The sequence below is a fragment of the Pristis pectinata genome, chromosome 7, assembly GCF_009764475.1.
Source record: "Pristis pectinata isolate sPriPec2 chromosome 7, sPriPec2.1.pri, whole genome shotgun sequence".
In the NCBI taxonomy this organism is placed as follows: domain Eukaryota; kingdom Metazoa; phylum Chordata; class Chondrichthyes; order Rhinopristiformes; family Pristidae; genus Pristis; species Pristis pectinata.
In genome coordinates this window covers 64,499,040-64,748,002 of record NC_067411.1, presented here as the reverse complement: position 1 = coordinate 64,748,002, position 248,963 = coordinate 64,499,040, and the positions used below count along the sequence as shown (strand labels likewise).

Sequence of the window (248,963 nt, the reverse complement as noted above, 5' to 3'; positions counted from 1 at the left end):
CTCATCATAGTCCCTGGCTTCTCACCAGCTTCAAAATACCCTGACCTACCTTATGTCCAAACTACAAGCACACTATTCAAAGGGAGAGGAAAAGCAGGCAACAACAGACCAGTTAACCTGAAATCAGTAGTTGAGAAAATGCTAAAATTTATTATTAAGGAATTAGCTGTAGTGCATTCGGAAAATAATAAATGGATTGAGTTGATGTAGGGTTATGAATGTTTGTCAAATGTTCTAACTAGCACAATAGTGGGATCCAGTGGATGTGGTGAAGTTGGACTTTCCAAAGGTGTTTGATAAGATGCCACATTAGAGGTTCCTAAATAAAATCAGAGCATGTTAGACTGGTGCAGTCGATTGGCTTGGATTAAAGACTGGCTAAATGGGCAAAAGGAATAAGATGATCATTTTCAATTTGGTAGCTGAGTTGAGTGCTATAGGGATTGATGCCAGGGCTGCAGCTATTCAAAATCCATAACCATGATTGTGATGGAAGGAACAAATACAATATATCCAAGTTTGTTGACGATAGAAAGCAGGGTGGTTGTGAGTTGTGAGGAGGATGAAGAATGGGTTCAAGGGGTAATAGACCAGGCGAAAGGACGAGAACATGGCAAATAGAATACAATGTGGCGAAAGGTGAAATCATCCACTTGGTAGAAAAAAGTTAGTGATTTTTTTTAAATGGTGAGAGAGTAAAGAGTGTTGTTAAGTGAGACCTGGATGTCCATGTACAAGAATTACTGAAAGTTAACACACAGGTACAAGAAGCAATTAGAAGGCAAACAATACACTGGCCTTTACTGCAAGAGGTCTGGTGTGAGAGGCCAAAAAGGCCTACTTCTGTCTAAATTTCTTATGTGCTTAAATTGGTGAGCACACACCCTTACCTCTTCTCCTGCTACACCCTGCTGAACTTCATCCATTCATCTAGCTTTCCCACTCACATGGCCTCTTGGTGTCTTTCTGGAATTTTCTGTTCTTATCTACTCTGTTTACTTGGCTATTTAATTTGGTGTCATCAGCAAACTTGACTATGTGGCTCTCAATTCTTTCATCCAATAGTAATTACTTCCCACTTATTCAGGCGTATATCCAATTGTTCTACTCTCAGTCTCTCATTTCCTAACCAAATTCTTATCTAATTTTAGGTGGAACATTAATGAATACCGTCTAGAAGTCTGTGTGGGAACACAATCTTTTTGTAAAGTTATGTTCTGAGTAATTTCAAATATACTTCTCATTCTGTCAGGTCAGAGGCAGGGAAGGAGGCAGAAAGGACACCGCCACTGCCGTACTTCTAGTGGCAACTTTGATTCTGAGAGAAGAGCTCCAAGACATTCAAAGACACAGCTTCTGCCTCTGGGTCTGGTCAGTAATATTACACATCTCTACCTCCGCCTTATCTCATCTGCTGTTGAAATCCTAATTCACACCTTTTACATTCCCCAACTTGTCCATACTAATTCCTTCCTGGCCTGCCTCCCTCATTCTTCTCTCTGTAAATCTGAACTCCTCCAAAACCTTACCAACCACATCCTAACTCTCACCAGGTCCACACACACACACACACACACACACACACACAGTCCTTTGCTTCCTGATGTATGTTGGTCTTGGATTAAGAACGTTTCAATTTTTATTCGTGCTTTCAAGTCTTTCCGTCATATCTTACCACCACCACCTACCCCCCCATAATGGCACGGCCCTATTGCCCTTGGATTTCTGTTCCTGTTCAGGCCTCTTGTGCAATTCCAAATTTAATCTCATTCTGAATGGTTAAGGAACCAATGACATAGAAGTGCATTTGTGGTCATATAGAGTATAAGTAGCTAGACTTTAGCTTTATAAACAAGACTTTATCAGTGGCATTATTTCTGTGCCACACACTGGACAAGTTCAAGAGAGAAAGATCAACTCGCCTCCAAGCTAGTGCAACAGGAACAGCTGGCATTTGTTGGACACCAGAGCATATTTGAAACATGCAGAAGGTTTAAAAAAAAAAGCATTGGGGGAAGTGAAAGCTTAAATTGGAAATTACTTAGGAAGAGCAGAATCAATAAAGCTGTTGGAATTGAATCAAGTTTCGCTGAAATAATTCATGTTTCCAATACAAGAATGATCCACAGGAGGCATCTGAACAAAAATAAAGGGAGTTTGTGATGGGTCATGTAGACTGCACTTAATTATTCCATGGAGGTTCAAGTAAACTTTAATATTATCAAGAGGATTTATCTAAAATATTCTTGCATAACTTACAGAATCTCATTTGCAATCATAGAGTATTTTTGTGAATTATATAGACTTAACTTTATAGTTATTTCTCTTGAAATTTGAGATGTTTTTCTGTTTAATTGATGGTTATTAAAGTAGTTTCCAACTGTTGTGTATGTGTATTTGTTCATACAAAAAATCAGTGCAATAACAATCCAGCAAAGATGACATCATCAAGCCAGGTAAGCAACCAGTAATTCAGAAGAATTTTTGGAGACAGCATACCACAAGGTAAAAAGCACAATTTTTAACCAATGATTTAAACACTTTGTACTACACAGAATATAAAGAATGGAAAATACAGAGTAAGACACACGGAAACAGACCCTTCAGCCCACTGAGTCCACACCAACTATAAAACTCCCATTTATCCCATTTTATTTTTTTCACATTCCCATTAACTCACTGACACACGTCAGTTAATGGGAATGTGAGAAGAATAAAATGGGAAATGTACAATTGTCAATTAACCTACCAATTCACACATCTTTGGGATGTGAGAAGAAACAGGAGCACCTGGACAAAACCCAAGCGGACATATAGAGAACATACAAACTCCACACAGACAGCATCCGAGGTCAGGATTGTGTTGGGGTTGCTGGAACTACAAGGCAGCAGCTCCACTAGCTGTGCTACAGTGCCACTCTACTGCAGTGGTTTGGTTTTTTAATTGAGTTGTTATTCTAACATACGGTTTAAAAACTACTTGATATCAGTAAAACACTTGAAGCCCCAGAAAAATAACTATTTGAAATATTAATTAGTGAATAATGCTAAAGGAACTTGTTACCCAATTAGTTGGCCTCGCCCTTAAAAGCTATGAAATTGTAATTGTACATTTACAGCATGGTTGATCAGTAGAAGGAAAATCTTACGGATGTGCAAAGATGAGGAATGGAGTGCATTTACTAAATCAACATAAGTACTTTGTCTTAATATAGGAATGTAATGACAATTGGTCTGACTTTAACTATTTATTGTTCAATTTATCTCCAATTTACACCAGCATCATTGCTCATACTTACTTTAAAAAATTGTACAGCTCAAGCAAAGTTTACTTATGATGCACTGGACTATTCAGTTTAATCTTCAAAAGCTAATTATTATACAGATTGTCTTGTCCATAATATTTAAAATTTAGTCTTTGTTATCCCTCAGTAGGTTTCATTACGTCTCACCCCTTTCAACAGATTCCCATTCGTGACATGAGCAGAAAATTTCAAAGGCAATCCCTTAGGGTTAAGGATGTCTTGCTTCTAATACAATTGTGACTTCTGAGATGACCAAATCCAATGCAGGATCTTCAGACTCTGCCGTAAGTGGGACAAATGGAAGTCAACAAGACAAGTGGGTTGACTGGGTTCTTGCATATTCCTTCCTCCGCTTGCACTTGACCTCCACGTGTTCCTATCAGAGAGACCCCTGGTCAGGGAGGATGCTATACTTTTCAAGTTGGCCTTGGTGATATCCTTGAATCATTCTCTCTGTCCTGCAGGAAACACACTATGGTGAAGCCCAGAGTGCAGCTTGAGAGTCTGGTGTTAGGCATGTGGATGACGTGGTCCACCCACATGACCATAATCTCAATACTGGGATAAGACATTGACATTGGTCAGTCTTTCCTGCCAGTGAGCAGAAGAGTTTGTGTGACTCCGAAGCTCAGACTGACTGCTTCCATTACCCAGATGATTAAAAGAAAAGATCCTGTCTGAGAAAGTAGGCCATAGGTAAATCACAGTGGAGCCAGAGTGTAGGAGGTGGTTTACAGGACCAAGCAAGGACTTTACTTTTAACTTTACCCTCTTCTTTGAGTAAAAGATCTGATACTTGCTCTGTCCTCCGCAGCTCCTCAATTTCCTAATTACAACTGCACATTCACAGTGCAAAATCTGATTCATGTCACTTTGGCACAGTTCATTCCCAATGTCACCCTGTGTTACCTGAGCAATGCAAAGCCAAGTTACTCTAATGGTCATTATCTCTCACCCTTTATGTATTCTAATATTACACAAATGTCTCCAGCTGCAAACTGCTGTTCTGCACTCCAGTAATCAAGGAAAAACATCCAAGCTGATAAATGGAGGACTTTTACAATTTCTCATGAAAGGTAAATCTTGGACTGAGCTGGGCTCCCTGGAGCTGCTCTCCTCCATCAGCCTAGTTGTGTTGATGAGACCAAATATAATCACCAGTGAATAACTTGTTCACCACAGAGCCCAACACGTAATCCTCTCAACAAACAATGTGCTGGAGGAACTCCGCGGGTCGAGCAGCATCTGTGGGAGGAAAGAAATTGTCGATATTTCAAAACATCGACAATTTCATCCCACCCCCCCCCCCTTCCAGATGCTGCCTGACCCGCTGAGTTCCTCCAGCAGATTGTTTGTTGCTCCAGATTCCAGCATCTGCAGTCTCGTGTGTTTCCTATGTAATCCTCTCAGTATACTGGCTGAAGGGTTGAACGTTGTGTGAGATTAAGGCAGAAAATGAATTATGTCCCAATAATTATTTAATTTTTAAATATTTACAATCCATTCATTTTTGAAATCATTCATTTTTGAACCATCAGGTTCTTAAACTGACCTTCACAGCCCTAATCCTTCCTCAGCAATGGAAAACTATAGACCACCTCTTGCACTACCATCGACTTGTCTGTGTCTTTTTTGCACTAATGTCTGTTTTTGCACAGTCTTTTTTTCTTTCCATTGTCTTGTAATAATTTATATTCTGTGTGTTGTCTGTACCTATGTGCCTGTGATGCTGCTGCAAGGTTTTAATTGTACCTGTCTGTACTTCACTGTACTTGTGCACATGACAATAAATTCCACTTGACTCGAAATAGAAGTTAAAAATCTCAAAAAGTATATTTTTTTAAAATTCCAGTGAGGGTGCTAAGCAGCAATAGCTTAGCATGCCATTACTGCAGGAAGTTTAACCTGAGCATTTGCAGTATAATATTTTCACAAGAATAGTTTACTGATGTCTGAAGTCTATACTTCAGAAGACAAATCTCGGAGGAGCAGAGAATCACTGACAGCAACTTCCAGAGGCCGCAGGTTCCCATTCAAACGCAGAAATTCAGAAGTTGTTGCTGATTTCACGGCATGATGAGAAGCACATGCTGAGGATTTCTCCTGATTACAACCGCAAAGAGCAGCGAAGAACAAGCTGTTGTTTCAATAATTGTGGGTGGGGGCTGCAGAGAAGGGGATTTGTAGCATGTTCTCCAATACACAATGATTCGCCGCTGTTTACAGTCTCCTACTGATGTGATTTTGTGACATTTTAAATAAAAGAAGTCGCAGTCGCAGTCCCTACGCGATGGTGTAAGTATTTTAATACACATTGAAATTTGCTGATACCCCACTAGGTGACTATGGGCTAAGTTGCTCCAGGTGAGTGCCCAGACAGAGACTGGCGACTGTCAGCTACCCAACTCTGAAAGGTTCTGAAGTTAGGGGTGGGAGGAAGATGCTTTACAACCCCTTACAACCAGGAGATAATTTCGGTCTGGCGTGAAGTACTCAGTCCTACTCTGAGTAATATGGGAACTTTCTAACCTTCACAATAATTAACGCAAACTGGGGCAGCGCCCTCTCATTTCCCTCCTGCCATTTAAAATACACACAATGGAGCCAGCAGAAGATCCGCAGGAGGGGAAGGTTGCACGTTGCTGCCGGCTCGTCCCCTACCCGGGGCCCCGGAGGCAAGTGCGGTATGACTGCCGTCTTGTTAGTCAGAGGGCAGAAAACTGCCGGGAGCCCGGGACCCAGCAGCAGTTAAAGGGAACAGAACTTACCATCGATCACCCGCAGTTCCGCTCCCCCTTCCTCTGCTTCCACCAGCAGTTTCAGCGGCTGTTCACTCTGCAGCGAATTGGAGAACTGAACCCCTCCCTTCGGATCCTCCTGGACGAAGAACAACGAGACACTGTGCTGCTGCTGCGCCGGGCCGGCCATCACCAGGCCAGGCACAGGCGACAGCACCGAGGAGGCTCCGAGCGACCAGCAACCGGGGGGGGGGGGGGGGGGGAGGACGGAAACGCCAGCCTCGTTGGGAGAGATCGGTCGGACACCTTCCGTCCCCTGCTGGTGGAACCGGTCCACTGACGGCGCACGGTCCCGGCGCTCATTCACCCTGACGCGGAGGGTGCAACGCCCAGGGGTAGAGCCACGCTGAACGGGCGGCCCCGATCTGCAAGCTGAATGTACCCTGTTCTAATAAGTGGAACTGATCGTTTAAAACCCCTTCCCACCCCATATTCACCCTGTATTCTCACCCCTCCCCCATATTCGCCCCGTATCCTCACCTCTTCCCCATATTCGCCCCGTATCCTCACCTCTTCCCCATATTCACCCCGTATCCTCACCTCTTCCCCCATATTCACCCTTATCCTAACCCACCATATTCACCCTGTATCCTCACCTCTTCCCCATATTCAACTTGTATCCTCACCTCTCCCCCATATTCACCCCGTATCCTCACCTCTCCCCATATTCACCCTGTATCCTCACCCTTCCACCATATTCACCCTGTATCCTCACCTCTCCCCCATATTCACCCTGTATCCTCACCCTTCCACCATATTCACCCTGTATCCTCACCTCTCCCCCATATTCACCCTGTATCCTCACCCTTCCACCATATTCACCCTGTATCCTCACCTCTCCCCATATTCACTCTGTATCCTCACCTCTCCCCCATATTCACCCTGTATCCTCACCATCATTGGGGGGGGGGGGAAGAGTCTGGCATTCACTGTGGATTTAACCTCCCCCACCTTCAAAATGGAGTTGGGTGAACACTTGGTTGGGATGAGTCACACGAGACTGCTGATGCTGGAATCTGGGGCAACAAACAATCTGCTGGAAGAACTCAGCGGGTCAGGCAGCATCTGTGGGAGGATAAAGTAAAAAGAACAGCTGGAGCAAGGTGCAGCTGTGTCCCCTATCTTCACACTCTCCTCCCCCTACCTTGCTTTATCTGTTTTTTTTTCCTCATTTTCCCCTCTGTCTGCCTCCATCTATCATTCACCTGCCACTGTCTCCCAACTCCATCCGGGCTCACCTCCCCTACCTGGCACCACCTGCCTGTCATCTTACACCCCTCCTCAGTCCACCAATCACCTCAGAATCCTTTCTCACCACTCCCCTTCTCCTCTCTATGCTGGCCATCTCACCTTCCTGCTCTCAGTCCTCATGCAGGGTTTTGACCCAAAACATCAATGATTCCTTTCCTCCCACAGATGCTGCTTGATCCACTGAGTTCTTCCAGCAGATTGTTTGCTACTTGGTTAGGATACATTGGGGGGTAAAAGGCATATCCTTGGTTTTAGGCTGACAGCCAGCACCTCCTCTTCTGTAATCTGGATACAGTCCATGACTTCACTGCACTTTTGCCTCAGTACTATAGTCTCTGTGTCTGTCTCCAGAGTAAATACAGTTGCAAAAAATTCATTTAAGATCTCTCCCATCTCTTTTGGCTCCATGCATAGATGACTGCGCCGATCTTCAAGAGGACCAAATTTGTCCTTTGCTACCCTTTTTCTCTTAATATAGCGATAGAAATCCTTGGGATTCTCTTTCACCCTGTCTGCCAGAGCAACCTCATGTCCTCATTTTGCCCTCCTGATTTCTCTCTTAAGTGTTCTCTTGCATTTCTCATACTTCTCAAGTGCCTCCTTTGATCCTAACTGCCTATATGTGATATGCGACTCCTTTTTCTTCACCAGGGCCTCAATATCCCTCGTTAACCAAGGTTCCCTAAACCTGCTAGCCTTGCCTTTTATTCTAATAGGAACATACAGATTTTGTACTCTCAATATTTCACTCTTGAAAGCATCCCATTTACCAAGCATCTCTTTGCTGGAAAACAACCTATCCCAATCCATGCCTGCCAGGTCCCTTCTGATGCCATCAAAATTGGCCTTACTCCAATTTAGAATCTCAACCCGAGGACCAGTCCTATCCTCCTCCATAATTATCTCGAAACTAGTGGAATTATGATAACTAGATGTGAAAGGGATGTGGATCTTCATGGTGTTCATTATCCTGGAGAGTTGTGGATGAGGGATTATTAAATATTTTCAGGGCTGGGATAGATTCTTGGATTATGAGAATCAGGCAGTAAAATGGAGTTGAAGCTCAGGATCAGATCTGCTATGATCTTATTGAATGGCAGAACAGCAAGGGGCCTTTTAGCCTTCTTGGTTGCAGTCCTAATCCATGTTCAGATATAACTCCCAATTCCATGTGCTCTAACTTTGTTTACCTCTCTCCTGTTGCCAATTGAATGACATCACATTTGAAATGAATGTAACATTCTTCTTGAGAGTCCTCTGCAAATCCAAATGTGCCACATTCTCTACTTGCCCTCATCTACTTTATTAGATTCATCCTTAAAGAACTCTGATAGATTACTCAAAACATACTTTCCATTCCATAATTCCACATTAACTCTGTTCAGTCATGTTATTTTCTAATTGTCTTGAGATCACATTAAAGATTCCAACATTTGCCCTACTACTGATATCATGCTAACAGGTCAATTATTCTTGTTTTCTTTCTCCCTCTTTTCTATCAAGTAGTGGGGTCACATTTTCTATCCTCCAATGGACAGGAACCATTATATAATCTATGAAATTTTGGATGTTGATAATCAGAGCATCCACTATCTTCCTAGTCACCTCTTTCAAAACTCTGGGATGTAAATCTTCAGACCCGAGAGATTTGTCAATATTCAGGCTCATTAACTTCTCTAGTAGTATTTCTTTACTCATTTCTTCTATTTGCCCATTTAAATTGGATCTTTGATTCTCCAAGGTTTCAGGAGTTTTTTTGGAGTCTTCTGTGGGGAAAGGCACAAAGTGTTTGCTTAATTCCTCTGCCATTTCCTCATTTCCCATTATAAATTTTCCTATCACTGTCTATAAGGCCATTTGCCCTTGCTAGTGTTTTCGTTAGTTCATTACCTGTGGAAGTCTTTGATAAGATAAGATCTTTATTAGTCACATGTACATTGAAACACGCAGTGAAATGCATCTTTTGCGTAGAGTGTTCTAGGGGCAGCGCGCAAGTGTCGCCACGCTTCCGGCGCCAACATGGCATGCCCACAACTTCCTAACCCGTACGTCTTTAGAATGTGGGAGGAAACCCACGCAGACACGGGGAGCACGTACAAACTCCTTACAGACAATGGCGGGAATTGAACCCAGGTCGTTGGCGCTGTAATAGTGTTATGCTAACCGCTACACCACCATGCCTGCCGTCTGTTTTTATACTTCTTGCTCATTTTCTCTCATTTTCTATTTTTCTTCCTTGATCGATTTCTTGAGAATTCTTTGCTGAATTCTAAAACCTGCCCTGTCCTGAGCCTTACTGCTTTTTCAGACGACTTTATAACCACTTGCCTTCAATTTGATACTATATTTAACTTCTCTTGTAATCTATGGTTGAGACACTTTTCCATTTGGGTCTTGCTGCCTTGTTGGAACATATATATGTTGCAAGTCCATTATCATTATTTATTAATGTAGATTCTCAATCTACAACACCAACTTGCCCCTTATATGTTAAGAGTTTCCTTTGTTTAAATTGAAAACTCTGTTTTCTGATAGAACAATATCACTTTTAAACTTAATATAAAGTTCTATCATTTTATGGCCATTCTTCCCCAGGAGGATTAAAGTCCTCCATTACTACTGTATTACCCCTGTAATATGCATATAAATTTCCTTATTGATACCATGCCCTATATCACTACATTTATTTGAAACCCTCTAAACAACTTCCACTAATATTTTCTGCCCCCTGCTGTTTGCTTGGCTCATTCCAAGCTGATGCTAATACAGTACCACAATCTGCTGAACCAAGATCCTCTTCAGCCACTGTACTGATGTCATCCCTTATTGACAGAGCAATTCCACCTCCTTTTCCTTCTTCTCCGTCCTTGTTAAATGTCCAATACCCTGGAAAATTTCGTTTCCAACTTTGGTTACCCTATATCCTAATTTCTGTAATGTCAATTAGCACATACCCATTTACAACTATCTGTACTGTTAATTCATCTGTATTTAAATACAATGCTTTTAAACTTGGCCTTTTAGTTTTTTTTCACACTCTCGCCCTGTTTGCTGCTTACCTTTGTTTCTGCTGCTTTTTTTTCATCTTGGCAAGTTTCCAACTTCCGTTTCCAGATTTGTTTCACTCATTCCTGACTTTCCACTCAGGTTCCCATACACCTGCTGTTAGTTTAAACCCTCCCCAAAACCACTAGCAGCTCCCTGCGAGGATGTTGGTCTCACTCCTGTTGAATGATACCCATCCAACTTGGACGAGTCCCACCTGCTTCAGAAACTGCCCAAAGTCTGAGAACTTCCTCTTACACATTCAGTCTAGCCACGTATTCACTTGCTCTCTCCTATTTCTGTACTTGTTAGCAGGTGACATTGGGAATAACTTATCTTTGACGTCCTGTTTTTTAACCTCTTTCCTGGCTCCCTAAAATCTGCTTGCAGGACCTTGTCCTTCCTCCTACCCATGCTGCTGGTAGCAATGTGGACCATGATCCCTGGTTCTTCACCCTCCTCCTTCAGGAGGCATTGTAGTAGTTCAGTGACATCCTTGACCCTGGAACCAAGGAGACAACATACCATCCTGGGGTCACATGTACACCCCTAACAATTATACCCCCTTTATCACAATGGCTCTCCTACTTCTTTTCCTTCATCCTGTGCAGAAGTCTGTCAAAGAACCATCACCCTAACCCATATCCAAAAGATCTGTTAGAGAACAAAATAGGCAGTCCTGGAGACTTGGGGAAGTCTATCTTCTCCTTCTACTCTGCCTGGCGATCACCCATTCCCTGTCCATCTGCATACTCTTAAACTGTGGTGTGACCACCTCCCTTAATGATCATTGAATTTTCCAATTTCAGGTAACTCTCACCATTTCTCCCCCCCCCCCCCCGATGCTCCTTCGATTCCCCCTATTTTTGACCTCTCTCCCAAACCCTTCCTACAGCCACCTCCCCATCACCCATTTTTGCCCCCCTGCCCCTTCCCGGTTCCATCCTCCCACTACCCACATATTTCACCCACTGGCTCAACCCTCCCCCCTCCCCCCCCCCCCCAATCTGGTTCTGGTTTGGACCACTTTGACCCACCTATCTATACTAATTCAATTTTCCAGCCTTCCATGTCATGGCGTTTCAAGCACTCATCTAAATACTTCTGAAATACCTGCCTCCACCACCTTCTCAGGCAGTGTGTTTTAAATTTCAACCAACCTCTGGGTGAAAACATTCTTCCTCAAATCCCCTCTAAATCTCTCATCACAAACCTATACCTGCTGGTCATAGACACTTCTGCTAAGGGATAATGTTTCACATTATCAACCCTATAATTTGTATACTTCCATCAGGCTCTACGCCCTCAGCTTTCTCCCCTCTAAGCAAAATAAACCACCCAATCCAGTCCCTTCTCATCACTGAAATGTTCCAGCCCAGGCAACAGTTTGGTGAATCTCCCATGTGTCCTCTCCAGTGCAGTTGTTCAAACAACTACGTTTCATTTGTGCTTGCCACATTGCCTATGGAATACTTGGTATCTGTTCAAGGTTAAGGCATATTGTTGCCTTCTCCTTGTAATTTCAAAAGGACTTTATATATAATTGAGTAAATGTGGCTGAATAATGACAACTTTAATAAAGTTTTAATAAAGTAACTGGCAGTGTCATATAACTTTGCTAAGTTTGCCAATTTCCCTATATAAAAAAGTGAATCTTGATCGTGTGTTCAAATACTATGGCAAGGTCCCTGCTGTAACTGCAATCAGTAAGAATCAGTAAGAATGCTCCAGTCGTGACTTTTAATGTAATAGCTGTCTTGGTTTTTTTCCCAGCTCCATTATTTCCACTTGTCATATTTGATGCATCATCTTTTGTGACTCCTTTGCAATTGGCCATCTAATTTGCATTTTCCAATTGTGCAATCATTCAGTGGTCTATTTGTCAGTTCTCAGTTGTACTTGCTGATAAAGTCAGACCACACAGCTGAGCTACCATAAAGGCATAATGCCGTTCAAAGTACCTATAAAGGTGTTACACAGTTTGAAATGTTTTTACTCCCAATGAATTGAATTTGCGGAATCTCTGCTGGGCTGTAACTGAATAACAAGCTGGGCTTCCAACTGCTGTGATGTCACATATTTGCTGCAATATTGTGTTATGACTAGGAGGAATATTTTTAATTTTCAGCTGACTTCAGCCAGAAATTGTATTCCAGAGAGGCTAGAAAAAAATCTGCGCGTAGTGGTGGTGGAATCAAGGTCTCGACCCGAAACCTTGACAGTTCCTCTCCCCTCACAGATGCTGCTCGACCCGCTGGGTTCCTCCAGCTGATTGTTGCTGCGTGCGGGGTGTAGCGGTGGATCCCGCTTTCTGTATTCGTCTCTGGTTCCGAGACAGCGCAGCGTGCCCCGGAATCACTGCCACTCAAATGGTCAAAGACTGGCGGCTGCATCCGGACTTGCTGGCATTAACCAGCGGAATTTGGCTTCTCGTTTCCGGAGCATTCTGCTGCCTTGTACACGATTGTTTTCTTTCTAGTAGGGCAGTAGATGGGGTTAAATGATAGGAGTCTCTCCATTTAATAGCTTTTTCCCCAATGAGACGCTTTTACTTACATTTTCATTTTCGAATTTAAATAAACTTGGCGATTGTTTTCAACCCTCATTTTTTCCCCTCCAAAAATCAACCCAGTTTTTCAAGATGAAGGTTTGTGAGTTAAACGCAACAACTCCATTCTCTGCAACGTGAAAACTCGGCACACTGCGCTAAAGGCTCGGTTACATGGAAAGTGGCTCCTCTACCTCTCTCCCTCAAATATTCATTCTAATCTCTTCTGCGTAGCGCACAAGAAACTCTACAGATAAGTAATTCATCCGAGGTTTAAATGGTTGTAAGTCATTTCAAACTGCAAAGGAAATATTTTCAGCGATCACGAGATTTAAATTTAAACGCATTCCAGTGTCTGTCATCAAAAGCGCTTATTTTATTTATCCTGCGAAGAATAAGGGCTGGGAGTTAACGGGTTAACTGAGTTCAGCAAATGGCATTGCAGTCTTTTACACTTACAACGGAAGGTAGGGTGCAAGCCAACTATTTGCAATTTAGAGTTAGTTCTGGTGTGTTCTTGTTAAGAGACCAAACCTGCATGAAAAAAATTCGCATTGCACAGTTAACTGAATGTACAGCACAGAAATAAGCAACTTTTTGCGAAAGTAATGTGTCTCGTGCAAAGGAAACTATGCGTAAAGGTAACTTTAAGAACGGAGTGTATTACGTGGTATGATTTTTGATGCATTGTGGTACCAGATACTGCCTTCAATAAAGGATGTTAATTGCCGCTGCCCGCAGCAACACCAATGTACATCACAAACACTAAGTTATTTTGAGGAAACGTAAGGGTACCTGAAGACTGGACAAATGGCAATAGTAGAGGCAAGAGGAAATACAGCAATTAGAGAAATCTTACTGAATGTACCTGGGAAAGTGTGTACAGAAACGGTGGGTGTGTGGAAGTGATACTTGAGGAAAATGCAGCTGGATTTAGATCAGGATAAAGTTCAAAACATCAACGATTTACGATGAGATAGATTTTAGTAAAACTTGTAACTCAACAGAAAATCAACTGGTTATCACTGCTTTTTTAGTATTATAACTGAAAATCGAATTATCCCAGAATAAACTGTATTTAGCACCATTTTAAAGTTAAATCATGCTAATTGGGAAGTTCAACTACACACTTCATGTTGTGAGTCATCTTCATTATGGTGACACAACTTTAACATCAGGGACAGAGAGCAGTGGTTTTCAACCTGTTTCATGCTGCGGACCCCCAGAACATGTCCTTGTTAGATGGCGGACCCCCAAAACCTACAAAATCAAACAATCGATAATTCATGCATACAACACTTAAATTACTGCACATAGGCCCTATTGAAATAGTGACTATTTCAATCACCGATAATTATCAGTGGTGTCTTTCAGCGTTCAGTTCAATGTGAAGGTTGTGCCTGTTTTGCACTGTAGGGTTTGTCCAAACATGGTGGTATGTGCGACAAACATACGCGTATGTCATCCTCAATATTCAGTCTTGATCTGTATTTGGTTTTCATGGCAGTCACTGCAGAAAATGCTATTTCGCACAAGTGAGTGGTTGCAAATGGTAACAGAACATTGACGGCTTTGCCGGACAGCAGTGGATACTCCTGGGAACATGCTATCCAGAACGACAACGGTGACATTCGGTTGAACTGCAAGCGCAAAGTCCTGTCAGATGACAGTTCAGCCAATTCTTCTTGTTCACGTCCAGTTAAATCAGTAAGCATGCATTCAAACGGATTTCGAATCCAATCAAACATGCTCGTGTCATCGTCGCCGAAATACTCATGGAAATAATGTGACAGCTGTTGAATATGGTTCAAAACGGTGCTCGCAATGGCCTCTGTCTTAGTCTTGTTCACTGTCAGAAAGTCAGCCAGCAACGGAAACATATCATAGACGCCTTGCTCGCATCTTCCCTTCCAGATATGGAGCTTTTTCTGGAAGGCATTGATTTTGTCATGCATTTTCAGAACATTTGAGCCAGGTCCTTGCAATGATAGATTTAAGCTGTTCAAAATGTTGAAAATATCTGCAAGATAAGCTAATCTGGCAACCCATGTCTCATCTGTCAAGAACTGTGCCAATGATCCGTTATGCTCATTTAGAAAAATGAGCAGTTCATCTCGCAATTCATATATACGCTGCACAACGCGGCCTCGTGACAGCCATCTGACTTCTGTATGTAGCAACAAATGCTTATGCTCGGCTTCCATTTCACGGCATATGTTTTCAAACAAACAATGATCGAGCAGCCTGGCTTTGATAAAGTTAACAATTTTAATGCCTGTGGAAAACACATCTGCAAGATTTTCATCCATATCCTTTGCAGCCAAAGCCTCACGGTGAATCATGCAGTGGGTTGCTGCTACATGTGGAGCTACTTCTTTCACTCATACAACTAGACCCGACTTCCGTCCCGTCACTGCGGCAGCACCATCCGTGCATACTCCAATACACTGTGTCCACGCCAACGCCAATTGTACAAAAAAAGTGTCAAGCACATGGAAAAGTTCTTCACCAGTTGTACGCCCTGGGAGTGCCTTGCAAAACAAAAAGTCTTCCAAAGCCTCTCCTTCCCAGCAATATCGAACATAAACCAACAACTGCGCAACACTGGCAACATCAGTACTTTCATCGAGCTGAATCGCAAATCTGACTTGCTGAAGACATGCTATCAGCTGGCTCTGTATATCTTCCGCCATATCGCCAATTCTTCTGCTTATCAGACAGTGGAATGGCTTTCAGTTTTTGACTGGATTCTTTTCCCAGTACAACTTCGCACATATCTACTGCTTCAGGCAGTATAAGCTCTTCTCCAATTGTGTGAGGCTTTCTGGAATGTGCTATTCATAATGCTACCAAATATGATGCGCTTTCTGCTTGAGGTACAGCTCCTTTTGCCACTCAAAATATTCCTTTGGCTTACTGGCAATATCTGGATGCACTGTTGTTAAATGGCGCTTCAAATTCGCTGGTTTCATTGCATCGTTGGACAGTGTTTGCAAACACACAACACAGAAAGGTTGGTCCACATTTGTCCCCACTGCAATGAAGCCATGTAAAATGTATTCTGGATCGTACTTGCGTTTGTTTTCTCTTTCCGTCACCCTTATCCCCTTCGTCATCAGAATCTTCCGGTTTCTGGTCAGCTTTTCTCTTCAGAAATTTCTCCATACTCAGCAATACACGCTGGACAGTTTAATTACTATTACTGATAAACAAAATTATCAAAACTAATCTAAAATTTACATGCTTGTGCACTTTTCGTTTAACAGTGACGTCACTGTGGCGTAAATGCACGGTAAGTAAGCAATATTATTAAGGCACACCAACAACGTCACTCAGGCTCTTTAACGCTACAGTGCACAACAGAATAGCAGTGAGCAGTGAACACTACTGACTACTCTGACTACACAAATCGAATATTAAGCGGCAGCTTACCAGAAAGGAACACCGTCTAAGTCTCTAAGATTGTCGCCTATGACAGATAGAATAGATATGGCCGATTTTCTGAATAGTGGAAAACTGGAGGAAGCAAGTAAGCTACGTCTTTGTAACAGGTCGCTTTTCCATTTTTTTCTTGGCTTGCTCGTGGACCCCCAGCAACCCGCCGCTGACCCCCAGGGGTCCGCGGACCACAGGTGGAAAACCTGTGACGTAGAGGGTGATGTCAGTCCCTTTGTAATGTTCTTCTTGGAGCATTTCTGACTATGTCACCTGGGACACTTGTCATTGTCCAACCTGGGATCCCCGAAATGGGAGGCCTGCATGATTAGTGAAATACTTGCCTTCACGAAAGCACAAAAGCAACACTCCTCCTTGCCTCCAACGTGGAACCACTGATCTCTGATTCACCAGTACCCACCTGGATCCCCTGATCAATGCCCCACCAAACCCGTGATTTAGCCCACCCCAAGCATTGCTGCTGCTCTTCTACCATCCCACCACCTTCCCCCTTCCCCTCCCCTCCCCCCCCCCCCGCCCACTCAAATATTCATCCTGGCATCAGCCCCTCTATCCCCTCCCCAATCCCCACTTACACACACACACACACACACACACACACACACACACACACACACACACACCTACCTGGAAACCAACCATGCTCCTGATATTCAGTCCTCACTCACCACTGAATTTTGTTACAGTGGGATGCTGACCAAAATGGCCATTGATCAATGCATCCATGCCAGCCAAGCACTGGACTTTCATGGCAAGCCTTTGATGGTGTACTGTGAAGATGCACAGTGTTGCTGAAAATCTTACAATGATAGGGAATGGGATGGAAAATCATCTTCAGCCCCTACTGCTGAACTGCATTAACACACAGCTGATTGTACTTGCTTTGAAAGGGTTTCACTTAGTCTCCAGTGTAGGATTTCAGCAAGGAGCTTATAAGCAATAATGGAAGGAAGAGCTTAATTTGAGGTGGAGGATTCTGCAAAGGCCAGTGTTCTAAGATCCTCAGAATCTTTGGTGGAAATACTGATTGCAGAGTTAAGTCTGGAAACCAAAAGCTCTTGGCCATTCAGGAAGCTTTGCCCCAGAAAAATTGACACCTCATATCACATTTCCGGCAGCATGCGAATAAGGACATTACTGCATCACAAGCTGCCACTCTCGGGCTTCTACACCTGCCACAGCACTGAGCAAATTTTAATCAACTGTGCAAACAACATCCTTTGTGACAGTAACTAGATCCATTCCTTGACTCCATCTCTATGGCCTTTGGTATGTTTCAGCAGGTCATCCTTCTTAAAAATGTGCCCCCCCCCCACTGTCCAACACCCTGAATCTAATGTTCTACTGTTTTTTTTGTCATTAAGAGTGCTTTCTTAATGGCAGTAGAATGGAATGGCCTGTCATTTCTTCGCAGGGTTTTATTTTTAAGATCAGAGAAGTCTCAACCAATGCTTGGAAAACCCAATGCCCCTGACAGTAAAGGTTCACAAAGAAACCCTGGATAAATGTGGACTGCTTCCCGTATCTCAGGAACCACGTCTCAATGAAGATAGTCATCAGTGATAAAATTCAGCATTGCCTTGAGTGTGCAGTCCAGACTTTGGCTCTCAGAGGAAAAGAATGTTTGAAGATCGCAACCACAAAGTCTGCAAGGCAGTAGTGATCCCTGCCTTCCTGTGTGCTTCTGAGGCATGGACTACCTGCAGCAGGCGCCTTAAAAAAAACTGGAGAGATGCCATCAACACTGACACCACAAAAATCCTCCAAGTCCCTAGCAGGATAACTGAACCAACATCAGTGTCCTCTTCCAAGCCAATTTTCCCAGCATCGAAGCCCTAGTTACACTCGTTCAGTTGTGAGGAGCAAGACACATAATGCTTGTGCCCGACACCAGACTGCTGAAATCAAATCTCTAATCCAGGTTCTAAAATGGAAGGAGACAGGGGAAAAAATTCAAGTGTGATCTTAAAGCCACTGTAACATCCCCATTGACTTGTGGGAATCTCTATTCCATGTGCCAGGGTCAAGGACATTCTGAAAGGGAGGGTGAGCAGCCAGAGGCTGTGGTCAGTTTAATACTAATGACGCAGGCAGGAAGAGAGATGAGGTCCTGCAAAGTGAATATAGGGAGTTAGTCAGTAGGATAAAAGCAGGACCTCCAGGGGAGTAATCTCAGGATTACTCCCTATGCCAGAGTAGGAATAGGAAGAAAAGGCAAATGAATGTGTGGCTGAGGAGCTGGTGCAGGTGGAAGGGCTTCAACTGCTTGGATTATTGGGATCTCTTCTGGGAGAGAGGTGACCTGTACAAGAGGTACAGGTTACATCTGAACTGGAGGGGGATCAATATTCTTACAGGGAGGTTTGCTAGTTCTACCCAGGACAGTTTAAACTAGTCTGGCAGGGGGTGGAACCTAAAGTAGCAGTGTTTCAGATGAGAAAGTTGAAGCAAATACAGAGATTAAAGCAAGTAACTCCAGTAGGTAGGCCAGGCAGGGGCAGAACAGAGTGTGGAAGGTCTGATAGGCTGAACTGCATTTACTTTCATGCAAACAGCCTCACAGCTAAGGCAGATAAACTCAGTGCATGAATCAGCACATGGGATTGTGATATTATAGCTATTACAGATACATGGTTGAGGCATGGGCAGGACTGGCACCTCAATGTTCTGTGGTATCAATGCTTCTGGCATTACAGAGGTGGAGGTAAGAGAGAAGGGGGAGTCGCAGTATTGATTAGGGGGAACTTAGAAATAAAAAAAAGGGCTGATTACTTTGAAGGGAATATACTAGAGGCCCCCAAGTAGAAGAGCATATGTGTAGGGAAGTCACAAATAGGTGTAAGAAAAATAGGGTTGTAATAGTGGGTAATGTTAACTTCCATAATATTGACTGGGGCTATCATAGTGCTAAGGAACAGAATTTGTTAAGTGTATCCAGCGATATGTAGATGGCCCTTCTAGAGAAGGGGCTACAGTTGAACTCTTTGGAAGTGAGGCTGGGCAAGTGGTTTATGTATCAGTAGGGGAGCACTTTGAGGCCAGTGACGTAATTCTAAGAGTTTCAAGATAATCATGGAGAAAGATAGGACTGGTCAAGTTAGTCCTTAATTGGGGGGAGAGCTAATTTTGATGGTATCAGACAGGAACTCTCAAAAGTTGATTGGGAGAAGCTGTTTGCAGGTGAAGGGGCATCTGGCAAGTGGGAGGCTTTTAAAGTGCGTTAAGAAGAGCTCAAGGCCAGCATGTTCCAATTAGAGTGAAGCGCAAGGCTGGCAGGTTTAGGGAACCCTGGCTGATGAGAAATCTGGTCAGGAAAAAGGAAGCACATGTCATGTGTAGGCAATTGGGATCAAGCAAGTCCCTCAAGGAGTATAAGAGATGTAGGAGAATACATAAAAAGTAAATTAGCACAGTAGAAAGGGCCAATGGGATATCCTGGGCAGATAAGATAATACTAAAAGATTCTACAAACATATTTAGAATAATAGGGTAGCTAGGGAGAGAGCAGGTCCCTTAGGCATCAGCTACCATGTCCTTCTCCACCGCAGATGGATCAGGTCTTCAATGAATGCTTCTCATCTGCATTTACCATGGAGAAGGACATGGTAGCAAGTGAGTTCAGGGGAGGGAACAGTGATATCCTGGAATATATCAACATTACAAAGGAAGAGATGTTGGAGGTCTTGTAACGCATAAAGGTGGATACAGTAAATCCCTGAGGCCTGACTGTGTGTATCCTAGGATGTTACAGGAAGCAAGGGAGGAGATTGCTGGGGTCCTGGCAGAGATTATTTTATCTTCGTAAGCCACTGGTGAGGTACTGTAAGACTGGAGGATATCTGTCTAATGTTGTTCCTCTATTTAAGATGAGCAGTAGGGATGAACCAGGGAACTACAGGCTGGTGAGCCTTACGTCAGTGGTGCGAAAGTTACTGGAGGGGATTCTGAGAGACTGGATCTATTTGAGTTTGGAAAGGCAAGGGTAGATTTGGGATGGTCAGTATGGCTTTGTGTGTGGGAAATCATGTGTTATGAATTTGAGTTTTTTGAAGAGGTGACCAAGAGGATTGACGAGGGCAGAGTGGTAGATGTCGCCAATAGCGAGTCCTTTGACAAGCTCCCTCGTGGTAGTCTATTCTGGAAGCCTAGAACACATGGGATCCAGGGTGAGCTAGCCAAGTGGACACAAAATTGGCTTGGTGTTAGGATGCAGAGAGTGGGAGGGGAGGGTGGTTTTTCAGATTGGAGGCCTGTGATTAGTGTGCAGTGATCAGTGCCGTGTTATATATATTAATGATTTGGATGAGAATGTAGGTGGCATGATTTGTAAGTTTGTGGATAACACCAAAATTGGTGGTAAAGTGAACAGTGAAAAAGTTTGTGTGAAGTTACAACAGGATCCAGATCAACTGGGAAAGTGGGCAAGGGAATGGCAGATGGAATTTAACTCAGACAAGTACGAAGTGATGCATCATGGGAAGTTAAACCAGGGCAGGGCATACACAGTGACTGGCAGGGCCTTGGGTGGCATTGTCGAACAGGCGTGTAAGTAATAGTTCCCTGGCAACACAGGTGGACAGGGTGGTGAAGAAGGCATATGGCATGCTTGTCTTCATTGGCCAAGGTATTGAGTACAGAGTTGGGACATCATGTTACAGTTGTACAAGATGTTTGTTAGGCTACATTTGGAGTATTGCATGCACTTCTGGTTTCCACACTACAGGAAAGGTGTGATTAAGCTAAAGAGGGTGCAGAAAAGATTCACAAGTCTGTTATTTGGATTGGAGGGCTTGAGTTATAAGGAGAGATTGGATGGGCTGGGTCTGTTTGAAGGAGGCTGAGAGGTGACAATGATAATGGTATGTAAAATTATGATTGGCATAGGTAGGGTAGATAGCCAGAGTGTGTTTTCCATGGTAGGGGTGTCTAAACTAGAGGGCACAGATAAGAGGGAGAAGGTTTAAGGGGGATCTGAGGGGTAAACTTTTTATGTACATAGTAGTTGGTATGTGGAATGAGCTGCCAGAGCAGGTGGTGGAGGCAGAAACAGTAACAACATTTAAGAGGCATCTGGACAGGTAAGTGTAGCATAGAGGGATATGGAATGCGGACAAGTGGGGTTAGTATAAATAGGCATGATGGTTGGCATAGATGCAATGGGCCAAAGAGCCTGTATCTTTGAGCCTATGTCTGTTCATTCAGGATGGCTTTGAGAACCCAAAGTATATTTGTTAGAACCATGCATAAACTCTGTATGAATAGTGGAGAGAATGTTTCTCCTGTCCCACCTGTTGCAGGGCTAGTTTATCCCACATTGGCCTCATCAACCATTTCAGAACACACCAAAGTGGAGTGGAAGCAACTCCTCCTTGATCTTGAGGAACTGCTGAAGAAAGGAGAAGCGATAGTGTCCCAACAGGAAGTGAATGCAAACAGCCTCTCCTTCTCTGTCACTGTGTCAGAAGTAACATTCATGGCGACTGATGATAGGAAAGACCTTGGTTGTGATTTCATCATTTCCTCCATCCTCATCCTTCTCAAACACGAGAAATTATATTGTTTGAGGGAAATTCTTTCACCGTGCAGAACTGTTAAGTCACAGTAATTACCTTTAAGTATCATCGGGGGAACTGAGATCTGTTTCTGTCAGCTCCCGCAGCATGCGCACTTCAAGATGCGTTGTGTCTCCTGAATAACCAGGTGTACCAGACAAGCCTCAGCTGCTTAGCAACCTCCAGGTTCTTGAGCTCGATGAGCCACTGCAATCCATGCGCGAGGCTGAGGATCTTCTGGCCCACATGCTCCAAGAAAATGGTGACTTTACACTCTCAGAATTCAGATGTATAGTACATGCAAGGCTGTTCCATGAAATAGGAAGAGGTACCCAGTGCAGGGTTTCTCCAGAATTGTGAGACTCTTAGGTCAGTTTTCAGTATTGAATGTACAAGCAGGTGAAGATAACTTAGGGGAGGCAGTCAGGAGCAGGTCCATGCTAGCATGGGAATAGCAATTGCAAACAATGTAGGTAATCTGATAGTGAGGATGGACAAGTGTTTCTACAGATACCAAGAACAGTCTTGCATGAACTGTTATTTTCCTAGGGCCAGGTCAAAGACATCCTGAACAGGAGCAGTGAGGATAAAGAGGCTAAAATCATTTTGTCATCCATGCTGGGAACACGAGTAGGGAATATGTTAAGGACCCACTGATGGATTTTGCAGGAATCGTGGAGAAATTTAAAGGAGACTGCCATAGAAGTATGAATAACTAGTACCCCTTTATGTGAAGTGAGGTTAACGTAGCTAGAGAAGGGGTGTAGGACAGAGGGCTTGAGACCCCTGGACTGCTTCTGGCTCAGTGAGAACTGGCACAAAGCATGCATCTCAATAGGGCTAACATCTTCAGAGAAGGTTGATTACTGTTGGAGTGCGATTTAAAATGCAGCATTTTGAATTGGAGGACATTTAGAAAAAATAACCTCAAAGTTCAGTTTCGGAAAAAAAAGCAAGGAAAAATCAAATGTGAAAATGCTCAACTCATTGAAGGCTGATCTAACTTCCCCAGATGTCATAGTGAATTCTGAACACTTGCTTCTGAATCATTAGTCCAGACTTCTGAATTATTCATTCAGTAACAGAATCACTATTCCGGTTATGCTACTGTTCAGTCAAGTATAAGAAGGACAGCAGCTGGTGTCAGGAGGACATGGACTGAGGAAATGGCATTTTAAATTTAACTCAGAATGTGAAGTTATTCATTTTGTAGGAAGAAGAATAAAGACAATGGAATAGAAATTCTTGTCTCTGCGCTGTGTTCATTGACATAGTGGGTGAGGTGAGTATGAAAATTAGTTATTTCTGGAATGGTACACAATTGCAAGGTTAAATCACATCACTTCATGAATTTGACTGGGCACTCTCACGCATCAAGTGTGTTTGAGTCCATACCATAACTCCCATGTCAAATGTACAGGGAATATCAGCAATCTCCTTATAAATGCTTCATTATAGCACTGCTCATGAAATTAAGAGGTTTGGAAATGTACTCTGAGTTTTAAAGGCACAGCTCCCTAAGCAGACCCCCAACCTAGGACTGGGAACCCCACTCAGATAGGTTCCTTTATTTACCATCCCTTCTTTGAGCCACATGTATACATGGAATGACACCCCCAACCCACTAATATCACCAACTGACTCACAACCCCCACGCACTGATCTTGTCCCCTCTGAAGCCCTGATTCCATGAACCAACTCCCTCTCTGAGGTCCTAATTCCCAAATAGCCTAACTCTAGCCTTGACTTCCCAATCTGGGAATCTGAGCCCTCAGCTGGACCTTGCCCCCCACACTCCTCCCCCACCAACATTTGGCACATTCTCTCTCATATGAAGATGTCAATCCTGGCATTGCCCAAGACTTTTCTCTGTGCAAAGTGCTTTATGCCAAACACATTAGGCCCAGCATAGTACAGAATTTTGTTGGAGTGGGCCCATGATCAAAAGTCATTCCACACTGTACATCAATGCTTTAATGAACCTCCCTTGGTACCAGTGAATACCTAGGACAATATATAGAGGGGTGAATGTGCGTAATATTTTGAAGATGCCAGGGGATATACAGGCACCAAGTAAATAGGCAGATGGGATTCTTAACGTATCAATTAAGGCAAAACCAAGGAACTCCTATCACATCTTCATAATGTTTACTGCTTGGGCATTTGCTGGACTGTGTTCAGTTTTATGCGACACGCTTTACAAGATAAAAAGCTTCAAGAAGGTGCAAAAAAGATTTTCTAAAATGGTACCAGGGATAAGGAACTTCAGTGAATGTACAGAAGCCATTGTTACTTTCCTCAGACAGGATAATGATGAAATTATGTTCATAGTTATTAATTCTTTTGATGGAGTAAGGAGGAACAGTTTTCAGTGGTATTAGATCACAAGCCAATGATATTGGGTAGTTGGCAAATAAACCAGAAGCGAAGTGGTGTGATCTGCAATGGGCCACCTGAAAGGGTGGAAGCAGCTTCATTAAACATTTTCAAGATGGATCTGATAAATACTTGAAAAGTATTCCTTTCAGGGCAGGGGAAAGTGCAGGGTGTGAGGCAAAGAATCAGCACACTGTATCATTCTATGAATCCTCTCTTAAACTGCAGCATCAAAGCACCTGAAGTGCCACCTTATGGAACTGTGTTTCTGCGTCGGACATTGTTTTGGCTGTCACACTGGATGTAGTGTTTAGTACAATGGGATTATCATTTTTTACTACAGTAAATGCTGGATAATTGGGAAAATTGTCATGATCACTTTTAGGGAGCAGGACTTCAAGAGGCCTTCCTTTCCAGTTAACTTGTCACAGAGCCTTCAAACCATAAATTCTTTAAATTGCATTCACTGTTTGCCTATTCCACTGAACAACAGCCTCCCAAAGTGTGCCATTAGTCCTTTCACTATTAATAATGTTATCTAGTTTTCTATCATCTGCAAGCTTCAAAATTGTTGTCCTTGTATCCAAGTTCATGTCACTTATAATATTAATACTGATTGTGCTTCACTGAAGAAATATTCATTAACCACTGGCAGATATGAGGTAATTTATGAATTACCTTTTGAATGTATGTATATACATCATCTACCATATTACATCTTATATTAGATATTTTATGTTTTCTTTTAAGGTCTCTGTCTGAAAATAAAAGAATGTGCAGGAATAGTCTCAACTAAAAGTTTATACTTACTTTGATGAGTGTTCCCTCAGGACCCATATGTTATCTCATTCAGTAAAAGTGGTGAAAATGTATCAGCTGATGACTTTCTCCTTAATATTATGATCTGCCTTTCTCTGCTGGTAAATGTAATTTCTTAGTCACATGGAGCCCTACAAAAACATCTCATTCTGAGTAGTAGTTAATGGAAAATAAATTTGTCGCATCAAGATGGAGAAAAACAATTGGTGGTGGGAGGTATTACAGAGAGAAGGGAGGGAAGATCACAGGTGGTTCCACATGCAAACTCTGTCAGGGATAGGCATCACTATAACTTGATCAGTTCATTGTGTTGCTGAGAATTTCAAGAACTTTGAGGTGGAAAAAATACAACATGAAATATTTAAGAAAACAAGAAAAAACAAAAACAAATTTTTTTATTGATTTTACAGACAAGCCACAGCTTATAGAAACACGACAAGAAAAGCTAGCCTGAGTTCAAGTCTGAAATATTAAGAAAAAACTTTCTACACAAGTGTCTTCAATATATACTAGTTGCTTGTCTACATATAAGAACACACTGTAAGATTTCATATTCTTGTTTACAAAAAGTTCCTGTCATTGAACAGTACACAGTACAAACCTTTCACACGCACACTATTGGTTTGCTTTAACCAATTTATAAAGGTCATGATATATTGAAAGATTTCATAAAACATTTCTCACAAAATCACAGCATGAAATATATATTTACATAATTGAACGTTATTCAAAATCACATCCTCCTCATAAGTGTTTAAATAATTAAAACTATATGTAGCTGTCATTCAAAATAACTGGAAAAAATACATAATTTCACAATACATTCCCTACAAAAAAAGTATGAAAAAAATCTTAACTTTTACATTATTACTTCACACAATTCAGATGTAGTTAGACCAATTAAAAAATTCCCCAATAATTTGGGCCTTTTTGTGCTTGTGCATCTGAGTACTCCAATTTGCCACTTAGTAAGTGAATTCTAAAATGGCACTGAAAAATTCTATTGGAAAGGATCCTATACTGAATTGCCAATTAATCACTCAGTGTTAAAGGCTGTAGTTATAAGAATCTGTCATGAATTGTCAACATGAAGAAATTTTGCAGCAGACATTTTGTACAGAAAATGAATTGCCCTACCCCTCTCTGATGTGACAACATGACAGGTGTGGAGTGTATTGACTTCAGCCCATTCTTCCTCCTCTTTGCTAGAGTTGAACATTATCATATAAAGTTTTATACATAATGACTTTCCTCAGCAGGCCTAAAGCTTAAAACACTGTAACAAAGGACAATTCAACAGCTTAATTTGTACCTCTTGGGCCAAAAATATATAATGCCTTTTAAATTACTTAATATTAAGGAAAAAAATAATGATGTGGAGTGCATGGAAGTACTGAATCAATATTGTTCTGCAGCCTGGGTGCTTATGTACAAGTCAGGCACAAGATTAACCAATGTTTTGAAAAGGCACTCTCTTTTTCTTCTCAAGGTCAATTAATTCAAATAACTTTTATATATTTGGTATATTGTTGCTTTATTGTTGCTCTGTTTGAGAGTCAATCTTACTGGCCTTTGAATCTCTATGTTTGGGGGTGGGGGGAAGAGGTAGGGGAGGGGAAGGTGCTTACTGAGGAGTCTGATTTCATAAAAGCCAGGACAAGCAGGAATTCTCCCAGGCCCCACAAGAAATCCATGGGTTTTAGCTTGTCTCTAAATTCTCTGTGACCATAATATCCTTTGTGCCTTACATTTGTCTGCTGGGGACTAATCCTATACATCCATGGCCTGGCCCCTGAATCTTCCATTTAAAAACAAGACTAAGACATTGGGAGGGCTTCCACATCCCCAAACTGTTAGGGTGCAAATTCTGCTAGAAGTCTCAGTGAAATAACTACTTACACATAGTCCTGATTTCAAAAAAGCAAATTGACAAATAGTCAAAATGGGCCCTCAGACAGAGCCTTGCATATTAAATGGGCTGAAGGGGAAATAAAAAACAATGCACGTGTGCAGAGGGTGACTGATCCAAAATTGCCTCTTTTACATGCCATGTTGAATTTTAAACATAAACTATTCATCCTTGAAAAGAAGTGCATGAGAAGAGCAAGGTCACTATATAGATAGTGCTAACTGGGTCTAAAAGGGTAATCCACACAATCCACAGGATAGTGGGAGAAAGAGGTGTGTATGTAATTTGCTAATGGAAAAGCACCAATAATAGGATTGTTCAGGTAAAGGGTATTATTACTGGCAGGTTAGTGAGAGTGCCACCAACAGGCAGTGGGCCAGAAATTAGATTGTGTCACGCTGTTTATTTCAGTACTACCTGACTGAAAATAGCAAGGAGTAAAATGCCAAAATGACCATTACATGATTGTTTTGTGTCTGGGCACTTCAGCACTTCATGTGTGAGTCATACTTATACAACTGATGCAATTTCCATACAGACATACATAAAATTAAACCATTCTTCATCTAAGACTTTCCTTGGAGCATAGAGAAGAAAATGAGACCATTTGTTCCAGGAGTTAACATTGTTAGGCATTACTGGGTCAGTAGGTTTTCATAATGCAAATGTCTTTTAGTGCCATTAAATCCCATACCTGCATTTTATAAGTTTGGTCCCTTTTCCCCATGGTTCCAAATAAGCCCCTTTCAATCTCCCCTCCTCCTCCCCCCCCCCCCCCCAACCCCCAGCCCATTGTCTGAGACCCATCTCTCCAAGTATCTAAAGTTCTCTGATTTCCTCTTATGCTCACAATGGCTTTTTTATATCTATTTTTACTGAGTAGCAGCCTTGGGTGCTATTGAAGTTTACAGTGGCAGGGCTATGACCCATGACTGAAATGGAATTGAAACATCACTACATTACAGCATAATAGAATTCCAAGTATTTCATTCTTCCAAATGGGCAGTGGCAAAGGGGCTGCAGCCTGGAAACATGCATATTGCATTTTTCCCCTGATCAGTTCAGGGATGTGAAAGAAAGAAAAAGACAACAAAGGGAACAAAGGAAAATGATCATTTTCCTACAAGATTATAAAAGACATTTGCCATGAAATTCTGTATTTGTTTAGACAGTAACATTTTGCTGTGATGGCATTCTAAAATACTCTTAAATATTTTTGTCTTGATCAAAATGCTCCTTCTTATAACTTAGTGTTTTTACCATGAATGGGAATACCTTTGCAATCCTTCAGGCTTGGAAACTTAAAAACAAATTACAAAAAAAAGTCAGAATATTTTTGGAACCAAGAAGAGCCATCCAATATCCAGAAGTGAAACAGATATATTGGATTTAATAGTATTTTTTAAAAATTTTCTTTACACATTATATATTCATTGACAGAACAAATCTAATGAAAAGGTACTATGTAGTGTTCAAAGTGGTTTGAATATCCAAAAGTGAAATTGCTGGTTGTGGAGTTAGAGAATATTTGATTGGGTTCCATGAATCATCAAAGGAATGCAGTTGCCATGGTGACAATGTGCAATTTAATACACGCAATTACTACATGAAACAGCAAGGGGAGAAATTTGTCTTTGGTTAATTTTGCTAAATGCATATGAGACTCCATACATTCAGTTCTATTTATCTGAAATTTAATTGCTTAATGCTGCTTTTCTTCCCCTCAATGTCATGCAATCAAAAATCTATATTTTATTCCTGGAGTTAAACAGGATAACAACCATTTCTCAGTTGTTTGACATCACTGCAAGTAAGTTAGTTGGGTACGTCGTGGCACCAGTCACCCCTGCCTTTCACCCAGTGATGTCAGTCCCTGCACAATGCATCGTTGGAGAACTGGGACCATGTTCTCCGGGGCACTACTTCTTTGGGCATTCTAAGGACATGGTCTTATGAGCACAGCACTGAACTGGAACGTTTGCTCAGTAATTAAGTTATTTGACTCCACCCTTACTTCTACCCCACTGCCACTGCGCTGAACTGACTATTCTTTCCCCAGCTCCCCGAACATGTACCAGTATTACCTGGATTGTCCCTCCTCCATCCTTCTCCCAAGCTCATGCCAATCTCTTTACACACACACACCCACCCCTGATATTTTCCACAAATATTTCTATGACTCCAGCTTACCTTCTGACCATTTTCCACCCAATCATAATACATGCCTCAGTCCTAATCAATTACTTCTCGAAAGTCTGGCTTCTGGAAAGGAGTACTAGGCAGCATGTTTTTGACTGTGCAAACAGAATGTGTCTGGCTGAGGCCTTAGGCACAACTGAAGTTATCAGTCCATGGGCCAGTGATCAGACACTAATCGATTTACCACTACTGTGACATTCTGGCACATCCTCTAAGCTGTATTAGAAGTACTAAAGCAAGCGTCTTGAACGGAACTGAATATTTGGAGGTGAACACTACAGGTGGCCATTATTCTCATTTAGTGCTACTAACCAAAGATAGATTTCTCTTTTAAATATCTAGTTTTCAAAAAAATAATTTTTCCAGCAAAGTTTATAAAATCTATCTGTTCAATAGATGCCAGACAGGCATTGTATTCTGTGGATAAAAAGTTGACTTTTTATAAAAAAAAATTCAAGGCCTATATCTGCTAAAACATTTCAGATCTGAATATTTTTATTAAATGTTCCAAAAATAACTCTGACTCCAGAAATTTACTTTACCAGTGTCAACAAAGGAGTGATCAAACATCAATGCTGTGAAAAAATGAATTTCTTCCCACCGTTGATGCAATTCCCTGGAAAAGGAGATCTCCTTATAGGGTTATCTGAAACTCCAGAGTTTTAATGGCTAGTATATCAGAGGGATAGTTAATATGTGCCATTGTTGCATACTTCCTATTGGTTAGGAAGACACCATTGAAAAAAAGATTGAGCATAAATTTCCCAACTGGTTCATGGCTAGGAAAATAATATTTATCTACTTAAGACACAGAAAGGGATGAAAAACAAGAGGGAAGAAATTGCTCACAAAATTAAAGCCATGGAATTCTTCTTGATGAAACGGTTTTAAAATGGGATAATTATTCTCAAATTAGGTAAACTTTAGCAATGATACACTTAATCAAAAACCTTTGGGTGCAATTTTCATTGACTGAGATTGAAGCAAGCTGATAATTGAAAATGTCCACAACTTGTCAAAATGTTATCCCTGTTCAATGCTTCTGTACTCCACATCATGCCATTTGGCAAAAAAAATTAAATACACTAGTTTTTTTGCAATAAGGCTTAAATGGGTTTGTACTTAGTTTATGTATAAATATTTAATAAAGGTTGAAATAATTCACTCTGTAAGTGGCTCTTTGAAACGTTATGGTATAAGCAGGAAAAAGTGCGAGAAAATTAAAATGCGGTTACCTAACTGGCACCAAAACAAAAACCACTATCTAGCAGCATATAGAAAGGCATGCAGACTGAGAAGCACTTCTACTGCCAAAACACAGAGCTTTCAATGCATACCTTCACGTATGAGAACAATTCACTGGACTGTTATCCGTCAGTACTGAAACTCAATATAAAGGTCATGCTTCAATTCCAGTTTTTATGCCAGGTAAAATGCTCATTACTAGCAAAGTTCAATGAGTCTAATGATTAATCAGAGCAGTGTGTGTTCTGTTCTACAGAACTACATTTTGTTAACACAGGATCTATGAATGAACCCTCCCTATCCCCTTAACAATCCTCTAAATTGCACATTACGATCCAAATATATCTGCAGGACAACTAAACACTGAAAAAAGAACAAAGATAAGAAATATATAGAAGGCCTTTCTTAATCATTACAAGCACACTGGATACACAATATAAACACATTTTGGTCCAGAACAGATGCAAATGTTAACATAAAACAGAAAATAAGTAAATACAATATTTTAAGATTGAAAGTGGGCAGAATGTTTGAAATATGTGCCCCAAAACTGATTTAATTAATGTTAAAACTGTTAAGACAGAATCTGTGAGAAAAAATTAAACCGTTGGAATTTGGTTTCAAAGCACAGCAAACAGAATCAAGGAGACCCACCCCACCTCTCCCACAACTCACCAGGTGCAGTCAAAGCTGCCCAGTGATCTCTTGTTGCTCCTGATCAGAATGTTGAATAATGATCAGGTGCCAAAAAGATGAGTATGTTTGTTTAAACCTAATTAGTTTAATAAAAATCATTTCATTACCACCAAATAATGTTTTTTTTGTTTAGGAATGAATTCAACTGGTTTTTATTGCCTGAAGATTAACATTTACATAACAATTTTATATCCGTAATTTTCTTTAAAAAGAAACTTTTATAACTCATTTTTCTGGTAGGGTGGGGGACGTGTTGGAGTGTTCTTAAGAATTTTTATTTATTCTTCAAAACCTGAAACCATATTTGGCTTCAGGAAAAAACATTTTAAAATCCAGACTTTATTTATCATTTTACTTATATGGCTCACTGCCATAGTACTGAAAGTTATTTTGTTTGGCAAACAAACTGGAATAACCATGTTGTAAGAAGATTTTCTCTTTATCTTGAATTTAATATGATTAATTAGAGCATATTTCTCGAAAGCTACAATTAAAAAGCCTGATTCTGAGGGATCCATTCTCCCTCCAAAAGAAAATCACTAAATGAGAGGGAAGTTTGAAAAAAACATTTATAGTACCACACAGGATGCCTATAATATGTTTAAGTAGAGGATCTAGCATTTGTACACTGTATTTCCATTTCCTCAGGATCAATATTCAGAATATATACAGAACATATTGAGTAGCTCATTAAATTTCAAGCAATTATATGGGAGAACAATGTGTGCACTGCCTATGCCAATGGATATTTATAACCTGTTTTTTCTTTAGAATATGCTAAAAAATAAGTCAAGAATTTTGCATTGATTAGTGACTTCTGGGTTGCTCCAATATATCAGACGAGTTACATTCCCTGTCTTAATTAATTGAGAAGTACCACATGTACTGATAGTGTATATACTTGCTCATTCCACATGGCTTCATAGACAAATATACTCATTCTTAGTGTAAGAAAAAGACATAGGGTTCTAAGAATTGTCACTCGAGCTTCTTTTCTGTTTCTTCCCCCTGTGGATAATAGAAAAACAGCAGGCACACCTTGCTGAGCTACAAAAATTAACTCTTCCCATAACTGTTTAAGGCACTGTGTAATAGCCGAGGTACAGTAATCCCTGACGTACATTCCTGAAGCGGCATTTAACTGCCTACCAAGTCTGTTCCTACAGAATTGATGAGTATGTGTGAGGTGTGCCAGCTACAGTACTTTTGGTCTAGTCATTTTGGACAAACACACAGAACACACAGAAAACTCAATGTAAAGCTGCCAAGACTATGCCGAGTGCTACATTCCTTGTATTTTGTAGTTGCACTGAGGAGTTGGCTAATACAGCCACTGGAACCAGCTAGGATATCACAGTAATTACCAGCAATCAAGCTAGTTTTAAACAAATTTAAATATATATTCAGAATTTTCACAAAATCAGATTGCCATTCTTGTGTATCAAAATTTCAGTCCAATTCTTATGTTGAAGTCAAAATGATTTGAAATCTACATCTAACTTTACAGAAAAAACTGACATTGATACTTATTTCATCCATTGAAAACATCTTGGAGCACTGGCAACAGGTAGTATTGGTCAACTCCTTGTAAAGTCTTATTATACATAGCAGCTAAAGACACTAGAGCAAAACAGATGGGACAGACAAATCAATTCGCAATGAATGATTCTTGTCTGTCCTAACATTAACTACAGGTACACTGAACTTCAATGAAACAGTATACTTTTTGCTGGTCTAGAAAGACCCTATTTATAAAGTGTAATTATAACTGCAACAAATGCAATATATTTTACCACATACTGCAGCCTTGATTATTAACACATTTCTCCCCAAAATTTTATTAAACTAATCTAGATATTAATTATGGCTGCACTACTATGCAAATCAGTAGCATTCAAAACATTGATGTTTCAAAGGGAACTCCATTAATCCCACCACAAAGGTAGGAGGTTATTTAAAAGAAATTAATAGATTTTGATTTTTGACGATACAGTACAGTTTTAGGAGACCAGCAACAATGAATACTGCCTCCTACCTCAAGCTTTCAACTTTAACCATCATTCTACATTCCAAAACTGCATCATTCAACAGCAGAAGTGTGGCTCATTTTGAAGGAAAAAAATAGACTCTTCTGTGTGTACAGTCAAATATTTGTGGCCAAAGCTTAGAGCACATCAATATGCTGAAATAAACTGCTTAGTGACTGGAATCCAGTAGAGAACCCAATTACTTGTTCAGATCAATGACCATATAGAGGCAGAAAGGCGTTTCTTTCAAAAAGAAACCTTCAATTTTTTTGGAGAAATCATGTCTGGTGAAAAACCATCTCCTAGAAAAACATGGTCAAAAGAAATTGAAATAATACACATTGAGGAATTTATGTGCTCTGATTATAAATTAATTGAATGTAGTTGGAAAAATTGTTGAGGTAACAGCAAAATTACTGAAATCTGAGGCATTAATGGTGGTGAGGCACAAACCTTGTTACTTAAGCAAACACTTTGGTCAAGAATACTATTGTTGATTACCATGCCACACCAACCCATATGACGTTGGGAAGATGGAAGCTCCTATGTATTATAATTTGTATTAACTACAGTTTTATCCTATTTTAAACTTTTCTAAGTGCATTCAAATAAAGTGGCAGAAATATCACTCCTGGATCTCACTGAAACAGAATCAAATTAAGATGATAAAGCAAGCAGTAAGATAACAGGATATTGTTGAATTCAAGCCCTGACCTTTATGTACTTCTGCTGTCAAGTGAGCATATCCTGCCCTGAATTATGTATAAGAATATATTTTGAATCAAAATCTCAACTAATTAAAACAACTTGTATTGTTATAAGTTCATCATAATTACATTTGCCATAGCTACAGAGAATCTCCTGTAGTCAACATTGATCAATATTGAACTAAAAAAAACTTAACAAAAACTATATACACCCATTTAGTGTATGAGAGTAACATTCAGCATAGTAAAATGTGTCATCTGAATAGCTGAAGCCATAACTGTGTGAGGCTTCAGGCTTGATGTAAAGAGGGGTAATCACTCAAAGCTCATGTTATTGTTTAGACTGCTGTGTATGTGCTTCCGGCAGTGTTGCAGTGCCTGGCACTTGCCACACTTGTGATGATTTGATCAGCATGAAGTGGGATCAGAGGGTCTGGCTGTATGGTGCTGTTAAGGGGCGATGCAACACATACACCTTGTAATGTCTGGTTTAGGTCTATTTTCTCTCGTTTGAAAGGTGGTTCTCCGGAATCTTCTAATTCATCATCCATTTCGCTGTCAACCTCACTTCCTTCATCTTCAGAAGGAAAGGAAAAATACAGAGTACTTAATGAAAATGTTACATCACAAGGTTATCACTGCTGAAGCATATTTTATTCAATAGCCCTGATCTTGAAGTTTAACTTAGGCTTCTCAGAACGCAGAATCTAGAATTGTAAGTAGGCTACATAAGGATTAAAAGCCAGTTTAAATGAATGTGTGTTGTATGCAAGATAAAACATGGACTGGATCTGGGATTATGTTGTGTGAAGATTAGTATAGAATTTGGAATTAAAAAGCTGTTATAAGAGGCAATTTCCATTTTCAGCCTTACCATTTCACTTCCAAGTTCATTCCAACCCTGCAACACGCTGTCTGCTTGGTTTAGTTGATAGCACTGAATTAACAGACAGTTCTGGTTCAAGCTCCAATCCAGGATTTGAGCGCAAAATCTAACTGACATAAATTCTGTACTGAGGGGATGTTGCATTGTGAGAGGTGTCATCTTTTGGATAATGTATGAAACCAGGTCTGGCCTCCCTGAGCCCAGAGCCCAGGAATTGTTTGGGAGCCTGTAATGCCATTTGTGTGCAGAGTACATTCCCTGAACCTATATAAAGACCACTGCGCAGACAAATTTGCACACACGTACTGCCAACTTTTCTCAAACAGATGAACTTCCTCTCCTCTACAGGAGCTCATTGAAGCAGTAAATGAAGTATTGGATTACACCATGTAACCTGCAGCAGATACCATCCATCACCATCTAGAATGATCAGGAGATTAAGTTCAGGAAGATCGTGACTTCCTCCTGTAGAAGCAGAATGATTGTGGCATGGGTCTGTGACTGGAGTTCAGACTGCAAAATGTGGGAAATACCAGTGGGATCAATTTTTGAAAATCTTAGTCTCTGCAGACAAACTTTCTCAGATAGAGGAAGAAAGAAGTGTGGTTCTCAGAAAATGTTTGCAGAATAGACTCCACTGGCCAGGCCCTCTCCCCCTCTAACTCTGGCCTCTTGTATTTGTCTTTGATTGGCAGTGTTGTCTTTGGGCTCACTCCTCTTGTACCTGGACATGGTAGAGGCCCTGTGGGATAACTACAAAGGCTCCTGTATTTCAAGTAACAACAATCAGCAAAAGTCACTCCAAGACATCCATCAATCGTCTTCAGCACCGTTCGCCAGAACGGCATGGTGACACAGTGGTTAGTGCTTCTGCCTCATCTCTAGGCTTGTGTGTTTGATCCAGACCTGAGGTATTGTCTGTGTGGAGTTTGTACATCCTCTGCATGACCGTATTGGTTTCTTCTGAATGTTCTGGTTTTCCCTCACATATCAAAGATGTGCTGGTAACTTGTATGACTACAGCAAATTATCCCCAGTGTAGATACGTGGCAAAAGACTCAAAGGGGAGTTGATAGGCATATGAGAAAGAATAAATAATTGGGTTTCAGGGAATAAGGAGAAGAGGAATGGGACTGATGGAATTGTTTTGCTGAGTCTGGGCACTGGTTATAGTTGGCAGACTTCCTTTCCCAAAGGACATTCATCAACCAGAGAGGTTTTAGGACATTCAGTAGTTGCATTGTATACCAGCTTTCTCTTTAAATTGTGTTTTTTTTTTAATTACTTGAATTTAAATATCTCAGTTTCCATGGCAGGATTCCCACTTAGATTCCCAGATCAATAGTCCAAGCCTTAGGGTTGGAATTCAGTGACTTAACAATTGTGCTCTTGTACCTCTAATAGGATGATCAACATTTTGATGAGAGTAGATAGAAAGGAGATGCTACATGGGATGGCATCATAGGAGATGCCAAATGGGTAGGAATCATACAGGGTTAACAAGCAACCTGATTCAGATGTAGTGCATCCTAGATTGCTGAAAGAGATAGGGTTGAAGAACAGAAACATTGTTGACAATCATTCAATCCTTCTACAAAAATTTTAGTGGTGTGGAAAGGACTGCAGATGTTACACCCCTCTTCAAAGAAGGGATAAACCTAACAACTAGAAGCCAATCACTCTAACACCAACAGCGGAAAAAACACCAGAAGGAGTTGTAAAAGAAAATAAAAATAATTCTCATTTGGAGAAACACATGTTGATTAAAGACAGCTACCACAGATTTGTTCAAGCTGAACTGTGGTTGACTAATCAAAGTTCTTTTATGAAGTAAAAGAGAGGGTTGATGAAGGTAGTACAGTAGGTAGTGTACATTTAGACTTTTAAAAGGCAATTGATAAATCATCCCATAAACTTCTATTTTCCATGTAACTCTTATAATTCATTGGATAGCAGTAATTTGAGTACAAAATTGATTAATGGGTGTGAGGTAGAGAGTAGTGTATTTTTTCAGGTTGGAGAGAACCATACAGTGCAGTTTGCTGGGGATGGCACTGACAACACAATAAACAGCAGGAATGTTGCAGACTTTAGGAAGATTGGTGAAATGATTAGACATGTAGCAGCTGCAATATAAAGCAGATATTGGAACAACATGAGGAGGAACAATACTGAGGAGATGAGGGTACAAACTTTCAATTCCTTGAAGGAGATAGGCAAAGTTGATCGGAAGGCAAGAAACCGGAAAGCATACTTGGCCTTATAAATAAGACCATTGAATACAAAATATTAAAAGGAAACACAGCAGGTGTTTGTGATCTGGAATGCACTGCCTGAGAGATTGATGAAAACAATCAATGATAACTTTCAAAGAGGAATTGGATAAATACAAGAAATGGGAACATTTGCAGGGTTATGGAGAAAGATCAGGTGAGTGGAAATAATTCACAAGTCTGGCACAGGGACTGTGGGCTGAATGATTACCATCCATACTATTATCATTCTATGATTCCACGGCAGTGACTAGTGTAGATGCAGTTACAACTGTACAGTGAAACAATAAACATTACAAGTACTACATTTGTGTATTTCTATGCAAACATGGCATCTATAATAACACTGAATAAATAATCAAGAAGTTGTTTAAGAAACAGTTACGGGCACATTATAGATCTTTATGAATTTATACATTCATCACAATTTAGATCTGCTCTGAGAAGACTCAAATAATACGACATACCTATAAGGTAAAATAAGCAGACCAAAAACAGTGGACACCATTATGGTTCCTTCGCATTCAAGAATGACTCTTACAAATACAATTAGCCCAAATAGTTTATCAGTTACAAACATTTTATGCTTGTGAAAGAATAGCTGTAACCCATCATCAGTCTCCCATATCTATAATACTTTTATGTTACTGTTTTTGAAGAATACATCAAAACTGTTTTACGTTTTTAAAATATTGAACTGCATGTAAATTTTCAAAATGGCAACTATTGTGAAATCGTGACTTTTCAAAAAAAAAACTTCATTCAATAAATACTTGCCTTATCCATGTTTATTGGAGACATCATGCTGAGATCAGTAAACTGCAATACAAACAAGTTTCATTTATCATCCTCCTTTCACAATTTGTGTTGCAAAAAACAGAGGTTTAATAACTGAGTTGGGTAAAGAAAATCTTACCATTAATAACCCTATTTAAAGAAAATATTTTCCTTCTACATAGCTCTAAAATATTTTTATCTAGAATTTTGAATATTTTTGGCCCTGATTAACAGAAATTAGATAATGAACACGAACAGTTGTCGTGGACATCAAACATTTTTCTGATGAATGTGGACTAATTCTCAGTGCTGGCAATTTTCTGATGGAGTAGGGCAATGTGTCCCACCCCTTTGCATCTGATGCTGTTAAATCTGGTAGCAGTTAGATGGTCATTTGAACAAGTTAAAAGAACATACAAGATCTTAGGTTTACGGTCAGCAAATAATTAACTGCTTTAACAATGTTTATTATGTCATACAGCAATCCTTTCCTCACTTTCCTTCTGTGGGCCCTGCTGGCCATTCTGAATGGTTGATTTTTAACGCCATAATTTCTTGACTCTCCAATGATGTCCCAGATGTACTAATAAGTATATGATGTCCACTCAGTGTGTACTAATTTCCAAGTCCAGTAATTCTGATGGAATCCTTGATCTGGGTAGTGTAATTTGTCCTGCTTCATGGTACTGTCCTCACAGTTCTATTCTTACCAGTCCAATCACAACCACTGATCTGTACAAATGGTTTTCTTCCTGCACCATGATACTTATGTGGTCTCATCTCTACTTCATTTAAATACTTGTTATTGTTCAATACCCACCTCTTCATCTCTAACACCTATCTTGGCTTCTTTACTGCCTATTTTGGGGGTTACACTCAAAAAGTGGACTCCTGACACTACCTCCTTTGTTTATCCCTTCAATGCCCCTGACATCATATTCTGGATGACTCTCAAATTCCTCTAGTTAAACTTCGTTTTCACCCCGTATCATTGCCATCAAGCTCTATCCTTCCCCCAGCCAAGGTCTCAAGAATCAGATTCTTTGCAATCTCAACATCCAAGCTGATTAACCTGAGATGATGACACCTCATTCTGTCCATCAAAAAAGACCACCCTTCTCCCTCTTTGTTAGGTCACCTGCTTCTATACTCTCAGCTTCTGAAACTCTCATCTATACATTTGACATGTCCAGATTTGACAATTCCAATGTTCTCTTGGCTGGTCTATTTATCCTGCATAAAGTTCAGCTCAGCAATGATCTCCACAGGCTCTTCCTACAGGGCACAAAGTCCTCTCAATTCATTATTCCTGTCCAGGCTGATTTATACTGGCTCCCAGGCTGATTTATACTGGCTCCCAGTCTGCCACATCTCTAGTTTAAAATTCTCATCCTCATGTTTAAATCCTTTTGAGACCTCACCCATTCGTTTCTCCAATCTCCTTCAACTGTACAAGTTACCCACCTTCCTCAACCCCACTATGCATCAAGATGGGTGGCACAGCTAGAAGAACTGTTGCCTCATAGTTCCAGTGGCCCAGATTCAACCCTGACCTAGGATGCCATCTATGGAGTTTGTACATTCTCCCTGTGACCGCCTGGGTTTCTCCTGGGTGCAGTGTTTTCCTCCCACATCTCAAAGTTGTGCGAGTTGGTAGGTTAATTGAGAACTCTAAATTGCCCCAACTGTGTAGGTGAGTGGCAAAATCTGGGAGGAGATGATGGGAATGTGGGGAGAATAAAATGTGTTAGGGTAGGATTAGTGTAATCAGGCATTTGATGGTCAGCATGTGCTCAGTGGACTGAGGAGCCTATTTCTGTGCTGCATCTCTCTGTGACCCTGTAACTGTGTTTCTGCTTTTCAACAATAGATAAAGCCAAAATGAAGACAACTTTAAATATTCACACTACAATTTAAAATACAGTACTGTTACATTTCTATATAGAAAATTGTTTTAAAATTATTAAGGCAGTTTAGGTACTCCTGTGTTTATGGAGCATGCATTGTAACTAATCTGATCTGTCTCATAGCTGACAGAAAACAAAAAAAATCTGTTACTGCACCCTGCAATGTATCTTAGAAAATCTATTTTCTGTCATTGTTGTGTTGTTCCATTTGCCATGTAGATTATAATTATTCTACCTTGGAAGTTTTCCTAATTGTGGAAAATTGTAATTTTAATGCCATTATTGAAGAAAGGATGGAGACAAAAAGCAGGAAACTATAGGTTAGTTAGCCTAACATTTGTTATTGGGAAAATGCTGGGAATCATTATAAATAAGAAAACAGCAGGACATTTGGAAAATCATAAGACAATCAAGCAGAGTCAACATAGTTTTATGAAACTGAAATAACGTTTGATAAATTTGCTACAGTGCTTTGAGGTTGTAAGAAACAGGGTGGATAAAGAGGAACCAGTAGTCTATTCAAATTTTCAGAAGGCATTTGATAAAGTGTCACATAAAAGGTTACTGCACATGATAAGAACATATAGGGTTGGGGTTAATTTAATGGCATGAATAGAGCAGTTACCAATGAACAGAAAACAGAGAGCTGGGATAAATGGATCTTTTTCAGACTGGCAATCAGTAAATAGTGGGGTGGCACAGGGATCAGTGGTGCCTTAACAATTTACAATCTGCGTTTATGACCTGGATGAAGGATCAAGTGCATGGTAGCTAAGTTTGCTGATGATAAAAACTTAGGTGGGCTAGCAAGTCGTGAGGAGAATACAAAGAGCTTAAACGGGATATAGACAGGTTGAGTGGCTAAGAAGTTGCTAGACAGAGTATAATGTATGAAAATGTGAGGTTATCAATTTGGAAGGAAGGAAGAAGAAAATTTATATTTAAACAGAGTGAAACTACAAAAGAATCTGTGAGTCCTTGCACATGAAATACCAAAAGTTAGCATGAAAGTAAAGCAAGTAATTAGGAAAATTAATGCATTTATTGCAAAAAGTATGGAGTATAAAAGCAGGCAATTTTTTACAGGGCCTTGGTGAGACCACACCCAGAGAACTACATACAGTTTTGGCCTCCGTATTATACTTGCATTGGAGGCAGTGCAGAGAAGATTTACTAACTTGATTCTTGGATAAAAGGTTGATACAAGAGGAAAGGTTGAGCAGATTGGGCCTTTACTCATTGGATTGCTAACCTTATTGAAACGTTCAAGATTTTGAGAATTGACAGGAAGGATGCTGGGAATGTTTCCATAGTGGGGCTATCTAGCACAAGGAGGCACAGTTGAAGAAAAGTGGGTTGCCCATTTCAGACAGAGATGAGGAGAAATTTATTTTCTCAGAGCGTCATGAACCTTTGGAATTCTCTATCCCAGAAAGTTATGGAGGTGGAGCCATTGAATATATTCAATTGATAGACCTTAAACTAAAAGAAAGTCTGGGGTGTGGGGAGAGAGCAGGAAAGTGGTGTTGAGACCAAGATAGGATTAGCTTCAATCTTACTGAATGGTGGAGCGGCCTCCAGGGGCCAATTAGTCAACTCCTGCTTCTTATAGTCTTACAATGTTCTAATGGTAAGAGATAAGAAAAAGGAAACTAATGGAAATGGAATAAAAAAGGTAGGAAATAGAAAGGATTCCTTGGTCTGGTCGAGAAAGTGCCACTTTCTTTATTTTCTTTCTCGAGTTCTTTCATGTGGAGTCATTATGGTACAAAGTGGCAGATGTTCAAATGAACGTAAAGATTACAGGAGCATTCTTTCTAAGATTAGCCCTACTGGGGTAAGGCTCATTACAATGGTATTAGGGAAGAGCTGGGGAATGTAGATTAGAAGCAGCTGTTATTGGGTAAGTCCACATCTGATGTGGGGGTCATTTAAAGGCCATCTGGTCAGAATTCAGGACCAATATGTTCCTGTGAGGAAGAAAGACAAGGGTGGTAAGGTTTGGAAACTTGGATGATGGGAGATGTTGCAAAATTTAATCAAAGAGAAAAAGGAAGCATATGTAAGATTTAGGAAGCTGAAATGAAACTTTGAGGAATATAAAGGAAAGTGGGACAGAACTTAAACAGGGAATCAGGAGGGCTAAAAGGGCATGAAATGTCCTTGGCAAGTAGGAATACAGAGAACCCCAAGGCATTTTATACAATACATTAAAAACAAGAGGGTAACTAGGGAGAGAACCACTCAAAGATAAGGGTGGGGATGTATGCTGGATCTCGAAGAAGTGGGTGAGGTACTAAAAGAGTACTTGTATCAGTATTCACCAATGTGAAGGATATTGAGGCTAGCAAGATCAGGGAGGGTATGCTGGTATTCCAGGGCCTGTTGATATCAAGGACGAGGTGGTGTTGGCGCTCTTGAAGAATATTAAGGTGGATGTTCCCAGGGCCTGATGGGATCTATCCCAGGCTATTGAGAGAGGCAAGAGAGGAGATTGCTGGTATCCTCTTTAGCCACAGGCGAGGTCCCAGAGGATTGGAGAATAGCCAATGTTGTTCCTCTGTTTAAGGGCAATAGAAATAAACTAGGAAATGATAGGTCAGTGAGCCTTACATCAGTGGTAGCCAAATTACTGGAGTAGATTCTTAGGGATAGGATCTGCTTGCACCTGGAAAAGCATAGACTTATTAGGGATAGTCAGCATGACCTTGTGCAAGGGAGGTCGGGTCCTACAAACTTAAGATTGAGTTTTTGTGGAGGTGATGAAGACCATTGATGAGGGTAGGGCAGTGGATGTTGTATACATGGACTTTAGTAAAGCTTTCACAAGTCCCTCATGGTAGGCTGATCTAGAAGATTAAGGCAGATGGGATCCATGGAGACTTGGTAGATTGGATTCAAAATTGGCTTGGCCATAGAAGACAGAGGGTAGCAGTGGAGGGATGTTATGCTGACTGGAGGTCTGTGACCAGTGGTTTTCCACAGGGATCAGTGCTGGGACCTCTGTTGTTTGTGATTATATATAATAATGATTTGGACGAAAATGTGGGTGGACTGATTAGAGTTTGCAGATGACAAGAAAATTGGCAGAGTTGTGGATAGTGAGGAATGTTGTCAAAGGATTAAGCAGGATATAAACTAGTTGGAAATGGCAGATGGAGTTTAATCTGGACAAATGTGAGATGTTGTACTTTCGGAGGTCAAATGTTAGAGTAAAGTATATGGTAAGTGGTAGGACCCTTAGGAGCATTGATGTACAGAAGGATTTTGGGATGCAAGTCCATAGCTCCCTGAAAATGGCAACACAAGTAGATAGGGTGGTAAAGAAGGTGTACGACATGCTTGCCTTCAGTGGTTGGGGTGTTAAGTGTAAAAGTTGGAAAGTGACATTGAAGCTGTATAGAACTTTGATTAGGCTGCACTTGGAGTACTGCTTGCAGTTCTGGTCGCTGAATTACAGGAAGGATGTGGAGGCTTTGGAAAGGGTGCAGAAGAGGTTCACCAGAATGTTGCCTGGATTAGAGAATATTAGCTATGAGGAGTGGCTGGTGTTACGGACTAGGTTACTATTGGTGAATGTCCCTTTAAGATAGAGCATAGTGTTTGTGTGTGTGTGTGTGGGGGGGGGGCGTGGTTATGACAACAGAAGGTAAAGGACATAATGACGTTTTTGAAGCAGTCAGTCGGAATCAGTGAGAGAGAGAGAGAAAGAGAGACAGACAGACAGACAGACCAGCCTGCTAGTTTCTTTATTGATGGATGAGAAACAATAACTGTGTCTGTCACTACAATCCATGTATGGATTTTTGGAGTAATCCGGTGGAGTCCACTTTGTCGTTAACCTGTAGAGGGAAACAGGTATTTGTGTGGATGGCCACATCTTGGATGCTTTCAGGGTTGCAGATACTTCGGAACAAAGCAGTGAGTTCACTTTGTTGTTGACCTGTAGAAGGAAACAGGTATTTGTGTGGACGGCCACGATTCGAGAGCCTTTCGGGGTGAGGAAGATGCGGTGGAGTGGTCACTGCTGAGTAAACACTGAGGTGTCGTTTGGGTTCCAAAGTGGAACATCTGGATTTCGTAATTACTCACTATTTTCTCTCTACATCTACGTTTGTCTTCAGTCAACGGTGGTTGTTGAAGAAGCCTTTGCTCACATTCCACCTTATGGCTTGCTGAACTGAACTTTAAAACCATTCCTGGACTTGGAGTTTGGGAATTTGCCACACACTCACTTCGAGTTTAGTTTTTGGGGTTAATGTTTAAGATTTAACATTTTTACTTCTAACATTCTAACATTTTTACTTTTATTTTTCTTATTATCATAAGTAGTTATTAATAAAGTAGTTTTTAACACTTATATATGACTCAGTGTGTTTCTTTTGTTGCTGGTTCGTAACACTGGACAAACTTGGATTGTTTTCTCCAGTGTATTGGAGGCTGAGGGGTAACCTGATAGAAGTGTATAAAATAATAAGAGGCATAGATAGAGAGACAGTCTTTTTCCCCAGGGTAGAAATGTCAAATACTAGAGAGCATAGCTTTAAGGTGAGAGGGGAAAAGTTTAAAGGAGATTTATGAGGCAAGTTTTTATTCCCCACACAGAGAGTGGTAGGTGTCTGGAACACTCTGCCAGAACATGTGGTGGAAGCAGATATGACAGTAACGTTTAAAAGGGATTTGGACAGGCACGTGAACAGACAGGGAATAAAGGGATATGGACCTTGTTTAGGCAGATGGGCATCATGGCCGGCACAGACATCGTGGGCCGAAGGGCCTGTTGTTGAACTGTACTCTTCTCCGTTCTATAGCTGTTGATTTCAAAGGTGACAACATTTGCAGAATGGCTTTGATATTTATAGTAAAGAGATGTTTTCAAATTTTCTGGCCCTCTAAGTTCTTACCTCTCCCATCACAGCGATTGGTGTTTCCCCAGTAGCTTGAGCCACCCTGTGTTCCACCAGATAAAACATGTACTCATCATACAGCAGGCGTATCAGATGGAAAGAACCAAAACTTGCTGCACTCCGTAGGGTCAGGTCTCGAATAACCATGGAACTGTTGGAACATTGAAGGCATGAGGTTACATGATCTTCACATTTACAATTGGCTCATTACCTAATAGCTTCTTGAATTCTGGAACTAGCAGTAAGTATACCACATGTCTGAAGCTTTCAAATAAAGGCCTTCATCAATACCAGGCTTGTTACACTAAATACAGTATTTCTGAGATATGAAGAGGAAATATCATCCAGGTTTCTGCTGCTGATCAAAATCCAATGACCCTCTTTGAGAAGTATACATACTTTCTGGAAGAATGAATGAGGCTCGGTTTGTTGATCTGTCATGGTTGAAGGCAATGCCAATACTCACCATTTAGATTAATAAATAATGCAGTTACAGAAAAAGGATCAAATGGCTGCTGGAATATAGCCACACTTCCAAATAAGATGAAAAGGAAAAGAAATGGTTTTGGTGTGTGTGCCCTTGCCCCTGAAAAAAGTGTTGTACAATCTGAAATTCATCTCAGGGAATTTGAACAAAGAAAGACACTTTCTCTAATCTACCCGTCAGGAATCAAAATTTTTAGTTAAAGTGGATACGATTTTCAGCTTAAAATTGACCCTTCACATTTTTGTGTTTTATTCTGCAGTTATTTAATTAGAACATTTCAATTAGATTGTCTTAAGTGCCAATATCTGAAATAATCATAAATATTAAACAGGTAGCATTAATTTTGAATATTTCCCTATGGTATTATTAAGTTTTTTTTCTGTTATCTAGTATTTTTACACGTTATCTTTGGCAACCAAAATAAATAAAATATAAACATCTATCTAGAACACATTTCAATATTTCCACAGGATGTATTTGGTTTGCATTTGAAAAGAACAATTTTAAATAAATAATTTACTGGAGAAAAATATTAACATGGCCATAACGAGCAACACCATGATTACTTTCAGAGATAGGAATGGTGTATATAGAGAGAACACCCAAACCAGAGGTAAACATCGACTTGGAGCAGAGAAAGATTTAGTGTCCTTCAGTAATGGTAGAATATGTTTTTAGTGTGCAAGTGCCCCTCCTCCATTATTGTATGTAGAAGCCTGAAGCCTTCTATATATTTGACAAACTTACAGCTTATAATTGCAATGAAACTGCATAGTGTACTTAATAAATCTCATTAAAGTCCTTAATGTTATGTGAATTAGAGAGTCTTCTCAGCATGTGGTTGGAACACAAAGCAGCTTCCATGTGTGCTTCAGATGAGACTTGCTTTGAAAAATTCAGCTATGGATAGCTTTACCCTTTACTACAGAGCCACACGTAGTGCTGCCTGTGGCCAATTATTCAGTGAAGACTTGGTGGCAGCATAAGGAGAATGATATTTCAGCACCTGGTCTCCAATGCCACTCCTTACATGACCTCATATCATCCATGAGATCAAATCACTTGCCTGCTCCTAAGGATTAGCAGATGCAGTACCATCTTTACTTGTGTTAAATGTAAAAAAAAATGCTTAATCAACTGTCAATGTGGCAGAGGACCAAGAGATTGATAAAGAAAGGCAAGATAGAATAGAATGTAGACTGCAAGAAGCATAAAATTGACTCAGTCATACAGCACAGAACAGGGCTCTTCAGTCCACCATGTTCATGTCTACCTTTTTGCCCATCTACACTAATTCCATTTGCCTGCATTAGGTATGTATCCTTCTTTGCCTTGTCCATTAAGATGCCTGCCTAAATGTCTCTTAAAAGGTTTCAGAGCTGTCAGTAAAACTTAAAACTTTTATTGGTCCACAAAAAGAAAAAGACTATAGGGGCAAATGTGGGCACCAGACAGATAGATATAGTAATTTATAAAGAGAAATAAGGAAATGGCAGAGGATTTAAACAATTATTTTGCATCCTTACACACAAAACCTGTTGGGTATATTAGAGAGTCAAGACTCTAGTGAGAATGAGGAACTGAGGAATTAACAATTAATCAATAAATAGTACTATAGAAGTTGATGAGCTTGAAAGCTAATAAATCCAAAGGGTTTGATCTATGTCCTTGAGTTTTGAAGATAGAGGTAGTGGATGCTCTGGATATTATCTTCCAGGCTTTTATAGATTCTAGAATTGTTCCTGTGGATTGAAGGAGAGCAAATGTGAATATTTAAAAAAGGAGAGAGAAAACAGGGAGTTACCAACCTGTCATTGGTTGGAAATGATGACAATAACAACAGGATTGTGCAATGGTGACATGGATTTATGAAAAATAAATCATGTTTGACTAATCTACTGAAGGTTATGGAAGTTATAACTAGCGGATTAGATGAAGGGGAAATCAGTGGGTGTATTGTATTTGGATAATGATAAAAGTGTCTCACAGGAAGTTGGTGAATATGATCAGAAGACATGGAATTCGAAATACTAACATGGAAAAAAAATATTGGTTATAGGATAGAAAGCATATATGTGAATCTTTCTCGGGTTGGCAACCCATGACTAGTGGGGTATTGCAGGGATTAGTGCTCGGTCCCCAGCTATTCACAATTTATCAACAATCTGGTTGAAGGGATCAAATGTCATATTGACGATTGTTGATGATACTAATCTAGGTGGGATAATGATTATAAAGGAGGACGTAAAGAGACCTTAGGGAATATGGACAATCTAAGTAGGCAGGAACATGGCAGATACAACATAATGTGGAAAAATATGACGTCATCTCCTTTGGTGCAGATAACAGAAAAGCAGGGCATTTATTAAATGGTGAGAGACTGGTCGATTTGATGTTCAAAGTGACCTGGCTTGAACACAATCACTGAAGGCCAGCATGCAAATACAGTAGGCAGTTAAGAAGGCAAATGGGATGTTGGTCTTTATTACAAATAGAAGGTTTGATTATAGGAGTAAGGAGATCTTATAGGGCCTTGCTGAGATCATACCTGGAGTATTATATAGTTTTGGTATCCTTACCAATGAAATGATGCACTTGCTATGGAGGGAATGCATGAAGGTTCTCTGGAATGGTTCCAGGGATGACATGTACATTGTACGAGGACAGACTGAGTAGGCTAGGCCTGCATTCTCCGGAGTTTAGAAGAATGAAAGTGGATCTCATCAAAACTTACAAAATTGTTAAAGGGCTCTGGAAGCTAGATTCAGGGAGCATGCTTCCTTGACCAAGAAGTCTTGAACTAAGGATGCACTTTGAGAATAAAGGGAGGCCGTTTAGCACTGAGCTAAGGAAAACTTTCTTCACTCACATGGTGGTGAACCTTTGGAATTTTCTTGTCTGGAGGATTGCGGAGGCTCATTGAAAACACAGATCAATTGCTTTCTGGATATTAAGAAAACCAAAGGATACAATGAGCAGATGGCCCATCCCTGCTGCTATTTCTTAAGTTCTTAATGTAAGGGTAGCACAGGGAGTATATCAGATATTCTCTTCCTGGGAGTGTGCTTGACCTCTACAATCCAACTATCTCAGATAACAAGTCGGCTTTCTAGTTTATTTAAGATCTTTCATAAAATTTTAATTACAAAAACCTACCTGTAAAAAGACCATTTAAGCAGGAATTGACGAGCAGCTTTGGGAAAACTAGGGCTCCCTTCGTAGGGCTTCAATACCTGTGTCACCACATTATCAAGCCAGGCAGCCCACTGCTCAAGGGTGCTCTGCTGCTGGAGAGTCATCTTGAAGTCATGTTCCAGTCTTTGTACTGTGTTGTCATCACATTGACACACCCAGGAAGCCTGCTCCTGTCAATACATGACAAATATGCATTCGTATATTATTAATAATATAGATGTAGTGAACAGCTAAGTAGGGCTTTGTGGTACATCTGGATGAAAGATAAACTCAGCAATCCAAAGATGTAAAGTTGATTGTCAACAGAAGTTGGTTTCAATAGTCCTAAGGGTTATTCATGTACAAAGCTATGGATGTGACACATGAGACACAAGGAGACTGAGACTATTGCCCACCCCTGATGGTCTCAAGGTGATGGTAGAGATCCTTTTCCTTGAATGTCTGTAATCCTCGTGGTGATAGTGCTTCATAGTAGTGTTAGATAAGGAATCCAGAATTTGGAAGGAGATGTAGTAGGTACCCAAGCTAAAGCTTAACTTTCAAGTGTTCACCTGGGAACTTGGAGGGAATGGTGTTTGTGTGACATTGGTGAGTTTATCCTTCTTGGTGTTAAAAGTAACTTGGAGCATATTCTTCAGATCTTAAGATGTTTCATCCAGTGGGATGATAATGTGGGAGGTAGATTACGAGTTTCAGTAGCAGAAAAGCAAACTGCTTTGTCCTGGTTTACAATTCAAATTGTGGTTTTACTATTAAAATAAAAAAAAAGTAATTTATCAAGTACTCTTCAGATATGGAGGAGGTGAAATGATCAATCGAAACCCACTACAATGGAATTCCTCCCACTCTAGTACTGGTGCCAATACCCCATGAATTGAAACCCATTTCCCCAAAATCTATCTTTAAGCTATGCTTTCAACATTTTGATCCTATTAACCCTTTACCAATTTGCACGTGATTTAGGTTGTATTCCAAATATTATCTTTGTGATTTTGCTTTTTTAATTTGCAAGCTGCTTACACTCCTTCAACAAAACCTTCTTTATGCTATCCATGTCATGGGCTCCCACATCAACCACAAAAACTGGATCTTTCCCTTGTCACTCCAAGTTCCTCTGTGGCCTGGAGGAAATGTATTTAATTCAAGCAGGAAATATAGTCTTCAGGATTCATGCCTGCAGCTGTAGAGACAGGGGCTGAATCACAGAAGGATATTGGCACAGGCCATCTTGAAGATTGACACAGACAAGAATCATGGATTTGATCTTGTCCTTGACTAGTGACAACTGAGACTCAGTTGTAGCACTATCACTTCTGAATCAGAAGTTGAGAGTTCAGGTGCCATTCCAGAGGCCTGAGATGCTTCCGTGCAATACTGAGGGAATGCGGTACTGTTGAAGATGCCTTTCAGAAGGGATATTCAACCAAGGCTCTGTCTGCTCTTTCAGGTGGAAGTAAAAGAACCCCTGTCATTATTTTCATAAGAGCAGGAGAGTTATACCCAGTATTTAACCAATGTTTATTTACAATTAACTTTACTGAAATAGCTTATCCAATCATTATCACAATGCTCCTTGTGACAGCTTGCTGTGGACAAATTGGCTACTGTGATTTCTATGTTACAAGAGTTACTACATTTCAAAGTATTTAATTGGGTACAATGTCCTTTGGGGAATCCTGCAAATATTCCTCTTTTTCATTAGCTCAGGATACTACTCGCTATAATTTCACATCATAAGTCAGTGATAATAAATCTAATTTTGATTTTACATTGCACTGGAATTCAGAAATAATTTCAAAATAAATATCCATTATGTGCTGCAGAAAGAGTCATGCATCTGGTTGAGCTGTTCTAGTTCAGCTGTAATATTGATATCTGAATAACAATGTGGAAAATTGTCCAGGTATGTGCCATTTACATGAAGCGGATCAAATAAAGCTGATCAACTCCCAGTCAGTCTGCTCTTAGTCATTAGTGGAGTGATGGAGGTTGTCATCGATGGTGTTGTCAAACAGCACTTACCAACAACTTGCCCATTAACCCTCAGTTTGCACTTCACCAGGACCACTTAGCTCTAGACCCCAATACAGTCTCGTCTAAACATGAACTAGAGACCCAAGTTCCAGAGATGAAATGGGGCCCGCTACAATTCACATCATGGCAAATAATATATGATCAAGTGTGGCATCAAGGAGCATTAGTAAAAGCAGTTATGGGAATCAAGGGGAAAACTCTGTAATGGCTGAAGTTGTCTCACATAAAAGGAAGATCTTGTTGAATGTCCATGACCTCAGCCCACAAAACAGCTGCAGGTGCTCCTCAGAGCAGTGTCCTAGTCTCAACTATGTTCAGCCTCTTCATTGATGTCCTTCTCCCCATAACAAGGTCAGAAATAGGGGAGCTCATTGAAATGACTGTGTACATTATTCATTTCCAATTGCAACTATTTACAAAATGAAACAGTCCAATCCTGCAGCAAGATGGAGACAACATTTAGGCACAGTAGGTGGCAAGTAGCATTCAGACCATGTTAGGTTTTGGAAATAACCTTTTCCAACAAAAGTGAGACTAATCAGCTACATTCCATGGCATTCCCACTGCTATATCCTCCACCCTCATCACCCAAGGAATCGCTATTGAGCAGAAATGCAATTGAACCAGCCACATAATTACAATATAAGCTGAGAAGGGACTGGGTATCTAGTGGGAAATTATTCATATCGTGACTCCTAATTCCTTTCCATAATCTACAAGGAATAATCATAAGTGTGATGGAATAATCTCCACTTGTCTGCATTTCAAAATAGCACCCATGTAGAGAACATGCTTTCAAACCACCCACAGAATCATAACAATATTGGCACAATATTAATGTAATCAGTGAATCGATTACAAAAGATCAACTCATTCCGTCCATAATTGTAACTTTTTTGACACAAAATGCCCCTCTTCTCACTGGCAGCTAGTATAAGCTCTACTGCTACAAACAGGAATCCTGAAACAGCTGTCATAGTGGCTTTTTTGTATAGTTAATCCACAGAATGGAAAATTAGGCTGATCCTCAGTTTGTGGGGTCAGCAATTTGGGTGGAGATAAACCTCATATCTACACAAACTTGGTCACTGAATGAGTCAATGAGAAATGCCTCTGAAGCAAATAGTACAAATGGACTGAATTCAACTAGATGAGCTCTGAAAAGAAATAAAGGTGGGTAGGTTGAAATTAACAAGAACAATAAAGTTATCAAACAAAATCTGACACTGAGCTACAAGCAATAAAACTCAGATGATCTATGAGCAGAGTACAGGCACTCCTCGGGTTATGTAAGGGTTCCATTCCAGAGAACTGTCTGTAAACTGGTTTATTCATAAGTTGGAAACAAACAATTTTTCGGTAAGGGAAAACAATTGGGTGACAGAAATAACAACAAAGATTCAATCATTTGTAGCCAGTTGCCACGGATTCGGTCATAAAGGAGCCAGAGTGGCATCAGAGGTAAAGAACTTCCAGCAAGACATTTCTTTTTAACAAAGCCACACTTTAAACACTTGGATGTTTGTCCATACAGATATTCTCAGCATAAATTGTTCAATGTTATTTTAAACTTTGAAGACTCTATGACAAATATCCATGATCAAGTACAATTGACGGGTTTGTTTGTATGTGTTTAGAGTTCTATGGGAGAATTTGCATAAAGTTGGATTTCCATAAATCAGGTCTTCTGTGATCTGGGGATCCCTTGTGTTTGGAAATCCCAATGATTCGGCATTTGGCTCACCAGGTGATGTTTGTCACGCTCCCCTCCTACTCAGTCGGGCCTGGTTCCCACACTCCTTTTCAACTTACTGGGAGCCCCAGTTCCTGCACTCTTTTTAAGTTGACCAGGACTTTGTTTCCTCTGCTCCCTTGAAACTTAGCGGGCTCACTGGAAAGTTTATTTTAATACTGTATAACATCTGAAAAAATGAATTAAAACTGTGCAGGGTATTAATATGGATAACATCCAACAGTCTGGACAATTTGACAGTCTGGTCATAAGAGAAACTATTGGAGTGGCTGGTTTGGTTTTGATCGCATCAATAAGATTAGAACCTAGCTATGATCCCACCCACCTGGGCAATGATGAAGGAGTGGTCAATCATGTCAAAGGCTGCAGAAAAATTGAGGGAGATGTAGTGAATTACCTTTGTCACAAATTCAAAGGATACCATTAGTAACTTTGAAGGGCGGGGGCAAAAGCCTGCCTAGAAGTATTCAAACAAAGAGTTTGAAGAAATGGGAATACTATTTTTTGTAATTGCTATTGGAGGAAAGGTTAGTGAGAAAGCTTTAAATACCATATTATGGCAACACAATTGATCGAAAAGCAAAACAAACCTGCAGATACTGGAAATCTAAACTATACAAAGGAAATGCTGGAAATATTCAACATGATAGGTCATTGACCTGAAACATTAAATTTGTTTCCCTCTCCGCAGATGCCTGCCTGGCGTGCTGAATATTTCCAGCATTTTCTGTTTTTATTTTTCAACATATTGAATTTCAGTTGAACCTGAAGCTTACCTGGACATTGGCAAAGTCTACACGATTGAGGTCACTCAGCATCTGGTTAATTTGAGATGTGTTTTGCAGCACAGCTCGAGCAGCTTGAGCTAAATGATTGAGGGATGTATATCTACGCAGTGTCTGAGCAAAGGCACTTACAGCTCCAACCTATCAGAAAACAGGTATAAATAGGAAGGAAGTTATACTAATAGGTCATTAAATTATGACAGGTTTGCTTATACTTTAATTTTTTTTTGTTAAAAGTTCCTTGGTTTTGCCTAATATTACCATGTAGCTCATTTTTATCGTATGGTTGTTTTTAGTGTACTTATGTTGTATATACTAAAAAAGTCCCACCCTAACTCTGAATTTTGTACAATCTACAGAACTTTAAAAAGATCTCAGAGTGTATCATCATTTTCTGTGCTCTAGAGCGTTCATTGAGGTATAAACCAATAGTTAACAAGTGGATTCTAGTTTAAAAACTAGGGCAGGAAACTATTATGAAAATAGGTTAAAAGAAAACTGAGATCGAAAAAATGAGTTCTCAAGAGTAATTATGTTCTGCTCATTCCCATTTGTACATTGATTCAACATAATTCTAACCTCCAACAGACATCAGTAAATGATTCACGTTCATTTGGGACCAGTCACCCATATGTTTAGCTTGGAAAATTAAAAAAAAAGAATTACAACAAGTTTTAAACCATGATTTATTCAGTATCTCGTGCATTACATACATCATGTGTCGGTGTAAAATAAGTCAATTTGAATTTGAAGTTTATCATTAGTGAACCAAAAAATGGGGCCACACATTAATCAGAAACACAAATATCACATTGAACAATGTCCATGCATAGTATAACAAATTATTCCCAAGCTTTGAACAAGATAGAAAAATAATTGTCATCTGAAGTCCAGCAGCCTTATAATCAAGATAATAGTCAGCAGAAAATATTACACAACACCTCATCTGCCATTCTCAGATTGATCTAACAAAATCCATCACAGAATTCTGACAAGATTGGTGAGTTCAGTTGATTTGTCCATTATTCCTCCACTGAAAAATATCAGTGAAATAAGTTCCTCAGACAACACCAAAAACAGATCAATCAATTTATGTTAATAACATTTATTTGTTTTTGTAGGACTATGCCATGTGAAAATCATCACATTTCCTGTACAGTAACAATCACTAAATTAATCAGTTCAGTTCAAGATATTACTAGACATCTCAAGGTCGGAAAAGCAACAAATAAAAACAAGTTCTTTCTTTTGTAATGAAAACTAGCTAGACATATGATGTGACATTATGACATTGTATAGTTAATGAGAAAAACTGACTTTGACAAAACTTCAAAACGTTTAGGGAGAAAAAGTAATTACCAGATTCTGGCATGCAACAGCCATTAATTAATAAGCAATTTAGGCTTCACACAAATTAACTCATAAGAATTTCTAGATTTGCTGACAAATATCAACATAAAACAAGGTTTAGCGGTTACCATAAAATGTAGTGGATTTGTTGCACAAGATTTAAAATCTACATATAATTATACCACAAAATGTTCCACTGTTCAGCTCATCAGAGCAAACATTAGATATATGGTTCACTCATTTGTTTGTGGGCAGAAACATTCTGACACAATTTATTAATGTTCAGGCATACAGAACTTTATGTTAGCTAAATTGGCTGAGGTAACTAATTTAAAATAAAATCACTAGAAAATACATTAACTTTGATCATTTTTGTTATTTCTTTACCTGATCACATTTGGACTTGTGCAACATTTGTTAATTTTGATTTGTTACCAGCACAATTACTGACACCAACATGAGCCAAAGAATGATGCTCAAGAGGGGGACCTGCAAACCCTATCAGCAGACCTCAATTTAACAGAAACTAATGCATGCAAACATTCCTCTTTCTAAAAGATGCATGGGCCTTCGACTATTCACTGTATTAATAGATAAACAGGAGAACATCATTTAAGTCAAGTTTGCCAGTGACACAAATACTGGTGGCATAATAATTAAGGCAGGCAGGAATTAAAAAAAAAATACAAAATGTTAAGAAGCTAGGCCAAAGTGTGGCAGATGTATTTTCATGCATGTAAGTGTGATGTCTCCAATTCTGAACACAAGATAGATAGATATGAGTATTCTGTAGAAGGCAAAAAGCTGGTAATAATCAAATAGTCTAACAATATGTTAGTCTTTTTATATAGATGGTTGTACTATAAGGGAGAGAGTTTTGTTACAGATACACAAAGGTTTTTTCTGTGTTCCCTGTAAAATTCAACATACCAAATCTTAGAAAGTATCTGTTGATAATACAGATCCGTTAGAACATTACTAGGATTGCAAGACTTAAATGAAGATGAGACATTACATCAGTTAGGTTTGTACTGCCTGGAATGTAGATAATTTAGGGGTAAGCAAATAATATAGAAATTCCTTGCATCACCAAATAGATCCAGGAAAGGCTAAATACCCAGCATTTACCAATATACTATATTTAATGAAATATATAAAAGAAAGTTGTTTAAATTTCTTGCAGAAGAGTCTTAGAGACCGCTAAATATTTCAACCTTTTGGAATTGTAAGTAATTTAGTTTAGAACAATTCCTTTAAACTCACCTTGGTGCGAACCATTTGCTGTGGAATATTGTTCATGGCATTTGTCAGCCATCCTTCAAGGCTTTTTGCAAAATTGCGAATGGCTTGGGTCAAGGCACCTAACAATGGCAAAAATGAATTAAAGATGTATAGATTAACAGCAAGTTTTTTTTGCAGAGTTGAAGTCTATCATTCAATTGTCTTTTTCTTGGATTTTAAGTATTACAGAACTTTAATTATTGAAGCATCTAACGATAAACCATATTAACAAAGACAATGTTTATCATCAGCCTATGTATGAACCAACATCACTTACCTTGTGCAATGATAGCCATATTAACATTGATAAGATTTTTCATCAACCTATGTATGAATCAGCTTCAGTAATCCCATGCAATAATTTCACCAAAAAGGAACAAAAAACATAGACAATGAACAATAATCCTTTTCTAACTGTATAATTGAATTTATCTTCACTAGGACTTATCCTTGAATTCCTTTGGATGGACTTGGATCGCCTTTCACCAGGATGTAAATAGAGTTGTAACTAAGGCTATTTTAAACCAAATTCTATCCTTTATTCTGATTGATTATACTAATTGAAATGCTCATTCTATCACTTCAGTTATGGGGTCCATGTCCATAGCTCCCTCAAGGTTGCCACGCAGGTCAATAGGGTTGTTAAGAAGGTGTATGGAGTATTGGCCTTCATTAGTCGGGATATTTAGTTCAAGAGCCGCGAGGTGATGTTGCAGCTCAAAAGAACTCTGGTCAGACCACACTTGGAGTATTGTGTTCAGTTCTGGTCGCCTCATTATAGGAAGGATGTGGAAGCTTTAGAGAGGGTGCAGAGGAGATTTACCAGGATGTTGCCTGGATTGGAGAGTGTGTCTTATGAGGTTACATTGAGTGAGCTAGGGCTTTTCTCTTTGGAGAGGAGGAGTGTGACAGGTGACTTGATAGAGGTGTACAAAATGATAAGAGGCATAGATTGAGTGGACAGTCAGAGACTTTTTCCCAGTGCCACAATGGCTAACATGAGGGGACATAATTTTAAGGTGATTGGAGGAAGGTACAGTACAAGGGGGATGTCAGAGGTAAGTTTTTTTTTCACACAGAGAGTGGTGGGTGTGTGGAATGCACTGCCTGCAGAGGTTGTGGGGGCAGATACATTAGGGACATTTAAGAGATTCTTAGATACACACATGAATGATAGAAAAATAGGGGGCTATGTGGGAGGGAAGGATTAGATAGATCTTAGAGCAGGATAAAATGTTAGCACAACATTGTGGGCTGAAGGGCCTGTACTGTGCTGTAATGTTCTAACTATCTCGTTGTATGAAAATGCATTTGGTCACGAAAAGTTATTTACAAAGTTACAAGGGCGCAATTCAAACAAACTGATTGAAGCACCTCTTCAAACAGACCGTCCAGCAGAGCATACATTCTCTCCAAAAGATAAGTGAATTTTGCATGTAGGTCTGGTCTCCCTGCCTGGGGAAGGATATATGAGATGGAGGAAAAGTAATGAAGATTCACTGGATTGATTCCTGTGATTGGCGTATGAGGAGATATTAAGCAGAATCGGCCCATACTCTCCTGAGTTTAGAAGACTGAGAGGTGATCACATTGAAATATGCAAAATTCTGACTGGGTTTGACACTGTAGATGCAAGGATTGTGTTCTCCCTGGTTAGGATGCCTAGAACCAGAGACTACAGTCTCAAATAATGTCAGCTATTTAGAAGAAGACATTTCTTCATCCACAGGGTAATAAATCCTTTGGAATTCTCTACCCAAGGGGTTGTGGATACACATTTTTTTCAGTATATTCAAGACAGATCAATAGAATTGTAGAATCTTAATAGGAATCCAGGGCTATGGGGTTAGTAGGACAAACTGGTGCTGAAGTTCAGATCAGTCATGATCTCATTTGAGCAGGAGTGAGGGGTCAAATGACCTACTTATTCCTTAGAGTAGAAACCTGGGTTAGGAGGAGTTCAGAAGCCCATCTTCTGCACTTGTGTTCTGGCATTGAGCAGCTCTTTGTTTAGCTCAAGAAGACAACTTGAGAGCCAGAGATCAACCTTAAGGTACTTGCAACTTGACCTCCCTTATGCAAAAAAGTATACAGGTCCTCCCCAGGTTACGGCAGAAATTCGTTCCTATGAACTGCTTGTAACCGAACAGTTTGCAAGTCGTAAATGTGGCCAAGAACTGAGTTCCCACCTGGCAGAAAATGTCTGCAGCCCCACAGCAGCAGGAAAATCCATCCTGCCAGTCTCCCAAATGCTCATTCGTATGTACAGGCTGTACATAAGTTGGGCATTCACAACCTGGGGAGGACCTGTATCAGCAATTACTAAGGCACCATTTTAAGAAGATGGGAAAATTGCAAACAAGAGGACACTTGGGCAAACCTTATTGCTAGGAAGACTTGAAGAACTAAAATGGACACAACAGAATGCCAAAGAATGCATAGAAAAAAAATTTAGGGGCAGGTTTGCAAGATAAAGAATAAAGATGGGTTTTAAATGCAGTGACACAGATGGCATGAGAGACTGATTTTGGGAGAAGCACATAGGACATGGTGGCTGAAAGAGCAGCTGCTGTAGTATGTTTTCAGCATTCTTAACAAAGCTGATCCTGTAGATCTGAACAATGTTATCGCAGAGTTATAAAAGAGTGGTCCAATGATGGAGATCTGGAATACACTAGCAGTGGCAGTGTGATAATGGAATGGGAATGGACTGAAGAAAAGTAGCACTGAGATGACATGCCAAGGATAAACACTGGAGAAGAACAGAATAATCTGCAGCGATAAAGTCAACCAATAATATCTAATATAAAATAGCTGAATTAAATCTGCCAGATCAGTGAAGACCAGCTGATGACAGCATTAATTCCCACTCCTCAAAAAATTGTAATTAAAGATGTTACATAACAAAGAAAATATATTGTATTTATTGTGAATTTAAGTTTACAATCTTCAATAATGATAAACAGAAATCAGATTAGTCAGCAATTTGGCCACAGACTGTCAACATATAAATGAGGTACAAGAAAAACAAAGTGGAAGCAAAGAACCACATTTCCATCATTTCCTTTGATATGATTAACAGGAATTTGACAGTGTCCACATCAGGGCAGATCTTCTCCCCTGGATGACACTGGTTCTTCCAGTATGATCCAGAGTGCAGTCTTCCACTGGAAGACCAGCTCCCAACTCATCGGCAATACCCAGGGTGTCACAGGACTTCTCTCAGTGCAAGTATCAGGTTGTGATGACAGAATGTTCTGACAGTTGGTGAGGCCAGACCTCAGGTTCAGCAGATGTCAAGACTGCCATTTACATTGAATGTTTGTGAATGCCTCTGATGTTCGCAAACATTCAAAATTGCTCAAGACTGGTTTAAACAAAAATTAATTATCAAAAACAACATAAAAATAGACCAAGCATACACTGCACATTCTCATATTTACATTAAATGTAATTCTCTGTAACTGAGAACTGTTTTCTCTGTAATTGTAACACTATATTTTGGATTCTGTTATTGCTTTTCCCATGTACTATCTCAATGCACTGATGTGATGAAATGATCTGTATGGATGGCATGCAAAACAAAAAAGTTTTTCACTGCACCTTGGCACATGTGACAATAATAAACCAATTACCAATAAAGATATAACTCTTACTCTTTTCTGGGCAACCCCCTTCTGCTATTTGTTTAATGGCTCTACTGTACTTGCATCAGGTTAATCTGACACCGGTTCAGCTGGCAGATTTCACAGCTGGTCCTGGTGTCTCATCCCAGCACTCTACTGAGTAGAAGACTGAATTACCGCCTTCACTCAGGATTACTCAGCTATGGGCATGTATGATCTTGCACATCAGCCCCATAACTTCTTCAAATGCAATTTTAAGATTTTGGTTAGAATAGGATTCAAGTTACTCATGTTCTAAATGTGTAAATCAAATCTATTTTTGTGAATATAAATGCTTGGTTATGTGCAACAAAAGTCATGCTTGAATGGGAATCGCCAAGTAACAGCCTAAAAAAACAAAATTTACTATTTTGAGTGCAAAGATTAAAAAACTCTCTAATATTGAAAATTATATACATCAGAAATTATGCTGCCTATGGTGAGAGCAGCTAATTTCTAAATAACTAATCTGTAATTTGTTAATAACACATAATGCATCATCAAGTAAGGCCAAAAAGCATCTCTCATACAACATTATCTCACAACATTATCTATTTTATAATGAGAATTTCAGTACAAAACAAACTTATTCAAAATACATACTTTTCTTCCTCACATTGCAATGAGAGACAATTTAACAAAATCACTTTCCTAAGTTCAACTTCACTGCTATAGTGATTTCCTGTCCAAATATTTTACTAAACAGGATATCCTGGGAATTTATTGCACAATTCTCAGTAAGGTGACAGGCTCAGATGTGGTTTTAAGAGCATAGGAAATAGGAACAGGAAGAGGCATTCAGTCACTCAGGTCTACTCTGTCATTCAATGAGATCGTGGCTGATCCAACTTTCCACATCCACTTCCCACTCCCTCCCCATTACTCTTGCTTCTTTTACTGATTAAATAACCAATCTCAATTTTGAATACATTCGATTTTGAAGACTCCACAACTTTATGAGGCAAGGAATTCCAAAGATACAACCCTTTGAGAAAATAAATTCTTCTTCATTTAAGTATTAAAAGGGCTCCCTTATTCTAAGATTATGCCCCCAGTCCTACAACATCCCACAAGAGCAAACCTCTTGCATGTTTAAACAAGGTTGCCTCTCATTCTTCTAACTTCAATACAGAGTAAACTTGTTCAACCCTTTCTCATAAAACAATCCTTCAGAGCCTGAACCATCTTAGTGAGTTCTCTGAACTGCCTGCAATTATGTCTTTCCTTAAAAAAGGGCACCAAAACTGTTCACAGTACTCTAGATGTGGCCTAACTAGTATCTTGTACAGTTGTAGTAAGACTTCCCTACTTTTATACTCCAAACCCCTTGAAATAAAAGCCAGCATTTCATTAGCCTTCCAGATTACTCTTTGCAATTGTATGCTATTTTTTTTTGTGTTTCATGTATGAGGACTCCCAAATCTCTTTGAGCTGCAGCTTTTGGCAATTTTTCTCCATTTACATTATACCTTGTTTCTCTTCCTTCCAAACTGAACAACTTCATATATTCCCACATTATACTCCATTTGCCAATGTTTTGCTTACTTACTTAATCAATCAATCAATATCTCAGTGTAAACTGTTTATATTCTCTTCAAAGCTTGCCTTCCCACAACCTTTTGTATTACCCACAAATTTGGCTACAGTACAAAAACTTCTTTCCCCTAAATCATTAATATACATTGTAAACAGCTGCAGTCCCAGCATTCACTTCATCAACTCTGTTACTTCATTTATTAGCTAAACCATGCCTTTTTAAGGAAAAAAAATCTACAGTTTCCTACATAACTCTTGCTTTCACTTAATAGATAAGTTATACGATCCTTTCTCATTTTAACACAAGGAAAGCAGGATATTGTGCACCTGCTTTCACAGTCACATTGCTAAGACAATTTAAAGACATGGAAAATAAAAACTTCATCAAGGCTTATTATATACACAAAATAAATTGATCTGAATCAAGGGATGTCTGTTGAACATATGCAACAATGCAATCATTTATTATTAGTTTTTTTTTAACATTTTACAAGTAATTTTGAAAGTTTAGAAAAGCCATTTGCACGAGTACTTACTAGGAATAGGTCTGAGGACATCCGGAATAAGGATTTCCACCAGAGCCTGGTACATTACATGATCGCAGGTGCACATCCACTTGAGTACGGAATCATTCTTGCACAGAGCAATAAGCTTTGCCTTTGGAAGTCTACCTTCTATTTCATTATCACTGCAGAACATATATGGAATTAAATCAGTAATAATTAAAGCACCAGTGACAAATGATGAATTTTTATCTGTAATTGCATGGTGGATTATTATATCCCTAACAAGTACTACAAAGGCCACTGGACCAAACTTAAGATGCCTAAGGCATTGGTAGTTTTGGCAGACTAAATTGAAATTTGTGACAAAATACAGTTTGCATGCAGGTTCATTTTAGGCCTCATACATCAGTTGAAGCGCTTAACAATGGAGATATTAAAGTCAGAAGTAAAGCAAATCCACAGATTTATTGTTATTTGAAAAGAAAATTCAACTTCACTGAATTGTCTCAGCAGCACCGGAGAGAATATGTTGAAGATGGGAATGATGGTCAGAACTTCAAGACTTGAGTGAAATGTTGTGGGTATACATGTCTGTTCCCAGTTCCTATGTTCTGACTGACTCTTGCTACTTTTGTATCAGATTCTGGTACTTTGCTACTCTCCAGCTTCCACATTCATAAATATTGAATTTATGGCAGGAAAATGGAGGGGGTGGATAGGGGTATTCTTTCATAGGGAAGTTCTTTGAACTGTCCAATAATCTGATATTAATTGCTTGGATATAGACAATACTTGTATCAGCTGTTTATGTGGTAAAGCATTTTGAATCATGCAAAAGACACAGTGCTGGAGGAACTCAGCAGATTAAGCAGCATCTGTGGAGGCAAAGGGATAGTTGACGTTTCGGGTCATGGCCCTTCTTCAGGACTGATTATCATAGAAATGTATGACTTATTTAAAGAGAAATATATTTTCTGTTGTTTTGGGCATTTCTTCAAAGAAATGTGAAACTATATTCTGTCTCTACTATACCAGCCCACAGACATTCAGACGTTGAAACTCAAGAGTCTGCAGATGCTGGAATCTGGAGCAACAAAAAACTGCTGAACTCAGTGGGTTGTGCACCATCTGTGGGGGGAGGGGGGAGAAGAGAGAAGAGAGGAATTGTCGATGTTTCAGGTCAAAATGTCAACAATTCCTCTCCACCTCCGCAGCTGCTCAACCTGCTGAGATCCTCCAGCAGCTTGTTTTTTTGCTCGACATTCAGAAGTTGGCAGATACAAGTGATAAGTCAAAAGGCTCCATGGTTACTGATAAGCACACAAGCAAGTTACTGTATTTCAAGGGAAAGTTAGAGTCAGAGAGTAATACAGCCCAACAAGTCCATGCCGACCATGGTTCCCACCCATCTAGTCCCAATTTCCTGCGTTCGGCTCATATCCCTCTACGCCCCACCCCTGCATGTACCTGTCCAAGTGCTTCTTAAATGATACTATTGTACCTGCCTCAACCACTTCCTCTGGCAGCACGTTCCATATACTCACCACCTTCTGTGTGAAAAAGTTGCCCCTCAAGTCCCCTTTTAAATCATTCCCCTCTCACCCTAAATCTATGCCCCCTAATTTTGGACTCCCCCACCCTGGGGAAAAGACTGCTATCATCCACCTTATCTATGCCCCTCATGACTTTATAAACTTCTATAAGATCAACCCTCATTCTCCTATGCTCCAAGAAATAAAGACTGAGCATGGCCAACCTCGCCCTCTAAAAAGGATTTAAACCAATTTCCACCAAACTAAAGAGAGACACAGGAGACTGCAGATACTGGAATCTACAGCAACAAACAAGATTCTGGAGGAACTCAGCAGTCCAGATGAATGGTCTCGACCTGAAACGTCGACTGTTTATTTCCCTTCACAGATGCTGCCTGACCCACTGAGTTCTTCCAGCATCTTGTTTGTTGTTCCATATAACTGAGTTTAATAAAACTGGTTAAGTTGTGAAAGTCAGAGTAGCCCTAGCCCAAGTCAGAAACTTGCCTTGTTTGATTGATCGTAGTCCCATCAGTTGAAGGGGATGGACTATAGTGCCAGAATGTTTGCCATAGCTTTTCAATGAGGCTAAATTGAAGATTCACTACTACATCCAGTATCGCCTGTAAGACAAAACAAAATAAGCAAAATGTACAGTGTAAAGAATTCAATACACATTTCTGAAAAAGACAGGCTCATCATAGGCACCATTGTACATGAGGCCTTCTATGTCTTTCAATGAGAATCTGGAATCTTACAGGTGACTTAAATAAAGATACAGGTTTAATTATTTCTTTTGTAATATTTTAAAGCTTTGTTACCTGAGCTAAAAACCTGAAATGCCAAGTGAAATAGTAAAATTCGTAAAGAGTATTAACCACAGTTTGATGAAAAAGGGTAATGTCATTTTAATGATTTTGTTTTGCTCTAGTAGTTCTGGCAAAGATTATTGTGGAATTGCATGAGTGAAAAGATAAATCATTTACTTTTAAGGCGGCTATATTCTGAATTGGAAAAATAATGATTACTGCCCATAAATTCCATACCTCACAGTGTTCTCTATATAGAATCTGTAGTGTTCTGATGTCCTCAATAGTAATACCATCCAACAAGGGACTATCTCCAACCTCAAGCTCTATAAATTCAGGAAGAGCACGAGAGGCATCTATCACGGGAATAAATAAAAAAAGCATTTAACATAATTCATCAGATGAAACAAAACCTTGCTTAGTTTATTGACAGCAATGGGTCTTACAAGCTTTGTGTAGATGATACACTGAAGAAGGCCATAATTAAACTACTTTTAATTTTCTGTCATTGAAATGATTTGACGACTACAAATTGGACTTCATTCAAGGATGCTTAGTTCTTTGAACGTTTTAGTTACACATGAAAGTACAGTGTTGTATTGTTACTATAAAGGGTTAACATATTTTCCAAGAAAAATTGATGCAGTAAATGCCATGCAGGTCATTAAACACAGCATTTTCCCATGTGTTTCATCATAATGTCTAGGTCTTCTTATCACAATGATGAAATTATTAAGTGGATGACCCCAGAAACTAGATTGCACGGTGCCAATTTTTAGGTGCCATGTTATCCAATTTTGAAACTACCAGGACTGGATTGTGCTAGAGATCATTTCTGGGTGAAATCATGCAGGCGTAAAACTGGATTGTGCACTTCCATAGGCTACTTACGTTAGCTTATCTGACATTTTCGCATGGTCAAACACACATCTTATGATTACATCATTATTTCAAAGATTTGCCTGTACCAACATAAATTAGAGCTAAAAGCTTTACAGCACAACCATCATGTAACAGTCTCAGCAGATGTATGAGCATGTCATAGTAGTTTCTGGCTTTTCTTCTTACTTAAAAGGATATTCTATTGACATTTTGGATTCCTGATCATTCACTGTCGGAAGTGAACGCAGGCTGCTCAAACAATTTAAGTCCACAAATGTTTGCCAGCACTTAGCTGCTGAGAAATTTGTTCCATGAGTGCCTAAGTGGTGACAATATGGCAGCAGTACATTTACATGGGCATTAGCAAAGAGCCTAATCCCACAGAGTCTTCAGAGACACCATACCCTTCTCGTGCCTCTCCTACAAACACATTATTTGGAGGCTCAGGTTTTGCAATGCCTTTGTCACTATGATATGTGGTATTCAGCGGGAATATCTTTGGCCACACTCTTTGCCTGGACTGCTCTCTCCATGGAGGTCATGTTCTTCTCCACAGGTTCTTTCCAAATGGCTACTGCAGATTTTTACCACATATCCCAATTTACTCTCACTGTTACATCAACAAGGTCACTGAGGCACTAATTTAATCTACTTTGACACTTTCAGGGAACTATGTACTTGTACCCCGGGGTGTCTCGGTTCAACAGCATTTCCCAGGGCCCTTCCATTCACTGCATATGTCCTGCCATGATTTAACTTCCCAAAATGCATCATTTTGCACTTATCTGAGTTAAATTCCATCTGCCATTCCCTTGCCCACCTTCCCAGTTGATCTAGATCCTGTTGCAACTTAGACAACCTTCTTCACTATCCATCAGACCACCAATTTTGGTGTCATCTGCAAACTTGCTAATGATACCACCTACGTTCTCATCCAAATTGTTAATGTATATGGCAGACAACAGAAGACACAGCAATGATCTCTGTGGCACAGCACTGGTCACAGGCCTCCAATCTGAAAAACAATCCTCCACTATCTCCATCCGCCTCCTACCACCTAGCCAATTTTGTATCCAATTGGCTCTGTCACCCTGGATCCCATGTGTTCTAACCTTCTGAATCAGCCTACCATACGGGAGCTTGTCAAATGCCTTTTTGAAATCTATGTGGACAATGTCTACCACTCTGGCCTCGTCAATCCTCTTAGTCAGCTCTTCAAAAAGTTAATCAAATTTGTGACACACTTGGAACAGGAGGCAAGAGTTTTCAAAAGAGGTGAGTCTCTGTGTTTGGTGTTCTTTTTCAGTGGGCAGGACCCTTAAAGAGGCACACTTGCATGTTCCTAGTGTTAACTGGCCAATTAGCTGATTGGCAGCAGCCAATGGACAGAGGCTTGGGTTAAGCACAGTGGCTGTTGTTGGAGTGGTTCAGAGTGGTGGGGGGTAGTGGTAGGGGGTAGTGGTGGGGGGTAGTGGTAGGGGGTAGTGGTGGGGGGGGAGAGGTGGAGGAGGAGGAGAACTTGTGAAAAAAAAGCTTTCAGTAAGAAAGCACAGGTAAGGTCATAATTTTGTTGTCTGCAAATCCTTAGTCCTTGATTCAGTGTAGGCAGGATGGCAGATAGGGCAGGCTCCTCCTGTAAGATGCGGGATGTCAGGGAACCTCACTGTCTCCCTGACGATGACATCTGCAGGAAGTGCACCCAGCTGCAGCTTCTGACTGACCAGGTAAAGGAAATGGATCTGGAGTTAGATGTACTCAGGACCATCTGGGAAGCTGAAAGCCTCATAGATGAAACTTTTACTGAGGTGGTCACACCCAGGGTATAGGCTTCAGATAGATGGGTGACCACCAGGAGGAGTAAGGGGTGTAAGCAGTCAGTGCAGGGTTCCCCTGTGGCCATACCCCTCAGCAACAAGTATACCCCTTTGGATACTGCTGGGGGGGTGTGTGGGTGGGGGAGTCAGGAAGGTGTAGGAGAAAGAGGTCCTGTGCAGTGAGTATAGGGAATTAGGAAAGAAGCTGAAGAGCAGGACCTCCAGGGTAGTAATCTCTGGATTACTCCTGGTACCACATGCTAGTCAGGGCGGGAAAAGGAGGATAGAACAGATGAATGAATGGCTGAGGAACTAGTGCAGGGGGCAGGGTTTCAGGTTTTTGGATCATTGGAACCTCTTCTGGGGCAGGGGTGACCTGTACAAGAAGGACTGGTTGCACCTCAAATGGAGGGGAACCAATATCTTGGCCGGGAGGTTCACTCATGCTACTTGGGAGGGTTTAAACTAGTTTGGCAGGGGGATGGGAACCAGAGCACCAGGTCAGAAAGTGGAGGGATTGAGAAGGCCAGTAAAAACAGGCAGGAGCAAAGTAATAGACACTATGAGATGGACAGTTTGAAGTGTGTGTATTTGAATGCTAGAAGTATTATGGCTAGGGGTGATGAACTTAGAGCATGGATCAGTATGTGGAACTATGATGTTGTGGCTGTAACAGAGACTTGGCTGAGAGAGGAACAGGAATGGGTGCTTAACGTTCCAGGCTTTTGATCTTTTAGAAAAGATAGAGGGGGAGGGGAGTTGCACTATTAATCAGGGATAATATCACAGCTGCACTCAGAGGGGACATAATGGAGGGCTTGTCCACTGAGTCTATATGGGTAGAACTCAAAAATAAGAAAGGTGCAATCACTTTGATGGGATTATACTACAGACCCCCCAGTAGCCACCGGGACGTTGAGGAACCGATATGCAGGCAGATGAGGGAAAGGTGTAAAACTAATAGGGTTGTCGTGGGGTCTTCAACTTCCCTGATATAAACTGGGACCTCCTCAGTGTAAGAGGTTTAAATGAGGCAGAATTTGTCAGGTGCATCCAGGAGGGTTTCTTAAAGCAATATGTCGATAGTCCAATGAGAGGAGGGGCTGTACTGGACCTGGTTTTGGGTAATGAGCCTGGCCAGGTGGCCGACCTTTCAGTGGGAGAACAGTTAGGGAACAGTGACCACAACTCCTTAAGTTTTAAAATAGCTATAGATAAGGATAAGTATGGACCTTGTGGGAGAGTATTAAATTTGGAGCAGGGCAAATTATGAGAGCATTAGGCAGGGACTAGGGAGGATTAATTGGGAACAGCTGTTTTTGGGCAAGTCCACATTTGACATGTGGAGGGTGTTTAAAGACCAACTGCACAGAGTACAGGACAGGTTTGTTCCAGTAAGAAGGAAAGACTAGGATGGCAAGGTAAGAGTACTTTGGATGTCGAGAGGTGGTGAATTTAGCCAAGAAGGAAAAGTATGTAAAGCTTTGATCAAACAGTGCGCTTGGACTACAAAGAAGCCAGAAAGGAACTCAAGGGAATTGGGAAAGCCAGGAGGGGCCATGAATAGTCCTTGGCAAGTAGGATTAAAATATCCCAAGGCATTCTATACATACATCAAGAACAAGAGGTTAACTAGGGAGAAGGTAGGACCACTCAAGGCTAAAGGAGGGAACATGTGCTTGGAAGCGGAGGATGTGGGTGAGGTCCTTAAAGAGTACTTTGCATCAGTATTTACCAAGAAGGACGTGGAGGATAGTGAGATCAGTGTGGAGCATGCTAATATGCTAGGGAATTTTGAGATAAACAAGGTGGTGTTGGGTCGCTTAAAGAGCAGTAAGGTGGATAAATCCCCAGGGCCTGATGGGATATACTCCAGGTTGAGAGAGGCAAGAGATGAGATTTCTGGAGCCTTGACCAATATCTTCGTGTCCTATCTAGCCACAGGCATGGTCCCAGAGGACTGGGGAGTAGCTAATATTGTTCTATTATTTCAAGAAGGGAAATGGGCATAATTCCGGTAACTATAGACCAGTGAGCCACCCTTCAGTGGCAGGGAAGTTACTGGAGAGGCTTCTTGGGGATAGGATTTATGAGCATTTGGAAAACCATAGCCTAATTAGGGACAGTCAGCATGCTTTGTGCAGGGCAAGTTGTTCCTTACTAACTTGAGTTTTTTGACGAGGTGACATGGGTGATTGATGAATGTGGATGATGTCTACATGGATTTTAGTTTGACAAGGCTCCTCATGGGAGGCTCACCCAGAAGATTAAGATGCATGGGATCCACAGAGAATTGGCCGTTTGGACTTATTCTTGCTGGAGATCTGTGACTAGTGGTGTTCCTCAGGGATCTGTACTGGGACCTCTGCTGGTTGTGATGTATATAAATGACCTGGATGAAAATGTACGTGGGTGGGTTAGTAAGTTTGCAGATGATACAAAGATTGGTGATGTTGTGGATAGCGTAGAAGACTGGCAAAGGATAGAGTGGGATATAGAACAGTTGCGCATATGGGCAGAGAAATGGCAGATGGAGTTCAACCCGGCCAAATGTGAAGTGTTGCACCTTGAGAGGTCAAATGTAAAGAGACAGTACACCGTTAATGGCAAGACCCTTAAGTGTTGATGAGCAGAGGGATCTTGGGGTCCAAGTTCATAGCTCCCTGAAAGTGGCTAGACAGGTTGATAGGGTGGTAAAGACGGTGTGGCATGCTTGCCTTCATTAGTTGAGGTAATGAGCTCGAGTCAGGAAGTTAAGCTGCAGCTTTATGAAACTTTAGTCAGGCCGCATCTGGAGTATTGCAATCAGTTCTGGTTGCCCCATTATTGGAAGGATGTCGAGGCTTTGGAGAGGGTACAGAAGAGGTTTACCAAGATGCTGCTTGGATTAGAGGGAATGTGCTATGAGGATAGGTTGGACAAACTTGGGTTGTTTTCTCTGGAGCAGCAGAGTCTGAGGTGAAATCTGATAGGGATTTAAAAGATTGAGATGCATAGATAGACAGCCAGTATTCTTTCCCGAAGGTTGAAATGTCTAATACCAGAAGACATGTATTTAAGGCAAGTTCAAAGGAGATGTCCAAGGCAAGTTATTTTTTTTAAAGAGTGGTGGGTGCCTGGAATGCACTGCCTGGGGTGGTGGTGGAGGCAGATACAATTGGGGTGTTCAAGAAGCTCTTCGATAGGCACATCAATGTGAGGGAAATGGTAGGATATGGACATTGTGTAGGCAGAAGGGATTAGTTTAGTTGGGCATTTTATTACTAATGTAATTGGGTTGGCACAGCATTGTGGCCAAAGGGCCTGTTCCTGTGCTGTACTGTACTGTTCTGTTCTCCTACAACAAAGCCAGGCTGACCATCCCATATCATCCCTTGCCTTTTCAAATGCAAATAAATCCTGTCTCTACATCCCTTCCAATAACTTTCCCACCACTGACATAATGCTCACTGGCTTGTAGTTCCTGGACTTATTCTTGCTGCACTTCTTGAATAAAGGCATGGCATTAGCCACCACCCAGTCTTCTGTTGCCTCACCTGGGGCTAATAAAGCCTCAAATCTCTGCAGGGTCCCTTTCTTCTTGTAACACCCTAAGATACACCTGGTCAGGCCCCAGGGATTTATCCACCTTAATGTGCTTCAAGACCTCCAACACCTCCTCCTGTGTATTGTTGATATGCTCAAGAATATCACTATTCCCTCCCTGAATTTGCTAGTTTCCATATCCTTCTCCATGGTAAATACAGATGAGAAGTATTCATTTAAGACCTCATCCACTTCCTGTGACTTCACACACAGATAACCACACTGATCCTTAAGGGGACCCTTTCTCTCTCTGGCAACACTTTTAATATGGTTGCAGAATCTTTTAGGATTCTCCTTTATCTTATCAGCCAGGGATATCTTGTGGGCCCTTTTGGCCCTTCTAATTTCATTCTTGGGTACTCCTACCTCCCTTATACTCCAAGGGACTTGCTTGATCTCAGTCACCTATACCTGATATATGCCTCCTTTTTCCTGACCAGACCCTCAATATCCCTCATCAGCCAAGGTTCCCTAGTCTTGCCATCCTTTCCCTTCACTTTAATAGGAACATGCTGGCCTTGAACTCTTTCTATCTAACCTTAAAAGCTTCCCACTTGCCACAGGTCTCTTTACCTGCAAACAGGTTCTCCCAATCAACCTTTGAGAGGTCCTGTTTGATGCCACTGAGATTAGCTTTTCCCCAATTTAGGACTTCAACTTGAGGACCAGTTCTATCTTTTGCCATAACTATCCTGAAACTAACAAAATTATTTTTCACTGGTCCCAAAGTGCTTCCCCATTGACACATCAACCACTTGCCCGCCTCATTTCCTAAGAGGAGATCCCGCACTGACACCCCTCTAAGGCCATCAACGTATTGATTCAGGAAACTATCTTAGATAGCTTAACAATTTTTTCCCTACCTTATCCCTTGGCATTAATGCAATCCCAGTCAATATCAGGGAAGTTAAAAATCACCACTATTACAACCCTATTATTCCTAAACCTATCTATGATATCCCTACATTCTATGTTCCTGTTTCCTGCTGACTAGCATCATGGGGACAGTGAAGAACAATAAGCACCTGCAGGCTCAGAAGACTACTCCAGAAGTGAATGAATTTTCATTTTCAAAGGTTTTTGTGGACGGGGTTTCTTCTGCACCACACCCACCCAAAAATAGTCCAAAAGACTGCAGGACCTTGACACTGATTGTGATGAGAAGCTGGATATCATGTGGCGAGTGATGGAATACTCTCTGCTTGCTCAGATGATTTCAGTTCCAATAATACTTTAAAAAAACTGATACCATTCAGGATGAAGCAGCTCACTTGATTGGCTCCCCATCCATTTTCTTAGACATACTTATTTATTGGTTCCCCAAATGTCTCAGCAAAGACTGCAATTGCACTTCTTGAAGTAGTGACAGATCACTAACCATAAGGAAGGCTTTCCAGATTTCACTGCATGTGCAAATTCCAAAGTTGCTGTCAAAATTCTTTCATTTTTATGGTCAGTGCTGATAGCCTCAGTTAATTTAATGCAAATAGAGTGACTCAGAATTTGTGATATTTTACAAATCATGAAAGTAGTGCTGTGGATAGTGAGGAAGGCTATCTAAAGCTATAGCAGGATATACAGTATAAAGATTGCGCGAGACAGGGTAGATAATCAAAATCTTTTTCCCATAGTAGGGGTATCAAAAACAAGAGGGCATAAATTTAAGGTGAGAGGAAGGAGTTTTAAAGAGCATCTGAGGGGAAAGTTTTTTTTTCTTACATGGGGGAGTGGTTGATATCTGGAATGTGCTGCCAGAGGAAGTGATGGTATCAGATACTAATACTATGTTTAAGATGCATTTAGACTTAAATAGGCAAATCATATAAGGATATCAATATAATGCGCATAAATGGGATTAGCGTAGATGGGCAAAAGTAGTTGGCATGGATGTTGTGGGTCAAAGGGCCCATTTCTGTGCTGTGTGACTCTGACTCTATGACATAAACTAAGAAACTGCAAATAATAGTAAACATCAAAGGTTTGCTGAAGTTAACTCTCAGCATAGCTTACCAAGGAACTGCTGATGATGTTGACTTTGTGCTACAATAGTTTGTTCTGCAGAATTCTGAACCTGTTGTCCACTTCCTGCAAAGCTGTCCCCTATTCCATCCAATTTCTGCATAGGCTTATATCTGAGAAACAATATTGCCAACACTGGTGTGTTAAAAGGAAAATACTGGAGTAAAATGATTTAAAATGTAAAACAAGAATTTCACCTCAAAGAGAAACAAGAGAGAATAAATTGGAGCCTCAAACTGGAATAAACTACATTTCTCTCTGTACGATGGCAACACATGCACACACAAGAACGTGAAAAGTTAATGATCAGTTGATCAAAGCACAATCTTTTCATGCAATAGCCAGATAGATTTCCAAGTCAGTGGTGTTGTCATTACCACCTCCTTCAAAGGTTATTTCAAAAATTCAGCATTCTTCCAATAAAATTTTATTTTAATATGGTTTGCTTTTCCATTACTTTTAATTGACACCTCTGTTTCTTCTTTCCTGGCTGAATATTATGGGTTTCAATAATCCCTCAATGAAAGATTCAAGTAGAAAGCTTTGGAGGAAAATGGCACAATGGACCAATGTGCCCTCAAATAAATATTTTAGTATGCATCCAACAGTCTCCCATTACTTTGACTTGCCATTGCACAGTTCAGTTCAAAATGTTCCACATTGAAAATAAAAGCATATGGGAGAGTAAGGAAATCGGGTACCTGCATAAAATGGTTAACCAATATAACAGTTCTTTAACCATTTAAAGACTAGGAAATTATCACACAAAGACTGAGGAGGAGGATGAAATAAAAGTGGAAAAATCAGAAAAGAAAGTAAAAAAGGAGTAAGAAATAACATAATATTTATAAAGTCTTCCCAAAGAACTAAAAAAGTTGAAGAAGATTCTACACTGCAAAAGCTATTTGTCCATGTTAGAATATCCAGTAACACTAACCACAACACTAAAAGGGTATAGGTTTCTAAGGTGCACTTAATGGTTAATTAACTGACAATTATAAGCATTCTCTGAAAATAAAAGTCAGGACGAGATACCTTTCCCACAAAGCTAATGCAAGAGCTGAACAAATTCTGTAGCAATTTTTAGATATTCACACTTAGTTGCACATTTGCTCTTCACCTGAAGTTGTTTTATTGTTTACCCACAGTTAAAGCAAGCACTATTATACTGTCAGCAAATTCTGGCCGAATAATATTAGTTCACATAAACTTAAAAACTGAACGGAGAAGGAAAGAAGAAAAATAATTCATGTTTTGGAAGGACAGGAGAGGTCGGCAATCTTATTTTCAAAGGCAGGAGCAAGGCACAGATGCATGTATTAGTAGAGACACACGAGACTGCAGATGCTGGAATGTGGAGCAACAAACAACCTGCTGGATGAATTCAGCACGTCGAGCAGCATCTGTGGGGGTAAAGGAATTGTCGATGTTTCAGTCCTGACGCATGGTTTCAACCCAAAACGTCAACAATTCCTTTTTCCCCCACAGATGCTGCTTAACCTTCCGAGTTCCTCCAGCAGATTGTTTGCTGTATGTATTAGTAGTCTTCTAAAATTCTTACCTCTGTTTCTGATGCATGGGTTGTTGTCTCATGGCCATGTACTGCATATCCTCCTGCAAGCGATTTAGTGGGGAGTCTGGTTTGATCCGGATGCCGTAATAGTGATATTTGGAATTTCCTCTAAGGCAGAAAAATTGCTTTAAATTTAAATAAACACTTAGTGCAATTATCAGAAAACAGGAACAAAACTGGCAAGTAACTAACCTTGTTCCTAGCCGCCTGGTACGCAGACCCATGAAAATGGAACGAATAAGTTTCCCAAAAGAAGCTGCATTCACTGGGTCAAGCTTCTGTTCCTGACAGTGACGCAGGTAGTGGTTGTACAGAGTGCTTCGAGGAAGGCTGACACCTTCTGCTGTTTCATAGTTGTCCAATAACCACTGAAGCTAAAAGCAGACATAAAAATTGTATTTGTATGCCTACTTTTGTTTTTTAGTTACGTGCAATAAACACAGCTCGAATACACTGGCCAGACTGTGAGGGTATATGGACGAGGATGGATGAGATATATTCCATGTGTTGAATGGCAAAGCTCCTCAGACATGCCTAGAGTAAGTCAAGTTAGGAACCAACAGTAGGATCAGGAAATGTAGATGGTGGTGGTGATGTTGCAGAAAGTAGCAAGGGAGTTTCAACATTGAAAGTTAGTTGTAATGATGCACCAGGGTGAGCCACAGTGAGGAGATGACTGTGTGGCAGAAATCTGTTCTCTTTGCATTTTGAGGTGCACTCCGTCGTTCTAAGCATCACATTTTGGTAAATTACCTACCTTGTTGATCTTTCTGAATTTGTTTTTTGGACTTTGTTTTATTTTTGATTTAATTATGTTCTTTCTTGTAAAAATTGTGTATAATTTATGTTTTTCTTGTGAATGCTGCTTATATGATGCCATGTGCCTGTGACGCTGCTGTAAGTTTTCCATTGCACCTACGCATACATGTACTTGTGCATATGACAATAAACTTGACCTCGACAATCTGTTGGTCTCTGAGCAAATTAATCTTCTGTGGCTCAATGGGGATGCAGCATGGTGTGGTGGTAGTGGGTAGATGTGTTCTTTCAGACATGAATGAGAATATATACGCTTTTGATAAAGAGAACTTTGCAGCTCCATTTGTTGCAAATAATTATGCTAATTTTACTATTAGCCAAATCATTACTGTTAACCAGGAGTGAAAGACCAGTGATAGCTTCTGCAATTATAGGCAAGTTAGTCAGTAGATTCTTTAAGATTGGAAGTTTGGAAAACTCAAATGATATATTAGCCAGTGCCACAAACTACATAAGATGGGTACATCTGATGCTGATGGGAAAATTTTCAGCAGCGTAAAAGTTGAAACTATTTTAGTCTCCTGGCAGGGCCACTGCAAACAAAGGGTAATATGATTCTAGTGTATTTTTTCCCTCACCTTAAATTATATTCAATAAGGCTTCCTGCCAAGAAGTCTCATTTAAATAGCGAGGTAGCATCCATGTATTGTGTGCTACTTTAACTTGAACCTGGCAGAAGTTGCTGATAAGAAGCCTTCTGGTCTTTTACTAATTAAAGGTTCCCTTTGGCCCACAGGGATACTTATCTTATCCTGCCATTCCATGCTGCTGAACACCCAGTGTACCTAACCAGCATTGCCAATTTTATCACTGCCCACCTCCCATGTTCCTTACTTATCTTTCAGCAGGAGGCAACGACAACAGTCCTAGAGAAGTCTGGTCTCACCTCCATCCCACTTTTCACCCACTCTGATTTCTGCTTACTAATATTATTTCCACTAGTTTCAAGGGAGAATTAATGACAGTGTAGTTAAATATTGTCCAAGTGTTAAAAATTTACCATGCATTGTGATTTGGGGAGGCCTGATGAATTGTAAACATTTCTCACACATCCAATTACGATCATGAATTAAAATTGGGGCTCAAGGAAATTTCTTTTTTGTGAGTGTATTCTGTACTTGCAGTCTTGATCAATAAAAAATATGGGATAAACTGTATATTAGGAGTCTGGACAACGTGCAAGTCAAATGAAATAAATTTAACATACCCGTTTTAGTCAGTGTTGTACACGACAATCTTCTGGACTTAAATGGACATATGTAAAATTTTCTGTAAATAACTACATCAGGAATCCTTAACTCTGTCTAACCTATTCCAGTATTATTACTGATTGATTCAATTCTAAAGCAATGGTTATTTGAGCTTTTAAAGTTCACACACCATTCTCAATAATTCCCTATTAGACATCTGGTACATCAACTTCTGTAATGTTATTGCAGCCCTTTTAAAGATCAATGTTACCTGGAAAGACTGTTTGTAGAAATGGAATACCTACATTTTATAGAAATAACAATCAGATACACCTCTTCAATTTCCATTAATCAAAAGAATACAACTTCATTCAAATATCTTAAAAATTATGCAAGAATATAGACAAATGCTCTGTTTCCAATTTAGCTTAGTGAAACTACTTCTTGGTTTCTCACTTCCCATTTGATTGTAAGGATCTAACTAATCACCAGATCTAACTGGCTCCCCACTCTGCTTCGGAGCACATAGACAACAGCAAAACATAAGTCAGGCCGCTATTTATTGATTACAGCTCGGCGTTTAACACCATCATCCCTTTGGTATTAATCACCAAGCTTCTAAACCTGGGTCTCTACCTCCCGCTGCAACTGGATCCTTGACTTCCTTATTGGGAGATCACAGTCAGTGAGGATCGGTAATAACATCTCCTCCTCAATGACAATCAACACAGGCGCACCTCAAGGATGTGTGATTAGCCCACTGCTCTACTCTCTCTACACTCATGACTGTGTGGCTAAGCACAACTCAAACACCATCTATAAATACACAGATGACACCACTGTTGGTAAAATCTCAGATGGCGACGAGTAGGCATACAGGAGTGAGATAGATTGGTTGGTTGAGTGGTGTCCCAATAACAACCTTGCACTCAACGTCGACAAGACCAAGGAACTGATTGTGGATTTCAGGAAGGGGAAATCGGGAGAACACACACCGGTCCTCATTGAGGGGTCAGCAGTGGAAAGGGTGAGCAGCTAGAAGTTCCTGGGCATCAACATCTCAGAGGATCTATCTTGGGCTCAATACATTGATGCAATCACTAAGACGGCATGCCAGTGACTGTACTTCATTAAGAGTCTGAGGACTCTTGCAAATTTCTGTAGATGTACAGTGGAGAGCATTCTGACTGGTTGCATCACTGCCTGGTATGGAGGCTCCAATGTGCAGGATTGCAAGAGACTGCAGAGGGTTATAGAGTCAGCTAGCTCCATAACGGGCACAACCCTCCCCATCATTGAGGACATCTTCAGAGTGCCTCAAGAAGGCAGCATCCATCACTAAGGACCCTCACCAAGACATGCCCTCTTTTCATTACCACCATTGGGGAGAAGGTAAAGGAGCCTGATGACCTACACTCAACAATTTAAGAACAGCTTCTTCCTCTCTGCCATCAAATTTCTGAATGGTCCATGAACACTACCTCATTATTCCTTTTTTTGTGCACTATTTATTTATTTTGTAAGTTATAGTAATTTTATGTCTTTGCATTACTGCCACAAAACAACAAATTTCACATCATATAAGTCAGTGATAATTAATCTGATTCTAGTTCTGATTCTGGTTCTAGTTACCTAAGAAAGGAAAACTACATAACAGTAGACAGTTGATTAAGTACTTCAGAACTATTTTAAACAGTGTACTATCTGCACTTGCAAATAAAAACTTAAAATGATTGGCCTTACTGGTCCATGAGAGAAGAATGGTGAAATGGAGTGTCTGGTAAATTTAAGTGTCCAATGTGTAATTGAAATTTTACTTGAGCATTTAAAAAAGAATCAGAGGAGTCCACATTATCAATTTTATGGTCAGAATCAGAAGCAGAAAATATGTACAATAATTATAGTTTGTTATATAAATCACTGAGAATATTCAAGAAAGTGGACAACAGATTTTTAGATGTTATGGGAATCAAGTGATATGGGATTAGTGCAGGGAAGTGGCACTGCGGTAAAATATCAACCATGATTATATGGAATGGCAGAGCAGGCACAAGGAGCTGCTTCTATTTATTTTATGTTCTCATATAAGTGTTTCCTAGTTCAGCGTGCCTACAAATTATATTCACTTTTAAAACCTTAACAGTACTTGATTAAACATTGTAAGAAATTGAGAGGGGCAGGTTACCCGAGTTAATCCTCACTACTGAATGCATGGTCTGTGTGGTGATGGAACGTGGAAGGACATTAAAATGGCAGCCATCATTAGGGCCATGGGGAAAAATAGACTTGTGCATTGTGGAGCTGGTTTCTTGGTGGTGACTTTGGAAGGAAGTCATCCAACGTCTACTGCATCCTTACTATGTCTCCAATTAAAATTAAATTGGAGAACGCATGGAGCTAGCAAGTAAGCATCAAATAGCAAAGGAATGGCATTGCTACAGTATGAACAATCCTTGAGCTTTAATTTCCACTACCCTATCTGCAATTTTATTTCACATCTTCAGCCCTCCTGGTGTGCAAGAGTTTTTCTTAAAACAACCCAATATTTATTTTTTAATAGTTTTCACCCACGTTCCATCTCTCTATATTATTGCTGGTACCTTTGGAATACCCTAAGGTTGTGAAAGGCAAGACAGGAAACAGTGTTTTCTTTCTAAACTCTATTGTTCCACCTTCACAAATGCTCTAACTGTGAAACTTAACTTTAATTGAGGCCATCTGTTAAATTCTGATTGCCTTTTCTGACTCACAATTTCACCTGCACCAAACAAGTTATGACACAATCCATCTATGCTATTTCTACCCTATTAGTCTCTTCCTATCAATACAACATATCACTTGCTCCCTAAGCACTTTCCTGACTTGACAGTTTGAATTCCTTTAAGTCCTGCTTGGCAATACCTTCAATCTAGCTCAAGGAAGACCAGCTTTATTAAAACTAGCTCAAGAAATTGAACTCCTATTCCAACAATTCACCCATAGACTTTTCTTTCTCTACAAAATTTTCAGTTAATTTCAACATTTCCCTTGTCATTTTATTTAAGTATGCTAAAAGTGATTTCTATGCAACTACTTTGCAAAGCCACATACAATATTCTGAGACACCCGAAATACCACGGGCTCTCATTTCATATTCTTACAAGCATCTTTGACCATTCCATACTCCTGTCTTTTTTCAGCAGTCCGCTAGTGCATGCCTCTCACCTTGTTATGCTCATGTCTGTTTGAGCACTAACCACTACAATGCTGTCAATTACATTTAGGTTCAATTCACTGGTACAGGTACACCTGCAGTCTCTTCATCATCTATACTTTACCATCAATTACATAATTTGTATGCTTGGACAAATGTTACACTTAATTTGGTGATCATCTCTACTACTTCTTTTCCTCCTTCATTAATCTAAAAGCAAATCTAACTACAGTATTCATCTTAGCTACTGTGATCACTTACTTGCCTCTGTTCTAGACTATATTAGTGTCCTGGTTGCTAGATCAGGTTTGCGGGAGATGCAGAAAATAAGCATCTGTTTGACCCTAAGCTCACTTTTGTTCCCCACAACTGCACCATTACCAAGACAGCTTTCTTCCAAGATTCCATTTCCACTTTCTTCAAAGTATCAGCTTGGCTCAGTGGTAGCATCCCTGCCTGAGTTAGAAAAGAAAAAAAAATTAAGTAAACAATTGTATTTATATAGCATTGTTCATGACCTCAGGATATCTCAATGCACTTTACAGCCAACAGCATAATTCTTTGAAGTGCAGTAACTGTTGTAATGAAATAAATGCACCAGCCAATTTGTATAAACTTGCAAGGTTTGACAATCTGCAATGTGATAATCTGTATTAATGATTCTGATGGAGATAAATATTGACCAGTGCACAGAGAGTACTCCTTTGAACTACTCAGTTTTCAATTGTTTATAGGTTCAAGGCTTCAGACAAGTATCTGAACACCTTAAACTAGATTGGAACTGATCGTACACTGCACCCCTGGTGGTTATGGCCTTAAACTGAAAATCCCATCTGTGTAAGGAATGTTGCCAGTATCTTGGCTAACATTCATCCCTTAGTCAACACTACCAAAATAAATGGATTGATCATTCCTCTTGGGGCTCTTTGTGGGATCTTACTGTGATCAAATACATTGTTCATCTTTAAACAACAGTGATTACTCTTCAAAAGGTAATTAATTGGCTGTTAAGTACCCTTGAGTTTTGAGGAAATCACAGCTGCTATATAAACACATGTTTTTTTTCTCCATCATCATAAGATTGCCTCCCTCCACTGTTAAGACTTAGATCATGCCTTCAATGCCCTTTAGTTCAAGCTCTGTAACATTTTCTTACCTGGATTTTATTAAAGCTATTTTCACTAGGTTCAACACATCCAAACCACTGTAGCCCATTTCCTCACCTGCACTTCATCAGCTGTGTCTTTTTCACTACTTCCCATCTCAAGAAACTATCATCAAAATCCTTGTCCTTTTAGATCCCATGGTTGACTCATGCCACCCTGATTCAATAAAGTCTTACTGCCTCAAGTCCTCCCAAGCACTCCTCTTTGCATTAACATCAAATGAATATCTGTTCTTTGGACCCCTGGATCCAGTGTGTTACGAACTGGGTTACTATTGGTGAATGTCCCTTTAAGATAAAGCATAGTGGTGTGTGTGTGTTGGCGTGGTTATGACAACAGAAGATAAAGGACGTAATGACGTTTTTGAAGCAGTCAGTCAAAGGGGAGAGAGAGACAGACACCAGCCTGCTAGTTTCTCTATTGATGGATGAGAAACAATAACTGTGCCTGTCACTACAATCCATGTATGGATCTTTGGAGTAATCCAGTGGAGTCCACCTTGTCGTTAACCTGCAGAGGGAAACAGGTATTTGTGTGGACGGCCATGTCTCGGATGCTTTTCGGGGTGGCAGATACTTCGGAACAAAGCAGTGGAGTTCACTTTGTTGTTGACCTGTAGAAGGAAACAGGTATTTGTGTGGACGGCCACGATTCGAGAGTCTTTCGGGGTGAGGAAGATGCGGTGGAGTGGTCACTGCTGAGTAAACACTGAGGTGTCGTTTGGGTTCCATCGTGGAACATTTGGATTTCGTAATTACTCTCTATTTTCTCTCTACATCTACGTTTTGTCTTCAGTCAACGGTGATTGTTGAAGAAGCTTTTGCTCACGTTTCACCTTATGGCTTGCTGAACTGAACTTCAAGAACCACTTCTGGACTTGGAGTTTGGGAGTTTGCCACACACCCACTACGAGTTTAGTTCTTGGGGTTAATGCTTAAGATTTAACATTTTTACTTCTAACATTTTTACTTTTATTTTTCTTATTATCATAAGTAGTTATTAATAAAGTAGTCTTAAACACTTATACGTGACTCGGAGTGTTTCTTCTGTTGCTGGTTCGTAACAACTGTATAAGCCACTTATTCAGCCCTTTCATCCACTCTCTGGAACTTCCTTCACAGTTTTTGCTCTTGTTTTATTTTCCTTTAGCCTTTCAAAATCCTCTCAAACCTTTTCTTTTCATGTGCATTTACTCCCTTACTCCATTCTTCTATTAACTCCTTTGGAGTCAGATATTTTGAACCCATGATTGTAAATTGCTTGAAACATCTTTCTGCAGATGAAGAATAGAATTGCAAGTAGTTGTTAAGCCAGAAGCTAGTAAAGTTTAATAGCAGGAAATGGTGAAACTTAAAATAAACATTAATAAACTACTGCACAAATGGTCAATATAATTCTGACTGAACTCCACTTTTCTAATCATTCATCACACCTAATAGTGTGTTAAAAAATCTTGCATGTAGCTGTAAAAGTGATCAGAATATTTGCGTAAACTTTGCACTCTTCCATAAATTCAAACAGGGTCCTTCAGACACATGATGTACTCCAGCATAGAGGCCATCAGGTATTCTATCTTGATGACATTTGTCAATTTTTTTTTTCTGTCAACAGCCCACTCATGCCAAAGCAGGCCTTAACTGGAGAGTTGAGGCATGGTTCGGCATGTTATAAAGGGACCAAGCTTACCTGTTCTGCTGCTGGGGAGTTCCAGGCTTCAGTCTTCTTGCAGGTGGATTCGACTTTTAAGTATTTCCCTTGGTGTTCACTTCCACCCACCACCCCGTTGCTGGCAATGTCTTTCAGACCCGACTGCAGGTCATGCATCACTTCACCCTTAGTGTGATTGATATCTGATCTCCAACGTCCCTTCCCCCAGTGAGGCTGTGTCTCCAACACCCTCCTCCATACTCCAGACCAACTTCTTCTCATTCCCCTCCTCAATCCAGAACCACCATCTCTTCTCTCCTGGTGATCTGCAACTTACTGGATTTCCTCCAGTAGCTATGCAAAATAATATTGGTTGCTCGGAACCTTTGAATAAAATTGAGCCCCTGTGTTATGCCATTTTAGGCCAATGTGTTCTTCTCTGAAATGTTCAGATCCCTGATTTGCAGTCTAAAAAAAAGATCTTTTTTTCACCAATACAAATTACTTCTTCATTAATAACTTACACAATAGGTCAAGACAAATATCTGTGTGCTTACTGACTGATTCTTTAATTTGGAAACCTTTCAATCCCAAGTAGGGAGAGAACTTTTTTCCTCCTCTCCACCTATTCTTCCAGAATCATGTTTGACAATCCTGGTGCCCATGTTTCTCTCTGCACAGCCATGGCTTCCTCCAGGCTTCCAAAATGGATTTCACCATTGGTTGATTGCAATGAGTACATAACCTTATGTAAAATAACTGCTATGGGTAAAGCTCCAAGGACATACAGCTGGAAAAATGTGATGATCTCAAATGTGGTGAAGGTAACTGAAGACCACCATCAAATTCCATCTTACAACCACCACAGCACTAGCCTTGCACACTGTTTCAAGCAATGCTCACCTCCCAACAGCCTGTCAATCAGAACTTCTATCTAATGTTTACATACTCCATCACATATTCACTTACCAGTGCTAAAGGTCCACACTACATTACAAATTTACACACATTCCCAGCCATTAACTAAGCCGATCACATCATACAAACACAATGCAAGACTTCCACTAACTGTAAAGAAAGTGAAAAATATAAAGGTCCCTATAACTTGATCCGACACTTGAAACTAGCAGTTGGGATATTGGAATATCATTCACTGGAAAGATATGATCAGAGGAGGGATCAGCACGGAGCAACAATAACCTGCAGGAAGCACAGATGAAGAGGTAACAACGAACAATCTGATGGAGGAGCTTAGTGGGTCAAGCAGCATCTGTGGGAGGAAAGGAATTGTCCTGCTGCAGGTCTTGACCTGTAACATTGACAATTCCTTTCCACCCGCAGATGCTGCTTGACCCACTGAGTTCCTCCAGTGGATTTTTTGTTGCTCCAGATTCCAGCATCAGCAGTTTCTTGTGTCTCTCCAGATAAAAAGGCAGCCCAGGTAACATATTCCCAGATAACTAGGTGAACACAAGTTCTGCTGTACAAGACCTCTGTGAAGACTTTGATGAAGGATCATAGAGAAAAATTAAATAACAATGGGCATACACAATAAAATGCTCGATGGGTCAAATGCCAACGAGTATCAGGGAGTTTATCTCTAACCTGGCGCACACTGTATTGCATTGAACAGGTGACAAATGGATGAATTTTCAGAGTTTTGGTTAGGGTACCCTTCAATCAGGCTACATTATCCCTTATTATGTTGAGCTTGCATGCTGCTGGAACTGCACTCATCCAGGCAAGTGGAGTATATTCCATCACATTTGTGATATGCCTTGTATTTGACAGAAAGGATCAGGGGACTCAGAATTTGAGTCTCTCACGGCAAAATACCCAGCCTCCAAAGTGTTGCTGCACCCATATAATTATGTCTAGTCCAGTTAAACTTCTGGTTAACAACAGAATGCTACTAAAGCTCCAAAATGATGTCTGCAGTGGACACACATTTTTGGGTAGAATCTCACAAAGGACCATATTCATGAAGACATGAAGTCCAGGATGCACTGAAGCATACAGAGCAGGCACATCAGGAGATCAATCAGCATGCAAAGATGCTGACCCGGAGCCTATTTTGATGTTCCATGTTAATGCTCTCTTAAACTGGCTGCAGGGCAGGGCTTCACAGAAGACTGAAGTACAGGGTCCTAAGGCCCCCCTTCCCTAGCATCCTCCTGGCTAATGCACAGTCATTAGAAAACAAGACTGAGGCTCTTAGAGCAAGATTGCTTTATCAGAGGGACATGAGGGACTGCTGGGTATTGTTTCACAGACACATGGCTCACTCCCAACTCTCCTGACACAGTGCTCCAGCCCGAGGGTTTTACAATCCACTGCGTGGACCAGACGGCAGCGTCGGATAAGGAAAAAGGCGGCAGTGTCTGCTTTATGATAACCTTATTGTGGTGCATGGATGTGGTGGTCTTATCCCATTCCTGCTCACCCAACCTGGAACACCTGGCAGTGAAATGCTGACTGTTCTACCTTTCCACGGGAATTCTCTGCTGTCATCCTGACTGCAGTCTACATCTCACCTCAGGCAGACATCAAGCTACACTTGAGGAACTAAGTGCTGTGATCAACCAGAACGAAGCAGTGTACCCAGATGCCTATCACATTGTGGGGGGAGGTTTTAATCAGGCTAGCTTGAAGACGTCTCTACCTAACTACTATCAACACATCACCTGCAAAACCAGAGGATTCAATACACTCGACCACTGCTATACCACCATCAAGAACACCTAATGCTCCATCCCTCACCAGCACTCACCAACCACCTGGCTGTGCTTCTTCTGCCTGCGTATAGACAGACAATGAAGAGCTCGGCACCAGTGAAGAGGACTACAAAGAGCTGGATGGAAGAGGCAGAGCAGTGAATTCAGGATTGCTTCAAGTTGGTGGACTCTAACATGTTCAAGGATTCGTCAGTGGACCTAAATGAATAGGCCACAGTCATCACCGACCTCATAAGGACAAGTGCGCACCCACAAAAACATTCCGAGTCTTCCCCAATCAGAAGCCCTGGATGAACCAGGAGATTCATAATCTGCTGAGGGCTAGATCTATGGTGTTTAGGGTTGGTGAACCAGAGTTATATAAGACCTCCAGAAGGCTATTGAGAGTGTAAAGAGGCAATTTCGGACTAAACTGGAAACACAGATGGATGCTCGACAGCTGTGGCAGGACTTGCACAATGTTACTGCAAGGTGACCCATTGTCTGGGCCCAGCACATAGATGCAATCATAAGGAAAGCGTGCCAGTGTCTTTGCTTTCTTAGGAGATTAAGGAGGTTTGGTTTGTCAAGCTGAACACTCTAACAAGCTTCTACAGATGTACTGTTGAAAGTATTCTGACTGGTTGCATCATGGTCTGGTATGGCAATTTCAATGCGCATGAACACAAGAAGCTGCAGAGAGTAGTAGTCTCTGCCCAATACATCAATGGGCACATCCCTCCCCACCATTGGTAGTATCTACAGGAGGCATTGCCTCAAGAAGGCAACATCTATCGTCAAAGATGCCCACCATCTGGGCTACGCCATCTATTCACAGCTACCATCAGGCAAGAGGTATAGAAGCCTGAAGTCCCAGGTTCAAAAACAGCTACTTCCCTTCAGCCATTTGGTTCTTGAACCAACCAGAAAAACCCTAATCACTAAAGTTTAGCAATACTATGACCACTTTGCACTAAAATTGACTTTTTTTTGTTCTAATTGTGTTTTCTTGTAAAAATTGTGTATAATTTATGTTTTTCTTGTGAATGCAGCTTATATGATGCTGTGCCTGTGATGCTACTGCAAGTAAGTTTTTCATTCCACCTGTGCCTGCGTGTACTTGTGTATATGACAATAAACTCAACTTTGACTTTGACCTTGCACAGCTGAATGTACATCTAGCAACAAGGGGAAAAAGAAGGACAGCAACGGGTCCGAAGGTGGATAAGTCACCTGGACCGATGGACTACACCCCAGGGTTATGAAAGAGGTAGCTGAAGAGATTGTGGAGGCATTAGTGGTGATCTTTCAAGAATCACTACAGTCAGGAATGGTTCCAGAGGACTGGAAAACTGCTAATGGCAATCCACCCTTTAAGAAGGGAGGGAGGCAAAAGACAGGAAATTATAGGCTGGTTAGCCTGACTTCAGTGGTTGGTAAGATGTTAGAGTCCATTACTAAGGATGAGGTTTTGGGCTACTTGGGAGCACATGATGAAATAGGCTGAAGTCAGCATAGTTTCCTTAAGGGGAGATCTTGTCTGACAAATCTGTTGGAATTCTTTGAGGAAGTAACAAGCAGGATAGACAAAAGGAGAGTCACTGGATGTTGTTTACTTGGATTTTCAGAAGGCCTTTGACAAGGTGTTGCACATGAAGCTGCTAAACAAGATACAAGCTCATGGTATTACAGGAAAAGTACTAGCATGGATAGAAGACTGGCTAATTGGCAGAAGGCAAAGAGTGGGAATAAAGGGGGCCTTTTCTGGTTGGCTTCTGGTGACTAGTGGTGCTCCACACGGGTTGATGTTGGGTTCGCTACTTTTCATGTTATATGTTAATGATCTGATGGAATTGATGGCTTTGTGGCCAAGTTTGCAGATGATACAAAGATAGGTGGAGGGGCAGGTAGTGTTGAGGAAGCAGGGAGTCTGCAGAAGGACTTGGACGGATTGGGAGAATGGGCAAAGAAGTGACAGTTGGAATACATGGAGGGAAGTGCATGGTCATGCTCTTTGGTAGAAGGAATAAAGGCGTAGACTATTTTCTAAATGGGGACAGAATTCAGAAATAAAGGTGCAAAGGGACCTGGGAGTCCTATTGCAGGATTCCCTAAAGGTTAACGTGCAGGTTGAGTCAGTAGTAAGGAAGGTAAGTGCAATGTTAGCATTCATTTCGAGAGGACTAGAACATAAAAGCAAAGGTGTAATGCTGAGGCTTTATAAGGTGTTGGTCAGACCACATTTGGAGTATTGTGAGCAGTTTTGGGCCCCATAAAATGGTCCTGGAGAATGAAAGGGTTAACATACGAGGAGTGTTTGATGGCTCTGGGCTTGTACTTGCTGAAGTTGGGGGGGGGGATTCTCATTGAACCCTACCGAATATTGAAAGGACTGGATAGAGTGAACATGGAGAGGATGCTTCCAGTAGACCAGAGAGCACAGCCTCAGAATAAAACAACGTCCCTTTAGAACAGAGATGAGGAGGAAGTTCTTTCACCAGAGGGTGGTGAATCTGTGGAATTCATTGCCACACACGGCTGTGGAGGTCAAGTCATTGGGTATATGTAAAGCAGAGCTTGATACGTTCTTGATTAGTAAGGGTGTCAAAGGTTACAGGGAGAAGGCAGGAGAATGGGATTGAGAGGGAAAAATAAATCAGTCATGACCAAATAGCAGAGCAGACTCAATGGGCCAAATAGCCTAATTCTACTCCTATGTCTTATGTTATATTTAAAGGATCATTTAGTATTTACAGGCTTATTGCTAAGTGTTTGTTTGATTCTGGCTGTTGTGATTATAAATATATTTGCTTTTAATTATTGCTTCAGATTTGGCATAGCTCGTCAATGCCGACCATGGTGCCCACCAAGCGGGTCCCACTTGCCCACATTTGGCCCATATCCCTCTAATCCCCTCCTATTCCTCAATGTACTTGAGTTTAATCTGGCCATGTGTGAGGTGTTGTATGTTGGGAGATCAAATATAAAGGAAAGGTACACAGTTAAAGGCAGGATCCTTAACAATGTTGATGTACAGTGGGATCTTGGGGTGCAAATCCATGGCCCCCTGAGGGTGGCTGCATGGGTTGATAGGGTAGTGAGGGGACATATGGCATGCTTGCCTTTATTAGTTGAGCTGCTGAGTTTGGGTTGCAGTTTATTGGGTTCTGGTTGGGCTGCAGCTGGGGTATTGCATTCAATTCTGGTTGCCCCTTTAGAGGGGGAACGTGATGGCTTTGGAGAGGGTGCAGAAGAGGTTTACCAGGATGCTGTCTGGATTAGAGGGCATGTGCTATAAGGAGAAGTTGGACAAAGAGGTTGCACTCTTTCCAGCTTAATGGCATCTTTCCAGCTTAATGGCATCTTTCCTATGGCAGGGTAAACCTGAGCACAGTATTCCAGGTGTGGCCTCTCCGACATCTTGTACGGTTGCTGGATGGCCTCCTGGCTTCCGTGCTCATTGCCCTGGCTGATGGGGGCCAGTGTGCCAGGGGCCACCTTTGCCACCCTGTCTACCTGTGACACCATTTTTAGGAAACCATGTACATGGTTGGACAAACTTAGATTATTTTTTTCTGGAGCAGCAGAGGCTGAGGGGAACATGTTTGTTCTATCGCACTCTAAATTTTTGCAATATAGAAGATAGAACAGTACAGCACAGGAACAGGCCCTTTGATCCACAATGTCTGTGCCGAGCATGATACCAAATTAAGTTAGTCCCATCCTCCTGCACATGATTCATATCCCTCCATTTCCTGCATATTCATGTGAAATGATAGATACTTAAGAATGTTCTGCTGACTACAAAGCTTCAATGCAAACTTTTTAGATTCCCAGCCTTGGAAGTACTAATAGGCATTTTCCTTGTCATATAGGATGACTGGGAGAAAGAGCAGAGAACAAATTGCTGGAAGAGACATCAGCATGAAAGCGTATCAATTCAGATTCTTATTCATCAATTCTCATGCTTGAGCCTTTGTATGGTGTGAAACATATGTGTTTCTACAAGGACATTGCCAGTAAAATCTGTAAGTTACTGCAATATCAGTTGCAACTTCAGTACAGGACACAGACTGGATTCCCAACGGCAGTCAAGTGAGTGACTCAGTAAAGTAGCTAAGAGAGCTGCTGCCTTACAGCTTCAGAAACCTGGGTTCAATACTGACTCCAGTTCTGTCTGTGCAGTTTGCACATTCTCGCGGTCACTGCGTGGGTTTCCTCTCAGTGCTCTGGTTTTCTCCCACATTCCAAGGTTGCAAGGATTGATAGGTCAGTTGGCCACTGTAAATTGTCCCTCGTGCGTCAGTGAGTGGTGGAATCTGGAGGAAGTTGAGGGGATTGTGGGGAGAATAAAGAGGGATTAGTGTAAATTGGGTGCCTGATGGTCGGTTTGGTGAGCTGTTTCTGTGCTGTATGACTATAATTTTATGATTCTGAGTTTGTTTTATTTTCACAAAGCTTGATCTGGAGATCTTTGCAAAATTAATAAGCGTTCTGTCCACTGCTGTGTAAGAAAGACTCAGGCTCTCTACTCAAAAAGAAATTAAATGACAGTTCATTCTCTCCAGCAGGCAGAAAGAGCATGTAGCTTCATTAGGATTGCAGATTTCCCCATGATGCAGGATGCCACTGACTGCAACTATTGCAGATCAAATCTGCTGTGTTGTAATGGAAAGAGATTCCACTTTCTTAACGTCCAGTTGGTGTGACCTATGGCAGTGAATGCACCCTATCCTGGCAGCAGTCCTAATTCCTTCATTTTGTTGCAGAATGCAGTGTCATCCGCATTTAAGTTACACGGCAAACAATGGATGCAAAAGGCGTTCCTCTGGTGACATTGTTGCGGACTCTTGTGCAACACACATATATAGTGGCATGCAAAAGTTTGGGCACCCCGGTCAAAAATTCTGTTACTGTGAATAGCTAAGTGAGTAAAAGATGACCTGATTTCCAAAAGGCATAAAGTTAAAGATGACACATTTCTTTAATATTTTAAGCAAGATTACTTCTTTATTTCCATCTTTTACAGTTTCAAAATAACAAAAAAAGAAAAGGGCCCGAAGCAAAAGTTTGGGCACCCTGCATGGTCAGTACTCAGTAACACCCCCTTTAGCAAGTATCACAGCTTGTAAACGCTTTCTGTAGCCAGCTAAGAGTCTTTCAATTCTTGTTTGGGGGATTTTCGCCCATTCTTCCTTGCAAAAGGCTTCTAGTTCTGAGGGATTCTTGGGCTGTCTTGCATGCACTGCTCTCTTGAGGTCTATCCACAGATTTTCGATGATTTTTAGGTCGTGGGACTGTGAGGGCCATGGCAAAACCTTCAGCTTGTGCCTCTTGAGGTAGTCCATTGTGGATTTTGAGGTGTGTTTATGATCGTTATCCTGTTGTAAAGGCCATCCTCTTCATCTTCAGCCTTTTTATAGACGGTGTGATGTTTGTTTCCAGAAATTGCTGGTATTTAATTGAATTCATTCTTCCCTCTACCAGAGGAATGTTCCCCGTGCCACTGGCTGCAACACAAGCCCAAAGCATAATTGATCCACCCCCGTGCTTAACAGTCAGAGGGGTGTTCTTTTCATGAAATTCTGCACCCTTTTTTCTCCAAACATACCTTCGCTCATTGCGGCCATATAGTTCTATTTTAACTTCATCAGTCTACAGGACTTGTTTCCAAAATGCATCAAGCTTGTTTAGATGTTCCTTTGCAAACTTTTGACGCTGAATTTTGTGGTGAGGACGCAGGAAAGTTTGGAGAAAAAAGGGTGCATAATTTCCTGAAAAGAACACCATGGGGATGGATCAATCATGCCTTGGGCTTGTGTTGCAGCCAGTGGAATGGGGAACATTTCACTGGTAGAAGGAAGAATGAATTCAATTAAATACCAGCAAATTCTGGAAGCAAACATCACACCGTCTGTAAAAAGGCTGAAGATGAAAAAAGGATGGCTTCTACAACAGAATAATGATCCTAAACACACCTCAAAATCCACAGTGGACTACCTCAAGAGGCACAAGCTGAAGGTTTTGCCATGGCCCTCACAGTCCCATGACCTAAAAATCATCAAAAATCTGTGGATAGACCTCAAAAGAGCAGTGCATGCAAGACAGCCCAAGAATCTCTCAGAACTAGAAGCCTTTTGCAAGGAAGAATGGGCGAAAATCCCCCAAACAAGAATTGAAAGACTCTTAGCTGGCTACAGAAAGCATTTACAAGCTGTGATACTTGCCAAAGGGGGTGTTACTAAGTACTGACCATGCAGGGTGCCCAAACTTTTGCTTCGGGCCCTTTTCTTTTTTTGTTATTTTGAAACTGTAAAAGATGGAAATAAAGAAGTAATCTTGCTTAAAATATTAAAGAAATGTGTCATCTTTAACTTCATGCCTTTTGGAAATCAGGTCATCTTTTATTCGCTTAGCTATTCACAGTAACAGAATTTTTGACCAGGGGTGCCCAAACTTTTGCATGCCACTGTATACTTGGAGTGCATACATCTGGCATATGCAAACCTGTAATCCAATATTGGTTGGAGTACTTAGGAGAAAATTGAAATGAGAAAACACAAACTCAGAAAGGGAGGAAAGCAGGCAGAGTGCTGGTGTAGTTAATGATGTCTTGAGAGGGCTCTGACATCCTGAGATTTCCTATAGATATACCAGTTTAAGAAATAGAATTGAATTAGATGATATAGGTGATTTTTCACAAATTTACTCACAATAATTTGAATAATGTCTTTGACAGGGAAATGAAGTAAAGACAATGTAATAAATCTCAAAATGCTTCTGTCTGTTACAAACTGAGAAACAGGGTAGAATAGATTTTAGCTCTGCACATTCATGTTTCTACTGCTTATTCCTGTTCTAGAGTCATGGGTGACAACAATTCCCTATGACACAGTTCAAGTAATTACAATTGAAGTACCATTGCAAATTCTCATAAGCACCAAACTCGTCAACAAATTCTGAATTAATGGGAGAGCACTTACTTCCCCACATAATATAGGCCATTTTCCTAATTGCTTCCCCCCACCCCCACCCAAGTAAATGACCACCATTTTTCAGGGATTCAGGCTGGATTCTTGGCCACATCTCTGTTGTGGAATGTTTGCCTCACCTCATTCAGTGTTCTATACTCCATAAGTATACTTGGTCTGAAGCTCTGAAACTAAAAATTTAGGAAAACCCTGTCACTGGCTATATCCTGTTGGTGTCATTTGCCTTCTAAGAGGTGGGCAAAAGTTCCACTCCTTTCAAGGCAAATTGGAAACTCCAAATTCAGCAAGGCACAACCAGGTGTCTGCTGTTTTCTCCCAGGGGTGTCTTCAGGTTGCAGCCAGAGTTACAGTAAGGAACTTGTGAAAATTTTCACTCCACTCTATTCTAACTCCAGATCTCAACATGACCATTTGTTTATTCTGGTAAGAGGAAGGAAAACAACACAAATGTCAATAAGTTACATAAGAAGTTAAGACAAGCAAAATAAGCAGAAGTGGCAGCAGAATAAATCAGAAAAAAGCTCATGTAACTTATTAAAGATTTAAGTGGTTTTGAAGGAAGAGGCAACTTACATGGCTGTTGAGAAGAGTGCTTCTGTGAGCTGTCAAACCATCAGACTTTTGGAGTGTCTCAATCGCCATTTCAATCTGATGATAGATAGCATTAAAAAAGAGCTCAAGACAAGACAGTAAAAGCAGATTTAATTGAACACAGAAATAAATGAAAGAATCAAAAGGCACAACAGGAATTTTTAGTGAGCATGTTCCTAATGACATATTTAACTTGTTGAATACATTATTTTTTAAACAACTTAAAAGCAAGAGACTTTCAAGTGCAATTCATGTAAACAAAATAAAAATAAACATTCAGAATGCAGAACATTTTATTAGCTAAGCCTCATGCTAAACTATGCATCAGCTACAATCTATAAATGTTATACCAGCCGCGTTAAAGGACCAGGCCACCTGTATGTCATGCAGCATGTAACAATTTTTACATTGTACAGCACATACTAACTTGGCTACATGCTGTCTAATCGTCAATGTTATTCTTCAAAAATCATCTGTATGCTATGCAATTTGTATCAGTTACATGATCTACTTCGCATGCCGAATGTGTGCACTAATTGTGCCCATATTGTGTAGATAACCTACAGAAATGAAATGTTGAAAATGTTTTGAAAGTGAAGATTATCAAGATTAAAAAGGATTCCGTGTGGACGAATTAGAAGACAGTAATCCTTTCAGGTGTTTTTAATCAAATTGCAAGAGTAAACTTGCATTTACCATATGAATACATGTATTAATTAAACAGCATGTGTTTATGCTTAAACACATGTATCAGTATTTTTTGGTTTCAGTTGTCATTTTGATAGTGTGCTATCTTTCTGTTTGATGATGGCATGCATTTTAAATTCTGGAACAGTATTGATCTTGTGACATATGGCCTGCAGGAATTCTGGAGTTTTGACAAAAGAAGCAGAATAATAATTGATTTGTGTTTCAGATCAGAGTGGCAAGGATTATTAAATGTTAATTGATTGAATTAATATGGGGAAAAGGTCATGAGACTGCATAAATTCTATTTTGTTAAACATTACACATGAATTGGCTGAGATTTATGGACTTTCAGGATCTATTTGAATCTTTTACTTGCTGCTAAATTCCCCCAAATAGCACACAACACTTAGACAAAGAACTAGCAAAACTTCTGAGGATACATGCATCTTTTGAAGTAAAGTGAATAAAAGGCATAGTATTTATTAATCAAAGGAGCCATCACATCTTGGCGGGGGGTCAGCACTGACCAGAATTACTTATTAATCAAAGGAACCATCATGTCCTGGGGGGGGGGGTCAGCACTGACCAGAAACTCAACTGGACCAATCACATAAATACTCTGGCTGCAGGAGTATGTTGGATGCTGGCTGCTATCCTGGGGGGGAGGGAGGGGGTGGTGGTGGGGAGGCACCCCAAGCCTTTCCACCATCTACAAGGCACAAATCAGCAGTATGATGGAATGCTCTCCACTTGCCTGGATGAGTGCAGCTCTAACAACACTCAAGAAGCCTGACACCATACATAACAAAGCAGCCTTTTAATTGGAACCTCATTCATTCCCTTCACCCCATCACACTGTGGATGCAGCACGTGCCATCTGGAAAATGAACTGTAGATTCTTGTTCAGGTTAATCTGACAGCACCTCCCAAATCCTGGCCTCCACCACTGAGGATAAGGGGAGTAGGTGCTGTGGATTGCCACCATCTACATGTTCCTCTCCTTACTTGTACACATATCATTATTCCTTCATTGCTGATTGGTCCAAGTCCTGGACACCCTACCCAACAGCATTGTGGATGTACCTTCACGTAAATAAATGCAGCAATTCAAAAAATAGTTCACTACCATCTGCTTAAGGGCAATTTAGGAAGAGCGATAATTTCTGGTTTTCCAAGTAATCATTCACTGCCTTGTAGGATGTTAAGACTACTTGTAAAACCCACGCTAATCACTGGATGCACATATCAGCGAGTATCCTAATATTATGAATGACAGCACTAGCCTGCACCTTTTAAAGAAGAGGATCATTTTGGCTGCAAGATGTGGAGAAGACAGTTGAAGCAAGTAGCAAAAGAGTTCAATGTCAAGGGTGGTGTTACAAAACGCAAAAAGCAGGTCAAAAATTTTAATGATATTCCACAAGTTGTCAAGGTAAATGAGTTCATGTTCAAATGACTCATCCTTCAAACAACAGCAATGGCATCCTAAAGTTTATCATCTTCTTTGCTGATTACTATACTTGCATGTTTTGTGGCATTTGCAAACTTTGAATGCATGCCCTCGTTAGGATCATGTCATTAACAGATAAATTGTATATATAGATAAAAAAGCAAAAATTACTGGAAATCTGAAATAAAACCAGAAACTATTGGAAATACTCACTAGTTGAGGCAGCATCAATGAAGACAGAAACAAAGTAAACGTCTGAGGTCAATGACCTCTGTCTTGTTCTCCACAGATGCTGCTGTCAGAATGCCATTACTTGGGAATTACCATTATAACTTTATCTGAAAAATAAACATTCACCAATACCTTCCTTTCGTTCCTTAGCTAATTTTGCAATCATGTAGGCACTGCTGCTTTGATTACCTTTAATTTTGAGGCTGCCTTTTGTCTTTTTATGGCCTTTGACAGGCTAAATAAAATGAGTCCTGTAAGCTCAGATCAATTTCTATGGGAAGTTAGAGTCATACAACATAGAAACAGATACTTTGGAGCACCTAGTCCATACCAACCACCCATCACTCATATGCACTAATGCTATATTAATCCCATTTTATTCTCATCAACTGCCCCAAGATTCCACCATTCACTTACACACTAGGGGCAATTTACAGTGGCCAATTAAACTACTAACCTGCACGTCTTTGGAATGTGGGAGGAAACCCACGCAGTCACAGGAAGAATGTGCAAACTCTACATAGCCATCACCAGAAACCAGGATTGAAATTGTGAGGCAGTGGTCCTACTGGTAAATTTATAGTATGGTTATACTTTCTAATTTGATACCAATCTGATATGAAAAATCTGAACTTAATCATCAGGAAGGAACGTGTTTAAATAACTTTGATGCAGCAACTGCAGAAAGAACTAAGAATGGAGGAAATGCTCCACACTTTATACTATAGGATGGGTACCAAAGGGAAGCATGTAGAACATTCATAAGATCTATATTTGTGTAAATTTGATCAATGAAATACAAAAATGTTTTTATGTAAATAACTTTGACTAGAACTAGTTACCTGGCTTACTTTAATTTCTTTTGTGCCCTAAAGCACACAGCAATGTTACCTAGATTCTGAAAACTCACTGCCAATAATGAACACTGAGCAATTCAATTATTTTAGAAATATTACCAATTTCACTCATGCAACCATAATTCATATCCAACTGAGATAAACATGCTTCTAATTAGGTACCCTATTTCTCTCTTGCTTTGATGTCTGAATGAAATGTTCTGAATGAAAATATTTCGGGTCAAGGTACATTTTTGAAAAATAAATGTGTTAAATAGGAATGCTTGGGTCATAACAAAATATATAAGACTTTGATTATATAGGGATGAATCACTTCAAGGAATGCATCGAAAGATAGTAAGAATCCATTTAGAAGTTTAACTCAAGAAATGACGCATAGCATCAACCTGAATATTGTGAAAAGGTTCCTGGGGGGATATTGAGGATTCCCCTCGATTGGAAAGATCAAATTCCTGACTTTCCCTGCACTTGTGTAATTCATAAAGTATTGTTATAGAATAGGACAGCTGGAAGCTTGGATGCAGGAAACCTGCCTGCACTCCTTGGTTGGAATGGTATGTGAAAATAAACCCTTAAAATAAAACAAAAAAAATACTGCCTTAAAAGTATTTCACAGCAAATATTGGAAAATAAAAAACTTTTATGTTTAATTCAAAAGAACCACCCACAGAAGTTGAATCATATAATCTTTTAATAAAAATAATAAATGGAAAGACATGGTAATCTGCAGGAATTAAAAAGCCAGTCAATTCACTAATAAACCTGTTTTTGTGGTTTAGTCAGGTCATTTGATGTTATTTACAGAGTTAATATTAATAGGATTAGATAAAACTTAAAGTTCAGAAAACCTCACTTTTTACAGCAAATAACAAGTGTATCGTATTTTATTTAAAGAATTTCCGATTCTATTAATTTGTAACTTTACCTGAGAACACGGGAATTGGGCATTTATTGCTCATCACTAATTCCTCTTGCACAGACAATAGTATCTTCTTGGATCCCTATATCTTTGTGTGAAGATAATTGCGCAGTGCTGATTAGTTGGGAATTTCTTGATTTTGTGCCTAGCTATGATGGCATGACGTCATGAGGATGGCTTGTGACTTGGAGGAGAATTGGTAAGACATGTTGATGTTCCATGGCAAATTTCAGCAATGCAACTTGAATATAGTATGCACTACAGCCAAATGAATGATTAAGGTAAAGACTGAGGTTCCAATCAATTAGGTTGCTTTGCTTTGATGGAATTAAGCTCTTTGAATGTTATTGCAACTGTGCTAATTCAGTTGTACACCAACACACCCATGTCCTGCTTGTTGTAGACTCTGGAAAGGTTTTGCATCACTGGGATGAGAGAGGTCAGGAGCTGAATCACTAAACTACTCTTGTAGCGAGTTACCTGCATGACTGCTCCTCTCAAGTTCCTGTCCAGGATGTTGATAGTAAGGCATTTGAGAAAATGGATACTGTAACTCATTACCAAAGGAACCAGTTAGATTTTCTCTTGTAGATCTTTGTACTTTTTTCAATTGATCTCCCAAATTGAAATTAAATGACCCTTTCTTTCCATATTTTTATTTCAGACTTCAGTTAAGTAATCTCTACTCAGTGGTTTAAGAGCAAGGATGTAGCTTAATAAAATTGACAGTTGACTCTTGATAAAAGAAACGAGGTTGTTACCCAATTAAAAAACATTACAGTTAGAAGAGCTGTTTGATTAACATTTTCTCAATCAAGTTTAGAGGGGAAAATAGTTTTCACTACAATGGGGAATCAAAATGCTCTGTGAAAAATGAAAAACACAGATTTCACAGCTTCAGAACAAACTGTTTCACAGCTAAATACTCCTGAAATTCAGTTGCAATATAGCAAAACACAATAAGCCAATTATACTTAGCAAGTTCCCACAAATACTCAGAAGTAAAACAAACAGATCTGTTTCAATAACATTGCCCGAGTTATAAATATCAAAAAATATTATACAGCCAATAGTGTCTTGAGCAGAAACAAAACTTACTGAGGGCATTCCAAATATTCCTTCATATCAAAATTCTTTATATGTTAGTGATGTCAGTGAGAGATCTGAATCCACAGACCGTTTTAGAAAGTTGAAAATGCCTTCTCAGACAGGCTTACACATTTTCAAATACAGTCAGATATATTAGGGTTCAAATGCCAGCATTGTGTATATCCTCTCAACTAAAACAGTCTAATTAATTAAGTTTGAGCAATGAAATGAGTCTCTGATCCATGTTCTTGGGAAATAAGCTACTGAACTTGTTCAAGAAGGTAGTTCACTGACACCTCTCAGGAGGAATTAGGAATTGGCATGAAATGCTGGACTTACCACAATGCCAGTGTTTCAGGAATAAATTATTAGAAAAGTTCATAGTTCAGATACTATCCTAAACTTAGGACACAAAAAGGGAAATGAACTTGCACAGAGAATCCTGGTTGATCAGAACTAGAGCTCTAAACATGTCTGACAATTAAAACATACTAGAAAAATCACACACATGTAGTTTATAGATGTTCAGTGGAGGACAATTGGACTACATTAGAGACAAAATTAAAGCAAGTCTATGCTCTAAAGCTTGTTAACACTTTGGGACAGCTATCATTGGGTTCTTGTACTGTCAGTACAATAGAGGAAAGATCTAGATAGCATTGAGGCTTGGGTTTCCAAGTGGCATGTAACATCACAATACCCAAGCAATGACCATTTCTAACTAGACAGGTTCTAACCATTTTGACATTGAAAAGGCATTATTCATCATTGAATCCTCCACAGTCAATGCCCTGGGATGTGGGAAACATAGTCAATCAGAATATTTATCTGAAATAGCCAAATAAGTACCATGACTAGAAGAGCAGGTCAGGCTGCAGGCTGAAATCCTACAGTGATTGAGGAACTTCCTGATTCTCCTCAGCTGCAATGTAGAAGATATGCAATGGAATGATTATGCTCCAACAATACTCAAGAAGCTTAACATCCTCAGCAAAAGGGGCCTACTTTGCTGATACTCCACTCATCACATTAACCATGCACTTCCTCCATCAACTGTGTACAGTGGCTGCTTTTCTATTATCTGAAAGATACATTGCAGTTACTTGCCTTGGCTGCTCTGATAGCACTTCTGAAGCCTCGACTGTCTGCCACCAAGTAGAGGCTGCAGGCACATGGGAACACCATCTCCTGCAGTTTCTGCTCTAAGTCACAAACTATTCTGACATAAAGCTCTATCACTGCTCATTTACCAACAAACCTAATTCTTAGAACTTCCGATCTCAAAATATGTGAGACTACCCCTACCAGAAGGACTGCTGTGGTCCAAGGTGTTAGCACACCACCACCTTCTCAAGGGTTATTAGATATTGTTGCAGCACTTTGGGTAACTGGATTTAAAAAATGACACCTTTTTCAATCATTTATTTTTCAAGACCTAATCTTTGCTGGCAAGGCTCCTGCATTTATTGCTCATTCCTAACTATCCTTGAGTAGAGGGTGATAAAACACTTACTTGAACTGCTGTTGTCCTTCCTGTGCAGGTATATCCATAGTGCTGTTTAGGAAAGAATTCCAGGAGTTTACTCCCAGCAATGATGAAGGACATCGATACATTTGCAAATCAGGATGGTGTGCAATCCAGAGAGGAATCTTCATGTGATGTTCCCATGCTCCTGCTGCTCTTCTCATTGGTGATGGGTTTGCAAGGTTCCGTTGGAGTAGCTAAACAAGTAACTGCAGCGTATTTTGTGGATGATATACACTGAACCACGCTTTAGTTTCAAGTCAGAATGGTTGATAACTTGATTGAGAATGAGCAGATGCTAGTGTTCACCCTCTCGGGTTTGGGAGGTGCTATCAAAATAGCCAAGGCAAGTAGCTGGAATGGATTTTGCAGACAAAAGACGATACAACTGCTGGGTGCCTCCAATGGAGGAAGTGCCTGCGGTGAAGGGAATGAATATTTAGAATGATGAATGGGGTGCCAATCAAGCAATGTGGATTGTTCTGGAAGGTGTTGAGCTCCTTGAGTGTTTTTGGAGCTGCACCATTCAGGCTAGTCAACAGTATTCCACCATTCTTCTGATTTGTTACTTATAAATGGCAGAAAGAATTTGGGATATCAGTGGTTAGATATTTGTGGAAGGATAGCTAATCTCTGATGTGCTATTGTAGCCACATAATGTTGATAGTGAGGAACCCTGTAATAGTAATGTCATTGAATGGTTAGATTCTCTTTTGTTGGAGGTGGTCATTTGCTGGCACTATTATGGTCCCAATGTTGTCACTTATCTATGTGTAGCTGAATGTTGTTTAGTCTTGCTGTTTGCAGGCATAGACTAGTTTATTTTCTAAGGAGTTGCAATTGGAATTGACCATTGTGTAATTATTAGTGAACATTCCCACCTCTGACCTCATGAAGGTCATTGAAGGTGACTGGGCCCAGGAGATTGCCTAAGCATTCCTGTTGTGATGTCCTGGAGTTGGGATGATCATGCTAAATACCTTTCTCGTTGTCAGTAAGTTCAATTCTGTCAACCTGACCTCACAATTCAGTTTTACAGACTTCAGAACCATCATTCTCACTCTTCTATACTTGGGTCAATAATAAAGTCAGAGTCACAGAGCACAGAAACAGGTCCTTCAGCCCACCATGTCCATGCCGGTCACCAAGTAACCACATAGTTTAATCCAATTTACCAGCACTTGGTGCCTATACTTCTTTGCCTTGGCAATTCAAATGTTCATCCAGATATTCCTTAAATGTTATGACAGCACCTGCCTCCATGTTACCCATTTTCTCAACTGCCGGCATACACACGTGTATTTTAAAATAAGATGGATGTTAATTTCTTTATACGTTCAGCTAAATTTGCAACTGTAAAAGATGCAGCAGTAGTCACTGAGATAAATTCTGCAGTTTGTTGTAGCTTTGAAAAATTAAATCAGTTCATTAAATTGAAAGAACTGGTAAATTGTTAGTGTTATAGTAATTATAATTATATCCTCTTTGTTCATAAGTCAATTTTTTTGACTTTAAACTGCAGCCTACAGTTTCTGCTAAACTCAACCTGAATTCATTTCTTTCAAGAAGCTTAAGGTTGTGTAGAGCATCTGATTAGGAATGCCAAAAATAAAAATATTTCTGAGATTAGCTGCATTCAAATCGAGTTAGAATAGGCTTAATTCAATGAAAGGAATGAAAATATGGCACAACTTCAAATTATAATTAAATGAAAAAATAATATACTTTATAAATGACAAAATGAATTGACATAATTTCCTTTCCTTTCTAAAATCTAAGTTTAAATTTATTCCAGACTAAGAATGAAAATTCAACACTTGACAGAACGAAAATTGGTTTGGTCAGTGTTAACCTCCCAAGAACAACAATCGACAGAAAAAACCCAAAGAAAACTGGAAATCTTACAAAGGGAAGGATAGCTGCCATGGCAAAGGATGCTCATTAGGGTGCTCATACAAATTAGATTAGAATATTAGTGCTCATAGCTGGCTTGTGAGTACTTGATGTTGATACTGTTCAAAATGGAAAGCTGTTCCTGTTTACTTATCTTGAAGCATACAGTGAAAGAAAAATCCATGAGAATGGTAAATTGGATCCAAAACTGACCCAGTGGCAGGAAGCAGAAGGTAATGATTTACAGGTATTTTTATGACAGGAGGGTTGTTATCAGTGAGGTTCCAAAAGGTTCAGTCTGTGATTCATTCTTCTTGTTACATATATTAATGATTTAAAACAATATAGGCTGCATGATAAAAATGTTTGCAGATAATATTAAAAACAGGTTGTCTAGATGACAGGAAGGATGAAAGCTTTCAACTTCACAAGGGTGTAGATGGACTGATCAATTGGGAAGAAAAGTGACAAATGGAATTCAATCCAAAGAAGAATTTTTTCTGTGGATTTGCAACAAGGCAAGGAAATATATAATAAATGGAAGATATTGAGATGTGTGGAAGAACTGAAGAACCTTGGAATGGATGTCCACAGATCCCTAAAAATAGCAGGATGGGTAGATAAGGTGGTTAAAGCAGCACATGCGATGCTTCCTTTATTAGCCAAGACACGGAATGCAAGGGCATGGAGGTTTTGCTGGAAATGCATACAATAGCCAAGAATTGTGCATAGTTCTAGTTACCACAATACAGGAAAGATGAGATTGTATTGGGCAAGGTAGAGAAGAGATTTATGAGAATATTACCTGGAATGAAAAATTATAGCCATGAGGAAAGATGGATAGGGTGTGTTTCTTTTCTTTGGAACAGTGGAGGCTTAAGAAAATTTAATTGAGGTGTTTAAGTTCAGGCCCTGGTAGAGTAAATCTGAAGGACTTACTGTATTTCACTTAGCTGTGAGGAGAAAAATCAGGGGACATAGATTTAAAGTAATTGGAAGTAGGGTTAGAGGGGAGATAAGGATAACCTTTTTCACCCAATGGGTGGCTAGAGTCTGGAATTCACTGCCTAAAAGAGTAATCAAGGCAGAAAACCTCAGCACATTTAAAAACTGCTTATATAATTACTTGAAGAGCTGTGAACTGGAGGTCTACTGAAAAAAATGCTGGGAGGTGGAATTAGGCTACTTTTTGAACCAGCACAAACTCAATGGGCTGAAAGGCCTCCTTCCATGCTGTACATTTTCTATGATGAGAATAATAAAAAAATTGCCCAGCTAACTTTTATGAATGAGCTTAAACATGACATTGACATGAATTAATGATTATAAAGCAAATAGGAATAGCTAGAAACAAGAAACAAGGAAATGATTACTCAGATTTGGGTCCAGTAACCTATTTACGTACTCCAAACCTCTTACCATAACTGTTGACAATAAATTCAGTTGCTCTCTGAACTATGTAAAAACAAACATTTTTTTGAAAGTATAAATCATAGTAAGATGCCTGAAAATAAAATTAAGTCTATTACTTTACAGCACTGATGGACTAATCACTAAAACATACTAAACATTGGAGCAGATAATCCACTATGCCTTTGCTTGGGAATCCCAGTGGTCCAGCATTAAGCTTGCCAGTTTTCTTTCCCACACTTCCCTTAAACTTACGAGGCCCCATTCCTGTACTCCTTTTAAATTCACCAGTATTCATTCCCAAGCTCACTTTAAACTCATTGGATTCATTGAAAAGTTTATTACACCACCAGGTAACATCGTAAAAAAAAGTGAAATAAAAGTGTGTTCAGGTGTTAATAGGGGTAACATCCAAGATTCCTAAAAAAAAATGCCTGTCCAGCAACACCAAAGTACCAAAAATGTTGGATTATCAGAGTTTTACTATATTTGGAAAGGGAATGAAAATTTTCTGTTGTCAAGAATTACAAGTTAGAGTCACAACAATATATTTAGTCATTGATAAACTGAGAAAAAGGTTGTGCTTAGTTTTGCACTTCTGAAGTTGAAGTTTCCTTGTTAATTTTCACTTTATCTGTTCCCTGGTATCCTTTCAGTAAACATTGTGGCTATCAATTTTTCACAGCTGTTCTACCTATATTGCCATAATTTTGCAGTAATCTTGATAGAAATCACAGTTATATATTTAAGGATTTCTGCCCACACTTCTTGCAATGTCATGGGAGTAAAGTAAGAGAAGATCAGACAAATTTCTCAGGCTACGATTAAGAGAGTTTGTTCAGTACAAACTAATTCCTCACCTTCAGTTATGGGTCTGATAACATTCTGATTTTCTTTCTCACTGTTTTGTGGCATTTTTGACTAGTGCTTCCCAAAGCAAGAATGGAATTAGAACTTTAAAAACCTCAATGTGGCAGGTACAGTAACTTTGCTCATAACCTTGAGCAACAAATGTTGATTTTAGTACAACTATCAGAGCCTATTGTGCATGTTATTCAGAACTGACAAAGCATTGAGAATCTACCAAAAACTATAATGAACACTTCCAGAAATGTGCCTGAAGTCCTCTACTGCTCACACACCATTTGGTAGTGCACAGTAAAGTACCCAAAAGTGATTGTAAACTGGACAGGGGTTTGATTGGAGACAAATTCGCTGGAATATAGACAAGCATAAAATAACTGCAAAATTTCAGCATCAATGAAGCAATTAAAGTAGGCACCATATTATTTTATAAGTTGGAGACCTGGCCTGCTCACAGTACCTATGCCAAATCATAATGATAAATTGATCATCTGGTAAAACAATGGTTGTTATGCTGCATTATTCTTATCTCCACTTCAACATTCTTCACAGTCATTTGGTGCAAGCATAGCATTAGAAGCAATGGTTAGATGCTTTACAATTTCTCTCTTTCCCCTCCTTTCCTACTGGGCAAAAGTCAGAAGCTCATTAGTACTAGATGTATTTTTCCAGCATAAAGTTCCCCAAATCACATCAACAATAGTGCAACACACAAAATTTCTCTTTCATGCTATTTTTCAATGCTGAAAAACATTTCTTATATATCCAAGAAACCACCAGCTTCTACTGAAGCTATTTCCCTGAAACTGTGCTATTTAAAGAGCAAACACTCATCCAGTATATTTTGTCAAGCTTGCCTTTTCATGGCTTAACCTTACAATATCAAAGACTTCATCTGTAGCAACCAAACCTATTCATTTTACACATTCCAACATATGTGAAATAACTAGTAACGAAACATAATTTAATCTTTTTCCACAGTAATGAATTGATGTTTAAGGAATTACGTATTCCCTCTCTCAACTCCAAGTGGAATAAACAACATTTTACCGGTTACAAATATATAAAAATAAGTTAATGGATCTATGTGTGATTTGCAGTTTTATATTTTATGGAAATAGCTGGGCACTCTATGTATTTTGATAAATAAAAAGAGTTGTGGTGATGTCTAAGGATTTATAAATGATGTACTTTTCTTCTTATAAATGTGTAACAAAAAAGCAGACACACTCAATTTTACACTACATTTTTCAATAATCTCTTACATATTTAAGCAGTTATTTTGAGACAACACAACGTATTACACATCAAGTGTGTGCAAAATGCCAGGGAGAGAGAATTGATTGTCAAAATGACACTTCATTTTACACAACAAACTGAATCTTTATTTTCAGATTCAGTGAACATTAACAACAATTTTACAACTGCTAATATTATTAAGCATAATTACAATAATATTCAAAGTTTACTTCTCTGTTATAAACTGGGATAATGTATTGTCTTTTTAAATCACCCCTCTACCTTTGCCATTCTAATTTGATAGATCACAAAAGGCACTTCAAACAAAAATCCTCCCCTTTAATTTATATCTACTCTGAATAAGAGAGTTGTGAGCTAGAGGATGACACTGATCAATTGGTAAAATGGGCAGAGCAATGGCGGATAGAATTTAATTCTGAAAAGAGTAAGGTGATTCACTATGGGAGGACTAATAATGGTAGGACATATACAATGAATGTTAAAGTCCTGGAGAGCAATGAGGAGCATAAGTACAGAAGTCTAAGGATCCCTGAAAGTGGCAACAGGTAGATAAGGTGGTGAAGAAGGCATATGAGATAGTTGCATTTATTAGCCAGGGCACAGAATTAGAGCAGAAATGCACTGGTACGATTTTATAAAACATTATCAGGCCACAACTTAAGTACTGTGTAGTTCTGGCCACCACACTATCGGAAGGACATGGTTGCACAGAAAAGGTGCAGAGGAGATTCACCAGGATGTTGCTAGTTATTTGTGTTGAGTACATTGATGATCAGTTATGGCAAGCCTGCAATGGAAAATAACCAGAACTTCACCCAAAATGTCATTATCAAAATCTTTTAAAACAGGTGTAAGGTATCAATATTCGACAACAAGAGAATTATCCTTTGAGTCACAAAATAAAGCAAGTATGTCAAAAGTGACCACTTGAGTTCATATTGTCTTCCACATCCATATATCATGACAGCAGAAGAATAATGAGGTAACAACGTGCTCAGTATGAAGTTATGTCCATGCTTTTATAACAAACCATTATTTGATAAACCATAAATTATATCAATGGGACAATTAGGAAGCACCTCTGCACACGTATAGTGTTAATTCTTAAACTAAAATTTTGTGGCCACTACATAAAATGCTTTTAAAAATCACACACAATCCTGTCTGCTGTATCACCAAATCAAAATGGCAGCTAAAACCACTTAGTTTTGGGCACTGTATTCAAACATGGGTATAGGAATTGGAGCTTAAACATAAAATTGGTTAACATGTAATGTATCTTCTGCAGGGAAAATTTCAGACAACTGGTTAGAGTGAAGTTCAAATTGACCCATGGGATTAGCAAATTCAATGCACATCTGCCCAGAAATTCAATCATATGACACAATTAATATCTGGCATTTGACAATTAGAAATTATATGCATGTTCTGTACTATGCTTTAAAAAATATGGACCATATAACAGCTAAACGCCCAACTTCCTTTCGTTAGCTGGCAATGTTCACAGTTTCCTTTTCTCAGGTAAAGTCCCCACCCTGCTCAAACCTGCTGTCACAGCCTCCCTCCTCAACAAAGAAAGTCCCTGTAAGCTGTTATCCACTTAAAATATCACTTTACATTCCAAAATCACCAGCATTAAACATCCCATCTTCACCTCAACCTATGACCGACTTTTCTACTTCTCCACATCTGAAACCCTCTGGCAGGTTTCTGAAACCATCCTTATTAAAATTACTTATGAGATTCTATGTGACTGTGACAGAAATAATCTATCATTCTGGGTTCTTCTCAATTTGTCTGCAGACTATGACTTGGCTAACCTCATTATCCTCCCCACAGCCCTCTCCACATCATCTACGTGGCACAACACCTGCCTGGTTTCATTCTTACCTATGCGGTGGCAGCAAGAGAGCTCTCCAAAATGGCTTCTCTTCTAGAAGCTCACCATTTTTTCTGGTGTTCCCATGCATCTATCCTTATTCCTACATGGAAGCCCTCAGCAAGATCATTCAAAAACAGAATACGAACAGAAGAAATAGAAGCAGGAGTAAGCCATTCAGCCCTTTGTGCCTGCTCCACTATTCAATGTGATCATGGCAAACCTTAATACCGCTTTCCTGCACAAGCCATTATGGTATGAGGTAGATTTAAATAACCTTTTCCTGTTAGCTAACTCATAAATTAGTCTGTACATCTCTATGACAGTCGAGCCCTAGATTCTGAAGGGAAGCTAATGTACAAAGGCAGACCTCAACTGTTATAAATGGAACTTGCCCCCAGTTGGTAGAGCAAGTAACATTTCTCATCCATTGTGAAAATCAGGTACCATAATCTACAAATAAATTTTTAAATCTGTTAAGCATCTCTCATCTCTGCATTTTGGTTGACATTATTACATTCAATCAAAGGAAGAAATATTAAAGTTAAAATGGAATTCCAAACAGAACTATTAATGTTGAATTCAGAAACATGATGCAAAATTTTCAAATTTGTCAAGAGGGCAAAGCAGTAGTTTAAAAACACAAAGAAAGCTGAATATTTATTAAAATGGTGAGAGATTAAAAGCTATTGGTGCTTAGATGAACTTGATGTTTCTACACAAATCATTGAAAGTTAACATGCAAGTACAGCAAGCAATTAGGAATCAAGTCGAGTCAGGTTTATTGTTGTACGCACAAAAACAGTGAGGTACAGGTACAACGAAAAACTTGCTTGCAGCAGCATCACTGGAATATAGGTCCAAACAACAATGCACAGAATATAAATTATACATAAATTATACAAGACCATGAAAAAAACGAAAACAAGACATTAGTGCAAACAAATAAATCAAAGACAAGTGGATGGTAGTGCAAGAGGTGGTCTGTAGTGTTCCATTGCCAAGGTTGGATTGGGGCTTTGCGGGTTAGTTCAAGAATCTGATAGTTCATTGTGGAATTGGTACACTGGCCTTTACTGCAAGAGGATTTGAGTACAAAAGTAGACATGGTTATATAGGACACTGGTGAAACTGCTTCTGAAACATAGCTGTGGACTCCCCATTGAAGGAAGCAGTAGAGATAGAGGGAGTGCAGCATGAGCAAATTGGGTATTCATTCTCCCAAGTTTGGAAGTCTGAGGGGTGATCTCATTGAAACTTACAAAATTCCTATGCAGCCGAACAGGGTAGATGCAAGGATGATGTTTGCCCTGCTTGAAGTGATTAGAATCAGGGGACACAGATTCAATATCAGGGATCAGTCATTCAGGACTGACATGAGATGACAAGTAATTTCTTCACCAAGAATGTGAATCTTTGGAATTCAGTATCCAAGAGATCTGAGGGCTCAGACATCGAGTATGTTCAAGGCAGAAATAGAATTTTAGATAACAAGGGAATTAAGGGATATGGAGTTAGTGCAGGAAAACAGCACTGAGGTATATAATCAATCACAATCTCACTGAATTGCACTTCTTTGCCCCCTCTTAACAGATTCCATTCATGAATCAACTTTATTTACTCCATGTAATAAGAGAAGCAATGGCTTTGTACAATGACTTACAGCAAAGATTTTGGATCCAAACCATCATGGATATAGTGCTGAATATCTATGCTTCAGATCTATCTCCACTCTAGCTAAACTATTCTAATACAGCTGCAATATTGGAATATAAACAATTAGTAAATTTGTTCAATTTTGCCCTGTCCACCCCAAACAGGACAAAATTTGGCCAAATATTTCCAATTAAACTGCATTCACTCCTCAGTCCTCCAGCCCCCCACACTCGCTAGGAATGGGAGGTTCCCACCGCCGCACAGTCCTCCAGCTCCCCCTTCCCCACACACCTCTGCTCCCGCCCTACAGGACTTTCTGCACCTCTCACCCTCTTCCTCCCTGGGGCCTCCCTCCAGGCTTCACTTTCTGTTGCCTCTGCTCTGTTTCTTACCTCATCTACCTCTAATTCTGCATCCCACCTTGCACCTCCTCCAGACCACTTCCAACCCCCCCTTATCACCCCCCTACACTGACCTCTCCTCCTGCTCCCTTCCCTCCATCCACTTCCAATCTTTCATCCCACTCTTTAGGCCTGTACCACTCCCAATCCCTCTCTGCCCTTTCCTCTCACCAGCCCAGCCCCTCTACCCTGCCCCCTCCCCCCCCATCCTTCCTCCTTTAGAGTTGGGGCCAAAGGTCTTTACCATCCCCCCTGACCCCCCCCGCCAACCACCACCACCCACCCCCACCCCCCCAACCACCCCCCCCCCCCCCCCCCCCCCGAGGCTGAGCAGTCTGTTCTCAGCAAAGGCCTCACTTTTGTACCTCTATGCCCCACCTCAACGAATTCCAAGCCCGTCATGATGCCGAGCTCTTTTTCCACCGCCTCTGTGCCTTCTTATTTGGTAAGGAGTCCTCTCCCTCTTTCAATGACCTGTTCTCCCACCTCTAGCCTTCTTCTTCCACCTGGACTCCCCCACTGGGCCTGTCACCTTCCCTGGACCTATTCATAGCCAACTGTCAGTGCGACATCAGCCACTTTGACTTTTCTGCTCCCCTCACCCACTCCAACCTCACCCCTTCTGAATGCTCTGCTCTCCACTCCCTTTGCACCAAACCCCCGCTCCTACCCCGGGGACTTTCCACTGCCCCCACCACAGGTGTAACACCTGCCGCTAAACCACCACTACTCAGGAACCCAAACAGTCCTTTCAGGTGAGACAGAGATTCACCTGCACCTCCGTTAATATCATCTCCTGCATTAGGTGCTCCAAGTGTGGCCTCCTCCACAGTGGTGAGACCAAATGCAGACTAGGTGACCATTTCGTAGAACAACTGTGCTCTGTCCGTAACCGCGATCTGCACTTCCCTGTTGCCAGTCACTTCAACTCCCCCTCCCACTCTATCACTGACACGTCAGTCCTCGACCTCCTCCACTGCCAGGAGAAGTCCAAATGCAAACTGGAGGAGTAGCACCTCATTTTCTGTCTTGGGACCTTACAGCTTAACAGCATGAACATTGAATTCTCCCACTTTAAGTAACCCAATCCCACCTCCCCCCCTGCACGCCTCTCCTTTTCTTCCCTTTCCTAGCCTCTCTTTCTTTTTTCTCCTTGACTTTTTTCCTCTCTCTCCTCGCCTCCCCCCATGCTACCTGCCTCCCTACCTTTGACCCACCCCCGGTGGAGCTGCCCTCCTCTCCTTCCCTGCATCTGTCTATCACTATCTCCTAACTGCATCTACCTATCACCACCTTGTGCCCACCCCGCCTCCCCTCGTGTGCACCTATCACTGCTCTGTTTCTCCCCCCTATATATTGGGCTTCCCCTTTTCTATCTTCAGTCCTGAAGAAGGGTCCTGACCTGAAATGTTGCCTGTCTGTTTTTCTCCATGGATGCTGCCCAGTCTGCTGAGTTTCTCCACCATCTTGTTGCTTTTTAACTTGTCAATAATCTCTTCACTGACACATTGAATTTTAACAGAAATTTCAACATTCTTGTCCACTTGCAGCTAAAGATATAAAATCTGAATTCTATAGGTGATCATGAGCTCAGCATAAAAGAAGGCTTCAGGCAATAACTCAAAAAAAAAGTTTTAAATGCTTCCCTTTTAAATGTTCAGTGGCAATATCATTACTATACTATACTCACTAGCTCAAAATGTATTCCACTTCCCCACTGGTCTGTCAAGCTTGCAATGTCCAGAAATTGCAGGATATGGTGCAGGAATGTGTGTATTCTTCTGTGGGAGCTATTCACAAACCAATGAACTTGAACAACAAAGAACAAGGTCATAAGATCTCAGGGGAGACCATCGCCTCATGTTCTCCTAAGAGTCAAAAAACATGATGGAGGAACTCAGCGGGTCAGGCAGCATCTGTGGAGGCAAAGGCATTGTTGCACTCTCAGCCCTGATGCAGAATTTTGGGTCAAGATTCTGCATCAGGGCTGAGAGTGCAGGGAGAAAATATCCTGAATAAAGAGGTCAGAGGGACGGGTGAGGCAGGGGCTGGCAGGAGATAGGTGAAACCAGGTGAGGAGGAAGATGATGGACAGATAGAGCCAGGTGGGGGAGGTACAGACAGAGACTGGAAAATGATTGGAGACACGAGAGGCTGCAGATGCTGGAATCTGATAAGCAAGGAAGATAATAAGTGGAACCAGACAAAGGAGGGGATAGAAGACCCAGAAGGTTAAGTGTGTAGATGATAGGCAGATGGAATCGTGGGGGAGGGGAACAAATCTGGGTGACAGGGTGGGAGAATCCTAGGAGAGCCTGTGTGGATCAGAAGGAGAGAGAAAGGAGTACGGATTACCCACGGTAGTGTAGCAGTTAGTGTAACACTATTACAGCGCCAGTGACCCGGGTTCAACTCTGGCTGCTGTCTGTAAGGGGTTTGTACATTCTCCCCGTGTCTGCGTGGGTTTCCACCGGGTGCTCTGGTTTCCTCCCACATTCCAAAGATGTATAGGTTAGGAAGTTGTTGGCATGCTAAGTTGGCACCGGAAGTGTGGCGACACTTGTGGGCGGCCCCCAGAACACTCTACGCAAAGGTGTATTTCACTGTGTGTTTCGATGTACATGTGACTAAAAAAAAGATATCTTATCTCTCTTATCTTTTTTTGCCTCACCCCTTATCCATCTCTACCTATTACCCACCAACCAATGTCTCCCAACTCCAATCCCACCCCCCCCCCACCTGGCTCCATTTGTCCATCATCCCCTTCCTCACCTGCCTCACCCTTTTTATACTGGCTATTTCCTGTCCACACTCTCAGTCCTGATGCAAGGTCTTAACCCAAAACATTGACTATCTGTTTGCCTCCATAGATGCTGCCTGAACTGCTGAGTTCCTCTGGCAGTTTTTTTTGCTCTAGATTTCATCATTTGCAGTCTCTTTTGTCTCCTCAGAGTCATATCATTCTAACTTAGATAAAGACATATTATCTCCTCAATCATCAAAGGCTTAAAATCCTGGAACCTGCAAACAGCCTAGAGACTAGTAGTTTAAAGAAGTGATCCATCACCATTTTCTCAGAGACAACATGGAATATGTCATAAATGTCGGTTTTGGTAGGAATGGCCATTTCTTGAGAATGATTTAAAAAAAACTGTTTATTGTTAGCTAAAGAAAATATATACCAATTAGTTACATTTGGACAATACAGAAAAATAAGGAGACAGAGACAATGGCACATAATGAAAGAGAACAGAATAGAATAGAACACAACACCCACACTTAATGCTTACAGAGCATTCCTCGAAAGTTACAAGCAAATCCTGTTAAATCTACCTCTGCTGCCCTAAGATTCATGCTCTTCACATTGCTGGCAAATAATCCAAATCCAATATTTTGATCCTTTCTGTTAAACCTCCTATTCTTCCTTCATCATGATCCCACATCAGAAGTCTCCCTCTAGCTGCCAATCTCCAACAGTCCTAGGATAGTGCTACCAAATTTCCAGGATTATCTGTCATACTGGGAAGACCCCTCTAGTGTTTCCAATATCCAGAGCCAGTTCTAGTGTAACCAAAGCATAGGGCCAATCACAGAGCATTATTTCCACTCATTATCCAGTATTAATACATATTACTGAAATTAAATATCTGATACGTTTTTTTAAAATTTTGGTCTTGCTGTGTTTTCTCATTTAAAACTGCTAGGATTTAAAAAAACAATCAGGTTCTGCAACATAACTCTGTGCGCGGACGTTTCCCATTCTCTTCCTCTTGAATTCATTCACCAAAGCGTTCCTAACATTCCCAGAATACCATTTCATAAAAATGAAATTTAATTTCTACGAGTTGTTTGCCTGAATATCATTCCTACATGGAATAAGCCCCAAGATTATAAAATTTTATCATTGAAGACAAACAACAGCATAGCGACCTGACAGTTTGTATGAACATAATTACAAAGTATTATAAAGGTTGAAACTAATATTGTTTACACCTATTTTCTGGGTGTAAAAATGGCACATGGCATGCAAAATTCCCAATCTAACAGGCAGTAGTCCTGTGATTATATCTGTGGGGCATATCTTTTAAGTGACTCATTCCTAGTTGATTAAAACATATGTTAGGCCCCTTGAACATTTTAGTTAGAACAAGAATGTCAACTGAAAACTTATTTGGGAAGATGCAGGATCAGCTCTACTCAGGATTCTGTAATGCACTTTGGCTGTTAACGAAACACCTATTATTTTAAAAAATACTTAATAAAAAGCCCTCCCGGTAAGCCGAGAAAAATAAAGTCCTGAACTCTGTTCCTTGTATACCTATTCTGCTGTGGGGAGCATTCCAATACCTAGTTTGCAAAAGCAGTTTTGTACTAAGGAATTTATATCCCTAAAGGTTTTAATGTAGCGCCAAAACCTAGAAGGTTTTAATGGTGCTCAACTCTACTGCTGTGTACGTTCTGGTGACAGGCAAATCTTGGAATTTGCACTATTCACTGTTTTTGTACGATGCAATGAATAAAAAAAATTTAGGTACATATTCAAATCAAGTGCCATCCTCCTGTCTATTTCTATCAGGAAAACTTTAGTAACAAGTATATTAGATTTTTTTCTTAAATAGAGCAATCTTGGCCACTTTGGCCTCTAACACTTGTTCCACCATTCAATAAGGTCAGGCTGATCCTTTACTGCAGTGCTACTTTCCCATACTAGCCCCATATTTCTAGATTTCCCTAATTTCCAAAAATCCATCAACTTCCACCTAAAATATGCTCAGCAACCATGTCTTCACAGCCCTTTTGGGCAGAGAATACCAAAGATTTACTGCCCTCTCGGTGAAGAAATTTCTTCTCATCTCACTCCTGAATGGTGACTCCTTATTTTGATTGCGATCCCGGATTCTTGACAGCCCACCTTGGAGAAACAGCATCCCTGCAAGTTACTCTGCCTAACCCCATAAGAATTAGGCATGTTTCAATGAGATCATGTCTTATTCTCCTAAATTCTCCAGATTACAGACCAAGTGTGCTTAAGAGGTCAATCAATCTGGTGAACCATAGTTGTACTCCCTCTATTGCAAATATATCTTTCCTTTGGTAGGAAGACAGATACAGTCTCACCAGGACCCTAGATAATTTCATGGCATTGCTTTAACATACACTCATATCCTCTTGCAATAATGACCAACAAACCATTTGTTTTCCTAATTGCCTCCTGCATCTGTATATTAACTTTCAGTGATTTGCGCACAAGGACATCCAGGTCCCTCTGGACATCAACATCTTTTAATCTCCCACTGCTTAAAAAAGTGCTTTGCTTTTCTTTCTCCCCGCCGGACTCCCCCCCACCCACCGCAAAGTGAATTAACTCACATTTTTCCACAATGTATTCCATCTGCCATGTCCTTATCCATACACTTAGCCTGCTTATATTCTCGAGTCTCCCTGCATCCTTGTCACAACTCACACTGCCACCCAGCTTCGTATGAGCAGTAAATTTGGATATCTTGCACTTGATCCATATCATTGATATAGATTGTGAACAGCTAGGGCATTAGCACCAATTTCTGTGGCCTCCCAATCTGAGAATAATCCATTTGTTCTTACTCTTTCCTTTCTGTCAATTAACTAATCCTCAAGCTCCTCCTCCCATCTGCTTTAACCTTGGCAAATACATGTTAACTCGTCCTAATCCTTTTTTTTTTGGTAAGCACCCCATTCCCAGTTTTTGTAATGAAATATTCTAACATTTTCTCTACAAGTGATGTCAGGCAAATTGGTCTGTAACTCCAACTTTTCCTTACCCCTCTTTTGTTATGGTTGAGGGAATCGTTCTAGGATCGATTCAATTTGGGAAGATAACAATCAGTGTATCCACTATCTCCATCACTATCTCATTTAAACCTTGGAACACAGATCTATACGATACAATTACAAATTAAAATTTATAGGAAGCCCCAATCAATGCATCATGTTCTGCAAGTACTTACTGTGGCTGGAGAAGCACGTGTTGTGTGGCTGACTGCGTGATTGGATCCATCCATTGACCCGCCTATAAGATAGGCACCCCCTGAGCTGCTGATTATCTGACCGCCTGTGACACCCATTGGAATACCACCAGCGCCCACCATATTGTGAGACGAGACAACTGTTGTCACCTGGGCAGAGTTTCCTTGGGAGTCAAAATATGTTCCTCCAGTGTTCTGGCTATACATTTGGGCCTCCGAGTAGGGATAGGTAGTTGATCGCCTAAGGAAAGAGATTAAAAGTAAACTGCATTCTTGTATACCACAATTTTTCTTTTACTTAAGTTGTCATCTAAGGGAATAAACAGTTTTAAATAAAATCATTCAAAAAATTAAAAGCTAGTGTTTAAACACCTGAATATTTCACCAAAACTATATGGTTTTTAACATTGTGTCAACTTGTAAGCCAATCCTGACATTTTTATAGATTGCACTACAAGATTTAATTAAACAAATTGCACACAACAGGATTTGATTAAATAAATAAACTGCAAATTTTCAGTGGAAAACATCCATATCTTACAATAGAAAACATCTGGAGAAAGAAAACTGCTGTTGTCTATAGAATGCATAAAGACAATTAATTAGCAGTAAATCAATTACACCCTTTGGGGATCACATCAGGCTTGTATTTAGTACAATGAATAATATTAAATTTTGATTTTCCCTCCAGTATTCACAGTCATATAATTGTACAGCGCAGAAACAGACCCTATGGCCCACCATGTCCATGCCATCCTTTTGCCCATTTACATAAATCTCATTTGCTTGCACAAGGACTGTATCCTATGTCTTGCCTATTTAAGTGCTTGTCTAAATGCCTCAAGCGTATAATAGTATATGATTCCAGCACCTCTTTGGGCAGCACACGTCAACCATTCTGTGTGTAAAAATCTTACCCCTAAGATCCTCTTTAAAACTCCGACCTCTTATTTTAAAACTTTGTCCTCTTGTTTTGGATACCCCTACCATGGGAGAAGTATTTTGTCTACCTACCCTATCTATGCCTCTCATAGTCTTATATACTTCTATCAGATCACTCCTCAGGTTCCTTTGCACCAGGGAAAACAAACCCAGCCTATCCAATTCCTCCCTATAACTAAATTCTTCCAATCCAGGCAACTCCATCCTGGTGAATCTCCTCTGCACTCTCTCCAACGCAATCACAACCTTCCTATAGTGTAGTGACCAGAACTGCACACAATACTCCAAGAGCGGTCTGACCAGTGTTTTGTAAAGTCGCAACATAACATATGAACTTTTATATTCTATGCCCAGATCTATGAAGGCAAGCATGCCATATGCCTTTTTCACCAATGAAAAGTCCATTTTCAGGGAACTATGGACTTGGAACCCTCATTCTCCCCCGTCATCAAGATTCCTTCATGCATCACCATTTACGGGATACATGTACTACCCCTTTCTGACTTTCCAAAATGCTTCACTTCACACTTGTCGGGATTAAGTTCCATCTGCCAAAACTCCACCCAAGTTTCCAACTGATCCATATCCTGCTGTAGCCTTAGACAATCTTCCTTGCTGTCTACTACACCACAAACTTGTGTGTCATCCGCAAACTTACTAATCACTCCTTCTACATTCACATCCTAGTCATTAATATATTTGACAAACAGCAAAGCCCAGCAGCAATCCCTGCGGTACACCACTAGTCACAGACTTCCGATCAGAAATAGCATCCTTCCGTTATTACCCAGTCTCCTATCACCTAGCCAATTTTGGATTTAATTAGCCAGCTTGCATTGGATCCCACATGCCTTAACCTTTTGGACCAGCCTAACCATGCAGGACCTTGCCAAAGGCCTTGCTAAAGTCCATGTAAACAATGTCTACTGCATTGCCTTTATCAATCTTCTTGGTTACCTGCTCAAAAAGCTAATTATTTTTGAAAAGGAGGTATTATGCAGTTTTATATTTTAATTTCATGCAATTTGTATCAATTAAGGCAAAAAGTAACTAAAAATATATGGTGGTGGCAGAAATAGTGATGAACTAGTGCAAACAAGCCATTTCTACACTAAAATTTACCAACTTGTTTGCTATCTAGACAGCTCTCTATGTAACAGGATAAATCCAGTTTAATTTTCAGTTACAAAGTTACGTCTAAAACTGTATTTGATGCCTCAAGATTTAAACCCTCAGGTTCAGAATGAGTTTTCTTTTCATTTTCTTTTACCTCATTAAGTCTTATATTCTTGCTGCTGCAGCTCCAAGGATTTAATGACATATCTACTGCTAACAATGGCTCAGTTTGAATATAAGGCTATTTAAGGCTAATTAATCTTTTCGTTCTTCACTCACGCCTCATAACACAATGGAGCTAAACCTACTTGGGAAAGCACAAAATCTCATCTTTCAGTACTACTGCTGCGGACGTTGACATTGCTCAAAGAGCTCTATACAGAATTTAATTTATTAGATTAACAATGTAAATGGATGTACCAAAGATGCACTATAATAAGTTCACCACGCAACACTGTATGAAACAGGAGACAAAAGAGGTTACAGATGCTGGAATCTGGAGCAAAAAATAAACTGCTGGAAAAACTCAGTGGGTCAAGCAGCATCTGTGGAGGCAAAGGGATGGTTGATGTTTCAGGTTGAGACCCTGCATCAGAACTAATAGTGCAGAGGGAAGATAGCCAGTAAATAGAATTGAGAGAGAGGGGTAAGACAGAGGCTGGTGATAGGTGGAGCCAGGTAAGGGAGGGAGGAGTGTTGAGAGACTGCTGGTGATACGTGGAAACAAATAAGGTGGGGAGGGAAGATTAGGCAGATAGAACCTGGTGGGGAGGGGTGGGTGTGGTTAGAGACAGAGGATGATGCAAGATAGGTGGAAGCACGTAAAGGAAGGATGATGGGCAAATGGAACCAGATGAGGGAGTGGATAGAAAGGTAAACTAAGGGAGAAGAAACCAGGTGGATAAGTACCTGGGCAGATGGGACCATGAGAGGGAGGGCAACAAGCCTTGGTAAAGAGGGAGGGAGGGATGGAAGAAGTGAACAAAGGCAGAGTGAACCTGGGTGGACTGGGGGGGAGTGGGTTAACTGAAATTGGAAAATTCAGTGTTCATACCATTGGGTTGTAGGTTATCCAAGCAGAATATGAGGTGTTGTTCTTCTAGTTTCTGTTTGGCCTCACCTGGTCATTTGGACTCCTTGGTCCATTCATCCCTTCCAACTCACCCCTCCCTATCTCCTGGCAGCTTCCTCTGCAACTGCAGAAGGCTGGCCCTTGTCCCTTCACATATCCCATTACCAACATCCAGGGACCTAAACAGCCCTTCCAGATGAGGCAGAGATTCAAAAAGTATAAACTAGGCAACTGTTTTGCAGCGTACCTGCACTCTGTCCACAACAGCCATCTTGAGTTTCTTCTTGCATATCATTTCGACTCCCCTTCCTGTTCCAACACTGACCATCTTACTAATCTACCCCCCCCCCACCATTCCCTGTTTCCACGTATTACCCACCAGCCTCTGTCTCAACACTCAGCCCTCTTCCTCTGCTAATTGGCTCCATCTGCCCATCATCTACCTCTCATTTGGCTCCAGCTATCATCTACCCCTCTACACTCCCAGTTCTTATGCAGGATCTTGACCCAAAGCATCAACTATCCCTTTGCTTTCAGAGATGCTGTTTGACCCACTGAGTTCGTCCAACACTTTACTTAATGTATAAAACAGTCTTGGCAAAGAGAGATAAGTCTTTCTATGTCTTCAGTATTTAGAAAGTTGCGTTGAAGCTGAGATATTCAAACAATTGTCAGATTACCCTTCCATTTATAATGTTAAAGGAGCTCAATAAATGCAATTTGTTGTTTGTACCTAGCCAATCATAATCTCCAGTTAAATAATTATCAACAATTATCTTAAAGTTCAATCCACACGTAGAGATTGTAACTAGCACGTTCAGAGTATTGTGCACAATTCTTGGTTTTCAGAAGCAATGGAAATACAAGGAAGATTTACAGGGACATTACTGGCATTAAGATTGGAAACACTGAAAAGGCTGTACTTGTATTTAAAAAAAGGGTATACTTAGAGGAGACATGATAGAGGTCTTTAAAATAATTAATGGGTTGGGCAGGACAGATGTGGAGAGAACATTTTAGTCACATGTGCAAGAACTAAATATTAGGGACCATAAATACAAGTTAATTGCAGGGTATATGTTAAAGAGAATGTTTCCTCCTATGGGGCAATTTGGGAGACGCCAGTGTTTTAGTAAAGGGGTTGCACTTTTATCATGGACACGAGGAAAAATTTCACTCGGGGATTTTGAATGACTGGTGGAGGCTGAGTTATTGAATATATTCAAGGCTGAGAGAGACACCTTTTTGGATGATAAAGAAATTAAGTATTATGAAGAACAAGCAGGAAGGGGAAGTCCAAAATAAGATCATGGTCTTACTGAATGGCAGAGTAGGTTTGAGGGATCATATCGTCTATTCCTGCCCTTATTTCTAACGTTCTTCTGTAAATTCAAAAGGTAAATAAGAACATATTTCTTTACACAGATCTATTAGAATATGGAAATCACTACAACAAGAAGTCATTGATGCAAATGAATACTTTGAAAAGGAAAGTAAATGAATACATGAGAGAAGGGATTAGGAAGATAGTCAAAAGGATGTGTAAATCGATGGGGAGACTGAAATATAAACATGAGTACAGACCCTCAGGGTGTCATGGCCTGTTTCTGTATCGTGCACATTTTGGTAATTCTACATATGTAGTTTAATGGGTAGGGAGTCAGTGGCAGATGTCTGGGGAACTACCTAACATGGTCATCTAAAGCAAAATTTTCAAAGTAAAATGCAGATATATACAAGTCATAATAGAGAAATATTTAGACCAACCAATTGTTTAAAGTCTTTACTGTCCACAAGATCAGCGTCCTAATCACATGTACTCACCATGTTCCCAGTATTTTTTTCTTAACTATGCATCTAAACTTGACCTGCATGTTGACATAAATGACAACCTCAATCATTAATTCTGCGAGTACATCTGATAAGATGATAAACCAGTGTGACAAGGTTCCCTTATTTTCTGTCTACATTTAGTTTTATATCCATTGTTTCCTCATTATACACCCTTCAAAAGATTAATAATACTGCCATCTGAGAAATCCCCAGATTTGATGCTTCTACCACCACCACCATCCAACCCCTCCTTCCAGACCCAGCTATTAAAAATGAATAAACTACAGATCTTCCAAAGCACTCCTGATTCAGGATTTGGGCTAATTACAAATGTAGTACTATTATTTCAGAAAGCTAGCAGAGAAGAAAAAAAAACAGGAAGTTATCAACTGCTCAACCTAACATCTGTAGTGGGAAGTTAATTCAATCTATAATTAAGGACAGTGAGACTGAGCACCTGGAGAAATCTGAGCTCATTAGAGAGTGCCAATCTGTATTAGTAATAATCATAAAGTAACCTAAACAGTAGTCAAGAGAATATCTGTCACTGGGATTTATATGGACTTCTAAACAGAATTCAGTAAGGTTCTATTGTAAGTTAAAATTGAAGTTCATGGAACCGAAGGTAAATTATTGAATTGGTTAAGCAGTAAAGTCAGAGAGTTGAAATAATGGGTATGTACAATAGCACCGAAGGTAGCACAATCATACAGCACTCTTGCTCCTCAATTCCAAATACTAACAGATATCCCATTGTTTTAAAAGAAAACATCTGGTTAGACTGTATTTTGTTGTGTCGGGAAACTGGAGTGACCCTGCACTTCGCTGGTTCTCCTGCAGCAAGATTCACCCTCGGCTTGATGTGGAGAGTTTGTCTGTGAGGACGGAATGAGTGGTGCAGCTGTTCAGCTTGAGATACAGGCCTCAGGGCTGCAGCCTGGCCAGCACAGCATGTACAGACATTCTGGGGACCATCAGCTGCTACGCTATGTGTTGACAGACTGCGTGGATCCCACTGTCTCTGCCATCACCTCCTGATGGACATGATGAAAGTTGCTTTCTTCCACTTCTCTTTGTTTGCCTGCACAGTTGTCCCCAGACTGGAGATTTCACTATGTTACCAAACACAACGTTAAGTTTTGTATGGTAAGGACAGCATGGAACATGAAGCAAATGGAATTGGGAGAGAGATCATCAGTGAGCCGAGTAAATATGGAACAGGTTCGAAGAGTTAAAAGGCCAACTCAATTTAGACCACCTAAAGTAGGGGATAACATACCCATATCTTAGTCAACAGTTTTAATAAATTATCACAACTTGCCAGAGAATATGCGCTAGATTGGACCAGCTCATGCTAATAAAGGGCACTGCAGCAACACCATTTGCTGCTGCCCCACAGCATCTGGAGCAAAAAAAATGTTTAAGTCAGATTACCCATCTTTATATCTTACATACAACTTGTTCACTTTTTCAGGTGGATACTGGTTTGAAATATACACTTGAACTATGCACCAAGACACAGCCAATACCAATATTGGAATAAAGGAAAACAATGGCTTTCAAGTCCTCCTTATTCTCAACCATGCCTCTTTGCTGTAACAAAAGGTTTCACCAAGAGACTGATGACTCTACTAGAGTGCCTATGACCAGGAATACAGCAATGCAATCTCAGAAGGACTGTAAATAATGTGTCATGGAGTTAATTCAAAACCTTTTAGGACCCTCAGGGAATCAAAATACAAGGATCAGGTGGGGAAGTGCAGTTAATGTAGAGGATCAGCCATAATCTTACTGAGCACAAGAACACACTCAATCAGCCAGATGGCCTACTTCTATTTTTTGTTATGCAGAATGTGGTCACATCCATTCAAAAGTACTACCCCATCAAAATACTTGAGATTTATTCATTAGCAGGAACACGATGACATCTGTTCTTACACTTTGGGAAATGTAATAATGTAGGATCAAATCCTCTTGGATTATGTTTGCATTTGTGTGAATATTGGGGTGCTGAACACAATATTAAAATTTTCAGATGACATAAAACCAAGGTATTTAGTAAACAATGAGGAAAACTGTATGGACTAAAAGGACATACAAAAGCTGGTGGAATAATAAACAAATGGCAGATCACTGAAGATTAAATTCAATGCAAGAAAGTGTAAGATGTTACATACTGGCTGCCAGAAGAAGAAATGATAGAATTTTAAAAGGGGTTGGCAGAACAGATGTGGATGTTTTTTGCACAGATAAGAGTAATTAGCAGAAGTGAGCTTCTCAGCCTCTTGAGCCTGCTCCAGTATTCAATAAGATCATGGCTAATCTTACTGTAACTTCAAACCTGCATTCTTGCCGATTCATCCAGTAATCTTTCATCACTTTGATTATCAATAATCTAACCGATCAATTTCAATTGACATGTACCAAAGCAGAATTGAAACTGTTCAGCATCCTTCTGTCTTAGGTCTTGAACAGAGTAAGCACAGTTGGTAATTGCATGTATAGGTGTAAGCACTCTTTGAATTTCTTAAAATGATCTGTATATTCTATATGCTAAGCAAAACAATTTTGGTAGATGCTATTACTTAGGCAAGTGTAGATGATCAGCTACTAATTATATTAATTGGTGTCACAGTTTGGTTGTTTGTAACTTCTGGGAAGAATCCTAAACGATTGCAGGAAATATAAATGCTCATCTAAAATATAGATAATAACTGAAATCTTGTGCATGTTAGCATCTACCTAAACAGAATATTAATTCTGTACATTAATAGCTTGGCTTCAGTGTACTTGTTGTCTATTATAATTACACAGCACTATGTAGTGACTCAAGTCACTCTGCCTGCAACTTATAACTGTGGAAAAAAGTCATGCCCCTGCATAAGGGCTCAGATGCACCTGCCTTTTATCTCTGCTGCTCATCCCTCCAAACAAGCTTAGGCCCCTTGATATTACTGTTTTTATGAGAAATTCTAGTTCTGGAATCCTTGGCTTGTGGAGGAGGGAGAGATGGTTTTGACATATCTTCCTCTTGAAAACATCATCTGGGTGTCAGGAGGCAGCTATAAAATGGTTAAATAAAGTTAACTGGGTCTGTCCCCCAGGTTGGTCATGCTAATTCCTGGTCTATACAGGTATATATCAATCTGACTGAAGATCCAAAATGCAGGAGCTCTTACCCCAGTGCCACCTTCTTCTTGTGACCATGGTAGTTTGTGGGGTGAACAATAATTCCATCTCATCAAACCACTTAATAATATTTGATACAAGTAAACCTAGGTCCTAACTTAGCTTCTGACCATTCTGAAAGAAGACATAAGGGCTGGCTGAAGGGGCCCAAGTGGCAGATAATATTTAATACAAAGAATTTTAAAGCTATCACTTCCATAATTTCCCTCCCCCCTCTCCATTTTTACAGCTACCATCACATCAGATGCTTCAATCATTCATTCACTCACTCAAAGATGAGAAGTACTCATTTGTCTAGAAATTCAATCATCTAACACCAATTTTGCCAGTGTTATGTAAATACAATCGATCTAATCCCAAATGAAATGCAGTAATGACAATGTTGTGTCAATCCAGAAATTTGACTGAGCTCTATGTGTCCGTAACATAATTTCATCTGGTTAGTGTAGCTCCTCGGGCAACGTTCCTTTTGGAGAATTTCAAATGAACTTAGACCAACTTGTCCCAGGGACAACCACTGTTGATCACATCTGGGTCAAGAATGTATGTGGATCAGGACTCACAGCATTTCTTTGCTCTTTTGATTCTGCCTCCCTTGGCACCGATCCACAATCCTCAACTCCTGCCATCTGGTGACTAGTTGTTTAGGTCCCAATCCTTGGTTCATCCCGTTCTTGACTCAGATCCTCAATAAGGAACTCCCTTCCCCTTCTCAGCAACCCACCTTCCTTGATGACCTGACCCAGGCCCCAGTCTCTGGCCTCCAGTGTCAGTCCCTTTCCCCCTCTAAATGCCTAGACTAAGCCTCAATCCAGAGCGCACATTTCTGTTACAGTGAAGTGCAATGTCCTTTCAAGCAGTATGCAAGGTACTTGACTGAATAAGTCATTAGCATCCCAATGCAACATCCATATAGGACACGCATTTAGGTATATTAAAATCTTTAACATGAAATACTTTAACCACCTTCTCTATGTGAAAAGTACCCTTTGGTCATTAATGGGTCCAATCATTACCCTATCTAGTTGTGCTTTATAAGTTGTTATCTTTGATGTTGCCTGCTAATCTCTTCTCATTTTTTTCAACCACATTTTCAATTTCTTGCGGTACATTCCAAAACCTTTTTGATCACTAACTGCATTTTGCTCCTGACATTTGTTGTTCATCTTCTTTTTCTGTTTCACTTGATTTTAATTTCCTTTGTCATCAGTGCCCTTTAGCTTCAGACGCTGTTTACCTTGTGCCTTCAAAGCAATGTACATATCTTGTATCTGAACTCTTTTTCCCTGAATGCTCTACATCATAGCGTTATTGGTTCACGATGCAATCATCTGCTCCAGCCTATACAAGACGGTCAACCATTAAGACAGAAGATAAACTCAGAAAGAGAAATGAAGCTGATAAAGAAGCCTTTGGCAATAGTGCAAAACAAGCAATAGCTAATTGGCAGTCTGTTTACACCTGTCCAATTTTCATTTTCATTGACTTCAATATCAGAAGGTGACTCACATAGTTCCATTAGTATAAACAGCATCGCTCCCTTCCACATACTGCACCTGTGTTGGGTAGACATGCTGCACCTGCTGTACCTGAAAAATAGAAATACATTTAATTATTTTCAATACACCTTAAACATTTTGGTTTTGTTTTGCAATCAGTGGCAAAGATTCCCAAGAAATTCACCCAAACAATTGAGTGATTCCTGCAGTACAAACTTTCCTGTTCCTAACATCCATTGATATCAGGCTTTAGTTCAAGCTGATCCCTGTGATATCATTAAACAGGTTGAGTGGTCAATCATATTTAAGAATTCTCACAGTGAACAAGAAAGAAGGAAAAAACACAACTTTTAGCTAATACTTTTGCATAAAACAATTAGAAGATATACGTAAGATAACTCTGGAATCCAAAGTATCAAACATAAACTTTAAAAAATATTTTATAAAAATCCATTAGCTGAAGGAATTACAATTTATTATAACATAAAATTAGTTGTTTTTAGGCCCACAGAAATTGCTAAGCATGCCTTAGCTCACCATTAAAATCTCACATATACTTCATGAAGAATAATTTGTCAATACCGAAATTATCATCAATCCACCAGTGAAGGTTTGAAAAACAGCACAATCTGTGGAGGAACACTGAGTCATTGAGAGCAACTTTGGGATTTCTGCCCTAAAATATGCTTGTGCAGAAATCACAAAGCTTCTGTAAGCTTCAAAATATAATAACTGAACACTGACAGTTTGTCTTTACAACTGCAAAATTCAAGCCTTCATGTATGCTGAGTATCTCTGCTCAATATTAGAATTAATTTACAGCTATACTTCAATTTACTACAATTTTCTATTGTGTTATGTTTTTCACTTTTGTTTTTTATTTGAATTTTCCTAAATATTTTGGTGCAGCGCTGATTCAGAAGCTTAACAATCGACTCGGGTGCCATTGAAAGTTTTGCATTATTTAGTTAGCAATGATTGGTTGAAGATAATCATGTACCATGTTTTTCCTAACACTCAGTCCAAGTTCTGTCGACCATATTCATGCCAGCTGCTGTTGAATGTTACTATTTCTGCATATTTCCCACTACTGACTCATTTGGAGGCCAATGATAAAATTGTGAGGAGAAATTACATAAACTAGTTCTGTATTCACTGGGATTTATATAAGAATCTCTAAATTTATGAAGGGGTTATGCTCTGGGAAAACAATGCATTCCACTAAACTCAAATCTCAAAGGCATTCCTGTTAATTTCAAATCTGGTGGTGGTCCAGAGCTCAAGAGTTTTGATTAAATACACCTAGTCACTTAAAAATAGTTCAAGTATCTTAAGTAATAAAATATTAACAATTAAATATTAAAATAATAAAAACATAATATACCATTTTGGGTACTCATCAACTGAAACATCCAAGATGCCTCTCTACCTTCCAGCTCTTATGTCTTCACCCACCAAACCTCCCCTAGACTTCACCATCTCTCACCCCTCACTCAGGGCTCTCAATGTATTTTTCCACCCCTCTCTCGTTCCTGCCAATTCTAACATGAGCCCTGTACATCCTCACTCTCACATCTCCATGTAGTTCTCAGTTAAGTGGATTGCACTTTTGTTGGCAAAGATGCACTCCACTCCATTGGGATTTCAATTGCTGTTTATTGTTCACATTTAGCACCGTATGTTACAGAAAATAAAGCCTCGTAAATCAAGGGCATGTACCCTAAAGAATGAATTATGGTGCAATGAAAATTTGTGAATAGAATACCAGTAATGAGGGATACCAGTAATGTGTGGAGATGGTGTGACTGAATTTTTCAGGATATTAAGAGTAACTGATGGAATACTCTGAAACAAACTCTCCTGTTAATTGGGAAATCTATGACTTGGGGAAATAATACAAAATTTAGACAAGCCTTTTATGAATGGAATTAGGACACATTTCAACTGGCCAAGGGTGGAAGAAATTCAGAATGCTTTCCTCAGTCATTGAGCAATAGAGCTATACATCACAGAAAACAGGCCCTTCAGCCCAACTTGCCTATGCCAACCAAGTCGCCTAACTGAGCTAGTACTATTTTCCTGTGTTTGGTCCATATCCCTCTAGCCTCTCCTATCCATGTACCTGTCCAAGAGGCTTTTAAATGACATAATTATATCCACCTCTACCACTTCCTCTGGCAGTTCATTCCATATACAAACCACCCTCTGGGTGAAAATGTTGCCCCTCAGGTCCCTTTTAATGTCTTCCCCACTCACTTTAAACCTATGTCCTCTAGCTTTGGACTCCCCTACCCTGGGGAGATGACTGTGGCTATTCACCTTACTCTATGCCCCTCATGATTTTATAATTTGTAAGGTCACCCGCTAGACTCCTATGCTCCAGGGAAAACAAATCCAGCCTATCCAGTCTCTCCTTATAATTCAAGCCCTCCAGTCCTGTTAACATCCTTGTGATTCTTTTAATATAGAACAGTATAGCATGGGACAGGCCATTCAGCCCACAATGTTGTGCTGGCCTTTATGCCAATTTATACTAAATGTCATCCTCCTGTGTAGCATCCATATCCCTCCATTCCCTTCATATTCATGTGTCTATCTAAAAGCTTCTTAAACTACACCAAACTGCTTGCTTCCACTACTACCCCGGTAACCTATTCCAGGCACCTACCACCCTCTGCATGGAAAACTTGCCCCTCACATCGCGTTTAAACTTTCCCCCTCTAACCTTAAAAGCATTCCTCTGGTGTTTGACATTTCTACCCTGGGGAAAAGGATTTGACTGTCTACCTTATCTATACCTTTCATAATTTTAAAAACCTCTATCAAATCCCCCCTCAGCCTCTGACACTCTAGGGAGAAAACCCATGTTTGGCCAACCTGTCCTTATAGCTCATACCCTCTAATCCAGGCAGCATCTTGGTAAACCTCTTCTGCACCCTCTCCACATCCTTCCTATTATGGGGCGATCAGAACTGCATGTAATACTCCGAATGTGGTCTGACTAAAGTTTTATATATCTGCAGCGTGACTTCAATACTTCAGTGCCATTAAGAGGTCTACCACTAACTGTATACTTTCTCCTTTCGTTTGACCTCCCAAAGTGCAACACCTCATACTTGCCCGCATTAAACTCCATCTGCCACTTCTCTGCCATATCTGTAAGTGATCTATATCGTGCTGTATTCTTTGATAGTCCTTTACACTGTCCACAGCTCCACCAATCTTGATGTCATCTGCAAACTTGCTAATCCACCCATCTATATTTTCATCCAAATTATTGATATATATATTGCATGACCTGCACCACACAAGCCATGCTGACTGTCCCTAAGCAGGCCATGCCTTTTCAAATACTCATAAATTATCCTGGATTATCCCTATTTCCCTTCTTGAACAAAGGCACAACATTTGCTATTCTCCAGTCCTCTAGGATCTCACCTGTTGCTAGTGAGGACACAAAGATCTTTGTCAAAGCCCCAGCAATCTCCTCACTTGCTGCTTTCAGTATACTGGGATATATGCCAACAGGCCCTGGGGACTTATCCAACCTAATGCTTTTCAGAAGACTCAGCACTACCTCCTCCTGTATCTCAAAATGTCCCAGCACATTAGCACGTCCCATTCTGCCTTCACTATCCTCCAAATCCTTCTCCTTGGTAAATACCGACACAAAGTACTCATTTAGTACCTCTGCCACGTGCTCCGACTCCAACCACAAATTCCCTCCTTTATCTTTAAGTGGACCTATCCTCCCCTTAGTTATCCTCTTTTTCTTAATACAAGTATAAAATACTTTGGGATTCTCCTTGATCCTGATCGCCAAGGACATTTCGTGGCCCCCTTTTGGTTGTCTTTATATTCTACAAGGGTCCAGTCTGATTTTAGCTTCCTAAACCTTACGTACACTTCATTTTCCTTTCTGACTAAATTTAGGACCTCTTGGGTCATCCAAAGTTCCTTTACTTTACATCCTTGTCCTTACTCCTGAACTCTTGATCAGCTGGTCTTTAAACAACTCCCACATGTCAGACATGGACTTGTTCGACAGCAGCTGCTCCCCATCAACGCCCCGTAGCTCCCGTCTTATCCTGTCATAATTTGCCCTCCCCTATTTAGTATCTTCCTGCAAGATCTGATTTTATCCTTACTCATAAGCATCTTAAAACATAATGAGTTGTGATTACTATTCCCAAAATGTTCACCCACTATCAGGTCTGTCATTTGGCCTGGTTCATTTCCCAAAAACAGGTCCAGTATGTTCTCTCCTCTAGTTGGACTCTCCACACACTGTTTCAAGAACCCCTCTTGGATGCACTGAAGAAATCCCACCCCACCTAAACCTCTTATATTAAGGAAGTTCCAATCAATACTGGGGAAGTTAAAGTTCCCAGGAGTTTCTGCACCTTTCCATAATCTGTCTACATATCTGTTCCTCCACCTCTCGGTGGCTTTTGGGTGGCATATAGTATAATCCCATCAGCGTAATTGCACCTTTCTTATTTTTGAGCTCCACCCAAATTGTCTCTGTGGATGAGCCCTCCAGTATGTCCTCTCTGAGTACTGCTGTGACATTCTCCCTGATTAGTAGTTAAATCCCTCCACATCTTTTACCCCCCTCCCTCTCTATCACATCTAAAATAACAAAACCTAGGAATGTTTGAGCTGCCAGTCCTGTCCCTCACACAACCAGGTCTCCATAATGCAACATCGTAATTCCATGTACCGATCCAGGCTCTAAGTTCATCCTCCTTACCCATAATACTCCTAGAACTGAAATAGACACATTTCAGCCCATCAGTCCCACCCTGTTTATTAGCCTGTCCCTTGCTGTCCTTCCTTTCAGTCTTACTTGTCATAACATCTTTTTTTACCCTCAATCCTACCACCTGTTGCTCTGCTGCTGTGGTTCCCATCCCCCTGCCACTCTAGTTTAAACCTTCCCGAGTAGCACTAGCAAACCTCCTAGTGAGGATATTGGTTCCCCTCCAGTTCAGATGCAAACCATGTTGTTTGTACAGGTCCCACCTGCCCTGGAAAAGAGCCCAATGATCCATAAATCTGAACCGCTCCCTCGTACCCTCTCTCGCTTAATTACATCCTTCCTATGATATGGCGACCAGAACTGCAAATAATATTCCAGGTGTGGCCTCTCCTTAAACTCAAACCCTCCAGTCCTGGTAAAATCTTCATAAATCTTTTTTTGTACCCTTTCCAGTTTAATGACACCCTTCCTATAAGAGGGCAACCAGAACTGTACTCCTTGCTCCAAATGTGGCCTTACCAACATCACATACAGCTGCAACATGATGTCCCAACTCCTGCACTCAATATCCTGATTGACGAAGGCAAGCATGCCAAACACCTTCTTCACCACCATGCCTGCTTGTGTCACCACTTTCAAGGAACCATGTACCTATACCCCTAGGCCTCTCTATTCTAGAGCACTCCCCAGGGCCCTACCATTTATTGTTTAAATCATGCCCGGTTTGTCTTACCAAAATGCAACACCTCACGTTTATCTGAATTAAATTCCATCTGCCATTTCTTGACCCACTGGCCCAGTTGATCAAGATCCCATTGTAATCTTAGGTAACCTTCTTCACGGTCCACTATACCACCAATTTTAGTGTCCCCTGCAAACTTAGTAACCATTCCACTTACATTCTCATCCAAATCATTAATATAAATGACAAACAACAGTGGACCCAATACCGATCCCTGTGCTACACAATTGGTCACAAGCCTCCAGTCTGAAAAACTACCCTCTACCATCACCCTCTGTCTCCTACCATCAAGCCAATTTTGTATCCAATTGGCTAGCTCGCCCTGGATCCCATGTGATCTAATTGTTAATATTTAAAACTGAGATTAATGGGTGTTCTTAACCAAAGGTGTAATTTAAGGGATGTAGGAAAAGTGGGGTCATTTATAGAATTAGATCAGAGATCAGGCACAATCTCATTAATTCGTAGAACAAAGCTAAGGGGAGCTGGGCTAGTGAGTAAAAATGCAAAAGAGTTAGAGTGCAAAGTAGCTCCAAGTCAGTTAAAGAAAGTGTGTCAAAGAAATGTTAGTGATGACAGTGGGTTGACAGTGAGAGAATGTTCAGAAAAGAGGATGAGGCAGAAAACCCTTGAATAAAATCTATTGGGATTGCGATCCACAATTAACTTGCACATATCGATTGCAGTCTGCCAACTTCAAGCTCCTTATTCATTTATTTCATTTCAACAACCAACATCACTAACTGCACCATTCATTAGTAACATCCTGAATGTCTCCTTCAAATTAAAGGGAGTCTGCACCCTCTAAAGCAGATATGTATTGTGGCTGAAAGTAGGGCAGTTGCTCAGGAAGTGAAGGTGAAGTGAGAAAAGGTTGGAGAATATTACAACACGAGAAAGGACAGACTGCATGGTTTTAAAGCACTCTATCAGGAGTCATGGTGGTGAAACTGAATTAACAGCAAGTTTATAAGGTGTCAAGGTTTCCCCCAAACACACATCCAGATGACACTCAGAGCTGATAGGCCATGTGGTCGATGCTAAGAACATAGGAAGACCTGAATGCATTGAACTTCATAAAACACAAATGCAAAAGTACAAGTGTAAGAAAGCTTGAGCCTTGACATTGAGCACAGATCATTTAAATTGGATTCTGCTGTCAATGGCACACAATTAACTAAAAAGAGGGAAGGCTGCAGAGGATGATGGAATCTCGCCAGACTTCCTCTACCACTTCAGGCCATCAGTTCAAAAGTGATTTCTAAACTTGTATTCAAGTATGATGGCACATCCCTCCCTACCATTGGTAGTATCTACAGGAGGCACTGCCTCAAGAAGGGAACATCTATCATCAAAGATCCCCACCATCTGGGCCACATCATCTTTGCGTGGCAGGAGGTACAGAAGCCTGACGTCCCACACCACCAGGTTCAAGGACAATTACTTTCCTTCAACCACTTGGTTCTCGAACCAACCAGCAAAACCCTAATCACTACAGATTACCAACACTATGACCACTTTGCACTAAAATGGATTTTATTTGCAATAAATGTTTTCTGTTCTAATTGTGTTTTCTTGTAAAAATTGTGTACAGTTTGTTCTTGTGAATGCTGCTTATATGATACTATGTGCCTGTGATGCTGCTGTAAATAAGTTTTCCATTGCATCTGTGCATACATGTATTTGTGCATATGACAATAAACTCGACCTCGACTTTGAATAATCAATTCTCAAATTTAGCATGAGGAATTTACTATGGCTCCAAAACTGGGGAAACCAGCCCTGATCCTGAAAGCTACAAGCTGACATAGTTAATCAAAACTTTCAAACTATTGGAGTGGCTCATTCTTCAAAGGTTTAGGTTGTTCACCAGGGCATCCATCCCCCAAGTACATTAAAGCTGCTGTGTCCAAGTGATGACCTCATCATGAACACAGAAGCTCGCTTCTAGTGCTACCTTAAACCTACAACAGCTTAATTTATTGCAGTGATTGATCTTTCCATAGCATACACTTTTTGGAAGCACACCTTGATGCCAAAATTGCACTATCTTCTTCCATGCAACAGGCATTTCATCTTGTGTTAACAATGAGTAATCATCAGCAAAGCAATACACAGTTATATTGACAGTGCTATCAAGCAGCACTAGTCAACAATAATTTGCTCACCATAACATAGTTTGGATTTCAGCAAGACCACTCATCTCCAAAGTCTACCGTGCCCTAGAACCAAAGAACTGAATTCCAGAGGTCAGGTGAGAAAAGCGTCAAGGGGGCACTTGCTTAAGTGTGGCATTAAGGAGTCCTGAAGTCAATGATCAACAAGGGGGAAAACACTCCAATGATTGGAATCAAGGAAGGTGGTTGTGGTTATTGGATGTCAATCATCTCAGCACCCGGACCACACCGCAGGAATTCTTCAGAGCACAGTCCTAAAACCAACCAACTTCAGTTACTTCATCACCAACCTTCCTTCGATCATAAGGTCAGAATTGGTATTGTGCAATCATCAGCAAACAATGTTCAATTCCATCTGCAACTCCTCAGCAAATGTAGTAATCCATGCCTGCACATAGCAAGACCAAGACAACATGAAGGCATGAGCCGATAAGTAGACAATAACATCCACACCATAAAAGTTCCAGACAATGTACATCTTCAACAAAACAGACCTAATCCATCTATCCTTAACATTCAATAGCATTACCATCACTAAGTCCTCCACCATAAAAATCACTAACCAGATATTCAATTGGACCATGACAATAAGCAGATGAGAGACTGATGTCTTGCAGCAGGTGATTCATCTCCTGCCACACTACAGCCATTCTACAAGGCTCAAGTAAGGAGTGCAATGGAATACTCTCCACTTGCCTTGTTGGTGCAGCTCAGGACACTTGATGCCACCCAGAAGAAATTATTCCCTAGACTGGCACCCCAATTATCACATACATCCATTTCCTCCACCACCAGCACATTGGGGCTGCTGTGTACAATCTACAGAAGGAACTGATGTTACTTACTGAGGCTACTCTAACAGCACCTTCCAAACCTGCTAACTTTATCACCATGAAGGATAAGAGCAGCAACCGAAGATTCTCCTCCAAATCATACAATATCATGACTTGGAAACATTTCACCAGTCCTACATTGTTGATGGTTCTAAATCCTGGACCCCCTACCCAACAACACTGAGGAAAACTGCCACCACAAGGAACACAGTGATTCAAGAATGAAGCTCATCGCCATCTTCTCAATTTGGGATGGACAATTAATGCTGACCATGCCAGCAATGCCCAGACACCAAACAATGAATTTTTTTAAATTAAGGAACGCATATCTATTTCCAAGACTAAATATAAATACTACCTTTCCGAGGAAGTTTGCATATGCTGGTGATCTGGTGCTAACCACACAGGCAAAGACTTTAAGTGGCACTGAACATCAAACTGCCAGTAATTTTTTTTTAATTTTTAAATTTTATTTACAGCGTGGTAACAGGCCCTTCCGGCCCAACGAGTCCGCGCTGCCCATTTTAAACCCCCAAATTAACCTACCCGTACATCTTTGGAATGTGGGAGGAAACCGGAGCACCCGGAGGAAACCCAAGCAGACACGGGAGAACGCACAAACTCCTTACAGACAGCAACGGGAATCGAACCCTGATCGCTGGCGCTGTAATAGCATTGTGCTAACCGCTACGCTACTGTGTAATCTCAAAATATTTCTGCAAGAGGAGGCTGCAGACAAATCTAAGGCCATCACCTAGGAATTGAGGGAAAATAATTTCCAGAGATTTGAGAAAAGTGATTGTGACACCCCATCAAACTATGGACTATATAACAATACTCTGCCTCTCTCAAAACTTGATGATGACATTACAGAGATATACTCCCCATTCGCAAGAGCACTAAACATGTGTCAAAGAAGATGGTGGATTCGGTCAGATGGTCCTCTGATTAAACTGTCCAAGTTATTTGGCAGAATGCTCCATCACCAGAATATTCAAACCAGCACATCAATTGCTCATCAGATCCTTCACACACAGGCAGAGTCTCAATGACACTGCACATGACCCAAAAGGCTACAGCAATGGGAATGAGACAGTTAGCTTCCTAATTCTGGAATGAGTTGGGGATCTGGAGGGAGATGCAATGGTCTTTGTTAAGGTTAATTCCATACAGATGTAAAACAAGACTCTGCTCTATGGGCTGTTTGGGATGCATATTGAGACAAACATTAACTTCTATCGGAAGACTCTCAATTCTGTGAAAAAAGACAGAAGTGAAAAGAGAAAACAGTATCATTAATATTCCAGCTGAATAACTGACCTGCTGCTGAACTGGTACCTGTTGCACCACCTGGGCCTGCACCGCCTGCTGTCCTGCCACCGAGGTCTGCAAAGTCACTGTTGATGTGGTGTCTGAACCAGCCTCAGAAGTCTGCATATTGGGCTCTAAAGAAACACAAGGAAACAAATCATGCTGTATTCTTTCAAATGTCTCAGCATGAGCAGAAATAAACTGTGATGTCAATTTGATATTCCAGCCAGAAAGAAAAGTATGCAATACACCACAAGTAATGCAGAACATCATTGAAGGAATATGCTGTTAAGTGAGCTTGTCATATTGAGATACAGATTGGTGATACTGCTTTCCAGTTCTGCAAACACCAGCCCATTATTCAGCCTGATATTAAGCTGAATAAGCACATCATCACAGGCTGGTGAACCAATGAATGAAAACCCCAGCTTCAGTACAAACTGATATTAGGTAGGGCCACATGGCAGATTTGGTACAAAACCTAAATATGGACCTGCTTGCTTATTTGTTATTAGGTCCCTAATGCAAATTGACCAACACTGGGGGTTCATCTTTCTTGAGGTTTGGGGCCCAAATTCTGCTTCTTCTAATGGAGCTCCTGGACCCGAACAGCTAAGGTATTGCCTAATGCACCATATTGTCCAAGGGGTATCATCTATCAGATCAGTTGACAAAATGACCATAATAAAAAAAAATCCACAGTTCCAGTCATAGAAAAGCATTTTTTCCCTGGTGTTTTGATCAAATTCACTTCTCAATCAACACCATCATAAGGACTCAGCCGTGTCCATAGATCCTGTGCAGGTCAGATGGCAGGAGTATTTGCAGACATTTTTAACTTCTCCCTACTCCAATCTGAGGTCCCCACCTGCTTTAAGGAGACCACTATCATCCCAGTACCTAAGAAGAATAAGGTAATGTGCCTTAATGACTCCTGCTTGGTGGCTCTGACATCCCCCATCACAAAGTGCTTTGAGAGGCTGCTTATGGCACACATCAACTCCAGCCTCTAAGACAACCTCGACCCACTGCAATTCACCTACCTTGGAAACAGGTCCACAGCAGACACCATCTCCCTGGCCCTACACTCATCTCTGGAACATCTGGACAGGAAAGACACCTATGTTGGACTATTGCTTATTGACTACAGCTCCGCCTTCAATGCTATAATTCCAAGCAAATTCATCTCCAATCTCCTAGACATAGGACTCAACACCTCTCTTTGCTACTGGATCCTTGACTTCCTGAACAACAGACCACAATAAGGATAGGCAGCAATACCACCGCCACAATTATCCTCAACATTGGTGCCCCACAAGGCTACATTCTCACCCCCTATTTTACACCCTATACACTCGTGACTGCGAGGCTAGATTCTGCTCTAACCTCATCTACAAGTTTGTAGATGATACCACCGTAGTGGGCCAAATCTCAAATAACAATGAGTTGGTGTCATGACACAACCTTTCCCTTAATGTCAGCAAAACAAAAGAACTGGTCATTGACAACAGGAAGGAGGTATGGTGCACATGCTCCTGTTTACATCAAAGGTGCTGAGTTCAAGAGGATAAAGAGCTTCAAGTTCCTAGGAGTGAATGTCACCAATTGCTTGTCCTGATTCAACCACACAGACATCATGGCCAAGAAAGTGCATCAGCCCCTCTACTTCCTCAGGAGGCTAAAGAAATTTGGCATGTCCCCTTTGACTGTCACCAATTTTCATAGATGCACTACAGAAAGCATCCTATCCTGATGCATCACACATATGGCAAACGCTCTGCCTGGAAATACAAGAAACTGGATAGAGTTGTGGACACAGCTCAGCACATCATGGAAACCAGCCTCCCCTCCATAGACTCTGTCTACACATATCGTTGCCATGGTAATGCAGCCAACATAATCAAAGACCTCACCCACTCCCTCTCTTCTGCCCCCTCCCATCAGGCAGGAGATACAACAGTCTGAAACCACATACAACCAGGCTCAAGGATAGCTTCTATCCCAACATTATAAGACTATTGAACAGCCTCCTATTACAACAAGATGGACTCTTGACCTCAAAATCTACCTTGTTATGGCCTTGCACCTTACTGTCTGCCTGCACAGCACTTTTTCTGCAACTGCAACACTTCATTCTGCATTCTGTTATTGTTTTCCCTTGTACTACCTCAATGCAATGTAATGAAATGATCTGTATGGACGGCATGCAAAAAAGTTTTTCATAGTACCTCAGTACATGTGACAATAATAAGCCAATTTACAACCCTAATTTAGTTTTAATTTACCATCTAATCAACCAGTAATTTATTTCATTCCTATTTGCTGGGCTTTAACTGTGTGCCAGTTTGTTGCCATGTTACTTTACACAATAACAATGGTCTGTATTTGAAAAGCAATCCTAAGCTTGCAACGCATTTCAGGACCACATACATTAAAAGATAAAGCACAAAACAAATTCAAAATCTTTCTCTTGCTTCTAGATGCAGCTCTTGCCCTCTTCTACAATCACATTCTTCTCTCCTTGTGCAAACAGTAATTACTTCAGAGATGCTGGTGATCCCGGAGCACGTCATCCTGCCCCATTTTCTTCCAGTGAAGCAAATTTTCAGATTCTTCTGCAGTACTCTATCCTGCATCCAACTTGTAAATATTCAATAACGGGAGCAATCTGTTGTACTGTTGCAAAATAGTTTAGGTAAAAGTCTCAAATCATGTAATTATGCCAAATTATGATTTTTGGGTGATTAACATTAGGAAATAAACACTGTTTAACACAATGCCATGATTTGATGAATTAAAATGTACAATAACCACAAACCACACTGGAACGTCTCAGAGAACGTCTATGATGAATAATGATACTCAGACAAAGGTGCAACATAGATTTTCCCAGCAACCAATAGTTGACTTCTTGGTCAGTACAGCATGCCAAGCAACCACCTGCAACCACAACAAGATGCCCAGTCTAATTTGAGGACCAAACCTCATTACCACAGAGTTGGAAACTGCCAACAAAAAAAAAAATCTGCCTGATGCCCAAGGATCTCTGTGTTACTTGATGGAAAAAAGTCCAAGAGGAGCACCCCAGACTATACTGGTGGAACATGTAGAAACACTAACATTCAGTACACTTTTGTCCAGTACTGACCTGAAGTGAAAATCTGGATCCTGCAAATAACAAAGATGCCCAACCTGCACATCTCAAAGGCCTACAGCTTGATTTGGATGAGTGTTAGTTGACAATCCTATATGCAGACACTGAAGATCAATCATGAAGCTTCTGTCATTGCCAAGGTGTCTAATCATGGATTACTGCTGAGAACCAAACTATATGCCACAACAAAACTTTTCCCTGTGCTACATACTTTGTGCATAAATGTACAATTATAGAAACCAGAGTTAGCCATCAGCCCTTATGCCCATTCTCCCACTTAACTAGATCTTGGCTGAATTGTATCACCTGGGTTCCTTTATCCCTAATATCCCAGGCTAACAATATCTTGACAATCTTAGTTTAATTTGTGTCATCTGGAAATAAACTATAATCAATGAACATTTTGCAAAATTGATGAAATTAAAACTGCACAGGATTCATACTGCACAGATATATATGCATTTTAATAGGTGATTTTATATTTTAAGATTTTTGTTAGTGTTCCTGTACTATTTTATCATGGAGTTGCATTAAAACTCCTTAATTTAAATTATTGGAAAAGAACATCAAGATTGTGAACTATGTCTGCCTTTGATAGTGAATAGGGAGAAAGATAGAGGCAGCACTGAGTGAATGGAGATTTTGGCAGGGGATAGACATGTTGGTCGTCATGGATGAGTTGGGATGAAGGGCCCATTTCTGTGCTATACAAATGTTATGACTCTAGGGGCTGAGGACAATAGACCTGATACATTAACAAGAGATGGGAAGGTGGCTGAGGATGACAGAGTGGGGAATGTTATAGGGTCTGGGATATCCCAAAATATGAGCAATGTGAAATTCTGACCAAATCTATTAATGCAACCATCACAAAATTGTTTTTCTTCCAAATCAACTTGTCAGCTGGCCAAGGAACAAAGGCCAACTAACTGCCAGGCAGAAAAGCCTACACTGAAATGCCACAGCCAAGAAGCAGGGAGTAAAGCTTGTTTTGTTGGTTGTGTGGAGATTTGCTCAAGGCCAACAGAATGCATTCTTCTCTTGGCCCATGAAGTGCGCTGAAAAGACATCTTTGGATGGGTCTGGCATTTCTCATTTTTCTTCAGCTGCCAGAATTCTTGAGCACAGGGAAACCTAGGGCAGTTGTTAAATTTGATAAGTTGTTAAATTTGATAAGTTGTTAAATTTGGGAGCACCTATTAAGTAAGGTGATTCTTCAAAATAGGTCCCCTGCCTCTCAAAAGCAGTTTATTGCCATCTCCAACATATACAATTGAAAATCAGTATATTAAAGGCAGGCTGATTACAGTGCTAATAGCATGTATAATGACTTACAACTTCCTATTATTAATTGGATTTCTATTCTTCTAATAATGAATACCAAACTCAGTTTTTCTCTCCCAACAGATATTGCTGAACTGGTGGCCTTTTCCAGCAAAAGCTGTATACTGTATCCCACACACCTCTCTTCTCTGTTCTCCCTTTATTTGCATCTTCTGTAGGCAGATTAGGTGCCAGTTTAATGTGCCTTCACACTCTGTCTCAGGAAACACTAGTCTGTGTCATCCATTTTCTCTTTGACTCCACATACATTTCTTTCATTCTCCCCACTGTTCCCCATTCTCCCCATGCCTACATTCTAAATGCCTTTAATTCTGGTAAAACATAGGCCTGAAACATTAACTCTGTTTTTCTCTCCACAAGTCAGGGCACTTCTGTGGGAAGAGAAACAGAGTCTACATTTCAGGTTGAAGACCCTTCGTCAGAATTTGGAAGGAGACAAAAGAAGCTCGTTAAGCTGCAGGGATGATGGAGGGAATGGGGTCTCTGATAGGGCAAAACTGGGGTGACTATGGGGACACACCGTAAATAAGGTTATCTGGTCGATGAGTGAATGGGAGCAGTTAGAGAGCAAAATAACATTTCAGGTCTGAGACCCTTTGAGTTCTAAGTCTCTACTTCTTCCCATAAATACATACTGACCTGTTGAGTAATTCCAGCATTTTACAACATAATTTTTCCAGTGTCTCAAGATGCCTGCTGCAGGTCTCTGCCAGAACCAAGTGTATGCAGACAACCCTTTTATTTGCACATGTTCAGAGGATGAACTTCAAGACATTGTTGACTTATTCACCAAAGTATCAAGACGATGGGCCTTCAGGAAGGCAGGCATTGTTGCTGCTCAGTGGACCACGAGTTGAATCAGTTGTGAGGTCATGATCTTCACACACCCCTTTCCCCAATCACCAAAGGCTGTGCTGGCACAGTGACAGCAGTGGTAAATTTCATCTTTTTTGGTTGCCTTAGCTGAGAGGTGGCTCCCGAGATATAGGAAGTGTTCTATTTTCCATGGTCACATTGTGAACCTTTGTTGTTGGAGGCAGGGTGGTGCAGTGGGGCAAGCCAGTGGAGTACCTGGAATTTGAGCATGTTGAATATCAGACCCATCCTCTTGTATGCTTTGGTGAATAAATCAATGATGTGTTGAAGCTCATCCTCTGAATGTGTGCAGATACAAGATTGTTTGCATACACTTGGTTCTGGAAGGTAGTCACCACAGGCCAACTCCATAGTCAACTAATCGGCTTATTCTCTCCTCATGACAAATACGCCATTCCAAGAATCAAACTAGGGAACCTTTACTATACACCCTCTATCACAAGTATATCTTTCCTTAGGTAAAGAGACCAGATCTGTAAATATTCTAGATGCAATCTGCCTAATATGCCAAATTAACACACATTCTACAGGTCTATTAGTGTCTTTCTGTACACTGTATTTGTGGTTTCTCTTCAACTCAAAAAAAAATGCCATTTGCGCCTGTGGGCACAAGAGATAAAATGGCCATCTTATTCTTTTGCACTCATAGCCTTCAAATCACTGGGAAGGAAGAACAGTGGTTCAAAGGGCGAGAATGTGGAAGTGGGAGATGATGGTGAAAAGGTGGAGGAAATGCTCTGGAAGTGTTGGGGGGGGGGTGGTGGTGGTGGAAGCATAATTATTGAAAGGAGAAGTGATCGGTGGAGCTAAATGCTACATTTTCTGTGTAATTTCAGTCCAAACATTACCTTTTGCATAGGGATGCACGAGAGCTAAAGTCAAAGAACCAGGAAATTGAAAGTGAAGACATGGTATATCTGCAAAAAAAAAGTTAAGGAATGGAATGGCCCTGCAAAGGTTTGAATATAATTAGAACACTAAACTGAAGGCGTCAGATGTCCTGGACCCAATACAAGGTCAGTAGGGATGGGGTGATGGACAGGATGATGCTGTACTATATATTGGAAGCAGAAGTACATAGAGGATAGAGAATGAAATGGTGGGCAGAAATGCACTTGAATGGTGGAGAAGAAAAAGTACCAAAAGCCTGCATTTATGAAGTGCTGTGGAGACAATAAAATACTTTTGTAGTTATTACTGTGATTCAGTAATAACACAGCAGCAAATCTGCATACAGCAAGCTTCCATAAACAATAATAAATAAATGGTCAAATCACTTATTTGCTGGGAGGATTCCAATGGTTTTCTTCAATGGTACTGAGGGGTTATCGTATATGCTTTCTGTGAGAGTAGGTAACATCCCATTTCATCTGAGAATTAGCATTTCTGATAGTGATCAACACCTTAATACTACGCACTTGAGTCTCAGAAGTCAGAAATGAATCCACCACATTTCCTCCAGCTGTCCTCCATCAAAGTGTTACTGTTATATCAAGTTGTAATTTAAGTTTTTACATGTCAAATAGGTTGAGATAGTGGTCAAAGTAGCTGATATCATAGAAGTGAAGTTAGGCTGTCAAAACGATGTAGGGACTGATGTTCAACTGGGGGTTGAATAAATACTAATGTTGGTAACAATCTGGTGAAATAGTGTGTGCATAGGAGTGGAATTGAAAGCAAGAATAAGCAATTACAATGGTGACCAAAAACATTGGTTCCAATATTTTTGCAAAGAAATTGTAGGGTAAGTTAGGATAGAAAACTCAGACACGTGATGTCCTGCTAAAATTAACAACAGTACATACTTCAAAATACCCCCACCACCCGAAGGTTCTGACAGTTGGGGAAAATTTCATACCAGAGAGTCTTGACTTCTTGAAATTCTCTGCCTCTGAGAGCAAGTGAAACTGGATCATTAAGTACAATTAAGACTTTAGAAAAATCAATGGTTACAGGCTTGCCAGGAGAATGGAGTTCAGACTGAGAATCTTATTATTTTATTAAGCGATGGAACAAGCTCAAGGAATCATATGGTTTTCTCCTGCTCATATTTCTTTTATTCACATCATCCAAATGTGAATAGATGACTAAATCTGTTCGGCACAAAATACTTTTTTTGTGTGTGATAATTGGTGTGAATGTGAGATACATCTAAGCAGTCACCTACTTACTGCATAACTTCCAAGAAAAAGGCTGCATTTTTACTCCTGCGCAAATCTATATCATTAATGAGAAAGGACAGATATTAAACTTGTGTATCCCTCTTGAGTGTACATATTCCACAAGGCTGCATCACATTCCATACTGTCTTTACAGATTTTCTTCTTAAATTTCCTCATTTTTCTGCAAAATGGCATACCAGGAAAGCAACTATTTATCCAGAAAGAATGTTTTATGCAAAATGCTTCCTGAGAGACCCAGACTGCTGGTGTAGTAGCTTCCGTTTGTAATTCACCATATGCTTCTGTGAAGCATTCAATCCTTGTGCCAAGATTTCAGTTGGATGACAACACAACCAATATGCATATGAGTCAGTATCATCTGCAGAAATCTATTCAATTTTAGTTTGGCCATGTTTAGCTAATTGAACTATCTTGTGTATTAGAGCAACAAATGGTAGTATGGCAAGGTTACTTTAATTAAACAGTTAATTAAACATACCCATCTGTTAATGGTCCCAGTATACGTAAGTTTATTAGAAGAACAGCTTAAATCTGGCATAAATACAGCATTTTTTATTTGAAAATTATCTTTCTTTTAGTGTCTATCATTCTACCAAAATTAAGACTCCTCACATTACAGAGATTTGCCCAATCTTGTTTGGCCCTTGGAAAGTCCTTTCTTTTTGTACTGAGATCATTGGGACAACATAATCTCCTGGCTGCATTCTGTAAATAAAAAGCAACACATCATTCATTTCCATAAATGACAAGATATATACAGGTAAGTAAGCCAATTCAGTCCATCTTAATATGTCAATGCAAAGCAGATCTCTGGTTTCCTCAATAACGCACCTAATTATATTTTCTAAAAACATCGTGTTTTTCCCTCTATCCTATCTAAACCAAAAATTAACCTTCTTCAAAGATAACATGTAATCAAAAAAAAAGTTAACACTTCATGAATGATAGTGACAGATTTAGAGTGTTTAGAAGCTGAAAAGAAAATCCATTTTGCTTTCCCAATGCTTAATGAAAGGAATTTGTGACTTATCCAGGACTATTTCTAAATCTTCACTAACTTTCAATTCTAATGTTTCATTGATGAACAAACTGACAACCCAGAGATAGTGGTAGTTGATAGAGTTGTGGGTGTGGTATGCAAGTTGACACCACATTTGCATATGACGCTGCCAAGCAGCAGCATGTAAACATTTTTGCCCCTCTGTTGGTGCCTCTGAATACTTTACATAATATGGAAATCAAGATAGATCACAGTACTCCAATTTGATCAAACCAAGGATCTGCACAATTAACATACATCTTTCTTTTCAGTTCCACCCTTGTAGAAATTAACCTGGTGTTTTGTTTCCTTTCCTGTCACTTTTTTTTAAACCATTTGTCATATTTTATAATTAGTATATTTGTATCCACAAATCCCTCCATTCCTCTACCACTTATATTATTGTTTTCCTATGGAAATATATCATTCTCTTATCTATGTTGAAATACGTTCACCAGTTTGACACAAATTCTACAGAATTTATCAACATCTTTTTATATATTGTGGAAATCCTACTCTGCATTAACTACACCATCAACTTGGTGTCAGACACAAGTTTTCAACTTCTGACTCCAAAATATAAATGAACAGCAGTGTGCCCAGCACCAATTCTTACTTAACACTACTTTCAACCATTTTTCTATGCATGCAAGTATTTTTAATCCCCCATTCTTTGTCTTCTGCTCTGTAGCCAGTTTGCTTTCTATATTCTATGGTTGAAGATGTCATAAAGGACTGCCACAGAGTTGTAGAGAGAGTTGAATACAATGATAAGAATCTGAAGATCAAGGCATTGGTGAATGATGATCTAACACAGCGAGCATAGGGGCTGGTAATGAGTGTGCAGTAACTGGAGCAAGTTAAGATATAGGCAGCAGACTTTTGGATGAGCTCAAATTTATGGATGAATTGAAGCTGAGAAGTTGGCCAAGAGTGTATTTGAATAATTCAGTATGGGGGTTACAAAACTGGATGATCCTTTCAGTACCAGGCAACTGAGGCAAATTTAGAGCATCATTGTGAATGGAGAGGAAGATGGAACTAGAATCTCAGCCCAAGGATACATACAATCTAGCTCAGCCTGAGTTGATGGCTAGGGAGAAGAATGGTACTCATAAACACAGAATTGTTAGTGACTGGGGATCAAAGCTTTGGTCTTCCAATATTCTGTTAGGAGAAAATTTTGATGCATTCAGAACTGGCTGTCTGATGCACAGAGGCAATGGTAGGGTCAAAAGATTTAATGATTGTCACAGGGGTGAGTAATTAATTACATATCAAATATAATGTGTCTTCAATTAATGAGACCACGGAGAGTATTAAAGTAACAAACGCAAGACTATTTAACAAAATTAAAGATGGGTTAATTTCACATTCTAGTTTTGAGAATTGAGCATTTCTTTGTGAATAGATTTTGACGTTTCATGCTAAGAATGATAGCAAGTCTAGCTAAAAAAATTCAGCCCTCCCATCCAGTCCATGCTACAATAACCGACCTTCATCTTTGTAATACACAATCTTCCATTTCATCACAGTTGAAACCTTTGTGATTTCATTGACCACCCACAGATTAGAATTTCCAATTCTTCATTATTAGCTTGCCATGCTTCACTCCATAAAATTTCCAACCTAAAAGTCACCTTCTGCATCATATTCTCCTATCTTTCACCCTTAATCACCCCCCCTCCCCCTCCCTCCCCGGGTGTCAATTTGAAAATCTTCATCCTCGTTCCACCTTACAAGTATTATTTTGTTCTAAGGTAATGTTTTCTCTTATGAATATTCAATAATTTTAGTCAACTCTGTTTTGTTGTTTGTATCAGTATTTGCCAGTTTTGCAGCATTTGCAATATTAACAGTTTTTCCTCTTTCCACTACCATTGCTGTTGATCATTTCCTACAACCCTGACATGCATTTCACAGCTCTTACATCTTCCCTTGTTTTCTTGCTCTTTAACAGCCCTCATTATCAACCAGTTGCTTCATCAACTGTTGATCACCATCCACACCTTTTGGAGATATTCTCTTGTTCCCATCTATCTCTCCCCTCATTCTCCCTGCAACTTTAACTTGTTTTCGCTTTCCCAGTTCTGACACAGGGTCTTCAATCTGAAACATTAACTGTTTCTCTTTCCACTCATGCTGCCTGACCGATTAAGTGCTTCTAGCATTTTCTGTCTTTACTTCTCTTTTCTTATTCTTTTATTGTTGGCAGTCTTCTGCCATCATGCCTCTGCAGTGTAGAATTTCCTTCCTAAATCCATCTGTTTTAATGAAGCTTTCTTATAAACCATCACTTTGTCTCTATCCAACATTTCTCCAACACCTTTGTGAAGAACCTTGTGACATTCTGCTACCTCAAAGAACACAATGTAACCCAAGGCTGATCGAGGAAAATAATAATAATAATAATAATGCTGACATCCCTTTGAATTTGAAACTGAACACTGTGTTGATTGAAGAGAATTATTTATGATATCGCAAAGCACCCAAGAATTACACAAGATAAAGATCAGCAACACAAACTGCAATTATTTATATTATGAAACTGCTGCTGTCGGTATGAATTTACAAGAATACCAAGTAACTTTATTCTCCCTGTCTCTATTGGATGACTGATTAAGTATGGTCATTACCCAAAAATCATCCTGGAGATCGGTCAACTCTCAACTTCTTTGCTCCACTAATTTAGCACATCAACTTCTTTGTTATTATGACCAAGTCCATCAGCAATCTTTCCTACCCATTACTCCCTGTATCCTGAAATACATTTGATTTAGCATCTTTCCCATCACTCTTTTCCATTCCCACTAAGATAAAACAAATCTAAATTCCATTTCTAACCAATCTGCCATCTGGCACTGAAAAAGACCTAAAACGGGAAACTCAATTGGTGAAGCTAAAACACAGGACTCTTATAGATGCTAAACAGCATAAACAGCACATTAGACATAAAGCTAAATGACTTCAGACTAACAGACCATATCACAGCTTCTCAGTCCTGCCGTTTCTAGGCATGAATGATGCATGATAATTAAACAAGCAATGGCAAGTGGAGAAACCATGAACACCTTCATGTTCAGTGTGAGAAGACTCCAGCATGTTGAAGCGTCGCTGAACACTTGGATTATCTTCCTCCTGAAGTCCAGCCAAACAAAGAGGCCATTCTTCTACCAAATATACTGATTCTCTGACACACAAAACAAAGTCAAAATAGTGTATATGTTGAAAGACAAAATAACAGAAAAATCAGTGAAACAAAATTCCAGAAGTCATTTGCTACCCAGAGAAGAACCAAAAAGTAGAACATCATCATAAAAAAGGAGAAATATGAATTTTCCATTCACAAGCAGAACAATTAAAAGATAATCTTAGTGATTTATTAGACAGTAGAATAGTGATCAAGGAATATTCAAAATTCCAAGGGAATACAGTTGCTTTGGCAAATAACGTAGATGCATTTAAGAGAATTTAAAATAAAAGCACATGAAATGAGGATTTGCTGATAGATTTAGAAGTACAAGGGGGAGATGTTTTATGGAAAATAAACATCAGCAAAGACTACCTGGGCCAAACCAATAATCCACCAAATTCCATAGGCTTACATTTTTTTTTGGGAGGAAGTAAAAAGAATGACTAAGATCTCATTGAAGCTTGCTGAAAAATAAACTTCTAGCGTATAAAGAAGGATAAGCACGATTTTTATTATTGACTCATGGAGTTACGCTCATCACTGTCAAGGACAGCATTTAATGTAACACACACAAAATGCTGGAGGAACTCAGCAGGTTAAGCAGCACTTGTGGAGAGAAATCAACAGTCGACATTTTGGCTCAAGACCCTCATCATACATTGAGTCCCTAGAAGATATTTATCATTCACCTTGACGTCAGTGGTAGAAATATGTTAAAATCTATGAGAAGTGGTAGAAGTGCATCTAGAGCAGAAAATATGATAATAGACTGGTATTTAGAGGCTAGAAATTATTCCATTAACCTGATACTATTACCAGTTTAAAGTTACTAATTTCAACGAAGGACATTCTGTTAATAGTGCCACATCTGTTATTTACTAGTGCAAACAGCAGGAGAGAGCCTACAGATACGTGGTGTCGAGCCTGAGACGTTGCTCCTCGAGAGAGTAGCAGTACAGTGATCGGGTGGGAAAGGATATACAAAACAGGTTCTCAAAATAGAGCAGTGTGGATGGTAGACAGTGGATGTGTCAGATATATCGGCAAGCTTGAGAGATGTGAATGGACTTGGCCACTCGCCCACCTAAGCAGCAAGTTGAAATACTCCCAACAGCAAATGTTATTGAGACCCTGGATGAAGACAAAGAACAGAGAAAAGCAGCAACATGCGAGAAGAGGAAGGTTATATAGTTGCTGGTGGCAGGGTTGGAAACACATGTTGCAGAGTACATCAGTTGCATAAACTTCAGAAAAGGCCTCATGTGAGGACGCAATGAAAACTTAGAAGGAATATTTTAATCCAAAGCTGTCAAGAGATTTGAAAGCTACAAGTTGTAAACATGCAACCAGAGACCAGAGGAAACAGTTGGTAATTACGTGGTCTGGTTAAAAGATGCTGCCAATAGCTATAGTTTCTAGACCTGCGAGATTAGGCTTCAGAAGATGGCTTATAGTGCAGGCAGGTGCATGACAGAATTCAGACAAAATGACCAACATGCTGGACATAAATTTCAAGAGAGTGTGTAGAGTAGCTGTTAGTGTGGAGATGGCACTTTAAAGGTAGATTCGCTCAGGGCACGATTCCAAGGTGCAGACAGGGAACAAGCCTATAAATATAATGGCGGTGTGGTCATCTTTTTGACTGATTCCTGTGGACACTAAATGTGAATTTGGCGGGAAACCAGGAGATTATGCATGCACAAAAAGGCATGAGATGGAAATAGAAATGTTTGATATTATCTACTGCAAACTTGAGAAGAGTGATAAGGACAGTATGTTTAGAGGCTACCTTGTTGATCAGGGGAGCATCTATATAGATCGAAACTGTGGCAAATTGGACTGCTGTAAGCCAGGTTATGTATTGGAAATGCCACAACCATTTTCTGTTGAGGTGTAGCAAAAGACTGTTCAGCAGATATGCAGGATGGATCCTTTGAGCTTTTAGAGTGCTAGAAGAGATGAAGTGTCCAGATCTCTATCAGAATCATGGGCTATGCATCAGTATCCACGGGAATAGATGGGATCCGGTTACTTGGATTGTTTTGTACATTAGGCAGCAAGGAAAACCTGGAGCCTCTCACATTTCAGGTTACCCTAGACCCATCCTAGCAGATCACTAATCAGATGTGCTTAGGAGGCACCACAGAGTCTTCAACAAGCTGGCACTGGCACCTGGATGCAGTTCCCTCAAAAATAGTTATGAAACAAGAAACAGATTGCAATCCAGAATGAGCGTGCAATGAGCACAGCTCTCTCTACAAGGGTGGGCATAGTGAACAAAACACTGTAGCAGATGCAATTTGACAACAGTACTTTTGACAAGGAATGTGAAACTTGGGCTGAAAAGAAAGTTTGACAGTTAAATGCAAGATCTTTCTGGGAGAAGATCTGATACCAAATTTTGTATCAAATTGGCTGAAGCATGCAGATATTGCACACTAACAAATTTGAAGGAAAGTCATAATGGGAAACTGGTATCTCCAGAACAGGATTTGCAACACGAGTGGATAATATTAACAAATAATATACCTTTAGACACAAAGAGAACCCAGAGGGCATATTTCAAGAGTGCTTATTGTTTGGGTGTCAGTCAGTGAGAGGTGGGCATGCATTCTTTTTGGCATGGATAAACAAGTGAAGAAAGTATTGCATTATGTTGGCATGAAATAATGGGACAGAAGGTGCTGATTACAGAGGTTTTTGTGAAGGTAATTTTGAAGCTGACAATGTGACCTGTTAAATATCTAGCTTGTCAAAGAATTAAACCAGACTGAGATGTCCCAGAGTGAAAGATGTTCTCACTCCAGAGCCAGTGGAAGAGAGTCTATTATGAGCAGTCCAAGTCGAAGTGTCAACTTGACAGTGACATGGCAATTTCAGAACAATGGGAATCAATCACAAAATGCAGGCAGTTCAAAGAAGAATCTGCAGTTAGTATGAATAATATTGAAGAGGCCATTAGAATACGTTTTCAGACCACTGCTATGCCACTGAAAAGGTGAAAAGCAAAGGGCTGAATAAGCACTTATTCAGCACGAGGTGCTGTAGCAAGGTAACACCAACCAAGTCTGGCACAGATGGTACTGACAAAAGATGAAATTATACACATTCTGGCGAAGAGCTGAGTGTCCACAAGGTTCCTGCTATTTACACAATTACTGTATTAACTTAATCAAGTGCAGATTAAATTGGAATAATTAAGGGAGAACTGCACTGCAATATGGAAGCAGTTCCAATGCCCTTAAAATCCTAAAGGGATCTCAAAGCAGATATGGACTTGTTATGCCAACCCCAGACAGCAAAGACAGAGGGCATCATGACAGAGAGAAAACTGTCATGGCAGAATTGAAAATTTTGAAGTGGCTTTCCAGAATGGGAAAGCAAGAGGAGATGACTATGCGATTTCAAAGGGGATAGTAGGAAAAGGGAAGCATCTGGTGTCCGTAGGGTGTCAGGATACCAGACAATGTGAAAGCAGAGGAACAAAGATGGAAAGCCTTAAGAAGCAACCAAAATTGAGATTGTTGTTACTAAGTTTCCAGTTTCCAGTAATGTACCAAATATAATGTAAAACTAACTACTCTAGTTATTGATACGAGTTATTATGTGAACAGTTCAGGGTATGTATGTGACACCAAGAAAATAGCGGTTGAGAAAATGTAATAGAATGTAAACACAGTTATGGGAACTTCTATGTTGAAACAACAGCTGCAGAACAGGATGCAAAACCAGATGTGCATGAGGCCTGCCTGGAGAAGTGCTCCGCTGGAATTACCATTGCCTGGAGTGGATACTTCAGAGATACCATATGTAGCTTGTGGTGAAGAGTTCAGTGAATGAAGAGTCTAAGTGAGCTGATAATTGGTTGAATTTACAATTGTATTGAAAAGACTGGCTATATAAATAATTACCAGGTTGTATGGGTTTATTATTTTCAAAAGTTAGCAGTATAACAATATATACACATGCAAGTGTACCTCTAAGAACCAAATATATCATGTGGTATGATTTTAATAAATTGTTGTACCAGACCGTGCTGCTAGATGAGAGTTAATTCCTTCATTTGAAGAAGTGCTGCATTGAACGTTATTGTGGAAAGGTGAGAGAGATTAACATTACCATGGATAGAAGACTGACTGGCAGAGATGAAGCATAAATGGGTGTTTCTCTGGTTGGCAAGTCGTAACACAAGGATTTGTGCTGGATTGTCAGAGTTTTATAATTTATTTAAATGAGTTGGATGAAGACACCAAAGGTATAGATGCTAAATTTACTTTCCTACCTATCTGTTCTATCATTAGTAAGCTGTTAAATGGACATAAGGAAGCTACGAAAGTTACATAGATAGGTTAAATGAATGGGCAAAGATCTGGAAAATGGGAAAAGGTGAAACTGTCTGTTTGGCAGGAAAAATGAAAAAGCAAATCATCTATAAAGTAAGAGGTTGCAGGGTTCCAAGATGCAGAAGGATCTGGGTGTCTTAGTGCATGATTTGCAAAAGACTGCTATCCAAGTACAGGAGGTAATTACGAAAGCCAACAGAATATTACTGCTTATCATGAGAGTAATTGAATGTAACAGTAGGAAGGTTATGTTTCAGTTATATAGGGCATTAGAAGACTATATGCAGAGTATAGTTTCTATATTGGTCTCATTACTTAAGGGAGTTTATTACAATGGGAATAGTTCAGAGGTGGTTTACTAAACTGCTACCTGGAAATAGGGGGATATTCATATCAGGAAAATTTTGACAGGCTAGATTTGTATCCACTGGAGTTCAGAAGAGTGAGAAACAACTTGACAGAGACATATAAGATTCTGGAATGCCTTGACAGGGTGGATGTGAAGAGGATATTTTTTTGGTGGGAGAACCTAGAGGTCACTGTTTAAAATTAGGTGTTGTTCATTTAAGAGAGATATTTTGTTTTCTCCTAGATGGTTGCAAGACTTTGAAACTCTCTTACTCGAATGGTAGTGGAAGCTAAATCCTGGAATATTTTTTAAAGCAGAGATTCTTGATAAACAAGGCATGAAGGGTTACTGGATGGTGGGCAGGAATGTGGCAGTGAGATTGTAGTTAGATTAACCATTATCTTATTGAAGGGCACAGCAGGCCTCAGGGGCCATGTGACCTATTCCCACTCCGATATCAGATGTTCCTATGCTCAGTGATGGATGTCCTGTTGAGAGCTTAACCTCTGTTATTTGCTTGTGCAAGGAGCAAAACATTAGAGACTACAGAGTCTTCACTAACCAACAGGCTCATCAAAAATGTTAGGCTACATGGATTCATGGGACAAATGGCTGAATGAATAGCAAACTGAAGAAAGGACACAAAAAAAGGAGGATAGAGGTATAGAGTTAGTTGTTCAGATTGAGGATAGGTGAAACATAGGGATCCATTAGAGGAGTACTGTTATTCACAATTTACATTAATGATTTTGACTTGGGGACAAGTAACTCAATATCAAAATTTGCAGACACCACCATGGCTGGGGAGTGGATAACTAACACTGAGGAAGAATGTAACATCATACAAAACAAAAACTGAAGTAGCAAAATATGTTTGAATGCATGGTGAGGAACGTTGATAAGTTTAAAAATAGTTTTAAAAAGTATGGAGGAGCAAACAGATCCAAGATGCAGGTAAAATGCAATAAAAACAGAATCTTAGGTTAACAAAGCAATTAAAAATAGTAACTAAGCCATGGGTTTTACTTCTAGGAGTGCATAATTCCGAAATAGTTATGTTAAAACTGGATAGCACCAGAGCTGGACAGATTGTATTTTGAAATTACATGGAAGTACTAGAGAAAACACAAAAAAAAGACTATCGAAGGTGATACCTGAGCCGAGAGATTACAACCCTCAGCAGAGTTAGAATCATTTGGGACTTACTGGAGGAAACAGAAGAATTGGAAGTGAAGTGGAAAATACATGAGTGGATTGGACAGGGTAGACATGGAGAGAATCAAGAACTAGGGGCGATAAACACAAGACAAATCAAAATCAACATATAAGGAACAATTTCTTTACCTAAAGTGGTTGGGATGTGGAACTAGCTAGTGATAGAGTCAAATAGCATGGATGCTTTAAAATGAAAGTCAACAAGTACATGACAGAGAAAGTATAGAAAGATATGTTGAAGGACAAAGACGAGATGGATAGAATGGAAAGAGAAACACCAACACAGTCTAGATGGACTGGTCTGCCTTTTCAGTGTTTCATTTTATACTGTGTACTATTTTTAACCATTCTTCCTGTAACCTTTCTATATAGTGAGCAGAATATCAAATCCTTCCTGACCTCAACTTGCTCCAGTTTCACATTACAGGCAACCCCCACATTACAGGGAGGTTGCATTCCTAGAAAATAGTCTGTATTGCAATTTTCCATAAGGCAAAACTACGCTATATGTGCACGCTTCAAGAAACATGAGTTTTAAAAGAATATTTAAATAAATTAAATATTTATTTACTTTTTCCCCACATAAATTCCTTGAGAGCGAATTTTATTCCATACCTCAAATTTTTGGGTAGTGATTTGCAAATTCTGAAAGGGCAAACTTCTATTACCTGAATGGCCCTAATGCACGGATCACCTGTATATTTTAATAAATATTTTATAAAATAAGATTCAAGTTTGATGTAGCAGGTAATAGAATTTCATACCATATAGAAATATTGCATACATAGCTTAACTTTTGTAATAGGATCAGAAAAATACATGGAGAATTAAGTTCACTTCACAAGTAAAGGGGTAAGCAAAAGAGAAGTGATGAGAAGGAAGTAGTTCTATGCTTTGGTGATCAGTATTACCATTATTTTTCCATCAACAATCTAAACTTGCATTCACTGAATGAAGAAATTAGTTGATTATTTTTACATTTTCTGCTGTTCTATTTTCTAGGTGTTTCTGTACCATATACAGTAACAGAGGTCTGACACCAGTTTTTCTAACAGCAGCCCACAAATGGAAACTAGAAAACGTGCATAAAGCAATCATGGGAAACCCCTCTCCTGACTTTCCCTCACTCTTCAGTACTCTAACACAACAATCTCAATTTGAAAATAGAGGGGTACTAGTGTAGCTAAAATAATTGGATCTCCATTTTGCTGAAGACAGTCAGTAGCCAGTATTATTTACTGCAAGAGCAGAGTAATGCATTTGAGGGGAATTCATCACAAATTATTTGTTTAATTTTGTGGCAGCATGCTTAGGCTATCTTATGTGCCTCCAGGAAGCACATCCCTGGCTAGATTTGTCCTGTTTTTTCTTAATCCAAACAATCATTTTCTTGGCTCCTTATTTCCTTTATGAATTATTTTTTTCCACTAATCATTTAAGTAATTCAGTGGTTGGGATGTGGAACGAGCTAGTGATTGAGACAAATAGCATGGATGCTTTAAAATGAAAGTCAACAAGTACATGACAGAGAAAGCATAGAAAGATATTTTGAAATGATTTTCCATTCTTTGAATCTGTTTTCAAAAAAACTGGGGTACAGCTCCACTGAAGTTAGCAGCTACCCAATACATCTGTGGGCAGCAGCCTAGAGTGTTAATGAATTATTGGGGGGTGGGGGAGGGAGGGTCATCACAACTAAGCCCTATTCTGCACTCACTTGTGTCTATCAAGCAAACTTTCTGGAAGTAATGGCTAGTTAAAATTACCCATCAGTTGACCAAACAAATTCTGAATTAAGTGAAGTTTCTTGGTTATTCTAGAAGTTGCAGTGCTTTCTTGAACATCCAGAAAATCCTTGCTTTGCTAAGAATTTCTCTGTCAATAATATTTATTGACCAATTTTTAAGAACCATTATAATACCTGAAACATTGCAAGGTTTCAAGTATTGGAGAATTTTATTGGTAATGGAAATTTCATTCACAATGTATTGTACACAGAAGAGAAACTTGTCTTGGTTAGATCAAACTACGTAAACTTCTGGGCTCTACATAACAAAAAAGAGGCACCGTTGAAGATACAAAAACATTCACAAGAGCGATGCAGAACAGAGCTAGTAACTACCAGGAAAGATTGAACAGGCCAAGACCAATTTCTTCAGAAAAGATAGGGCTAAGGAGTGGACCTGATCATTTTCTTTAAATTTATGAAGGGTTTGTTAGGGTAGGCATGGATAACATATTTTCACTTCAGGGAGTGTCCAATACTAATCATCCTAAATACAATAGCCATTCATAAATCTAATAAAGAATCCAAGAGACACTTATTTACTTGGAGAAGAGCGTGGTGACCTGCCTCAATGACCACTGTCCAGTAATGCTTATGAAGTGTTTTGAGAAGTTACTCTGTACCTTCTTCTGCAACTGGATACTTGACTTCCTCATCAGCAGACTTCATTCAGTGAGGATTGGTAACAACATTTCCTCCTCGCTGACCATCATCACAGGTGCACCTCAAGGCTTCGTGCTTAGCTGCCTGCTCTACTCTCTATACACACATTAATATGTGGCTAAGCAGAGCTCCAATGCCATATACAAATTTTCCAACTACATTACTGTTGTTGGACGAATTGCAGGTGTTGATGAGTCACCTTACCGGAGTGAGCTAGGACACCTGGTTGAGTGGTGCTGCTACAACAACCTCTCACTCAACATCAGTAAAACTAAAGAGCTGATTTTGTACTTCAGGAAGGGGAAGGAGGGCAAACATGCACCAGTCTACATTGGGGGAAATCGGTGATGGAGTCAGCAGCTTTAAATTCCTGGGTGTTAACATATCGGATGACCTGTCCTGGGCCCTGTACATAGATGCAATCATACGGAAAGCGTGCCTTCATCTTTATTTTCTTAGGAGATTAAGGAGATTCAGCTTGTCATCAAACACTAACAAATTTCAACAGATGTACTGTTGCAAGTATCCTGACTGGTTGCATCATTGTCTGGTACGGCAATTCAAATACACAGGAATATAAGAAGCTGCAGAGAGTAGTGGACCCTGCCCAATACATCACCGGCACATCCCTCTCCAACATTGGTTGTATCTACAGGAAGCGCTGCCTCAAGGTGGGAACATCCATCATCAAAGATCCCTACCATCTGGGCCATGCCATATTCTTGCAGCTACCAATGGGCAGGAGGTACAGAAGCCTGAAGTCCCACACCACCAGGTTCAAGAACAGTTACTTCCTTTCAACCATTCATGCCAGTGACCTGGGTTCAATTCCGGCTGCTGTCTGTAAGGTGTCCATACGTTCTCCCCGTGTCTGTGTGGGTTTCCTCTGGGTGCTCCGGTTTCTTCCCACATTCCAAAGACGTATGGGTTAGAAAGTTGTGGGCATGCTACGTTGGCGCTGGAAGCGTGGCGACACTTGTGAGATGACCCCAGAACACTCTACGCAAAAGATGCATTTCACTGTGTGTTTCAATGTACAAGTGACTAATGAAGATATCTTCAGATTTTGAACCAATCGGCACAACCCTAGTCACTAGAGTTTAGCAACACTCTGACCACTTTGATAACTTTACACTAAAATTGACTTTTTTGTTCCAATTGTGTTCTTTCTTGTAAAAAAATTTTGTTTAATTTATGTTTTTATTGTGAATGCTGCTTTTATGATGCTATGTGCTTTGTGATGATGCTGCAAGCAAGTTTTTCACTGCACTTGCGCGTACACTTATTTCTGCATTTGACAATAAACTCTGACTTTGAGAATGGTTAGAATTTGGTGGGTCGAATGGAAAATTCCCTCATGCACCAGGTGGAGGTTGCAAGTTTGGGAGGTATTGTGGAAGTAGCCTGTAGTAACTGTAGTGCATTTTGTGCATTCTATTGCCAATGATGGATGGAATGAACATTTAAGGTGGTGGCTGGGGTATGAATCAAATGGGCTCCATGTGTGTTGAGGCCAAATTCATCGAGGCAGGCAGATGTTCTACTCCTGATCTGCTGTAGGGACTGTATAAAGGCTTTGGGGTGTCAGGAAGTGAGTCATTACCTGCAGGATAGTTACAAAGAGAGATTGGAATGGGTTTATTCTCACAGAAATGTTTGAGGCAGAGGGGTGACCTTATAGAAGTTTATAAAATTAGGAGGGGCATAGATAGGATAGATAGAAGACTTCCAAAGGCTACTCCCTCATGCCTGCATGCTATTAATAACATCGCCTCTGGTGTGTCTGTCTTGCTGGTGGCTGAATCTAACAGGGATTGTTATGAGGAGTTTGGCACATTATCTGTAAGGGACAATGCTGTGAATACATCAGCCTATTCAGAAATTTAAAAAAATGTAGAGATGCTAGAAATAAGAAATAAAAAGAGAAAATTCTCAAAATACTCAGCAGGTCAGGCAACACTTGTGAAGAATGAAACAGTTAATGATTCAGGTTGACAACCTTTCAAATAGGTGCTAAGAATCAACCAGATTGTTGCTCAACAACTGTGCCACCATCATACAGCTCCATTCAATTTTATGCAATTCTATGTAGTCATCCATAATCAGCATTTTTATTGATAACTTTTCATCTGTGAGTGCATCACTAAAAACATCTTTGTAGAATAAATGCGAATAGAACATTTCTCTTCAATCAGCAATTTCCTATATATTAAGGAACATTCATTGGTAAAGGCAGAAGATGAGGCATGCAGGGACATAGCTAAAACAGGCATTAAGATCTTTGCATGTTAGTTCTAACACTTGAAGACCCGCTTTCTAAAAAGCAGGTCAGGGGCATCCAGGTAAACATGTCCGACATGTAGCCCAATCAGCAGTCATTAAAGGATCTACTAAAGGACACCACTAAAGAAATATTCTCAACAGAAAGTGGAACCAGAAAAACAGCTCTTGGTCCAATCATGTTACATGCCCTGATCTTTCCATCCCAATTAATTCCATCTCCATAGCACTGGTGCTTTGAATGGCAACTCCAACAGCTAAAACAGCACTACAAATTAACATTCTTAGACTTATTTCATTGCATTTTCTATTTTCAAGTTTAAGTTACTGTAGCATGTGTATTGTTAACAGGTTCATATGTAGGGGAAAAAATATTTATGTTCTTCTCAGTTGTCTAATCTTTGTAAAAGTGACATTTTACCAGTATGAAAATGGCCACATAACTGTCTGTTCCTCATATAGTTCATTGGACTTCTGTATGAAAAAAATTGTATTCCTTGCCTTTGAAGTCTAGGCATACAACTTCAGTTGTGAAATGGAGTATATTTATTTGGATCTGGTACTTCGTTCTGGAAAATGTGCAGAAGGTGTGCCCCATTTGGGAGATATGGTGTGAAGAGAGAATTATTGTGTTTCCTGATCAGGTAAATTCAAGGTTTAAACTTCCTGAATTGGATATGAACATATTCTTCTGCAAATTTCTTCTATCTCATTACATTATCATAGAACTAGTCATCAGTCTAGCCAGTATTAAGGATTAAAGGGAATCAGAGACAGACACAAAGCCATAAGGATTTCCACATCACTGACACTAATTCCTCGCTCAAATTCTTAACTTTCTCTTGTAGGAAGTGAATCATGCTAAAATACGATTCTAGCAATAACACATGATCATCCTGTCTTTCAAGAATAAGCCAGCAGAGCAAGCATTTCAAAAAATACAACAAATTTTTGATATGTCCAAACTCAATGCAGGACAGAATTTAATGGTAGTTTATATACTGAGAAAATTGTAAGGTGCCTTTAGCAGGTTGAAGGATAAGAAAGGTATCTGCAATTTTTTGTACAATTCCCAACCACAAATCTGCCACTTTTGAGTCAGTGTTATCAACCAAGTAATATGGGAGAAGTATCACAGAAACTGACACAGAATTACATGCTGTACTGAGATTTTTAATATTATTTTTATGTTATTTTGCTTGATGCAATATATTTTAAGCCATAAACTGTGGCACCAACAGACTAGTTGCAAATTTCAACCCCAATTCTCAGATTTGAGTGAGATGGATAGAAGGAATCATGGAGATTATTCCCTTACAGAGAAAGGAAAAGGGAATTCACCTCTCAGATTTTAGTTAAGACATGGCATATGCTTAGAACTACATCTGTTTGTTGTCAAGGCCTTAGGTGGAACTTTCGCCAATGGCAGAAAAGTGAAGAGCATCAAAAAGACCAGCTTTTAATCACCCTGACTGTCCCTCCTAACTGATCAGTCTGTCCATTGAGTAAACTGCTTATGTTGATGCTTTCATCCATAGTATTGCAATATGTATGAGAGTTATGGAATTTACAGAGAAGAAAATTGAGCATTGAAGTTTTATTTTTTAAGAATTGGAATGCAAGACACAATCAATTTTGTTTTGACACAAAACATTATTTTTCAGGGTTTTTATTGATGTGGCACATCCTGAGTGAGATGCAACAATTCTATTGTGACAGCCCATATTGTTTCCATACGTGTCCTGAAACATAGCAACATAAATCATATTTTTTTTGATGTAATTGCAGCATGATATGGAAGAAAGAATAAAAATGTTTAAAGTGTTGAGTGGACTAAACACTAAGCTAATGGAACACAGCAACAAAATTCATGCTATAGTCATTGACATTATTTAAAGCTACTATTTGTTACAATAACAATGAAATTTAAAGTTATTCCCCAAAAGATGTACTGGGTCCATGTATCACCTGAAAAGTTCTTTAGATTGATAGACCACAAAAGTTTTTAAATTCCATCTTTTGACTGTATGTGTTTAGGCCATCCATTCAGCGATGAAGGAGATGTAATAGTTGAGTTCAATATACTCAGATTCTGGAGTGAGGGGTGGGGGTGGGGAGAGAGGAAATCAGTGAGATTTTTGCCTTTCATAACTACTTCTAAAAATGCACAAGCATAAACAAATGATATAAACATCAGACTTGGTTATGAAGCCTTTCAACACTGAATAGGCTAGTAGCCATCATAATCCAAATCTGAGAAAAGTTACTTACGTAAATATTAGAGGTTGGTATTGCTTCACGCATTTATACCCAATCATGTATCAAAGAAAAAGGATAAAACCAACAAAAAGGAGCCAGCAATCAGAATTAAAATTGGAGATTTAAATCTTGAGTGGACCGAATACTAATAACATCTGAATAAGACAATGAATTATAATTTGCTTGGATCCTGATCATTTATTTTGTTAACACCACAGGTTAGGTAAGTAATTTATATTTAAATAAAAATCATATTCAAAGCCAAGTAGTTTTAGATGCATCATAACAGGCTGCTTTGCCTCTCAGAGTACTATCTGCTCTTTGTTATGGTATCAATACCAAAATTTAAAAAAATTGTTTTATAGGAATAATATGACATGAATACATTCATTGTCTTTTTTTGTTTAAACACCTATCTTTGGCAAATACTGTACAAGGTGAAAGGTCAGTGTTCAACAGCTAACAAAAACCACCGAGGTCAGATTAAAGCACAGAAGATCTAAGTAGAAACAAAGATCTTTCTACTTAGCTCTAACATCTTTAGGACTATCTTTGATTATTGATTTGAATTTTCTTTCTACTAATAACAATATACAGAGGATGAATTATAGTTTCTGCAAAGAGATTACAGGTTACAACAATACAGAAAATTATTCCAGCTGACAGAAGAAATTAATATATATTTGAATTTTAGCTTCTGAGAAAAAAGATGATAATTTTAATGTGCTATATCAACTGACTACAAAGAATTGGAATGCACTTGCTTTATAATTAGCACAGATATTTTAAACTAGGAAGCTTGCTTTTCAATAACTTTTAAAGCAACAGTTACAAAAGGTCACAGGACTTTATTCTGATGCCTCATCACAGGAGTTGCAAGTTAGCTGGCATGGCAAAAAAAATTAGACATGATTTGTGAAAGGAATTTTAATTGCCAAATCTCTTGGCAAAAAAATCTCTGGGAGTCTGCTGTTGCCAGAGATAAATGAAGGAATCTACATTTAGTGTTCAGCCAGCACAGAACTGTAGTGAGATGTGACAGTTTGACTGCATAGCTGTGTGGCACCATATAAAAACTGAGCAACTGCTTTTAGGGATTAAATAATGTTGAACCGTAACAACAGTGAAGATGCTTCTTCAGAAATACGATCCAAACATAATGAAGAATAATGAAGCTATTTCATTGCCATCATGAATTGCTTATTTACATATTCCATATAGATTTGGTAACCAGTCAGATTACAGATCCCCAATCTTATGCATTTGCTACTAAATCTACCTTCTAATTGCAAGGAAAATCACATGACAGTTTGCATGTCAAACAATTCAGCTGCCAGCTTAAATGCTTATTATTTGAACCCTGGATGTTTTCATTATTTAATTAGATTTTGAGAAGATTAATATATGGTACAGCTTATAGGAGTGACATTAAATGCAAGGAGAACCTCAAGCATAAAATCTTAACATATCACAATGCCTTAACCAATCCAAGAAGAGCTTCACCAATTGTAATTATGGGAGATTTCCATCTCCTTCAATTTGCAGCCCTCTGAATATACTGTCCATTCTCATTCATTTGGACAGAGTTGTGTTATGTTCCCACACCCACCAAGAAATAACTCAAGCTATTTTCATTTTGTTGTTTCTAAACAATACCAGTAAGATCCAACATAATGGCATAAATCAATGGCACATCACATGTATTTCTGTATGGCCTAACTCAGTGAACTGCTTGAGGTCAGCACTCTCTTAACTGTAATATCTCAAGTAAGTTCCTGAAGCTGGCTCCTGGTCAATGAAGGCCTGCACAATACAAGATCATCCCTCTGTAAATGGCAAGCTCTCCCCACTGAATGCTGTAAAATTGGGCTAAGCCACCCCTCAAGGCCTACCGGTTCTCAAAGTGCATGGATTGTCTGTGGATATCTCTGATATTCTCAAACATTGAAAAATATCTTCAGTTAATCATATTATCAAAATTACAAAACAACTTTAAATGTTACTAAATTTTAAAGATATATAAAAATGAGAACACAAGGGAACACTGGAAACAATTAATCACATATAATTTAAACTTTGGCATATTTGTTAACTCAATTAATTATAAAAAACACACATGAAACTTGCCTCTCCTTCACAGCTGTTTCCATCCATTGGGAAGAGTGGAATCACTGAACTGATACAGGCTCAGTAGCTAAATTTCCCTGCACAGTACTAGAAGGCATAGAATTAAAGTGAGAGCTGGAAAGTTTAAAGGAAATACAAAAGGCATTTTTTGTTGCTTAGAGAGTAGTAGGTGCCTGGAATACGCTACCAGGGGAAATGGTGGAAGCAGATACAATAGAAACATTTAAGAGGCACTTAGGCAGGTGCATGAAAAGGCAGGGAATGAAGGAATAGAGACCATGTGCAGGCAGGTAGGATTAGTTTGGATTGGCATCATGGTTGGTATAGATATTGTGGGCCAAAATGACTGTTCCTGTGCTGTACTGTTCTATTCTATGTTCTATGTAACTGCTGAGGAACTACAGGAATTTCAGATGCTGTTGATGAACTCCAAAAAAAAAGTCCAATGTTAGAGTTCAGGAGACAAGAGACTACAGAGGCTGTAATCTAGAGCAAAAAACAAACTGCTGGAGGAACTCAGCGGGTCGGGCAGCAACTATGGAGGCAGAGGGATAGTCAATTTATCCCTTTGCCTCCACAGATGCTGCCTAACCTGCTGAGTTCTTCTAGCAGTTTTTTTTTGCTCAATGTCAGAGTTCAGTTGGAGTGACTGTGGTGAGAACCTGTCAGGAAGTTTGAGACATACGCATGCTAGTCCAGGAACCTCAACATTGATTCAAACCGTAAATGTGACTGCCCACAAAATAGCTGTCATCATAGCTATGTATAAATTTATTTATTTAGGAAGATAGCTGGAGTCAACAGTTGAAGGAAGATTTCTTTTTACAAAATGCAGCAATAGCTTATGATCCCAAAATATAAAAAGTGACCGTTAAAAGTTGGATACTGGTAAAGATCAAAAAAGGTCCTGAACATCCTTTTGAAATGAATATCCAACATTCTGGCTTATAGATTCAGATTAATTTATTGTCATTTACACTACGGTGCAATGAAATTCCTTGCATCATTAAAGCTCAAAGAGTAAACAGTAAATATGGTTATAATAAATACAACAATAAATTCAGTGCCGAGCACAAAACAACAGAATTTTTTTTATTCCAAAATAAACTTTATTCGTAATAAAAAGACAAACTATATACAATTATAAAACAGTGCAAGCCTTTACATTCTTGTACAGATCATTCATTAATGTTACCTTTTTATATAAAAAATACAGCACCAATGCCACACGTGTGGCTCCCTGGGGGGCTACCCAGTCCCGTATTTACTATATTTAGGGGCTTTCTCACCTGACCCCACCCCTCCCTCTCCAGTGGCAGAAGAACCCTAAACTGTAGTCCTTCCCCACCCAGCTTCAGTGCATCCCTCAGCACGTACTCCTGCAGCCTGGAATGTGCCAGCCGGCAGCATTCCCCTACGGACATCTCGCAGTGCTGGAAGACCACCAAGTTTCGGGCAGACCAAAGGGCGTCTTTTACCAAGTTGATGACCTTCCAGCAGCAGTTGATGTCCGTCTCTGTGTGTGTCCCCGGGAACAGCCCGTAGATCAGAGAATCCTTTGTTACGCAGCTGCCGGGGATGAACCGTGACAAGGACCCTTGCATCTTTCGCCACACCCTCCTTGCAAACCCACAGCCCGCAAAGAGGTGGGCAACCGTTTCGTCCCCAGCGCAGTCCTCCCGGGGGCAGCGCGCGCTGGGAGTGAGGTTCCGACCATGCAGGAAGGATCTGACTGGGAGGGCCCCTCTCACTGCCAGCCAAGCGAGGTCTTGGTGCTTGTTGGTGAGTTCTGGGGATGAGGCATTCTGCCAGATGGTCTGGATAGTCTGCTCAGGAAACCCCGCGGTGTCCATCGAGTCCTCCTGCAAAGTCTGCAGGATGTTCCGTGCTGACCACTGCCTGATCGACTTTTGGTCAAAGGTGTTGGTCTGGAAGAACTTCTCCACGAAGAACAGGTAGTGCGGCAGCGTCCAGCTGACTGGGACGTTGTGTGGCCACGGGGCCAGACCTATCCTTCGCAACAGCAGGGACAGGTAGAACCTCGGTATGTAAACACAGAATGGTGCAAAGTATGGTAGTGTAGTAGTAGTAGTGCAACTCCAATCCTTCAACAATGGTAGTGTAGCAGTTAACGACAATTTACAGTGCCAGCGACCCGGGTTCAATGCCCGCAGCTGTCTGTAAGGAGTTTGTATGTTCTCCCCGTGTCTGCGTGGGTTTCCTCTGGGTGTTCCGGTTTCTTCCCACGTTCCAAAGACGTACGGGTTAGGAAGTTGTGGGCATGCTATGTTGGCGCTGGAAGCATGGCGACACTTGCGGGCTGCCCCCAGAACACACTACGCAAAAGGTGCACTTCACTGTGTGTTTTGATGTACATGTGACTAATAAAGATATTTTATCTTAACTCTTAAATGCCCTTCGAAGTGATTCAGCAAGGAATCTACTTGTATAGAACTTGAGAAGCTGGTGGTGAGCCTTCATAAACATATGCACTTCAAGAAGCTTCAAAGAAGCCAACTTGTGTTAGGTGTTAAATGCTGAATGTACCAGTTTGTCTACATGCTGAGAATATAGTTTCAAAAATGTTAAACAATGCAGAAACATAAGATTATGCAAATATATAATACAATCAAGTTAATTACTTTTGTGAGCAGTCAGCCTATCAAGAAGCAAAGACGTGCAGTTGATTTTTTTTTACCAACATGAGTGTTTGGAAGTTGACAGTAAGTGAATGCCCAGTTACTAAAATTGCCTGATATCTCCAATAACAGCTTTTGAATAAGTGTTCAAATAGGTGAAATACAGTTAGGTTGAGAGTAAATTGTTCTTGCACTGCCCTGACAAGTACTCCATCCCCTCCTAGCCCAGAGAAATTTCCACATTCTCCCCAAGACCACATGGCTTTCCCCTTAGAGCTCCATTGTCCCTGAACGTCCCAAAGATATGCTGCTTGATGGGTTACTTGGGTACTAGAAATTAGCCCTGATGTAATTGGGTAGTAGGAGAATCAGTGGGAGGAGATGGACATGACAGAGAGAACAGATCACTAGGAAAATGGATACCTGGATAGACAAGGTTTAGAGGGATATGGGCCAAACGCAAGCAAATGGGACTAGCTCAGACAGGCAACTTGATCGGAACGGACTAGTTGGACTGAAGGCCTGTTCCTGTGTTGTACAACTCTCTGACACTACAAAACTAATTGTGTGAATGAGATTGATGGGATTGTTCTGAAAACCAGTACAGACTTGATGGGCTGAATGGCCTTCTTTCATATTGTAAAGATCATGAAAATTATGAAACAAAAGGAATTATCTTTATTAAGAAATAAACTCCCCTTACGGAAGTTCTTCTGGTCCTGAATCCTGTTTCTGGCAAGTATGAACTGGCAGACATACTACTGGAACTCTCCATGCGGCCTTTTAAATAAAATGGCAGATTAGGCTTTGCTGATGCCATCAGAGCTCAGCCTTCCATTTAAAGCATTCCCTGCCAACATCAAGCAAAGGGAAGGGCTTATAATGCCAGAAAAGAGCAAAGTGCCTGAGGATTGGGAAAATTTCAATATTCAGCATGGATGGCCATGACATTGATAAACAGGAATGTGGAATATGAGAATAGACTAGTGAGAAACAAAAACAAACCCTAAAGGCTTCTAGAGAGATGCAAAAAGGAAGAGATTAGCAGATGTTAATGTGGGTCCCTTACAGATCAATACGGGAAATTACATCGAGGAATAAGAAAATGGCAGAGAAACTAAACAAATATTTTGTGTAAAACAAATAAGGCTGCAGATGCTGCAATCTGAAACAAAAACAGTATTGCTGGGGGAACTCAGTCAGTCAAGCAGCATTTGTGGAAAAAGAAACCAGTTAATGTTTCAGGTCAAAGACCCTTCATCAGAACTGAGGAAGACAGAAAGCAAGTTAGTCTAAGTAACAGAGAAGGTGAAGGAGGACAATGGGTATAACAAAAGGGATGAAATGGGATAAAATGATGGACAGTAATTGAATGGTCAGTTACGTCCCTTTATCTGTGTGATCTGTTGTGAAGTCTGGCCTACTGGGATCTGTGCAGGCCAGAATGAAGAAATGAGAGCAAAAAAAAAGGTGGGAGAGGAATGGCAAGCACAAGTGGCCACAAACAGAAAGAAACAGCAGATTATATGAAGTTGTAGAATTCAATATTGAATTCTGCAGGCTGTAACGAGCCTGTTGAAAAATAAGGTGTTCCTCGAGCTTGCGAAAAATGTGAATGCCATCACAAAAGAGGTGGGTAACAAATAGGCTTAAAGTGAATGAAGAGCTGAAAGAAATTAGAATTACTTTAAAAAAATGTACAAGAGAAATCAATGGGACTGAATTCTGATAGAATCTCCAGAACCTCATGACCTGCATCCCAAGGTTTTGAAAAAGTTGTCAATAGATATAATGGAGATTATGAAGACACCGGCAGTTGTCTTCCAAATTTCTATTACTTCTAGAATAATTCCCATCGATTAGAAGGTAGCAAATAAAATCACACAATTTAAGAATGGAGAGAAAGAGGAAACTGACAGCCATTATCCATTAATTAACATTAACTGACATCAGTAGTAGGGAAAATGCTACAAGTTATAAGTACGTACGTTGTAATGGGGCACTTAGGAAATAAGGATTGGACAGAGTCAACATGAGTTTATGAATGGGAAATAATATGACAAATCTGTCAGATTGTTTTGAAGCTACAACCAGCAGAATTGATAAGGGGGAGACCATTGAATAAAATCATAGAGTTGTACAGCAAAGAAAAGGGCCCCTCAGCCCACCATGTCCATGCGACCTTTTTGCTCATCCACACTAATCCCATTTGTCTACTCAAGGTTCATATTTCCTTCTACGCCTTGCCAATTTAAGTGCCTGTCTGCAGGTCTCTTAAATGTAGTGATCGTATCTGTCCCCACCACCTCCTCTTCCAGATATCAACCACTGTCTATATCCTACTCCTATTTGACTTCCCAAAATGCATCATCTCGCACTTTTCACAAGTAAATTCCATCTGCCAACACTCCACCCAATTTTCCATATGATGTATTTCCTACTTCAGCCTTAGGCAACCTTCCTCGACATCCACACCACCAACAAATTTCCCGCCATCTGCAAACTTACTAATCATACCTTCTACATTCACATTAAAGTCACTGATATACATCACAAGAGTACCAACAGCAATTCCTGCAATACACCACTAGTCACACACTTCCAAACAGAAAAGCATCTTTCCACCACTACCCTGGTGTGGTATATTTGAACCTTAAGGTGGTCTTTGATAAAGTGCCACGTAAGACATTATTAAAGAGAATAGAGCATGTCGGGTTGGAGTAATATAGTGGAGTGGGTTGAGGATTTGTTACCATACAGAAAACAGTTGGAATAAGTGGGTATTTTCGGGGTGGAGACTAGAGCCCCAATGATCAGTACTGAGGCTCCAATTGTTATTATGTATTTAGGATGAGGGGGCTACAAGTAATATATCAAAGTTTGCTGATGATTCCAAGCCAGATGTCAGTGTGGGTTGGCCCACTCCATCTACCCATACACTCCTCCCACTGGGTCCCCTCCCCCTACAGTTCCCATCTGCCCACCTCACATCCCTTATTTGTTTTCTTGCTCTACCTTCCTTTCCTATCAAATTGTATCATCTGCTGCCCTTTGTTGCCTCCACATCACCTCCCAGCCTCTGTCGTTATTTCTGCTCTTCCTATCACCCCCTCCTCACATGGATCCACCTTTCACTTACCAGCTTTTGCTCCACCCCTTCTGCTATCTCTCTCCTCTATCTTTCAGTCCAGATGAATGGTCTTGATCTGAAACGTAGACTGCCCATATCTATTGATTGCTCACATCTGTCTATAATGAAATCACTTGCTTTTAGCACTTTAGAGCTAAAATCTGTCATTTTCCTCCTGAAAACGTAAAACATTTTGAATAAAATCTATGAAGTAGAAACCTGTATCTCATGCTAGTACAAAGTGTTCAGGAAAAAATAACACTGTTGTAATGAGTTTTATTCTGTTTAAATAACCAACATTCTTCGATTAATGCTTTGCATATTAAATACAGTGAATGATGTACACCTAGAGACAAGAGCACAACATAAAAATCATTTTGGGTGAATTTCTGAATTAATAATTTAATATGCTTTCTTACAATTTAGATTTAAGAACTAAGTCCCACTAAGTAACAGCTGTATAGAACAGGGAGACACTAGACTAATTTCCAAGTACAGGAACAAAAAAAAAGTGAGAACCTAAACTTTTGGGGTGAGCTTTGCTAATGGCTATGGACAATAGTTTATACTTGTATCAGAACCCAGTGTTATAGGATTGATTCCCCTGGCTTTGCCACTGAATGATTTACTTTTCTGTTTTACAAGGCAGAGGAAAGCATATCCTTGACAACCTTTACATATCACTGGATATCTAGGGTTTCCCCTGAGGTAAAGAGCTGGGTTAGAGCTTTCGATATGCAGAAGCCTATCAATCAAAGCTTGGGATACAAAAATGTGGAGGGGAAATTCCAGCTTCCTAACTGTTTAGCTGGATTGCAGAAAGATTAGACATCACGATTATTTTGGAAAGATTCACTGCAATCTACCCAATGTGGGTATTCATGTCACATGAGGATCAAATGACTGCATTATCTTTATCAGTAAACTGAAAGCCCTGATGTTCATTCAAAAAGCTCACACCTCAACATCATCTGCTTGTTTCTTTTGCTAACACTAAGTTAAGAGTGGGACCGTGCCAAGATGACTTTGGGCTCTGTTAGTAGTCAGGCACAATATTAGATGAAAGGAAAATACATCTCTTATTGGTGGCGAGATACCATACACCTTTTCACTCAGAATTCCAATCTGTACTGTCAAAATACAGTGGCAAAGTAGTTTGATTACAGTACGTAATTCAAATGGCTGGATTTACAAATCTGAAGACACAAAACTGATATCCTTCCAGTTTAAATTCAGTTAAATGAAGAATCTAGAATTTTAAAAAAAATATAGTCTGGTGACAATAAGCCTACCAGACCGATATAAAAACCTAACTTGTTCATTAATATTTCATGGGATGAAATCTATCATCTTTGCCCAAATCAGCATATGTGTGACTAACAGCAATGAGTTGACTTTTAACTGCCCTATGGAATGACTGAACAAGTTATTCGATCACATAATAATCACTATATTAAAACTGAATAAGAATAATCCTATTCAGACCACCTAGCATTAACCTGGGCACCAAATTCAGATATGGCAAAATTTCACCCAACATATAGCTGCCAGACTAGGTGGTAATCATTCAAACATGAGAGACACACCTACTCAACCTCATACTTATGTATCTAATTGCTACAGATGTACCTGTATTTGACAGCATTGATAAGAGTGACCTCCAGAGTCCCTGTGGAGATAACATCCACACTTTTTAATCCTTTCTCCGAGGATAAGGTCCTAGATCCACCTTCCATCCTCTATCAACTGAAAGTGTCAAAATATACCCTTGATGGCGACTTCACTGTCAATCACCAAAAGCAACTTGCTAACACTGCTACTGGCTGAGGTGGTCATCACAGCCTTGATTCAGACAAGGATCAAAGAACTGAATTCCAGAGGCAAGGTGAAACTGATTATCCTTGACATCAATGCCTCACTGATTGCGACATTAGGTGCCCCGGTAAACTGAAGTCAATGGGCATCAAAGGGAAAACACTCCTGTAGTTGCAGTCATACCTCGCACAAAGGAAGATGGTTGTAGTTGTTGGAGGCCAATCATCCAAGCCAAAAATATTACTACAGGAATACCTCAGGGCAGTGTCCAAGCCTTAACCATGTTTAGCTGCTTCATCAATGACCTTCCGTCCATCATAAGGTCAAAAGTGGGGATGTTTATGATGATAGCACAATGTTCAACTCCTTTTGCAACTGCTCAGTAAACAAAGCAGTTGACCCCTTCATGCATCGACCTAGACAATAATCAGCCATAAGCTGAAAAGCGACTGATAATATTTGCACTACAGAAGTACAAACAATCACTAATAATAGTCTTAACTATCTACCCTTGGCGCTCAATGATATTACCATTGCTGAATCCCCCACCACCAATATCTTAAGGGTCATTATTGACCAGCAATTCATCTGGCCAGTAAAAAAAACATGACTTGGCTAAAAGAGGAGGTCAAAAGCTTAGTATCCTGCACTGATTGACTCACCTTGTGATGCCCCAATGCCTTTCCACCATTTACAAGAACCCGTCAACAGCATGATGGAATATTCTCGACTTGCCTGCATGAATTCTCCAGAAGCTTCACATCATCAAGGACAAGGCAACCTGCTTGATTGGCACCTCATCCATTACCCCAAACATTTATTTTCTCCACCACTGGTGTACAGTGGCTGTAGTGTTTATCACTTATGAAAAACATTGCTACTCTGACAGCACCTCCCGAATGTACAACCTCACCATCAAGAATGACAAGGAAAGAAGGCACATGAGAACAGCAGCTCCATTTCACGTCACACAGCATTCTGATTTGGAAGTCTTTCATTGGTCCTTCAGCACTGCCGGATCTAAATCCTGGAACTATCTTCCGAACAATACTGTGGGAGTACCTTCACTAAAAGAATTGCAGCATTTCAAGAAGGCCTCTTACCACAACCTTTTCAAAGCCACATCCTGAAAATGAATAAATACAAAATAGGGCAGCAGCACTGAATCACTGCTTGAAAATAGGTTGTGAAGGACATGCTGAAGTTGTCAGATATTGTTGTAAGTAACTGCTACTTTTAAATAAAGAGACACAATTAGACAAATAATAGAATCACGTAGTGTTATCTCATCAGCATTAAATATGTCCAGGATAGAATTAACTTCATATTTCCTTTCTCAGTAAACATGAAACTAAGGGATCATTATAAAAATCCATCTGGTGCACAAATGCCTTTCACAGAAATAAATTTGCTACCCTCCTCAACTTGTCTGGCCTTTATGCAAATCCAGAACCATCTATATAATTGTATCCTAACTGCCTCCTTAGTTCAGGGGCAATTAGGGATGAATAGTAAAGTCAGGAATTTCAAATGATGTCCATATCCCATGGATAAGTAAATAATTAGATGAGTAAATAATTACAAGATTTCAAAGTTTTGCATGAAACATTGGTAAGAATCAAGTAGTTATTAATCTCTCATTCATTGACTGTTCAAGCCAAATAGCAACACTGGTGGATCAATAAACAGAATCTGCATTAAGTTGGTGTGCATTCATATACCACATCTTATTTATGTTAACATTTCTTTCAAAGACATTTACCCCTATTCTTAGTTAGTGGAGAGCACAATGTAGCTCAAAATAAACAACTGCGAATGCTGTTCTGAATATGACTGCAAGAAGGTCTGTCTACACATTTCAAGTTAAATTATAAAGAACACTTTATAGTCGATGCAGCAAATGAAATCAGGCAGGTGAAGTATGAATGACATCAGATATAAACATCTATTGCTATAATTGTACAAATGTTAAAAAAAAATCATGGGTAAGTCACAACTATTCAGATACCAGTTGATTCTACAGATATTTACAAACTAAAGCAGAGGTAAAAGACACGCACCTACGTATGTACCAAGGGATTTTGCTGCATGATAAATCCAGCCTATTACGGCCTAGAATATTTCTGCTACATATGGAGTTAATTTACTTGTTTACTGAAGTCACCTGCATCAAGTGCTGACGGCTTTAGTTCCTTAGGGCAAAGGTGCCTGGAGAATGCAGCTAAGGAGATGTGAATAAAATTGGACATTTATTATTTACCTAGAGTATAGAATTTCATCTTATAAACTTGCTTTGCTGATCAAAACAAAGGAAGTACTTTTAAATCCAAAGAGTTAGGCACACTTAGGCAAGAATTTGGCATTTTTAAAGAAAATCTTCTATCCAATCCATCTCAAACCAGACCACTTTTTGTTTCAAATGGAGATGGTAGACAAGCTATCCTCTTCCCAGACTGCAGACACTCATTTAAATATTTTAATAACAATATTGTTTCAGAGTTAATCTCCCTTAAAACCTGCCAGCTGAAGAGAGGAGAATACTATTGAATGGAGGCAGGTGCAATAGTAATTCTCCACTTAACAGAAATTTAACGCACACACCAAAAGCACATGAGTGAGATGACAAATGTGTGACAGATACAAATCATTTAAAGGCAACCTTTTCTCTTCTTTCCATATCCTCCATATCACAAAGCAGTATACCAAAACTTTACACATTTTGGATGCAGATAAATTCACAAGATTCATAATAAAAACAGCATGGCAGGGAGCGAGGAAAGACTATTATATTAAATTGCATTTATTTCAATGCAACTGGCCTGACAGTAAGGCAGATGAACTTAGGGCACGGATAGCTAAACTGGACTGGGATATTATAGCCATTACAGAAACATGACTAAGTGAGGGACAGGACTGGCAGCTAAATGTTCCAGGGTATAGGTGCTAGAAGTGGGAGACAGGTAAAGGAAAGAGAGGAGGGGGAAGTTGCATTTCTGATCAAGGAGAATATCATGGCAGTAGTCCAAGATGAAATTACTGAGGGATCATCCAGTAGGCTTTATGGGTAGAGCTGTAAAATAACAAGGGGATGGTTACTCTACTGGGATTGTACTATAGGCCTCCTAATAGTCAATAGGTATTAGAGTAACAAATATTCAGGGGTATTGCAGAAGGTTGCAAAAATAACAGGATTGTCATAGTAAGAGATTTGAACTTTCCTAATATAGACTGGGACTATCATAGTGCTATGGGCCTAGATGGGTGAAATTTGTTAAGTGTGTTCAGGAAAGTTTCCTCAGGCAATATATAGAAGGCCCTACTACGGCAAAGCTTGACCTAGTCTTGGGGAAATAGGGAAGGACAAGTGACTGAGGTGTCAGTGGGGGTGCACTTTGGGACCAGAGACCATAGTTCTATTAGTTTTACATTAGTTATGGAAAGGGACAGATCTGGTGATGGTATTAGACTTACAAAAGTTGATTGGAGTAGGTTGGTTGCAGGCAAAGGGACATCTAGCAAGTGGGAGGCTTTTCAAAGTGAGATATCAGAGTTCAAGATCTGCATGTTCCTGTTAGAGTGAAGGGCAAGGCTGGCAGGAGTACGGAACCCTGGTGATGAGGGATATTGATACTCGTCAGGAAAAATAAAGAGGCATATGTCGGATACAGGCATGGGATCAAATGAATCCTTGGAGGACTATAAGGGATAAAGGAGTTTACTCAAGAAAGAAATCAGAAGGGCAAAAAGGGGGCATGAGATAGCTTTGGCAGAGAAGGATAAGGAGAATCCAAAGAGATTTTATTATATTAAGGGAAAAAGAGTAACTAGAGAGAGATAAGGCCCCTTAAAGAACAAAGTGGACATCTTTGAGTGAAGTTGCAGGAGATGGGCAAAGTCCTCAATGAATATTTCTCCTCTTACTGCTTTTACTGTGGAGAAGGACATAAAGACTTCAGAACTTGAGACAGTTAATGGGGATGTCTTGGGGATAGTCCGCATTACAGCAGAGAAGGTATGGATGTCTTAAAGTGCATGAAGGTAGATAAATCTCCAGGACCTGATCAGGTATATCCAAGAACACTGTTGGAAGCTAGAGAAGAAATTGTGGAAGCCCTGGCTGAGTAATACTCATCATTGTTCGCGATGGATGAACTGCCGGAAGACTGGAAGGGTGGCTACTGTTGTGCCTTTATTTAAGAAGGGCTGCAAAGGAAAAACCTGGGAATTATAGACCAAGAAGCCTAACATCCGTGGTTGGTAAGTTACTAGAGGGGGGTTCTGAGATACGATATACATGCATTTGGAAAGAAAGGGGTTGATTAGGGATAGTCAATAAGGCTTTGTGCATGAGAGTTCATGTCTCACAAATTTGACTGAGTTGTTTTTTTTAAAGAAGTAACCAAGAAGGTTGATGAGGGTTGAACCGTATTTGTGGTCTATATGGACTTCATTAAAGCCTTTGATAAGGTTCTGCATGGTAGGCTGCTATGGGAAGTTAGATTGCATGGGATCAAGGGAGAGCTAGCTAACTGAATACACAATTGGCTTGATGGTAGGAAGCAGAGGTTGATGATGGAAGGTTGTTTCTTGGACTGGAGGAGACCCACGACTAGTTTGTTCCCCAGGGGTAGGCCCATGACTATTTGTCACCTATATCAATGAGTTTGATGAGAATATACAAAGGCATGATTAGTAAGTTAGCAAATGACACCAAAATAGATGGTGTCATTGATAGTGAAGATGGTTATCAGGAATTACAGAGGGATCTTGATCAGGGGAGTAAGTGGGCTGAGGAATGGCAAATGGAGTTTAATTTAGAGAAGTGCGAGGTTTGCATTTTGGGAAGACAAATCAGGGTAGGACATTCACAGTCAACAGCAGGGCCCTGGGGAGTGTTGTAGAACAGAGGGATCTAGGAGTACAAGTGCATGCTTCCCTGAAAGTGGCGTTGCAGGTAGACTGGGTGCTGAAGAAGACTTCTGGCACGCTGGCCTTCATCAGTCAGGCCACTTAGTATTTTGCAGTTGTACAAGATGTTGGTGAAATCGCATTTGGAATATTGTGTTCAGTTTTGGTCACCCTGCTATAAGAAAGATGTCATTAAGCTGGAAAGAATGCAGAGGAGATTTACAAGGATGTTGCCAGGACTCAATAGACTGAGTTATGAAGAAAGGTTGAGCAGGTTGGGACTGTTTTCATTGGAGCACAGGAGAATGAGGGGTGATCTTATAGAGGCGTATAAAATCATGAGGGGCATAGATAGGGTCAATGCACTAAGTCTTTTTCCCAGCATTGGGAAATCAAGAACTAGAGGGCATAGGTTTAAGGTGAGAGGGAAGAGATTTAATAGGAACCCGAGGGGCAACATTTTTAACCTAGAGGGTGGTCAGTATATGGAATGAGCTGCCAGAGGAAGTGGTCAAGGCGGGTACATTAACAACATTTTTGAAAGGTACTTGGACAGGTACATGATTGAGAAAGGTTTAGAGAGATATGGGCCAAATACGGGCAAATGGGACTAGCTGAGATGGGAATCGTGGTCGGCATGGACCAGTTGGGCCAAAGGGCCCACTTCTGTGCTGTATGACTCTGTGACCAAAGTGTCTGAACTAATATATCAAAAACAGACATAGAAGATTGACATCCCTATCTCCAATATCATCCCGTCACAAGGTAATTCCATTTTGCAAGCACTTTGCAGTCCATCATGGTGACAAAACTAAAATACTTTTGTTATGCAATAATTATGCTTGTTCTTGACTTAGCATATGCAGGCCAAGAAGTATTCCTTTCTGATTTTCTAAGCTCCAGATACAACCTGGCTTGTCAAAAATATTATTATGCAACTACTATTTAGTCCTGGGGAAAACAAGAATGTTTGGTATGCTACCACTTCTTGAGCACATGACACTAGTTATTTGGTCCAGCAATATCATTTGTTACAACAAAAAGTAATTCCCTGCAGGTTGGTTGATGTGTTTAAAATGGATTTCATGAATAAAACATTCATGATTAAGATGAAGAGTTGCTTACATTGGCCAATAGCAATAACCAACGTCATTGAAATTAATATAAATGTATACATTGCTACATTTCGTCAGAAGTGCTGTTTATTTCAGGCAGAAATTACTGTCTGATCACAGTTCATACAATCACACAAGACCTCATAGCAAATTCTTCTCATAATACTATATACAAAAAATGTGAAAACTATCATTCTTTTTACTGCACAATAATTTATTCTGTACCTTCATTGGAGAATCTATGCGCCACCAAACATAAATAAAAAAGGGAGTAGACATAGAAGAAACCAACCTTCTCTTGAAAAGCAGCACTCAACTTCTTTTGTAACTGTTTTTAATTCATTCAGGTACATGGAAAAAGGAGGTGCAGCCCTGATATTAAAAGAATGTGATGAATACATGAACAATAAAGGATGTTAGCTCAGCAAACTGAGATGTGGAATCAGTGTGAATGGACCTAAGAAACAGCAAGGGGGCAGAAATCATTGGTGGGAATTATAGAAAGACCTCCAAATAGTAATGGAGGGCATCGTGTACATCAAGTTATGAGAGGCACATGTACAAATGGTAAAATAATCATGAGAAACATTAACCTACTTATAAACTGGCCAAACCAAATTAGAAGTAATAGTGTGGAGGACAAATTTATGAAATATTTTAAAGATGGGTTTCTGGATCAGTATATTGGGAACTGATGAGGAAACAAGCTCGCATTGTAGAATGTAAGGATTAATTAAAAGGTCTTCTCTGAAGAGGAATCATTATTTGATAGAATTTTATGTAAGGATTGAAAGTAATTTAGTTCAATCTGAAACCAGAGTTCAAAATCTAAATAAAGAAAACTATAAAAGATACGAGTTGGCTATGGTAGAGCAGGAAAACTGTAATAAAAGGAATATAAGTAAACAAGCAAAAGCTAACATTTGAAGAATTAATGCGAAAGCCTGACTTATGATCACCCATACATGCAAACAAGCTCCTATAAACAACATTAAATTCAAATGAGAACCATTCTTGAAAAAAACTACTTACACGCAACGAACACAGGCTGCCAATTATACTGCGGGAGGTCACTTAAGAGAATTGCTTTGAAAATTGACAAGCGATCGCTTCCATTCATACTTGTGTAATGATACTCTATTAGACAATGTAATGTGCACTGATTTTTCAAGCCCATCAAAACCAGCCAGTGAGCATGGGACATCCTGATTCTGTACCACTGTAACCAGGCAGGGAAGACAAAAAATGTGTTCATGTTACTATTCATTTCAATACCGTGGAGGTTTTGTTACTGTATTGAGTGATTTTTGTCTATTTTCTGATTTACCAACAAAATATGGACATCTGAGAAAACAGAACCTGTTCAACGTGGGGATGGTCTGAGATTACAATATGCTGGTGTTCAGAGACCCTGATGTCCCTGTCAACAAATCATCATTTACACTTTGCAGGTTCAACAAGCAATTAGGAAAGTGAATGCAAGTCTTTGTGACAGGATGTTTTGAGTACAAGACATATCACTAAAATTACTTAAACCAGTGAGACTACACCTGGAATATTGGTCTCCCTACCAAAGGAAGGATATACTTGTGATAGAAGAAGTGCAATAAAGATCTGCTAGATTGATTGCATGGAGGATTGTGCTGCAAGAAAAATTTGACCAGACTTGGCCTATATTCTCTCGAGTTTAGAAACACAAAGTTCTCATGGTACATAACAGGGCAGATCGTAGAATACCATTTCCCCTGGATGAGGTATCTAGAATAAGGAGTCACAGTCTCAAAATAAATGGTCCGCCATTCAGGACCAAGATGAGAAGCAATTTCTTCACCAAGAGAACAATAAATCTTTGGCATTTTCTTCTTAATCTCCTTATGAGGATTGTGGTCAATCACTGAGTGTAATTAAGACAGAGGTAAAGAGGTTTTTTGATATTAAGGGGGGCAAATGATAAGAGATTTGAACAGGAAAGTACTGCTTAGGTAAAAGGTCAGCCATGAGCTTACTGGATGACAGAACAAGCATGAGGGGTCATATGGCCTTCTCCCACTTGTATTGCTCATGTTCTTTTGTTCCTTGAACAGAGACCAAACACATCTCATTCAGCACAACTATTTTCTCCCAATGTTACTGAGTTCATCCAATTAAAAGCTGTTGGTAAGGGAATTAGAATTGACTCTAGCTTTGCTTGCCTTTTTTTTAAAAGATAAGACAGACAAAAAGAAAAAAATGTATAAATTAAGTCCCCACCCTAAGTGCTTTCATAGTTTATTGGTGATGATTATCGGGTTAAGAGCAGGAAACTGTTTCTATCCTTTGCTCACCTTCACATGGATCATCTCCATCTTTTCACTCCCTTCGACCATTTCTGTTTACGGGAATAAAGTGTCATTCAATATTGACTGTAATCTCACTGTCTCACACAGCTATCTGAACTAAGCTACCTCTCATTTAGCTAACTGTAAGGTTTCTATTACATACCTCCAATTTTTCTGTCTCTATTGCATTTTCTTGGTAATGTTATCTCTATTTCAGTACTTAAGTGACTTTCTTCTTTCCTCAACTCAAAATCCCCATCCAAAATAGCTGACAAGACTCTCAGCCATGTTCATCCATGTCCCTGACTTTTGCTTTCATTACTTCCCTTCCCTCCCAGAATCATAGTCATTCTGAAGGGACTATCCTTCTGTGATCCAAGTAGAGGTTGTATCCAATGGCATTATGCCATCCAAAAATATACAAAGCATAAGTGGAACAGTAAAGGAAGAGTAGCTATGTCCCAAATATAAAAATTTTGGTGCACCCCTTGAGAGAAAACAAAAATGATTGAAAATCTATGAGATTGTTTTACTAAAAATAATGAAATTTTATTTCAAAATAATGCTAACATGGGCATTTATCCACAAGAAGTTCTTCAATGCTAACATTTTCATTATGTACCTGCAGTTTTTATCTTTTAAAATCCTAAACCTTAATCATTGTTATTCAAGGTGCCCAGTAGGAAATCAAATACAATTTTACATCTACTTCAGCAAAAAATATTTCAGTAGAATAACTTTTTATTAAACTGAAGCAACTGGCAATCATTCATGCACGACCACCACAGCTGAAAGGCACATTGCACTATTTTCTTATCATTTCCTCTGTATGTGCCATAAGCCGCTTAGTACTAAATCAATTTAAAATAATGATGGTTAAATACATTATTATTACAATAGGATAAAAGGCAACAAATCCTGTGCAGGTCCATTAGCCTTCTTTGTTAAGGAAAGAAGCCAATTATCTGCAGCTGTCAACCGTAAAGACCCAGAGCCATTTAGGCTAACATTAGTCTCCACCTGACTAAAACACAGGGCAATTTTTGTTCTTAATAATGTAATTTCCTTTTGTTATACAAGTAAGATGAATACAATTAAATAACACTGACTATCAGCGAACAGAAGAACAAGGCTGCTGAAAAAGGCTTCCATCAGTTAGCAAATGTACACTTTGCTACAAGATCACATTCACTGTATAAAAGTAATCCTCCCAACCAAAACTATGGTTAAAAAAATTACACTACTTACTATGGCGTAAGCTTGTGTTATCGTTTTGTTTTAAAGCAAACACTCAAGAACTACTAGATAGGTTTAAGAAAAACTGCATATTGTCAGAGTCAACAACATTAATGAACCCACCACAAATCAAACTGGCAAATCTGAATGTTTGCTGTGCTCATGCAACCTCCTAGAAAGTAATGCAATATCAGTTCTTAAATAAAAAATGTTAAAGAGTCGATTATACTTGAAAAGAGTGTTAACCTTGGGGCAATGGCAGGCGACCCACAGAAGCACTGATAGAAACCTGAAAGCAGGTCACTAATCCTATTGGCACCAGAGCTAGTTAACAAAAACAAAGAATCTGTATTGATATAGAAAAAAAAACAGAAAAAAAAATGCAGAATTTATTTAAGTATTTTTGTGTACTCACATTGTGACCTTTGTGCTCCAATTGTGGGTTCTAACACTAGAATTGGCAGGAACCTGGGGGATAAATCAGGAATACAAACTGAATTTTTGCAACAAATAATAGCTTTGATCAGCAAATAATTTAAAAATTCTCATAAATGCTAGATGCAATTATTTCACACCAATTTGAATAAACCTTTTGTATAGGTTCCAATATAACCTCACCCTATCATTGCAATTTTTGGATTACCAAGGAGAGAGTCTGGCCATTTATCTGCTTCCGCTTACCGTATGATTGCCTTTGTCACATTAATGGCCAAACGATCCATTTTGCTTAAATGGAAGGATCCAATACCCCCTACTACTTTTCAATGGTTCTCTCAAACTATATCATGTTTAAACTTGGAAAAAATTAGGAGTGGTACTGTTGATCCTTCGCCTAAATTTGAAGATATTTGGAGTCCATTTATTCAATAATTCCCTTTTCAATAACTTTTCAATTTAGAGGAACGGAGTTGACGACATAATATTGCTCTGTTTCTATTGAGAAATTTCAGTCCAGTTTTCTTTTTCTTTTGAAATTTTCTTTTTAGTTTGGTTTGTTATATTATTTACAATTTTTTATTGATTTGGGGATTTTTTTTGCTTTTCTTTTATATACACAATAAATCTTTTTCTTTCCTTTCTTTTATATTATATTCATCTACTAAGAGATCGTGCGATCTAAAGATTTTTTTTATATTTTATTATTCTTTACGATTATCTATGCCATGATTGTTCTCTTGATCTCTTTGTATTACACGTACAATCATCGATGTTATGTATTAATCTGTATTAATTTGGAAACTAATAAAAAGATTGAAAAAGAAAGAAAGGTTTCAAATAAAGACAGAGGCATGTTGACCTGCCAAGTCCTCCTCATTAATACCTGGAGATAAGCCAAAATTGAAAGAGCTGCTCCACAGACTGGTCAAACAACAGATTGACAGCATGATCCACATTAGCCTCTTCCGGAGGTGCTGATCATCATGGAAGACCATTTCTCTTCTCATGTGATATCAAAATACAGCTGTGACCATTATATTTAGCAAAAGATTTGGGTTGTCACAACATGCTGACTGAGGCATTGAGCACTTAGGCTCCAGATCTAGTCATACCACTGGCCAAACTGCTCCAATCATAACTTTGATACATGACAGTAAACAAACATCCACAGAAAAAAGCAAGATAAATAAAAAGCACAATTATATCATATCAGCCTATTCACTATCAAAGTATTTGAAATGGCCCGGAAAAGTGCTATCATGTGATCCTGCTCACCATTAACCTGCTCACTGAATGGAGTTTGGGTTCTTCCAGAAGCCATCAATTCCAGACATTATGGCCCTAATACAAGCATTGACAATATAATATTGATATTAAGACAAAATGACCTAATTGAGGGATTGAGTTCCAGGAAAGTTGATGTGAAGGGAATCTGGGATAAACTTTCTGCTGGCTGGAGTAATAATTAGCACAAGAGTAAGATGGTGTCATTGTTGGAGTCCAGGGCACTGGAACAGAAATTTAATCAGGGGAGTGTCCTGGGCCCTACTTCTAAATCACTTTTCCTCTGGGATAGAAATGGAAAGATACATTGTTGATTGTATAGTGCTCAGTTATGTTCATATCTCCTCAAATAAAGTCTGGATTCAAAAAACTGTGGACAACATGTAGCAAATAACATTGCCTGTCATCTGAGTAACGTGAATGATCTTCTGCAGTAAGTGAAATACTAACTACCTCCCCTTGACATTTCATGACCTTAAAATCACCGTATCTTCCATCTTAAATATCCTGAGTGTCATCACTGACTCGAAGCTTAACTTGACCAACCCTATGAATATCTGCAAGAATACTCAGAAGCTAGATATTTTGACCCTCTAAAGCCCTTGAACCATCTACGAGCCACAAGTAAAGAGTGTGATGGACTACCCTACACTTGCCTGATTAATTACAGCTCTAACAATGCTCAAGAAGCTCAACATCACCAAAGACAAAGTAGGGCATCACCATCCAAGCACCTTCATCCTCCACTACAACACATCACAGCTGTTACAAGTACTTTCCACAAGATGCATTGCAGCAAATCACCCAGTTTTTCTTTTATATAGAGGCTAACAAATTTGCAACATCTACTGTCCAGTAAGAAAATGATAGCACATGTACACAAACACTTTCATCATAAGTTCTCCGGCTCTTCCTTCTCCCTCCCCCCACCAACAACCTAGGCTTGAATATACGTCATTATTGCTTCAAGAGGAAAAAAATCCTTAAATTCTCTATCCAATACATCTGAGTGAGTACCTTCACCACATAGAATGTAGCAATTTAAGACATCACCTTGCACCATTTTCCCCAAAGGTCAGTTAAAAAATGCCACTTTATCTTGGCCTGGCCAGCAATGCCCATTTCCCACATATGAATACAATTAAAGCAAAACATTAACTCCTGTCGACTCTTTGTGCACACATCTGAAAGGCTGTTCATATATTTTCTATTTTGTTTTCCAACCTCTTGTTTTCTTCCAAACTCAGTTCTTGTTCAGAGGACATTATGGTGCTATATTAAAGTAACAAAAATTGCAACACTCAAGGGGTTAATAAATTGAACACACACACATTTGACAGTCTCTCCTTATTCTCACTAAAATAACCTAATTTATGACATATCTTGCTAAAGATAATAAATGCAGCTTTGAATAATGGCAATTAATGCTTAGAGATTACTGTACTACAATAATATCAAGGGGTAATATTGAAATAGTCTTTCAATAGTGTTTAAAAACAATTTGCAATGTAATAAGAAAGATTATTTATTAAGTTTGATGCAAGAAATGAATTTATTTAGCACTGTATAAAAGTCCTGAGGTCAGTTGAATGTTTTCTCTAATGCACAATATCTCCAAGGGTTGGGGCTGAATAGAGTGCATTCTATAAGCACTGACCTCTCTCCATGAGTTCAACCAGCTGGGCATTTTTATTGTGGAAAGTTTGAAAGCAAAGTGCCATCAAACCACCTGCATGTGAGATGGATCATGACCAAACCTGCATTGCTCTTCATGGTATTCAAACACATGTACATCACTGAAGAGGAATCAAACAACAATAATCATTTCCCTAAATCAGAGACGCAAAATGGAATAGAAGAATAGCTCACTGGCACATTACAATGTCTTAAGATAGCAGAAGATGAAGTTACTGCTTGCCTACCACTTTACGTAATTCGTCTTCAACTATTAAACTTATTTCCTTTTAAATGAAGAGTGCATAAGAAAGAATACATCCAGGTATCAAAATTATCTTGAATAAAAGTTGGTCTGAAAAGGATTAAATTGTCAAGAATTTATTTGCAACAATTAATAACTTAGAATGGTAACAACCACATACTATTTTCAATTTTGCCTTGACAACTAAACCTATCAGGATCCTTCATCACTGATAAGTTGCCTAACCTCTGCCTTTTGACTCCCTGTCCTCAGTATTCTAACCAAATTTCTGTTGGACTTCCCATTCTTTAACAGCCACAATTACAGCTTCATATCTAAAATCCACATGTTCTCCCACAACTGACCTATGACTGGCCTGACAGTTCATTGCAAGATCTGGGTCAATACATCATGGGCACATCCCTCCCCACCACTGGTAGTATCTACAGGAGGCGCTGCCTCAAGAAGGCAACATCTATCATCAAAGATCCCCACCATCTAGGCCATGCCATCTTTTTGCAGCTACCATCGGGCAGGAGGTACAGAAGCCTGAAGTCCCACACCACCAGCTTTGAGAACAGCTACTTCACTTCAATTATTTGATTCTTGAACCAACCGGCAAAATCCTAATCACTACAGTTTAGGCAACACTATTGCCACACCAATCACCTTGCACTAAAATGGACTTTTTTTTTTGTTCTAATTGTTTGTTTCTTATAATTTTTTGTATATTTAAACATAAATTATACAAAATTGATGTTTTTCTTGTGAATGCTGATTATATGATGCTATGTATCTGTGATGCTACTGCAAGTAAGTTTTTCACTGCACCTGTGCATGTTTGAATTGCTCATCTTTATCATTTATAGTCAGTTTCTCTTTGCACTCAAATTATCCAAGTGGACAAGAACAACTTATTACTGGACTGATAAGACCATAAGACATAGGAGCAGAATTAGGCCATTCAGCCCATCGAGACTGCTCTGCCATTCAATCATGGCTGATTTATTTTTCCCTCTCAACCCCATCCTCCTGCCTTCTCCCCATATCCTTTGACGGCCTTACTAACTAAGAACCTATCAACCTCCGCTTTAAATAGTCCCAATGACTTGGCCTCCACAGCCATCTCTGGCAATGAATTCCACAGATTTAGCACTCTCTGGCGAAAGAAATTCCTCTAATCTCTGTTCTTAAGGGGTATCCTTTTATTTCTGAGGCTGTGCCCTCTGGTCCTAGACTCTGCCACTACTGGAAATATCCTCCCCACATCCACTCTATCCAGGCCTTTCAATATTCGGTAGGTTTCAATAAGATCCTCTCTCATCCTTCTAAACTCCAGTGTGTAAAATGCCTAACCAAAATAAACATGAATATCTTTCAGGCAGAGACAGGAGGGATTGTCCTAGGGGAATAAAGAATATTTCAGTTGGTGTCTTTCCAGAAGACAAAACACGTACAAGATACCATTGGGAATTGTGCATGAGAGTGAGAAACTTAAATAAATCAGCATTAATATTGGGGAAATAAAATAAATACTAATTGTCTAAAAGCTAACAAACACACAGGACCCGAAAGCTTACATTTTAAAAGAAATGGTAATAAAGATTGTGAAAGCATTGGTTTTTAAAATTCCAGATTAGTCAAAATTATCTCTGTGGATTGAAATGTAGCAAACATACCGTACTGTTCATAAGGCAAAGAAAGATGATGAGAAATTACAGACAAGTAAGCCTGTCACAAGTGATGAAATCGTTTTGCAAGGATGTGGTAACATGGTGCAGATATTTTGCTCTGTAGCAAACCACCAGATCTGGTCAATCACCTGCTTACTACAACCTCTTACCTGAAACAGGCCTGGGCACAAGTAAGCTAATATATTGGGACTTTCCAATCATAATTGAAAACCTTCCCACAGAATTATCTTGCGAGCCAGTGAAACCACAGACTTACTGTATGTGCCCCACCCCCAACTCACTGTTTTTTTAAATATTGCAATTTTATTTGAAGAAAGGAGACCAAAAGAAAAAGCAATTGATATAGCAGGAATTCATGAGTATTGGAACCTTGGGCAATTATAGGCACTAATGAAAATGAAAGGGCAAAGAAGAAGAGCGATGCACAAGAGAACAAAGTCAAAGCAAATGGGAATTGGCAGAACCAAAATATGGCGTAAGTTTCAAAAGCAAGATATAATGAGAACATGAGGCAGCTTAGGTACAAAACTTTAAATCTTCAGTCTTTGAGGAACAACAAACATTGTGAATTAGCCAAATATTTTAGATTATAATAAAATTTATAGGTCAGCAAATACAAGGACACCATTTTCCTGCCCTATCCCCATATCCTTTCCACTATTACATAAATATCCATAAATCTTAGTTCATAGTTTCCACGGCCCTCCAGCAAAGAGAATTCTGAAGATTTACTGACCACAATTCTCCTCACTATCCTCAATTTCATTCATAAATGGCCAAACCCTTATTTTTTGAGTCTGTGACCACTGTCTCCTCAACCAGGGGAAAAAACCTTCCTGTATTTACCCTGTCAAGTTATTTTATACATTTCTTAGCAGTCACCTCTCATTTTCCTAAGCTCTGAATAACAGATGCCTATCCTACTCAATCTTTCATCACGTGACAGACCTACCATTCGAGGAAAGGTCTGGTGAATTCTCACTGTACTCTCTCTTCAGCAAGTACATCCTTTTTTATTTGGTTAAGTTTAAGTTTTCTATGTCTTTAGCATTCATGCCAACGATGGGGACGTTCATGGAGTCTCTTCCTCCCATTGGCTGTTTAATCTTTCACCATTCTTGACTAGAAGTGGTAGGATTGCAAAGGTTTAATCAGATCCACTGGTTGTGAAGTTACTCAGCTATATATTGCACACCGTTTTTGATGCTTATCATACATGTAATCCTGTGTTGTACTAGGCTGGCGTCTCATCAATTTTAGGTATGCCTGGCAGCCCTTCCACATTCCTTATTGAAACAAGGTTGACCCACTGGTTTGATAGTAATGGTAGAGTGATGGATATTCAGGCCTATGAGGTTAGAGTGTGGTGATGTTCATTTCAGCTGTTGCTGACGATCTACAGCACCTTACGGATGCCTAGTTTGGATCTGCCAGATCGGTCCTGAGGTTATCTGTACCACCTCCCATCAGTGTTTGGTGACTTCCTCATGAATATTTCACAATCCTTCACCTTCTTAAAGATATACAGCATTTCTATTTTTTCTATCAAAGTGGTTAACCTCACATTTTCCCACACTGTACTCCATCTACCATGTAGTTGCCCACTCATTCAGCTTATCTGTATTCTTGTGAATCTTCTTTGCATTTTCAACTCTACTCACATTCCCAATCAGTTCTGCACCATGTGCAAAACTGTGATCCATGTAGCAGTCCATTCAGCATAACATTCCAACCCAAGAAGGGCATGTTCATTCCTAATCTGCGTCTTTTACTTGCTAACCAGGTTTCAGTCTATACTAATATTTTACCCCAATTCCGTTGGTTTTAACTCTGTTCAGTGACTTCCAGTGTAGTTTCTTATAAAAAAATCCAAACACTGCACACACACACTGGATCCCCCTCATCAGACACATCCTTGAAGAACTTCAACATATTAGTTAAACATGATTTCTGTTTTAAAATCATTATTGATGCAATTATTTTTTTAATCATCTTGTCATCAGGTCCTTTATTATAGATTACTCCTTGTTCCCCAATTACTGACATTATAACTAGCAGGTTGGTTGTTTCCCCATTTTCTCTCTCCCTCCTTTTTTAAATAGCGAGATCATATTTGTAATCCCTAATCTGCAGGACCATTCCAGAATCCACAGATTTTTGGAAGATGATAACCAGAGCATCCACTATCTCCATCGCCAGATCTTTCAAAACTCTAGCTTTACAAAACTCTAGTTAGGCCACACTTAGAGTACTGTTACGGACTCAGTGAAAGTCCCTTTAAGATAGAGAGTGTGTGTGTATGTGTGTGTGGGGCGTGCTTACGTCAATAGAAGATAAAGGACGTAATGACGTTGTTGAAGAAGTCAGAAGAAGAAGGAGAGAGAGAGAGAAGGGAGAGAGACACCAGCCTGCTTGTTTTCTCTATCGATGGATGAGAAACAATAACGGTGTTTGCCATAGAAATCCATGTATGGAAGTTGGAAGTAATCTGGTGGAGTTCACTTTGTTGCTGACCTGTAGAAGGAAACAGGTATTTGTATGTGGACGACCACGGTTCGGATGCTTTCGGGGTGAGGAAGTCACTACCGAGTAAACACTGAAGTGTCGTTTGGGTTCCATCGTGGAACATTTGGATTTCGTATGTACTCTCTCTATGTTTTTCTACATCTACATCTTATCTTCAGACAACGGTGGTTGTTGAAGAAGCCCTTGCTCATGTTTCACCTTATGGCTTGCGGAACTGAACTTTAAGAACCGTTCCGGAACTGGGAGTTTTGGACTTTGTCACACACACACACGACGAGTTTAGTTTTGGGGTTAACGTTCAAGGTTTAACATTTTTGAATTCTAACATACTAACATTTTTACTTTTATTTTTACGTATTATCATAAGTAGTGATTAATAAAATAGTTTTTAAACACTAAATCATGCTCAGTGTGTTTCTTTTGTTGCTGGTTCGTGACAAGTACTGTGTTCAGTTCTGGTCACCTCATTATAGGAAGGATGTGGAGGCGTTGGAGAGGGTGCAGAGGAGATTTACCAGGATGCTGCCTGGATTAGAAAGTATTGAATATGAGGAGAGGCTTAAGGTGCTAGGGCTTTATTCACTGGAAAGGAGGAGGATGAGAGGAGACATGATAGAGGTGTATAAAATATTGAGAGGAATAGATAGAGTAGACAGTCAGCGCCTCCTTTCCAGGGCACCAATGCTCAAGACGAGAGGGCATGGCTTTAAGGTTACGGGTGGGAGGTTCAGGGGAGATGTCAGGGGGAGGTTTTTCACCCAGAGAGTGGTTGGTGCATGGAATGCACTGCCTGGGGTGGTGGTGGAGGCAGATACATTGGACAGGTTCAACAGCTTGTTGGATAGGCATATGGAGGAGTGTGGGATGGGGGGATATACGAGAGGAAGGGGTTAGGTAGTGTGAGGGTGGTTTGATGGATGGCACAACATGGTGGGCCAAAGGGCCTGTTTTGTGCTCTATGGTTCTATAGATCATCAGGTGTTTGGGATTTGTCAGGAATAATGTCAAACACGTGGCTGGAATAACAATACTGTATGTTGCAACTTTACCCGAGCACAGATCTGTGGCAAAAATCTGCATAGCACTGTGACTGAATGGCAAACAATTTTAAAAAAATGTGGTTGAACCCTGGTTTATTGTCGAATACCAGGATCTGGAGAAGATCAGGACTGACTGCGCTTTTTTGAAATTAAAATCTCATGTCCTTCTTTCCAAATACAATGACGTTCATGCTTTCTGAAGAAACAAAATGTTTTAGTTATCTTACAAAGAACCTACCATCACTGGTTGGAGTTAAAAACAGTACATTTATTTATAAATACTTCCTTATTCGTAAATTTAGAAGTTCCAATTCCTTTATTGCCACACTTAACAAGGAACATTTGTTTTCTCTGATATGCTATGCAAAATATAAAGTGTAATAGATAAAGTCAACAAAGAATATTACAATCAAAGATACTATTTGGAAAGTAAAGAGATAGTTGTTCACGGATTGCCAATTGTATTGATCGCAATGAGGCAATTGGGTAGGATGGCAGAGGCAAAAATATTAGAACCCATATGCATCCTGATATCAGATAGATGGACAGCACAAAAGAGATGGTTTATTGAGTCAAATACCTTTCAGTCTTTCTTCACTATAGTTGTATTATTAAATTCCCATTTTTGTTTTATTTACTCAATTTTTTGGAACGTTGGCACCACTGATGAGACCAACATTTGTTGTTCATCACTAAATGCCCATGAGGTAGTGGCGATAAGCCATTTTCTTAAACTGCTGCAATGCCTCTGGTGAAGATATTCCTAAAATGCTATTGGGTAGGGAGTTCCAGGATTTAGAACCAGCAATGAGGCAGCAACAATAGATTTTCATAATAGGATGGTGTGCAACTAGGAACGCACCTGCAGCTGGTGGTGTTCCTATGCTCCTGCTGCCCTTGTCCTTCACGGTGTCAGAGATCATAGGCTGGGAATGTTCCGCTGAAGTAGACTTGACAAGTTATTGCAGTGCAATGACTTGACAAGTTATTGGAGTGCAATTTGTAGATGGTACACATTGCAACCAAAGTGTGCTGCTGGTTGAAGGAACAATTGCTTAATCTGGTGATGGGATGCCAATCAAGTGGGATGCTCTGCTGTGGAGTTTCTTCACTATTGTTGAAGCTGCACACATGTAGGCAAATGGCGAGTTATCCATCATGTTCTTGAATTATGGCTTGTATATGGTGGAAAAGCTCTGGGTGTCACTCATTTCAGGGTACCCAACCTTTGTCAAGCTGTCCAACAGTCTAAGCAATCCCATCCATTATTCTCTTACCTTCATATATCCCTGCTCCTTTGGATAGTCATATACAGATAGAAAAATAAACCACACAAATTCTTTATTTTCTTATAAATCATAATATATAACTTGGTTCTCCACAAACCTCATCTTCCCTTTTCATAGTTAACAGAACAATTTTATTTGAAAAAGAAAGTTTTTCTCCATTTTACTTAAAATAAAATAGATGGGAGGTTGCTAAAATAGCCTTGCTTTGAGAAACACACATTTTTCTTCCCCTAACAGTTCACTTGTGGACAAACAGGTTATAAATATGCTGCTACAGATAGATAGCTTGCTTTTACATCAGCTGTTCATGATAGATTTCACTAGCTACTTAAAAGGCATATAATCAGTAGTTTCTCTCCAAATGGTACATGGCACCTTTGCACACAATACACATCAAAACATGAAATTAATAAAATGGAAATCAAGCTTAAATATTGTTCCTGAAATTGATTCTCCAAATTGTACTATCAACATGTGCTTAACCAAAAAAGACCTACAATTCTCAGTAGATACCTATTCTCCAAAGGTATCAATCAGACAGCAAGATGATTATTTTGAACTTCATCAACTTAGCATTTGAGTATCAACTTAGCATTTGAGTATCAACTTACACTTTTCCTTGACTTAATACCAGCTAGTGCAGCTAATCGTGAAAGTGGCTAAAAGATTCTTCCGACAATGTTTTTTTACATCTATCCACCTTCCACCAAACCCTACCTCCTACTCCAATTCCATAGATTCCAATCATTGCTTCAAGCCACTAATATTTGAATGAAGAATTAAACACTCAGCTTGGCAGTAAATTTCTCTTTCTAAGCAACCACAATGTACACCTGACTACACATAAAATTAGGACCAAGAAAGCATTAGTTAACTCTTTCCTGAACTTTTCTTTAACAGAAAGATTGCCTATTCTACTTATCATATTAAGGTTGGAACATTGGTAGGTCTCAAGTTGGTTTACTAGGAAACAGTAATTGAAAATGCTCTTAATGAGATACAAATATTATGGTAGTCATCAAATACTCAATCTTAACTAGGCACTATATTTTGAAGTTATGTCATCAATCACGATTTCATACCTCTTTCATTATACATGATTAAATTTCAGGGGCATGTTTAAAAATCTAACCTACATATTTTTTGAAAATATTTAAAATATGCAAGACATTAACATTAATTTTGACAAATATTTTCAAAAAATTATGCCACCCTTCGAAATAAGCCTTTCATGGATTTCAAACAACATAACAGCACAGAGAGCTGTCAACAATATAACAATTTTGGCCAGCACAAAATAATGAGTGATCCATGCCCTTGTTATTGATATACATGTACTCAGCATTGTTGCTACGGGAGATCCAATAGTCTATTACTGTTCAAGTTAGTTGCTATGCAACACAAAGAATATGTTACATAGTTAAACATTATGGTTGGGCCCTTATGACTCAATCGCTCCTTGAAAACACCATAGGATGGAGTATCCACTCAACTGACTAGTTTTCTTTCTCTAGGACAATTCACCCAAAATCATTCAATGCAAATCCAGTTCAAGATCTTTTGCATTAATTTAAAAAATTCTACTCTTGAAGCCTGTTCCCCCTCACAGAACTGTCTATGACCTAACAGAGAATTAATCAATATTTGGAGTTTCCTCTAATTGTGCTCACTTGCAAATCTTCATAGTGGCTCTAAAATCAAGCTAGTTTATTTGTACACAAGGATATCAGCAGGATCATTTTTAAAAATTACTTTGTAATTTCATTTTGAATCATTCTAGGTCCAGAGTATCACCGTGCATTTTATAGATGGTACTCACTGCAGCCACCGTACGGCGGTAGTGGAAGAAGTGAATACTTAGGGTTGTAGAAGGAGTACCAATCAAGCAAGTTGCTTTATGTTGAATGGTATTGGACTTCCAGTACTGCTGGAGCTGCACTCATCCAGGCAAGTGTTTGGTATTCCATCACACTGTGAATGTGTGTCTTGGAGATGATCAAAAGGCTCTGGGGTATTAGGAGGCAAGTTACTCCTCACAGGATACGCACTTTCTGACCTATACTTCCAGCCATGGTATTTATGTGGCTGGTCCAGTTGAGTTTCTGGACAATGATAACCCCAAGGACATTGCAGGTATGGGACTCAGCAATAGTAATGCCATCAAGTGTTAAGGGTAGGTGGTTAGACTCTCTCTTGTTGGGAGTGGTCATTGCCTTGTACTTTTATGACATGAACATTGCTTGCCACTTATCAGCTCATTCCTGAATGTTGTCTCAGTCTTATTGCATGCAGGGGTGGGCTACTTCATTTGCTGAGGAGTTGCAAATGGAATTGAATATTGCACAAATCAGTGAACATTCTCACTTCTGACCTCATGATTGAAGGAAATGCAATGATGAAGCAACTGAAGGTGGTTGGGCCCAGGATAATGCCCTGAGGAACACCAGCAGTGATATCCTGGACCTGAAATGATTGATCTACAACCACAATTGTCTTCCCCTCTGCAAGGGACGTCAAGCCACTGGAGTGATTGATCTGCCCATTGATTTCAGTTTCATTAGGGCTCCTTGATGGCACATTAGGTAAAATTCTGTCCTATAATACATGGTAGTCATTCTCACCTCAGCTCTGCACTTCAGCTCTTTGGGATGAAGCCGTATCGTCCTTACAAAATCAAAACTCAGCATCAGTGAGCAGGTTATTGACGACAAATATCACGTAATAGTACTGTTGATGACCACCTTACTGATAACTGAAGTAAGACTGATTGGGTGACAATAAACCAGATTGAATTTGTCATTTTAATTTTTATAAAAAGATGGTATTATTGAGCCATTCTTGATGACGGACATCAAAACCGCTCATATTGCAAAATAGTAACCTTAACTGCTTCTTCCAAATGGTGTTATCCATGGAGTAGTACTGACTATTGATCGAGGGGGAGTAATAGATGATAAACTGCTACTTTATGTTTGACAAGACTGCGAGACTAATGCTTACACCACTCAGCAACTAACGTTTACATCACTCAGCTTCACATTCAACAGATCATCCTCTGTAATTTGTCACCTTTAACATAGTGCCATCACCAGACACACATTCTCCTCCCCCTTCAGTATTCTGAAGGGAATGTTCATATTCTTTGATTTCCAGCAACATCCGCTCTTTTTATCATAGCATAAATACAGAAAGTGTTGGAAATATTCAGCAGGTCAGGGAGCTTCTAAGGAAAGAGAAACAGGGTTAACATTTCGAGTCTGACACTCTTCATCAGAACTCAAAGAGTCTCGGATGTAAACTGTTACCCCATTTCTCTTTACACAGATGCTGCCTAACCTAACTGATATCAGCATTTTCTGTCTTTATTTCAGATTTCCAGCATCTGCAGTTTGTTTTTACTTTCATTTTCTCTTTTTGTGGTGTCTACCCATGCAACCACAGGAAATGCAAAAGCTGAACTTTTAGCTTTTCCTTTCCTATTCTCCAGGGTGTTGAACTATCCTTTCACGTGAACCAGCCATTCATTACTACCTTTTCCAATTTAGTATACTGCACTCAGTGCTCAAAAAGTAGTTTCCTCTCCATTGGAGAAACCAAACAAAGATTGCACCTCCATTCAGGCCACGAGGGTAACTCTAAGCTTCCAGTTTGGCTACTACTTTATCTCTCCATCATACTTCCACTATGGCCAGTTTGTCTGCTGCCTCTTATACTGTTCCAATAAAGCTCAATATAGGTTCATGGAATAGTGCATGGAATACTTTCAGATCTACAGCTTGTGATTACAGTTTCAGATTTACAGGCAAGGTAGTGTAGTGGTTAGCATAACGCTTTACAGCGCCAGTAACCTGGGTTCAAATCCAGCCACTGTCTGTAAGGAGTTTGTACGTTCTCCCCGTGTCTGCGTGGGTTTCCTCCAGGTGCTCTGGTTTCCTCCCACATTCCAAAGATGTAGGGGTTAGGAAGTTGTGGGCATGCTATGTTGTGCCGGAAGCGTAGCGACACCTGCGGGATGCCCCCAGAACACTACGCAACTGTGTGTTTTGATGTACATGTGACTAATAAAGAAATCTTATCTTATATAGTGAGGTCTTCTGCTGCTCTTACCTCACAGTTCAAGCATTCCTCTTCTGTTTCCCTTCTTATTCACTGGCTTCTACATAAAGCGCCTGCTGGCAGACATGTCTCTACTCTCTCTCAGCCAGCACTTATGTCATTCCATTTCCACAGACATTCCCATTATTCACCCCACCTCTCCCCATTCTCTACAACTTAATCATCTTGGAGTTCTAAGTTTTCCCCAATTTGGTGGGTCTGTCATGCCCAATAGGACAGAACATACTAGTGAATTGTGGAGGAATAGTCAAGATCATTGGCCAAAAAATATAATTCTGTGAGTATGACCATATCAGACGGTTGCTTGACCAGTCTGTGGATCAGTACAAGTCTCCAGATGTTCACAAGTAGGATTTTGGTTGGCTCACAGGCTGGGTGGGCCACTGAGAATAAAACTGGATCAACTGTTTTTTGCTGAGGCACTGCTTCCAGATATCTCAATCTTTGTCACTGTGATTAGAAATGTTGCATTCAACTGTGTGGTTCAACTAAGTCATTTCAGAGAGCAGTTAAAAGTCAACCTGTTGTGAATGGAAACACATGTGAATTCCATGGGTTTTGAAGTAAAAATTGTGTTTTGAAAGAACATAAAAATAAGGCAGCTCAGGCTATCCAGCCTTTCGATCTTACTCCGATTGAATGATCCTTTCGATCATTCAATAAGATCAATGGTTTATCTTGTGCCTCAAGTCCACTTTCCATCTGATCCCCATGTCTTGTGTCTAAAAATCTTGTCTTCTAAGACTATGCTCCTTAATTTCAGACTATCCGAGAGAAAATAGTCTCTCAGCATCTATTTTGGCACTCTCTCTTTAGGAATCTTCTATGTAAATGAGATGACAAAAACTGCACTTAGTATTCAAAATGTGAACTCAACATAACCATGTACAATCTCAGCAAGATTTCCTTATTTTTGACCTTTAACCCCCTTTCAATAAAGGCCATATCATTTGCTTTCCTCTTTGTTCTATTTACTGTCTGCATCTTCTAAATCAGAACACCCTGATACCCCAGTATTTACTAGTATCTCATCATTTCAAATATTTTATTTTCAATTCTTATGTGCACAACCTCACACTTTTTGCATTACAGTCTGCAACATTCCTGAATAGTTGCTTACCCTATGTTCTTTTGCAGATTCTTTGTATCTTCCTCAAAGCTCACTTTCCTACCTAGCTTTGTACAATCAGCAAACCAAATGATGTTCCATTCTGTCTTTTAATCAAAGTATGGGACTTGTGAACAGTTTAGGTTCCATATTGATCCCTGTGGCATTCCTCTAATAATTAGATACCAAACTGAAAAGATCTGTTTATTCCTACTGTTTTAATTAATCACCCATGCATGATAATGTTACCTCAACCCCATGCACCCTTATATTATCAGACAACTTTTTGTGATATCACATAGTATATCTGTACATTCAAAAATATATTTTATTTGCTGGTTCACTCTCACCTACCTTTCTAGTTAGCTCCTCAAAAAGCTATTAAATCTGTCAAACAGGATTTTACTTTCAGAAAATCATGCTGACTATTCTGTTCTGAGAGTCCTGTTCTTGTGTCCTTAATGATGAACAACGTCCTGATAACTGTTAGACTAACTGATCCTTTGTTTCCTATTTTTCTCTACTTTCTTTCTTGGCTGTGTTTCAGAACCTGAAGTATTTTAAAGTTCATTCTTAATTCTAAGTATTTACCTTAATCTTGTGTGCACATCCCTATCTTTATGTTGCACTCAGTGATAATGTTTAAAAGTTCAAAAAGAATACTTTTGATATCCCGGTTTTGTATCGAGAGAATTTTTGTGCGATTGGCTGCTCAACTCTATGGCTGCTGCTGGATGCCAGTTAACAACTACAGTTGATGTCAGAATGAATAAAATCAGTAATGGGGTAAAACATGATATACAGATTCTGTAGACCTTTGTGGACAGTTTTCCTCCAAGGTCAGCAAAGGATGACATTATTTTGCTGTTGTACATGTAATCCAAGTAGATTCATACATTCATATTGATGCAGAACTATCTAAAGAAGACAACAGATCTCAGATCAAACATCTTTCCAGTACATCCAAACTCACCGTGACTGGCCTGATGGGTTGGACAGAATGTACAGCCATTTATTTCTAATCCCAAGTGGAGCTGCATGCTCTCCTAGTGATCATGTGGATGTCCACCAGGGACTCTGGATTCCTCCCACATCCTAAAGACACATTGATAGGTTAATTTGTTGCTGAAAATTAGACCCTGGTGAAGTGAGTGGTAGAAGCATCAAAGGGGAAATGGACAGGCATTTGAGAGAGAATAAGTTGTGGGGCCACGGGGGAAAGGCAAAAAAGACCACTGGGATTGCTCGGTTGGGAGCATGCATGCCATTAATGGTCTCCCTCTATGCTATAAATAAGAAAAATAAATGGACTGCTGTCTTTTGTAGCTGTATAATAATTGTTCTGATGCACATTTTTAGCCTCTCTGGTTTAGTTGTCTTTCTAATGGTTCACTCAGTATGAATGCAGCATTGTTCAGTTAAGATGTATTTTGGTTCCCTGGTGACTTCCACAAACAAGGTGGTGCATATTCAAATCACTTCATACCATGATCAAGGCAGCTCGACTTACAAGTGAGGTATGTAATAAAATGACTCTTCACATTGTATTTTATCTGACTTGTAAGCTGTTTATACCAAGTATTTACTACATTATTTAAAAACCAAGGAAAATCACTTGCCCAACAACATATTACAGTAAGCAGGCCCATCCAAAATGCTTAAAAGCACACATCCAAACCTTGATCAAATAAGTGAGAGATAAAAATACTTAAGCACAAAATTTTATAGATTTGGCCTTGCATCTCACTTCTCTTGCTATTGAAGTACAGAAAGGATTCCAGTTACTATGGTGTTCCGTTTAACCTTTTTCCTCGATCTTTGTCCCTTTGATCTTTGTGCTAATTTGTATCTGTATGTTTCTATATCATTGTAATTCATTCTCCCAACAAGAAATATGCACAATTTGTTTTAAAGAGTAGCTGATTTTAGTCATTAATTTATCCATACGTTCAACATTATGCCTTTAAAAGGTATTTAATATATTCTATGCCAATGTGTTGCTGGACAGTCTACGTGCCCCCACCCCTCAGTCAAGTTGCTTCTTTTATTTCTTTAAATTGTGTCTTTACATATCTCAGGTGATTTTGATCTTTATCATTCTTTCTCATGGTCCTCAAAAGCACACGATGGATTTTATCAACTGATTTCTCTAACTTCCAGTAACCCTTCTCCTCTGTTTTTCCCCCCTTAGTTTTCCCTCATTCCTGTGGCCCCCCCTCGCCTCTTTTCCCTCCCCTGCCCTCATGACCTGCCCACTACCTCCCTCCTATTTTCCACCTCCTTCCCTTTATTCCATGGTCTACTGTCCACTCCTACCAGATTCCTTCTTCTTCAGCCCTTTGCCTCTTCCACCCATCACCTCTCAGCTTTTTGCATCTCCCCCCTCCCCCACCCACCTACCTTCCCCCTCTCACCTGTACTCACCTATCACTTTGCCAGCTTTTGTGCTTCTCTGCCTCCCCTTTTATTGTAGCTTCTACCCTCTTCCTTTCCAGTCCTGATGAAGGGTCTCAATCTGAAACATCGACTGTTTATTTCTCTCCATAGATGCTGCCTGACCTGCTGAGTTCCTCCAGCATTTTGTGTGTTGCTCCAGATTCCAGCATCTGCAGAATCTCGTGTCTCCACGGATTTTATTTTCTCCATGTTCCCTGATTCAATTCCTTATATCAATTCAGACTGAGCAATTTTTTGTAATTTTCTTGACAGAGGCATGAAGCAGATGTGCATCACAATTATCAATGTGACATTGCACCACCCGAGTTTTCCACTAAAATTGAAGTTTCCCTCCAAAGTAACCTTTTGCATATCTTGTAAAAAGTAATGCCTTCCTTCTTGCACTGGTCTGCATACATTGACATTAAGCTGCATTGGTGCACAGTGGAATGTTTAACCAGGTTAGTTCATGATGTTGCATTCTGGCATCCCATAAAATCGACTTAATTTTAAAAAAATCCCTGAGACAGACTGGATTATACCATATCCATTTTTTCTTAATGTACCTTTGATTAACTATCCATACAATTGATTTTTTTATTCATTCACACACTTAGAGATGGTTATAAATGAAAATAATTGATGTTTTATTAACACAGAAGTATATAATAACTTTATTAAAAACTTTAAAACCAACCTGAAACAACATTTTCCGGCAACAAGCAGTGCTAAGTCCTCAGTGCCATATGGCATTGTGTAGTTCCTTGGTGCAATGTGCATTGGTGAAACCTGGAATTACATTCTGCCAACAGGACTCACCTTTGACCATTGTTGTCAGGTCCTTAGCATTACCTGATGGCAGGCAAAATGACTTGCTATGCTTACGGAGTCAAGCCTGACTCATGGAGTAAATATTGGAACCATTCCTTAATGGAGCTAATGAAGCCAAAGTAAAAGATCTAGTATCAAAAAAGTGAGATATTAGGGCTTAATTTACAGTGTAAAATGCTAGTGTCAGCCTTCCAGCACCTGTCACTTAAAATCTAAATTTAGATAAGGTCAACATATATTTTATTGCAATTTATTTTCACATAGACCACATCTTGCATGGCCCAGTTGGAACTTATATGCCCTTTTGTTTGCAAGATTTCAGTTTGTGCTTTGCCCCTCCTGTGTTGTTGCTCTCAATTCTTTGACAGTGTTTCCTTTTATTGTTCACCATGTGCTTTGGAGAACAAGTGATGTGCCAAAAGTATAGCTGCACATCCTAATCAGTATGGTTGAGTTTTTATTTAAGTTGCTGAATTTATAGTTAAACCATCAGAATTACACTTTCTTTTCTGAATTGCAGAACAGCAGCTCCAATATATATTTATTTTCCTAGCGTTTTAACAAATGGTATTAATCATTTGGTTGTCATTGATCTATTCCTGGGAAACTTAAAGAAAATCTCTTGCACTAACTTGGCTTGAGAAGTGAATATTTTATTATTTCAGGTCTGTGTACTCCAGCTTATTCTTGTGGAAAAACTGTATTGTTTACCAAATTTCAGTCACGAGAAGTCTGATACAAGCAATTATTGCAACTTTTGGATCAGGAACATTTTAAAAAGCAGTACAGTGCCATGCATGACATGGGTTAGGAAATCATTTGTAGCATTCCAATTTGTATGATCTTAATGATGTTTTCACATTTAGGCAAATTTTTCAAATGAGTAAAACTAGTTTTATTGCTCTGCAGGATGAAACCAAAGAAAATGATGTACACAACAATGTCATTTCCCAAAATTGCACTGCAGTTAGAAGGTTGATTTATCTTCTAGCTATTACAATCACAAAATATAACCAATAAACAAAAGAGAAACAGAAGCAGGTCAGACAGCTTGTGAACTTCCTCCATTATTCAATAGCTCGGCTGAACCAGTAACCAAATTCTGGCATGATCCCTGCATCCAAAATGCTAGCAGTCTCTGACTCAATTATACTCAATTCACTGCAGTGATATAATAAATTATTTACTTATTATTTGCTCCATTATTTCCTCCTAGAATCTTATTTGTTTTAATGTGATCACCACTTATTCTTCCAAAATTTTAGCAGTGATCTTGAACATAAAAAATATCAACATATAAATATATATTAATGGCCTATGATAATTACAAAAGTTCAAGTGGTTTCGATGATAAAGGATTCACAGCCTTTCCTCAGAATTTTCTTGTATGCATGACCCCCACTCCCAACCCATCTCTCTACTTTGGTTTTGATAAGGGAACAATCTGAAGGAAATAAATTTTTATTTACTGTTTTTATCAAATGTTATTCGAAAATGGAAGAAAACTATTTAGCTTATGCAGACTAGTGTCATGTATCTTTAAAAGTTGAATCAGTGAAATTTAAGAAAAACAGATTTCACGACCAAAAAGGAGCCATCAATGCATCCAATCCATCTCTGCCTATCCAAGCAATTTAGCCATTAATAGTACAGCACAGGAACAGGCCCTTTGGTCCACGATGTCTGTGCCAACCATGATGCCAATCCAAACTAATCCCATCCGCTTGCACATGGTCTATATCCCTTCATTCCATGTTCATGTGTCTAAATGCCTCTTAAATGTTTCTATTATATGTTTCCATCATTTCCCCCAAGAGCACGTCCCCAGCACCTACCACTGTTTTTGAAAAAAAACTTGCCTTGTACATCTCCCTCAAACTTTCCCCTTCTCACCTTAATTCTATGCCCTCTAGTATTTGACATTTTCACATTGGGAAAAAGACTATCTACCTCTCATAACTTTATATACTTCTATCAAGTTGCCCCTCAGCCTCCGATGCTCCAGAGAGAAAAAAAAATCCAAATTTGTCCAACTTCTCCTTGTAGCTAATACTCTCTAACCCAGGCAACATTCTAGTGAACATCTTCTGCACCCTCTCCAAAGCCTCCACATTCTTCATGTAATGCAGCAATAAGAACTGCAAAAAAATACTTCAAATGTGGCCTAGCCAAAGTGTTATACAGCTGCAACGACTTCCCAATTTTTATACTCAACACTCCAACTGATGAAGGAAAGTATGCCATTCACCTTCTTTGCCACAATTGATGAGATTTTTTCCCAACTGTTGTCCAACTAGACATCAGAGATCCAAGCTTGGCCCTTCCTTAGAAAACTGTTACATAAACTGACAACTTCTCAGTCAAAGATTTGCCTAAATTTTGCAGTTAGCCACAAACTTAAACCTTGAAGGAAGCTGTGGCATAGCCTTCCCTTTTTCCTATGTGGTGGCTGTCAGGCATCAGTGACAGTACAGTGTAGTCCCTGACATCCAGCAAGTAAGACATTCAAGCTGCTGAACAGGTAATCATATTGAAGAACTCTTAACTGGCAAATCAGGAAGAAAGAAAAACATTTTTAAAAATATTTTAAACATTTTACAGGTCATATAGGATTAGAATATACACAAGAAATCTACTCAATTTTAGGATGGAACATCCTACTTTTTTCCTCAAAAGCAATCAAACTTGGTATGAAGGATATATTAACTATTACTCTCCTATGCATTTCTTGTTTTAGACTTGAATTGATCTGCTCTGATTTTGTCCACATGCTTCCAGACAAAAGGCTAATACTCCACTAGATTTCTTTGACCACACTTATTGCTGATGTTTTGGCATCTAAATATTGTGATGGGGCTACCAACAGCCTATTTCAGATTTTAAATTTAAACAATAATGCAACATCCCTTTGAAGTCTCATTGGATACAGCTCTCTCCCTAGAATATTTTGTTTACTGTAACTGTTTCTTAACCCTGCTTGGTTTTATTCCTGTATCATGCCATCAAAATTGAAAACTCAATTTTCTCAGCACCAATGATCTGCGGGGCATGTATTGCTGCAACTTTACAAGCAGCAACCCCGAGAAGTCATTTTGCTACAGTCACAAGATGACCTCTGGTGTTTTTCTGACCCCATCCGGTCTTAATCCTGTTTTCCCCAAAACTACTAAATTTCGAAATCTCTTTTACCCCATTTACCACTGAAATCCTCTTCATACATTTGCCTCCTATAGATTCCACAAGTCCAATGCTGTCTTCCAATTCTATACCTTCAGTAAAAGTAGAATTCATCTGGAATTCTTGGAAGACAGATACTTTTTCATAATTAAGATCTTTCTTTCCTATTCATTTATTCCCACTGCCTTAACCTGCTCACAGGACAGAAAGGCTAATTAAATATTTATGTGATCATATGCCAATCACATTACTGAATCCAACACCTTCCTGTACATCATTATAGTAGACCACCTTGGAGGCATCACTTATGTCCCTTCTCTTCACCAGAACCAATTATTTTCCAAAGTTTTAAAAGTACACCTTCTATCAAGTCAAATTTTGTTATCGTTTGCTATATAAAATAAAATCAAAATTGTTCACAGATGAATTACAAAGAAACATTGAGCGGACTAGAAATAGAAGTACCTATTCAAGTCCATCAATAATTAGAATAATTATATTTTAACCCATTTGGAAGGTACAGATATTACCATTTATATGAACAGTTTTGAAAGCTGTCAAAGTGTTGATGAGCTCCACCAATTTAGATGTTGTTCTCAATACAGTACAAGGAAAAATTTTTGGATAACAAATATAAAACACATGCCACAAAATGCACCTTTACATGATCCCTGGGAAGTCATATGAAAATATATATTAGTTATGGCAGTAATGGTTTTGCGGTTGCATTCAATAATGAAGAAGACATTTTAGGCAGTGAAAGGTCTCCAGAATACTTCAAAGAATTATAATAATGTCTTTCTACTTAATTTCCTTCCACAGCTGGCACTCTGCTGAAAGTCTGCTGTACTTCATCTCAACTGACAATCATGTAACTGAATCTGCACATCAATGATATATAGAAATTGTAAAATATTGCAAATGCTGCAAAATGGTGCACAATAATTTATTCAGGTTAATTGAAAATAATTCAGACCCAACTTTGAGACAAGTACACACACTGTATTTAGATAAACATTGCTGCCACCAAGATGGAGGAAAAAAGGCAGGCAATTTGGTACCAATGAGTTTGCGCAACTTTATGTGCCAAAGACAAGTCACGTAATCAGAATTGCATTTCTCTGTTTGTCGATGTACTATCTCAGCAGCTTTTTTTATTTTGTTGATACAATATGCAAGCATTGTGTATTTTAAATATATGCATATTTCCTTTTTTTTGCACAGTCTATATTGAATGGAAAGCAGCAACATAGATAGGAAAGGAGAGAAAATGAGGGACAACAGACTGAATTAGCCAGAAATCAATGCAGGAAGAATGCTAGAATCTTTTAAGGATATGGAAACAGGCACTTGGAGTTTTCTTTAAATTAATTCATATAACGTGGGTGTCATTGCTCATCTTCAAATGCCTTTGATCTAACTATCTAGAACATTTAAGAGATGAGTCACATTGCTAGATAAAATACATTTGGTACTCTTATCCAAATCATTGATATTGATTGTAAATAGTTGGGATTTACAAACTAATCCTTGCAGCACTCTACTAGTTGTATTGAGGCATTCAGAAAATGATATTTTATTACTTGTACTTTTATTAACCAATCTTCAAAACTCTGGAACATTTTAGAATATCAAAACCAAGTAAAATAATTGCAGTGAATCTACAAAACACTGCAGGTACAGGAAATCTGAAGTAAGGAACAAAAACATGCTGGAAATATTCAGCAGATCAGGAAGCATACAAGGAAAGAAAGTTAACATTTTCTGACCACTGTTTCTTAATGGTGTCAAGATTAGAATATTTATCATCTATTAATGTTCAGGTATTACAAATGGGCGGCACGGTAGCATAGTGGTTAGCATAATGCTATTACAGCACCAGCGACCTCGGTTCAATTCCTGCTGTTGCCTGTAAGGAGTTTGTACGTTCTCCCCGTGTCTGCATGGGTTTCCTCCGGGTGCTCTGGTTTCCTCCCACATTCCAAAGATGTACAGGTTAGGAGCTGTGGGCATGCTATGTTAGCGCCAGAAGAGTGGCAACACTTGTGGGCTGCCCCCAGCACATTCTTAGCAAAGCAAAAAGACATATTTCACTGTGTGTTTCGAAGTACATGTGACTGATCCTAGACTCTCCCACTACTGGAAACATCCTATGTCCACTCTATCCAGGCCTTTCAATATTTGGTAGGTTTCAAGCCATCAAATGCTCCTCACATTAACCCCTTCATTCCCAGGATCATTCTCATAAAATCCTCTGTAGGCCCTCTCCAACGCCAGCACATTCTTCCTTAGATATGGGGCCCAAAACTGCTCACAATACTCCAAATGTGGTCTGACCAATGCCTTATGAAGCCTCAACATTACATCCTTGCTTTTATACTCCAGTCCTCTCAAAATGAATGCTAACATTGCATTTGCCTTCCTTACTACTGACTCAACCTGTAAGTTAACCTTTAGGGAATCCTGAACTAGGACTCCCAAGTCCCCCTGTACCTCTGATTTCTGAATTTGCTCCCCATTTAGAAAATAGTCTACACCTTTATTCCTACTACCAAAGTGCATAACCGTACACTTCCCTACACTGTATTCCATCTGCCACTTCTTCGTCCATTCTCCCAACCTGTGCAAGTCCTTCTTCAGACTGCCTGATTCCTCAACACTACCTGCTCCTCCACCTATCCATGTATCATCAGCAAACTTGGTCAGAAAGTCATCAATTCCATCATCCAGATCATTAAAATATAACGTGAAAAGTAGCGGACCCAACACCGCACCTGTGGAACACCACTAGTCACTAGCAGCCAACTAGAAAAGGCTCCCTTTATTCCCGTTCTTTGCCTTCTGCCAATCAGCTAATCTTCCATCCATGCTAGTACCTTTCCTTTAATACCGTTGGCTCCTATCTTGTTTAGCAGCCTCATGTGTGGCACCTTGTCAAAGGCCTTCTGAAAATCCAAGTAAACATCCACTGACTCTCTTTTGTCTATCCTACTTGTTACTTCCTCAAAGAATTCCAACAGATTTGTCAGGCAAGATTTGACTTCACCCTATTTTATCATGTGCTTCCAAGTACCCCAAAATCTCATCCTTAATAATGGACTCCAACATCTTACCAACCACTGAAGTCAGGCTAACTGGTTTATAATTTCCTGTCTTTTGCCTCCCTTCCTTCTTAAAGAGTGGAGTGACATTTGCGATTTTCCAGTCCTCCAGAACCATTCCTGAATCTAGTGATTCTTGAAAGATCACCACTAGTGCCTCCACAATCTCTCCAGCTACCTCTTTCAGAACCATGGGGTGTAGTCCATCCAGTCCAGGTGACTTATCGACTTTCAGACCTTTCAGCTTCCCAAGCACCTTCTCTTTAGTAATAGTGACTACACTCACTTCTGCCCCGACTCTTTTGAATTTCTAGCATGCTTCTGGTGTCTTCCACAGTGGAGGCTGATGCAAAATACTTATTCAGTTCATCTGCCATTTCTTTGTTCCCCATTACCAACTCTCCAGCATCATTTTCCAGCAGTCCAATGTCCACTCTTGCTTCTCTTTTGCTCTTTATATATCCGAAAAAACTTTAGGTATCCTCTTTTATATTATTGGCTAGCTTACCTTCATAACATAGAACATAGAAGAACATAGAACAATACAGGCCCTTCAGCCCACCATGTTATGCCGACCTTCAAACGACGCCTAAGACTATCTAACCCCTTCTTCCCACATATCCCTCTATTTTAAATTCCTCCATATGCTTATCTAACAATCTCTTGAACTTGACCAACGTATCAGCCTCCACCACCACCCCAGGCAGCGCATTCCATGCACCAACTGCCCTCCGAGTGAAAAACGTCCCTCTGACGTCTCCTTTGAACTTCCCACCCATTACCTTAAAGCCATGCCCTCTTGTATTGAGCATTGGTGCCCTGGGTGCATTGGTGCCTCTTCATATTTCATCTTTTCTCCCCATTGCTTTTTTAGTTGCCTTCTGTTGGTTTTTAAAAAACTTCCCAATCCTCTAGTTTCCCACTAATTTTTGCAATATTGTATGCCCTCTTTTGCTTTTACGCTGTCTTTGACTTCCCTTGTCAGCCACGGTTGCCTCATCTCCCTTTAGGATGCTGTTTCTTCTTTGGGATGAACTGATCCTGTGTCTTCCGAATTACTCCCGGAAACTCCTGCAATTGCTGCTCTACTGTCATCCTGCTAGGGTCCCCTTTCAATCAACTTTGGCCAGCTCCTCTCTCATGCCTCTGTAGTTACCATTACTCAACTGTAATACCGATACATCCGATTTTAGCTTCTCCCTCTTAAACTGCAGGGTGAATTCTATCATATTATGAACACTGCCTTCTAAGGTTTCTTTTACCTTAAGCTCCCTAATCAAATCTGGTTCATTGTACAACAGCAAATGCAGAATTGCTTTTTACCTAGTGGCCTCAACCACAAGCTGCTCTAAAAAACCATCTCATAGGCATTCTACTAATTCCTTGGGATTCAGTACCAACCTGATTTTCACAATCTAACTGTATATTGAAATCCCCCATGACCACAGTAACATTGCTCTTTTTACACGCCTTTTTTTTAATCTCCTGTTGTAATTTGTCCTCCACATCCTGGCTACTAATCGGAGGCCTGTATATAATTCCCAACAGGGTCTTTTTACCCTTGCAGTTTCTTAACTCTACCCACAAGGATTCTACATCTTCTGATCCTATGTCACTTCTTTCAAAGGATTTGATTTCATTTTTTTTAAACCAACAGAGCAACCCCACCCCCTCTGCCCACCTGCCTGTCTTTTCGATAGGATGTGTATCCTTGGATGTTTAGCACCCAGCTGTGATGCCCACAATGTCATACCTGCCAATTTCTAACTGCGCTATGAGCTCATCTACCTTCTTTCATATACTGTGTGCATTCAAATAAAAGACCTGCAATTTTGTATTCACCACCCTTCTTCTCAAATTTGTCTCCATGTTGCCTGAAGTTAAATTCTTATCCTTTTCTAAACCTGGTCTTATTCCTTATTCTGGAGACTTCAGTAACCTTTCCTGCACTCTCCTTCCCTTTTACTTTATCCATACTTTTCCACTCTGTTGACTTGCTCTGGTCTGTCCATCACTCAAGGCTCTGCTGCTACCTTATCATGCCACTTGACTCCAAAACCATCCAAAAAGCAAAATTTAGCCTTTTACGTTTGGGCAAATTCAGGGAAAGAAAGGGATCTTTTGGTGCAGAGTGCATATCAGTAAATCCAGAGCTAACATTCCCATTTTAAAATAAAGCAGTAGAAAATGAAACATAAATGTTTCCTACATAAACCTCTGAGGAAGAACAAAACAAAAAGATACAAGCCTATTTCTTTTGTTTATACGAGTTGTTAATGTACCTGGCAGTAACGGTTACTGGCTTCAGATTAGCACACAATCTACTCTCAACCTGTGCATACAAGAGCTGTTCCCATTGAACAATATTGCACAACCTTTACTAGCTTTTTGTTTGGGCATGTCACAACTTGTATGATGATGTGAACAGATATTGTATTTGTTATTCAAGGTAACTAGATCGACACAAAATCTATTCATTTCCTATTCCAGATTTCCAGCATCTTAAGTATTTTGCTTTTGATTCATTGCTTATTTCATTGTGCTTTTTTTGTGTCTTCCAGGGACATCTAACATGAAGAAGCTCTGTTCTCTCTGATAGGATTTCCATTTGCCTTTTTTTTACCTTGTCTCCATTTCCTTGTTGAAAGCTAACAAAATCCACTGCCACAATCACATCTCCTTCCTTAGTGAACGTCTTCAACTTTGACATATTCCATGTGAATGCCATCTGAAGTTCTATTCCCTGCATTTTAGATTCTACCCATCATTAAAGATATTCAACATTGTTCATTATTTTCATTATATCCAAAGATCCATGCTCAGTACCATGTGAAGGCACATGCATGTTTTTAGCTTTTCTTCCAGCAGCATCAATGTGTTCTTTCTCAAAGTTGTTCTGGTCCAAAGTTGCACTGGCAGTTTAACAAAAAAAAAACCCTCTATCATCACCTTCTAACCTCCCCCCACCCCCCCATTGCCAATTCAGTTTTGGATCCATTCTACCCACTTGTCCAAGATCCCATGGGCCCTAACTTTTTGGACTAGTCATCAATGTGGGGCATTGTCAAAGGCCTTACTAAAGTCCATATAAACCACATCTACTGCACTCTACACTGCTCTGATCAATACACAACGTTACCTCTTCAGAAACAAAAATCAAGTTGGATTGGTCAGACAGGATCTGCCCTTAACCAAGCCATGTTAGCTATCTCCGATTAGTCCTTGCCTTTCTAAATGATCATTAATCTTCTTCAGAAATTTTTTCCAATAACTTCTCTGCTGCAGCTATTAGGCTCACAGATCTGTAATTACCAGGCTTTTCCCCACTGCCATTCTCAAAAGGGGCACCACAATTGCCATACTCTCATCATTTGATTCCTCACTTGTGGCCAGCGAAGGTTTAAAAATCTTAGAGCCCCGGCAATCTCTTCCCTTGCCTCCCACAACAGCCTGGGATAAATCTCACCCAGTCCTGGGGATGTATCCACCCTTAAACCTGCTAAAATATCGAGGATGACTTTATTGCAACTAGATTTTCACCTTCCCCTTCACTGCATCCTTGAACGTCAAAGCCTGTTTCTTTCGTGGATATCGATGAAAAATATCTATTTAGAAACTCACCTATACTTATGTCTCTACACACAGATTGCCCTGTTGCCCTAATGGGCCTACTCTTTCCCTAGTTATTCCTTTGTCATTAATATACATATAAAACATATTGATTTACCTTAGATATTTCGTGATCCCTCTTTGCCTTCCTAATTTCCTTTTTAAGCACTTCCCTACAATTTTTATAAATTTGACAGGCCTACATGTCTTTCATTATCTATACTTCCTCTTTTACACTCCCCACTACCCTCCATCTCACCTGAAAATGCTATACCCCAGAATATCAAGTTGCCAGTCCTGCCCGTGTTTCAACCATGTCTCAGTGATGACAACAGTATCGTAATCGCATGTGTTAATTAAACTTTTGAGTTCAGCTACCTTACCATTAAAATAGATGCTCTTTAGCTTTGTATTCCCCTCAAATCCAATTACACACCTGTTCTGCCTACTGGACTTACCAACTCTTTCTCCTCCAGGTGACTGTACCACCCCATCTGAACATCTACTCTGAGCTCTATTCCCATCCCAACTCAGATTAAATTTTCCCCAATAGCACCAGCAAACCTCCCAACAAGGATGGTGGTCCCCTTCCAGTTTAGGTTCAACCCCTCCTACTTGTACTGGTCCCACCATTACCAGAAACAACCCCAGTGGATCAGGAACCTAAAGCCCATGCTCCTGCACTATCCCTTCAGCCACATATTCATCTGACCCATCCTTATCTTCCTATATTTTGCTGGCTCATGGTACCAGCAGTAGTCCAAAGAATGCAACCATTGAGGTCCTGTTCTTTAAATGGCTACCTCATTCCTTCTCCTACCTGTGTCATTGTTACCAACTCGTACCACGGCCACTGGCTATTCACTCTCCCTCTTCAGAATGCTCTGCAGTCGCTCTAAGATATCCTTGATCCTAACACCAACAAGGAAACGTACCATCTTAGAGTTTCATTTGCAGTCACAGAAGGGCCTATATGTATGTCTTACAACAGAATCCCCTAACATTATCACTCTCCCAGTTTTATTCCTGTACAGCAAAGACCTCCATGGTGCCATAAGCTGGGATGTTGATGCTGTTTTTACATATATTCTACTCTTCTGCCACTTTCTACTCGCAAATTAAAAAAATTCTCCGTTGTTGCCACATTCCTGCCTTCACTTTCACATGGTCCATCTCCAACTCTTTCCTTTCCCTTTCTCGACTTCTCTCCTTTTCAGAGGTCAGGCCCAATAACCGGTATCCACTAGAAGCACATGGACTCCCACAGATATTTTGATTACACTTCTTCCTACCCTACTTCTTATAACAATTCCATTCCATTCTCTTAATTTCTTTGTCACATCATCTGGCAACATCACCTTCCACACAAGTGTTTCCAATACATTTTCCATTTACTCCAACTATGATTTCTCCTTCAGTGTAGTTGATAGGGGTCTCAACAACTTCTGTTCCTTCCCACACTTTTGCTCTTACCAAATCTCCACACACCTCAAACAATGATAAATTCTCCTTGGCTTCACTTTCCATCCCGCCTGCCTCCACATTCAACAAGTCCTCTTCTGTACATTTCGACGCCTTAAAGATGTTGCCAAAGGCATTCAAATCTTCCCTTCCCGTCAGCATTTTGGATCATCCTGGCTCCACTTTCATTGAAATCCACTCCTCGTAGCACCCACTGATGTTGCAACACCTGCCTTTTTACCTCTTTTCTTTCTGCCATCCACAGCCCTAAACACTCTTTCCAGGTGAAACATGTAGATTTACTTGGATTTCTTCCAATTTAGAAGATTGCACTGAGAGCTTTTCACAGACCTGTTCTTTGTTCTCTCTCTCCCCACATTCACTGCAACTTAAAACCCTTTATCTCCTACCTTTTTCCCAGATCTGATGAAAGATCATCAATCTGAAACACCAACTCTGTTTCCCTCTTTCCAGCCTTGTGTTTTGGAATTTCCACCTTGCCCTCACTTTCACCTGGTCCATCTCCAAAAACATCCCTCTCCAACAATTGGTAATGCAACAAAGAAAATGCATTAGGACTAAATGGAAACTTCCTACTGGGGAGGCCACACATTTTGAGTGTGGGGGGATAAAAGCAAAAGCAATGTTTATTTACGTAGGTAGTAGAGAGTATAGAGTATAATCTTTCAAACTAGTAATGAAAAATTAGTCCAAAAATAATTAAAACCTATTTAGAATGTTTGGCTTACACAGGTCAATAAGCAAAATACATTCAAATAGTCTTTCATTATGCTCTTCAGTACTTAGTCCTCCAATAAGAAATTTAACATTTTATTACACGCTACTTTATGGAACTGCTCATATGCCATGTTTTTGTTACCACCCAACCTACAAAATATTCTTAGCTGTCTGTAAAGAGAAAATTGGTACAGCAGGGCAGTTAGCCTGACATCTGCAGTACAGAAATGTCAGAATTCATTGTTAACAAAAATCATAGCATGAAATCCTGTTTGTCAAATTTAAAAGTTTTTGAGGATGTAATTGGCAGGTTATATGAGAAATAACCTGTAGCATCATTGCAACAGTCATGCCATAATATGCCCAGGACAATGGCTGTCTCCAGAAAGAAGTCTCAGCACTACCATTCATATTCCAAAGGCATTACCATTGCCAAATCCTCCACAATCAATATGCTGGGGATTACCACTGATCAGAGACTCAAATGGACCAACTACATAAATACTGTGGCTACTAGGGCAAGTCAGAGGCTTGGTATCCTGTGGCAATTTAGTCCTACTCATACTCCAAAGCCTGTTCACCATCTACAAAAGCACATGTCAGGGGCATAAGAGAATTTTCCCCACTTACCTGGATGAGCACAGCTCCAACAATGCTCCATGACAAAGCAGCCTGCTTGACTGGTACCCCACCTATCACCATAAACGTTCATTCCCTTCACCATGGATTCTCCCATGTCTGCAGTTTTTCTTGTCTACAAAATTAACTGCAGTGACTCATCTTGGCTACTCCAAGAATATTTCCTAAACCTGCAATCTCCATCACCAAGGAAGACAAGGTCAGCGGGTACATGGGAGCATCAACTGCAAGATTCCCTCCAAATTGCACTCAGAAGTATATCACTGTTCCTTCATTGTTGCAAAATGTAATTCCTGTAATTTTTCTATCCGATTGCATTGTGGGTGTTCTTTCACGAACAGGATAGTAGCAGTTCAAGAAGCTGGTTCACTAACACATTCTCGATAGCAATTCGGATGGGCAATAAATGCTGCCCCTGCCAGCAATACTTGCACCCTGAAGAATGAATTGTAAGAAAAATATTACAGTGTAGCCGAACGCGACGCATGGCTGAAAGGAAAACTCAGAGACGTGGAGGCTGAACCAGAGCACACTTTACTGAGACAAGCAAAATGCGTGCACGTGCAAAAGTACCCGAGAGCCTCACCGGTGGACGTGACGTAAGGTTCCTGCCGGAAGGCCCGCCCCGCGGTTAGTTTATGATGCGCGGCCACCGATGGCGGTTCGAGTCCCGTGAGTACGGACCGCTACACACACCCCCCCCCCACCCCCCCGAAACGTCCATCAGGGGCGTGGGACCCCCCAGTCTGTGTGTCCCTCTTGGGTGGCCTGCCCTGCTGGTGAGGGTACCTTCACCAGCTGCTCAATGTCCAAGTGCGCCGGTTTGAGGTGGTCCACTGTAAAAGTCTCCTCACGGCCACCCACCTCCACGACACACGTAGATCCGTTGTGCCGGATCACCTTGAAGGGTCCTTCGTACAGCCTCTGCAGAGGTGACTTGTGCATGCCCCTGCGAATGAACACGTACTCACAGTCCCGAAGGTCCTTAGGGATAAAGGACGGTGTAGTGCCATGTCTGGAGGTCGGAACCGGTGCCAGGGTCCCTACCTTGTCCCGCAGCCTCGTCAGCACTTCTGCCGGCGTCCCTGCTGGACCTTGGGCCTCTGGCACGAACTCTCCCGGGACTGTCAGGGGAGTGCCGTAGACCAGCTCCGCCGAGAAGGTGCCCAAGTCCTCCTTGGGGGCCGTGCAGATGCCCAGTAAAACCCAGGGGAGCTAATTTGTCCAGTTGGGCCCTCTTGAGGCGCGCCATCAGGGCTGACTTGAGGTGCCTGTGGAACTGCTCAACCAAACCGTTGGACTGTGGGTGGTACGCCGTGGTGTGATGTAACAGGGTGCCCAGGAGCTGCGCCAGTGCTGTCCACAAACCTAACATGAACTGTGCCCCTCCGTCGGAGGTGATGTCCACTGGGAGTCCGAACCTGGCGATCCAGTTTGCGATGAGCATCCTGGCGCAGGATCCGGTGGACATGTCTGCTAGCGGCACGGCCTCCAGCCATCTGGTGGACCTGTCGACCGTGGTAAAGGTATACTTGGCACCCCGGGAGATGGGCAGGGGGCCAACGACATCCACGTGGATGTACTGAAACCTCCCGAGCGTCGGCAGGAACTGCTGGAGGGGGCCTTCACATGCCGCTGGACTTTGGCAGTCTGGCAGTGTACGCAGGTCCTGGCCCAGTGTCCGACCTGCTTGTGCAAACCGTGCCAAACAAATTTGTCCGCTACCAATTTGATAGATGCCCGGATGGACGGGTGGGCCAGGCCACGTAGCGTGTCAAGCACCCGTCGCCTGCATGCTGCTGGTACCACAAGCCGAGGTCTGCCAGTAGACGTGTCGCATAGGAGGCAAACTGCTGTCGGGCCAATGGGGACGTCCTCCAACTGGAGTCCCGAAACAGCAATGTGGTAGGCTGGGATCTCGGTATCCGCCTGTTGCGCCTGCGCCAGCGCCGTGTAGTCGATCCCTGGGGCTGAGGTAGTCACTGAGTGGATGTGGGGGTGGGACAGCGTGTCAGCAACCATGTTGTTCTTCCCTGCGATGTGGCGGATATCTGTGGTGAACTCCGAAATAAAGGAGAGGTGCCTCTGCTGCCGAGCCGACCATGGGTCCGATACCTTTGCAAGGATGAAGGTGAGGGGCTTGTGGTCTGTATATACGGTGAAATCCCTTCCTTTGAGGAAATACCGGAAGTGCCGGATAGCCAGGTAGAGCGCTAGCAACTCCCTGTCGAAAGCGCTGTACTTAACTTCCGGCGGTTGCAGGTGTCAGCTGAAAAAGGTGAGCGGTCGCCACTGGCCATCGATGAGCTGCTCCAGGACTCCGCCGACCGCCGTGTCGGAAGCGTCGACTGTGAGCGCCGTGGGTACATCGACTCTCAGGTGTACTAGGAAGGCCGCCTTCGCCAGTGCCTCTTTGGCCCGCTCGAAAGCCTCCGTGGACTCCGCATCCCATGCCACCTCCTTGGCCTTGCTGGCCATCAGACCGAACAAGGGTCTCATGATGCGCGCCGCTGCCAGCACGAACCGATGGTAGAAATTTACCATCCCCACAAACTCTTGCAGGCCCTTGACCGTGCTGGGTTTGAGAAACTGGCAGCTGGCCTGGACCTTGTCCAGTAGAGGGGCGGCTCCATGCTGGTTGACCCTGTGGCCCAAGAAGTCGATCTCTGTCAGCCCGAACTGGCACTTTGCCGGGTTGATTGTCAGTCCGTGGTCGCACAGGCGCTGGCAGAGTTGGCGCAAATGTGCCACGTGCTCCTTGCGCGACTTGCTGGCAACCAGGATATCGTCTAGGTAGATGAAGACGAAATCCAGGCCTCACCCCACTGAGTCCATAAGCCTCTGGAAAGTCTGGGTGACGTTATTGAGGCCGAAAGGCATCCTTAGGAATTTGAACAACCCGAAGGGGGTGATCAGGGCTGTCTTGGGCACATCGTCGGGTTGCACAGGGATCTGATGGTACCCCCGGACCAGATCGATTTTTGAAAAGATGGTCGCCCTGTGGAGGTTCGCCGTGAAATCCTGGATGTGGGGCACTGGGTATCGGTCGGTGGTTGTGGCATCATTGAGTCTCCTGTAGTCCCCGCAGGGCTTCCAACCTCCTGCGGACTTGGGCACCATGTGCAGCAGAGATGCCCAAGGGCTGTCCAAGCGGCAGATGATCCCCATCTCCTCCATCATCCGGAACTCCTCCTTGGCAAGGTGGAGCTTGTTGGGTGGGAGCCTACGGGCTCAAGCATGCAGCGGTAGTCCTTGTGTGGGGATGTGGTGCTGCATGCCGTGCTTGGGACCGGTAGTGGAGAACTGTGGGGTGATGATGGAGGGGAAATCCACCAGCACCCTGGCAAACTCGTCACCCAAGAGTGTGACAGAGTCTAGGTGGAGGGCCGGGAACTGGGCTTCTCCAAGCTGGAAGGTCTGGAACGTCTCGGTGTGGACCAAACACCGGCCCTTCAGGTCGACCAGAAGACGGTTGGCCCGTAGGAAATCCACCCCTGGTAACGGCCGTGATACCGCTGCTACCGTGAAGGTCCAGGTAAAACAGCTGGGCCCGAAATGCAGTGGGATGGTACGTGAGCCGTACATCCGGATGGTGGTGCCGTTCGCAGTGGTGAGGTTGGGGCCTGGGGCCATGTTACAGGTGTCCATGTTCGGGGGGGGGGGGGGGGGGGGGGGTGGTGGAAGGATGCTGATTTCGGCCCCGGTGTCTACCAGGAAACGTCGCCTGGAGTGTCGGTCCCAAAGGAATAGGAGGCTGTCGCGATGGCCAGCCGTCGAAGCCACTAGCGACGGCCGGACCCGGCCTTTCCCAGAAAGGCACACGGTGGGTGGCAGCAGCACACATTTGACCCCCATCTCTGATGGTAAAAGCACCATTGATCTGAACCCTCATCCTTGTCCCCTGTGGGTCTCAGTGGCTTTGGTTGTGGGGCCTTGGCCTTGGGCTGCGCGGTCGTGGTTAGGCAGATGGAAGCCGCTCCCCGCTGCTTACTCTACCACAAAATGTCCGCCCTGGCCGTGAGGCTAGGAGCCTCCTCACCCACGAGGAGAAGGCAAATGTCCTCTGGCAGTTGCTCGAGGAACAACTGCTCGAATAAAAGGCAAGGCTTATGGCCATCCATGAGAGCCAGCATGTCATTCATCAGCTCGGATGGCTTGCGGTCGCCCAGGCCATCCATGTGCAGAAGCCACGTGGCTCGTTCGCGGCAGGAGAGTCCGAAAGTGTGGATGAGGAGTGCCTTGATCTTAGCGTACCTGTCCTCCATTGGTGGCTGGTGCAGTAAGTCGATGATCCGGCCTGCCGTGTCCTGGTCGAGCACGCTGACCACATAGTAGTACCGCGTGGCGTCGGCTGTAATGCCTGATACTGAACTAGGCCTCAGCCTACTCGAACCAAACGTGGGGCTGTGTGGCCCAGAAAGTTGGGAGCTTGAGCGAGACTGTTGTGAGAGTCATTGGAATTCATGTCACGGGTTCCAGATGCCGTCTGGAAGCGTCGGGGTCACCAAATGTAGCCGAACATGACGCGTGGCTGAAAGGAAAACTCAGAGATGTGGAGGCTGAACTGGAGCACACTTTACTGAAACAAGCAAAATGCGCACAAAAGTACCCGAGAGCCTCTCTGACGGACGTGACTAAAGGTTCCTGCCGGAAGGCCCGCTCTGCAGTTAGTTTACGACACGCTCCAGTGCATCCGCCTGCAGCCGCCGACGGCGGTTCAAGTCCCGTGAGTACGGGCTGCTACAACAGCATAGAAGGAAGCAATTTGGCTCTGCAGTGAATTTTCACAACAGCAATTCCTATAGCCCTGCAATTTCTTCCTCCTTCTTGTACCTCTTCAATTCTCTCTTGAAAGTGGCAATCAAACACATTGCCAGCAAACTCCAGATCATGACCAAAAACAGCTTCCCAGGCTTTTCTGTCTATTACTTTGATACTCAGCCCTCTATTTCTCAATCATACTGCCAATGCAAAATTATTTCACTTTATTCACTTTGCTAGACCTTTGATCTTTTTCCAGAGTTCCAGGACTCCGCCTTTCAATCTTTCCTGCTCGAAGCAGAACAATCCCAGCTTCTCCAGTCTATTCACTTACTGAATGCTTCTATTTTACAGAATGGTAGATGCAAAACGTATGGATTTTCAAAAGATATTTAGTGTCATGCCAGTATAAAAAAAAGTCATCATACAAACTATGGTCTCATAGGACTGGTTGGATAAATGGAAAAAAAGAATATTTTTTTTAAGTGATGTGAATTTTAAAATGTTGGTATTTGGAAGGATCTAGATTTCCTACACAAGAAGCAGGTTAACTGGTACGTACAACTACTGATAAGAAGGCATATAGTACTGGCCTACATTGCAAGGGGAATAGTGAACAAGAGTAAGAACGCAACATAACAGGGCACTGGCGACACTTATGCCTGGGAGGATGATATGCAAATGTTGTTTAAATGCAAGGAAAGGATACACATGAATTACATTCAATTATATATTGAAGGGATTGTTCTATGACCCATACCCTCTAGAGCAGAGGTTTTCAACCTGTGGTCCACGGACCCCTGGGGGTCCATGGTGGGTTGCCGGGGGTCAGCGAGCAAGCCAAGAAAAAAATGGAAAAGCAACCTGTTACAAAGACGTAGCTTACTTGCTTCCTCCAGTTTTCCACTATTCAGAAAATCGGCCATATCTATTCTATCTGTCATAGGCGACAATCTTAGAGACTTAGACGGTGTTCCCTTCTGGTAAGCTGCCGCTTAATGTTCGATTTGTGTAGTCAGAGTAGTCAGTAGTGTTCACTACTCACTGCTATTCTGCTGTGCACGGTAGTGTTAGCAAGACTGAGTGACATTGTTGGTGTGCCTTAATAATATTGCTTACTTACCGTGCATTTACACCACAGTGACATCACTGTTAAACGAAAAGTGCACAACCGTGTAAATTTTAGTTTTGATAATTTTGTTTATCAGTAATAGTAATTAAACTGTCCGGCGTGTATTGCTGAGTATGGAGAAATTTCTGAAGAGAAAAGCTGACCAGAAACCGGAAGATTCTGATGATGAAGGGGACAAGGGTGACCGAAAGAGAAAACAAACGCAAGTACGATCCAGAATACATTTTACATGGCTTCATCGCAGTGGGGACAAATGTGGACCAACTTCTCTGTGTTGTGTGTTTGCAAACACTGTCCAACGATGCAATGAAACCAGCGAATTTGAAGCGCCATTTAACAACAGTGCATCCAGATATTGCCAGTAAGCCGAAGGAATATTTTGAGTGGCAAAAGGATCTGTACCTCAAGCAGAAAGGCAAAATGACTGCCTGCGCCACTGTAAATGAGAAGGCTCTTCGCGCATCATATTTGGTAGCATTACGAATAGCACGTTCCAGAAAGCCTCACACAATTAGAGAAGAGCTTATACTGCCTGCAGCAGTAGATATGTGCGAAGTTGTACTGGGAAAAGAATCCAGTCAAAAACTGAAAGCCATTCCACTGTCTGATAACACAGTAAGCAGAAGAATTGGCGATATGGCAGAAGATATACAGAGCCAGCTGATAGCACGTCTTCAGCAAGTCAGATTTGCGATTCAGCTCGATGAAAGTACTGATGTTGCCAGTGCTGCGCAGTTGTTGGTTTATGTTCGATATTGCCGGGAAGGAGAGGCTTTGGAAGACTTTTTGTTTTGCAAGGCACTCCCAGGGCGTACAACCGGTGAAGAACTTTTCCGTGTGCTTGACACTTTTTTTGTACAATCAGCATTGGCGTGGACACAGTGTATTGGAGTATGCACGGATGGTGCTGCCGCAATGACAGGACCGAAGTCGCACGAGTGAAAGAAGTAGCTCCACGTGTAGCAGCAACCCACTGCATGATTCACCATGAGGCTTTGGCTGCAAAGGATATGGATGAAAATCTTGCAGACGTGTTTTCCACAGGCATTAAAATCGTTAACTTTATCAAAGCCAGGCCGCTCAATCATCGTTTGTTTGAAAACATATGCCGTGAAATGGAAGCCGAGCATAAGCATTTGTTGCTACATACAGAAGTCAGATGGCTGTCACGAGGCCGCGTTGTGCAGCGTATATATGAATTGCGAGATGAACTGCTTATTTTTCTAAATGAGCATAACGAATCATTGGCACAGTTCTTGACAGATGAGACGTGGGTTGCCAGATTAGCTTATCTTGCAGATATTTTCAACATTTTGAACAGCTTAAATCTATCATTGCAAGGACCTGGCTCAAATGTTCTGAAAATGCATGACAAAATCAATGCCTTCCAGAAACAACTCCATATCTGGAAGGGAAGATGCGAGCAAGGCGTCTATGATAGGTTTCCGTTGCTGGCTGACTTTCTGACAGTGAACGAGACTAAGACAGAGGCCATTGCGAGCACCGTTTTGAACCATATTCAACAGCTGTCACATTATTTCCATGAGTATTTCGGCGACGATGATACTAGCATGTTTGATTGGATTCGAAATCCGTTTCAATGCATGCTTACTGATTTAACTGGACATGAACAAGAAGAATTAGCTGAACTGTCATCTGACAGGACTTTGCGCTTTCAGTTCAACCGAATGTCACTGTTGTCGTTCTGGATAGCATGTTCCCAGGAGTATCCACTGCTGTCCGGCAAAGCCGTCAATGTTCCGTTACCGTTTGCAACCACTCACTTGTGCAAAATAGCATTTTCTGCAGTCACTGCCATGAAAACCAAATATAGATCAAGACTGAATATTGAGGATGCCATATGCGTATGTTTGTCGCACATACCACCATGTTTGGACAAACTCTGCAGTGCAAAACAGGGACAACCTTCACATTGAACTGAACACTGAAAGACACCGCTGATAATTATCAGTGATTGAAATAGTGACTATTTCAATAGGGCCTATGTGCAGTAATTTAAGTGTTGTATGCATGAATTATCAATTGTTTGATTTTGTGGGTTTTGGGGATCCGCCATCTAACAAGGACATGTTCTGGGGGTCCGCAGCATGAAAAAGGTTGAAAACCACTGCTCTAGAGTTTAGAAGAACGCGGAGCTATCTCAGTGAAGTGTACAATGTTTTCAAAGGGCTAGCCAGGTTAGATACGGAGGGACTGATCCTTCTCATTGAAGAGTCTAGAAATCTCTATAAAGTTTGGAATTCTAAAAGCATGCATTTCCCAATTATTATTAGCAGAGAAATTTTGTAAAGAAGTTGATCCTACTTGAGGGTTCCCATGATGCTTCACAACAAAAGTAACTACACAAATTTCTCCATAGCAAAAAGCAGTGCTTGAAACCAAATACATTTTCCTTTGGTTTTGAAGAAAGTCATTGTTATATTAATTATGGTATCTCAAGAAAACCAAGAAATGTAATTAAAGGACTTACACATGTCAACATTTGGGAAATTATTTGTATCTCGTGAGTTGGTTGATCTAATAACTCAAGGGTAGGTGGAAATGCAAATGAACAACTATTAGAATATAAAATTAAGCCTCACAGGTGTTCACAGTATTGCTACTCATGGGATCTAGCTGGTAATTGAAGATTTTAAGATTTAGATGAAATTATTTATTTCACCACAAACAAATTACATACCGGTTCTAGAATCAAAAATAACCTGGCATGTATATGTCACATTTAAATTAGTAAAACAGTTTAGGGAGAGTCTCAGGCCTGTTATCACAAAAAAATTAACAACATATCTACAAAGACCTAACGGCCTTGATATATACTGAGCAATATATTCAGAGCAGGCTGGGAGATGACTGAGGAGCGGAAGGAGGACAGTAAATTCAGATGTGCAAATCTGCCAATGACTTTAAAGTAGAGCCCCAGATAAGTATGCGAGAGGGAGGAATAGAAAAATATAAAAGTTTCAAAAAATGCACATGGTGCAAATCTGTAATAAAAAATGCTGGAAATTCACAGGTGCTGCCTGTCCTACTGAGTAACTGTTCATTTGGCAAAAGTCATTGGCAAATCTGCAATGTTGTGCAACTGAAAGTAGATTTTATTCCAGAGCGAAATGTGGTTAGGACCACATCCAACCCACCCTGCATCACTCAGAAAAGTTGACCAAGAGATAAGCTGATAATTTCAATATTGGAGCACATGAAATATTGTCATTCTCTGAGTAATATTTCCTTTTGGAAAACGGGACAGAAATTTGGCCTTTCCTGGGATATCATGGCCCATTATTAGGAACTCCCAGGACAACATAATCTTCCTAGCCCTGTACCAGACCAGGAATCCTACCAATATAACTTCCTCCCCAACCACACATCTATACATTTGTGTGTCTGTGTCAGTATCCCAGATCTCTTGCCGTACACCAAAGGCAGGAGAATGTGCAACAACTGGTCAATTGCACCCATAGCGTCAATCACAACTGAAATTTGCAGAGGAGGTGCAAGTGACCAAAATTGTCATTGGTGCCCCACTCGTCTGCCTATACACTAGGATATACTAGAACTTAAAGGCATTGATGATCAGCTGAGAAGGGGGTGGTGATGGTGGCACTGATTCCTTCCATATCAATTGATTTATGCCTATTTCAGATGACCATGTCTGCAAACCTAAACATCTGGATTCAATGTAAATTGATCCCACAAATTAGTTCTTCAGTATTTTACAAATGTCTGCTAAGTTTTATGTTCAGATTGCACATATTTCGTGCACAGCTTAAATATTATAGTGGAAATGTCTGAGACAATTCCCAACTGCTTTAAGCAATTTTTCAAGATTTTATTCAAGCATGACTTTTAATTTTACTTATTATCCCAGCAAAGGCATTTTTTTTTTGAGTAAACATCCCTTTATTTGAAAGTGAACCAAACACAAGACAAAAAGAAAAGCACAGGTTTCTCGGTAGCTAATTGGGCATTAATTCACAGGTTCATTTGTTATCAGGCTGACAAATAAAGCTCCCAAGTGTAGCAGTTGCACACGAAACAAATCCCAGCATTCCCAAACAACTTCTGCAGTATTGCACATTTTTCCTTTTAATTTAAAGCAGAAATTCACAGAAGTTCATTGTGCTGCAGAGGCAATTCAAATTGAAGAGAATGAATCTCTTGCTTGCAGAGGAAGTGAGGCTTAACAGTACCACACTACTCAGTCCAAACTATGTACAATCTAGTAATACACTATCTTTTGTGCCATCCTTGCAACAATAGAAAGTAGCCTTTGAAAATCAAAAGAGAAAAAATGCACTTATTAGAAATCTGAAATAAAAACAGAAAATAATGCCTATGTTTAGGAATTGTAAGATTGCAAATGTCACATCATTATTTCAGGGGGAGAAAAAAAAACTCATAAATACATATATAGTAGGGAAGTACGTAGCAAAAAGAGCAAAGGAGGAAATAATAAAATGATATGACCTTTGATTAGTTATGACAGCAGATTCATATACATACACATTCCCCACAAACAGACCTAAATTGCATGGCTGATTAATTCATCAAAAGTGATACTTTTTCCTTTGCAAAATACCATAATTTTATCACTAAGTGTCCAGAGATTAGCTCTGCTCTTTCAATCTCTACCTTTTAAGGTGTTTCTCAGTAGAAAGTAGAAAAAATGCATATATTCATTTTGCATCTTTCTTTACCAAATATCTCAATCATTACCTCCAACAAGCTTTCACTGGAGTGCAGCTAACCTAAGGGCCTAATGGGGAAACTGCTCAACCTATGAAAATGGAAATCAAAAAACCTCAGATGCTGGAAATCTGAAATATAAACAGGAAATTCTGGAAACACTGATCAGGTCAAGCAATATCTGTGGAAAGAGAAAAAGGTCCAGGATCCATCATTAAAACTGGGAAAGAAAGAAAACAAATTAATTTTCAGTAGCAGAGAAAGTGGGAGAGAGCTGGGTGGAGCAAAAATATTATCTCTGATAGGGTGAGGCCAAAAAGAGTGAAAGTAGCAGTTTGGATCAAATTATGCATATTTGTCTGCGCAACATATTGCCAATACGTGGTCAGCAAGCCACACTATAGAAATAGAAAAAGAAAAACTGAGTCAAAATAATGACAGGCAGAATTGGCCAGTTTCAAAACAGGCAGACAGACAGAAAGCAAATTAAAGTTGAAGATTTTGATACTGAGCCCTAAAGGCTGCAACATGCCTGGACAGAAGGCAAATTTTGGTTCCTCAAGCTTGCATTGGGCTGCGTTATGAACAGTGTAGGCCATAGACAGAAAAGGTCATAGTGGAGTGAAATGGTGAATTAAAGTGGCAGGCAACAGGAAGTTCAGACTGGACACAGGTGCCTCACAAAGCAATCATCCAATCTGCTCAGCCTACATTACCTACACTCCAGCCTCAGTCATTGAGTTACAGTACACAGACCGCGCTCATGTATGCACACATTCACAGACCAAGTTCAAAGTCACCAACACACACAAGAAAATGGACCTTGCACTAAAAAAAACTGTAAAGCAAAGGTCCTCTACAACTGTCCTGCTGCATGACATTGCCCATAGACAATAATTGTTCATGATAAGCCGCTAGAAAATGTGGACAAAGTTCCATAACTTTGGAATGGAGCTGATAGAAGTAGACACTAATAATAAGTCACCATCACCTTCAGTGGATCAGTGCAACCTTTAGCCAACTGAGGAAAAGTGTGTTTGAAGATCAAGACCCCAGACCCAGCATAAAGCTCATGTTCTACTGGACAGCAGTGATCCTTACTCCCTTGTGTTCTTCTGAGACATGGATTACCTGCAGCATGCATCTCAAAGCACTGGAAGGATACAACAAAATTCCCTTCCGCAAAATCTTGCGAATCCACTAGCAGGATAAGTAAACCAATGTCAGCATCCTCTCAGAGGCCAACATCCCCAGAATTGAGGCTCTATTTTCACTTAACTGGATCCAATAGGTAAACAACACCAATCACATGCCAATACCAAACTTCCAACATATCTACCTTACTGAGCAGGTGATTACCAGGTGGACAAAGGAACAATTCAAGCATGAATTACCAGGTGGACAAAGGAACAATTAAAGCCTCCTTGAAAAATTGTAACATTCCCACTGACTCATGGGAATCTCTGGTCTACAAACACTCAAAATAGAGGAGGAGCCTTCATGTTAGTACAGAGAGCCGCGAGTCCCTTCACCAGAAGCACACAGAAGTCCACTGTAAAGAGCAAGAAGAGCCCACCACCTCTCAAATTGCTTAACCACTTGTCCTGTCAAGCAACACTTGCCCATCCTGTGGCTGTCTGCAACTCCCCCATTGGCCTTATCTGTCATCTCAAATCCTAAAGAAATAGACTGGAAGTAGGTCATTCTCAATCGTAAAAGGGACTAACTAAGAGAAGAGAAGGCACTTTGAGTGGCATGCATAAATACAAGCTAGATAGCCTGATAACTCAACATCTCTACAAAACTCACCATACACCAGGTTGTGGCTTCTCACAAAGGAATTGTCATCATACATAAAAATATTTGTTACAGCCATTGTATAAACAGTTAATACTACTCTATGTTTAATAGGTAGTTTACTTGCAAGTTCTACATCCTCAAAATTCTTATCAGGAGTGTGACAGGATGTCGGGGATTAAACTCCAGTGAAACTGAGCTCATTCATTCCAAAAGTTGGTAGAGTCACTAAAATAAAAGCAAGTGGCATCCATGTTTCCCACAAAATTCATAGGCATCTAAAGTATGGTGGCACAGTAATTAGTGCTGCTGCCAGGAAGAGCTCCAGGGATCCAGGTTTGATCCCGACTTTGTTTGCATATTCTCGCCATAAATGTGTGGGCTTCTGCCAGGCATTCTGGTTTCCTCCATAACCCAAAGATATGCTGACAGGTTATCTGGTGACTGTCAATGACCCCTTAGTGAAAGTGAGTGGCAAAGGAAACATAGAAGAGTTGATAGGCATGAAAGAGAAAAAATAAATTGCAGCAATATCATGAAATAAAGAGGGGGCAAATAGGGAAATAGGAACTGAGACTGATGGGATGGCTCTACTGGGAGCCAGAATTACTTCCTTCTGCGTCATAAGTAAATCAGCAGTTTGTCAAGCAGAGTGCACTGGAAGTTCAGGTTCCCAACCGTAAATCCCATATAAGATAGAGGAAGAAGTCAATTTTTAAGGGATTAGAGAAGTACAAACCTCTGAGGAATGCTGGTTAGGTCACAAGATTGAAGGGCCATTTCAAGTGCAGTGCACAGTTTATGGACTGTTACTTCAAAATTACATCAGCAGAGGCTCCAATTTGTAAAATCTGCCTGTTTCTGTTGCCCATGTCAAGACTCCGACCAAACTGTGGTGGTCAGTATTGTGCCAAAAAGTTTAATTATCCTGTCTATAGCTGGCAGAGGACATCCAGCATCTTTATTCCCAGCTGCAATCAATTGTATGAACTAGATATCAGTCACCTGTTCTGCATCTTATAATGTGTCTGTGTTTCAGAATAAGGAGTCACCCATTCCCATCTGTATTCAGCATTATGGGAGGAGAGGAGGAGTGGAAGAGACAAGTCATTCGAATTTCAAGACCCATATTTCTAGTAGAAAGTCCTTGATGAAGTGGAGAAACTACCCAAACAGAAAGATTCAAAGTAATTTACACAACTGCTTTGCTGGCACCTAACTATTGCCAACAGCTATTTTTGTAAACCACAATTCATTGTTCTCATTCATGCTTGCTAAAATCCCTACCTGTTCAGTTGTAATTTGTTGCTTGTGAACTTTAAAATGAAAAACAGCCAATCAATTGCAAGTACAACATAACAATTTATAAGTGAGAGTTTTAATATCTGTAGTTTGATCAAAAATAATGATTGGATTAAGACAGCCAGACTTCAAGCTCCATTCATCCAGAATGCTGTTCTTTCTGCTCATTTGTCTCTATCGATAATTGCCAATTTTCAATCAAAATGTTTCTGGCTGCTAAACATGCTTCACAACCACAGAAATGACAGGCCCATATGTTCCATCTTCCAGATAGTTCTCACACCTTTCACCATACAGTCCAGTCTTGGGTCCTTTACCTCTTTGCAAACAATACATTTTCTTCCACACCAACGCATTCTTACTGCAGACTCTTTAAAGAAATTGTAAGCTGGACATTCAGTACATCAGTAAAAGGAATACACAAGGCAGCCACAGTACAATTGCTGCTTTTTCAATACTCTACCCTCTCTTATAAAGTCAATACCTACTTACTGAAGCAACCCATTCCAATTGATAGAGAAATTGACTCACATTCAGGTGCAGGACAGGTAATCCACATGGCATATAACTAGAGGGCAATACTATCTCATACAAGAGAAATCCTAGACAACTAATCAAGTCTCCAATTCCACTATTGCTGCCAAGTTTCCTCACCATCAGTACCTTTGGAGTGATCATTAACCAAAAGTAGAACCAGATAGGCATAGGCAGAAATAAGTTAGCATGACATCTGTAGTGGGGAAAAATGCTGGAATCTATTATTAAGGAAGAGGAACAGAGCACAAAGAAAATATTCATATAACTGGCCTGAGTCAATGTGGATCTTTGGAAAGGAAGTTACGTTTGTCAAATCTGTTACAGTTTTATGAAATAGTAACTGACAGAATAGATGTACATATATTAGGACATACATTGAAGTGTACAATTTTTTTGTTACACATTCAACAGGATAGATGTGGAGTTGAAACTTCCAGAACCAAAACTCATGATCTCAAAATAAGGAACTGGTCATCCAGGACAGAGATGAGATGAATTTATTGCATTTCACCCAGCCTTTTCAATTTTTGAGGAAAACATCCCTTTTGTAAATTAAGGAATGGCTGCATTAAATTCTTCATTTTTAGTGCACTTATTTTGGAACAAGGCAAAAACCACAGTTTCAAAAGGTAAACACCAATCAAACTTGAAACTGAGCCCACCTTTCCCATCTCTCCTGAAGGTAATGGTTCAACTCACACTATAGCTCAACTATTTGTCATCCTCTGGAACTTCAAAATGTGCACATCTCAATGGTAAGTGTCAAAATAAAAATCTCTGCATACTCTTCATTCCTCACCCAAATTTTGCAAAAACACTCTATCCACAAGAGTTCATTCAATGTCAACTTAAATTTCACATTTCTAACCTGCTATAAGGCATTAAAATACAGCTCACCACCCTTTTTTATTTAAAACTGGTTTGGATCTACTAGACCAATACAGATATTTAATGAAATTTGTTCCAAGTGATTCAAAACCATATCCCATGCCTTATTATTTTGAACCACTGGAAATACAGAGCAAGTTTATTAAGTTGAATATCAATAAGAAAGAGTAATTATCAGTTATCCATAAAAGTTTTAGAACTGCAGCATCTTAATAGCTGATTTTTTTTCTACTGTTCACATTCAACAATAATGGATGTGGTGAATCCAAGCTAGGCAATGAATCATTGCACTTCAGCACTAACTCATTTCAATGACTCTTGTCATTGCACAATTTTAAAGTAGCTCACACGAGCAAACCAAAAGGAAGTTTTTCCTGACAAGCAATACTTAAGGATAAGATCTTAACGATTTTCCTTTACAATGTTATAACACTAAACCACACCCAATTCAAAACAAAGCAAATTGAACTCCTTTCAAATTAGATGTGTAACATGTTAAAATGATATAGTAGATCCCAGTGACGTTCATAAAAAAAATCAGTTAACGGTTTTTATTGGTTTGTTCTTGGTACTTTTTTTATTCCAAAATAAACTTTATTCATAATAAAAGACAAACTATATACACTTATAAAACAGTGCAAGCCTTTACATTCTTGTACAGATCATTCATTAGTGTTAAAGACAGCACCGATGCCACACATGTGGCTCCCTGGGGGCTATCCAGTCCTGTATTTACAATATTTAAGGGGCTTTCTCGCCTGACCCCACCCCTCCCTCTCCAGTGGCAGAAGAACCCTAAACTGTAGTCCTTCCCCACCGAGCCTTTGTGTTGGCTGCACCCAGCTTCAGTGTGTCCCTCAGCAGGTACTCCTGCAGCCTGGAATGTGCCAGTCGGCAGCATTCCCCTATGGACATCTTGCAGTGCTGGGAGACCAACAAGTTTCGGGCAGACCAAAGGGTGTTGTTCTTGGTACTGCATTATCAATTTGAATTGTATCATACTTTCAACAGCTGTTCTTCCCATTTGCCCATGTTTTGTTTTATTCAGATTGCACATTAAATTTGTACAGACTGCATTTTGTTATGGAATGCAACCGGTATTAGCAGTTATAACAAAGCTATTCCAGTCATTGATTATAAAACTGATCTAACGCTATCTTCTAAGATCTCCTATTTTAAGATAAATAAAAATGAAAGATCAGAACCCTGCTTCCAATCTACATAACTAACAGGCATGCAGATTGCTGTAACCAATGTTCCTCCTCCACCTTTCTCTTTCCCATTCCCCACTACTACCCCATGGCTAAACCAATCAAATCTTTCCACAACCGGTTTTCACTTCCTCCATGATCACTGTCAACTGCATGTCTCCTGATACACCTTCCAAACCACAGCTACTTCCAGCTTCTTGTTTCTAACTCTGACAGCAGTTATCAATTTCTTATCCTCAGGAACTTCTTTATCCACATCATTACTTCTGTTCCTACTTCAAAAAAAACCTTCCTAAAAAACACACTGCAACCACACTTACACCCCATTAATGAAAATAAACAACTGCAGAATCTGCAAATCTTAAATAAAAATAGAAAATGCTGGTAACACTCATCAGGTCAGGCAGTGTCTGTGGAAGGAGAAACAATTAACGTTCCGGATCCAGGACCCTTCATTGGAACAAAGAAAGGAAAACCAAGAATGTTTTTAGGTAGCTGAAAAGGTGTGGGGGAGGGAGAGGGACGGAACAAAGGGAATAAGGGGAAATAACAAAAAGGAAGATAATGTGGCAGATATGGAGCACTTAACTCAGATTTAAGCTTCTGCCTGTGCAATGTGTTACTAATGGTGAGTAAGGCTGTTGGGCATACCCAACCGGCTAGACTATACAAAAAAAAGTTTAATAAAAAAGCAGCTGTGCCAAGATGATGAGAAGCAGAAATGGCCAGTTCTGATACAAACATAATGAAAGTGTGTGCCAGCTAAAGTTGGAGAATTCAATATCAAGTACTGCAGGCTACAATATGTCCCGATGGAAGATATGCTGTTCCTCAAGCTTGTATTGGGCTGCATTATAACAGTGCAGGAAAATCAGAGTGGGAAGGGGATGATGAATTAAAAAGTGCAATCAACCAAAACCTCAGGTTCATCCCTGCAGACTAAGCACAGGTGCTCTGCAAAGCAGTTGCCCAATCTGTATTCGGCTTCCTCATTGTAGAGGAAGGCACATGATGAACACTAGATTGGAAGAAGTGCAAGTGAATTGCTACTTCACCTGGAAAAACTGTTTGGGTCCCTGGATGGGAAGGGAAGAGGTGTTGCACCCCCTATAGTTCCATGGGAAAACATCATAAAAAGTGGAGATGTAGGTGGGAACAGAAGAGCAAACTAAGGAGTCGCAAAAGAAGCAATCCTTTTAAAAGAACTGAAAGGGAAGGGGAATATTTATCTAGTGGTGGTATATTGCTGGAACTAGTGGAAATCAAGGACCGGGGAATTCTGCTCTTCCTCTGTCCTGCAGGAGAAAGGGGGAAGAGCAGAAATGCAGGAAATAGATGAGATGCAATCAAGGGCTCTGTCCACAACGGAAGAGGGAAAAACATGGTTCAGAAAGAAGGAAGACATTTCAGAGGCACCTGTGAGTAACATTACATCATTGGAGAAAATGTGAGACACAAAGAAACTGGGAGAATGGAATGGCATCCTTACAGAAGGCAGGGCGAAAGGAAGTAAAATCAAGACAGATGTGGGCTTGTGGTGGATGTGACTGGCTAGCCTATTCCCTGAGATAGAGATGGAAGGGAAGAATCAATGATGGACCATGTGATGGTGAGAGCACGGTGGAAATTGACAACAAAAGTGATGAAAGTGAGTTCTGAACTAGTGTAGGAGACAGCACCACTGCAGATATAGATGTACTAGAGTTGAGAAAGCCACCCCAAATAAGACAGAAACAAGTATTGTTCATCCCTCATCAGGAGACTCAGAGGTCCCTCTGCTTCCGCCCTAAACAGAGGCCTAACCAGTTCCCCAACACACTCATTCACCTGGCTGAATTTGTCTTCACATTGAACAACTTCCCCTTCAAGTCCACTCACTGTCTCCAGATCAAAGGTGTATCTATGGGCACACACATGGGCCTGTCCTTTTGTTGGATATGTGGAACACTTTGTTTCAATCCTATTTGGGTCAACTCCCCCAACTCTTTTCTCATACATTGACAATTGCATTGGTGCCGCTTCCTGCACTCTTGCAGACCTCAATTTCACTTTTGCTGCCTAATTCCACTCTGCTCACACCTTCACACATTCCATTTCTGACTCTTCCCTTCCCTCTTTGGACCTCTGTCTCCATCTGAGAGAAAAGGTTAGTCAGCAACATCCACTACAAGCCCACAAAGTCACATAGCTATCTTGATTATACTTCTTTCCATCTTGCTCTAGTAAAGACTTCATTTGATTCTGCCAGTTCCTCTGTCGCTAGTGCATTCGCTTCAATGTTGACACATTCCTCACTGATGCCTCTGAAATGTCTTTTCTTCCTGAACTGTGTATTCCCCTGAACTATTATGGCACATCTCATCTATTTTCCACACCTCTGTTCTCACCCATTCTCCTCCTGGACAGAGCAAGAACTGAGTCCTTAGCTTCCACCTCATCTGTCTCTGCATTCAACAGATCATCATTCGCAATTTCTACCAGCTTCAGCAAAATTCCACTGTCAGATGTATCCCTGTCCCCTTTCAGCATTTCAAAAGCATCATTCCCTTGGCAATTCCCTAGTCCACTCATTCAACCCTGCTAACACTCCCTGTTGTATGGCACTTTCCCAAGCAACCACAGGAGGTGTTCACATTGTCCTTTCACCTCTTCCCATTCCACAATCCAGAGATCCAAATAGTCTTTCCAGGTGAAGCAGTAATTCATTTGCACTTCTTCTAATCTTGTGTACTGCATTTGACGTTTACAATATTGCTTCCTCTACCCTGGAGAAACCAAATGTACATTGAGTGATCACTTTGCAGATCTGTCCAGCATTTTCTGTTTTTACTTCTCCAGTTTATGCTCTATTGTCAAAGCATTACTATAAATGTTAGTCCAAGTACAAAAATTGCATACTAATAATCAGACTTGTAATTTTTCATTCCCTGGTGCCTACTGAAGACAAAATAACAAGCAGGATCACTGCACTCTATTTTCCAAAAAATTACCGCTAGTGAGAAAAGGACCTAAAGTTCAGAGATGAGATTTTGATACCGCTCAATTATCAAACAGCTCTTCAGACTTCTTTCTATAGAACAGCTTCAGTTCAATACATAGCTGACAATATTAGCCATCAGTTTAAAGGCCAAATTCACTTAGGATCTCATGAGTAGACTATTACCTGTTATGGATTGTACATTATTGGCTGTACAATAATGCCCATTTGCAAAGCCAATTTTCATCTTACTGGTTATTTCAGGAGTAAATATGCTTTGTAAATTCTTAAGTCTAACTGATTTATTCCACTTTATCTATGTAATTTTCTCAAGTACAAATCTCAGTAAGAAAATAACTACCTGACATTACCCATGCAAACAAGCATTCAGCCTTTAATAGCCAATGCCTCCAAAATAAAATCTACTTGACTGCCTCAAAGACTCCTAAAAGATATCGACCAGAAAGATTCATTGTCTGATATCATGCCTATATTAAGCTTTGGGACATCAACCAAAACAACAGCATAATTTTTCCACTGTATTCATACAGATATGAACTGTTGCTAGTGGATGGTTCTATAAGTGAATCTGGACAACTTCCCTCTTATATCGTCTCTGGACAGAACTGCCATTCACTTCTACAAGTATTTACCCTCTTATTCTTGGATGAACAGCAACCACTGGTAGAAACATTGATTGGCAATAGTGGGTGGTCACAAAATGACAGAAAAGCAAGCAAGGTGGACAGAAGCCTTATATAAATTTGCATTAATACTATAGAAAGTTCTCAGAAGTGGAAATTTGTAGATTTAGTGATTTTAGCATTTGGGAATTGAAGCTCAGCATTAAAAAGGCCATTGAAGTTACCCCCAGTTAAGAATGATAAACAAATTTACTCAGTGAGGGGTCTTCTGGAAGAGCACAGAAATCTCCGGATTTCCAATTTTATTGCACATTACTGTACAATTTATTCCACAAAAACTGAGTGCTGATAATGTCAGTGTTATTTCTAGTGCAAAACCTAAGTTATCGTATACAAATATTTCAGCATTGTGTGAATGGTGTGGCAAAGTGCATACTTTCTGTCCAAGCACAGTAACAACAAGATATTACAGTACTCTACCCCTAAACATCCAGAATAATCTTCACACAAATAAAATTAAATTCTGAAGTGAGCATCTCAATTATTAAAGGACTAGCCTTTTATACTTGAAGAATTTAAATTTAGCAATAAGGAATTAAAAATACTCTGAAAGTTGTGCTCCACAACAATAAACTCACACCTTACTTAACACACAGGACACGTTCTCAAAAATGGCAGTACAGAATGGACTCACTACAGCATTACACAGAGGTACATTACCAACAGTGCTGTTGTGTTGGGAACTCGGCACTAACTCCTTCCCTCTTGGTTGTGCACGCTACCGTGCCTTGAACCTAGTTGCCAGGAGTCTGGCACGAAACCAGCAGTGAAGCCCCATGGCTCAGTGTGAAGCAACAGCCTGTAAAGGTTGGTGTTGGGCAGGATGGGACAAACAGTGCAGTTGCTTAGTGCTGAGATCTGAAGCTCAGGGCGGCACCTGACCAGCATGGTGAGTGAAGGACATTGCTGCAGAACAACAGAAGCTGCCCAACTTGTTGGCAGACCACATGGACCCTAAATGATTATTCTCATCACCACCTGTGGATATGTTGGAAGATGCTATCTGGCCCACTTTTTGTTTGCCTGCACATCTCTCTCCAGCCTCGAAATTCCTCTGTGGTAACAAGCTCAGAGTGCAACCACCTTCGAGTTTGTTACCATAGAGAAATGGCCAGGCTGGGGAGGAGCTGTGCAGCCAAAGGAAGTGGTAGATAGCAGATTCCATCCAGAGAATGGTTTGTGCCTGAAATGCACTGCCAGGGGTGGTAGTGGAGGCAAATATGACAGAGGCATTTAAGAGGTTCTTAGATAGACACATGAATATGCAGAGGATGGTAGGATATAGACATTGCCTAGGCAGGAGGGATTAGTTCAGTTAGGTGTTTAATTACTATTTTAATTAGTTCAGCACAACATTGTGGGCCAAAGGGCCTGTTCCTGTACTGTTCTATGTTCTATCACACCCAACAGTTGTTGATGAGAGAGACCGAAGGATCTGTGCAGTCTGTCGACACATGGAGCAGGTGTTACCTGTTCCTAGCAATGGCCTGAACTTACCCTGGGCTAACCTGGTCCACCAATTGCCAGCAATCAAAGACAGATTTCCCACACTGACCCATGCAAAAGATTTTTTGCTGCAGAAATGCCAGGACAGTGTGCAATCAGAGTAGCGGGCAAGTACCTGTGAGGATAAAGAGGGCTATAACGAGTCAGTGCTCCTCAGGATAGCACGAAACAGGATACTGGTGTATCATTAAATAATGTCTTTAATGTTTTAAGGCATCATGCAGCAATTAAGCAAACAAAAAATTACTTGTACAACAATAAATTTTGTACTTATGCAGTGCATTTGACATACCAAAATGTCTCAAGGCACTTCACAAGTGCACTCAGACAATAATGTACATTGAGATAAAAGAGGCAAGTAGCAATAACCTAAAACTTGGTCATAAAGGTGTGCTTTAAGGATAAAGAAGATATTTAGCATCTCTTCTGAAATCCCTAGAAGAGATTTAGTCAATAAAGTTCAGAGCACAGGTCCTAGAATGTTTTCAACCACCACTAACGATAAAGAAAAAGGGTAAGGAATGTATAAGAGGTCTGAGTTGGAGAAAAGCAAAGTTATCACAGTGTAGAGTTGGAAGAGACTACAAAAGAGGGTTCCAAGGACCAAGAAGAACAAAGGTGAGCATTTAACATTTGAATTATTGGGAAAACAAGGAGCCAATTTAGATCAGCAAACACAGGGCAATGAGGGAGCAGGGCTTGGTACCAAAAAGTGTCAAGTCTGGAAATGTGAAGAGGATGACTTTGATATCTCCAAAGACATTCCAAATTCATTTAACCTCAGATTACAAAACTTGAATAAATAATTTGAATAAAAAATTCTATTTTGTAATAATAACAAAATATTGCATTTTAGTATTTTTTATTATTCATTTTTAATGCATACTGAAAACAGTTTAGTAGGCAAGCTTGAAAATAAGTTAACACAATACTGGAAGAAGAAATAACTTTAAAGATTTTCTACAAGGAAATCAGGGAAAGGGAGCATGCACACAAAAAAAAATACTCCTGCATGAACAATATTCTTGCACCCTAAGAACAAAACCAACAGTTTTAATACATCTCCATTCAACACCTTGAACCTGCACCAACTTTCAATAAGCTCATAACTGATCTACCTCAACACAATCCATCCCTACATCTCTTGATTCACTTAAATTTATTGACTTCCATCATGAATATACTCAACAACCTAAACAGCTACAGCTCTCTCGGGTAGAAAACTTGAAAGTCTAACAAAATACTCTAAACTGTTATATGAACAAAGATTCAGTAAACTGACCTGGTGTTTCATATCTTAGTTACACAGAAACCTGTGCTTAGAATGCAGAAATTCAGGAGTGAAATCATGCAGTGTTACCAATTATACTCTATACAATTGATGCATGAGCTGGATGATCAACACTCTTTATCTGCTTTCTTCCACAGCAGTAAAATTAGTTTTATAATGGTTTATGAAAATTTCCCCACAGACCTTCACTAGTTAGATTACTAAAATATAAGAACAGCCATTTTCTCAATCCATTTTATTCAACTTAAATACTTTGTTATAAAAATGTGCTTGCATAACAGCTTGACATAGCAAATGTGTGGAACTAATTAACAACACTAAGCCTAAGTTACTGAGTTTACAACCAACCATCTTTCATCAGCTTTAGAAACTTTTATTTAAAAGCCTTATGGAGGTAATGTTTACACTAAAATCTCTTTAAACAAAAAGAAAATAAAAAAGTCAATACAAAGGAGCAAAGCAGTATTTATGCCATGTAGGCAATGATAACAGGGCCATTGTTTACAACGAACTAAGTCAGGTATTTAATAGATCTTATTCTGGGTTTTTCCTAATCCCCTGATGATTGAATTCCATAGCCCTGGCCACTTTACTGTGGCAAAAACAAATCAAAATTTTATCTTATTCTACATTTACCCATGTATTTTTTTTAAAAATCACTTGCCAGCTTAGAAACCAAACACATGCACCAAGATGTATACGGTGATCTGTGCACAGGCATGTAATTTCCAGTAGAATACTCCCTGAAAGCTAGATCTGCCAATTCCGCCAATTTCAAATTATATCCAAATGTTTTTATGAATCTCATTGGACTAGACAAGGATTCAAAATGGATGTACATCAAAGTATTCAACTGAGTCTAAGCAAATAGCTCAACTCAACACCAACTTTTTTTTACACCAAGTATTATATAAAGTTAATTGAATCTATAATCATTCATGTGCATCATACAAAAAATGCTCAAGCACTGGAGAAATCTTCCAGTTATCAATGCAACATCATAAATATACAGAATACATCAATGAACGTGATTTAAAAACACAGAAAATTTCAATACAACTCCAGAAAATGATTATTCCCTTGCTACACTTGAATGTCATCACCTGGCACCTTCCTGGCATGTTATTTGCCACATGTTAGCCCACTGATACACCAAGTAGATTGGAGCATATGGTACCCAATGCATGCAATGTCCCTAACACCAGCAAATCCCTTAATGTCTAAATCTCTACAAAATTTTCCAACTATATCTGATTGGCACTCAAATTGCAGAGCAACTGCAATAATAGACTATAATATATTTTAACAATCATGGGGATAAACATGGACTTTAGCAAAATAGCAGTGAACATTAAATTTGGTGCTCTGTAATTGATCCTTGGAAGTTTACTCTCAGCAACATAGTTCAGGCTTTATTTCTTTCAAAATGCAACTAATTTAAAATAAAATATCAGTATGAGTAAAGGTGCTCTGCCTTTTTATTTATCTTTAATGCTGGACTGGTGGGGTACCTCCGAGATCAGTGTTGATGCCTCAACTATTTTCTATCTACAATAATGGCAAATGAAGGGACAGAGTGTTACTTATCCATCCAAGTTTGCTGATAATACCAAAATTGATAGGAAAGGAAGTAACTAGTAGGATACAAAATGCCTGCGAAAAGCAAGCAGTCAAAAGCTGTGGCACGTAGTATAATGAGGGGAAATGTGAGGTTATACACTTTGATGGGAGGAATAGAAAAACAGAGTATCCTTTAAATGAGAAACTAATAAATGTTGATGTTCAGACATCTGGGTGATCTTTGTACAAGCAGAACAAAAAAAAGGTGTAGCACATAATTAAGGCTGCATATGGAATGTGACTTTAATTGCAAGGTAGAATGAGAGCACAAGGGTAGGAAGTCCTGTGACAATCCCGAAAAACTTTGATAAGATCGGATATGGAGTATTAGAGAGTTTTTATTTCTTTATTTAATGAAGGAAATAACTATGTAGAAGCTATGCAAAAATTCAGGGGATAAGTAGGCCTACTCTCCGAAGATTAGTCAAATACAATGTGATCTTACTGAAACATGATTCTGAGGGGCTTTATGGAGTACATGCTGAGTGGATGCTTCCATAGTCAGGGACATAGATGATCAACCCATTATTTTGATACCAAGACTGAGATGAAACTGAATCTTTGGAACCCTATACCCCAGACAGTGTAGATACTGAACCATTAAGCTGAAGTAGATAGATTTTTAGATAACAGGAAAATACAGCAAGAAAGTAGAGGCAAGGTCAAAAATCAAGTCACCATCATCAGGAATGAGCCATTACCAGCAGTATGGCCCACTCCTGATCTTATTTCTTAAGTTCCTAATGGCTCCACTCATTTGGTTCCATTCTTATTTATCCAGTCATAGCCAGAAAATCATCAATAATTATCTCCACTCCTGTTTTGGCAGGAGGCAGTTAATACCCCCTCCTCCACACCTACCACTTTCCCCAAGGATCATTCCTTAGGACCCTCAATTTCTCATCTACATGTTGTCCTTTGACAACATCATCTGAAAACATGTCTCTAGTTACCAACTGATGATATCCAGCTTCCCCTGCCCTTCTTACTCCTCCTCTTTCTCTGTTAGACTGGTTGCCTGACTTGGTATCAGTTAGGCAGAAATTTCGTGCAGCTAAACATTAGGAAGACCAACGTTGTCGCCTTTTGGTTCCTATCACAAGTTCCATTTCCTAGGCACCAACTCCATCCATCTCCCTAACAAGTCCTTGGAACTGAACCAGAATGTTCACAACTTCTATTTACATTTCACTTATGGTTAAGTTTTGCCATTTAGTCTCCAAATCTATTTCCATGTCTGTAACTGCCTGATACTGGCCCTACCAAGATCATCTGCTACTGAAACTCCTATCCATGCCTGCATCACTCCAGATTTGACTGTTCTAATGCAGTTCTGGCTAGCCTCCCTTGTTCCACTCTTCCTAAACTCTGCTGTTCATATTTGTAATTTGCAGCAAGTCCAAGTGATCTGAAAACGATGCTTGCCGAATTATAACAAACTCATTTTAAAACTTTCATCCTTGTTTCCAAATTCATCTCTGATCTCTTTTCTCCCCATCTCTATCCCCTCTAGAATTATAATTCTCATATCTTAATTCTCCACCACTGGTACCTGTGCTTTCAGTTGCCAAGATTCCATAGAATTTCCTCCCTAAACTTTGACACTCTCGAGCCTTAAGATATTCACCAAAAACTCTGATTGTTCATCTATCCTAATATCTCTGAATATAACTCGACATCATTCTTTTGTTTGACAATACTCTTGTGAATTTCCTTGGGATGATTTTGCAGCATCAGAAAAACTATGTATATATGGAAGCTGTTATTGCACGAGGCTTCGTCCTGCACTAAGCTTGAACTTCAGAAAGTGGGTCAGAGTACACACCCATCTGTATCAATAGCATTGTTGTGGAGACGGTTGAGAACTTCAAGTTCTCAACAATGATTCCCAATAATCCAGCCACGTGGACGCTACAGCCAAGAAAGAACACCAACACCTCTACTTCCTCAGAAGGCTAAGTAAATTCAGCATGTTCCAATTTTTACAGATGCACCGTAGAAAGCATCCTATCTGGATGCATCACAGCTTGATATGGCAACTGCTCTGCCCAAGACCACAGGAAATTGCAGAGTTGTGAATGCAGCCCAGTCCATTACGCAAACCAGCTTCCCATCCATTGACTCAGTCTACACTTCCCACTGCCAAGGGAAAGTAGCCAACGTAATCAAGGATTCCTCCCACCCTGGTCATTCTCTCTTCTCCCCCCTCCTGTTGGGCAGAAGATACAAAAGCTTGAGACCACATACCACTAGGCTCAAGGTCAGCTTCTATCCCACTTTTATCAGGCTCTTGAACAGGCCTCTTATACGCTAAATGAACCCTTAACCTCCCAATCTACCTTGTTGTGTGGTCCTCGCACTTTACTTGTCCACCTGCACTGCACTTTCTCTGTAACTGAAACACTATATTCTGAATTCTGTTTTTCCTTTTTACTGCCTGGATATATTTGTGTATGAAATAATTTGACTGGATGGCACTCAAATGAAAGCTTTTCAGTGTATCTCAGTACACGTGACAATAATCATCTAATTCCAATTCTGTCTGATAGCACTCTTGGAACTTAAAAGCACAATACGTTTTTGTTTAAAAATATTTATTAATCAGTAATTCCAAAACAATTGTTACAAGTTTATAAAGCATTCATCTTTCTTTTCTACAGTAACTTAGCTCTAACACTTTTGTATTCAATGTGATGTGAAGTGCTTAAACCCCTATTACCTCTATGAGCAATAATATTTGTAAAGCCTCAAGTGAAAGCAGTATGAACAAATGCCAGTTCAGTTGCATTCTCAATTGAGTCTAAAACTTCTGGGCTTCAGCACATAATTTAGGCTGACACTTCTGTATAGTAGTGGATGCTGCACTACCAGAGGATGCACCTTTTTATTTACATACAAGAGGTTAAACTTATGGTCCATCCATCTGCTCAAGTGGATGGACAAGATTCCATGGCCCTATTTGAAAGCAGTGAGTTTTTCAAATAACATTTAACATCTAAAAAAAATTATAAAAGATTAACTGGTCATTTATCTAATAAAAGAATTTGCTATTTTAACAAAGTTTGCTGGAAAAAAAAACAATATTTGCTCCTCAAAAAGGATGTGCTTTATGATGTTCAGAGGATACAAAAGCTGCATTATAAAATCAAAAAATGACAGATGTAGGAAATCTGCAATAAAAACGGAAAATGCTACAGACACTCAGCAGGTCAGACAGCATGAGCAGAGAGAAACATTTAACATTTTTAGTCAATGACCTTTCATTAGAACTGGAAAAATGAGAAAGCAAACTTGTTTTAAGAAGAAGAAAGAAGAAGAATTCTGAGGGGACCATTCCCTCCTCAACATCCCGGATCATTCCTTGATCTCCACCAATAAGTGCCTTTCTCACACTTTCCCGTGTAACCTCAAGAAATGCGATACCTCCCTTTTACCTTTTCCATTCTTCCTATTAAGGGACCCAAACAGGTGAAGTGTATTACAGTCGCTTCTAACAACATGGTCTTCCCTGTAATTATCTATCACACTCCAACTCAGACTTCTTGAGCTCTGGCCTTCTACAAAGTTGCAATGAAGCTTGAGGAACAGCACCTTATCTCCTGTGTAGGACCCCACAGCCTTAGGATTTAACATTGAATTCAACAATTTCAGATAACTAACCCTGTTTGTGTCAGAAACAGCCACTAATATTAACTCAATATTTTTCATCCTCCAGTTGCTACCTCATCTGCTGAGTTTTTGCAGAATTCCATTTCTCCAGACAGATGTGGTTATCATGCATTCATTACCCTCTCTTGGATGGCATCAACAACAGTTGTGTGACCTGGACAATCATGGTCTCCACCCTATCACAGATATTCTCTGTTCTCTCCATCCTGTCCCTTCTCTGCAATTTAAAACACACTTGTTTCTCACTTTTCCAGTTCTGATGAAAGGTCATCAACCTGTAACATTAACCGTTTCTTTCCACAGATGCTACCTGACATGCTAAATATTTCCAGCATTTTCTATTTTTTATTTGAACATAATAAAAGTTAATTATTTCTTTAAGGTCCAATTAGCTGTGCATCAGTAGAAACAAATTAAGATTGCAGTATCTAATTTGTAGCAGATGGAATTTGATGTGACCATGACAGTGGAGTGTCTTATTTATTTACACTTCTCTTTAGACAGGAAGATTTAGTGTTTACTATTGATAAAAGTTAATAGCTGCCTTTGCTAATGTAAGCCATAGATTAAGATAAATTCTTAATTTACAATAACTATGAATCATTTTCTGATAAATTCCAACTATAATATGTACTCCTCAGAACACAAGCATACCAATGTACGCATGCAAAGCAACTTCAGACTCATCACATCATCATCAACCAACATGTACTATAAGCAATAAATTACTCACAATGTAATTCTTAGTGATAACACAAGAAATAGTAGTAGGCCATTCAGCCCTTCTTGCCTGACTGGCTCAGGTAGGCACCTTGATCAGCATGGACTAACTGGGCTAAAGAGGCTGTTTCCATGCAGTATAGCTCTATGACTATAAGATCATAGCTGATCTTTTATCTCAGCATCACATTCCTGCACTAACCCGCAACCACTCGATTCCCTAAATATCTAAAATTTTATTACTCTCTGCCTTGCATTGTACACAACTAAGCCTTCATAGTCCCCTGGTAAGGAACTCTGAAGATTCTGGGTGCAGATTTTTTTTTCTCAGCTCTGTCTAAATGGCTGCTCCCCTATTTTGCGACAGTGACCCCTTGGTTCTGGGCAACCCAGGTAGGGAAAACAGCATCTCTGCATTTATTCTGCCAAATCCTGTTTCAATGACATCTCATTCTCAATCACATCTCATTCTTCTCTGCTTGAGAGTATAGACACAGTCTTCTTAATCCTCCTCCTAGGATGAACCCATCTCAAGAATCTATCCAGTGAACCCTCACTGCAAACCCTCAATCCTTCCTAAGGTAAGAATTCCAGAGCTTATACATAGTATTCCAGGTATGGGCTCACCACAGCCTGATATAATCACAGTAAGATGTTTTTACCTTTATACTTTTGCAATGAAGACTAATATACCATTTGTATTTTTATTTAGTTGCTGTATCTGCATGTTTACATTTAGTGTTTCTGGAACAGAGAACTCAAGTGTCCTGAACACCAGTATCTTTCAATTTATTATCACTTAACAAAAATATTCTGCTTTTCTAACTCTTCCTACCTCACACATTGGAACATTACATTCCATCCACAACGTGTTGCTCATTTACTTAGCCTGTTTACCTCCACCTAAAGCCTCTCAGCTTTATCCTTACAACCCACATTAACTCAGCTTTGTACCATCAGCAAACCTGCATATATTATATGAAAATAAGATTGTCAATACTGGAAATTTGAAACAAAAAACAGAAAATGCTGGAAGCATTGAGTAAGTCAGGCAGCATCTGTGGAAAGAGAAACAGTGGTAATGTTTCAGATCACAGACCCTTCATGAAAACTGGAACATCAAAACCGATGAAACGCCTTTGATCCAAAGCATTAATCCTGTTTCATTTTCTATAGATACTGCCTAACATGCTGAGTGTTTCCAGTGTTTTCTTTCTTTTATTGTTTTACATGCATTTCACTTGGTCCCCTCATCCAAATCACTGATACGGATTGTAAAGAGTGGGGTCCCAGCACCCATCCTTACAGTACTCAAGTGGTTATAGTTTTCCATCCTGAAAATAACCCTATTATTCCTATTCTTGTTTTCTGCCCATGAACCAATCCTCAATCCCTTTTATTCTAATTTTACTTTATCACCTTGTGTGCCACCTTTTTGAAAGCCTTCTGAAATTTTCGTCTTTATCTACTGTTAGGACAGATTTGTCAAATATGATTTCCCATTCATAAATGTTTGTCTTTGCCCAAACCTATTATTATTTCTAAGTTCCCTGTTACCACTTCCTCAATAATAGATTCTAGTATTTTACCTCCTCCATTTCCCCATTTTGTTCTGCATACGAGGAAAGATGCTGTTTTCTGTATAATATTATTCATTCTGAACATAGTCAAAATTTATAGAGAAGGCAAACTTTGATACCATGAAATTGGTTAACAGGCAACTTCCACAGTTTAGAAGCAATTTGTACAAATTATAGAATGGCAATCCAGAACAATAATAGTTTGAAAAATGTACAAATCAAAAACCTTCTAATCTTCATTAGTAAAGAAAAATCATCATTCTCATCTAGATTCTAGGTTAACTCTGAAAGCAGCAGGCACTATTAGAAATCTCAATGGAGAGTTCAAAACAGCTTGCTTACACTCCTGTTTGCATTGTCAAGGAGACAACAATTAGTGCTTCAACTAGTAATGTGTCAATTCCAAGGCTGCACTTCAGATGGAATGAACATTATGATTTACCTTTGCATTGTTTAAATGTAAAAATTGAGATTAATGCTTAGAATTTATACCAATGAACAAGTTAATTTCACAGAATTTATGCCGTGAACAAATGATTATAGTTTATTAACAGATAAAATGGATTCAATAAATTGAATTTTGCTTGTAATAAGGATAATACCAAATCATGAAAAGACAAGCTGATTGAATGCAGTGCTTTTTTTCACAACTGTACAAGACTTAGTTTATGAATACATTACTTCAGGACATTTATACCAATGGAAGTAAGAACATTATAATTAATTGAGGATGGAAGGAGAAAAGTTGATTCTGTCCATCAAGGAGACCTCTATAATTGAATTTATACATGCTCTTTTGAATAATGGACACCTAACTTTTTTGAAGTCTAAGGTTGAATAACCACAATTAAAGCTTTTACAGTTAAACCCTTAACAATTTTCTATGTGGAGGGGAGACACAAGAAAAACTATGGGATCTTATTTGTAGTGAGCAACTTAATTGATCTGGAGAGACTCTGTCTGTAGTTATACGAGGTACTATATAATCATACTATGCTACAATCACATTACAAACACTCCCACACTTGATCAAGTTTGGCTTTACCAATTCAAAGTCTAAATTGAAGTCATAAAACTACCATTGCTCAATTCAGGATTCAAACAAGAAGCTCTAACACTTCTTTTGGAGAAGTGTGAAATGTCATTTGGCCATTTTCCCCATTCTTAGCAAGGCTCTAATTTTTGGTTTCAGGACCAATACTCAGTCTTCTTGTTATCTTTATAGATTAGAAGGAACATCTTTTTACTTGCTAAATGTGTTAAGATAATAATACTGTGCACTTTCTTCTAATTCAAGTTATAATTTTCCAAAGGTCTGAGTGTAGTGAAATGTTCTCAGGCTTTCCTTACTCCTCCATTTGAGCATATGACGATAAAGTGTTTATGTTTCTGGGCCAGTATAGAAACACAGTCTTTGAATCTGAACACTCAAGTATGAAACACACTGGTGTATTTAATATCATAATTAAATTAATCTACAATGGAAGCATGATATCAATAATAGGAATATTGTTTGAAAATTAAAACTAAACAATAGTAAAGTGTGGGAGATCAATTACTTTCTTCAAACCCAAAATAAGGAACAAAAAATGCAAAACAATGGATGGATTTTCAGCTGCCACACATTTCATCCTCTTATAATTAAGTAAAAGCCATATCTTTCTTCTGCAGTTATGTCTGAGCTACACAGTTTCATATTAGCCAGGAATTCTACCTTCATTGTCTTATTATTCCTAGGTAATTTAAAGCACATCAACCCACTGAGTGCTGAAATGAGAGGGAATAAAAGGGGAATAAAATGTTTTGCTCCCTCAGTGTAAGGATGGAGGAATTTAAAATAGGGAGATATGTGGGAGGAAGGTGTTAGATAGTCTTAGGTGTGGTTTAAAGGTCGGCACAACATGGTGGGCCGAAGGCCCTGTATTGTGCTGTACTGTTCTATGGTAAAGCCAAAGTCTCCATATTGCAATTCTAATCGATGCAGCAGAAGCAGTTATCAATGGAACATGTTGCTTAGTGAATGTTTAAATTCAGTGGAGCCTGTGGTGTTCAGCTAAGCAGAGTTCAGTAGTTAGAGCACATATCTGAGAAACATGCCTTTACTTCTGGAGATGCCACAGGGGGTACACTGCACAGAACCGGTAAGTAAAGAGCAGAGATTTACAGAAAATATCTCTTCATAAGACTGCATATTTGTTTTATTATTCAGCCCTTTGCCTCTTCTACCCATCACCTCTCAGCTTCTTGCATCTCCCCCCACCCTCCTACCTTTGCCCTCTCACCTGGACTCACCTATCACCTGCCTGCATGTACTCCTCCCCCGACCTTCTTATTCTGGCTTCTGCCCTCTTCCTTTCCAGTCCTGATGAACGGTCTCGACCCTAAATGTCGACTGTTTAGTTCCCTCCATAGATGCTGCCTGACCTGCTCAGTTCCTCCAGCTTTTTGTGTGTGTTGCTCCAGATTCCAGCATCTGCAGAATCTCTTGTGTGTCAGAAGCATATTCATATTGCTAATGACAATTGCATTTTAGGAAATTCCAATTCTCTTGTCCTGTGACAGAAGACATCTGTTAAAAGATGACTTTCTCCTTGCTGGACATGATGACCAGAAATTACCGGTGGTTTACGTATCAGCCATGTTTTTAATTTTGGCCTCCATTTCCCCCCAGGACTCTATCACAGAATACGCAGTCACTTGGGCAGCCTTATTTACTCAGGTTCATTGGTCAAGTTTGACGGATATACATGGTCCCCTGACACCTACATCAAGTCTACTTGCAAATCTAAAAGAACACAGGAATATTGGACTGTAACTGATAAGAGTAAAATGGCAAAGCTCTATGAACCTACTGCACAGCTGCAATACTCTTTTGTGATCACACGCAAACTGCACACTGACGGAATGGAAGTACTTCCAATTCATGTCTATCCCTCTGGATCCAGTGGTATGTGAATTATCTTGTGTGATAAGTGGCTGATAAGATGGACTTATGGAAAGTCATAGACACAAATCTAAGAACTCACTCATTCTGACTAGAATAAATCTTTATTGCATTTCAGTCAGCCCCTTCATCTGCCATAGTGTTCTCACACTGCTATCAGTGGCAAGTTTCTGGAAGACCAGGAAACCTGTGAATGTGATGTTCAGTTTAAAAATTTGATGAAGTATCATTCCAGTTGAGCAGCTGTCATATGCTGAAAGGTAACCCACCATCCTGAAGTACTGCAAGCAATCTTGTGTGCTTGAATTAAAAGTCGAAGGCAATGGCTTAGAGCCAGTTTCCAATGCTCTTGCAGTTTTGTTAGCTTTAACACACAAACTTGAAACTACACATACCTCCAGGGTAAAGATCCAGTCCATAGCTTCAGTATTTTCATCTACCAAGTTAATCAGTATAAATGTATTTTCACAGCTCTGCTGTTGAATTAAGTTTTGCATAATACATTTCATAATTTTAGCAAAAATTTCCACTTGATAAATATTGCATATAAATACAGAACCTTCGTTGATCTCCTGCACACACTATTTCAAACCAACTAACACTTCACTGTAAACTTTAATGTTCATATTCAATGTTTCCTTTGGAAATGCACAGCAGACTCGGAAAGCATTTGTTGATGGCCAAGAAAGAATTTCTGCCATCATGCAATCCACTAAAAGTGAAAAGTCCATATTCAATAAGCAAAGTGGCTGATATAATTTTTATTTTGAACTTGACAACACTAGAGTGAAAAATTATTGCAAGTCTGTCACTAGTAATGGGAGTAACTTTTGATGATGAATCAAGGGCATTCCAAGTAGTATTACAGAGTGACTTTTTTTCTGGTAATTTATTCTTAGTATACATTCATAATTTAAGTGCATCTTCTTCTACTTTTACAACTTACCAAGTAAAATCCAAGGTTTTTTTAAATTAAAATATAGATTATTAAAACACTTCATAATTTAATTAGAACTTGCATGTACCAGGATGATGCACTTTCTTTCTACAGTTTCTTCTTTAATAATGACATGTTTGCAAAAACAGATCCTTAGAGTAAAGTTAAAACAGTGAAGACTATGCCAATCACAAGCAAAAAAAATTGTACACTATTTCTGCAAATAATGCTTTAGATATTTTATTCTCTCTCTCCCCATTATTCTCACCCTGGCTAATCCTCAGATCTACTCCATTGAGTCCAAAGGCAAAGACCTGAACAGCTGTGGTGCCCAATTTAGCATCAGGTATAGCCAGGCCAGTTAAAGCACTTAGAGGCTGTGTCTCAACTGCAAATCTGCTCACTACTTCAGGATTATCTATAATGGTACTTTCCTGTGGTCATCTTAGCATCCAGTTTTCACTTTCTCCTCCTACAAGAGTGAAAAGCTTGTTGACTTCATCATTAAGAATGTAACCAACTGCTCTTTCTTGCAATTTTCTTTTTTGAGCCCATTATATCAAACTTCTAATGTCCCCCATGTTCTCAAGTTACTACTGTTCTCCAAATTCTCTTTAGGAACTTATTTTGCCTGCTATCTATCTATGGTCTGCTCTCCGAATCTACTCCCATTAAACTAATAACCATAGAAGTTCATTTCCTGACCCCCACATTAGCCATTATAGTTAATGGGCCTCCCTCTCTCCGAACTGTCCTCTCCTTCAAGTCTACCAGCATCACTGCTCAAACCTCCCTTTTATTTATAAAACATTTTGTCACCTCCCAGATTTGTGCCCATATTACCTTCAACTCTTCACCAGAATTCCTTAACGTAGGCCATTATCCTTGCTGTCAAATCACACCAGCTCTGATCAAAGTCACTAATTATCCATTGCGTAATCTTTCCCTCCTTGTTCTCAACTTGTCTGCAATGTTTGACATCAATAACCACAACATCCTCTTTCAACACCTCTCTACCATCGTCAGCTGTATGGAACAGCACTTGCCTGGCTCCATCCAGTCATTATCAGTCAGGATTTTCCTCAAAATTGGAAGGTCAATTATATGAAATATTAACTCCCTTTCTTCTTCCATTGCCACTGTCTGACCTACAAACAATTGCCAATAATTGATTCTTTCTCCACACTTGCACCAATATGCTTGATGCTCTGCAAAGATCCCTATTTCTCATCTACACAAGATTCCTTCAGCAACATCATCTAAAAATACAGTTTCGGTTTCCACATGATGATATCAGCTAATGCTTTTGTCCCCTCCACACTCCAAATTTCCAGACTATCGTCCAAATTCCAGAACTGCATGAGCAACCAACAGACTGAAGCTCCATTCCTCAGACTCTACCTGCACTCCTTTCCCTGGCAACTAAATGAAACTCTGTGGCATTTAACCCAGTGTTAAGTTTCAGATCTCATAACTGTCCCAAACTAAGGCCACTTATTTCCACTTCCATAATATAGCAGGAAACTGATCTTGCATCAGCTCATCTGCAACCGAAACCTTCACCTATGTCTTTACTTCCAGATTTGACTACTTCAATACTTTCCATGCTAATTTCCATCATTCTACTCTAACTTCAACCATCAAAAAATCACACCACGTCGCATTCATCTATTGCCCTTGATCAAGCATTGCCTCAAATTCTGAAGTTCTTGTTTTCAAACCCTTCAGGGCAGCACAGCTGGTAGAGCTGCTGCCTCACAGATTCAGCAACCCAAGTTCAATCCTGTCCACCACTGCTGTGTGTGGAGTTTGCATGTTCTCCCCACGAACCAAATGGGTTTCCTCTTGCATCACAAAGACATGAGGGTTCATCAGTTAATTGGCCACAGTAAATTGCGCCAGAATCGTGAAATATGGAAGGAGTTTATGGGGAAAATTAAAAAAGGAATTATTGTGGATGGTACTTGATGATAGGCACCAAGTTGCTAGACCAAAGAGCTTGTTTCCATGGTGTATGACTCTAAGATCTCCTTTTGTCTCATCTCCTTCAGGTCCAGAAGCCTCAGATTTCTGTGCTCCCCCAATTCTAGCCTCCTGAGCATCCCCCAAATTGAATTATTCGATAACTGACAGCTTCCTAAACCTTCCTACTTCTGCATAAATCCTTTAACACTTGCTTTAAAAATCCTTCTGTGACAAGCCTTTCGTCATCATTCTAATATCCTCTTAGGTAGGTCTGTTTCAATTGATCACGATCATGTGAAGTGCCTTAGGACATTCTGCTATGAGTGCTGCATAAAATGGAAGCAGTGGTTATTTTTTTCTTGTATTATTCTCCAATAAACACAATAAGCATGCACCTCTAAGTTTATTGCTTCTGTGAGTACTTACTGTATCAGTCACATAAATGTCAAAATAATGTTTTTTTCTTCCACATGCTATTGTATCTTACATTGTACACCTACCTGTAATTAATGTTTCTTCACCAATTTTGTGCAAAATATAATTCAGGCCAAAAACAGGCCATTTTATACGATGTAGTTTAAAGGCCATAATGCTATACATACAGTGGTAGCACTTATACACATCAAGTACACCTCTGACTAGTCAATCGAGATTCAGCTTAATAAGATTCAACTAACCAATGATCTTGCCCTCCCTCTATGTAGAAATAAGTGTCTTAAACACCTGAACTCAAAGATAGTTGTAGTAATTAAACACATTAATGAATTAAATATAAATATATTGGAAAATAAACGAAAATACACATATAAATACTTCATGGATTCCACCACAAATAACACTACCGTTTATTCCCACTTGGTGAGTCTATTTTTTTTCCCAACCGACACGTAAGCTTGCACAAAACACAAACCACAACCTTTAAAACAAACATTACTTGAAAGAAACTAACACTCGAGAACATAACAATTAACAAACAAAAAAGATGCTTATGTTTCGTTACAAGTCGCTACAAATTCACAAGCATATCGGTTTAAGTAAATATTGCTCGATGTTAAAATGATTTTATTACTGATCAATGGAAGTATAAGTAATTAAATACCCATATTTTGGAATATTTAAGTTGTAGTAAATCTTTTCCTCCTCCTTCTAAATCACAAAGAATCAAAAACCAATTATTAAAAGTTAAACACCGAAGTACCCGTAAATAAATAAATCTTAATCCTCTCTGCTCCAGGCCCATAAATAATGGACAACCGACAGCAATCTGTTGTCGAAAAACACATAAAACAAATAAAATCAATCCTATCCTCTCTTGCTGAAGAAAGCCATCATTCAACTGATCTGCATACAGTACCCAAAGTTCAATGATACCTCAAACAGTATTATTTTTCGATGGAAAGCAAATAGCAATTTTTTAAATAATAAAAATCTTCTCAAATCTCACGTACAACTATATTGTTCTAAAAGTGGGCAAAACCTACGCTGATCAAATCAACAATTTTAAAACAATGTAATATGATCATACCAATGAAATCATTTTATTCACCGCCATTTTGCATGATTTTTAATTTTAAAATAAAATTTGAGATATGCCCCGCCCCCTCAAAATAAAAATCCCACGACCACTAAAGCGAACCAGCAGAGACAGAAAACCCATCCCAAGGAGATCCGACACCATCAAATGTTGCCACAAGGCCTGGAGGGGCAAAGACCTCATCATCCACACTCACCAGATCTAAACAGCCATGAACACAACGTTTATTAATTCTTTAATCAAACATCGTTCAAACAAAGCATACAGAAAACATCAATCCAGAAAAACATAACCAACAAACCACACAAAACGTAAAGCAGTGGGGGTGGGGGAAGTAAAAGAGACCAACCAACAACCATTCCAACCTTGCACGAGCATACAGAACTGAATGAATAATCATCTGCTCCAAAAAGAAACTAGTATCGTTTATGAAAACAAACATTTTAAGCGCACACACTCGCAACATTTAAATACATACACACCTTTGGGTAAATACTATAAGGGGGTGGGGGGGGGGGTTGAAGGAAGAGATAATCATAAGCAACAACCTGTAAAATAGATAGGGATAATTATTAAAAATGGAAAAACAAACATCGGTTGAAAGCCAAACAAGGCCTTAAACCGAGAGGTGAAATAAATGCATATTTGAAAAAGCTAATTAGTATATATTTTTTTAAACCTCAAATTATTTTTCTCCGCCCCGATGAACGCAAGTAAAATCCACTAATAAGCAGTAACAGCAGCTGCAGCAACCTGAAAATAATATATTGCAAACCCCCAGGGGTGGAGGAGAGATTGGAGGAAAGAGCGGACCACGCACTACAGTTTAAATATTAACAGCTTATTATTCAGATCCACCATTTCTAGGATGTAAGAAAAGGGGAGAAGACGGTAAAAGACACAGAGCTGAAGCCGGAGAGACCAGCTGACGGTGCTGCAGGGTGCAAGAGGCTCTCAGTAGCTACAGATATATAATAATACTAATAATATTCACCTCGGTTGCTGTTGTTGTGAGCAGTTGTTGGTGGGTAACAGTCGCCAGGACTACGGCGCTTTATTCACAAGGCAACAGTTGCTATAACTCAAGCCAGCGCTGCAACCGCGCTTGATGGCAGGAAGCGGATCCGCCGCGTCATCAGATTGACGCAGCGAGCGAGCTGTCTGCGGGAGGGAGGGCGCTTCGGCGGGAGGGGGGGTGCAACGGGCGAGGGGGGGATCAACGAGAGAGGGGGCAGGGCGGGCAGAGGGGGGCAACAGGTGATGTGAGGGGCGAGGGGGCAACGGGCGAGGTGAGGGGAGCAACGAGCGAGGGGGGTCAACGGGCGAGGTGGGGGATCAACGAGAGTGGGGGCAGGGCGGGCAGAAGGGGGCAACAGGTGAGGTGAGGGGGCAACGGGCGAGGGGGGCAGCGGGCAAGGGGAGCAACGGGCGAGGGGGGCAACAGGCAAGAGGAGGGGCAGGACGGGCAGAGGGAGGCAACGGGAAAAGGGGCAACGGGTGAGAGGAGGGGCAGGATGGGCAGAAGGGGGCCTCCGGCAAGGGTGGACAATGGTCGAGGGGGGGTCAACGGGCGAGGTGGGGGATCAACGAGAGAGGGGGCAGGGCGGGCAGAGGGGATCAACGGGCGAGGTGAGGGGAGCAACGAGCGAGGGGGGTCAATGGGCGAGGAGGGGGTAACGGGCGAGAGGAGCAGGATGGGCAGAAGGGGGCAACGGGTAAGGGGAGGCAACGGGTGAGAGGAGGGGCAGAAGGGGCAACGGGAGAGGGGGCAGCGGGCGAGGTGAGGGGAGCAATGGGCGAGGAGGGGGCAACTGGTGAGAGGATGAGCAGAGGGGGGCAACGGGTGAGGGGAGGGGCAGGATGGGCAGAAGGGGGCAACGGGTGAGGGTGGGCAACGGGCGAGGTGGGGGTCAACAGGAAAGGGGGCAGGGCGGGCAGAGGGGCAACGGGAGAGGGGGCACCGGACGAGGGATGCAGGATGGGCAAAGGGCTGGCAGGACAGGCAAGGGGGCAGGATGGGTGAGGGTGCAGGATGGGCAAGGGGAGGCAGGGTGGGCAGGGGGCACAGGATGGGCAGGGGGAGGGAGCAGGACGGGGAAGGGGGAGGAGGAGGTGGAGGGAGGGCAGGATGGGCAAAGGGGGTGGGCAGGACCATCAAGAGGTTGGGGGGAGGATGAACAATGGGGAGGGGGCAGGACCAGCAAGGTGGGGCCAGCCAAGGAAAGGGGGCAGGGGGTCAGGGGCAGCCAGAGTGCAGGGGCTTAGGGTCTGCCAGGGAAAGGAGTCAAGGGGCAGTAAGGGAAAGGGAGCAGGGGATAGCCAGGGAAAGGGGGCAGGGGGTCAGGGCAGCCAGGGAAAGCCAGAGAGAGGGGGCAAGGGTCAAGGGGTAGCCAGGGAA

At 40.1% G+C, this 248,963-nt stretch overlaps 2 protein-coding genes across 7 annotated transcripts in view; both read right to left on the bottom strand.

Annotated features, from left to right (window-relative positions):
* Positions 1-6,293, bottom strand: part of carm1l (coactivator-associated arginine methyltransferase 1, like) — a 55,976-nt gene extending 49,683 nt beyond the window's left edge. For both annotated transcript variants that reach the window (XM_052019513.1, XM_052019514.1), the window contains exon 1: positions 6,074-6,293. In XM_052019513.1, the coding sequence (XP_051875473.1) occupies positions 6,074-6,233 (160 nt within the window). In that variant the 5' untranslated portion in view covers positions 6,234-6,293. The remainder of the gene's footprint in view (positions 1-6,073) is intronic.
* Positions 6,294-30,102: 23,809 nt separating this feature from the next.
* LOC127572774 (transcription factor RFX3-like) lies at positions 30,103-247,669 on the bottom strand. 5 transcript variants are annotated; one of them, XM_052020386.1, is made up of 20 exons: positions 247,560-247,608; positions 193,765-193,886; positions 177,794-177,846; positions 133,416-133,540; positions 123,592-123,671; positions 113,913-114,171; positions 91,784-91,858; positions 79,073-79,147; positions 73,682-73,863; positions 73,478-73,597; positions 71,908-72,029; positions 63,854-63,972; positions 63,315-63,430; positions 61,306-61,457; positions 55,551-55,648; positions 52,929-53,078; positions 48,327-48,535; positions 44,681-44,834; positions 37,872-37,911; positions 30,103-34,513 (listed from the first exon to the last, which is right to left on the bottom strand). In XM_052020386.1, exons 4-20 carry the CDS (start codon positions 133,530-133,532, stop codon positions 34,272-34,274), a joined length of 2,310 nt encoding a protein of 769 aa, XP_051876346.1. In that variant the 5' UTR covers positions 133,533-133,540; positions 177,794-177,846; positions 193,765-193,886; positions 247,560-247,608; the 3' UTR covers positions 30,103-34,271. The 5 variants fall into 5 exon arrangements, with proteins under 5 accessions (XP_051876346.1, XP_051876344.1, XP_051876348.1 ...); XM_052020384.1 differs by lacking the exon at positions 193,765-193,886 and having other exon boundaries at positions 247,560-247,669; XM_052020388.1 differs by lacking the exon at positions 193,765-193,886 and having other exon boundaries at positions 114,081-114,171; positions 247,560-247,669.
* Positions 247,670-248,963: the final 1,294 nt, after the last annotated feature.

Excerpts from the sequence above, each read along its gene's own strand:
- LOC127572774 (XM_052020384.1), bottom strand. The coding sequence starts at position 133,532 with ATGCAGACTTCTGAGGCTGGTTCAGACACCACATCAACAGTGACTTTG. Across the intron at positions 91,859-113,912 it reads CACGTGCTTCTCCAGCCACA|ATTGAAATGGCGATTGAGAC; the intron begins GTAAGTACTTGC and ends ATCTATCATCAG. Across the intron at positions 72,030-73,477 it reads CCCATGCATCAGAAACAGAG|ATATAAGCCTATGCAGAAAT; the intron begins GTAAGAATTTTA and ends ATTGTTTCTCAG.